Raw genomic sequence first — 288,358 nt, forward strand, 5'->3', positions numbered from 1 at the left:
AAGAGGAGGGACTCTGGCCACTGTGAGATCAGCTGCAGCTGGGTGTGCAGAGTATGGGGGGGCAACATCTGAGACAGACCATCTGGACAGCACTTTAGAATTATAAAAAATTTATCCAGGGCTGTGGGTAGGGTTTACATAATGCAAGGCCCTAGTTTAATCCCCAGAAACACACACACACACACACACACACACACACACACACACACACACACACACACACTAACACACATTATCATACATACATACTCAGACATACATACTCACACACTCACATACACACACATACATGCATACCCTCAAGCACACACACACATGCATGCACGCACTCATGCATTCACACATGCATCTATAATCTCAAGGAACTGACAGCCTATTTAGAAACCTCTCCTTGCTGCTCTCTCATAATTTATTTCCTTCCTTCCTTCCTTCCTTCCTTCCTTCCTTCCCCTTCTCCCTCTTCCTCCCCCTCCTCCTCCTCCTCCTCATCTTCTTCCTCCTCCTCCTCCTCTTCCTCCTCCTCCTCCTCCTCCTCCTCCTCCTCCTCCTCCTCCTCCTCCTCCTCCTCCTCCTCCTCCTCCTCCTCCTCCTCCTTCTTCTTCTTCTTCTTCTTCTTCTTCTTCTTCTTCTTCTTCTTCTTCTTCTTCTTCTTCTTCTTCTTCGTTTTATGAGACAGGGTTCCTCTGTGTAGTCATGGCTGTCCTAGAACTCTCTCTGCAGACCTTGCTGGCCTTAAAATCTCAGAGATCCATCTGCTTCTACCCCCAAGTGCTAGCACAAAGGCATACTCCTCCTACTCCTCTTCTTCAGATTTCTTTTGTTTTGTGTATTTTTTGTGAGTGCCTGCGAGTATATATATGCATGCTTCATGCATGCCTGATGCCCAGAGAAACAAGAGGAGGGTATTGGATCTCCAGGAACTGGAGTTACAGGTAGTTGTGAGCTGATGTGGGTGCTATGAACTGAATGAATCCCTGTCTTCTAGAAGAGTATCGAGCACTCTTAATCACCGATCCATCTCTCCAGCCCATTTCTGCTTTCAACTGCACAATAGCTTTCTAAAGGAAAGTGTCCCCATTGCCTTCCCACTTCTGGTTTATCTTATTGGACGTCCTCACACTGGTTTTCCTTGCTCTGCTCAATCTCCACTTCACTGTGTTATCTTCAGGCTGACTTGCTGTCAATGCAGAACTTCAGCATTTCCTAGGCCTCTGCACAGTGTCTGTCCCAGGGCCTCTCTTGGCTAGCTCACACTGAGTTGTCATGGAGAAGGTTTAGAAACATGGAAGGCATATTTCTGCCACCTGGAAACAAAGTGGGTTTGTAGAAAAACCACCATGGAGGGAGAGAAAGAGCTTGTGGAGAGCAGAGCGGGTGCCAAGGAAGCTGGCTATGTGCAGAGATGTGAGCCTGCATTGCTATATGCTATTTGACATTCTGGGCAGACACTCTCCTGCTAATCACTTCGGTTCCTGCAGAATTCCTGGGAGCTTGTGTCAGACAGAAGGGCACAGACTGAATAAAAGGTTTGCAGATTCTAGGGAAATGGGTTTCTGTGCAACCTAATCGGGGGGATCAGGCCAACTGTACTCTAGACACACCAACAAAAATCTGTTCTACATGCAAGCAGAATCCTTCACCTATTCCATGAGGCTGTCTGTGCCAGGTTCTCACGGGACCTTGGTGTTCCGGGGTATGACACCCCATGTACTACTCAACACCAAGTAACTGCAGGGATAGCCCATTGAAGCACCTGATGACCCCCTGCCTGTTGCTTTGTAGGCCAGGAACAGCTGAACCTCATTTCTGGGGATGCTTGACACCTTTAGTATATCAAGATTAGATAATAACATTGAATAAAATTAGCAGTAGATTTTCTCTTGCTCCATGAGTGCAATCTATTTCCTTCTATGTCATTCTAAATCCTGGTACTAAGCACATAGGCCAAGCTGGTGTACACACTGGAGATCATGACTCCAGAGTTGCAGAGTCGACCACTTTTACCTGGAGAATGTTTCTGCTACTTGGGCTAATCATGAGATCCATTCCAATGGCCAAATAGAGAAGAGACATCTCCAAAGATTCCAAAGACGTCTTAACAGGCTTGAGTATAAGCACAAGAGATTATACTGTCTTATTACTCATTCGTGTGTGTGTGTTTGCGCACGTGCAAGTACACTTCTGAGTGTGCATGTAGAAATCAGATAACCTCAGGTGTCATTTCTTGGGAGCTATTTTGTCTTTTTTTTTTTTTTTTTAAATAGGATCTCTCATTAGCTTGGTGCTTGACATTTGGCAAGGCTGACTAGCCAGCATGCATCAGGGGACTTCCTGTGAACATTCCCCAGTGCTGGAATTGCAGGTACACACCACCATGCCTGGCTTGCCCACAAAGACTCCGGGGCATTGAGTTCAGGTCTTCATGCTTGCACATTAAACCATTTACATTGAGCTATGTCTCTCCGCCTCCACCCGCCCTCTTTTTTTTTTTTTTTTGAGGCAGGATCTTGCTATGTAAGCCAGGATGCCCTGGAATAACTTATGTACTAGCACAAAAAGTTTCTCTCTCTCTCTCTCTTTCTCTCTCTCTCTCTCTCTCTCTCTCTCTCTCTCTCTCTCTCTCTCTCTCTCTAATTTCTGGGTGTTTTACCAGCACGCATGTGTACCACCTGCATGTAGTGCCTTCAGAGACCAAAAGAGAGCACCAGGACGCTTGTGACTGGGTTACAGAGGATTAGGAGCCGCCCTATGGGTGCCGAGGATGGAGCCCGGGTCCTCTGGAAGAGCAGCCAGTGCTTTTAACCTCTAGGCCACTACTCCAGCCCCTGTTTCTTTTTTGCCTTCCTTCCTTCCTTTTTTCTCTGTAACCTCTCTTTGACTTGTTTTAATAACCTTTCATATCTAGCCCTTATCTTGCCAGAGAGGTTTTGTTCACTTCCTCCTTTTCCTCCCTTTACCTGTGGCAACAGAGCCTGACCTCGAATCCCAGGGCTGTGGGTACACTCACATTAAGGAGTTGAAAACTGCTTCATTCCCCCATCCCTTTCTGTTGTGAATCTTAGCAAGCAGCAGGAAGGGCTTCTCTGGCAATTGCCACATGCGATTCGAGTGATGTGCAGGCCCCCACTTCAGGAAGGAAGCAGGCTTTTCCACCTAGACCCCCAGCTTCACATAATAGTGGAAACGGGTGCTTACCTGTGTCTGAAGGAGTAGCTGATTATGGCTGGCGATACTGATGGTACCCAGAAAATATGTAAAATGGAACAGTGGCGCCTCAAAATATTGAGACCAAAGAGGAGGGGTTTTTTTTATTCTAGTACTCTAGCCACTTTACAAAATAATTTAATTGATTTGTTTTATCAGTAGGACAAAGTCTTCCAGAAAACCTAGAGATACTTGGAATCTGAGTTCTGGATCCTTGCAGCCAGCCCATACATCACAATGCATGGAGTGTCTGGAGTGGGAATTCCCCACACAGGCACACCTGGCTGCGGAGAGCTTTGCTCCTAGCATTCTAATGGATAGATGAATGGATAGACGGTGCCAGCTTCCCTGAGAACTTGAATCGAGAAGCCCAGAAAATGGAAGCCAAGCTCTGGAGGACACAATTCGACAGCCAACGAAGAGTTACAAAGGAACGCTGAGGTAGAGGGATGGTTTAAATGTAAAATGTCTCTCATGTGCTGAAGATTGGGTCCCAGTTAGTGGGGCTAGTGCAGCTGAATGTAGAAACGTTGAGGCGGTGCACAGCGTGAGGAAGTGGCTGGGCTATAGGGGCCTTGGCTTTGAAGGTTGTCCCTGTCCCTGATCCCTGTTTGGCTTTCTGCTTCCTGTCCACCATGAGGTGAACAGCTGTATCCACACGCTCCCATAGCCATAATATTTTGACCCAGCACAGCCCCAGAATCCATAGAGTAAGGACAATAGACAGAAACCTATGAAACTGCACTGACATGAATCTTTTCTCATGGTCTGTCACAGAGACACAAAAATAGCCAATACTAGGAGGTAGGGAGAATGTACCAGTGGGAGCTCACCACAGAGGCAAGTGGAACACTATCTGGACTTGTCTTCTGCAACAAGGATAGTTCAACTTGAATATGTAACATGAAACACCTGGGGGTCTTGCAAAAACAAAACAAAACAAAACAAAACAAAACAAAACAAAACAAAACAAAAACCTGCCAGACTCTGATGCAGTCTGGGATGGAGCCCAGGTTATTTATGTCTAAACAACTCCCAAGTGATATCATGCCGTGGTCTGTGGATACCTTCGAGTAGAAGATGCTGGAGCAGTGCTCCCCAGGAGTAGTGCTCCCCAGTAACAGTGGCTTTCAACTTTCCTAACATGGTGACCCTTTAGTACAGTTCCTCATGTTGTGGTGACCCCCAACCATAAAATTATTCCATTGTTACTTCATAACTGTAATTTTTCTACCATTATAAATTGTAATGTAAATATCTGTGTCTTCCAATGGTCTTAGGTGACCCCTGTGGCATTCAGATCCCCAAAGGGGTCAAGATCTCCAGGTTGACCACCACTGCAGTAGAACTTTCTGTGAAGTTCTAGATTTGTGCCATCCAAAATCACGGCCTCTCCGGCATGTGGCTGCTGACCACTTGGCATGTGTGGAGCTGAATTTTCAGTTTTATTTAAAGGTAGTTAGCTTAAATTTAAACAGACTCATGCCCTCATGGTCACTCATTTGGGAAGGATAGTTCTACAGTGGTTTCAAGCTTGAGTATATGTCAGAATCATCCAGAGATAGCTGAAACCCAGACTGACGGTCCTACTCCTCAGGGATCACACTTTGGGTAACTCTGCTATAGAAGGGGCACCATCCCAGATGTGGTAAGGTTTAGATCAGTTAACTGGCCCCTTGTCTCTTGGCAGAGAGTTTCATTCCATCTCATTGTCAACAGAACTCAGAATCTTCTAGGTTTGCTGATGAGCTACAAAGAGTTGTAATCAGGACACCCTAAAGAAGTCTTATTTACATTTATAATATGCCATTCCCATAGATTACAGGAAGCAACAAAACACACTGGGTAAATATGTGTATTATCGAGCCATGCTCACTGCACAGCGTTTGCTGGGTGACTTTGGAAAAACTACTTAGTGGCTCAATTCTATCGCCTTATAGAATGAGACTAATAGTGCTTGTCTCGCCGTGAGAATTAAGTGCTTTCAAATGTGACCCGTGGAGGCAGAAAGGTGGTTTTGTGGTTAAGAGCACTGGCTGCTCTTCCAGAGAACGCAGGTTTGGTTCCCGGCACCCATATGGCAGCTCACAACCATCTGCAACTCCAGTCTGGCCTCTTGGGGCAGGGCACCAGGCACACACATGGACAGCAGACACATATGCGTGCGAACAAAATGTTCAAACCTATAAAATTAAAAGGATAATGATAAAAAAGTGTAAATGTCCCCCTGCACAGTGTAAGGGCTTCGAATGCATGAGCTGTTACCGTCCTTGTAATCCCACCCCATACTTAGCAAATCTCCCTCTTCTGCTATGCATTCTGTTCATCCTGTGAGTACTTTTCAAACAGGCAGCTATTCCTGGGAGGAACATTCTGCCTACACTCATATTTTGCTGAGGGCCCAGGAAACCTCTAAGATTCTAAGAGGGATCTTAGGATATCCAAGGACAGATGGAAAGTGACAAAGGGGCAACACGCCCAGCAGCTTGCTACATTCTTCATCTTCATGTCCAATGCACAGTCAGGGCCAGCCCAAGCCAGCCCATCTATCTGCCTAGCATCTCTGTGGATCAATGCACATCCATAAAGTACAAATTTCAAATTTACTGTCCATATCAACTTTACTGCCTAACAAAACACACACACACACACACACACACACACACACACACACACACACACACCAAAACAAACAAACAAACGAAAACCAACCTCAGAAAACAAGAAACAAAAACAAAATCCCATACCCCCTCCTACCCTCAGCCAACCTGAGACTAACACCCAGCCCCAGGGGAATCATTATTGCCCTTCCTTTGAGATATTTGGGGTCTTGTCATAGTGGTTGACACAGACAACTCCAGAAGAGATACCATCCAAATCTGGTAACCCCCCTCAACCCTGTACCTGGTTTAAACTCAACCACTCTAATTCCTTCCTTTACTGCCCCCTAAGACCAGCCAAAACCGTCTACTAATTGAGTGCTGTTTTCCAGAGCTTTTAAAGCAAGAGCCATTTTAACAACTTCCGACCAAGTGGGATCTATGCCTCCATTTATTTAACACATAACAAAGGGGCAGGTGGGGGAGAGCTGGGTTAGTCTGAAGGAACCAAGACACTTGCTCCTTTGGCAAATCCCTTGCTCTGAAAGTGTAGTAATCGTGTGAAGTGGATTTTCGCAGCTCTGTGAACACCATTCATTCTGTTACTCTCAGATGTTCTCAAATGTCAAAGTAGTACACCTAAATTCCATCTCCTACTCAATCTGCCACATAAGTGAAGGAACACATGGGAAAGGTGGGACTTGGTGCAACCTGGAAAGTCTTAGTCATCCAGGAAGCTCAGTAGAGGACCCGGAAATGCAGATACCACTTAATAGACAAGAGTCTGAAGCAGTCTTCAGACGGAATCCTTCAGTCCACTAGAAGAAGGTGGAGGCAACAGCCCTCCAGCAAAGACTATTTCCCTGAGAAATAACTTACTGCTCGCTGGGAATGTGAGTCATCTTTCTGACAGTCCTGTGAATTGTGAAAGAGTCAGAGACAAAACACACACACACACACACACACACACACACACACACACACACACACACACACACACTGGGCTGTGCCAGTGGAGAGGAAGAAAGACACAAGCCACTCAAAGTGACAGGTGATTGAAAAGTCACATGGGACTGATATTCCTGCTGATGAGGGCTGTGAGTGTGCGTGATGAATGGGAAGGGCTCTGTCACCTCGAGGGCCATGCCTGCACACGATGAGTTGGGGAACAGTAACTGCAAATGATTGTTTTGTCAGCGATCTTCAGAAGAAAATGTCCCCATGCCCTAACATCCTAATGCTTCTAGCCTGTACCAGACCTGACTTATTAGAAGCCAAGCAGCATCAGGGGTGGTTATACAGGACTGGGGGCAAACTGGTGGGGGGGGGCAGGAGCATAAAGCAGGAGGATGTGGGGGTAAAGAGAATGCCGGAGAGCTCTGTGTTTTGAGTCAATGAGGTGTCTTTGGTAGAGACACCCATAACCAGGCTGGGACCAGTTGTAATATTTAGGTGCTACTCCAGACATGAAAAGTCAGGCACCACATAGAACACCTAACCCATTCTAGAACTAGAGATGTCTTCTGCTGGTCCCTAAGAGCCTTCTTTCCAAGCTGTGTCAAGTGATGCAAAGTATTACTGGGCAATGGTGATGCATGCCTGTAATCCTGGGTCTTGGGTGCTTGGTCAGGAAGATGGCAAGATGAGGACTAGCCTGGGCTACACAGAGACTCTAAGAAACAAAACCACATTTACCAACAGCTGTTTTTTTATGGTCTTGCCAAGCTTCTCTAAGGCATAAAGATAGAGCTGTAGTTACACAGTGGGAAAAGGCAAGTCTACCTAGCAACCTGTGGGCAACGTGAGGTTTTGTTTGTTTGTTTGAGACAGGGTTTCTCTGTGTAAGAGCCCTGGCTGTCCTGGAACTCCCTCTGTAGATCAGGCTGGCCTTGAACCCATAGAGATCCACTTTCTTCTGCCTCCTGATTGCTGGGATTAAAGGCATGTACCACCATGCTCAGCTGCCTAGATGCTCTTAGTCAGGTTTCTAGGAGTGGGATATTTTTAACTTTCTCATCAATTTAGACTTAACCAGAAATCTCTTTGGAGGGACTTTTACACTGGAAATATTTCTGAAATGTTAACTGTCTTAGCAAGAACAGCTGAGTGATGGGGCAGACACCCCATTTGGTGAACTGGGACTCTGCATGACCCGAGGCTTGGCCTTCTGGATCCACGATGATTATTTATGCCGCCTCTCTAGAATGACCTATAACACCCTGGAAGGCGGTATCTCAGTCTCTCTCTCCCCCATGCCTCATCATTTTAAGTATATGGCATTATAAATTTGACCCTATTAATCAAGCCTTTCGTGAAGGAAAAGTACAACAATGACTACATGATGGTTGACTGGCAGATGGCTTGTCTTTAGGAGACTAAAGAGGCCGGAGGTTAGTGCTTTTCGGGACAATTAGGGCTCACTGAGAATGTATATGTCTAGGTGGGAAGGTAGGCAAGCCCAGTGGGGGAAGCAAACACTTCTTTGTGGTACTTTAGCACAGATCACAATTAACCTGAGATTCAATTTCACCAGCATCCTGAGTAGTATTTGGGGTCAGGAGTGCTGATGTACTCCTTTAATTCCAGCACTTAGGAGATAGAGACAGACAGGCGGATCCCAGAGTCTGAGGCCAGTCTGGTCTACAGTTTGAGTTCCGGGACAGCCAGGGCTACACAGAGAGACTCTTCCTCGAAAAACAAACAAACTAGCAGAATAGTATTTGTCTCGCAGTATTGCTTAATGAGGATTTGTTGACTGAATGGAGGCCTGCATAAACATTCTATACAGATTTTCTCTGTTCACCATTCATTTCTCAGTCACTCATCCATCGTGCTCCCAGCTTCCTCTCCATCCAATAGTTATGTATTTATCTAGGTGAGATTCTATACCATGGGCTACAGGGGATTTGATGGTAAATAGAATGTTGCCCCTCTACAGAGTTGCATCTGTAGCTACAGACTGTGTAATAGTGGGAGACTGTAAAAGAACTACATAATATCCACATTCCCATTGTTATACCTTGGATACTGTTGCCCTTCACACAGCTCATGTGCTGGGGTCTTGGCTGCCATGGTGATAGTATTGAGGTGGTGGGACCTTTAAGAGGTGGGGCCAAATGAAAAGTAATTACATTATAGATGTAATGCTGAATGGGTTCCATCTTGTGGGAGTAGCTGAGTTCCTTTAAGAGGGAGTTGACATACAAGTGCCTCTGGCTTCTCCTGTCTCTTGCTTCCTGTCTCATGTGTAAAACCTTCCCCGGGTGCCTCTGAAATATGATGTCCCCCCTCAAGTCCTCATCAGAAGGTAAGCAGATGCTGGCAACATTGTTCTTACACCTCCAGAACTGTCAGCAACAAATCTCTTTTATTTTTTAACTTAGCCTTGGGTATTATGTTAGAGCAACATAAAATAGACCAAGACATTCCTCTATCTTCATTACCCTGCAGACCTTTTGCCTTTGGCAAATCCTTGTTACTGTTCCACTGAAACCCAGCCTGTGTGCTTCCAAAAGGAAATTTCCATTTTCCGATCCAGATGGGTGTAGACTCTTGTCCCTGCCACAGCAGAACGTTGGGCTAGCTTCACCAATAATTTCTTCTGGAATGGTTTTGGCTTGTTTTCTTGGTATTCAACTGAATTAAAGCTTTTCTAACCCTTCCCATTCCCTCTCATATTACTTCACTCTCTCTTTCTTGGAGTAGCAAATGTTCCAAGAGTAAATGTGAGGCAGAGGCCACTTCAGTGTTGGAATCTCCTAGATCGCAAGAAATTTCAGCATGTTCAATTATAGACACTTGTTAGAATGTTGTTTGGAGACAATTCTCCATCTATCATCTCTGCTCTGCCCCGATGTCCTCTCACTGCACATCAGAATAAAGTAAAACTTCTCTTCTGTGGAAATTTAAATTAGGGGCCCAAAAGAGACTTTGGACATTCATTATCTTTAGAGAGAAACACTAACATTTCTTTAAAATACACAGGTGGTTCTCCTTCCATTTTTTGTTTGTCTGTTTTGTTTTGACAGGGTCTTGTTATCTGGCCCAGGCTGACTCAATAAAATTATCCATCTACTTCAGCATCCTCAGGGTTAGGACTATAGATGTGAACCACCATGTCCAACTTTAGTAGAGTATCCTAGTAGATGGTCTGGAACTTGAAGGGACCCTTTCTTACTGTTACTATGTCTGAATTCTGATTCTGATTTAATTATACTTGGCCATATGGACTTTTGGGTAAAAATCTAAACTGTATCTTTCCATAGTGGTTCTCTCAGTGTCTAATTTGGTAACATTCAGGCCTGGGCCCTTACATCACATGTGACTCTGGATCTGAATGAGCTTCTCAAGACTGTTCCTTCTGCACTAAATCATGATGGTGCATTACACTGTATAGTAGGACACAGGAGTCATGTAATCCTGTGTGTAGCAACTGTACCTGCAGTTCCAGAGTGACAGAAACAAGAAATGTCACCGTCAGTCTCAGTTTGCACACACCAGAGCTTAGAATGATGATCTCAGTGCTACACCTGTGGGAACTAAAGAAAGGTGATCAACCTAAAATCACCCCGTGCAACCTGGGGAAGAGAGCCAGTGAGATTGCCATGTGAGATCGCCCGCGTGCTTTCCAGTGCTTGGTTCAGAATGCCAGATTGCCTCCTCAAGCAAATGTTCATACTCTGAAGTAAGGACTTTGAAGGGTGGAGCTCTCCATGAAGGTTTCAGAAGCAACCCAGGAACCACAAGATCAAAGGACTGTAATCACATTAACTTTTTAGTTAAATGCTCCTGTCTCAGACACAACACCGTTCGTTATTACAGCTCACTAAAGAGGAAATTTAAGGGAGAATCCACCCACTCAAGACACAAGCCTTGGTGCATAGCTCCTTTCCTGGTCCCACATTATCTCATATGTGACATCTAAACACAGTTTTCTTCTACACAAGACTCCTCTTAGTGTGGGGTAGGGTCGATGAGAGGGGTGTGGGCAATAGCTAGTCATTTTAGGGATGATTCCGCCAGCAGAATATACACAAAAACACACCTAACGCAGTACGTCTCTACCCTGATTCCTTTCTTTTTGGTAAGTTTTTTACTCCTGACCTTGATGTAATGTAGACATAGCTGATAGGTGGATGTAAGTGGGGAAAGGCGCATTATATGGCATATTAAAATTGCTGATAACTGAACCTTCAACCAGGGAGTGGCTTGGTACTGCAAGTACCCCTCCCCACCTCACACACACCTTGGATGCTACTCGGCCATCTGTCTTCGATCCGCTGCCCTAATGCCAGCAGTCCATATTACCAGAAACAAACTAGGCTAACAGCAGTCCTCCTGCCTCCCAACTCCAGGTCAAGAAAGGCACAAAGGAGACCAACAAATAACACTGAAGTGATACTTTGGATCCAGGAGACCTTGAGGTACCAGAAGAGTTCTGATGGCCCCATCTAACAGATGGGAAAGGTGAGGCACCAAGAGAGTGATTAAATACTTCAGGTACAAGTGAGAGGGTACCAGGAATTTAAAGAGGGAAGGCTCTCCCCTACCAGGGAAGAGTTGATACCCTACCAACAATAGCACAGCTCGACACAGAGGCAATTCTAGCCCTTCAGCCACCACAGGCAAGAGGCCAAGGATCCTACATTGTCCCCGGAGCACTGAACTAAGTCACAGAGGGAATCCTACACACTCCAGGGCTCACCCTCCAGACTGTATTCAAGGCTGGAGCGTTAGGCAAGATTGGCCTGGGCAGGCACTGAAGATAGCTCTGCTTCGTAAGGCAATGGCTTCTGTCTGCAGGAGCTGGCCCCACACAGGGAAGTGGGCATCAGACACTGCCTCCACTGAAATACATCACCATCCATGGAAGCCTCATGGGGTAGAACACTGCTGCCTAAGGAAACCATCACCCCCTGGGAGGTGGGGGATGGAGGGCTTCCATTAAAGCTAAACAGCCTCGCCGATCCAACCCATTCCCTACACCACTTGGGAGAAAAAAGTGATTATTATCTGTAGATGATTGTCTAACTAGAAAGCCTAGGGACTCAACTGAAAATGTTATGGGAACAGGATAATTTGTTCACGTGTCCAAGTCACAGTTCAGCAATAGCTTTTGTAGTCGTTTGTGCATGAACTAACATCTTGGAAGACCTGTGCTTTCTTGGGAAACTTAAGTTCTGTGCAACTTGTATTTTCAAAGATAGAGGTGAGTCTGGGAGATAGCCCCTCGGCTGCTGCAACTTAAATCGTCTTGGACGCAGCTGTTAGAAAGATGCCCAAGGCAGCTGTGACAGAGAGGCCCACATTGGCCTCTGTGCTCTCTCCTACAGGGACCCTTCCCCTCCCCAGCTACTTTCTATTCCAACCCAAAGACACAAGTGAATGTGGGTAGATTGTGCCATGTCATTTCCAAACGAAGTTAGGTCTATAAAACAATGGCGGCAGATGGAAAAAATACCATGTCTGGCTTCTCAGCGCCTCATGGTTCGTTAGTCTGGAGAGTTCATGGTGTGGCACCAGGATTGGAGAAGCCTGGAGTTTGGTCAAAGTGACTAAGGGAGGCCACTCCTGGCTACACAGAGCAGCATGGCCTGCACAGGGTGGCTGTCATTTGCGGTCCAGGCTGGCATGTAGCTGGGCCTCTCGCACCATGCGGTCAAAAGAGCGCGTGTTGGTCTCTTCCCGCACCTTTTCCCGCACATGGAAGGAGGCCCGGGCTGTGGAGCGAGCGCTCTCCAGCGCACTTCGCCGTTCTCGAGAGAGCTGCTCGCTGCGCTCCAGCTTGCGCCCAATGGCCTGCAGCAACTCCCGACGGCGGCAGTCTTCGTCTCTCTCCACCTTCTCCTTGTTGGCACGCTGGGCCCTCTCCTTCTCCAGGCGAGTCTGAATCACGCGCCGGGCCTTCTGCTGCACCGCCTCTTCGGCCACTTGCGCAGCGTGCTGCAGCCGTCGCTCTCCCGCCCGTGCCAGCGCCTCCAAGTGCGCCTGATGCTCCCGCTCTTTGCGCTCGGCCGCTTCCTTCGCCCGCCGACCCTGGAGCTCCTCTCTCCGCGCGCGCTCCCGCAGCTCCCTGGCGCGCTGCTCCTGCAGTTGCTCATAGTTCTCTTGCGCGCGGCCCAAGCTGGCCTCCAGGGAGCTCCGCAGGCCCTCCCGTTCCTCCTGCTGCTGCCGGACTCGGCCTCGAAGCAGCGCCTCGTGGCGCGCCCGCTCGGCCCGGCTCAGCTCCCGCTTCTCGCGCTGCAGCTGGCCCTCTTGCTTCTGTCTGGCGCGCGCCGCTCGCTGGGCGCGCTCCCTGCGGACCAGCTCGGCGCGCTCCCGCCCCTCTTGCAGGCCCTCCTCCCTCTGCTTTAGGTTCTGCTCCTGCTGCAGCTTACGCAGCCGGTCGTCACGCGCGGCGCGTTCAACCCGCTCCCGCCGCAGCAGACCCTGGCGCTCCGCCAGCTCCCGCCGCCGTTCCTCGCTGCGCTCGCACTGCTGCTGCCGCCTCCGCGCGGCCTCGCGCTCCTCCCGACCCCGGCGGCCGCGCCGCTCCTCTACCTGAGCCGCCCAAGCCCGGCGGCCCTGCTCCAGCGCGCGCTGCTTCTCGCGCTCCTCGCGCTCCCGCCGCTGCTCGGCGCGCACGCGCTGTTGCTCCCACTGGCCGTGGGCAGCAGCGCGCTGCTCCAGCAACAGGCGCTCTTCCTGGTGCCGGGCCAGCATGAGGGCGGCGATCTTACGGTCGCGCTCGGGTACCCCGCGCAGGCCTCGTTCAGCGCGCACTTGGCGAACGATGCGCTCCACATGCTGAGCGGTCTGCGGCGAGTGGCTCAGGTCTCCGAGGCTGAAGCTGCGGGCCGTGAGTGGAACCAGAGCAAGGGCCGAAGGGCGGCCTAGTGGGTTAGGTGCAGAGGACGCCGAGCCCGCGGGGCAGCTGTTCCTGGCTGAAGCTCGAGGTGGCCAGCGAAGCTCCCGAAGGCTCTCCCCGCTGTAGGACGACGACGAGGCGCCGGACTCGGAGCTCAGGGCACCGTCCCGCCGGCGGGAGAGCGAGTCCAGCGAGTGGCTCTTCCTACCTGTCCGAGAACCCGCGGGCGGAGGCTGGCTCCTGGCAGGGGGACTGGGAGAAGTCCTGCGAGCAACTCGCGAGGCGGGCGAGGCCGGGAGGCTGCTGCTGCTACTGCAGCTGCTGCTGCTGCCCGCGCTCAGCGCCGAGGCCGAGGCGGAGGCCGGGGCTGCCGCTGGACCCTTCGGCGTGAACAGGCGCCGCTTCTCCTCGCGCATGATGCGCTCGCGCTCAGCGCGGCACTGCTGCAGCTTGGCCAGGCGCTCCGCCTCGTAGGCCTCGTACAGGCCGGTGGCCACGCGCATGGAGCGGCCTGGGGCCTCACGCACCAGGTCGGCCAGGGCCCGAGGCAGCAGCTCCACGGGCTTGACGGCACAGCGGGCGCAGGCCTCCAGCGAGCGGGGGCTGGTCAGGACGTAGCGGCTGCCCTCTGCCTCCGGGCAGGCGAAGTTGAAGAGATCGAGGTGCAACAGTGGAGACTGCTCTCGACGCCCACCTTCTGCCCCGCAGGGGACCTCGACTTTGCGAGGCGCCGCCGCGGAGGCCGAGGCCGAGGAGGCAGCAGGCTGCTGGGCTCCCTGGGCATCGGGGGGCACCGACGCTGTGGCCTCATCCCCTTCTGAGCCACCGGGCTCCGCTCCCTCTTTCTCCTCTTCTGGTACCGGGTCCACCATAGCTGAGCCTCGTCCTTTGTTGGAGTCCCTGAGATGAAAGGGGGATGGGGAGACATAGAGGATCTGTGAGCTGTTTCTCCCTGCTCAGCCATATTTACCCCTGCCAACTTAATCCGATTTCGGATTAGGCTCAGGGGCCTGATGGAACGTAAATCCTAAAACTGATGCCCCGAAAACTCAGGCTGGGCAGTTGGGGTGGGGGGATGCTGGGCCTCAGACACCAGCCTCAGTCTCCCTCAGTCCTAGAATGCAGGGCCTTTCGGAGACTACATTGGCGTGAGCCCCGCTAGATGCATCCTCTTCCTGCAAAGATTGAGGCGCAAGGCTGCAGCCAGCGAGGGAGGCGCTGGAGGATTCCCGGGAGGATTAGCTATTTGTTTGTAGCTTAGTCGGGCTGCTGGGATGTAGCTTTGCAGGAACACAAAAGGGGAAAAAGCCTCTGCATGCCAAAGTGCATTGCTGCGAGGGCCCCAGTTGCCTAGGAAGAAGTTTATGGTTGATTTCTCTCTGTCAAAAGGCCCCGGGGCGCAGGGCCCCCGGGAGATGGAAGGGCTGACGAGAGTGTCCAAAGGCTCCTGTGAACGTAGTGATGGATTCTTTCTCCAGCCTCTCCAGCGGGGCTTGCTGGGAGCTCTGCCTGTCTCTTCCTCCAGCCCCCACCCAGTGTTTGCCCAGGATGCACAAGGCACCTGAATCCTCCCAGATGCATCCATCCGATCTCCAAGGCTGGATGTGCAGTTAAAGGTACCATCAACCCCAGCATGGTGGACTCAGACACCAGTCCCTGATGCCCACCAGTTCCCGCAGCGCGTCTCAGGGGAGTGGGCTCTTAGAGGGCCGTAAACCCTGCCGCTCCATACTGGAAGCTGCCAGGTCCCCGAGCGGCTTCACTTACCCCAGGTCCGGGCTCCGGCCCCCACGCCGAGGGCTTTTGTTCACCACTCGCCGCTGTCCCCGGCGCCTCTTCAGTCACTGCGCCGGCGGGGTCGGGTTACTGCGGGCTGCAGCAGCCAGCGTCTCTCCATGGGAGACTACGAACAGGGTGCACACATCCCAGACGCTACCTACCCGGGGGAGGGGGAGTGCGACAGAGTCTCCCTAAAATAACGTGGCTCTGCTCCCTTGCTCACACTGATTCTTAAAAAAGGAAGCTGGGTTCTTCCCTCGCCTCTGCATCCATCCCCACCTCTACCGCCAAGGTACCGCAGGTCTCTCGCTGCTCCTGGCGCCTCCTGGTGGCCACTTCAGCGTATTCATTTGTTTGCTTAGAGGACGACAAAGCAATTAAAAATACAGTAGCGACACACATACATGCATACATATGCAATACACCTCTGTAGAGATGTGGACATAGCAATTATCACCAGAAACCTAGACTTTGGGTACCATAGGCGGGTACAGTGAAGGAATCACTCAGTATATTTCTCAAAGGGATCTTAAGCAGACCAACAAGTCAGCAAGTAATTGGGTAGAAATAGGGCACCTGGGCCAAAGAGTGATTTTATTATTTAAGGAAAGCTAAGATGAGAGAACGAATGAGAACAAAGTATGATGACAAAGCATGATGAAGATGCTTGTTAAATGAAGTCCTTGTTTGCTAAGATAAATAAATAAAACACGACAACAAAAACACACGTGGGTTTGAGGCTGCAGAACACAGGTGACCAGTGGATGCTACTTCTGAGTTGCATAATGAAAATACTACTACTACTACTACTACTAATAATAATAATAATAATAATAATAATAATAATAATAATAATATAATGAAACTGATCGGTGCCATATCATAAGTGCTGTTCAATGACACCTTATTCATCCCACCTCTTCCACTGGGAGTGGTAGTGGCCAAAGACATTGCAGATTAGAGTCCTCCAGGGAATGGGGAGATATAACATTAGAGAGTGGGGTGAACTATGATGCTGAAGGATCTGAAGGGCTGGTGGGCAGTGACATGACACACACCTTTCATCCTAGCACTCGGGAGGCAGAGGCGGGTGGATCTCTGTGAATTCCAGTCCAGCGTGGTCTACAGAGTTCCAGGACAGCCAGGGCTACCCAGAGAAACCAAACAAGCAAAATCCCCAAAACAAGAAAAAGTTAACGGGGAGGGGAAAGAAGTTTTTGTTTTCTTTTTGAAAGTGAAAGTTTTGAACAAGGAAACACCACAGACAGACTTTTTAGGAATGTAGTTCTAGCAACAACAGGGCAAGGCGTGAGAGACTATGGAAGGGGGCACTGCAGTCACCAACCAGGGAGTGTCGGGAGCAGAAAGGGGAGCAGTGCTGGGAAAAGAAGAGCATGGGTTTTGTAAATAAGGTGGAAGGAACAGCACTCAAAGCTTGGCTCTGGCTTGTCAAGGATCAAAGATAGCTGCCCGGAACAGTGTGCCCGTGCGTGTGTGTCACACAAAGAGTGGATCTAGAAGGGAAGATTAGCTGGTATGGAATGCCAGTTTTGGGCAATTACCCCTCTCCAGCAGTAGAGCAGGACCGTTCAGCAGGTGGCTGGTTATGTCGTATTAGAGGTCTGGACTGGATCTAGATTGAGGATGTCACCATCTATGTAAGGTCCCTGTGATGGCTAGTTTTCTGTCAACCTGACACAAGCTAGAGTCATTTAAGAAAAGGTAACCTCAACCGAGAAAATGCAGCCCCAGTCTGTTCTGTGGGCAAGACTGTGTTGTATTTTCTTAATTATCGATTGATGAGGGAGTGCCTGCCCACTGTGGTTGGTGTCCCCACTGGTCAGGTGATTCTGAGGTGTATAAGACAGCAGGCTGAGTAAGCCTTTGGGAGCAAGCCAGTAAGCAGCAGCTGCTGCCCATGGCCTCTGCATCTTCTTGCCTTGAGTTCCTGTCCTGATTTCCTTCAGTGATAAAACTGTGATGTAGAACTGTAAACAGAAATAAACCCTTTCCACCCCAAATTGCTTTTGGTCATGGTATTCCGTCACAGCGATAGAAACCCCAACTAGGGCAGTTCTTTAAATGAATATGTGTGAGATCACACAGAGAAGAAAGATGGGTTGACAGCAGCATGTCACTGATAGCATTTCAAAGGAAAAGCAGACATAAGGAACGGAAGGAGAGAGTGTTATAAGAGGGAGCACTGAGAAGAGTGTGCATCAGCTATTAAAGGCTCCAGACGTCCAAGACGGTTTCTTCTGGAATCAAATATCCAAAGAGACGCACAGTTATCGGCCTGGGTGACACTGCCAAAGCCCCAGCATGTTGTAGTGGGAACAGATGTCAAGCTGCAGTGTTGGTCGAGGAGGTGGGAGGTATCGATGTGACCCTTTGGTGATGATGTTAGGAACTGTAAGGTTTGAACTTTAACTGGCTCACAAGCTAGCAAGTTAACCCCCGTGGTGCAGAGATGCTGAGAGAGGACCTGATACTCCTGGACCAGAAACAAAGGACTTTGTTACTCGTACAGAAAGAACATGGGGTTCACTTTCAGTCACGTAGATAGCACACATAAGTTGGGCTTATGTTACAGGCGAGGCACTCTAACCTTTTAAAGGGGGCTTTGATGCTTAATTTGCATCCCTCTAGGTATGTCTCTAAGGTCATTTCTAGGTTTAACTGGGAAGGGAAGACCCAGTTTGAATATGGGTGCATCATCCCATGGTCTGGGGTCCTGGACTGAATGAAAGAAGGCAGTGAGAGGCAGGGGTGTGTCTCCCTTGTTAAAATACTTACCTGGCATGTACAGTGGCTTGATTTCCATCACCATATAAAGCCCTGCATGGTAGTGCACACCTGTAACCCCAGCACTCAAGAGGTGGAGGCAAAAAGATCAGAACATTCAAGATTGTCCTTAGCTACATAGTGACTTGGAGGCAAGCCAGTGCTGAATTACAATGACCCTGTTGTCTCAAAAAGAAACAGGAAAAGGGATTATGGGCTAAGCACCAACACCTTTGCCTTTTTGTTCTCCGCTTCCTTACTATGCACACAATGTGACCTGCCACCATGTCTTCATCATGGTGAACCACACCCCTTTTAAGTCAGGAACTCAAAATTAGATATTTCTCCTTAAGTTCTTGTATCAGATATTTGGCCGTAGCAATTTGAAGAGATACTAGCAGGGGAGCCAAGAGCAGCCATGGTCTTGTGTCCTAAGGGAGGCATTGTTTGCTATCCAGACTGCCAAAGTCCTCCCTCTGACCTGGAGGAGCCACTGTCTATTGTTCAAGGATGTTTGCTCAACAAACATCCGTGCAATAAAGGCCACAAAGGGCTTTACAGGAGAAGAGCAGGTGGTCACACAGCTGGTAAGAGGTAGGGCTGGGATTTGGACCAGGATCTGTCTGATCCTCAATGCCATGAGTTGTACTTCCTCCCACTTTAAACTCCATATCTGGAGAGACAGATTCATGGAGTGGTGGGTGGAATGGGCAAATCAACGTATTCATACCCGGGTTCTCCTCTTTACAGAGAATCCCCTCATGTTATCTCGCAGAACTAGAAAGACAATATGCAAAGTATAAAAGCAAACATTTTCAGTGAGCAGTGGTGAATGTGATTTATTTTGATAAACTATTTAGATATGGTCAAACCAATAGGAAGACTGCACACGTGCGCGCGCGCACACACACACACACACACACACACACACACACACACACACACACACCAAATCAGCCTTAAATTTACTGAGAATTACCCTAGAACTCCCGATCCTCCTGACTCTGTCTTCCAAGTGCTGGGATAAGACAGAGGTAAAGGGCTGATGTCTATCACAAGGAGATTCTGCATCTCCCAAAGATCGGGTGGTTACACCCCATTTCATTGTGACACAGGGTACAGAAAGCAACACCCACCTGTCCACAGTAGAAAAGCTGTATTATTTCAGGCAGTTTAAAAAATCCTTTTGATTTAAGTTATGCGTGTGAATAGATGGTGTGTGTGTGTGTGTGTGTGTGTGTGTGTACCTACAGAGATCAGAAGAGGGCATTAGACCCCCTTGAAACTGGAGTTACAGACAGTGAGGATGCGTCCCACCCGGCACCCCCCGACATGGGTGGGGAGTTCTCTGGAAAAGTAGCAAGGGCTCCTGAACCCCAAGCCATCTCTCTAGGTCTCTGACAAGCTTTTTTTTTTTAACCTCTCTGGGTTTTATCTTCTGAAATACAGATTTATTTTGCCATACGTCAGTCCTTAAAGATAATTTATTGGCTTCTTAAGTCTTTCAGTGCAGTAGCTCATTAATTTAGGCTACAGCAAAACACAAAACTAACAAAACCCGCCATGCAGTGTGCACGTTATTTATCTTTATTTAAATTTCTTTTGCTGCCAGGCGTGTTCGAGATCCCAGAATTCAGGAGGTCGAGGCAAGAGGCTTAAGGATCTAAGGCTGTAAGATCCTATCTTAGAAGCAACCACCCAAACCCCTAGATTCTTCTTGTTGGGCCTCCCTCTTCTGCCTGGCTGTTTACCCTACTTGTTCCCCCCTTGAAATCCACCCCACCTTGGTGGGAAAAGGTATTTGTTTTGTTGTATTTTCCTCCACTCAGCCCATCCCCATCAGGAACTGGCTGATCCCATGCCAACTCCCGTTTTTTTGTAAATCAGGTTTCACTGGGGCACAGCCACACTCATTGGCTTGCATATTGTCTGCACCGCTTTTGTGCAGCAGTGGCCAACCTCAATAGTTTGGACAGAGACTACATGACTCAAAGCCTTAACTGCTTGTTATCAGGCCCCTGTTCCCAACAGGTTCTAATGGCTGATAACAGCTTGTGTGGACTGACCTCTCCAAGTCCACCTTACAGCGCCTGCCTTGGCAAAACAGACTAAGTACTTCCCACTAGACAATGAGCCTATGAGCCTAATGGGGGGAGGGGAGGGCGGCAAAGGGCCCTCTCCTGACTCTTCCCGGATGGATGCTGGCCCCTTTCCTATTCTTGCTACTTGGTTTGTGATACAGAAGCCTGGGGACTTCCTGTGGCACTGCCCTTCAGCTGAACCCCCAGAACAGTCCTTTAGTGATGCCTGGGTTTAAGGACCACCTTCCTTTGCCCTCCTTAGGCAGACACTGCCTGCCCTAGGCCCTAGGCCTTGTGCCTTGTTCTGGTGTCCCGACTCCTCCTCTCTGACTTCATTCACCTGCACTTATGAAGAAGGTTTCCTCCTTGTTCAACAACTGTGGAACAACTTGAATCAGGCTGTCTCAAAGATTGCAACCTCACCTTCTCCAAGAAGGCCTGAACCTTGATCTTGGGGCAGGATCTCCCCTCCAGTGTCCTTCTCTGAACACTGGAGGCTGAGGAAGATTTTAGACCTCTATATATCTGCATGCCCATTCGTTCTCTTTTCTTAGCTTAATGGCTCTTTAAATTAAGCTTCCCCTGCTTAAATTACTGTGGCTTTCTGTCTCCCAAGTGGATCTAGACAAACATAATTAAAGTATCACCATTCCTAATTCTTTGAGATTAAAACATTAAGAAGTTTCAGATGTAAACCAGCAGGTAAAGGAAATATTTGACAAAAGAACATGTCTTATTTTATACACCAGTAAGTAACGTGCTAATCAAAATAGCACCAGTTTCTATTCTTCTGTTCTATTTGCCTGGTATGGTTCAAACAGCAGCAAACAGCAAGAAACCCCGCCTCGAGCAATATGAAGGGTAAAGGTCATCAACACCCGAGGTTGTCTTCTGAATTCCACACGTGTGCCATGGCATGTATGCTCTTGTACCTACATACATGTACACACATATCAAACAGACCACATGCAGTTTAAAATGCCTACATTATGGAGCTGTCAGCAAGGAGACCTAGAGGGAACATTGCTAATCAACACAGAAGTTAGGAAGAGGAAACCTCACCGGTAGAAAAAGAGTCACTCAAAAGCCAGCACCATCCCAGCGTGCTATGCCAATGGCAAGGACTTCCAAGCTGCCCTGTAATGTAGACAGGGCCTCCTCTGTTTTGCGTCAAGACTGTTTAGTAATGTACCCTTTCTGTTCTATGTATCATCGAGAAGAAATGGAGTCTGAGTAGTGCTACTCTGCCCGTTATGTGCGTCGCACAACTGGCTGCATCAAACTATTGCCATTGTAACCCACACACAGACTCTTGGAAAGCTCTGACTCCAGTCACACAGGAAGGCATAGGGTCTAGGGATTTAATAAATATGAATGGTACAGCTCCGCTGAGCATTGGTAAAGTAGAAAGAATGACTCGTGGCTACCTTCAGCCACTCAGATTTGAGTGTCTTCTGGGTGCCAACTACTGGGACAGCAATGGCAGAACCCGTGGAGACTGCAGTGGGAGAATGTACTATAAGTCAACCACACGGCAGGGAGGGCATCTAATGAGGTAAGCACTGGGCAGGCCTGAACTGAGGCTGTGACAGTGAGGACAGAGAGGAACATCTAAAGTGTATGTGAGAGGTTGGAAATGCAGCTCAATGATGGAGCACTTGCCTACTGTGTATGAGGTCCTGGGTCCAGTCTTCACTAACGAAAAAAGCATACATGAGAGAGCACACAGTTGGTGAGTGAGTCTGGGGCGTGGTTAAAACTCCCTAGGTTCGGGGTTGGGGATTTAGCTCAGTGGTAGAGCGCTTGCCTAGGAAGCGCAAGGCCCTGGGTTCGGTCCCCAGCTCCGAAAAAAAGAACCAAAAAAAAAAAAAAAAAAAAAAAAAAAACTCCCTAGGTAGCAGAGACTGAGTTGGGGATAAGGGGAGGGGAGGTAGGTCCATTTACTCGGCCTGGGAATGGAGGATGAGAGGCAAGGTGGCTGAGATCCACCTTCAGTGTGTTGGGCGGCCATATCCTTCAGGTTGCTTAAAGATAAGGGTGTGTGCTTCAGAGTCTGTAACCAAGTTCAAATCCCAGTTTGCCTGTGTCTCGACTCTGTGACCTCAAGGAAATTACTTAGCCCCTCTGAATAGCCATTTGATCACCACAGAATGGCTGTAATAGGGGAACCTGTCTCTTTATTTTGTCAATAAACTTTGTTTACCCTTTAATAGTTTTGTTTTGTTATTTATATGGATGTTTCACCTGAGGGTGTGTCTGTGCACCACTTGCATGCATGCTGCTTGGGAGGGCAGAAGACGGTGTCTGGGATTGGAGTTATACACAATTGAGAGGTGCTATGTTGATGCTGGGTATTGAAGCCCTGGTCCTCTGGGAGAGCAGCCACTGAGCCATCTCCCCAGCACTCGATTGCACATCTTTTAAAAAGGGGGAGAAGGCTATAATGCATCTCACATGGTTGTTACTGAGAATTAAATGAGATGAAATATGTTCTGGACACAACACAAAATACCATCTATCTGGCAAAATAATGAAAGGCGAATGTTACTGTTAACTAAGTTTGAACTAAATGGTGAGCAACTTTCCAAACTTTCTTTTGGTAAGTTTTCTTTGTACTTATAAACCATGTCTCTAACTGGACTCTCAGTTCCTCTGCTCTGTTTGGAAACGTTGCTTTTTTTTTTTTTTTTTCCAGTTGCTGTTGGGAGTAAGAGGATTTCTCTAGACAGAGTGGAATGGGTTAACTGGACCCAGTACTAATCCGAGACTGGGACCTCAATGTGCACTCTGCACTCTTACCTCCAGGTGGCGCCAGTCGTCTGCTCATCAGCGCATAGTGAAGCTGTGGATCCTCCAAAAGGACATTCCAGGCCTGACCAGATCCTTCAACCCAGGAGTGAGGGCCTTCTTCAAAGGTCAGTTTCATAAGGGGGCTCGATGACAATACCAGTTCCTTCCAATCGTGGAATTGACTGTACTCACAACTCACCTCAGATATTATCCCAGTGAGGTAGTCATTGACTAGGTATTCCGTTTGGGCTGGGCACTTCTGCACAATGCAGAATGTTTGGGAGAGCCACAATATATAAAATTTAACGTCCTGTCCTTTCCTTTCCTTTCTTTCCTTTCCTTTCCATCCCTCCCCTCCCCTCCCCTCCCCTCCCCTCCCCTCCCCTCCCCTCCCCTCTCTTCTCCTCTCCTCTCTTCTTCTTTCTCCTTCCTTCCTTCCTTTCTTTCTCTCTTTCTTTCTTTCTTCCTTCCTTTCTTTCTTTCTTTCTCTTTTTTTGAGACAGAGTCTTACTGCATAACCCAAGTTGGACTGCAACTTTCTATGTAACCCCAGCTGGCCTGAACTCATAATCCTCCAGCTGCTGTCACCCAAATTACTGAGCTTACAGGCTTAATATTTTATTAGAGAAAAATCCAAGCAAGCAAGCGTGTGCGTGTGCGTGTGCGTGTGCGTGTGCGTGTGCACACGCACACAAATGAACGAGTCTACCTACACTTCCACAATGTTAGTTTAGCTGTAGTTATTTTTCTTATCAAATTCAAGAACTGGGAAATGACCTTTGAGAAGGGAGGCCCTGTGTTTTATGTCCTTTTGTTCCCAGGTCTTATGTTTGACATATTCAGTAAAGGTTTGTAAAACAAATATTTGCTAATAACTTGGTCCCATTTCTTTGCCTCCCTCCTTCTCTCAGAAAGGTGAGCAGAGAAGCGGCCATTGATTCTCCCATCAGCACTGGGGACTGGGGAGAGGTTGTCAAGACACCCTCCTCCACCAAAGCTGAGGAGTTAGACACAGCATGGCTTTAGGACCACATATACGGCTGTGTGTGTGTGTGTGCGTGCGTGCGTGCGTGTGTGCGTGTGCGTGCATGTGTGTGTGTTGTATTGTACTATATTTGTTATGTTGTGTGTGTTGTGTTTGTTCTATTGTGTAGTGTATGTTACATGTGCATTGTGTGTGTTATACATGTATAATGTGTTTTGTGTGTTGTATGTGTGTGATGTGTGTATGTGTGCTGAGAGTCTTGTCATGTAGCCCAGTAAGGCCTGGAACTTATGATTCTTCTGCCTTAAATCTCCAGGGAATGAGATTATTGGTACATCCAGCTTACCTTTCCTCTTTTCTTATCCTCCCTTCTTTCCTTCCTTCCTTCTTCTGTCTCACGAACGCGGCAAGATAGTTAATTTCTTGCATTGTCTTAAAAGCAGGAGTTATGTCTGTTTTGTAGAGTGGCTGTGACAAGCGATTTAAATGGACAGTCTCTTGGTATGTAGTAGGTATGCAGCAAGAGCTGACTTCCATCACATAGGTTTTATTTGTTTTAGGAGGGAAATTATTTCATCTTTGAAGGGAAAAATGTGTTTAAGTGCCTGTGTACAGGCCTAGGGCCAGTACTGGAACTTGGTGACAGACAGACAGAGCTGGTAGTGATTTGTGGCTGGGGGTGACGAGAGAGGCAGGTACACATTATAACAGACATTATTACAAACTGCAGTTTTTGTAAATGTGGACTATGAGAGGGAAGGACAGGAGGACCCAGCCTGTGTGGGCACTGGAAGCTTTATGAATCTGAGAGAGCTAGGGAATTAGTTAGTAAGTGTGGAAGAGGAGAACACTTCTGTTTGGTCAGTGTCTTAGTACTGTGAAGAGGCATCGCAACCAGGGCAACTCTTACAAAGGAAAGGGTTTGATAGGGCAGGCTGACAGTTTCAGAATTTCAGTCCATTACCATCGTGGCAGACAGCATGGCAGGTGCAGTCAGGCATGGTGCTGGGGAAGGAACTGAGGGTTCAACACCTGGATCCACAGACTTGGAATGGGCTTTTGGAAACCTTGAAGCCTACCCACGAGACACACTTCTTCTAACAAGACCACACCAGTTGTAGAAAGTGTTTAACCCTAGCCCTAGGTTTCTACCCCCACCTTAGCTATTTAAGTTCCCAGATGAAAGACACACACACAACCTTTATATTTACAATGAGTCTTTTTTAAAAAAGACTATTTTATTTGAGTACACTGTGGCTCTCTTCAGACTCACCAGAAGTGGGCATCAGATCCAATTACAGGTAGTTGTGAGCCACCATTTGGTTGCTGGGAATTGAACTCAGGGCCTTTGGAAGAGCAGTCAGTGCTCTTAACCACTGAGCCATCTCTCCAGCCCTACAATAAGTTTTAAACAACTCAAGAGCTGGGCAGATACTACTCTATGTTCCTATCCATAACCCCAAGTTATTACTTACTATGTTTCATCTGGGCTGCTCTTAACTCTACTTGGGCCCTCCTCGGGGCCATGTTCTGTTGACTCCTCACCCATGGTGGTGTCTTCTCCCTCCTGCTGCACTAGTCTTCTCCTTGTGGTTCCTCTGACCCACAGCCCTCAGAACCATGTCCAGCTATTGGCTGTTGGCATCTTTATTTACCAATCACAAATAACTTGGGGGCAGACTCACTGGAGTCTTACACGCAGAATCTCTTGTCTCTGGGGCAACCAGTCTTGGGGGCCCAATATTAGCATTAAAATACAAGTAGCATTAGGCCAACCCACTATATACACCTACTCCAACAAGGCTGCACCTTCTAATCCTTTCTAATAGTGCCACTCCCTGATAGCCAAGTATTCAAATTTATGGTTTCTGGGGTGGGATAGGGGGCATTCTCATTCAAACCACCACACCTAGCATCTTTCCGTTTCCTATTTCCCATCAATTTGTGGGGAGCTAGTGCTTGTGCCAAAAGCAGCCATGAAGTTCTACCCAAGCCTCACTTCCTCCCAAATCTTCTAGCCCATGCCCTCTGGTCAGCTTTTCAAATGGATGCAGGCAAGAGTCTCCTTAAAGATGACATCAGAGAAATGTGTCCACTTCAGGTGTACTTGCTATTTAGAGATGTGTACAGACAAATTGTCTCCAAAGAACAGAGTGAGAACACCAAGAATCTCAGACACTTTTTGGGCAGTGTTTTGTGTTGCCCAGGTTTCCTTAAACTTGTAATCTTTCAGGCTCTGCCCCCTAATGCATGTGTCTTAGTTAGGGTCTTACTGCTGTGAAGAGACACCATGACCAAGGCAACTCTTTTTTTTTTTTTTTTTTTTTGGTTCTTTTTTTCGGAGCTAGGGACCGAACCCAGGGTCTTGTGCTTCCTAGGCAAGCGCTCTACCACTGAGCTAAATCCCCAACCCCCCAAGGCAACTCTTTTAAGGACAACATTTAACTGCGGGCAGGCTTACAGGTTCAGAGGTTCAGTCCATTATTATTGTGGCAGGGAGCATGGCAGCATCCAGACAGGTATGGTGCAGGAGGAGCTGAGAGTTCTACACCTTGTTCCAAAGGCAAACAGGAGAAAACTTCCTCCCAGGCAGCAAGGATGAGGGCCTTAAAGCCCATGCTCACAGTGATACACCTGATCCAACAAAGTCACACCTACTACAAGGCCATACCTCCTAATGGTGCTGTGACCTCCTATGTGGAGGTCAGAGGACAACTTGTAATAATCAGCTCCCGTCTTCTGCCATGTGGGTTTGGGGATTTGAACTCTGGTCACCAGTCCTGGTGGTCAGTATCTTTACCCGCCTCGCTGGCCCTTGAGTTACTCTTGTGGTTATGTTTCGATGCTTAGGATTAAACCAGAGTCTCGCATATACTCTGCAAGTGTTCTACCACAGAGCCACAGTCCCAGCTAAACCGCTCGGTTTTAGAGTATCCATGCCACAGCCTGTCACAAAAGCCTTGTGCTCATAGGTATATTATAGAGTCATAACTGTAGGATAACCCACAAAGTAACCCAGGCAGAAATCCTGTCTTTGTCAATCTGATCCCCAAATGTTTAAATGTGCCATACACTAGATGGAAAGATAAATTCCAAGACACTCCCTAATTCCTAAAGGCATCGAGTACATTCCAGAGACACCCTCGAGAACTCCAAATTCCGAAGTATATTGCTTGGAACTGATGGGGAATTCTGCCCGAGGGTCAGTATCAAAGTTGAGTGTGAGATGTGTAAATCATACCTGTTGGCTCCTTGGGCTGCACGGAGCCGTCAGGTGCAGGGTTGAAAGGCTGGATCCAGAGCGTGTACATGCAGGCCTTCCTTTTAACTGTGTCTCTTTCTTCATTTCTTATCCCTCCCCAGTGCCACAGAGATCAAAGCTGCTCGGTAGACCGTGCAAGCCACTGCCGGTTAAGCCATTGTGGTCCTTTGCTATTGGGGCTTGGAAGAATGCCCAGGCTGGGGAGTTTGGAAGGGGAGCTTTTAAATGCTAGATTAAGCGGCTGGAGCAGATGCTGCTGGGTGGGCGGCCAGCATGGACTGTGGGCCTTGAATGGCTCCAGAGACCCCTGAACAAAGACTCAAAGAACACTATGCAGAAATAGAGAGGAAAGGTCAGATGTCAGGGCTTCCAGGGAAGCCCGGGCAGCTCCCAGAGGGATGGGAACCCCAGGGAGTTCTTTTAAAGTGTACAGAAAGAGTACAAAACAAATGGCCATATGAATAGAATTAGTAGGTCACTGCATACGTAATCACAGGAAACAGCAGTTCCTAAGGACAGACTTTTGGTGATCTACGGGCTTTCTGTCCTTGTCAGGATGCATAGCTGTCTCCCTGGATCTGCACAGGGAATACCTGTGACAATCTGGAAACCCACCCTGACTGGTTCTCACCATCTCCCTGCTCCACATTCTTTATGCCTCCCTTCCAGGCTCTTGCATTGATTTCTCTCACAAAATCCCTGTCATTACTGGGAATGGCTAGTACCTGGGTGTGCATCCTGCATAGTAGTAGATTACACCACCTTGAAATTCTCAACATTTTCCTCTTTTGGAGACATGGTCTTACTACATAGCCCAGGCTGGCCTCCAGCTTCCCTTTCTCCCATCTCTGTCTTCTGAGTGTTGGAATTACAATCTGCTATGCATGATTCAAGTATTTATCATTTTAAAGATGTGTGTGTGTGTGTGTGTGTGTGTGTGTCTGTGTGTGTGTGTGTGTGTGTGTGGTGACCCTTGGAGGCCAGAAAAAAAAAAAATTGGGTCTCCTAGAACCAGAGTTCTAGGTGTTTATGAGCTGCCTATGTGGATGCCAAGAACCGGTTTCAGGTTCTTTAGAAAAGCAGCAAGTGCTCTTAAACCTCCTTTGTTCAGCCAGAAATGACCACTTTTATTTACCTATTTTAAGATAGGGTCTCACTTTGTGTAGCCCTGGCTGGCCCGAAACTCACTACATAGAGACCAGGCTGGCCTTGAAGTCACAGATATCTGCCTGCCTCTCCCTCTAGAGTTCTGGGAATCAAGGCACGTGCCACCACACCCAACGTGCTTCAACCCTTGACAATTATTATCTTTGAACTTGTGGTTGGTCTGAGAAACCCAGTAAGTCCTGGCAGCGTGAATGTGAGCAGAGCTAAGACATCTGGTGACTACACAGGCAAGGCAGAGACTCAGCCTGCTGGTCCTTATAGGCACTTCTATGTTTGAGACAGTTTTTGCTTGTTTGCTTGAAACAAAGTCTCACTGTATCCTTGGCTGTCCTGGAACTCACTGTACTAGGCAGAATGGTCTTGAGTTTGCAGCAATCCTCTTTGCCTTGGTTCCTCAGTGCTAGGGTGATAGGTATGTGCCACCATGCCCTCTATGTCCAAGACGGTCTTTAGAACTACTGGCCCTAGATTGATGTTGTGTTGGGACAACAGCAGCCACCACAGGAGAGAGAAGAAGCTACCCAAGAGGAAGGTGCTGGGATCCCCAGTGGGAAGTCTGCTTCTCTGTCCCTGGCTGTATAAATAATATATCAGCTTCAAGGACAGGAGAAATTAAATGTAAATGTCATTGCACTCAAAGGATGGAATTTCATGGAAGCTCTCATTAAACCAGTTATTAACAAGACAATTTTGAAATTAATTTTTCTTGTAATTGAAGCCACGGTGAGAATGCATAAATGATACTTTAAATTATACATCAAAGCCGAAGCTACTTTTAGTTTCTTGTGTGACTTTTACAGGCTACGGAAACTGTGAGAAGAAACTTTCAAATGTCATTGCGTAAGTCTGCATCTATGGCTGAATTTAGCCAGCGCAGTGATCTGGACGTGCAGTGCAGAACTATACTATTTCATAAGGAGTAAATACTTTCTTTTAAAAGAATTGTTGGGGTTGGGGATTTAGCTCAGTGGTAGAGCGCTTGCCTACCAAGTGCAAGGCCCTTTTCCTCAGCTCCGAAAAAAAAAGCACTGTTTATTTATTTTATATATGTGAGTACACTGCCACTATCTTCAGACACAACAGAAGAGGGCATCGGGTCCCATTGCAGATGGCTGTGAGCCACCATGTGTTGCTGGGAATTGAACTCAGGACCTCTGGAAGAGCAGCCAGCCAGTGCTCTTAACCGCTGAGCCATCTCTCCAGCCCCAGAATCTGCATTTTAACATGATTCCTGGATGATCTGTGTGTACACCAAAGCTTGAGAAGCAAGTGAGGGTATGTCAATCTCTAGACAACGTGGGGCTCTCTTTTCAGTTCGTTAAGTGACGCTGGGGAGGCCATCCCCACAGGGGATGTTGCTTCTCACATTACTGCATCAGAATACCTGGCAAAAGCAACTGGTGGCAAGAAAGATTTGATCTGGCTCACGGTTGGAGGGTACAGTCCGTCATGACAGGGGCGTTCTGAAGGTGTGAGGCAGCTAGTGACATCACATCTGCAGTCAGGAATGCTCAGCGCTCTTTCTCTGTAACATTTAGTACAAGACCCCAGCCAACAGACAGTGCCTCCGAAATTTAGGGTGGATTTGCCCACCTCGATTAACCAAACCTAGAAACTCCCTCACAGACATGCCCAAGTCTCTTCCCGGCGATTCTAGAGCCTGGCAAACTGACAGCCACTATTAACCATCAGACCCTAAGGACCATACTGCACTATGCCACGTCCCTTGTTTCTTGCTCATCTCCTAAGGTCCTCCCAGGCAGGGGGGTAGGCAAGCCCAGATGCAAGGACACCGTGAGCCATGTCCCATAAACTCTCGGTCCTGCTATTTGGATTTTAAATGCGCTTTGCTGTCAAGCAAGCGTGCAGAGAAGCAGAGAGGGCTAGAGCCATCGCAAACTTCCAGGCCCTGTCCTGTGTCATAGTTGCTTGGTGGCAGGCTGCCCATGTTGCAGCAGGGTGGCGGTGAGGGATTAGATCCTGGGCATGCGCCTGGCTTCATAGCACGGGTCTCTGAACACGTGGTCCACTTTATCTGCCTCCTATGTAGCACTGAAGGCTCACTTATCAGCTCTGTCCAGAAGCTTTTGGTTTTCCTCAAGGTCCCATAGCTGTCATCAGATAGTGTGTGACATTGGCTCCAAGCTTCAGGGTCCAGATGAAAGTCAGATAGGGGTTGCGACAAGGAAAGGCTCCTGACCATAGAATTCAAACTCCCCACCCCACCCCACCCCCATTTTTTTAACGGGAGGTAGAAAAACCAGATTCTAAAAATGTGAAACCTGGGGCTGGAGAGATGGCTCGGCAGTTAAACGTACTGACTGCTCTTCCAGAGGTCCTGAGTTCAACTCCCAGCAACCACAGCCATGGTGGCTCACAGCCATCTGTAATGGGAACTGATGCCCTCTTGGGCTGTGTCTGAAGACAGCTACAGTGTACTCATTAAAATAATAAATACATAAATCTTAAAAAATGGGAAACCTTTCGATTTTCTCCTGCTGCAACTAAGTAAGAGTCTAAACAAAACAGCAAACCACAAAGCATATCCAACCCTTCTGTGGGAAGTTGGGGCCTGAGTCACAATCCTAGGCTGGGCTGCACTGGCACCTGTTGTTTAGCCGTCTGACTCAGTGCCTGGAGCACTAGACCTAGTACCAGCACTCCCCAGCATTCTTAGGAACGAATGCCTGCACGGTGCTGCTCCTTGCTGTTCTAGCCACCTGATATATTTAAAGCCTGACCACAGTAGGTTGTTTGACACGGAGGGGGACTGTTTCAGGCTGTTGATGATGAGGATATGTTTGATGTTTAGCAGGTGGGGGGGTCCAGGGCAAGACAAATAATACCAAGTACTTATATTTTGCTTACTGTGTGCCAGCCAGACTCTGCTTTTAGCTTTAATAAAATGAATCAATTTAATCTCCACACAGTCATGCCCAGTATGTTCTGCCACCAGTTCCATTTCACAGATGAGATAGCCTGGGTCAGTCTGCAGTAGACAGGCTATCTCTGCACTGTACAGGGACAGCCTGTGTTGCATAGATCCCTGCAGGTATGCCCCTCATTTCGTTCTCATTTTAGTTTATTGAGACAGGGTATTGGGTTTTGTTTTGTTTTGTTTTTTTGGTTCTTTTTTTCGGAGCTGGGGACCAAACCCAGGGCCTTGCGCTCCTAGGCAAGCGCTCTACCACTGAGCTAAATCCCCAACCCCTGGGTTTTGATTTTTTAATATATATATATATATATATATATATATATATATATATATTAGCTGTCTTCAGACACACCAGAAGAAGGCATCAGATCTCATTACAGATGGTTGGGACCCACCCTGCGGTTGCTGGGAATTGACCTCAGGACCTCTGGAAGAGTAGTCAGTGCCCTTAACCACTGAGCCATCTCTCCAGCCCCGGTATTGACAGGGTATTGTCAAAGTAACTTTTATTCTCCTCTTGCAATTGTTGTCTCAGAGGGAATAAACCTCTATCTGCTAACCTAGATCTAGTCCTAGAACTTTCTAGGCTCTGAGCAGTCTGGGCCTAGAATGTTTTTAGCCTGTGAGATTTGCTGCTGGATAGGTTCACCCTGTCGTATCTTTTCTGAACTCTGGCTGGCTGATTCAACTCAGCTGTTCTGACTCAAACTCCTCCCCAAGCTGACTGATTCAGTTTGGCTTCTCTGTCCCCCTGCCTCTCCTGAATTGCTCTGCTTGGCTCCATACTAACTTTGGCAATCTGTTCTAATCTTCTGACTCCTTCTCCTTCTCTGACTCATTCTGTCTTCCCCTCTGTCTAGCTCGTTCTCTCTTCAATCTGTTTTTGTAAAACTCTCCTGGTAAAACTGCCTCCTCTTTCCTCCCTCTGTGCTGCTCTCCCTTAAGTAGCTTCCTTCTCCCGTCTCTTCTCTGAGAGTTGGGCATATCCTATTCTGTCAGATCTTTCTCTGATTCATCACTTTGTCTGCTCTTCAATTAGGCATCACTTTCAAACAGGAGTGTGTCCTTCTACAAACTAACTTTACCTTCATTGTTTGGATTGAAGGTGCGTACTAAGGGCTGAGCCACACCACTGCTAGAAAGGTTTTTCCCCCCAGTAAATAACACAATCTCAGGGTTCACAGTGTGATCAAATATCCTGCAACAGGGCATCGTTATGTAGCCCATGTTGACTCATTTCATAGTCCTCCTGCCTCTACCCAAATGCTGGAATTATAGATATGCAGCCAGCCTTTTCATGTGATAAGCAAAAAAAAAAAAAATCCGTTATGATTAGAAATATAGCCATCTTGTATCAAACAACAAAATCACAAAGTTTTCACTTGTAGATCTTAATGGACTGTGTTTTTAGTTTTACAACCGGGGCATACTTCATTCCATAGAATGGAGTAACTGCTTGTGGGGTCCAGCAGAACAAGTCGGTTTTAGGGATAGGAACCATCTAAAGAAAGCAGGAACAACAAAAAGCAGACCCACTATTTTAAAATCCTTCTATGTCAGAGACAGGTAGATGGAGAAGTTAAAAACATAAAAACTGTGTAACACTGGGTTCGTTGAGGATCCCTGTTGCTATGTGCACAGACTAAGGCAGAGAGAACATTGTTATCACACTGACTGAAACTGGCCTGTTTGCAAAATTTGGCTAACCCTTTAATCTTGGTTTCTTGGAATGTTAAACAAATAGTTTAGTCTTGGACTAATGACTTGAGACTTTGGCCCGAGTGGCTCCATTTTGATTTTTTTTTTTTTTTTACCAGTGAAGACTCTTGGTCCAAACAATGACCTAATGCCATTTTGTTTCACACATGTGAAATGCCCAAAGAGCAGGCTGCATTTTTCAGCACTGTACTAAAGAGCTCACCATTTCAAAAGTCAAGGAAGCCAGGGGCCACAATGCCCAAAGCATGTATGTCACATAACCACATAGTCACATTGCATCAGAGATTGCTGATAATTCAATCAGCTTTTCAAAAGGTTCATGGCCTTTGATTCTCGGTGCAAAAAAAACCCCAACAAAACAACAAAACAAAACAAATGCAAAAAGGCTGGGGTGGCAGCCCAACATATAATGCCAACATTTGGGAAGCTGAGGAAAGAGGACCACAAGTTCTAAGCCAGCCTGAGCTACATGGTGAGATCATGCATCAATATTTTCCTCATCCTGGTTGTCCGATCTAATCAAAACATCCTCTAAAGGGAACCACCATACTGACTTCTAACACTAGAAATGAATTTTGCCTGTCTCTACACTTGGTATAAATAGCATTTAGTCACAATGATTCCAGAACAGCAAAAAACAGAGCAAAAACCCTAGCCTAAATCAAAGAGATTTTTTTTTAAGATTTATTTATTTCATGTATGTGAGTACACTGTCACTGTCTTCAGACACACCAGAAGAGGGCATCAGACCTCACTTCAGATGGTTGTGAGCCACCATGTGGTTGCTGGGATTTGAACTCAGGACCTCAGGAAGAGCAGTCAGTGCTCTTAACCGCTGAGCCATCTCTCCAGCCCATCAAAGAGATTTTTATGGCAGAAATAAACTGTCATAAAGACTCATGCTGGGAATGGAATCTGTCAGAAGAATTTTTCAGGAATCTGACAATATTTTGTAGACACTAGATTAGCTGGTTTGCCTCTTGACCTGAACATTCCAAAGCACTTAACCACCCTAGCTCCCAACAATGAAGTTACCTCAGTTCTCCTTATCATCCTGGAAGAATGCTTTTTATGTTGTGCAAACTTCAGCCCTGCTCCTCCTACCTGGAACCTCACGTGGCTTCTGAACTGAAGCCACGTTACAGATCTGCAAATCTACTCTGCACCCATAGAAAAATGTCCTTCCTTTTATTTTAGTCTCGTCCATGATTTTTTGATTTACAAGAACCACAGTGCATTCCTTTTCACGTCTGGCTCCTTTCAGTTTTGATTCTAGTTATGAGATTCATTCATAACTTGTTTGTTTCTGTCCACTGGACATGCTACATAGTCCATTGGTTCACTCCACCATTGGTGGACGTTAGGATGTCCTTTTTCAGTTTTGTTTTGTTTTCTATTATGAACAATGTTGCTATAATCACCCTTGAACATGTCTCTTAGAGAATGCGTGCTTGCATTTCTTTGTTTCTTGCAACGATGTGCTGTAGGCAGATTCTGTTACAGTCTTCATCCCATGGTACTCAGGGCATCATTAGATTCTTGCTACCCTAAGAGGTAGCTTCTGAAGTAATACTTGAGGGCTTCCTTCTGGTTTGAAGAAGTACTTGTGTTCATGGTCTGTTTGTCTGTGCCATAAGAATCGTTCCTGCTGGGGTTGGGGATTTGGCTCAGTGGCAGAGCACTTGCCTAGGAAGCGCAAGGCCCTGGGTTCGGTCCCCAGCTCCGAAAAAAAAGAACCAAAAAAAAAAAAAAAGAATCGTTCCTGCTGTCCTGTTCTCGAGTCTATAGGTGTGCTCTATTAAAGGAGAGGGCTTGAGAATTTTATCAGAAGCTGGAATGCTGTGGCCAGTATTTTCATTACCACTAGAGGTCACCTGCTTCCTCTCAGACCTCATCTTCCATGGTAATTCAGAAACTAACTTTACTGGGAGAAAGAGATAGAGGTCAATTGACCCTACATCAAACATTCCAGTTATATGTAAGGTGTCAAGGGAGGGTCTAGCTGATGACTCCTTGGGTAATCCACCTGTTCCCACCTCATTCACTCTATTGGCTTTGCTGGTAAGTTTGGCTAATCCTGGGCCACTTGTGCCGAGTCCACTTCCTCTGATATTCATCCCTGGTCATGCACATCTGTGGATACAAGTATTGGAAACTGTTGACTATCTTTTCTCCTTGGGTGTATATATTTGATAGTTCAGATAGAAATGTTTCACAATGCATGCCGAGGTGGGAGCTGAATTATGGGTTCTGCCAGTTTCTCCTGTAAATACTCCCACTGTAATTTGAAGCCGTCAGTGTGATGCTGATGCATATGGGCTTGGTAAGGGATGCCATAATAGTACTGTATCAGTATTCCCAATATACAGATAGAACAGACGTAGATAATCTTGAAAGCAGAGAGGAAAAGTACAGTGTAACTAAGAAGTGATATTTTGAGTATCATATCAACATCACCCTTTAATTAAATTTTATGTTAATTTTGTTTAACAAAAAACTTGAAATTGGAAAATTGATTTTTTTAAATATATATATATATATTTTTTTTTGCTTTTGGGGATTGAACATAGGACACTGCACATGTGATCCCTCTGCATGGCAGCTGTCAGGGCCTCACAACTCTGACAATCAGAAGGAGGAGACTACTCCATTCCTCCATCCACTGGCACCTCAGAACCTGCTGAACCAATCCTACAGCCCTCTCTTCTTTCCATTAAGTCACAGGAAACCTGGAGGAGGAAGAGTTACCCAGGACAGTTGTGTCATAAGACTGAGAGCAGTGTGGGCGAAGTCTGTGGGTTGGTTGAGCACCATCAGCTGCCCCCGTCCCCTCCTCCTCCCAGGCTGGCTATCTCCCAGAGTCCCTGCTCAACTCTTGGGCAGGGCAGCCTGGTTGGCCAGCCCCGGTGTGCCTGTGACAGGAACTGGCATTTTTCTCCCACTGGGTAACCACCTGGCCACCTGGAGACACAGCAGATGGCTTCTCATATTTGAGTCCTTGTCTCCCTTTCCCACCTGGCTCTCTCTTTTCTCTCTTACATGGTCTTATCGTGCAGCCCAGGCTGGTGGATGCTTTCTATCTTGGCTTTCTCTTGTGTGAAAAATGGCTTCAGTGCTTTCTTTTATCCAGAATACCGGATCTGTGTTGGAAATAAAAAATGTGCTTAAGAGTTTTAGTACCTCAGAAAATTAGGGGTTGGTGTGGTTCACACCAACTGGCCAGGCAGACTCTAGTGCACGCTTTCTTTCTTTTTAAAATTTTAATGTGATTGATTGATTGATTAAGACAGAGTTTCTCTTTGTGACCCCCATTTGTCCTGGAACTTCCTATGTAGACCAGATTGGCTTCAAACTAAAAAAGATCCACCTGCCTCTTCCTCTTAGGTGCCGGGATTAAAGGTGTGGGCCACAATGCCCAGTCAGTGCATATTTTCTAAGGCTAGGGGCAGGTTTGCAATGCACATGGCATTGCTCTAGGGGTGGTGATTTGAACTGAGAACTCTGCAAAGCCCTATCTGACTAGTTGTCTACAGGGATCTGATACTGTGTCCGGCTCTTACAGGGTCCCACCCTGCTGCAGCAGTACCAGCTCACATACCCAGAGCTTCCTCCTTTGGATGGGACCTGCCCCTCAGTTCAGGCTGGTGGAGCCCCACAGCCCACCCACAATGCACTTCTGCTTTCTTTAGGAACTTGGCTTCAAGTAGGTTTCTTTTCTTGGAAGGTTACCCTAGGAACTTTGAATTGAAACATGAAACTGGACCTAAGGCCTGTGTGAATGAAATGAGCCAATTACCTGCCCCTCTCCTTAGCTTCCTTGGTCATGACTCCTCATTTTATGGGAATGCTGTGTGGACAATGAGCTGCTGTGTAAAGAAGCCCTTTGAGAGAGTCGAACAGATACACAAGGACCATATTTTGCTAGGGGAAGTAGAGGCTGCGTTCTTTCTTTCTTTCTCTCTTTCCTTCTCTCTTTCCTTCTTTCTTTCTTTCTTTCTTTCTTTCTTTCTTTCTTTCTTTCCTTCTTTCCTTCTTTCCTTCTTTCCTTCTTTCTTTCTTTGAAAAAGAAGGACCTTTGGAACAGAGAAACAAGAACAAATTCTGGTTTTGCAACATACCTGCTTTGTGGTTTTTGATAGGTTGAAACCTCTCTGTGAGCCTTCCTGGTAAAATGATGTTGATGATGTTCGACTTAGAAGATTGTGTTACCTGAATTAGAAGTTACAGGGAAACTTCCTACCAAGTAAGTCCCTGGCACATAGTAGGTGTCCTAAAAATAGTGGCTATCATCATTACAGCTGTTATATGTCATAACCATAGCAACAATGATGCCACACACTTATTCTGAGCCCCACTCCCCCCTCTCCCAAAGTGCTTAGTTTCGTTCACTGTGCCTGCCTGCAAGGTGTTCAGGCCTACACACTCCAGGCTGGATTCTTGGGAAAGAAAAGAACACTCTGCCTCTGGGCTCTTTCCTGAGGCACTAAACAAAGTATCAGCTTTGCCCAAGACTGTTCTGACTATAGTACTGGGAGTGCCAGACCAGGAATCCCCTGAGTCACTGACAAAAAGCAATGGTTGGCTTTTCCACTTCTCTCTGGGGATAGCACAACCTCTCTGGCATAGATAATAGGTTGCCTAGATAGTGGGGGATTTCGATTTGCTTTGGAGGCCACAAATGTAGCTCAGGGTAGTCAACCTTAGCATGCCCACGAGCCCTGGCTTCCATCCTTACCAAAGTATCTTCTGGGGGGGTCCAGAAAAATGCTCTGAAATTGACTGTGGTAATGGTTATACAGTAAGGTAAGTCTATTTTAAGAAGATCTCATTGTAGATGTTAGATGGACTTTTAAGTGAATTGCTGATGAGCTGTATAACAAAATAAAGCTGCTGCATTAAAATATACTTTAGGAATTTTAAAGTGTATATACCACCACACACAGGTGAAAGCCAGAGAAAAGTTTGAGGAAGTCAGTTTTCTTCTTCCTCCATATGTGTCCAGAAGAACAAACTCAGGTCATCAGGCTTGGTGGCCAGCACCTTTCCTGGATGATCTGTAAAACTGGCAGGATAAGGTAGCTTCTCAGTCCTCTCTCTCAGGAGGTAGTTGTGAAGATTTTCAGTTCAAGGCTAGCCTGAACTACATAGACTCTGCTTCAAACAAAAACCAAAAACAATGCCAGGAGACCAAGGATACCAAGGTCAGTGGTGAAATGCTTGCCAGCATGCATAAGGACCTGGGTTTGGAGTCAGGCAGTAATGGAGTAGAACTCTGGGGTAGGGGTGAGGATGGACAGAGGTAGGCAGATGTGTGTGTGTTCAAGGTCAGCCTGGTCTACAGAGTGAGTTCAAGGACAGTCAGGGCTATACAGAGAAACCTTGTCTCAGGGGGAGAAAAAACAAAAAGCCCAAAAAGCCTAGATTTGATTTCCTAACACCATAAAAAAAAACAAAAAAAGGCCTTTTCCTTAAACCAATGTTCCCCTTATGCATTTAAGACTCTTATAAATCCAAATTATTCTTAATTATTCTTTTGCAATTATATATACATATATGTGTGTATATATAGATATAGATATAGATATAGATATAGATATAGATATAGATATAGATATAGATATAGATATATAGATATATAGATATAGATATAGATAGTACTTTGATCACATTTCCCAGCCCCATATTCTCTCATCCCCAGCCACCAAACCCTTTCTTCTTATCAGCAAGTCTTTCTCCTACTTTCATGACTTTTTTGGTGTGAGGGTCCTATTTCATTTAACCAGGATTGCTTGCATGAGCATGGGTTAGGGCACAGATCATTCTTTTTTTTTTTAAGATTTATTTATTTATTATATACAAGTACACTGTAGCTGTCTTCAGACACACCAGAAGAGGGCATCAGATCACATTACAGATGGTTGTGAGCCACCATGTGGTTGCTGGGAATTGAACTCAGGACCTCTGGGAGAGCAGTCAGTGCTCTCAACCACTGAGCCATCTCTCCAGCCCGGCACAGATCATTCTTAACGTCCATCTTGGGGTACCTCATCATCTACAAAAACCCAAAAGCAAACCAAACCACAACAAACACTTACTCTAAACCAGGGAGTGCCATCCTCATTTGGCAGGAGAGCGAGCAAGGCAGGATATGAGAACTTTGTCCCACATCTATAGGGAGTACTGGAAGTACTATAGGAGAAGTAGGAAGGAGGGAAGAAGTTGGCGAGCCAGTACTGGCCAGAGAGAAGAGGCCTAGACCCGTTCCCTTCCTGGCACTATGAAAGCAAAGGGAAATAAGTGTGGACGTGAAGGTAATGCAGAGCGCCCCAGAGGGACAGGAAAAGCACAGCCAAATGAGGAAGGGACATTCCAGGTAGGGGAGCAGATGGTGAGGTCTCAGAGGTGGGACAGGTGGTAGCTTGTTAGAGATGTGCCAGCAGGGTGGGGAGGCTTAGGTGACAGTCGTTCAGAGGGGTGATGTGATTGGATGTCTGCCAGACTGCGGAGAGCCCTGGATGCAATCTGTGCTGGAGGACTTTGTTCTCGGTTGGTGAACTCTGGTAGGTAGAGAGTGAGTAATGATACCGTTTCACAGTGTGAAGGGTGGCACGTGTCCCGTGAACTTCCCTGTTAGTGGCCAAACTGCCACACATGGCCAGAGACTCACCTGTCCCCTCGGCAGACATAACCTGTCTGCATCCCCACTTTTGCTTCTTTCTTTTTCCCATGCATCCTCCTGTTTGGCACTGCCCAGGCTCTTCTTTCCTCTTTCCTCTTGTCTTGTCTCTCGGGTCTTCCTGCTAGGATCACAAGTTTTAGTAAGCTTTTTTTTTTTTTTTTTTTTTTTTGAGACAGGATCTTGCTTTGTCGCTGAGACTAGCCTTGTATTTGGAATCCTCCTGCCTCAGCCTCTTTCCCTGGTGCTGGAGTTACAGGCCGTCCAGATCCTGCCAGGCTGATGTTTTCCAACCCCAATGGTCTGTCTGGGCAGGTGTAGCTCCCTCAGACTGGGTAAGTGGGCAGGATGCCAGGTGTCTGTTTTTCCCAGAGGACCAAAGGGAAAAAGGTAAGAAATGTATCAGGGGTTTCTCCTAGGCCCAAGGGGGAGAGCTTTCTTTTTCTTTTTTTTTTTTTTTTGGTTCTTTTTTTTTGGAGCTGGGGACCGAACCCAGGGCCTTGCGCTTCCTAGGCAAGCGCCCTACCACTGAGCTAAATCCCCAACCCCGGGTGAGAGCTTTCAAGAGTGGTCCTCTACCTGTGAGTTGGGACCGTGGAAGGGGCTGAACATGACCCTTTTCACAGGGGGCTCCTAAGTCCATCAGATAATATAGATCTTTACATTATGATTCATAATAGTGCCAAAATTACAGTCATGAAGTAGCAACAAAAAATGGTTTTATGGTTGGGAGTCTCCTCTCCACAACACAAGGAACTGTATGAAGGGGATCACAGCGTTAAGGTTGAGACCCACTGCTCTAGAGGATGGCTGTGTTGTTGTGGAGGTAAATCAGAGCACCTTTATGGGATGCTTTCTAGGTGAAAGGCCCTGAGGTGTAACTTTGTTCAAAGTTCATCTGGCAAAAGAAGAAGAAACAAAACAAAACAAATCCCAGCCCCCACCTCCATCCCAGTAGATCTTAGGTAGGGCACTTGCCTAGAAAAAAAGAAAAGGAGCTAACAGGCCTGCTTAACTTATGAACCATTGATTTTCAAGAAGGAGTGCTTCCATATTTATTGAGCACCTCTGAGGCAGGCCAAGTACAAAGATCTAGGCACAAAGAGTCTTACTTTTCACTCTCATGTGGCCACCCCTCTGTAGTGAGAGGTCACTGTTAAATAGATGCAGCTGGGCAGTGCTCACTTTGCTCACCCTGGGGTGCTCATCTTAATGTATTTAAAAGCCACTTAAGGAGACCCAGAAGCAGAGCAAAGCTAGGAGCCCTCCCTGGAATGTCTGTTTCCTCAATTTGAGATCTGCCAGGTGCTTTGGACAGCGCAGACATAGCATTCAGGGACATCCATTAAAAAGGTTCCCGAAGCCCACCCCAGCTTTATAGATTCAAAATGGCCGGATCTACATTTCCACACCCACCTAAGCCCCGTCGGGGCACTTTTGAGGTAGCTAAGTTTACACACCTTAACCTAGAGTACTGGGGAGATAATAACCTGCTTCAGAGATAGGTCAAGTAAACGATTCAAGACCTAAATGGGCAACGTGTGTGGAAGAGGCTCTCAAATAGCAAATGACAGTAATTAAAACATCCAAACAATAACAGTAAAAGAACCGGAGGCTAACTAGAGTCAGTATTAAGCCAGAGCAGTACCAGCCACTGTCTCTTTAAGGTTCTCCCAGCAACCCCCCCCAGGGGCGTGCCAGACAAGGTCAGAGGCGCGTGCGCGTGACTCCTCGGGGCGGTCCCAGCGGCGCGACGCCTGCGCTTGTTGCGTGCGTGCCTGGCCCCGCCCAGGCCTCGTCCCAGCCCTTCCCCCTCCGCGGGGCCTCCCCCGCCCGCGCTGTACAGCTGGGCCAGTGACGCTGGCGCAGCCACCGCCGCGTTCCATCCTCTGGAGTCGGTCACAGCTCGCGTCCTCCTCCTCCCTCAGCGCCCGGCAGCGTGAGACAGACCAGGGCACGCGAGGCGTCGCGGGGACCCGACAAGGAGTGCAGGCGGGCGCGCGCAGCGGCGGAGCGAGTTTGGCGGCGCGGGAGCTGCTAGCGCTCCCTTCCCGGAGGTCTCGGCGCCGCTCCCGGGTGAGTTGTCACCGCCGCCCGGGCCGGAGGGCCGGCTTTGTGTCAGCAGCGCGCGGGGCCGGTTTTCAGGGCACGGGCGGGCACGCACTTCGTCAGGGACGCGGGCCTCTGCGCGCCCGCCGGCTCCCGCTCCGGCCGGTGTCAGCGCTGCTAGCCGCGTTGGGCCGCTCCGAAGGCGGCGTGGCTGTACCGGTGCTGGTGCCGGAGACCGGAGGATCAGATCGGGCTTGGCTGAGCGCGCTTGCAAGGCGGAGGCCCTTTCGCCCAGCGAAGCGGCGGTTCCGCACAGCGGGACAGGCTTGGCTGAGGTGGGTTTCCTGAGGAAATCTTGCAGCCGCTCGCCTGTGCGCGTGAGCGTTCTGGAGCCCCAGCGCTTGGTCGCCTCTTCAGTCGCAAAAACTTTTCTTATTATGTGGACCGAAACTCGCCGAAGCCATTTCCTGTTTTGGTTTGTTTTTAGTGCAACTACATATATAGGCTTTCTTGTGAGACTGATGAACTTTCTTTCTTGTGAGACTGATGATCCCTCACGGGACAGCCAGCGGGTGGAAAAACTTACCTGTAACGGAATTGAGAGGGCAGCAAGGCCCAGGATCCTAAAGAAGCATCAAGTTCATTGGGAATTTAATGTTCGTTCAGCAGAGGCCTAATGTTGTTGCCGCACACTTCTATGGTGACAAGGCAGTATGCTGCCCTTTGTTGCTCTTGCTGATTGGGGTTTGAAGTGCTCTGTACAGAGAGGTGCGGAGGCATCCTTTTCGGTTGAGCCGTGGGTGTTTTCTCCCTTGTAGATCTGCAGTGTCTTGCCACTTTTCACAGTGATCAATTCGGCTTTTGGTGTTAGAATCCCTTTTGGTGTTAAAAAAAAAATCTCACACACACACACACACACACACACTTTTTTTGTGCTCTGGGAATTCGACACCCAGGCTGTCACCATCTAGTGCAGACTAGTAGAGACATGCCCTTGGCACTGACTTCTTAGTTTTCTGAGCTTTGCATTTTTCATTTCATTCAAGTACATAGGAGAACTGTCTTGAGTTGGAGGTTGATTCCTGTACTTCAGTAAAGGAATAATTTCATAGAGCAGCCATACTGTGAAAAACTTTTTTTTTTTTTTGGTTCTTTTTTCCGGAGCTGGGGACCGAACCCAGGGCCTTGCGCTTCCTAGGTAAGCGCTCTACCACTGAGCTAAATCCCCAGCCCCGAAAAACTTCTTGAGGGTTTATTGTGTACCAAGCTAAATTTATTTAGCGTGTGTGAATTCGAGTGTGTGAGCTTGTACACACACACACACACACACACACACACACACCCCATGATGCTGGTGAGGAGGTCAAAGAACAAATTGCAGGAGCCAGTATTCTACCTCCCAGCGATTGAACTCTGGTACTCAGGTCTGGTGATGAGTGCTTCTACACACACTATCTCACTGGCCCAAGTTTCACTTTTGATCTCATTTAATAATATTTGAGGAAGGTGGATATTATCCTTATTTTTCCAGTTGAGGCAGAAGCTATGCAAGTTAAAATAATGTAAGACCACAAACGTAAGTTCTGGAGTGAAGGAGATCCTTCTCAGAGCACTGAGAGGCTGTTTCTTTAACTATAAGCACCCCTAACTCTAGTCATGGTAGGTTACACAATACAACTTGTTCACCTCTTTTTTTTTTTTTTTTTTTAATTTCATGTCATACACAGTATTTGATAGTTGTTGCCTGGTTTTATAGATACTGGGATGATTAAAACTGAAACCAGACAGATCTTCATGGTGCTCAACTTCTAAGTTAGTTTACTTTGGTTTATGGTAATTTTCATTACCGTTTGCTGCTTAAGCAACTTGTACCTATTAAGTTAAAAGAAAGAACTGAGGGGTTGGGGATTTAGCTCAGCGGTAGAGCGCTTGCCTAGGAAGCACAAGGCCCTGGGTTCGGTCCCCAGCTCAGAAAAAAAAAAAAAAAAGAAAGAAAGAACAGTTACCCGTTTGAGATGGGATTCCTGTCTCCAGAGGGACTCTGGATATTGTAGTAGGAATGATAGACGAAAAAAGGTCCTCACCTACTGCTATAGAAAGGGCTCAGGGAATGTGGTCCTGAGAGCAAAGCCACCAGATGTCAGTTTGACTTGCTGCAGCTTCTCCAGAGCCAGCATGCAGGCTCACTGAAGAGAAAGCCAGGTAAAAAGGTGCTGCAGCCTGGCTGGGGGCAATACCTCAGCACTCTGTGGTTTCCTGGCTGGTCTCCATGGTATGGTGATTGAACTGGAGCTCTTATGTAATGATGCATCTTCTGACAGGGGATTTCCTCTGCTGTTTCTGGGGCCTCAGTTCCTGCTTCGCTGCTTCCTCCACACACATATGAACATGTGCCCTCCAAAGGTACTAATTCATTTGGCTTCTAAAAGTAAGACTTTTTACAAGTTTATTATCGCTAGAAAGCATTATTTTGCACACATTATGTTTGTCCATTTCTCACATTAAAACTTGCTTTTGGTTGTGCATGTCTGTAATCAGCATTGGGTGGGAGGGGGAGCTGAGGTAGGAGGGTCACGAGTCCTAGCTAGCCTGGATACACACACAGTAAAACCCTGTGTCAAAAATCAGATGATTAAAAAAAAAAGACACCCTTGACCACCAAAACATCCTTAACTCTCATTCCATACTTTTCCTTATGCTTTTTCTGCATTTTTAGCTCTCTTGACAACTGCTCACTACTGGTATCCTCTGTAGGCTTAGAGAAATAATAAAGTATCTTAAAAATTCAGAAAGGGAGCTGTAGAGATGGTTTAGTGATTAAGTGCGTGCTGCTCTTGCCGAGGACTGGAATTTGATTTTTGTTGCCCAGCCAGCTCACAGCCACTCATAACTTCACAGTTTTAGGGTGCTTGATGTCCTTTTCTTGGCTGAATGCATACAGACGCTTACGCATAATTAATAAAATCTTAAAAGTTTTGTTGAGACTGGACATGGTGGTGAATGCCTTCAGCTCCAGCGCTGGGAGGCAGAGGCAGAGTTTGAGGCCAGTTGGATCTACATAGTGAGTTCTAGGACAGCCAGAACCAAAAAAGTGTCACCTTGTCTAAAAACAAAGAGAAAAGTTAAAAATTCAGTCAGGAACATGATTTTCCTTCTTTCAGTACCAAACAGGTGATTTGGGAGAATTAAGTAGAACCGCTTGCTGGTTATGAAGGAAAGCCAGAGAGCACATTGGGTGCTTGTGTTTTCCCTCGCTTTACTCTTTACCAGGTGACAGTTCATGAGAGCAAGTGGCAGGTCCTTGGTTACCTGCCTGCCACACGTAAAACATTTTACTGAGCTCTTGGATTGGCATGTGGTCTAGTGGAACTGATGAACAAACTTCATTTCTCTTCCTCTGTGTGTCTTGAACTTGTGAGATTCCTGCTGAGAACATTCTGTCAAGTAATAGGAGAATGGAGGAAAAGAGCAGATGAAGAAATAACATAGTTTTTGGCACCCCCCACACACACACTTTAAAAGCAAGAATTGCTGTGTTGATTTGAATGTGAAGATTGACATTTGGGTTAAGGGCAAACATTGAAACAAAATATGTTGACAAGAAATTCTTTTGGTTTCTTTGAAGAGTGTATCTATGCCAGATCACTCTCTGTCTTGGTCCATTTTCTGTTATTGTAACAAAGAACCCAAGATGTGGTAATTCATTAAGAAGAGAAGGTCATTTGGCTCACAGTTCTGGAAACCAGGAAGTTGAAGGGCTTGACACAGGTGTCTTGCATCATAACAGGGCACAGGGTATCTATCACATGGTAAAAACTTGGCAACTTGAGTCTCTTCCTGTCAAGTCAGCATGGAAGCCCCACCCTCAAGGCCATCTAATCCTAGTTACCTGCTAATGTATCCATCCACCTTCTAGTCCTACCTCCAAGTAGAATTAATACATGAATTTGAGGATTTTCTAATACTTGGACTTAAGACATGTTCAAACCATGTAGTGGAGAGGCGGATCTTGTTTTTTTGTCTTTTTTTTTTCTGAGCTGAGGACCGAACCCAGGGCCTTGGGCTTGCTAGGCAAGTGTTCTAAGGCCACTGAGCTAAATCCCCAACCCCAGGAAGGAGGATCAAGGTTAACTTGTGGGCTTAGTGAGACCTTGTTTCCAAAACCAAAAAGCTAATCAAAGCCAGAACATTACATATGTAATAACAATGAGTCTTCTTCTAATTGAGTGGTTTTTAGAAAATTCATGTTCATAGGTGTATGACCACATTGTAGGATGCTTAAAAAGTTAAAGCAGTGAGAAATACTGTGGTGTATGTGGGAGGCTGTTAGCTTGCTGATGGGAAGGAAGAATTCAGCTTAGGATGGGTGCTTGAGGCTTTGTGAAGAGTATTTGAAGCTGTTGGGTCTTGACACCAGGAAGCAGTCAGGCAAACCTTGAGGTGACAGACCTTGGGTATGAAAATCTATTTTCTATATCATGGCTAAGATTCAAGTAAGTAGAAATTGTTTCTCTGGTTGATGTATGTTCATGAGGATTACCCTGTAAGAATCTTTTCTGTGAGAAAGGAGAGGTCTGGCAGGCTCCTGTCACCTTCTATCCTCGTGTCAGTGCTTGCCTGCCCCCGTTCAATCTTGGGGGTGGGATCTGGGAGCCAGCAAAGTTCCTTCCTTTGTTCTTTTATCTTCTGGTTCTCCGCTGGGTATAAAGGTCTCTAGAACCTGGTAGATCTGGAAGTGGTGTTGAGCTGGGCAGCTGTTACTCCCAAAAGGCTAACTGCTACTCCCAAGGTTGAGGGACAGTTGAATCTGTGAAGGTACTAGGTTTAAGAGTAGCAGGGAGCACAGCAGTTGTAGTGAGAACTGAGTGGGGTTTCAGACTCTCGTGTTATCTATGATGTATCTCCCTCCTGGAAATATCTGAGAGCTGCATGCCAAGAATTCATGGAGTACTCCCGAAACAGGGTATTAGTAAATCATTCTCAAGCAGAAGCAGACGTTCTTGCCTGGTAATGTGGCCAGTGTTGAGAATGCTCTAAAATTACCTGGTAGCTGTGTGTCCTGATATACCCCCTCCAGAGTAAGCAGTTGGTACAAGTGTTTTGTTTTTATTTTTATTTTTTGTGACTTAGGAAATTAGCTTGGGATTCTTCATGACAGCAGCAGATTCAGTGCTTGTGCAGACTGACAGGTCTTTATTTCTTGAATCTTTTATGTTGAAAAGAAAATAATTCAGGATTCTTTTTTCCTCTAGTTGGGGATTTGGAGCAAAACCTCAAGAGAAGAGATTTGAATAGGGACTCTTCTAAACTCCCTTTTCTTACCAACTTTTCTTCAGGAGGAACATGTATCTAATCTGCCTAAATTCAAATTGCCACCAGTATTGACATGCCTATGCACTACAGAAGTTAAAATCAGAGTGGAATTACCTTTATGTAGACTCTTTGCTGAAGTTCTCTTTGGGTGAACTAGGTTTTGGCTTTTGATTAGTCTGTGAATGAAAGTGGCTTCTGGGTATTACGCTAGTTCAATTCTTCTCCTTTGGGTTGCTCTCAGTAGATCTCTGGGAACTAAGTGGATGGAATTCGGAAAAGGGAACCAAGAGGCTGAGTTGCTTATTTTCGTCTTAAATTGTGATTGTCTCTGCAGACTGAGGGAAGATTGAGGGGGATTTTTTTCCTTTAATTGACATTAAAGTGGAAAAAGATTATAGACAAGTTATAGAATATACAGATCAAAATAAAATAATCATTGTGTAATCTAACATGTCTTTTCTGTATATTCTGTTTCTTTCATCTTTTCTGGTAGACCCTAAACATCGAGTTTTGAATTTTGTTTTTTTCTCAGCATTGTTCCATAACCATTTTCCCATGACTCATCCTTAATAGTTCAAATGGCTTCATATGGTAATATATATATATATAATATATATCGATCATTTCTAAGTTTACTCAAGGAGATTTTTTTGGCATTCAGCATTTTACTTTGTCATGTGCCTTTTTAAAGAAGTAGTCTTGTTGGCTTATAACTTACATATCATAAAAATTTACCCATGTAGCTTCTTTTACCTAGCATGCTTTTTGCGGTTTGTGTTATAGCATGTATCTGTACTTTATTTGTTCATCACTGAATAGTATTTCTTTGTATAGATGTACCATTTTTAAATTTTTCTTATTTTTTGAGACAAGGTCCCACTATGTAGCTCCGGCTGTCCTGGAAATCAATTTATAAACCAGGCTGGCCTTGAATTCACAGAGTTCTATTTGCTTCTGCTTCCTGAGTGCTGCCACCATACCCAGTCTATGCCATTGTCTTTATGCATTAATTGATGGACATTTGCATAAACAATGCAGCTGTTTTTAGTGTATTTGTGGGGTTGTATAAGATCTAATTTTAGGCTACTTTCATCTGTTTTCTCTGTACGTTTACCTACTTGGACATTTCATGCTATTGTAATTGTGATATGGATAGGTAGTCTTTAATAACTGGCTTCTTTTACTTCCGTTTTTTTTCTTTTTAATGTGTGTGGCTGTTTTGCCTGTGTACCATATTCATGCAGTACCCTCAGAGGCCAGAAGATGGTGTTAGATCTCCCGAGGCTGGAGTTACAATCAGTTGTGGGCCACCTTGTGGGTGACAGAATAGAACCTGAGTCCTCTGGAAGAACAAACGATGTTCTTAGCTGCTGACCCATCTCTCCAGCCCCACTTCCTGTTGTTAAGATTTATTGGTGCTGCACCGTTTGTCTGTGCTTCAGTCCCAGTTTATGGCCAACCACACCTTATCGGCTGATGGACATTTGCATTGCTTCCACTTTGGGTTTTGAATAATGTTGCCAAGAACATTGTTTTCTTTTCTTTTTTCCTTTTTAAATACAGTCGAGTATTCTAGGCTGGCTTTGAGGTCCTCCTGCTTCAGCCTCCCAAGTCCTGAGATTATAGGCATGTGATACCACAGTTAGCTAAAAACATTCTTGGGTAAGTTTTTGTGTGGACATGTATTTTTCTTTCTTGAGGCTTTTCATCATTAGATGTGATCTGTGGTTCTCAGAAGCCTTTGCTTTCCTTGTAACAGTTGTCCTGAAGTTCTGTGTACCTGCTGGGGAGTCAAACCTCAAGGTAGGGAAGATGACAAGCATCTGTGAGGGAACATGCAGGTCTGAGGAACTGTGCTCTTTAGAGCAGCTCTCACAGTCCTCATACAGGTGGACTTTGGCTACAGCTGAGTTAGAAAAAGAAAAAAGATCATCAGGCCAGACACCAGAAGGAGCAGATGGTGCTGCCGAGAGTGTCATTTCCTCTGTGGGATTTAATTCTGAGCATTTACATCACACTAGCCATCTTACTGGAATAATGGAATGGCTTCTCTCTCCTTTTACCCTTGTCCTAATTGGAACTAGACTTTATGATCAACAGCAGGTTTTGCTGTTTCTTGTTTCTAGATCATTACTAAAAGCTTTTGAAACTGCACACTTACAAATCATATTGTTGTTTTATCTGAATGTCAAGACAGTTTCTTTCTAGAGAAATAGAGGGTAGGGCACATGCCCTCCAAGACAGACAAAAATGGGGTACCTTAGTTAGCCTTCTCTGGGTTCCTATATCTAGAACCAAGCCAAAGATGAGTCCTTCTGGAAAGCTTTTCAGATGTATGTATATAAATATTTATGAATGCAGCTATAATTTACCTGGTAGAGTTCATTGTCTAAAATGTTGCTATTTGAAGTAGGCCCTATTGTTTATACAAGTTCTATTCCCAAGTTCTAGAGTTTCAAGAGGCCCAGCAAGGAGTCAAATTATTTTTAATTGTATTTATTTATTTTGAGGCAAAGTCTAGCTCTCTGGAACTCACTATGTAAATTAGGCTGACCTAGAATTCTCAGAGATTCACTTGTCTTTTTTTTTTTAAGATTTATTTATTTATTTTATGTATATGAATGCTCTGTTTTCATGCACATCAGCAGTGGGAATCAGAATTTGTTATAGATGGTTGTGAGCCACCATGTGGTTGCTGGGACTTTGGGACTTGAGATCAGGACTTCTGGAAGAGCAGCCAAAGCACTTAATCCACTGAGCCATCTCTCCCTTCTGTTTGCTTTGTTGTTGTTTTTCCAAACTGGATTTCTCTATGTAACAGCTCTGGCTTTGTAGACCAGGTTGGCCCTGAACTCACAGAAATGCCCCTGCCTGTGCCTCCCAAGTGCTGGGATAAAAGATATTAGTGCACCACCATGCCTAGTTCCTACCTGCACTGTTGGGATTAAAGGGATGTGCTACCACACTGGCATACAATTTCTGTCTGTAGATAGGTTTCTTGATTCCATGTGGTTCTTGTGCAGCAAACAAGTATATGAAGAGAAACTGTAGTTTCATTAAACTTGGAAGACCTGGACTTTGAATTCTGAGATCTTCTTTACCTCTTATAGAAAAGAAAAATGAGAACTGGAGGCTTAAGGATCAATAGAGAAGCCAAGTTCCTGCCCCAGTTAGATCACCTTGTCACTTTGTTCTTGTCCTCTGGGCCTATGTTTAGAAAGTATGTTGGGGGGGCTGGAGAGATGGCTCAGTGGTTAAGAGCAGTGACTGCTTTTCCAGAGGTCCTGAGTTCAATTCCCAGTAACCCCATGGTGGCTCACAACCATCTGTAATGGGATCTGATGCTTTCTTCTGGTGTGTCTGAAGACAGTGATAGTGTACTTATATATAATAAATAAATCTTTAAAAAAAATGCTTTCTTAAAAGAAAAGAAAGGAAGTATGTTGGGGCCTCAACCAAGTTTGTGATTCATATTACTTTGTTTTGTCCTGAATAAACTCATGTTCTTTTATGGTGTGTTGTTGTTTTTGAGACAGGATATGCTTGTGGTACTGGGATAAAACCCAGGGCTTCACGAATGCTCACATTCTATCATCTGAGCTACCCTAGCATCTGCAGTAGTGGTTTTGAGTTTTAATTGTGAACAACAAAGGGGAATGTGTCTTTACAATGTTTGAAGGAATACTTTAAAAAAGAGACTAATTTTATTTGTTTGAAGAATACTTCAAAAAAGACAGTTTTTATTTATTTATGCATGCACATGTGAATTCGTGTGCCCACATGTTTGTGCTTACTTGAGTGCAGGCACCCATAGAGGCCAGAAAAGGATGTTGAACCTCTGACCCTGGAATACAGGCGCTTGTGAGCCATCCAGTGTGGTTGCTGAAGATCATTCTCTGGTCCTCTGCAAGAGCAGTACACACTCTTAACTCCTGAGCCATCTCTCCAGCCCTAGGGAATACTTTTCTTAAAATGGGTACAGTTGCATGACAGCTAGGCTTCTTAACTTTTTTTTTCCCCTGTGCTGTGCTTTTGTGTGTGTGTGTGTGTGTGTGTGTGTGTGTGTGTGTGTGTGTGAGAGAGAGAGAGAGAGAGAGAGAGAGAGAGAGAGAGAGAGAGAGAGAGAGAGAGAGATTCAGAAATGCCACTTGACTCCAGGCCACTGGATTGTGTTCTCTGTTGTTTTTATTTTCCTTAGGTCCTCCAGGTGAGACAGTGGCAGGTGCTGTTAGCATCCTAGATGTGGTAAAATTACGTGAAGATTGGGAGTCAGCAGTCATCTGGATGAATCCTACACCCTCATCTCTTTATTTATTACCTATTCTGCCTCCCCACCCTAAACTCTTCCTCCTGACAACTGCTTCATAACTGTGGGTTTACTATATGTGCAGTCAGTCATCCACTTAAAGGCAACGTGAGCACAGGTCTGAAACCGTAAGTCTCTAGTCAGCTAGGAAAAGCTCTATGTTTTCATTTTCCCTATCCCTGAAAGCTAGTGAACAATGTTTTGTATTTGGTGGGTGTTGTTGTTTTGTTTGGTGTTTTGATGGCATTTTTAGACCATTAGTGAATGGTATGCTGACTGGTTATTTCTCATCCTCCTGCAGGTAGGCCATCTGCTGTAGGAAGGCCATCTTCTTCCCTGTTTATTCCAATGGGGATTTTGCTTGTTACACAGCAGGATAGCAAGAAAAACAGGCTCTGGGTTTCATAAGAATTTGTTGACTCATCTTTTTCCTGTTTACGTGTATCCTCAGGTTACAATAACTTATGAGCTGATCATCAGTTTAGGTTTTGGACTGGTAAGAGGCAGGTAGTTACTGCAGAAACCAAGAAGTAAATCTGGATATTTACTTGGCATGTAGTGAATACATGGCTGGGTGCCTTATATACATTTTGTTTATTTGTTTGTTTTGAGACAGGGTCTCACATGTAGCTACTCTAGCCCTGACTGACCTGGAATTCACTATGAAGACCAGGCTGGCCTTAAACTCAAAGAGACCTGCCTGCCTCAGCTTCCAAAGTGCTGGGGTTAAAGGTGTGCTTCATTATGCCTGGCTTGTTTCTGTTTTCTTTCTTTTTTGTTTTTGTTTTGTTCTGTTTTATTTTATTTTGAGACAGGGTCTCTGTGTAACCTTGCCTGTCCTGGAACTCGTTCAATAGACCAGTGCTGGGATTGAAGGCAAATGCCATCATTGCCCACTGCCTGGCTTTGATTGTTTTGTTATTGTTTTATTTCTATTTTTGTTTTTGGGACAGAGTGGATCTATGTAGTCTTGGAGCTTGATCTGTAGATCAGGCTGGTCTCAAACTCACAGAGAGCCTGTTGCCCCCCCCCCGCGCCCCCCTCCCCCAACTAAAGGCACATGCCACCATGCCCAGCCAATATATATAGTGCTAAGAAAACAAAATGATCACAATACTTGCCTGCATGTATCAGTATAGGAGAATACCTAGGAGTTAACTTGAAGGACTCTGTTGTATATGGTTGACACAAAGCCTTAATGCTCTGGCTTTGTCAATGGGTTCTGTATATTGGGCTTACATCATGCTTGGTTTATATGGTACGGGGAATTGAACCCAGGGCTTTGTGCACGCTTTGTGTGTCCTCTACCAAATAAACTATGTTCCAAGCCTTACACTGTCTTTATTTTCTGTTGAGAGAGAAACAGCCAGAATTTGGGAGAAAGGGATAGATAGAAGCGGTGTGTACTCCACAGGCACTTCTCCCCCTCAGTATGCCAAGTCTTCATTTTTTACTATTTATTTGATTTCAGAGACAGGGTCTCACTATATAGTTCATTCAGCAAGGGCAGTCAAAACAAACTTTAGGGGGCTGGAGAGATGTCTTATCAGTTAAGAGCACACTGTCTGCTATTCCAGAGTACCTGAGTTAAATTCACAGAACCTACATGGTGGCTCACAGCCATCTGTAACTCCAGTCCCAAGGACCTAAAACCCTCTTCTAACCTCTGTGGGCACCAGGCACATACATAGTGCACAGACATACATGCAAGCAAAACACCTATACACATAAAAGTAATAAAATATTTTTTAAAAAGACTACAGGATTCTTTAAGTGTTATGGTTGAAAACAAAATAGGTATGTCTGCTAATTTTAGGTCCGAGTTTTGTTTCTGCAGGCCTGTTGGGTTTTGTAGAAGCCTTTATAGATATCAATCTTGCCCTAAAACTAGTTTATATATTTGTTTTTGCAGCTTGAAGGAATGAATATATATATATATATATATATATACATATATATATATATATTTTCCAGCACTGAATATGAATTCAGTTGTAGATAGGGAACTAATACAGGGTGACTTGTTTCTTTAGAAATGAAATTATTCTTTAGAAATGGATAATTTGTTGGTGCTTCTCATTGTCCTGTGGATGCTTGTCTAAAGGCATGTTTGCTTTTAGGAATATAGGTAGAGAGTGGTAGCGTGAGCAGATGTCAGAGCCATTGGTAGCAGCTTTAAGGAAGATAGAGATAGGGTGGTGCTAAGGTGACAAGGTAAGGAATTCTTTGAGTAATGTGTCTAAACTCATGTGTTAATTATACAAGAATTTATTGAGTGCCCTCTCCCAGACTCTTTGCAGCACAGTTTAATACTTAACAATGCATTATTTGAATTATTCTCTGGTGTTCTAGTTAGTCTTACACATTTCAAACCCCTTTAAATTTCCCTTCTTTACAATATGGGCTAGACATCTATATTAACAAATATTGCAGCAAAACCTGCAAAAATGCTGCATTTTACAGGTTCTCACATAAAACATTTTATTTAAAATATATTTGCCCTTCATAATCTTAGGTTTTTTTCATCTGTTGGTTTAGCTAACCTTACACTGACAATTTGGAAGGAGAAAACTGTATCCGTATTGGCCAACATGTAGACTTTTTTCTTGTTACTCTATAAACAATACAGCCTGACTATTATTTGCACAGCATTAGGTCTTATAAGTAATCTAGAGATGATTTAATGTATATGATTTAAGGTATTTATAAGTAACTACTGTGCTGTTTTTAAATAAGTTACTTAAATATCCTCAGATTTTGATATTCAAGGGTGTCTTGGAACCAATAATTTTTGTGACTACCAAGGAACAGCTGTACTTAAATTTTAGTTCTGGTATACAAATGGGAAAAGCAAAACATTTGCAATTAGTTGAAAATTTTTAAAAATAGTTTATATTATGTGTATGAGTATTTTGCCTACATGTATGTATGGGTCACCTATATGTGTTGGACCCTGAGAGATACGAAGAGGGCATTGGATTCCCCTGGATCTGGAGGGAAGTTAAAGATGGTTATAAGCTGCCAGGTAGTTCCTGGGACTTGAACCTAGGTCCTCTGTAAGAGTAGCAAGTGCTCATGACCCTTGCCCATCTCTCTCCCTTCCCTAAAGGCATTCAGCAGCTCCTGTACTTATATAATTGGGATGCTGATTCAGCCTTAACTCCAGCATTGGTAGCTCTTGCTGGGAAATGGAACCTTCCAGGGATTTTAGATCCATAACACACACTGCTGAGTAACAGCAGTGTAATAGCAGCAGCTCCTTTGCTGCTCAGCACAGAAGTCCCAGACTCAGTATTTATGTTTTTGTATACTGATGGGACTGGGGAGGTGACCCAGCATGTTGGGGAGCTCAAACCTGCTTGTAATTCCAGCTCTCGGGTGATCTAGCACTGGTACTCAGACATGTGCATACCTGTGTTCCCACCTCCAATACACACAACACACAGATACACACTAAAAATGATGAAAATAAATTTGAAAAATGTGAATGTGTCTATAATTTGAAAAGGCAGCCATAATATCCTTTGGAAGAATGTTTCCATATAATACAAAAGTTTTTTTGTTTTTGTTTTTGTTTTTTTTTGTTTTGTTTTTTGGAGGAGGAAAGTCCCCAGAGACAGAAATACTATCTCAAAATCTATGTGGTTGACCTGTCAGAGAGGAGTGAAACAAAGCAGAGAGTCTGAGCTCATTAGGTTCCAGACACTGCCTTGAGGATTTTGAGTGGCTCGGCAAGCTCACCCCAAGTTAGGTATGTTGGCATCTTGGTCCTGACTGTCCCTTTGCAGTCATCTGATTGACTCCTCAGCCTGGTGGAAGCTTCAGGGCTTTTGAAGACACTTTCTTCCTTTTGACGTTACCAGGAGGAAACCGGCATGGCCTCTGATGCCAAAGTATTGTCCTTTATGGTTTCCAGAAACTGGAGATGAGACCGGGCTGTAGGGACATCATAGAAGGTCTTGCTGGAGCTGTGGCAGCCTAGAATAGAAAGAATACGAGTGCCAGCGTTCTTGCACTAGAAATGGACTTGGGCAGCCTGCCTGCCTTTTCCATTTAGTTGGGAAAGTGGAGAAGTAAAACTGGCCGTAGGCCAGGTGCATTTTCCCTATTCCTCTATCCTTTGAGAAGGACAGTTATCTTTAGAAGAGAGTACTTAGGAGGCAGCAGAGAAGGTAGTGGCCTTAGAGCAACCTTGCTTCTCTTTCAGCTCTTCTGCTTCCCAGCTGTACGACCTGGAACAAATTGAACTTTGATTTTTCAGGGTTTTTAACATTTGTTTAGATGAGGTCACACTTATTATAGGCATCCATCCCTATGTCCAGCTGATCCTTCAGTTGTGTAGTTGATTTGTGAAATGGAACTGATGTTAATGTGATCTCTTGAAAGGTACCTTATTAACATATTAATGATTACCTGGGGATAGAACTCTAGATCATAAAGAGACAGTAATTTCATCTTCCTTTTCTCTTTTTTTTCTTTTTGAGACAAGTCTCTCTGTGTTTAACTCTGACACTCCTAGAATTTGCTGTGTAGAAGAGGCTTGCCTCAAACTCACAGAGCTTGCCTTCACCTCCAGAGGGATGGAATTAAAAGCGTGCACCACCATTCTTGACTAAACTATAATTTCTTTTTGGTTCTTTTTTTTTTTTTTTTTTTTTTTTTCGGAGCTGGGGACCGAACCCAGGGCCTTGCGCTTCCTAGGCAAGCGCTCTACCACTGAGCTAAATCCCCAACCCCTAAACTATAATTTCTTAAACTACTTTTCTGTGTTACTTGAATTATACACTAGTGGTATGTATAATTTGAATAACTTATTAAAACTACATTTAATAAGATTGGTATGAGAATCAAATGGACATATTTAAAGTGGAAGGGCACAGTTCTGATAACTAAAAGCTATTCAAATAGCAGTTTGGGAAAGATGTAATACAAGGAGCAGACCCATGCTTTCTCAGAGTTTTCTGAGGGCATGGCTGTGAGTAAGTCTCTTTCTAAGCCTCAGCTTCTTCAACTGAAAGTGGGAGTTAATATTTGCATGTACCTACCGTAGGCTGTGGGTTTTGAGGATCATATGAAGTAAGAAATGTACAGTGCTAGACTGGCATCCAGCACATGGGAAGTGTTCAGCTAATAATGTTGGTGCTGCCAGCTCTCATTCTTGTGCCTATGGGTTATAAAGCGAGGTGAGAATTACACTAGTTACTGAAGGTGAGACACAGAATGAATAGGTGACTTTGCCTCCCTTCTTTACATTCTCCCTCTCCCCCTCCTCGTCATCCTTGTCCTCCTCCTCCTCCTCTTCTTTTCTTTGACCTCCCTCATCCCCCCCCCCCATTTCTTTTCTTTTCTTTTATGCTAGGACCTTGTTATGTAGCCACCTAGCATCATACCCAGAGGGCTTGGGTTACAGCGGAAATAGCCCTGATACCTCTGATGTCTGGAAACACCTGCTCTATCAGTGTATCAGGTCTTGGAGGTGTCTGCTCATGGCCAGGACTGTGGACAGTGTCATAGTAGAGCACCATTGGTCTGTCCTGAGAGGTTAACAAGACTCAAGCTTGGCCAAGTTTGAATCCTATTTTTTCCCCACTTTCTGTGGCAGATGGACCACATCCTGAATTATAGAGGGTGGGGCTTGTTTCCCTGTCCCCCTTTCCACATCTACTTTGCTACATGGCAGGCTCTCTATTATTGTCCTTGTTTGTACTTCAAGTTTCTGACCTATCAAGTTCAGAACATTCCAGTCTATCCTTCTCTGAAGTTTTTTTTTTTAAAGATTTATTTATTTTATGTATACAAATACAGCATGTAGCTGTCCTCAGACACACCAGAAAAGGGAGTCAGATCCTATTACAGATGGTTGTGGGCCACCATGTGGGTGCTGGGAATTGAACTCAGGTCCTCTGGAAGAGCAGTCAATGCTCTTAACCACTGAGCCATCTCTCCAGCCCCTAAAACTTTTTTTTTTAATGAACCAGATGGTTTTTCTAACAAAAATGACTGATGTTCTTGCCATCAGGATAAAATTAATCTGTAAATGTGGGATTGTGGGACTCTCCTGCTCTTGGAGCTCTGGTCACATGTAACATCTGTTCTTACCATATAGAGACTTAATGACTCTTCATTTCTATCCCTCTGATTACTCTCTTTTCCCAAGTAGGTCATTTGTAGGAGACAGGCGCAAAGTGACCAGGAGGTTGCTGTTAGGACTACAGAGATAACATTACAGAGTGAAGTCTCTCTTCTAGTGTGACTTTTGGATTTTCAAAGCTATGGCACCTTGAGTGATTCTATCTAAGTAGTAGAGTCAAGGAAGAAGGAAAATCCTCTGGGGAGTAGGACAGGATGTACTGTGTGGCACTGTGCTGGGTATTTTACCTGGCAAGCTTGTTTCACTTTATAGATCAGGACAGAAGGCTCAGCAGTATGGAATACTGTAATTTACTGTGCTGGAGCTAGAACCAGAGTTGCAGTGATTTCAGAGCTGGTGTTTCTTTTATGGTAGACAGAGTCTGTGGGATAGGAATATTGAAGCATTGAATGGGCTGGAGAGGGTGACAGAACAATTACCTGGAAGAAAAAGAGGGTAACACCAAGTAAGGGTGTTTGAGAGCGGATTGTTTAGATGAAGTAAATGGGAAGGAAAGAACAACAAAAACAGGCTAACGTAGAAGAAGAGAAGGGGTATATTTCTTGGGGTGAATGTGTACTGCTGGAGGACAGATCTTTTCTGAGGGGTGCTCCCTGGGGTTTGCTTGAGGCATAGAAGACCTGATAGGGAAGGTGCGGTTGAGCCCCTACAGGAAGCCTTTTGGTTCCTGGTATTTATAGATTGGCCTAAGCCCTGTAAAAGGCAATTCCCATTTCAATTAGCAAGGCAGCTTTATATGCATCTGAAACATGTATGGATCCCCATTTGGCCTGGTGGGAGGGCCTGTACAATGTCCCATTACATTAGCCTGACTCCCTACTGCTTCAGAGGTCATTTGTGCAGGGGGCAATCCTGACATTTCCCTCTGAGTGACCTCTGGCTGCTCCCTTCCCTTTCAGGAATGAGTTGGCGTCTGGCCTGGGAATAGTAGCCCTCTTGTCTGTTCTCAAGTTAGGAATGCCCAGGAATGATGATTCCTGTTTGTTCCCCATCCTCTGGCTACAGGGCTGGGGTTGTTCTGTTCATAGCCTGACAGCTCTGTAGTCAGTCTAATTTAACATGGATTTATTGAGTATCTGCTGGTGGGGGTGGAAGGATGTTTGTTTTGAGACAGAGAATCATATATATGAAGGTGGTTACAAACTTATTATATAATCAAGGATAACTTTAAACTTCTGATCCTCCTGCTTCCCTGCCAGGTTGCTGGGATTACAGGTTTACACTCTCATGCCCTGCTTATGTAGTGTGGAGTATTAAAATCAGAGCTTTGTATATTCTGAAATGCTCTACTGACTGAGCATTCGTATCCCTAACCCTCCGGTCCTCTTTTGACTTTTTATTTTGAGAAAGAGTCCAGTAAGTTGACCTTGGTTCAGTCTTGTAGCCCACGCAGGGCTTTGAACTTCCTCAGGCTTCCAGGTAGCTACCATAATAGGCCTGGGTTCCAGCCTGGCTTAAAAATCTTGTCTGTGCTGGCATAGCTTGGAAGTATCAGAATCGGGCTGTCTGAACTCTTGGCCACATGCTGCAGCCCTGTAATAATCTAGTGAGCTCACATGTGGTGGAGATTTACTATTGCTGGCACAGAGAGCCACAGCCTTGAAGTGAGGGAATTTTTACTCAGGTTACAAACAAGTGAAGAGACCCCTGCAACATGCTTTATATTTAGAATTTTAAAGAAAACACCACTCCAAAACAAATAACAAAACTCCTTCTGCCATTTCTGTACAAGTTTTTATTAAGAGTGCTGAGTTGGATGGTAATTATCCAGTGTATCCATCTTTGGCAGTTAATTTCTAGAGAAATCAGGTTCATAAGAAAAGGCAAATGCTGGTAGATGCATATCTGTTAAGAGCTATCAGTTAGTATCTGATTTTTCATTCCATTTCATGTGTTAGTGCCTTTAAGAAATGTACTACCTATGACTTAAAGTTACTGTCCAGCTCATTTGCAGTTTAGGGAATTATTCATCTAGTGACTTATATTCCCAAATCTTTTTTATTTATTTATTTATTATTTATTTATTTTTCTTTTCTTTTTTTCGGAGCTGGGGACCGAACCCAGGGCCTTGCGCTTGCTAGGCAAGCGCTCTACCACTGAGCTAAATCCCCGACCCCTATATTCCCAAATCTTAAAAAGGCTTCAGAGCCCCCTTGTCACCTGAAGTATGCTTTAAAATCACCTGGCCATATGCTGACATGAACATAGAAAGGAAACTGTGTGTGGGGTGGTCTGTGCAAACAAGAACTTTAGTATAAATAAGAGATTCAAGAACAAGGAAGGCCTTGGGAGCTTCCATAATTTAACACTATTCACCAGACCATAGCAAGGAATGGTGGCATGGGATTTGGCCTGGGTTGGCTGGGCCACAACCCTTCCTTGTCCTCTCAACCCAAGGCACTGAGGATTTGAGTTGTCGAGAGTTGTCTCTTCTAGGAGTGACCAGTTACATTGCTGGGACAGGGGTGTGGTTAACACTGATGTTTCAGAGGAGTGGGTAAGTGGGTGGAGGACAAGGCTGAGGCCGAGCAGGCCACTAGAAGGGGGGGTGTGCTATTTTGGGTATTTTGGGAGAGGAAATGTGCTAAGTCAGAGGAGGAAATGGGGGAAGGGGAGGGTGGTGATGCAAGATACAATAGTATATGAGAATGTCATCATGAAACCCATTTATTAAATACTAAAACAAAACAGACTGCAGGAAGATAGAACCACAGCACTCTGGCCCTTCAGCAATCAGTGCCCTCATGGGTTCCTTCACTCATTCTGAAGTGCCTAGCACCTCAGAAGGTTCATAGCTGTAAATAGCAGTCTGGACCACCACTATAACTTCCTGTTTGTCTTCTTATGAAGGTTCCTCCTAATCTACAGTCTAATGCTTTTGATTTTAGATTTACTCTTTCAGTTTGTATCTTTGTGTATATGCACATGTATGTGAGTGCCTAAGGATGCCAGAAGAGGATGTTGACCTCCCCTGGAACTGTGGGATGTTTTACATCAGTGCTGAAGCTCGGGACCTCTAGAAGAACAGCAAGTACTCATAACCCCTGAGCCATCTAGCTATGCAGCCCAGAAATAGTGTTAACATTTAAAATGAATTACATGGGGTTGGGGATTTAGCTCAGTGGTAGAGCACTTGCCTAGCAAGCACAAGGCCCTGGGTTCGGTCCCCAGCTCCGAAAAAAAGAAAAGAAAAAAAAAATGAATTACATGAAACAAATTTATGCCTCTATCAAGATTGCATGCTTTGGGGTAAGACTGCTTAGTGTGAAGTCTCACCCCATCTCTTTTACCCCCTACTGCTAGGTTTCCCTGCCTATAACCAGATAATAATAGTGCCTAGATCAGATAGTAAGTGTAAAGTGCCTAGATTCATACTCAATGAATAAGCAGTCAGATGCTAGTTAATATAATAATGATGGTGTTATTGTCTGGAGGGTTCATAATACTGGGATGGAATTGGGACCACCTCAGTTATTGAGAAGGACAAAATGTCCCTCTCCCCACTGGCACAATCAGACCATTATTTTATAAAGGACAGTTTGCCATCTCTAGGAGGCCTGATGCTGGAAAGGTCCTGCAGTAACAGATATTCTCAGGTCACTTCTAGATTAAGTTTTCTGAGGCCCCTGTGTGGAAGAATACAGTGTGATTGTTCTGGAGTGCTTGAATCTGTCACTGGTGGGAGGGAAGTTCTTGTTTAGAAAATGTCACCAAGTTATAACCAACACTTTGTTCTTCATTCAATCTGCTCTCTTTCCCCTTATGTTTATTTAATAGTTAGAAAAGCACTGAAATGTACTTTTCCTGTTTGAACATGCACATCTGAAACTTGTTTTTCCCAGATCTTGAAAATCTTTTAGAAATCACAGATCGAGGACTAGTTTTGTTGGTAGCTCGTAGCATGCACGATTCTCAGCACCACATAAAGCCTGGGCATAAATACCTTTATTCCTAGCACTTGGGAAGCAAAGGCAGGTGGGTCTCTTTGAGTTTGAGGCCACCCTGGTTTATATAGCTAATCCAAGATAGCCAGGGGTTTGCATAAAGAGAAAAAAGGAGGGGGGAAAAAAGAAATTCAAGGTCATTTTTAGTTAATACATGGAATCTGAAATATATGAATGTATATTTCAGCCTGAAATATATGAAACCTACCTCAAAGAACATAAGAAAAGGAAAAAAAAATTATTGGTGAGGCTTGACAAATTCTTGCTGTGACCTACTCTGGCCATGAACATTCAATCTTCCTGTCCTACTTGTGTCCTGTCCCTACTTGTGTCAGAGTCACCACTGTGAAAGGCTATTATTCAGTTTTCAAGGGTGTTGTATACTTGGAAACATTTTTGGCCTTATATGTTGATTCTTGGTTCCTTGGTTTGTGTCATTTTCACACAGTAAGGCTATAAAGGATCTTGGGTTTCCTCATCTGTGCAGGAATTGGTCAGGACTCAGGGTTGGAAAATGTTGGGTTTTCTCCCTTGTTCTCACTAAATGCATTCTGGGAAGGCTCTGCCAAAAGGGGAAATTGATTGTGTAAGAAGGGCACTTCCCTTATAGCTTTCAAAGCAAGATGCTTCCTTCTTTCTCTTCTTCCCATAATTGGAGTTAGCCATTGTGCAGGACTCTTGAGACGTGCTTGTCACAGTGATGGACAGAGGAGTTGCCTGTGCTTGTCCTTATCTTCTCATCGATCCCATACACAGGAATGGCGGGAAATCACAGCCTGCATATAAAACCACAGACAGATGGGAAGGATGGAATGTGTAATCCCCGTTCCCAGAAACAAGCCAGTGCCGAGCTGGCCGACCTTAGCATTTGCATCTGTCAGCAGAGCCAAAGCATTGAGGTTTGGAGATAATGGCACCATCTGGGAATGGAAACCTAATCTTCCAGCTCTTCTCAGTACTCCTCCTTCAGAAGCCTTCTTGTGCCACCTTCTGCAGGTTCCTGTCACCAGTAACCCGACTAAGCCTTTTTGTAGTTGCTGTGACTGGCTTTGCAGTTTGCTGTTAGTTGTTCTTGCCAGGGTCAGTTAGCTCCCTTTCAAGGTGCTTATCATCTCTGGGGATTAGGTAAAAGAATAAAAGCTGTGTGTCAGGGTGTGACTTCCCTATTCTTTCCTCCTGTGTTCCTGGAGGGCCTCTAGTTGATGCTGTGGAATTAGATCAGGTCAGGTTTCCTGCTCAAGAATAGTCATTTCCCACTGCCTGCTGACCCCAGGATGAGTTTCCAAGCTGGCCTTACCTGGAGAGTCAATTGAATGCTTAATACTTTGTAACATAACCAGAACTTGCCAGGTGGCAGAAACTGTGGAAACCAGTAAGAACTGTGCCTTGACCTGAGGACTTTAGAATGGAATTTATTTTCTGTTCTTCCTTGATCTTTGGCCTTTCCCATTCTCCGGTGCTTTATGTGTCCCTGTCTTTGTTTCTTAATACTTTTTTATTACTTTTTTTTTTAAATACAAGAGCACAAATCTACTTTTATTTATTTACTCTCCATTGGTTTAAATCTGGAATGGGTACAGCATCACACAGATTCTGTGTCCAATGGTCTTTACAGGAAGGTTGCTTCCGAATTTGGCAGGAGCCATACCACTGTTTCCTTAAGCTGGAGAGTTTCTTTTTCTTTTTTTTTTTTTTTTTTTTTTTTCTTTTCTTTTTTTCGGAGCTGGGGACCGAACCCAGGGCCTTGTGCTTGCTAGGCAAGCGCTCTACCACTGAGCTAAATCCCCAACCCCTAATTTATTTTTTCTCTTCTTTTTTTCATTGCTTTGTTCATTACCCCTAGGTAGTTGTTGCTTATTCTCACCTTCATACTTTACAGTTCAACATTATTGCGCTCACACAGAACAGTAAAATAGATACGCCTGCCTTGGTTGTTTGCTGTCTGAAGCTGCAGTCGCCTTAAGTCTGTTGAAAGTTCTGGTGGGTTTGAGGTCTGTGTGTCCTGTGCATTTTACAAGCTAGTTAGAGCAGACTCTTAGTAAATGGTAAAACAGTGAACGTGGGTCTTAACAGAATTTTAGGTGGTCCCAGAGCATAGAGCAAGGATCTGGAAACTGGGTGCCATTTGAGTTTTTAGAATATTGGGGACCAACACCTAAGAGAAACCAGCAAGAACAGGCGCAGTATTGTAAGTTTTTCCCACCTTGAGATTTTCCTAGATGCTGAAAGGTTTGGGTAGAAAATATGTTTATTGTAGAAGATTGCTAGGAGAGGTGGTAAGAGCAGGGGCCTCTGTTTGATGCAGTTTCTTTCTGTGGTGAGTCACCCCAATAGAAGGTGTGAAAGATGCACAGGGAAGTTTATAGTTTAAGGAACTAGGTAGGAATACCAATAAACAGATCTGTCGGGCTAAGGACTTACTTATTTGTATTATTGACATTTGAATTGCATTTATCTGGGTAGCTTGGACATTTGAACTTGTTATACAAAGGCCTATGCTAGGGTTTTGTTTTGTTTTGTTTTGTTTTTATAACAACTAATAAAATCTTGGATAAAATTAAAAGTAGTGCCTTCTACTTCTGACTTGGGAGTAGAGTTTTAAGCATCCTGTTGACCCATCTCCACCCCCACATCCTATTTCTCCTTTGAACTGCCTAGAACTGAAACATTTGGTAATAACCTTGAGCAAGGACCAGCTTCAGCCAGATAAATTCCTTGGGTACATTCAAGTTTGCTGAATTTAGGGAGAAAGTAAGTTGCATAGACAGAACTCAGGGAATTGTCATTTACATGGAAGTGAAACTATTGTCCTTTTTTTCTCACAAGAAGACTTTCTCCAAACCCTTCTTTACCTTTGTAGATCTTTATTTTTGCGAGTACACCCGGGTACCAGCTGTACTACTGTTACAGCGGATAAGCTAGTGAATGATTCTCAGAAGCTTGCATCTTTGAGAAATGCTGTTGCCTTTTCCTGTTTTATTCTGCCTAAAAAGATGATGACTTGCATTTACCTAGATATTGCAGCATTTTGTGATGAAGTATAGGTCTTTAGTAGTAGTGATGATTACATACAGTACCAGGTACCCTGATTACGTTGTGAGGTAGTACTACTACTTTGTAAAGATTACTTTTCTTAATTTAAAATTTTTATAAACTTTATTATAAAAAACTTGCAAATAAATAGAAACATCACATGTCAAAAATAAGTAGATCCCAAGTCTGCGTAATCAGTGAATCTCTGTACAGTTAGAGTACGCGTTCAGAAGGGAAGCTGCAGAGCTTCACAGTTTACGCTTTGCACTTATGTACCATCCAAATCCGTGACAGATTAGACCTAGAAAAACAACTTTATTTCTCTTTTTACGCTATGCTATGCTCCCCACATGTGCATTTGTCTATCGTGTGTGTATCATATACATATTGTTATATTATAGTTCCACATGTAAGAGAGAGCATACAGTTTTTTCTTTCTGAGATGTGTGACCTCACTTAATATTATATATTCTAAGTTTCTTTTTCTGCATTTTTAACTTCATTTTTCTTAAGAGCTGAGTAATAATAGTAGTAGTTGATGTGTGTGTGTGTGTGTGTGTGTGTGTGTGTGTGTGTGTTCACGCACACATGTGCATGGGGCTTAGCTGATTTTTATTGTCCATTAATCTATTGATAGACAACTAAGTTGTTTTCAGTTCTGTTATAGTAAATGAAGCAGTAATAACCATGAGGGGGTGGTGCAGATATCTCTGTGGTGGTATAAAGTTTTCTGTGTATATACCTAGGAGTGAAATAGCTGGTTCATATGTTCTATTGTTAACTTTTTTGAGAAATCAATTTGGGGATCTATTTTTCTTCCTGTTTTTTGTTTGTTTGAGACAGAGTCTCACTATGAGATTTTGGTTGTCCTAGAACTTGGTATATAGAGCAGGCTTGCTACTGACTCAGAGATCTGCTTGCCTTTCCCTCCTTGAGTATCCCCCCAACCCCCATAGGTTATCACTGTGTAGTCCAGAATGCCATTGAACTCACTGTATAATGTAGGCTGGCCTCAACCTACAGTCTTCCTATCTCTTCAATATTTGAAATTCAGGTGTGTCTGTGTGTATGGCCAGGATCAACAGTAAACTAGTTATTTCTAAAGCTCCTAATAAGAAAAGTCGTAGCTCACATTGTGTGTGAGAGTTTTAATGTCGTGTAAAAGAAGAAGTAGAGGGGTTGGGGATTTAGCTCAGTGGTAGAGTGCTTGCCTAGCAAGCGCAAGGTCCTGGGTTCGGTCCCCAGCTCCAAAAAAAAAGAAAAAAAAAAAAAAAAAGAAGAAGAAGAAGAAGTAGACATGAAGAGCAGAGACATATGTCTGCCAAAATGGTGTACTTTCGAGAAGTAATCTGCATGAAGAATGTTTTCTGTTTTGAATAGGTGTTTTGCCTCTTTAGAGGAAGTTTTTACAGAAGTGTAATGGCTCTGGAACTTAAAATAGTCATCCTTCTCTACCAACCCTTAGCTGATCTTTCCTTATGGGAACATTCATTTGTTTTAAGAAGCAGAGAAAAAAGTTCTGGAAATCAGAATTGCTTTTCTCTTTTAGAAGTTTGGGGTCTAAAGGGTAGTTTTTAATGGGGGAAGGAAGTCTGGATAGAGTCATCTCACACAGACATAAATACCCTCACCTCCACTCATTGCTTTCTCATGGTAGATGTGGATACAAGGCCTGGACGTGGCTTTTCAGTCCTTGGATAAATCAGTTCTTTTGGCAAGCCACTTATGTTCCTTGGCTGTTCCCAGCTGGTTTGGGCCCCAAAAGCCCAGATCAGACAGCCTTATTTATGATGTCTCTGTGTTCCTCTATAAATAATAATACATTATTAATTATTATAAATGTTGTACCGCTGAACTGCATCCTCAGACCTCAAAGCCATCATTTGTCAGTTGCACTGGAGTATGTGGTCAGAGGACCAATCTGAGGGTAAGGGAGGCTGCAAAGATGTCTGATCGTTAGGACGTCTTCATCGTACCTTTGCTTTAGGGTCTTAGAGTAGAGGATCGGCAGGCAGAGTGGGAAAGCAAAAAGCATTCAGTTTGTGTGTGGGGGGGTAGGGTGCATGGAGGTCAGAAGACAACTCTGAGTAAGTTCTTTCCATGTGGTGATGTAGGTCCTAGGGATCAAACTTAGGTTGTCAGGTTCCCTCTTTTTATCAGCTGAGCCTTCTTGCCAGCCCCCTCTCTGCATAGATACTGGCATGTAATTTTGCTTGGTTATAATCAGAAGAGAAATTATGCTTTAGCAGTTGAACAACTGTACTTCTTGTCTGTTTAGATTGTAGAGAGACAGTTAAACTCCAAAAGTTAATAAATGTTCTCTTCCACCTTACTTGTACTCTGATCCAGAGTAGGCAGCCTGGTTGAGAGCTGGGATCACAGAGCAGTTGCTGTGGAGAGTAGAGATTGAGGTGACAGGACATTGAAGGCTTGTCTGCTAGACTGATGGCCTACCCCCAAGGGTAACTTCTCTTTTTTTCCCCGGAGCTGGGGACCGAACCCAGGGCCTTGCGCTTCCCAGGCAAGCGCTCTACCACTGAGCTAAATCCCCAACCCCATAAGGGTAACTTCTCTATAGTGACTGCTTCTCATAGCTAAGTTAATGTGACTAGCTAGACAAGGAGGTAGGCTCCTGGGAAACAGGCTGTAGAATCTTAAGCTTGGCTGCACGTATCCTGTTCTATACTGACAGATTTCCCTCAGTCTTGCATTTCTAAGGTGTCCCATTTTTAAAATTGTGTGTGTGTGTGTGTGTGTGTGTGTGTGTGTGTGTGTGTGATGCATTTGTAGAGAGACAGCCTCTCTTGTTCTGTTGCAAATGCCTGCTGCTTTCTTTCCAGTAGAGAAGGTAGGTAGGTACCTGTTACTATTTTCTCATGAGCTCTCGTACCACACTGGCGCTCCTGAAGGAACTCTTGTTACTGAATTTGTATTTGGTAGAGAGGCCTCAGAGGTGTTTAGAATATACCTAACCCAGGGAAAGCAGGCCTGTAGCTGATATAGATTGTGATTGGGAAACACCTGAGGAAACTGTTAAGCAAGAGAGAGATCTGGTTTAGGCACTCAAGGCCTGTATCCCTGGGCAAGTTGCAGCTCATGCTGAGGTTACAGTTTCTATTAAATTGAATAGATAGGTCATGATAAGATGGCCCCGTAGTTCATTTTAGGTAGTAATGGCTAGGGTCTCATGCTAGGAGCAATGGTGGGTAGTTCTTGATTCTCTTCTGTCTCTTAAGTTGTTTCTTTTTGCAATCATCCCTGAGTTTTTCTCTACCTCTTTCATGTCTGTTTAGCGAACACCTATAAAACCAGGGTCAGTTTGGACCACTGCATTCTGGGTGTCTCTGGCCTCCCCTGCTGTTTTTCCCTGGACTCAGCACTTCCGTGCTGTACTGCCATCTGTTTACTTGTTTGCCCTTACATTTCAGAGAACTTCCTGAGAGCAGATAGTCTTTTGTCACCACCTCTGTCATCACTGTTTCCCTAGTTGCTGGTACACTGCTTGTATTGTGGTAAATACACAGTAAATGAGTGACTGACCACCTTGAGAGTTGTACTAGATCTTTCCCTAACTCTAAACTCTTTACCCAGTCTCTTTATGAGCTCTGTGGGTGCTGGAGAACCTTGGAAGATGCTGTTGATTTTGAGCTGTGCCAACCCCCAGGCACTCTTGTAATAAGGGATGGGCCTTAGTTTTGTCCTGTTCATATTCAGCCATCTGCCTAGGGCTAGGGCCATCTGCTGCCTGTGAGTGACCTGAGCAAGGGAAGCAGTGTCTGAATCAGTGTGGGTGAGCAGCAACCTATTTTTTCAGGGATAATTGTATGGATGGGTCTAGGGCTCCCTCCCCAACTCTGACTTCTATTGTGATGCATGTTATGCCTCATTTTATCCAGGTCTTAGTTGTGTTCCAGATGCTGTCCACTAACCACTCTGCTAGTGAGCCTTTGCTGAGTTTTTGTTTACTCTGTGAGTGCTTTGTCCTTTGCCCTGGTCCTTGAGAATCTTCATGTAATATAAATAGCACTGCAGAAAGAAAAATCAGAGAAATAAAAACCTCTGGAAACTTTGGATTTCTTTCAGATGTAAATGATGAGCCTCTGTCACCTTTGTGTCTTGAGGGTCATCACCCTGTTTTCCATTTTTCCTCCTGAGATATCTTCAAACAATATGTATGGGCTGAATTACTTACTCGGAAGGTTGTGAGTCAAGCTTGCCTTTCTTCAGCTTTGTACAGAGAAGAAAAAAGGCAAGAGCAAAGTAATGTGCCCTCATCACTTTTAGTAACTCTTGAGTTTGGAGGTTCTTAGCTGGCATAAAATTGTGAGTGAAAACACACACATAGGAGATAGGGGTAGCAAAGGAACCTTTATTGTTGTTGTTGTTGTTGTTGTTGTTGTTGTTGTTGTTGTTGTTGTTGTTATTTTAAGGATAGGGTCCCATGTGTTTCAGGTTGGCTTGGGACTTGATGTATAGGTGAGGATGACCTCACCTCCTGCTCCTAAGTGCTGAGATTACTAGTATGCACCATCAGGCCAGATTTTATGCAGTGTTAGTGGGGCCTATACCAAATGAGTGAGCTACAAACTCCACCACAAGAAGAGGAGTGTGTGTGTGTGTGTGTGTGTGTGTGTGTGTGTGTGTGTGAGAGAGAGAGAGAGAGAGAGAGAGAGAGAGAGAGAGAAAGAGAGACAGAGACAGAGAGACAGACAGACAGACAGACAGACAGACAGACAGACAGACAGACAGAGAGAGAGAAGCAACCCCACCACAACAAAACTTTGGTGGTAGGATTAATCAGTAGAAGTGAGTGGGATTGACTACTGTGCTATCTATCTTTTAGGGTTTCTAAAAGGCTAGGTTTTTAAAGGGCTGCTGGGGACCTTCATGTAGTGAAAGGTAAAGTGTCTGAAGTCAGGTTCTGCCAGGGGAATGTTGTCCTTGGCATTCATGGGAGTGCATTGTGGGTGAATATGTCACAAGCTATGAGTCTAATAAAAAAAGAAAATATGCAAGTCTTTCCATTTTGGAGAGTGATATATCTCATTATTTCATTTTAACCTACTTGTGGATTTCCTTCTGGGTTGACCGTTCCCATGTTTCTAACATAGAGGCTGAGGATGTTTGTTTAACTATTAGACTTTCCTAATTTATCTCCCTTTTCTTGTCTAGCACTCTTAAAAGAAAAATGGAAGAAAAAGAAGAGAAAGTAACTAAGAATTAAAGAATTTGGAACAGAGATGCTCCTAAATAGAGCTCATCTGTCCCAACCCTCTCTTTCAAATGATGATAACAATAATAAGGATAGGTATTAATGATAATAGTAATTACCATTTCTGATGACTCATAATATGCCAGCATATGCCAGAAAAGCCATGGAGGTGAAGTAAGTAAGGAGACCAGGAGCCTGTGTCTCAAACACGTTGGATAATTATGCCAGGATTAGGACCGAAGGAGCCCCCCTTGTGAGGAATCAAGTGTCTTTGTTTGCTCAAGGTCAGTTTTTCCAAGTAGAGGTGATACAGAAGCAGAGCCCACTTCTCTTGACTTTGACTTTTCATTGAGCACAGTTTCTGTTTTGTTTGTTTTTTTTTTTTTTTTTTTTTTTTGGTTCTTTTTTTCCGGAGCTGGGGACCGAACCCAGGGCCTTGTGCTTCCTATGTAAGCGCTCTACCACTGAGCTAAATCCCCAGCCCCTTTTGTTTTGTTTTGAACTCAAAATTCCTTCTCTGTGCTTATTTTCTCTCTTTTCTTGCTCTCTACCCCGTTTAATTTCAGTGAAATAGATGAAATAAAGGAAAGGATGGTTTAAGTTTTTTTAGAGTTTTTTTGTGAGCTTTAAAGGTTTATTTTTAAATAGGCAGCCTTCCCAGACAGACTGGGAATGTAGCAGAAGGCCTGAGAACCAGGAAGTGACACAGACCTGTTTATATCATCCCACTTGAGGACCTTTGGAAAGCCATCCACGTAGATGGTAAAAAGTAAACACAAGTGCAGCAGCCTTTTCCTTTGGGTTTGCTATTTTTGACATGGAGGAGGTGTTTCCTGCACAGCCATAACTACTCTGAATACTAAAATGGCTCCTAAATATCCTCCCCAGTGACATATATAGATATGTATTTATTTCTTGTTACCAGACAAAAGGATTCTGTGATTCTACGCAGACAAAATGAATTGCTCCCCTCTTCATCCTAAAAAAAAATGACTTGGTCTTCTGAGTTTTTGTTTGTTTTGTTTTTGTTTTATCACTGCAAATAAGTAGTTTCTGCCTGCAAAAGATTGTTTTAGAATTGTGATCACCAATGTGTGCTTGAGTTCAGGGTATAGCTTATACATATCCCGCCCGTACATAGTTTTGAGTCTTTGCTCTTAACTCCTTTGTTTTCTCCTAGCACTGTAAAATATTTGTTTCTTCTAGGTCCTAGTAACACTGTGAATGCTGTAGATAAACAGCCTATTATGAGTTCCTTGAGAGCAAGATACCACATTTGAGCTCTGTGATTACCCAGACCTTGTACAGAGGACATCTAGTTGTCCTGAACTGCAGTATAATCGGTTCCTGGAAATGTAGAGGTGTGAGGGTGCAGACTGAACAAATTACTTTCTTGAATTTCTATTTGCAAAGTAAGTATCGGAGCCTTTTCAGCTCTGCTGTGAATCCTGTAGAGGGTATAATGACATAGAAGATCTATCTGTGGAGCCTAGAAACTAATCCCTGCTGTTTCTGTGAGCATTTGCAGCCTTCCTCAGACCTGAAGCTGATACAGCCCCTCCCCTCATGCTTCCTGTCTGTTGCTGCTTTGCCATCTTTTCTGCACAAACTATCTGTGGGAGGTTTTTATCCCCTTGAGTTCAACAAGTATTTATTGAGTACTCTGGGTTGTGGAGAGAAGTAGACTTGGTGAAGTAGTCATTACCTGTGGTAGATGCAGCGTATGGAGGAAACCTGTCTCTACCGCCTCCCAGGAGGGAGTATACTTGGTTGTCTCAAGGTAGAATTGCCTCAGGAGGCAGGGACAGCTTAGTCTCTTTGAGTTCAAGGACAGCTTGGTCTACACAGAGATCCAGGCCAGTCAGGGTTACATAGAGTGAATCCCCGCCCCCATCCCCAAACAAAAGAGCAGGGCACTCTTTACAAGCAGGCAAATGGGTATTTAATTTTTCATATATGCTTAGGTAAGTGCCTTTAAAAATATTTTGGAATTTGGAAAGAGCCTTGTTTAAGGTTGAAAAAGGAAGGTTTACTTGTTTAACTCAAGTTGTTTTGGGGTTTTGCTTTTTTTAAATCTGAACTGACCTTGTGCTTTAAGCCTGATTTCCGGATGTTTCTAAACCACATTCACAGGCTGCCCTTAGAGAACCTTTGGGTATCAGCCACAGCCTGATGGGAGAAAGAACACTCACCATCATGAACTGAAGTCAGTGTCAGATCCATTCTATAGCTCATACTTCGTGTTTTCCACCTCACATAGTCCCAGAAGATCGGTGTCATCAGTTTGCAGATGGGAACTGAAAAGTACTTTCCCTCGACCATCCAATTAATACTGTCCAAGTGGACCCGAGATCTGCCCTGGTCTGCAGTGCTGTTCCTGGGAGATACTTAGTGAAGCTTTTCCCTTCCACTGGTAAGGAAATAGAAGCACAGGAAGTGAAGTTTTTCGTTGTAGATCGGCCTATCAGTCCCTGGTAAGCCTCTGCCTTAAAAAAGTGGCTTCCTGGCTACACATTACACATTTATGGATGAGTTCTTCGCTTCCTCGATTTTTCTGTCAGAGTCAGTTTTGCTTTGTTTTCCCCTCCTCATTTCTCCTTCATTTCTCTCTCTTCCCTAGGCTCCTGCAGTGCTACATTGTTCTGCTGTGTTGAAGTGGTTGGCTTTTTGTTTTCTCTTTCTCTCTCTCTGTTAGATGTTTGTTGTTTTTGGAACACTGTGTGCTAGATGCTGAGCAAATGTGCTGGTGGGTGCTTACGCTCTAAATGGAAAGTAGCCTCTTGAGCTTACTGCAGTGCATGGGGGAAAGACGCTAGAGTTCGGAAGATGAAGGCTGAGGGGCTGCTGGGAGAGATTTAGCATCTCTACCTTTTAGTTAGAGTAGAACATCTGTAGAGTTTTTCAGAGGAAATACTTTTGGGTCATTTCTAGAAGGCTTTGAATTCCTTAGACCTGAAAGGGCCTTGGGAGCCATCCAGGCCCATCCCTAACTAAGAACAGGGAAGACTAGGTGACTTGCTTGAGGACAGAACCACTGCCTAATGCTGAAGCTGGGCCTAGCTTAGCTGTCTCCCGGGTCAGGTGCCTGCTGTAGTCAAAACTGCGGCCAGGTCCTAGAAGACTGAGCGACTGAGCGAGGATATGGTAGTGTGTCACTGGTAGTCCTGCTTGCCTGGGTCTTGGGAGAAATGTGATGCCCTGAGTGTATCAACAGCAAAGCAGCTTTTCTGGAGCATCACAGGCTGTAAGGAATATCAGAGCAATTCAAGAAAGTCTCTGGCACATTCCAGGAACTTTTAGGTGGCTTAAGAGGAAAGCTGAGGGTAATTTTTATAATTAGGAGCAGATTAAATTTCAACTAAAGTTATTTTTACCTAGGAGTGGTGGAGCATAGCTATAGTCCCAGCATTTGAGGGGTTGCTTGCAAATTCAACGACAGCCTGGATTACTACCCCCCCCCCCATTCCCCTTCCCTTCCTCTCTCTTCCTTTCCTCCCCTCCCTCTCCTCCCTTCTGCTTCCTTGCTCTGCCCTGCAGTGCAGTGGGTAAGGTAAGGTTCTGCCAAATGTTCCTCAAATCCCAATAAGCACTGAAATGTTACTGACTTGGAGGAAATAGAAGTAGATGACTGGAAAATCCACAGGAGGAAGAAGGAAGGCACGTACAAAACCTCATACTGTTTATAGGGGTAGTAGGAGGTCTTGATGGTTCGGATGGGAGTGAAGGGGAAATTCTGCAGTCCCTTCAAGGTAAGAGTCAAGGAAGGGCCTGGGGAGTCACCTTTTGATATTCTCCTCTGGGAACTTTGGGCTTCTTGTTATTATGTTCTGAAGTGTAATCAGGTGTTTCCATTCTGTTCAGACTTAGAAAATGGTCTTTGTCCTTTCCCATCATGTAGCAATGTGAGGGTTGGTGTAGATGGTTGCTCAAAGGAGTACAGTATCTTGTTCTACACTCTTACTCTCCCGCACCCCCTTCTGTATTAGTCTGAGATAAGAAAAGGTTTCAAATTGGTTTTCTCTTCCCAATCCCCTTTCCTGATTAATGGATACATGATTCATGGTTTATCTAATAATTCATCCTAAAAATTGTATGTGGACTGAAGTTAACATTCCAGTACCTGGGAATCAGGGTCTTCTGGGTCAGGCCCTTTTGAATCAAGAGAGGAAAGCTCAGCATGGCATGCATGGCCCCACTACTTCAGTAAGACTGACTTTCTCCACAGGAGTGGCGACATCTGGGCAAGTGGACCAAGTGATGTGTGCCTGATCTACCTAGTGAATAGGGTGCCTGCTGGTTCTCGTTGCTCCACCAGTTGCTACTTTTCAAGCATTGAGATAGTTTTGAAGGTAACTCTTGGGCACCTTTAACCTTTCTTAGCCGGTTGTGTCATGAACCTGGACAGTAACAGTAAGCAAGTAGCATATAAACTGTGGGCTCAGGTTGCAGGTTCTGGCGAAGACTACACAGAAACCCCAGGTCTAGTTAACAGAATTTCTTCTCATTTTTCTTCTTGGACTGTCTGAGCTTCATCAGAACCTAGTAAGATAGTTAAGTAAATGATACCCCTCTCCCACTTTACAGAGGAGGAAACAGGTAGAGATGAGATAAGTGACTCCCCTAAGGTTAGAGTTACAGCTTAGGGACAGTATGGAAGTGTAGGGGCAGAAATGAGAGCTCTTCACATTGGGCAGGATGCAGATGCAGCCCCTAGGTTTTATTGGTGTTGGTTCACAAACATGAAAGGCCAGCACCTTGTCTTTGTGGGGCTGACCATCTATGATCTATAGCTCACGGAACTTATTGCTACTGCCTACTTTGAGAACAACAGCTATGTTCCTAAGAAAGAAAACCAGAACGGTGAATGTAGGCTTTCCATGTCTTCTCTTGCCCTGTGTTTTGGAGGGAAAAACTCTGCTTGAAGAGACCTGGGTTACACAAAGAGAAATATAAAAGCATTAAAGAAAAATTCTATGGATGAGATGAGACCTGAGAGTCATTCTTAGAAATGGAAATAGAAGCCAGAAAGCCTTGCTATCTCTCACCCCTACTCACCTAGAACTTCAGTTGTCACATTTCTATGAGGGCGGACGAATACTCGCTTTGAAAATTGAGGTATGGCTTGCCTTTAATCCCAGCACTCACTCGGGAAACAGAGGCAGGAGAATCTCTGAGTTTGAGGACAGCCAGGACTATGCAGTGAAACCCTGTCTGGAAAAATAAAAACAAAAGAAAGGAAAAAAAAAAGAAAGAAAACAGAGGCTTAGTTCCAGTTACTTGTTTTCAATCATGTATGGTTTGGGTTTTGTTTTTTAAATAGAGGCTCTAAGGCTGGAGATGATTCTGTGGTTTGAGCTCCTACTGCTGTTCTAGAAGACCCAAGTTCAAGTTTGATCCTAGCATCCACATCACATAGCTCACAACTATCTAAAACTCTTTAAACTACAAGGGTTTTGAAGCCCCTGGCCTCCATGGGACCTGCATGGGCATGCATATACCTCTTACAGACACACAAGTATACGTAATTAAACATAATCAAATTAAATCTTAAAAAAAGTAGAGGATGAAGCAGGAAGCACCATGATACATGCCTGTAATTTCAAATTCCAGTTCTCTTTGGGAAGAGGGAACCTTAAGAAAATGCCCTCACCAGATTGTCCTGTGGGCAAGCCCGTGATGCATTTTCTTGACTGCTAATTGATGTGGGATGACTAGCTCACTTGTGCAGTGCCACCCCTGAGTCATATAAGAAACAGGCTGAGCAAGCCACGGAGCAGGCCAATAAGCAGCATTCACCCCATTGCCTCTGCATTACCTCTAGTTTCCAGTTTTCTGCCTTGTGTGAGTTCCTGCCACTGACTTCCCTCAATATTAACAGTGCCTGGAAGTATGTGTGCGTGTGTGTGCGTGTGTGCGCGTGTGTGCGTGCGTGCGTGCGTGTGTGTGTGTGTGTGTGTACGCGCGCGCGTGTACACATGTATACGTACAGTCCTGACCCACTGACTTCGGGTTGCTTGTGTGAACATGGGTGGGAGATTATTTACTGTAGTGTGGCTGACTACTAAAAAAAGTGATACCCCTCTCCCAATTTGGTGTTGTTTGAAACAGGGTCTCTAATACCGTAACCCAGGTTGACCTTGAAGTTACAGCATTTCTGTCTTTCTGTTTTGAGTTCTGAGATAATAGGTATATAGAACCATACCCAACTGAAGACTTTAAAATTCTGCGTTTAAAGCAGTTAATTCCTTATTTAGATCTGATTACCGTGACTTTTTGTCCAAATTAGCTGGGATTTCTTGCAGCTGGTGATATTCTGGGATCTTGCAAGTTACCTTTCCTCTGTTATTTGGAAGCAGTAGCCTTAGCTCATCCTTCACATAAATACTCCATTGATGACACACGTTTATGTTTTCCCATTTTGTAAAATCCACACACCACTCTGCATTTTGTATTTGATCAAGTACTAGGTTTTATTGGCCTCTTGGTTCAGGTAGCTGCCTAAGCAATAAGAGAGGCCAGCAGTTGGTGAGAGAGAACAATTGGGAGCTTGTACTCCTTCACCTTCTCTCCACTCTCTGTCTTCTCCCACAGTTTGGCAGTCTCCTGTCAAATGCAAGGGCCTATGCTATGCGAAAAATTCCAAAATGAGTGATATACTGTCTCCGCCTTCAAGGAACTCTCAGTCCACTGAGGTGAGGCGGATAAATAGATTTACTAGCCAGTTCAAGTCGAAGTAGTAAAGGGTCCCAGGGAGCCAGTTCTCCTGGGAATAGGCATGGTAGGAAGTGTCAGGAAAGGACTCATCTGGAGATGACCATAGGGCTGACCCCTTAAAGTGACTATTCTTAGAAGTTTGTTGGGTTGGGGATTTAGCTCAGTGGTAGATCACTTGCCTAGCAAGCACAAGGCCCTGGGTTCGGTCCCCAGCTCCGAAAAAAAGAAAAAAGGAAAAAAAGAAAAAAAAAAGAAGTTTGTTGAAGAAATAGACACAAAAGTCATGCTACATTAAATTGATTTGTATTTTATCTCTTTGAAAAGTTAATATGCATACAAAGTACAGAGCTCAAGAAGATTGAGAGAATGCATATAGAAATTGTTTTTGTATTTTTTGCTTCTTGATTTTTAACCATTCAGTTACCTTTCTAAAGGCAATGTTTCTTATGCATTATTCCTGAGGGAATTTGGTGTATATAAGTGTGTATGTAACATACACCCTTTTAAAAACCCAAGCATGGGCTGGGCATAATGGCATGCACCTATAATCCTTGGGGGGTTGAGGCAGCAGGATGCAAGTAACTGAACAGTATTTTTTTTTAAATTTATTTATTATATGTAAGTACACTGTAGCTGTCTTCAGACACACCAGAAGAGGGCATCAGATCCCATTACAGATGGTTGTGAGCCACCATGTGGTTGCTGGGATTTGAACTCAGGACCTCTGGAATAGCAGTCTGTGCTCTTAACCACTGAGCCATCTCTCCAGCCCTGAACAGTATTTTTAAGTACTATAACTAATTTGGCTTTCCAGTGTTTTCCTTTTCTAAACAATGTTCTTGGGTGTCCTATAGATATATATATATCAGAGAATATGTACTTTTCGGGACCTGTGTTATTAAGTTGCCTTCCAAAGGCATTATATATAACATAAAAAATGTTGAGATTATCATCTGTCTTGACAAATTCTTTAAAATTCCTTCCAGAGTGGTCTTAAAAAATAAAATTGCTGTGCTGAAACAGAGAGGTGGCTTAGTGGTTGAGAGTGCGATACTGTTCTTCCAGAAGACAGGAGCTGCCATATCTAGCAGCTCACAACTGTGGTCCTGCAGTTCCAAAGGATTAACACTCTTCCTCCAACCTTTGCATTCAATATGCACATACCTATACATAGAGAAAACATATATACATAACTTTAAAACAATAAGTTTTAAAAACGTGCTTTTGTAACTTCCCTACTTAACACCCTTGTCAGTGTTACTTACTTTTCAAGTAGACTTTGAACTCCTTGGTCTAGCCTTCTTTTAACCTTTGCCAGGAGCACTCTCGATTCACCTGATATGGTAAAACCTCCTTGCTCCCTTCCTCTACAGCCCCCTCTCCAATATCTCACACATCATTTAGGACTTAGACCAGCATCAGCTCCTCTGGGTAGTATTGTTTAACTCCTGATCCTCATGTGCAGGACACCTAAGGCACTACCTTACATATACCGACTCACCACTTAACTATGTATTTTGCATGTGCTGTGGTATAGCACATGCTGACGGCATTCTTGAAGTTTCTCAGCTGTTGCCTTAAAGAGATGACTGAAGAACTCCTCATAGGGTTATTTAGTGTGGATATACTGAAGTGGTAGCACCACGAGGCTCATTGCTCATCTGTCATTAGCCAGCTAGGGCACTGGACATACCCTGTAACATCTTTAACCTCTGACTTTAAATACCACCACCTCTTTTTGCATCTTGTCGAAAAGCAGTAGCAGCAACGAATAGGCTTAAATAGGCTGTACACTTTGCTTGAGTCAAAACCTTTCACAGAGAGGAAACTGAGCTAAGAGCTACAAGGAACAAATATTCCAATATAGGTGTTCCCACTCTCTGATTTGTATGAATGTGAACACAGCCTGCATATGCATAAACATACAGACCTCTCTGTGAACCCCTCTGTCCATAGCTTTAATGGCTCAGTTTAAAGTGAGTAAAAGCCAAGGACCAAAGATGCTTTTGTCACAATTGCCAGGGGAAAAGAGGTGAAGACTAGTTAGTGGCTAGCCCTGTTCTTGGTTTCTGACTAATGTTCACTGAAGAGTCTCATAACTGCTCTATTTACACTGAGAGAACTCCTGTTACCTCTTGTTTTCTCGGGGCTGGGGGACATGGGTTTGAGTCAAGGCTTCAGACCTATATTAAAGTCTGGTTAACATCTTTGGCCAATACTCAGGGAATCCTTTGTTAGGATTGTAGATGGGAGGCCCTCTGATCTGTGCTGTTAGAGCTTTACATTGAGTGTATGGAAATTTTATTTTTCTTTTCTTTTTTTCGGAGCTGGGGACCAAACCCAGGGCCTTGTGCTTGCTAGGCAAGCGCTCTACCGCTGAGCTAAATCCCCAACCCCTGGAAATTTTTTAAAAGGAAGTATGTTGTTTTTAATTACCTTCTATAAGCTAAAATATATGAATAAGTAGTAAATAGCTGAGTAAAATAGGCCCACTTTATGTTTTATCAACCCAGCGTCTTCTCTACAGACATTTAGAAGAAAATACTCCTTACATTCTTGACTGTTACTTGGTTTTGTTTGTTGTTTGATTGAGACAGGGTCTCTCTGTATTGGTTGATCTGTGACTCCTTTATAGACTAGGTTGGCCTTGAACTCACAGAGATCTCCCCAACTCTTCCTCCAGAACACTGAGATTAAAATGTGTGCCACCACACTGGGCTTGATTTTATTTTATTTTTTTTAAACAATACTTCTTACTATTCTTCCTAGGTCATTCTGAACCAGAATGGGTGGTAGGGCCATTTAGCAACTACAGCCTATAACGTTACCCACCCCGCCAGTCACAGGTGTGTGGGTTGAGCCTTGAATAGTTTGAGATTCAGGGCTGTTGAAAGAGCTCCTCAGGGGCTTCTAGGCCTCTGATAAGCTAGCCTCCTTGCCCTTGGCTCCTGCTGCTGCATTCCTTCTCTAGGCGGTGTAGTTATTCCTTTAAGACGTGTGCTCGCTCTGTTTTTCCTTTTGGTTAGCTGAAGTTGCTTTGAGGCCAAGTGACATAGGCGGAACAGCTCTGTGTCAACAGCTGCTTTCTGCTGGAGCCCATAGGCCAGTGGTCCTGACAGAGCAGCCAGTTTCTGAAAGAGACACGGGCCTGGCCGACCCAGCAGGTGATGTACAGGTGAGCTGGAACCGTCCCCTGTCCCTTTTCGAAAGGGTCTGCCTCCTAGATCAGATCCTGACAACAGTTGGTGGCAAGTTTTGGCAGCTCCCCACGAGGAGCTTCTGTGCTTGTCTCCTCTCGGCAGTGAAGATTCAGTCTCTAGAATTCTTCCAACTTTGTGTGTGATTGTGGCTTCCTTGCAGTGTTTGCATCTAACCGACTTACAGCTCAATTTTTCACTTTACTAAGTCTTTTCTGTTTATTTGTTTGTTTGTTATAGGTGAAGCTACTCCTCGCTGGCTTTAGGATTCTTCTGGATTTTAAGTCGTTCTTTAAAAAAAAAAAAAAAAAACCAAATAAGTAAAAACCTCGGACGGATAAAAGATGTGCCATGGCAGGATAGCACCAAAGAGCAGCTCAGAGTTTGTTGTGACTTCCGTCGGTCATGGAGTGTTTCTTCAACTGGTGATCCTTTGCAGTCTGCTGGGAGACGGATTAGCCTCCGGTAAGTCAGATCTGCCATTTGTGTTTGGGAGGGGAAGACTTTATACCAGGGTTTCTCCGGGAGCTTGTGTCTTGCTTTTTGTTAGGCAGTTCAGGAAGAGCTTTTTGTTTGATTGGTTGGTTTTGTTTTGTTTTATAGTGTGGTATGTACAGCAGGAAGCCAGTTCTTTGAAGCCTGATAGAGCGAGATGGGGAACCTGCTGCTGATTACTTTATCGTCCATCCCCCCAGCTGTTGGCATCTTCAGCAAGAGAAAACCCAGGGGCTAGGGCATGATATACAGGGGAGGAAATGAGCTGAGTCAGACTGCCTGGGTTTAGAGCCCATTCCTATCACTGCCTGTGGCCCTGAGCACATCACTGCTACTGTGCGTCTCTGGTTTCCTCAGCTGCAGAGTGGGTTAATAACAGTATCTACCTCACTGAGGGTTGTAAAGGTATTAATGTTACATAGTAAAACACTTAATGATGTTCACTCTTTTGTTTTTGTTGTTTGCTCATTTTTCCCCTTGCTTTTCTGTGCCTCTTCTCAGACCAGGTACATAGTTGAGATACTGTATCTTAGTGAAAATAGGGCCTAGTGACTGACGTATATATATTATAATTCTGGGCAAAGCCACCTAACTGTCCCATAGCTCATTTTCTTCATGTGTTAAGTGAAGAAGTTGACTATAGAACCTTGACTGTCATTTCTAGCTCCTCAGTCTGTATTTTTATAACTCTGAGAGCTTTTTTATTGAGGATGATAAGCTGGAATGTTCCTAGGAGAGACTGAGAATGCAGGAGTGAGCCATTTTGAATTTGTTGATTCTCGATGCATTGACAGTGCTCTAAAGTCCCTAATCACTTCACTTTGTGCAATCCAGACCTGGCATTTCTTCCAAAAACACATACTTGGGTGTTCTGAGCAGACCACTGGATGGCAGGCCAGAACCATCTCTGCATCTGTGAGTCCTGGTGTGAACATTGGTGTTTGACAATAATGAAATCCTTGCCAGAGTTCTTTAGAACAACCGGGATGGCAGGTTTCTGGAGGGTGGGCTCATCCGTTTTTTGCATTATTCTGAACTGTTGAGAGAAACAGTTATTGACTCAGTTGTTCCCTTATAGCCTTCCCTACGATGCGCATACTTCTTTTCTGATTCCCCTCCTAGCCACGAGGAACCCCAGTACAACCTCTGGTACCATTGATGAATGGGATCATGCTTGTAGGAAAAGGAAAACAAGGCTGGCCTATACAAGGTCTCCAGAAGTGATAGGTACAGAAACACAGTGTTAAAGTTGTCATGCTTACTGTTCTTTACTCCAGAGCAGAAGCTAGCAAACCGCTCCATGCTAACCCCCACTATGTAGCGAGAGCTAGCCTGGAAAACTTGATTTAATGCGATAAGACAGATTGGTCTTGAGTTTGAGGACCTCCTTCCTCTAACTCTTTAGTGCTGGGATTACAAATATGTACCACCACTTGGCTTGCTGCCTGCTTTGTATGACCTGCATGCTAACCATATTTTTAACATGCTAAAAAAAAAAAGCAGAAAAGTAATATTTTATAACATGTAAAAATTACATGAAATTCAAATTTCAGTGCCTCTAAGTTGGATTTGAGTGGAACATGGTATGCTCATTCTTGAGTATATATTGTTTCCGGCTACTTTTGTGCTGTGATGGCAAAAAGTTTAATAGGTATAGTAAAAACCAGTGGCTAAAGTATTTGGCTCTTTGTCTATAATCACAGCATTTAGGAAATTTAGGCAGGAGGATTATCCATGAATTTAAGGCCAGCCTGGGCTTCACAGTGAGACCCTGAGTCAGACAGACAAACAGAGGATTGGGTTCTTTATAGAAGCTTTGTATTCCCTGCTGCCATTCCCCACAGTTAGCCTAGAACAAATGCTGCTTGGTAGGTATGTGCTTGAATGAGACAACTGTCAGAGCTAGAATAAGGGTGAACTGCTCAGCCAGATTTCAGAGGTTGTACATTTGCCTGAGGTCTTAACAGCTAATGGTAGGTCCAGGAGCAGAACCTGGACTAGTGCCTAGGAACCACTGCAAACTGCCTCTCCCAGGATTTCTCCTGGGAAGCCGCCCAAGCATGTTAAGCTGCATTGTCGCTGGCAGAGTATTGGAAGTCTTTAGCCCCTTTATTCTCATTAAGCCAACTCACCCTCTCCACCTTCCTTTTTATTGCTCTATGCTTTCTTCCTTCCATTTCCACCCATTTTCCACCTACCCAACCCCTTCCCTACTTTCCACCCAAAGTTTCAGACTGGCTCGATAAAGGAATTATTATTCCTCAATGTGGAAAAACTATCTCTTTATAATGTGGGCTCAGACTAGAATGGAAAAGTTGAAGCTGTTTTCTTTCCCTTCCTCACTGCAAAGACTCTTTCCTTCCACCCTAACATTCGAGTCATTTTTATTCCTCATGAAATATGTACTCTCTGGGAGCAGAGTGCAGACAGGGAGAAGGGGCTTCACCATTACTAAGATCCAGTGTGCCAACATTGCTGCCAGTGTTTTCCCTCTGTGAAGTAGCTTCTAGGGGAAGGTGATACCTACACTTTAGCCTGAAAACTCAGAGCACACCTGTAAGGCTGTGACTGCCATGAGCACTGTGCCAAGTGCGCACCAGGAAACCAAGACACTCAGATTCAGTGGAGCTAAAGAAGGGCAGTTCCTTTCAGGAAGAGCCGCTGCTTCCCCTTTGTGAGTGAGTGATGTGTGTGGGGCAAGGGGGGTGTTGGGGGGTGTGCATGCATGTGAATGTGAGTTCCTATACCCAGACATGCATGTGGAGGCCAGAATAAGACATTTGGTGTCTTCTATCATCTGAACTGCCTTGAGACAGGGCCTCTCACTGAACTAGAAGCATTGTTTTGGCTTCCTGGCTAGCCAGTGAGCTCCCAGGAGCCCCTTATTTCCAACCCACAGTGTAGACATGTGTTTTACAAGCTTTTTATGTGGACGCTAGGGATTCTAACCTCGGTCCTCAGGTCCTCAAGCTTGAATGGCAAGTGATCTTAGCCTACTAAGCCATCCGCTCCAGACCCCACCTCCATTTCTTACCTGGTTTTGTAGCTGCTCCTGAACAACCTTTTCAGAGATATCTTAGAGTGAGGGTTTGTAAAAATGTGTAGCCTTGCCACCAGTGGACCTTAGTAGACAGTAGACATGCTCACATGTCATAGGTATTCATGGCTATGATAACCCCATTGGACCATAGATAATGCGTTCCCTAGAGGCTTTATGTGAGCCTAGCCTGTGACAATAAAATCACATAGAGTCTTGGCTATAATCTCAGCGTAGAAAGAAAAGAATCCAGTGTGAAGGGTCACTTGAGAGTTCTAGGGTAAAGTTACATTATGTTTGGGGTTTGAGTTCCATAGCCATCCTGCCTGCCTGCCCTTTCTTCCATCTTCACTCTTCAGGGGGTTTGTTTGTTTGGTTGTTTTGGTTGTTTTTTGAGGGATATTGAGGCTGACCTTTAACTATTTAGTGATATTTCTTTTTCAACTTCTCAAGTGCTAGGATTACAGATGTGTTTTATCATATCTGATTTTGCCTCTCTCAGCTGTAGCTCAGGATTTGGGATTATACTAGCAAAAAAGTATTAGAGAAGCATTAGCCAAAGGCCAAATTTTCCTTTGGTTTTTTTCTTTAAACAGAGAAGATTATTGGAGAGTCCTTTTTTAGATATGACAGAGGAAGCATATCTTGTTATGCAGAAGCATATAGAAACTCAAGTCATGGTCTTCATGGGAAGATCAGAATTAACAACAAGCTGTGCGTATGCTACTCATATTGTTTTTCTTGGACTAGAGAGGAACTAGGATCCCACTGTGGGACAGTCTCTCCCAGCTCTGTCTCTGCTTGATCTGAAGAAACTTGAATTATGTATGACCTTGGGCAAATCACTTGACCTCTTCCCACTGCTATTAAAGAGGAACAACAATCTTTAAGGATGTCAGGTTGGTGTGTTGTATAGACTAATAAAAATGATTGGAGGGCACATGACATATGTAAGGCGTGATGTAACTTCTAAATAACAACAGAGTTGTTCTGTGACCTACGGTTGAGTCACTGCACAGGAGACTTGGAAGACAACACCTTTGCTCTCATGAAAACACGGAACTGAAGACCCTGAGTCACTGTTTGTCCAGGTTAAGAGATTTGGAGCAGGTGTTAAATTTGACTGGTGAGGAAGGATTGATTACTTGAGGAATCCCACTTCTTTTCTAGAAAGCTCATGTTTGCATATTTTAGTATATGTGCTGCCGAAGCGAGCACATGTTTGCATATTTTGATGATCTCAGTTGAGGCGGCCTGCTGACTCAGATCAAATGCTTTTCGTTCTCTGTCCAGAAGATGTTTACTGACAAACTCAGTATTCTTTGTTTCTGATCGCCCTCTCCCCTATTGCCATGATGCGTAAGACCATGTTAAGCATCACAGTTCACTATGCGATTTTGAGATAGTGGGAAAAGCAGCCATCTGCATCTCTACACAGCACAGTGAGAAAGAAAAGTACTTAGTTTTGTTGAAGATAAAAGTGGTTGAGAACCAGGTTCTCTGTGATAGGATGTGGCTTTGGCCCTAAGCACTACTGTGTCAGAGAGGTGTTGTCAGACCCCTTTGGCTCACCTCACCATCTCAGGAGAACCTGAGTTAGCTAATGTCCACCACACTGGGGATGGTAGGGTAGCAGATAGGAAATGTGCATAAGGAGCACCATTTCTGTGCCTTGTGGAGAAAGGACCTGAGGTGGGTGTTGGGTAGCTTAGTTGGGCACATCATTGCAAGTGGTGGGACTGGCTGATAGTTATGTGTAGTCTGACTGTTCTGACTTTGCTGATGTTGGCCTCTCAGTACTTAATAGTAGGTGTCCTTGGATCCATTTCTTAGGTTTCCTGATTGAAGGGTGAAGACCAGCTTCAGAGACTTATTCTGCTAGTGAGTAAAGACTCTGTTCTTTCCTGTATCAAAATGGTATAGGAGTCATCTCTAGGTTCCATGTTTCCCTCTGATGCTGTGTTCTTACCCACATGGCTGTTGGTTGTTTGGTTCCAGTTTAGGTACAGGGTTTGCCAAGGCAGTTCTATTCTTAGAAAACAATGGGGGCCATAGCAATTCTAAACAAGGACGTAGTTCCCAAAACATCCGCAAAGCATCTTCCTGTCAGCTGCAAACCCTTTGACAAAAGTGATGTAATCTCTCCATGGGGTAATTACCTGTGACTATAAAAAGACTGAGGATTGTGGTCGGAGGCTGGGTAGGTCAATTGCTGGGTTTGTCGAACCCTGATGTCATTGAAAAATTATTCTCCGTAGACTAATTGTGCCATGCTTAGAACATTCAAATACACGATAACTTTGTACTGTCTTTCTGACAAAGAAGACCTGAGCCCACCAAACTGAATACCTGTTTGAATCTCAGTTGGTTTAAAATCCTCATTAAGCAGAAACTCACATCTGTTCCCAGTTCATCCCTTTACTGTGGTCTAACTTGTTAACTTGGAGTTTTTTGGTTTTTTTTTTTTTTAACCTGTCTATCCTTTTATCAAAAGGAGACGACAACATGCTAAAATCAGAGGGGGGAAAAAGAAGAAGAAAAATTGAGTTGGTAATCAGAGTCTCTGATGTAGGTAGGTTTCTGGATGAACTCTTTGTATTACCTCCTACCCACTGGAAGATTCCAGTCTTCTTTGTCACTCACAGTATATGAAGGGTGTGAGCAGCTTCCCACTGGGTGGCTTGTGTTGCTATGGCTGTGTGCCAGGGCTGTGGTAAGATAGGCATGACCTTGGCCTGCCTGGTATTTACCTTTGGAGCCCAGAGAGACAGCAACGTTTAGAAGACACCCTTTCCATGGTGCCCTGTGAATGAGACTTTATTGATAGCTTAACATTTCCAACTCACTTGAGCAAATTAAATACAAGGAAACCTGAATTCACGAGAGGATAAGGTTAATATTAAATTCTTACAATTTATTTGTATAGAAGTGTGAATTGGTCAGATAGAGTCAATCTATGTGTACCTTCAGTAGCAGCTGTCATAGAGCCTCTGAGGTAGTATAGCTTTGTATTTATTGAATGTAGCTGTCATTGTGTCTATATGTGTAGCATGTGTATATGTGGGGGCATATGTATATGGAAGCCTGAAGTCAACCTTTGGAGTCTTTTTTGATCACTGTCCACTTCATTCAGAGAGGGCCAAGGATCTCTTCTCACTTGAACCATAGCTTATCAATCTGACTAGTCTAGCTAACCAGCTTATTCTAGAGATCTTCCATTTTTCCCCCCTTTTTTCTTTTTTTAAACTAAATTAATTTTCTCTTCACTTTACATTCCAATATCAGACCCCTCTCCAGTACTCCCTCATGCAGATTCTTCTCCCATTCCACCTTCCCCTTCTCCTTTGCAAAGGGGGAGCCCCCTCAGAGTGTTAGTGCCACCCCCAAATGCCTGACCCTTAGTCAAGTCTCTGTGGGACTAGGTGCATCCTCTCCCACTGAGGCCACCCAAGGCAGACCATTTAGGGGAATGGGATCCACAAGCAGACAGGTAGCAGACTCAAAGACAGCCCCTGCTCTAGTTGCTCATAAGTTACATATGTACTAGGTTTAGCCTGTGCTTGCTCTTTGGTTGGAGATTCAGACTCCGAGAACCCCCAAGGGTCCAGGTTAGTTGTTCTTCCTGTGGAGTCCCTCTCCTCTCCCCTCCCTCAATCCTTTTCCCAACTGTTCCATAAGACTCCTTGAGCTCTAGTTAATGTTTGTCTGTGGGTCTCTGCATCTCTTTCCACTGGCTACTGGGAGCAGTTATGCTAGGTTCCTGTCTGTAAACATAACAGTATCAATAGTGTCAGGTTCTTGCCCATGGGATGGGTCTCAATTTGGGACAGTCATTGGTTGGCCATTCCCTCCACCTCTGCTCTATCTTTGTCCCTGCATTTAGGCAAGACAAATTTTGGGTCGAAGGTTTTGTAGGTTACTGTCCTATCCTTCCACTGGGAGTCCTGCCTGGCTAGAGGAAGTGACCACTTCCAGATCCACATCCCCCCACTGCTAGGAATCTCAGCAAGAGTCACCCCATATATACCCTGGGCTTCTCCCATCCCAGGTCTCTGGCGCATCCTAGAGATTGCCACCCCCCAGGCCATTTGCCCTTCTCTCTCTGGTCTCCTATCCCTATCCCCTCTCTCCACCAGGTCCTTCCTTCTATCAACATCTGGTACATACTTTGTTTTGCTTTCTGAGAAAGATCGAACCATCTTCCCTTAGGCCCTCCCTGTTATTTGTCTTCTTTGAGTCTGTTGATTAGTGTGTGGTTATCCTGTACTTAATGGCTAATATCTACTTAAAAGTGAGTACATACCATGCAAGTCCTTTTGGTTCTGGGTTAGCTCTCTCAGGATATTATTTCTAATTCCATCCATTTGCCTGTGAAGTTCATGATGTTCTTGTTTTTAATGACTGAGTAGTACTACTCTATTGTGTAAATGAACCACATTTCCTTTATCCATTCTTCAGTTGAGGACATCTGGGTTGTTTCCAGTTTCTGGATATTACGAAAAGGCTGCTTAGAGTGTAGTTAAGCAAGTATCCTTGTGGTGTAGTAGAACATCTTTTGGGCATATGGTATAGCTGGTAGAAATATTAAGGTGGAAATTCCCAATTTTTTTGAGAAACTGCCAAATTGACTTTCAGAGTGGTTGCACAAGTTTGCACTGCTACCAGCAGTGGAGGAATGTTCCCCTTGCTCCAAAGCCTCGCCAGCATGTGCTGTTGAGTGTTTTTGATCCGTGTAGCTCTGTATTCCATTTTTTAATTGGGTTATTAGGTTTGTTGGTGTCTAACTCCTTGAGTTCTTTATATATTTTGAGTATTAGCCCTCTGTCAGATGTAGGGTTGGTGAAGATCTTTTCCCAATCTGTAGGCTGTCGTTTTGTCCTATTGACAGTGTCTTTAACTTATAGAAGCTTTTCAGTTTCATGAGGTCCCATTTATTAATTGTCGACTTTAGTGCTTAAGCCATTGGTGTTCTGTTCAGGAAGTTGTCTTCTATTCTGACAAGTTCAAGGCTATACCCTATTTTTTGTTCTATTATATTTAGTGTATCTGGTTTTAATTTGAGGTTTTGATCCGTTTGGACTTGAGTTTGTGTACAGTGATAAGTATAGATCTATTTGTATTCTTTTACATGCTGACATCCAGTTAGACAAGCACCATTTAGTGAAGATGCTCTCCCCTTTCCAGTGTATGGTTTTGACTTCTTTGTCAAAAAATCAAGTAGGTATTTGGGTTTATTTCTGTGTCTTCGACTTGATTCTATCGATCAATCTGTCTGTTTCTATACCAATACCATGCAGTTTTCATTACTATTGTTCTGAGTACAGCTTGAAATCAAGGGTGGTGACGCTCCTGAAGTTCTTTATTGGCCAGTGTTGTTTAGCTGTCCTGGGTTGTTTTTCCATATGAAGTTGAGAATTGTTCCTTTAAGCTCTGTAAAGAATTGTGTTGCAATTTTGACTAGTCTAGCTAGCCAGCTTGTTCTGGGGAATCCTCCATTTCTACCTTCCCAATTCTGGAGTTAACAGGTAGGCTTTCATACTCATCCAGCATTAACAAGATTCTAAAGGTCCAAATTCCAGTCCTCACATGTAAACAACACGCTCTTTAACCACTAAGCCATTTTCAACACAGAGTTCCTAATTTTAAGAGCCTTTTCTACCTAGATTCTTTGGCTTTCTAGAAATGGAGATTTCCCCTTGTTTGACTTGACTTGTTATCTTTGCTGATGGCTACATATTATTAACATACAATTGTTAAATTTCCAAGCAGCAATACAAGGAAAATAGATTTTTAGAGAGTAGAAAGTACTTTTGATATTGCAATTCTTACGGGTGGTGGGGCATATGTGGGTTTCAGAAAGGTAAGGCTGAGTACATCAGGGCTACAAAATCTGCTATAGCTTTTGTCATTCTGAATAACAAGGAACACTTTATGAAATGTAGAGGGTGAGGTCAGCTCTTCATGTGTAGCAGACACACGTCTCCTCCAGAGCAGGTGGGACATGTGTTGTCAGTCTTGTTGACTCAGGAATGGCTGAGAGCACTGACTGCTGCTGAGATTATTGCCTACAGACAACTGAGTGGTCATGATGGCAGCCTGCCCGTGTTTCCCAAGCGTGGGGATAGGTGCAGATAGGGTCATAGGAAAAAGCCTCTCTCTCCTTACTGCTGGGTTGCAAAGGACCCAATGCTGGTTTGAGCCAATATACCTCACTGAGGTTCATTGATAGCTATGCACAGTTACTGAAACTTGCCAGTTCCTGTACTGTGACGTTAGCTAGAGAAAAAAGGAGAACTTTTTTGTTTTCTGAGCTTCCTGTTGTTTTGAGGTTGTTTATATTTAAGTTTCTCAGTCTTCAGTTCTTTTTTCTTTTGGTTTTATGTGTATTAGCCCTTAATCTCATTGACGGCAGGGACAAAATTATATGTTGTTCCTTAGCTATACCCAGGCCAATAATAATCCCAAGAGTGTCCTGAGGAAAGTCCACTTTGGGCGTTAGCTCATTGTGGGTTGTCCTCTGTAGGAAGACAGACAGAACTAATTCCAAGGCCCATGAGTAGTAGCAGTATGGGTACCTCCCTGTTGGTTTATAGTTCTTGGTAAGAAGATCTTTGTCCCCAACTTACTGGTTAGGAAGTTGAGAAGCATATGAAAGTTTTTTCAAACTGCTAGAATGGGAGTGGAGAGAAAAAAGAGAGGACTTAGTCAGATCCCAGAATCCATTGTAGAATGGGCTGATTTCCAGCCTGGGTAGGGATCTTGTAGCCCAAAGAAGAACCCTTTAGATCTGGAGTAAAGAAAAGGGAAGGGAGGAGAGAGGAGAAAAAGAGGAAAATGAACAGGGTGAGGAAGACCAGAGTGGAGGGGAGAGATCAGTAGAAGAATATAAGTGAAAACCATGGCATCTCTGACCTCTTCCTTAGGCTGGAGTAGTGTTGTTTGAATGGGATTGACTTTATACTTTATCCATAGCCTCCTCTTCTCCTGGCCACCTACCCTTTGTCCTTAAAGATCAAGGCTAAAAGGCATCTTATTCCTCTTTGCTTGAAGATTAGCATCTTCAAACCTATTCTCATCCTATTCTTCCCATGACTAGAATCCTACCTGCTTTCTCACCCTCCTACACGTCTCTTTATCCTGCAAGATCCAGTTCAGGGTCACCTCTTTATAGGACACCACCTGTCCCTTACCACTTATGGGTTTGAATGAGAAATGTTACCCATAGGCTCGGGTGTTTGAAGACTTAGTTCCTAGTTGGTTAGGCAAGGTTTAAGTAGTGCATCCTTGCTGAAGGAAGCACATCTCTGTGGTGGGGCATGCTCTGAGAGCTCTCACTGTTCTTCCAGTGGCTTTCTCTCTGCTGTGTGCTTTTGATAAACCATGCGACCTCTCAGCTTCCTACTCCTGCTGCCATGCTTGTTAGTTGCTACCATTCGTCTGGAACCATAAGCCAAAGTGCACTCTTCCATTCACTGTTTGTGTTCATGGTATTTATCACAGCAATAGAAAGATGAACTAAGGGCTGGGGATATGGCTCAGAGGTTAAGAACACTGGCTGCTCTTCCAGAGGACTCAAGTTCAATTCCCAGCACCCACATGAAAGCTCACAACTGTCTGTAACTCCTGTTCCAGGGCATCTGACACCATACATGCAGTCAAAACACCAATGTACATAAAATAAATGGCAAAATGTTTAGAAAGATGAACTAATAATATCTAAGGAACGAATAATATAATATGTATGTAAGTGGACTGAACCAGAGTCTTTAGTCCTGGTCCTTCCTCTTAGGGGAATATCAGCATTTTCCCCAGGAATAGAATTCTAATGCCTGGGTGTCTTTGATTTGAAAGAATCAACCAGTTTGATAAAACTTAGGAGATTGTGGCCTTGGAAAACTGAAACCCTTTGTTCTGAATAGTTGTATTAAAAGAGTTGTTCTAATTGTATTAAATTCTAAAAACTGGGGGCTGGAGAGATGGCTCAGCAGTTAAACTGAATGTGCTGACTGCTCTTCCAGAGGTCCTGAGTTCAATTCCCAGCAACCACCTTGTGGCTCGCAACCATCTGTAATGGGATCTGATGCCCTCTTCTGGTGTGGCAGTATGTCTGAAGACAGCTACAGTGTATAAATAATCTTTAAAAAAAAAATCCTAAAAACTTGTTCCAAACTCTAATGACCATGTGATAACTAGTAACTTGGTAGGATTTAGAATCATAATAGAATTATCTGGATATGTTTGTGAGGGGTTTTCTACGTTAGGTTAGTTGAGGCGGAAGACTTGCCCTAAATGAGTGGCACCGTTCTATAAGGCTGAGGTCCCCAAACCGAATAAAAAGGAGCAAGGAAAATGAGCAGCATTGCTCACGACTCTGCTTCTGACTGTCTGCCACACATGACTGCTGCTGCAACCGTTTGTTGCAGTAGGAGCAGTTGTGTCACATTCTTGCCAACAGCCACAGTGGACTCTTCCCTCAGTGTGTGAACCGGAAGAAATCCTTTCTTCTTTATGTTACTTTTATCAGGTATTCTGTCACAGCAGCAGACAGATGACTAAAAGAGACCCAGACTTTCCCGGGTTGCTGTGAAACAGTTGGGTTTAGTATTTTCCTAAAGTCCATTGTTTAGCAAGTTTGTGTTGACAGAGGTAAGCAGGAAGAGGTGCAGTAAGAGGAATGGCATGGAAGGCTCTCTGGAAGCCAGATACTAAACTGGTTTGTAATGGAAACTGTCACTTGTCAGCGCATGAGACCATCTGTGGCACCAGGAACAGCACCGTGCCCTGAGATTGAAGTGGTGCTATGGTATAGCACTCTGATTACTCTACAAGAACATGGCGAGTGCAGGGCTAGGCTGAGGCCCTGCCCTGAGCTATGGTAGTTCCATGTGACATCTGCTCTAGTGAAGGAATCAAGTCCTACACTGGAATATACATAGAAAGGACTTCTGACAAAGATTGGGATGGTCACTGGGAGACTTTTTGTGGGGAGAGACCTGAAGGCAAACAGGAGTTAGTAGGCAGAAAAGGCAAGAAGGCATGGGAGGTCTAAAATGTCTTCTCAGTCAGGTTGGTTGGTATAAATAAATCCTAGTTCAGCCATGAACATGGTATGTTATTTTGAGCTAGATTCTCAAATTCTATCCCCTGTGGTTGAGTCTATAATGTTGGAATGGTACTGCACACACCAGGAAGGGTGGTGACAGATTAAATGTTGTGGATATTGTCACTGTTACAGTATGGGGCCTTAAGGTGGCAGATCACAGCCAGCTGTTGGGGACCTTGGAAGGGAAGAAAGCAGTGTAGCATCTGCTGTGTGTCCTCTCAGAACTTGTCGTTTTGGGGTTGGGGATTTGGCTCAGTGGTAGAGTGCTTGCCTAGCAAGTGCAAGGCCCTGGGTTCGGTCCCCAGCTCTGGAAAAAAAAAAAAAAGAAAAAAAAAAAAAAGAACTCGTCGTTTTGCTTTGGGGTGTGGGATGTTGTTTGTATTTGTGTGTACATCTGCTTGTGGAGGCCAAATGGCTGGTCACCTGGGTGTCTTCCTTCATTGCTATTGATTTTTCTTTTTTGAGATAGGATCTCTCACTGAAGCTGGAGATCAACTAGGCTGGCAGGCTAAGACGTTCAGGGATCTTCAGTTTCTGTCTCCTCAGCAGCAGGTTTATAGGCGCACCACCACGTCTGGGTTTTGACTGGGACTGGACTCTGAACTCAGACATTCGCATGCCAATCAGTTTGCCAATTGGTACATCCCCTCAGCATTTCATTCCAGCTCCGTTAAAACTAGTAGTCAGGGAAACAAAACGAAACCTTAATGGAATCAAGGATACCGAACCCTGAACTGGCATACCCATTACTGTGGACACTGAATGTATGATCACCTTCACTTTGGTAGAATATGTTCAGAAACTGAAGTTTCCAAAAAGAAAACTGGTGCCTGACCACGGCCTAAAATATTAATGAGCTTAAGACCACACAGCACCAAAAGGTTAGTGTCCTGAGTTTAGTTAGTGTCCTGCAGAGAGGCAGTGTGCTGCTGGTAGAGGTCGATACCGTTCCCAGTGAGTGTCCCAGTGAGTGTCGGAGCTGAAGAGGAAGAGGATCTCCTGTAGGGTCTGAAGGATTAAAGCATGCAAGAAAAACAAGTATTAAGGGATTGATTGAGTCTAATCAGGTAAGTAGGAAGGGTTAGAGGAAGAGAAAAGTACAAGTTGTGGGAGAAGATTGAGGATGGTAAGATTGGTAGTTGTTCTATGTCCCTTTGAGACAGGAAGTGACAGGCTCATCTGTGCAGCCTGCCTGCGGGGAAGCATCCACGTAGGTCCCCTTTTTCCAGCCTCTCCTACCACTGCTCAGCTAGCCTGTGGAGACATGTCTGACAGAAGTTTCTTATTTCTCTGATGCACTGTGAGGAGTCCCCTGTGGATCTTGGCTAGTATCATGGATTTCTTGGGGAGGCCAAAGGATGTGAGAGGTTCTTACTTGGTTAGGAAAGGGAGAATACTGAAGGTGCCATCTGGCCCACATGGAGTCCTCATTTGAGATCTGCTCTCCTGGAGTAATTGGGGAAATAAGGTGAGGACTGCTCTATTTGATGTATTCTAGGTTGCAGAGAACTGTCTTAACAGAGATGGACTTTCAGTAAAGAAACCCATTGGTTCATATATCATTCTTAGTACCTTGTTAGGAAGCTCAGAGGCTTTGTGGTTCAGTTAGCTCTTCTTGCATTCAGAAGATGGGTCATTAGGCAATTTTAACAAATACAGTGTTGACTTTTTTATGTCCTAGGTCATAATGGCTTTTGCTGGTAATCATTTTTAAAGTTGTATGTTTTATTTAGAGGATATTAATCAGTTTGTAATTTTTAATGTTAAAAAACAAGTTGGTCCTAGGTAAATGTAGGAATGGTTAAGATTGTGTATAAGGAGATTTAGAGAGAGGGAGAGAGAGAGAGAGAGAGAGAGAGAGAAAAGGAGAGAGAGAGTGTAAGTGTAAGTAGTGGCAAAACTACTAAGTATGATCCAATGGAATTATTGTAGAATCATAATTATATGGAATTATTATGCTTTTTTCCTTCAAAATCTCTTTTCTGAATTAATATTGAGCTAATTTGCAGACTAAATTTATTGAGTGTATCTAGAACTTTCAAATGTAATGATTTCTCATTTCTGAGAATAAAGAAAGTAAAAGAAGAAAGGGAAAGGTTATTGAAAAGGATTTTAAAACATTTAAAAATTACGTGTGTGTGTGTGTGTGTGTGTGTGTGTGTGTGTGTGTGTGTGTGTGTGTGTGTGTGTGTACAGGTGCCTGCAGAGATGAGAGGATAGAATTCTCCTGGAACTGGAGTGACAAGCTATTATGAGCTGTAGTTTTGGGTGCTGCAAACTAATCTCAGGTACTCTGGAAGAGGAATATATGCCCTTAACTGCTCATCCATCTCATCTCTTCAGCTCCCCAAATAATTTTTTTCAACAGACAATGGCCTGTCAGACAAAGGTATTGTAGTCAGGACTGTGAATCTGGCATCTGTTTTTCTGTTCAGAATCAGTCCTGTTGTGGACTAGAGAAACAAGAGTCCAAGGAAAGTATGCATGGGGCAAAGGACAGAGAGCAGAGATACCAGCAGAGTTGACAGTGTCGACCAGATTCCGAATGTGTATCTCAATATTGATTTCCTGGCACATACCAATGGAAACTCACTTCCTCCACTAGTGTGTACCAAAATTTGTCAGAGGACCCACAACATTTCTCATGATGAAACCCCTTATAAAAAGGAGTAGTACCTTCCTCGATATATGTCCTGCCTCACTTTTGCCGGAAAACAAATACTTAGCCACTTTAGACAGGATTTGAGCAGAATGCCTTCATGCTAAATCTAGTCATTCAGAGAAGCTTGTGACCCATCTGGAACCTGACCTCGCCAGTTAAAAACTGGTACAACCCTTCAGGTGGGGTTAGGGGCCAGGTATCAGACTTTTGTCCTAAGTCTGTGCTGTCTACCCTCCAAATGGGGGTGCTTAAATGACTGTTCCATCATTACCTCGCATACTTGGAACCCTCAATGGCCTGGAACTCAGTATGTCCACCAGCTGGCCTTGTACTTAGATCTGCCTCCTGAGTGCTGGAGTTAAAGGTGTAGCCACCACTGCCCAGCACTTTGTGCTCGTTTGCATGAAGTCTTTAGTCTTGAGCAGAGTAGAAGGGTGTGCTGGATCAAGAACCTAGTCCTACTTCAGTGGCAGTTATGTGGGCTCCAAACTAAAAATTCTGGACATTGCTTATGTTAAGAGGTTATATGTGAGGGAACTTACAGGTCATTTACCCCAGTGGCTCTCAGGTTTGAGTCTTCATACCCACTATAGTGTTTATTAAACACAGACTGTTAACCTGCACACAGCTTCTCATTCAGTAGATCTGGGATAAAGTTTGAAATTTTTACATTTCTCCTGAGTTCTGCTGGCCTGAGAATCGAATGTTAAGAACCACCAATTTATATATGGAGTGGACCTGTCTTACCCCTTTCAGAGCAAGTTTAGATCAGGTGAGGAGAGGAAGTAAAGATCCTGAATCCACTCACCGACTTAATTTCATCTTTATGTATTTATTTGGTAGGTAGGTTTGTTTGGGTTTTTTGTTTGTTTTTATTTTAGAGACAAGATGTGTAGCTCTGGCTGTTCTGGGGTTCCATCTGTAGACCAGGCAAACTCAACAGAGACAGACCCACCTGCCTCTGCCTTCCAAGTGCTGGGACTAAAGGACTGACCAGCAACAACTTAATTTTAAAACTAGAAAAATCTAAATGTTAAGGGAGGATCTGTAAGGCCTTTGCCTTGACTCCTCCAGATTTGCCTGGTCCTTGCAAACTATCCAACAGAAAGGGGCAGGACCTGGTAAGTCCCTGAGCTGGGTTACTTTGACCATTTCAATCTACCACTATTCTGCCCTTTCCGCAGACTGAGTTTTAAAAAGGGTGTTGTAGGGATCCTTCCCTGAGCTTGAACTTTGTGGTATGAAGGAACAAGAATCCGAACTGGGGGGGCTGGGGATTTAGCTCAGTGGTAGAGCGCTTACCTAGGAAGCGCAAGGCCCTGGGTTCGGTCCCCAGCTCCGAAAAAAAAGAACCAAAAAAAAAAAAAAGAATCCGAACTGGGGTCCTGGCCATCAATAACCATTTCCAGGGACACTTTCCCAAAGGGCATGATGCCTCTAATGCTTAGATCTTTTTCTATGTCAGAAAGTTAAGCATGATTGTTAACTTGCTTTGATTTTTTTTTTTCTGTAAGGAGGGACTGTTAATATGCAGCACTGAATCAGAATGGCACCCAAAGACTGTCTTGCCAAAAGTGAGAAACTTGTGTGTTGCTTTCCTAATATCTGCTTCCAGAGAGGAGTGACTTAACATGCTGGTCATATCCCCAGCCCTGTACCCCAAGGTCCCCACACTACATTGCAAGGCCTTGTGGGCTGATGGTCTGTTCTTATTTCCAGGGTGCACAGGATGATTAGTCAACATTCTCCACTGTCTGGCACAGTGTGGCTTGTGTGTGTGTGCCCCCCTTTCCTTACTGTAGTTTCTCCCTTAGTAAGACTTGGTACATTGTCTTCCTCTCCCTGCTCACTTTCATCCTTCCCTCCTTACCCAACATACTCCATAATTCCATTCTGTCAGAGCTGCTATGCATGTTGAGTGTATTAGCATACGCATGCTGCTCACCAGAGATCATGTATAACTGTATGGCATGTCACTCTAGGGCTCTCAGTTCCCTTCTTTTTGTCCATGTTATCCAGAGTAGCAGTGAGTTACAGAATGTTTTGTCCTAAGGGAGTTTGCTGTTGTGCAAGTTGAATTTGACCCTGTTTTCTGCCTTTCCTGCTGGAGCCTGGTGATGTTTATATTGGCAAGCTAAAGGACTTCTGACTTAAAAGGAATTAACATACTGCCTCAGAACCATTGTCTTGCCCTGTCTTTCTACCCTGTGACTAGGGAGCCAAAGATTTCCCAGCCCTTGTTAATTGTTAGACTCTCTGATCCAGACTGGGCAGTGTTCAGGGAACTCAAGCACTGACTAGCCCAAGAACTTTGTTGAAACAGGGAAAGACTGAGGTTGGTTTGATTCGTTTTAAGGAAAATCACCAGTCTTTTGATGATTCCATTAATTTCCTCCCTTCTAAACATGCTCTTGTTAGCAGTAATTGGAAACCATGACTGTTTCTCGTTTCCTTTACCACACTGCTTTAATCTAGGCAGCTGGATACTGCACACTGCCTTTTCATCTGCTGGAAGTATGGTTTGAAGATAATTTTAATGACTGTCTTTGGCTGGGTTTCCAAAAGTGGGACTGTTGCTGTGATTAAGTTCACACTCACCTGGAGCCTGGGTGGAACAGGTGGGGAAGAGTCCTACCACAGAGGGCTTCTGGTCCTAGAAAGTATGAGAGCATGTTTTCAGAACCTCTTCTTGGCCGGCAGGAATGCGGAAGTCAGCCTCAGATTCCAGCAGGCCTGTAGTAACACCTGCGAACACTTTCACACATGTAGTTCTATTCTTGCACTTTCCTATTCTTGACTCTTAAGGAAAAATAATTGATACAAACCACTTCAAAAGGCCACAGAAGTGGCAGATATTTGTAGTTACAGCTATGATGTAGAGCAGATTTGTGTATCTTTTATTGTGTTATTATATTGTTATCCTTGTAATAAGCATGGCACAGGTCATACAGGATGAAGCTGGAATTTGAACCTGCATCCGCTCATTGTAGCCAAAATTTGCTTATTTTATTTGTATGAATGTTTTGCCTGAATGTATAGATATGCCCCATATGCATTCTTGGTGCCTATGGAAGCCACAGAGAATGTTGGAGCGCCTGGAACTGGAATTACGGGTGGTTGTGAGCTGACATGTGAGTAACAGTGTCCCAACCTTAGTCTCCTGCAAGAGGAGCAAGTGCTCTTAACCACCAAGCCCCTGAAATATTTTTGTGCTTTATCATTTTGTCTTTTTTGTTTGGAACACTGACCTCCCATGTCATTATCTAGAATTGTTTTAATAACTTAAAAATATTTTGCTATTCTGAGACGCAGGTTGGTCTCAGACTTGTTCTAGCCTCTTAAATGCTGGACCTGAAGGAGTATACACCTACCCCCAGCTACTTGAGTATTAAGGACCATTCGTGTATGTACTGGGTCCCATCATAGGAAGAAGGGTCCTACAGTCTAACTGAGGAAAGGAGGAGACAGGAAATATTACTTTCTCTTGAGTAGTTTACACACTGAATGGCTTCTGTCTAGCAAGAGAAGAGCTGAAGCTTTAACTGGGCCTGGTAGACAGACAGGATCTAAATCAGGATTTTGGAGAAGGGGGCTGGGGTTTGGTCATTAGTTAGCTACTTGGCACTCTGGGGTATAGAAAAGATGCTGACTTTAAGACTTAACAAAAACAGTGTCATTTGATGTGATGCTGTTACTGCTGGGCTATGGTGATGGTAGAGGGCCCCTTAGCAGTATCTGAATAGAAATTGTGGGTAAAGAAGTTCTTCAAGGACTGGAGAGATGGCTCAGTGGTTAAGAGCACTGACTGCTCTTCCAGAGGTCCTGAGTTCAAATCCCAGCAACCACATGGTGGCTCACAACCATCTGTAATGAGATCTGATGTCCTCTTGTAGTGTGTCTAAAGACAATGACAGTGTCATTTATATATATAATAAATAATTCTTTAAAAAAAAAAGTTCAAGTGTTGGTCTCTGGCAGCAGGCAGGTGGTAGCAAGTGGCACTTTGTATTGTTAGTCCTGTAGACTGTCAGCTCTACAAGTGTTACTTTGTATGGTCCTAGGAAGTTGGAGAGTGATATTTGAATACATATTATCTCACTTGTACAAGTATTTTATCTGTATATATGTATATTCACCATGTGGATGTACCTAAAATATAGTCACATAGCTCTTAGCTGTGGCTGGCATTGCAGCTTCTAGGAAGACCATGGTATCAGGACTTCTCTAATCTGGGAGTTGGGATTCCTTAGCCCTTAAGACTGGCCTAGTGTAAGTTGTTGAGGTCCTGTGTCTGCTCCGCTACAGGGCTCGGGCCACTCAGGGATGCAGGATGCGGGAAGTTGACCATGCTTATTACCCCACGCCACCACCAGGCAGATGTTGGACCGTGGGAAGCCACTGGATACCACTCTGGGGATGGGGAAACACCGTCTGAGTGCGGGACACAGCCAGAACTGAATCGGGGAGTCCCCAGGCCTGCGAGGAGGCTGAGGCTGTCAGATTCTCAGTCTCTTGGGCATCCGGTGCTGCTGGGATGCCGCAGAAGAGCTGAGAACTAGGCCTGGATGGCGTTGGGATTGAGCTTGGTGGCTGCTGCTGCTGGGAATGCAGGGAGGCTTTCTTCAGGAGATTAGATCATGGCTCTATAGGCAAAGGCCTTCTCTGTGGCTCCCCACAGAGTAAAACCATACCCCACTTCTCAGGGTGGGCCTGAGATTAAATACCTTTCGCAGGGAGGAGTGTCTGGGAAGGAAAGGTGATTGGCTAGGTCTCCAGGCCTTTGGGTACCTCATAATAATGGAGATCTGCCTTGAGCCTATGTTACCTATGGTTATGTCCTCTACCTGTGGAGTGGCTTGTGGCGTTGTCCTTACGTGACTTATGGCCACAAATCTATGGAGGGCTGCAGCTAGTGACCAGCCTGGTTTCCTAGGAGTCAGGCGAAATGCCTACCATCCCTTTCAGTGTCACCAGGGTTTCAAACCTCAACCAGGAAGCAGGGTGCCTTTCAAGGTCCCATAGCCTAGGTTAACAGTTTTTGTTCCAAGGTTTAAGATCTTTACCTTTGACAGCTCTCTGAGCTCTTCCGGCAACTAGAGCTTGCTGTTTCTTCTCTTTGGCTCCTTACAGCTTTTATCCTTCAGCCTCATCTGTCAGCCCTAACTTGTCTCTCTCGTTCTGTCTCCTTTCTTCCTGCCCTGGTTTCTCTTGAATTGTTTGGCTGCTTCGTCCTCAACTGTTGGGTAGGCGACTGCCTTGCTGTTTCCGAAACTAGTCCTGCCAACTGTTTGGCTTTCTCTCCATACAACTGTTTCTCAGCCTGTACTACTAAAAAGAGGCAAGAAAAGACCACTTGATAAACTTATCTGCCTGGTGCAGCAAAACTAAGAGGAGGCAACATAGGTGAGGTATTCCAGCTAGCTCAGCTGAACCTGAGCATCCTGCTTAGAATAGCCAAGCAAGGGATGGATGTTTGGACGAATCTCAGCCATTGAGGCTTGTATGTGGGACTAATCAGCATTGCCTCCTTAGTAGTCTCTGCTAGGCCACCATCTCTTTCTGCCTAGGATTGCAAAGTCACCTAGAGTTCACTAGGGCTGTGGTAGCAGTCTGGTGAAAACTGTTTTAAACAGCCCTTCCTGAGGCTCTACCTTTAGTAGCCCAGGCAATTAGTTGCAGTTTTCTCAAGGCTGGAGCATTGTAGATGGGGGGTCGGGGAGCGGGGGGGGGGGGGGGGGGGAGCTGGTATGAGATAGTTGGGTTGGCTATTTAATAACAGTTTTTTAAGGTAGTCATGGCAGAGATTGTAACAGCTGCTAATGAGGTTGTCAAATTGCCTCACCATTTTTGCTTATTTATAAGAATGCTTTTAATAAGAACTCAACTTACTGTTAATACTAACAGTGACTTTAACAGTGCTTAACACCTGCCGGTGCCCCAGGGAGTGGTGGGTTCTTTCCATCTGCCCCAGTGCCTCTCTACATTTGCTATGCTTTCAAAATCAGATTCCCATCCCAATATCGACCTGAAGAGCAGACCAGCAATCCACATCCTTTTAAAAATAATTAGAAATGTGAAACAATTTCTTAGATCCTCAGTTCTCCTCACAGAAGAGCCATGCTGTGGCAGTTGGTGAAGGTAGACTGCACAAAGACACTGATCCAAAAACATTCTGGGGCCTTCTATGGTTTCAGAAAGCATCAGAGATCAAGGATCTGGATTTGGACATCATAGACATCATAAAGCTTGCCACCATTGAGGCCTAATTGAAATGGGGGGAGGATGGGGGGGCCTGTAAGAAAGGATTTACACTAAGTTTACTACAGTAGCTGGGTCAGTTGCTGGCTTCACTTGAAAGGCAGGTGGTAGGCCGTTGAGTTCTGGCTTGCTTCTAGTTGCTCCTGTTGCTCTGCCTGTTAAGAGCGCCTTTACAGATCCAATCCCACTTGGGGTCTTAGCTTTCACATAAAAGTGTTTTGGAGAGGGGCAAGGTTAGTTTCAGCATTGGTGGAAACAGGTCTACCATGGGACTTGGCAGTTTAAGTGAGTTCTTAGGATTTCTGTCTGTACTTAGAGAACAATTGGAACCTAGGGTACTGAAGATTAGAAAACAGTTTTGAAATTCCCAGATACCATGGTGAGAAATGATATGCATTGCAAAATACTGCCTATAAAGAATGTTCAGGTCACCTCTGGTAGCCTAAGGCAACAGCTGGAGCAGTCCTTAACCCCTTGGAAGGGCCCAACCCTGGCCTCAGCTTTCCTGTACTTGGTTCTTGGAAATACTTCACAGAGTTGTGGCAACATTGCTTGAAAATATAAGAAATTATTGGTTAAAAATGTAGTAGAAGGAAGAACACTCATTTATATGTATATCTTTGGGATACTAGCCACTTTAAATCTGTTGCTTTTTCTCCAAAAAAAAATGTGTAAACATTGAAAAAACAGTATATATGCTTGGAGTCGCAACATGGGAAAAGGAGCTGAGAGAATTGCTTAAGTCCAGAAGTAAGAGACATGATCTCAAAAATAAATAACAGTAACAAACCAATTTGATAATACTTGGGTTCTAGGCTATTGTGTACTTACACATATATTCTTATGCAATAGAGACTATGTGTGTTTAAATTTTTGTCAGATTTATTCATGTATTTTATGTGTGAGTGTTTTGCCTAAATGTATGTATGTGTACCACATGCATGCTTGATGCCTGGAAAGGACAGAAGAGGGTATCAGAGCTCCTGGAACTGGGATTATGGATGTTGGGAATCAAACCTAGGTTGACTGCAAGAGCAGCAAGTGCTCTTGATTGCTGAGTCATCTTTTCAGCCCCCTGTATGTGTTTTAAAGTGTAGTAAGCTTTTATAACTTTTTTCACTTTTTTTTAGATTTAATAGTATTAATATGTATATTTTACATATATTCTGCTGCATTAATACAATTATAGCATTGTACTCGTGATTATCATTAACAACTAAATTATAATAGTAATAAATAATTGTTTTAATAAAATAAAAATATTGTCATTGGTTGATCAGAAGGTGTTTTTCCTGCCTTTTAAAAATGCCACAAGGGGGTTGGGGATTTAGCTCAGTGGTAGAGCGCTTGCCTAGCAACCGCAAGGCCCTGGGTTCGGTCCCCAGCTCCGGAAAAAAAAAAAAAAAAAAGAAATGTGCATCACATAAAAACGCCACAAAGAACATATTGGTATATGTGTCATAAGATGTATTTATGTACAGGTCTGGGCTTCGTAGTAAAGACCTTTAATCCCAGCACTTGGGAGGCAAAAGCAGATGGGTTTGTGTGTTTGAGGCTAGCATGGTCTACATAACAAGATGTAGGCCAGCCAAAATTACATGGTGAGATTCCCCCCCCCCTTTTTTTTAAGAAAAATAAAAGTTATGTATGCAGGACTTCTGGCATATACCTCTAGCAGCAGGGCTTTGGAGTGTGGGATTCTATGACTCCTATACTGTGCATCCTGTCAAGTAGTTCTACTAAATAGTTATGCTTCTGCTGAAATGTAAGAAAATTCTTTTTCTCAACAATTTCTCAGCATGCTTATTACAGTTGATATTATTAAATACTAAGCGTTGTCCGTTTAATGAATAAAAAGTGAAATCTTCTTGCAGCCCCATAAAAACAACAATACCAACCAACCAGAGTTCCCAGGGACTAAACCACCATCCAAAGATATGGACAGACCCATCCTCCAGCTGCATATGTAGCAGAGGATGGCCTTGTTGGGCACCACTGGGAGGAGAAGCCCTTGGTCATGCCAAGGCTGGACCCTCCCCCAGTGTAGGGAATGTCAGGGCTGGGAGGCAGGAAGGGTTGGGGGTGGGGGCCACCCTCATAGAAGAAGGAGGAGGGGACTAGGAGAGGGGGTTATAGACAGGAAACCAGAAAAGGGGATAACATTTGAAATGTAAATAAAAAAATATCCAATAAGGAATTTCAAACCAAAAAAAAAAAAAAGTGAAGTCTTCATGAGACTTTTAATTTTTTTATTTTCTTTATCATCTCCTAGTTTAAACATTTTCTGTGGCTGAGATTCTTGGAGGGGATTGACAAGATTGAAATTGTTTTCTTATTAACACAGATGTTACTTGCCCACTTTGTACTCATCATGTGTGAAGCATAATTTACAGAAGTGACAGAACATCTCATCACAGTCTCACTAACAGGAATAGATTCTGCTTTAGAGGCTTGGGACTCTTAGTATTTATTATTTATTTATTTATTCATTTATTTAAGAGGCATTCATTCCCTGTGTTGTTCAGACTGGCCCCAAATTCCTGGGATCAAGTGACTTATCTAGCTGCTTCAGCTCCTGGGTAGCAAGCACAGGTAGCACAGCACAACATCTGGCCTACACATGTATGCATAGTATTCCCCCACTGCTGCTAATGCCTTTAATAATGGTAAAGAACTGAAAAACAAAGACTTTGAGAACCAATGCTGTTTGAACTATTATTTTCCTAGCATTTTTTCCCCCTCTGGGATATGCTTTCTTTGTACTGTTTCAAATAGTCTCTTAGGATATATGAGATGGCTCAGTAAGTAAAATGCTTGCCACGTAAGCCTGGTGGGAGAGAACCAACTCTCACCTCACAGGCACACTATAGCATATGTGCCCATACATATAACATGTACACACACACACACACACACACACACACACACACACATCATTTTTAAACTTAGAAAGCATATTCTTTTATTCTAGTTTTATAAAGATAGCCTCTTATTTTCTTCTGTAAGTTTTAGAGTATATTTTATGATGGGTACCTTCCATTTTTTAGGACTTGAACTACTAAAATTAATATTAATTTTATATCTTTCCCAAAATATCCCGTTTGAGTAGAACATTTTCTATAATTCCTTTATGGGGAGCGGAGCAGGGTAGCAGAGATTCTGCCACTTTCTCCAGACTGTCTTTGCAGTTTAAGAGAGCCAGCTAGCATTTTGCAGATTGCACAGTGACTGCCAGAGGTGGTACATGTCACTTTGGATCCCTGGCTTTGTAGCTTTCTGTCCAAAGACCAGAATCTACCAATGACAGATACTATAGAAGTATTGCCTCTCCAGGGGCACTGGTGTTCTTCCTATGGTATCTGTGGGAGTGGATAGGTTGGCATACAGCCAGGCAGGTAACTAGTCAAGGGCACAAATGACAGCCCACTCCAAGGAAAAAAAGCTGATATTCGAGGTCTTTTTCTTTAATTAAATTTATTTACTTGTTCACTTTACAACCCGACATGCACCTTCCTCTCCTCCCAGTACCTCCTCATGCAAGTCTTTCCTCTCCTCCCAGTACCTCCTCATGCAAGTCCTTCCCCGTTCCATCTTCTTCTCAAGAGAAGGAGGAAGTCCCTCTCAGAGAATCACTCCTCAATCCCCCCCCCCCCCACACACACACACATGAAGTAAGTCACTGCAAGACTAGGCACATCCTCTCCCACTGAGGCCAAGGCAGTCCATTTAGGGGTGAGGGATCCACAGGCAGGCAGGCAGGCAACAGGCTCAGAAACATCCCCTGGTCCAGTTGTTAGGGGACCCACATGAAGACCAAGCTGCTCATCTGCTGCTTATGTGTAGGGGGCCTAGGTGCTAGCTAGCTCTTTGGTTGGTGATTCAGTCTCTGGGAGCCCCCAAGGGTCCAGGTTAGTTGACTCCTTGGTCTTCCTGTGGGGTCTCTGTCCTCTGCAGGTCTCTGTATCTCTTTCCATTGGCTGCTAGGTAGAACCTCTCTGAGTACAGTTACACCAAATTCCTTCCTCGAGCATAACAGTACCATTAATAGCGTCAGGGATTGTTTCTTACCCCTGGGATAGATCTCAGTTTGGGGCAGTCATTGGTTGACCATTCCCTCCATCTCTGCTCTATCTTTGTCCCTGCACATCTTGTAGGCAGATCATATTCTAAATCAAAGGTTTTGTGAATGGGTTGTTCTCTTTATCCCTCCACTGAGAGTCCTGCCTGGCTAGAGGAAGTGGGCACTTCCAGACCCGCATCCTCCACTGCTAGGAGTCTCAGCTAGAGTCACCGCCATAGACCCTCTGGGGCCTCTCCCATCCCAGGTCTCTGGCACACCCTAGAGACTGCCCCTCCCTGCTTACCACCGATTTCCCTTCTCTCTCCCTACATTATGAATTTCGCAGGAACATGGATGGAACTAGAAAATATCCTGAGTGAGGCAACCCAGACCCCAAAGGACATGCATGGTATGTATGCAGTTATATGTGCATATTAGCCATTAAATATAGGTGCCCGTGCTGTAATCAACAGACCCAAAGAAGCTAAATAGCAAGGAAGTCCAAGGGAGGATGGTTCGATCTTTCCTAGAAGGAGAAATAAAATAGAAGGAGAGAATGGGGTGGGAGAGGGGATAGGAACGTGAAGGAGTGTGGGGAAGATCATATGTAAGGATATTCAAGGTCTTATATCTTTTAATGGTTTTCCTGTCTCCAATATCTTCTCTGTTCCTCTCTCCACAAATCTCCCTTCTATTATGCTGCCAAAATAACTCTTAAAATCTCATACTTGTAGCACACACCTTTAATCCTAGCATTGGGAAGGCAGAGGCAGGCAGATCTCTGTGAGTTCAAGGTCAGCCTGGTCTACAGAGTGAGTTCTAGGACAGCCAGGGTAACACAGAAACTCTGTATTGAAAAAACAAAACAGAATCTCAGACTTGGAGAAATTATACACAAAGCAGTTTCAGAAGCCTCTGGTAGTCTATAGCAACATAAACTTCATCTTTCCTTCCAGCTTTTGTTCCAGAATTTACAGCTTCCTAGACGCCATGTTGTTCCCCATCATACTTCATGACACATGCCTCCAGTACCTTGTTTATGTTGTTTTCTCTAACTCAAAGTCACTCTCCGTTTGCTCTCAGACCTCACACAACTGAACTCTCACCCTGAGAAAAAGATTCCCTTAGCGCTGAAGGTTTCTGAGTTAGCCCCCAGTACAGGGGTGGGGGCACGGTGTTTGTGCTCACCAAGCAAGGACTTGACCACTGAACTAAATCCCTGACTCCTCCAAGTTAACTTCTGTCTTTGTTGTCATTGTGGCTTTGTTAGAGGAAGAAAGATGATAGATCTCTAGCCCCTCCCAGTTCTTTCCCCATACATTCTATATATAGGGCTGGCCCCTGCCATTTTCCAGCCTTTTTTTCTTTTTTTGGTTGTAGCTGCAAGAAAAGAGGAATTCTTAAATTGTGGTTTAAGCAGCTGATGGAGGCGCCCTAATAGATTGTCTTTCAACATTGACATAGCTTGTCTGTAGGGAGGGGACACACTGAACAGACTCAGAAACATTTAAGCCCTTTCCCCACTATCAATCCACATACTGCTCATTTTAAAAAGTAATAGATAATGATCTGGTATAAAAATGAGTGAGCTGTGCCTGTTAAATAACTGGCTGCCTGAAGGAAGGATCAAGTCAGAGAAAGGATTCTGGATGGCATAGCAGTGTTCAAAGTAAAATTTAATAAACTCAGGCAATAAAATTAAGGTAGATTAACTTTTGTTTTCTGAAATTGCTTTGTAGCAGGAATCCATATAAGTACCAAGAAAGGAAGCTCTGCTTTATGGTTAGGGCCCAAATGGCTGCAATAGGGGAAAGGTGACTGGAGAGAAGGAGGGCCCTGCAGGGAGGGCTACTTATGGGATCTTTCTGTATGTCCAGTAGAATTGGGTTTCTTTAGCAGCTTGTTTATAGCTTTTCATCATTGTTGACAGGAGCTGCTGTGAAGATGAGGTAAATAGGACATGTTCCAGCCATCAGGAAAACACTTGGGCTTGCTGGGTTGCAAGCTACCTTTTAGCCCAGGCAGACGGGCCAGATTGGGGTGAATTCTCATGTTTAGTAGAGGTGGGGTCAGAGCGTGCGAATGCTGTGTGAATGTGTTAAGTGTTATCAAGACATCAGGTTATCAAGACATCAGGTTTTATTTGCAGAGGAACCTGAGGGAAGTTTCCTTTGTGGATGGTGTTTTCCTTTTTTCTTACTTTGAAAAGTACTTCCAGTATCATAGTAATACGACTATTTTAAAAGTGAAATGTGGGAAACTGATAAGCCTTGCATACCAAGCAGAGTGACAGGAATTTTCTGTCTTTCCTAGTTTCTACAGACTTGTCCCTGTCCTGAAACCAGCTGCTCTGATGTGAGAAACTGGGACTAAGGCGTTAGGGCGCTGGCTGCTCTTCAGAGACCTGGGTTCAGTTCCTAGCACCTTCATGGCAGCTCACACAGAATACATGCAGGCAAAACACCAATGCATTATAATAAACAAACAGAGAAGAAATTTAAAAGAGAAATCCACCTTACAATCTAACCAAACGTGTGAAATGCAAAATGTACCCTGCCTTTTTTTTTCTCTTTCTAAAAAAAAAAAAAAAAAGGTGACTACAACAAAGGATTTTCCACCTCCAAAACAGTCACTGTGCAGTTAAGTGACTGGTGCTGTGATGTGTATCTATGACTGCGTTTGCATCCACTTTTTCTTACGGTATCCATTGATTCAGATAGGTGAAGAGGAGGGAACGAGGAGGCTGGACCTCAGGGGTCATGCAGGATCAGATGCATTATCTGACAATGCTAAGGTTTTGGAAATTGCACTGAGTTCCTGTTTTTCTCCTACATGCCCATGTCTTCTGTTCCTGTATAGCAGCCTTGCCAAGGATAAAGGGCCTGAGTGTCAAATCCTTTCTCTCTGCCTTGGCAGGGGAGCTGTTGTGGTTTCCAAGAAGCCATTTTTGCATTGGGGATTTTTTTTCCTTTCTCTTATGGGAAGTTGCTTCATCGTTTCCCAAAAATGTCCAGCACCTCTTGTTTAAACAGGTTGCCCTTTCAAGAGCTTTAGAGCCTGCAGCAGGGGTGGGGTGATGTGAAATCTTTTGTTTGATGCTTGATGCAAGTTGGAATGTGAACTGAGTGCAGAAGTCCCAGCGTTGGCTAGGATTGGGTCAGGAATGGCCTGTAGAAAGGAGAGACTCACTGAAAAGCTAGAACCTTGGGTGTTTTTGAACTTTTGGCTTATGAAGAGGTATCAGCCTCTGGACACAGGCTCTACTTAAATATGCTCCAGGTAGTGCAAGGAGGTTCTGTTATGAGTAGCACATGGCTGCTGGATTCTTTTAAAATACTTTGGCAGGAGAGATGATGGCTCAGTGGTCAAGAGCACTAAAGGTCCTGAGTTCAAATCTCAGCAACCACATGGTGACTCACAACCATCTGTAATGAGATCTGATGCCCTCTCTGGTGTATCTGAAGACAACTACTGTGTACTTATATATAATAAATAAATCTTTAATAAAATAAAATAATGAGCATAATACTATAGGATAATCTTTGATTGCTGGTATTGGAGATGAATTCAGAGAAGGAAATTTCTGAACACACAGCTAGCATTTGGTTTGAGTTGAACTGTGGAGAGGCACATATTTGGCAGAAATCCTGAGACTTGTATAAGAAAGTGGCAGCATTTGGAAGATTCTGGAAACATGAGGAAAAATGTGTTTAGAGAAGGGTTGTCTATGAGAGTAAAGTGGAATATGCCTCCAGGTAGGAGCAGGAAAGACCCCAGCTGCCCCTAGTTGAGAAGGAAATCATGAAGTAGGCATTGAAAAAGAGGGTGCCAAACGGAGGCTGCTGGTTTTGTCCTGTCTTGGAGATCATGTAGTGGTGGTACCAGCTCCTGCAGTGGGACCTAGCAGCTGAGGCCTAGGTTGTCGTGGCTGAGAATGATCAGCTGTTGGGTGCCACCCAAGTAAATCTTTGGTGATCCCAGTAGAGCTCAGCATAATATATCATTTTAGGATGAGACTGGCTAAGGACTGCTGCACAGGTCGTGGGGACATCTATTGCCTCATATTTAGTTGGCAGTGAAAGAGTGTTGCTTCTGAAAACCCTAGCCAATGTTGAGTGAAATAGCTTTCCTTTGTAGCTGTCCGATTACAAATTTTCAGTAAGAAATTTACGAAGCTTTGGGCTTTTAAAATAAAAGAGCTAAGTCAAAAGGTGTTTTATATAGAGAATCTAGCTATTGCTCTTGGTAAGAAATGGAAATAGGAAAAATTAATACTTACTGAGAGATTGTGAGGGAATGAACTAGCGTAACATACTCATCTCAAATCTGTGAATTCCTCATAGACCTGGGGAAGGTGAAATGAAAGTGAGCACATTTCCCTTCCAGCTGCTGTTCTGGGTGGAGCTGCCACTCCTCACAGGCCTGGCTCAGGTGTTTGGCAGAGACCCATGGCATGCCCTGTAGCTCTAGAAAGTGAATCAGGCCCATCTGTTCCTGGGCTAGGCTAAGGCTTCACTGCCCTATGTTTCTCCACCAGGGAGTTTGGGGTAACCCTGCCTGAGTTTTGAACATGCGCCCTGTTTACTGCCCTTAAAGATCAAAATCTTCTTCCCCTCGTCCTGAAAGCTACTGTTCGGGGTTGCACTGTGAAGTATCTCAGAGTTGAGTAGCAGTTCTCCTAAAACAGCTTCTCTGCAGAGTTCTGTGGAACTTGTGCTTTGTCCTTTTTTGCTCGGCAATGAGAAGATTGGGTGTACTCAGGAAGGGCAGGAGGAGAAAGCATCAGGCCTATAGCATCTATGGCTTTTTTAGCAGAATGGTTTTGCTTGGTTTTGCAGGCAAGGACTGACCTTAGAGGACATTGTCCACTTGTATGGAAAAGCAAGCACATTGATTGTGTTTACCACAGGCTGAGCTGCTCTAAACTGGAGAAGAAACTTGTGCTACTAATGTTATTCCCCAGGAGGCCTGGCTGGGAGCATCTGTGAAGTGTTTACGGCTCTATCTGCACAGTTGACAGGTCTTTTTCAACATTTGAGTAATAGGCTTGTGGAATTGCTGATGAATTTGACTTTTCTTGTATCATTGGCCTTGTATCATCCTTGTTTGCAGGTGAGGATACCTAAGAATTTGTTTTTTTAGAGTTTTATCACTATGACTCTGAGCCCTTGGGAGTGAAGGCTTCCAGAGCAAAATTAAACAGTTTACTTCTGGACATTTAGGAACAACCTGCTTTCTGGTCTGTTGTAAATCAACACCCAAATGCTTCTGGGTAATAAATTTGGACAGTTGTACATCAGCTGAGAAAGAACTCAACAGCATCCTGTGAAAGCCGGCTTATACTTACGCTCTGTGTGGCCATCTGTGCTGCAGCAGGAACTTTTAGAATCAAACCTTTATTTTGTAAGGTTAAATAAACTAAATGGAAATGAAATTGCTGGTTTTAGTTAGAAGAAGGGTAGGTCTTGCAAAGTTGACATACTTGAAAAAGAATTTTGGAATTTAGTCAGTGAATGTGCCAGAGGTGGGGTGGGGGTGGGGAAGGTGTCAGTGTATTTAAGTCAGCAGTCCTGCTCAGCTGTGAAGAAAACACGTAACAGCTACAGACTATTGTTTGAAATACCCAGATTGCACTGTCCATGGTTATAGTCAAGAGGCAGGATATAATTAGGCATTTTAGTCTCTTTTTTCTGGCTGAAAATATGACTTCCTTATAATATATAAGCTTTTTTTCTTTTACTTTGTTGGACCATCCAGGAAGTAGGGAGGCAGGTTCTACTATACTTCTACTTTTCACTGCAGCTGTCTTCAGATACACCAGAAGAGGGCATCAGATCTCATTACAGATGGTTGTGAGCCACCATGTGGTTGCTGGGAATTGAACTCAGGACCTCTGGAAGAGCAGTCGGTGTTCTTAACCACTGAGCCATTTCTCCAGTCCCTACTATAACTTTAAGACTCATATAGAAATAAAACTTCTTTGTAAATATAAAAGGTCCTTCCAGGACTGTCAGAGTATTTTCTGAAATATATTAAGAGAGTACCTAGTCTCTTCCTGTATTAATGGCTGCACACTGTACTCATTCATATATGTTCAATTCTATCATTCTTTATTCTACTTAGATATATATTTAACATGTTATTTTAAGTCAGTTAAATAAAAGCTACCCTGTTCAAATATTGTTGTTAGCTGTCTCTAACATGCAGAGTCTCAAGTTTGGAAGAGAACCACCAAACAGTAAACCAGCTTCTAAACTGTGAACTTTTTTTTTTTTTTAGCCCTTGTCCCCAACTTTTTGAGTATAGAATTATTAAGAGTATACTTTAAATAATAAGTTTTTAGGAAAAACTAATTAACATCCCACACTGGGTTACCATTATCTTAGAAAAACCTCTCTAATTATAATAGTATTTCCAGACTCTTCAATGCCTGGCTGGTCACTGAGTAGCGTTGATAAGCATACAGTGTCTTTCATACTTGCTGTTACAACATTTTAATTAAGAGAATTCAGCTGTGGTACCAGCTGGGGATGTGTCTGGCATTGTGGAAGATTGCAATTAGAGGCTGTATATTATATCTTCTTTCTCCCCGTTCAACTCTGGTAGAATGCCTTTGAGAAGGGGCTTTTAGTTTCAGCCGTATAAATACTTTAATATGCCTAACTGTAATCACACAGTTATACTCCTTTACATACACATCGTTTTATGGATTCTTTAATCCTTTTCTAATGCTGAACTGTCTAGCCTGCTTTTTGGTTGGAGGCAGACATGCATTGGGCAAGAAAAGGAGAACCAGAGGCATTCAGTGATTTTCCTCTGGTTATGTTCTATCCTTTTGTCTCCCTACTTTATGGTTGATGTCCTTTTATGTCTGAAATAATTAACATCTCATTTTCCTAGCAAATTCCAGGCAATTTATATAAAATTAGATTTTATAATAAACTTATCTTCTATTAATTAACAAATGCAGTCTTTTAAAGTAAGTTGTTTCTTTCTTCTCAGTCCTCTGCTTCAAGTAGATGTAGGGTGTAAGCCTGGGATAGGAGAATCTGACACACAGGCACAATAGGAGCCATTGATTTCTGGCATTGAGCTTTGTGCAAAGAGGGCCTGTCACTCCAGCTGTTAGAACTAGACCCTGGGAGCAGCTGCTTTCTGGGATCTAGTCCTCTAGGGATGCACTCCATCTGCTGCCGTGTGACAGGTCCTGGGAAAGAATGTGACCCCCAACTCATCTTTGTATTCCTTTACTCACCACCCTCCAGTTCTTTCCCTGCCTCTCTGCAAACCTGAAAAGCAAGATGACTGTACTGGAAAACGTCTATGATTTCCCCCGTACTCTCCCTACTCCTCATTCTACCATGCTGCACATTGGGAAGCATTTGTTGCAGATTTAAATGCCTGGCTTCTGGAGAATTAGTATCATAAAGCAGACTTTGATTTTATTATGAACAATGCACTTTTATATTTTAGGGCTAGAAGGATTTCTAGAACACTCATTTCTTGGGAGAAGGACCTAGGAGTTCACATTCTTAGTCTTGTATTTAGGGCCTTCCCTAATATTTTGAATCAGACACCAACCTGACATCTCTCCTACTGCTTTCCCTCAAAGTAGGCCTGTTTTGAATTTGCAGCCTGGTTGAGGCTTCTAAGTGCTGAATTAGAGGTATTGGATACTGCTCCCAGTTTACCAGCCTGATTTTCTAAACCTCTAAACTTCTATCTTCTGCTAGTACTGGGCACATTTGTTACTTTCCATACACAAACAACTTCTTTTTTTGCTTCTCTGCCTTTGACCTGATGTCCACCCACAGTGTGTTCTTCCTACTCTGCTTATTCTTGTCATGATCCTTTTTTTCCACGGTCACAGGTTCTACTAACCCTCAAATTGGAACTTAAATTTCTTCCATCTCTTCTCCATTGGACTAATCCTTGCTCAAAACCTCCTGTATCCCATACTGATTTTTGCTGTGGTCACTTACTAGATAAAAGCCCCCAAGAGAGGTCACTGTGGTTTTCATCGTTTTCCCTGTCTTCCTCCATTGCCTCCCTGGCACGGCCTTGGCACTTGGTAAAACCTTTTCAAGGTTTTGGGTGGATAGTAGATGGATACATGCAGTTCTTACATGAGCTCCAAAGAGTAAGCAGAAAGTTGATGCTACCATTATTTTAACCTACTTGCAAGTCTTTATTTGTAAGGCAAGGGAGACTAGATTCTCTTTAAGGACAGATGCTGTCTTATTTACTCTTAAAAATCTAGCACCTGGGCTGGGGATTTAGCTCAGTGGTAGAGCGCTTACCTAGGAAGCGCAAGGCCTTGGGTTCGGTCCCCAGCTCCGGGGGGGGGGGGGGGGGGAATCTAGCACCATCTTGGGGCATAGTATTTACAGGTGATTTCTAAGTCAATGAAAGAATTTTCAGTAACAATAAGATGAATACTATTAATTTTTCATTGTTTTCTAGGTAAAGGTTATTAAATCTGGATTAAAGGATTTTTGTTTATTAAATGTTGCATTTGTATATTACTATTTGTACATACAGAAAGTAGGGGATAATGTCTCCTCAGATAATATCTCCAAACCAAGAATGTTTAACTGGCTAGTCCAAAAACAAAACACCAAAAGTTTCTCTAGAAGCTGGGTACAAAGTAATGTATTATATTTTGTGTATGTATATACATATATACACACATACACACACATGCACTGAAATCCTAGCTACTTGGCAGTTGAGGCAGGGGGAATCTCAAGTTTACTGTGTAGCAAGGCCTCATCTTAAAACAACAACAAAAACTTTCCAGGACTTAAGAGTTGCCACAGAAGGGAACAGGGTCATGGTCTTCAGCCTGATTTAAAAAACAAAATGAAACTAGCTGGGCATAATGACAAATGGCTTTATTCCCAACACTTAGGGGACAGAAGTCAGCCTGGTTTACATAGAGAGTTCCAAGCTAGCTAGAGCTACATGGTGAGACCCTGTCTCAAAAACACTAAATAAGCCAGGTGTTATGGTGCATTCCAGCACTCAGGAGGCAGAGGCAGGCCTCTGTGAGTTCAGTGCCAGCCTTGTGTACATAATGAGTTCTAGGACATCCAGGGAGACATAGAAAAACCCTGACTCAAAAAACATATTAATAAATAAAACATTGAATTGAGACTATATAATTCATCTAGGCTCAAGGTTTCACAGAGCAGTTGCATACAGGCATAGGTGATTGCTTGATGTACTGTGTAAGTATGTATGTATATGTTTTGTTTTGAGACAAGGTCTTACTCTGTAGCTCAGGCTAGCTTTGAAATTTGTATCTCCTCAAGTACTGAAATTACAGATATATGCTACCAGGCTAGGCTCACAAATTGGTGTTGTAAAGTTGCTGTATGTGGTGGTCAAGGGTCTAAGACATGCCAGAGCTAGACTGGTTAAGTACAGGCAAGTCCTAGACCTTTAGTAAAGATCAGGCACTTGCTTTGGACTTTGTATGAACTTGAACTGGTCTTCAGGCAGCCAAGACTACATGATGAGACCCTAACCTTTTTTTTTTTTTTTAGAATCATTCTGTGTGTGTGTGTGTGTGTGTGTGTGTGTGTGTGTGTGTGTGTGTGTGTGTACTGTAGCTGTCTTCAGACACATCAGAGGAGGGCATCAGGTCCTATTATAGATGGTTGTGAGCCACCATGTGGTTGCTGGGAATTGAACTCAGGACCTCTGCAAAAGCAGTGCTCTTAATTGCTGAGTCATCTATCTAGCCTGAGACCCTGCCTTAAGAAAAGAAAAGAAAAAAAAAGAAAAGAAAAGAAAAAAAAAGAAAAGAAAAGAGAAAGAAACCTAAGTGGATTGAAGACATGGGTCAGTAGTTAAGAGCACCTACTGTTCTTGCAGATGACCCAAGTTTGGTTCTTAGCATTCCACCTTGATGGGGAAATATTGCCTACTGATCTATGAACCGACGGAGGCCTGTATGTACAAGCAGATACCCAGATCTTTATTCTCCAAACAGGAGTTACAGCAGCTTATATCTGTGTCTATCCCCATGTAATGTATTGCATTGGGAGGAATTTTTCTTGTGCTATCTGTAATTGGGAAGATTCCATGTAACACTTAAGGGCAAATCAGAGTTTGAATCCAGATTCCACAGTTTAGTAGCCATGGGATATCAAGCCATTACTGAATCTGTTAGAGCCTTATTTCTTAGTCTGACTAAATTATCATTATACCTTCCTTGTAATGTGGGAGAATTTAATAAGATCAGTGTAGTGCCTGTTGGTAAGTATTAGTTCTTTTTCTCATTTTTACCTGTGGGCAACAGAGATTAAGTTTGTTTTACTTTTAACCGTGTGCTTTTTTTTTTTTTTTTTTTTTTTTTTTGGTTCTTTTTTTCAGAGCTGGGGATTGAACCCAGGGCCTTGCGCTTCCTGGGCAAGCGCTCTACCACTGAGCTAAATCCCCAACCCCAAGCGTGTGCTTCTTAAATGGGTATGCCTAGACTACATTCAGATGGCCGAGAAATGAACCTACAACTTCTGACCTTTATACCCAGGCCTCTAACTCTAGCTTAGACCCTGGCGGCCCTCAGTTTATTATCATAGTTACCCTCTGAGGTAGGTTGGACAGTGCGCAGCTGTCTGGGGCTTCCTTGTGAAGGTGGATTCTGAAGGCTACAGCATGCCATTAGACAGCTTACTTAGGAGTTAGGTTGAAAGAGATAGATTGGGTAGCCATTGCTAATGAAAAAGTAAATATCTCAGGCTTCTCTTCACCCTTCTCTATCACCCCAAAGCGGCACAGTAATATAGTAGCACACCCAGAATATCCTGACTCCTTATATTGTTGTTGCCCTTCCACTCTGGGCATAGAGGAGAGCTATGAGCTGTGCTCTGTAGCTCACTGAGCTGGGAGACTGGCTGCTAGCACTGAATGAGCCAGGCCTGGACTGGAGTAGCAGGATGAAGGAGAATGCCCTTCTTCCTGCCCCTCTTTTAGCAGTCATAACAGTAGGAGGGAGAAAGGACACTCCAGCTGCCAGCCTGTTCTCCCTGCTTCTTAGCTGTGAAAACAAGGAGAGGTGAAAGGGTAGCAGACCATATGGAGGCCATTTGTCAGCCAAGTGTAGCCTGAGCTCTGCAGCTAAAAAAGGAAATGGAAAAGGGTGCAAAGCGCAAGCAAAGGAGGAGCTCCCATAGTGCTTCATGTCTGCCTATCCCTCTCAACGTCAAGGAAGTTCTGAAACAGTGCTTTCTCTTTGTAAAGTCTTTGCCCTTCCCCATTCAAAAATCAAAAATATGGGGTTTAATTCGCTCTGTGAAAGTAAGTGGGAAAATGTCTTCACGCCTATTGTATGTGCAGCATGATACGGGTGCTTTCATGAATGTTTTTTAACCAGTTGACTCATCACACTGGTAGAACTAGATACTGTTGTTGAATAAGACTCAGAGGAGATAGGACACAGAGTGAACCCTTGGGTCAGACTCAGCTTCATTTATTTGACACTTAAGAGCACGCTCTGATTCCCTTCTGGCCTGATCCTGCTAGGCAAACAGTGTCTCTTCATGATTAGCTAGATGCTGATTTAGAGAATTAGAGATTTTCTACTAAGTATTTACTGTCATGTCAGATTCATGAAGCACTAGAGAATAAACATGAGCAGAAAAAGCCCCTATCTTATAGTGTGAACACTGAGTGGGGAAATGAAGGAAGGGCAACCCTGTGGAAAAATAAATAAAAAACAGTATGATAGTAGTTTCTCCAGAGGAATGAAGTTGTTATGGGAAATACAAAAGAAGAATTACAAAGCGATTGCTTACTAAACACTTAGCATATAACAGACCCTCTACTGGGTACTTGTCCTATATATTGATATTAATCTTTACAGTAACAGCATGAGGTAGATACCTTTGTATTCCCTTGTTCTAGGAAACTGAGGAATAAATCTTCATAGGACTGTGTAATGGGTAACTTTTAAAGGCAACAAACTAGCTGGCATCTAATTCTCAGCCCACACTGGCAAACCCTCTGATCTCTGGCAGTGGCTGGAGAGGTGTTAGGAAGCTACAGCCTTAGAATTCTGATGTGCAAAAGCAGGAGTTTCAGCTGGGTGTGTGCGTTTTATAAGGTCAGGATCCTTGGCCAAGGATAAGAACACGTTTTTTTTGTTTGTTTGTTTGTTTTGTTTTGTTTTGTTTTGTTTTGTTTTGTTTTGAGCTGGGGACCGAACCCAGGGCCTCGAGGTTGCTAGGCAAGCGCTCTACCACTGAGCTAAATCCCCAACCCCAGAACACGTTATTCTTTTTTTTTTTTTTTTGGTTCTTTTTTTTTGGAGCTGGGGACCGAACCCAGGGCCTTGCGCTTCCTAGGCAAGCGCTCTACCACTGAGCTAAATCCCCAACCCCAGAACACGTTATTCTTAATAACTAAGGGGGTTTGTGGCTCTCTCCAGGTAACCAGGGTTGCCATGTGGGGCAATAAAAGAAAATGCTTTTCCTCCTCTGTCTGAGGCCACTGGTTAAGAGAGGAAGGGAAGGGGAGGAAGCTAGTTCTAAAACAAGGACAGTCTCCAACTAGACCTATCTGCCAGTTGCTGATGTCCCAGAACTAGGCTTGTGTTAGGCCTTTCTTGGGAAGATGATGGGCCCTAGGCCTGTGTGCTTCCTCTCTTTGCTCTCATATCCCAGCACAGTACCACACCCTGAGAAAGACTTGAGCTATGGCAGACTGGCCCTACCCCCAGTGTGTGGGAAGTTCTCCTAAGTAAAGAAATTCTGGCTGGACAATGGCCTTCCTGTCTGACTGCTGGGAAGGTTTGTTTCATATGAGGAGAGAGAAGACTGCAAACAGCATGAGAAATCATCTTGATCCCCTCTCTCTGCAGCCTGTTTTAGACTTTTGACTACTCAAGTGGTGATCAGTAATTCAGAAGGCCAGGAGACCCATTCAGAAGCAGCCCTGGTGTCTTCTAAGTAATAAGATTACTGTTTTCTGGCTCCCATGGCAAGCCTGTGGCAAGAATCTGGTCCATTGAAAGAGTTCTTTCCTGCGTAGACACAAGATTGCTGCCAGCCTTTTATACTCTGAGGTCAGTTTAAACCCACATAGCTGTAGGACTTTCAAAAATGAACCTCTCAAAAAGGTGTTGAGGCTAGCCACATACATATTTGACTTCAGACAGATTTTCAGAGTGACCTCAGATATATTTCAGTTTAGTGCCTTCGTGTACTAAAACAGACCTAGTGATGGCATCAGTGTTTGCTTACGGTATCCAGGTTGTCCTTGTTGCTGGACTGCTCATTGAGACACCTATGATCAGTTCAGGTTTGGAAGAGAAGCTAGGCTCTGAGACCCTTACCTTCTAGGAAGCACTGAACAAGTATCTTAACCTCTCTTCCTTAATTTGTTCATCTGTATTATGTTCTGAAATTATGAGAGAGAGAGAGAGAGAGAGAGAGAGAGAGAGAGAGAGAGAGAGAGAGAGAGCGCGCAGAAAGAGAGGAGAAAGAGAATGAAATGAACACACACACACACACACACACACACACACACACACACACACACACACACTGAAACATAAGGGAGTTAGTTCCACATGTAAACTGCTTAGAATAGTGTGTGGCATATAGCAGTAAGCATGAACTGTTAAGACTATTTCTGAAAGAGAGTCTTCAGAGAAGCCTTTTGACCACCACCAGATGATTGAGATGATTGTGTTCTCTCTCTCCCACTCCCTCGCTCCCTTTGTATTTTTATTGCTCTAATTCCAACTTGGTTGGAATGCTTTTCACCTTCCCTTTGAACAAGGTATGGGCAGGTCAGCCTTAGGGAAAATCACTTAACTCAAGTGAATGAGCCTCCTTGTTCTGTGTGAAATGGTTCATGTAGAAGGAACTCAGGAAGGTGGTGCATTTAGGAAACTGTGAACCTGTTTACTTTCTGTAATCCCCTTGTTCTTTCTCTGTCTCTGTTGTTAACAAAGTGGAATTAGAAATTGAACCTTTATCAAGAAAGAGAATAATCCTTTCTAAATAACCATAAAGGGTCCTCTGCTAAATGTTGGGTTTTTTTTTTTTTTTTTGGTTCTTTTTTTCGGAGCTGGGGACCGAACCCAGGACCTTGCGCTTCCTAAGCAAGCGCTCTACCACTGAGCTAAATCCCCAGCCCCTAAATGCTGGGTTTTTACACGCTTTCCTTCCTTCCTTTTTTATTTTTGGGGGAGGGAGGCAATGCCTCACTGTATAGCCTAGTCTGCTACTCTGTCCTTGGACTCAGAATCCTCCTGGTGCTGGAATTATAGGAGTGTGGTACCATACCTGGTTGTGTCTCGTGCCCATCAAGTAGATCTTTCTGTTTTGGGGTCCACAAACCTATCTTCCAGTACTTCAAAGAATTCCTTTTGCTAAGACTGCAGACCATTAACAATAGCATTTACCAGCCCTATGTTATTCAGCTTTCTGTTACTGTGAAAAAATAACCAAGAAAAGCAACTTAGAAAGAGGAAAGGAGTTAGTTTCGGCTCACCTTTTCATTCCGGTCACTTGAGGCTGTAGCAAGGCAGAACATCGTAGTGGATAGAACACACGATGATCCAGAGCTGGTTTACCTGGAGTTAGCCAGTAAAGGACAGATGGGAGTAGAGTGAGGGGAGGACGGGAAGAGGACATACGTAGGCTCTCTTCTTAAGTGTCGTGCTCTACCTTGGTGAGATCTTTATAGCCCTCCTAAAGACACATGTGGAAAGGACCCACTGGAATTATAGCCCAGTAGGACATTGACAGTGCTATTTCAAACCTACTCCAGTGACCACCTCTCTAGAAATGAAGCTTGGGCCTGGGACCCTCTTTCTCTCCCCTCCCCTACTCTGTCTTCAGGGAGCTTCTCTCTGGCCATCTTGTCAACACCTTCATCAAACACTTTTTTTAAAGATTGATATTTACTTATGTATTTATATTATGTCTGAGTGTTTTGCCTCCATGTATGTCTGTTTATTAACCCTGTGTAGCTCCTGTCTTTGATAGTGTAGTCTTTTCTTTGTATCTATTAGCCAGAAATCTCTTTTGTTGAGTCTTTTGAAAGTATTTAAATATATGCCTGCCTACTCACCTCCAATCCGTTAGAGACTGGTGTCTGCATACCCCTATTTTCTATAGCTTCTTTCTTGTTTTGAAAGGGTTGAGTATCTCTGGAGGGAGCTGAGTGGCCAGAGCAGAATAGACATCTGGCCTTTCATTGTACATGTTATTTTTAGCTCTATACCACATATATACTGATATCCTATGTATTTATGAGATTTACAGGGGAAGAAAATGTGTAGCAGAGTAGTCTTGGCTCTAGAATCCTAGCCCTTTCTCTGACAGCCTCTTCCATGCACCATGGTCTGCTTCTGTGTGGGTTCTGCCTGCTCTCAGGAGCTGGCCAGAGTGGTCAATATTAATTATGTCCAGGAAATGAACCAGTTAGACACAGTCTGCAGAGAGCCAAGAGTCAGAAGGTCTGAGGGGGTTACTACTCTGATGGATAGAAGATGGGAAATGAAATAGTAAAGCAACTGTCTGCTTGCCAGCTGTCTGAATGACTTGGCTACCACTTAGGGGACTACAGAAATGTTTTCATTCAATTTTCTCCTGCTCAGGACTTTGAGCCAGGTGGGTGGTAGGGATGTCAGAGGTGTGTTCTTTAAGGGGATAGGGACTCATATTTGGATTCATCTTCTAGTTTCATAGTTTCTGCCAGACTTTTAGATTCTTTGGCAACTTTTTAAAATTTGTTGAGCTGAAACAGTAGCTGGTGGTAGAATGTGTACTACTATGTGTGAGACCCTGGAATTGATCTGCAATACTACCAAAGGATCAATAATGGGAAAGGGAATGGGATTGCCTCAGAGATGGACTGCCTGTCTAGTCAGCATGGACAAGTCCCTGGTTCAATCCCAAGCATCTGCCCAAGAAAAATTATAAATGTACTTAAATGATGAAACAAAAGAAAATGGCACACTTTCTACCTACCCCTAGGGATGTGCAGCCTAAGGGCAGGATTGTTTTGCATCTGAAACTTTCCCCCAGCCAGACTTGATGTCAACCTGCATAATAGCATCTGGGTCAGAGGTTGGGAGGCTGCAAGGGCACAGCTGTACAATGTGATCCATGGAGTGTTCACATGGGAGGGAGCCAGGGCCTTATCCGGATAGTCAGATACGCCTGTATAATTCCCAGTCACTCTGAGCCTGTTAGAGGAAGTGAGAAGAGGAAATGACCATTCTGATTCCCACACGGATATCTCTGTGATACTAGGGATAGGCTGGCAAGGAGTCAGCAAACCTGAATTTCCTTTGGAAAAATCTTTGTTATATCTTGTATTTATAAAAGATTTGGAAAGTTGGAGGGAATGAGGGCCTGATCACACTGTCTTCGCCATGCTAGACCCTGAGTGACTCCTTAGTGCACCATGGACTAGGTACCTACACACACCACCTTGATTGCTTGCCTTGGGTTCAGCTCTATAATCTGTCTGAGGTAGAAATAGAGTATTCCCTCACCTGTAAGCTGCTTGGACCTTCCAGCTCCTATGATAGTCTTTCTAAACCACCATCCCACCACACCTGTCTGCCATCTCTCTAGTTAACGAGTTTGAGGGGTGAAAGGCAGTGATCTTGGTATACATAAACTTACAAACCAGCCAGCTCATGGGTTGGGCATTAGGACTCACAGGAAGAAGAGCTGGATTAGAATCAGAGGACCTGACTTTGGTCCTAAGTTGATTATCACCCTGCCCTAATCCTGACTAAAAGCTGCTTCACTTTGGTGGGATTTAATATCCCCATCATTAGAGGGAAGAAATGATAACTATCTCACAGAATCCTAAGAGATGACAATGACTTTAAAACTAGATTGTCATACCTAGAGGAGAAATGTAGGGTATACTGTGGACAAAGACAAGTGAAGGCTGTCAGCCAAGAGACGATGCACAGGGCTTTGGAAGCCTCCCAGGAAAGCTCTCTGAAATCTTCTCAGAAGCCAAACTCATCCAGGGAGTCTTTCCTGGAATTGATGTCGTAAACAACCTAAAACTTGCCCTAATGAGTTGCTACTTTACCCCCTAAGTCTGACTCACTTTTAGTGGATGCTGTTAGAATCAGATGCAAACTACAGCAGGTACAGAACATTTCTGGAGTCTACTGGCCATTGGTTGGGAGAGAAATACTGTGGGCAGCCAGACTGACCAATTGGTAGTGCATTTCCCTCACTGTCAGCGACAACTTGAATTCCATACTAGTTTAACAGGCTTTCCCAAGGACTATGTCCCCTCGTGTTTTGGGGCCATGCTACTAAGAGAAGATAGATACCCCTTTGAAAGCTTCATTGTAGTACCATCTCCCTCTGTCTTTGCAGTGTGCCCTCTGCCGCCAGAGCCAGAGAATGGTGGCTACATTTGTCATCCCCGGCCCTGCAAAGATCCTTTGACATCAGGCAGTGTCATCGAGTACCTGTGTGCAGAAGGCTACATGTTGAAGGGTGACTACAAATACCTGACCTGCAAAAATGGCGAGTGGAAGCCAGCCATGGAGGTTAGCTGTCATCTCAATGAAGGTCAGTCTGCAAGTAAAAAGGGGTGCTGCCTGGGTCCTGCTTTTCCCTAGCTCCTGAGGAGTAGCACATGCTTTCTCAAGAGCTCCCTTAGACTGTGTTAAGCCCTTTATGTAATTCCATGTCTTTGTAGAAGTCCTTGGATTTGCTGGTGCATGCCATGTTGCATTCCTCTGAACCACTGAGGGGCTCTGTGTCTATTGAGGCTTCTGCTTGACTATGTAAAATCCCTTTGATGTCAGGATTCTGTTTGCCTAATCAGGTGCTGATGCCCTTAGGCTTGTTCTGCTAGCACAGTGAGTTGTGAGCACAACACTAACATTTCCAGTGTCTCTTCCATTTCATTTTTTCCCCTTAAATGAAAAAATGATGGTTTGGTTATGAAGCTAAAGTCCTGCTATACAGAATACTTTTTCCTTCCTGCCTTCTCTTGCGTTGCATGACAGGAAAAATGCAGGTTTCTAAAGGTACGTGTGTGTCATATGACCATCTCTGTGCTTCATTCACAGTTGGGCTTCAAAACCATAACATACTTATCCAGTAATACCTGAGAGGAGCATGGGAACTGTAGGCTTAGATTTTTTTTAATGTATTTTTAATAAGGGTTTTTTATATTTTTAATGTCCCTTCTAGCCCTTCACCCATCAGAGGTAGTGGAAAGGAAAGGTTAATAGAGCAAAGGAAAATGTGGGCCTGTTTAGAAATAGTTCTTTGGAGCAAATCTGATCTACATTGTTAGGATATTCGGTTCACACAAATTAGTAGCAACTTGATCCATTCACAAATACCATTTATGAATTAGCAATGGCAGGACTCATAAACATCATTTATGAATTAGCCATAGCAGGTCAGTCTGGAAGAATCACAAGTCTCTGTCCAATTGGCCCAACTCCGCTGAAGCGGCAAGAAGCCGCTGGAACACCAGCAGAAGTTTTTTGGTGTGTTTTTCTCTATGAAGTCATGACAAATGATGACCAATAAAGAATGGTAAGGTGTGCCAATACCACCCAGTGTAGTCAGTGAAAACCAGTGTCAGCAAAAAATGGCAAGGCATACCAATACCACACAGCATCGTCCACTCTCTGTTGGGCTATATTTATATTCCTTCAAACATGGTGTTCTTTCAAGCATCTGCTGTAGCAAAACATTATCTGCCCTTTTTCTAGGCTGCCTCCAGAAAAATACCATGTGTCTGCTTGAGCAAAAACACCCTTTCCTAAGACAGTTTCCAGAAAAATATCAATCAAGTCTCTAAAGAAACCAGAAATTTTCATTTCAGGGAACCAATATGGGGTTACAGTGATGACTGAAGGGCTTAGGATACGAGCTTGTTATTGCCCACTTCTTAATTACCCTGCTACAGAGGGAGAAAACATGGTGGAACTTGTGGTAGAAAGATGCCATCTAGTGAGTTAAAGTACCAGATGGGCTTCAAAGGCTAGAATGAGGAGGGGTCTTTTATTCAGGGAACAGGAAAAGGAAGTGTTTCCAGAAACACCATACATGCATAAGGCTACTTTATAAGATTTTCCTGAAAAGGCCCAACTGTCAAATAGATGCTTCTATATTGTACCATGCAGGGAATATTTGACTCATCATTTGTAGAATTCATGTTTTGTATTTCTGGGTACCAGATGCTTATGATAACTTGTTTTCTTAGACAAAGAAACCCATGCATCACTTGGGGTCCCTGCGCTGTCCATAGTGGCTTCCACTGCCAGCTCTGTGGCACTCATTCTTCTCCTTGTGGTGCTGTTTGTACTGCTGCAGCCAAAGCTGAAGTCTTTCCATCACAGCAGGTAAGCACAGTGTTGGTCAGGCATCCCCAGGATGTCAGCCTGGGACCAGTATAAGAAGCTACTAGCTTATAGCTTCTGTTAGCCTGTATCTTTGGGAAGTGGAGAGGAAGGTCCCGCTGTGTGTTAAGCTCATACATGTGCCTGGCACTATCCTTTTTGGTGCACATGCTTCACTTTGATTCTATTGGGAACGTTACAGACAAAGAAAATCTCAGAAGGATTGCAGAGCTGGGATTTGGAGCTCCATGTTTGTTCACCTCAAAGCCATGGCGTTTCTGCCTCAGCACTGTCTCTGGTGTGGTTCCAGCAGTGCTGGCATCACTCCTGAGATGCTTTGGAGCTAAGACGCAGTGGTAGGAAGTACAGTCCTCTGTGCGCTGCTTGTGTTTGAAGCTATGTCTTCTTGCTCCTGGTTTCTAGTCCTTAGTGCACCTCAGCGTCCCTCATATTCTCATTTATTTGGTTTGGAGTGGGATCCTGGCCTTGTCATTGTCTAGAAAACTTCTCAGATAGCTATGACGTCTAGTGAAAATCCAGGACCACAATGGTGCCGTATGCCATTGTGAAGTTAGAAGAAGTGGGTGGGAGATGGAGGGAGCAGATGGTGGGGCCCTAAGGGGAGTGGCCTGAGTAATCTCTGATAAGAGCCTTTTACCTGACCTGCCTTGGCTTCTGTATTTGCTCAACCATGTGAGCACTTCATGCCTTTGAACACTACAGATCTTTTATATTTACTCATAGCCCTACATCAGTCATTGCCTCAGGAATAAGAATAAATTCAGACTAAGTCACATTCTGTAAAATGCTTCAGATATGAAACTTATAGATATGGACTACCCTGAAGTGAATTTCTATACAGAAATATGATTTTTTTCTCCTTCTTTTTTTTTTCTTTTTTTTTTTTTTTTTTGGAAGGAAGGAGGAGTAGCAAATATCTTTTTAAGAAGTGTTTATTAATTTTATGTGAGTGCTCTATCTGCATGTATTCCTACACACCAGAAGAAGATCCCATTACAAATGGTTGTGAGCCACCATGTGGTTGCTGGGCATTGACCTCAGGGCCTCTGGAAGAAGAAAAGGTGTTCTTAACCACGGAGCCATCCCTCTAGTCCAGTAGCAATTATTTTTAAAGAGGTACTTTGAAGGACTATTTAAAAAAAAAAAAAGCGCTATTTCCATGTCAAGTCGCACTCTTCTGTTCTGTTTTCCATGTTGGTGAGGCAGTGTAACTCCCTCTGTAACCACTGAGTCGTTAAAGCTAACCAGTGGATTCTGGTTTGCTTAAGTAGAAAATTGATCGGGTTTGTCCGAATACCAAATGCATGTACAAATACTATTTTTTAAAAATATATCAGCCAGCTGGTGGTGGCACACACTTTTAATCCCAACACTCAGGAGACAGAAGCAGGGAAATCTCTGAGTTTAAGGCCAACCTTGTCTACAGAGTGAGTTCCAGAATGGCCAGGGTTACACAGAGAAAACAACAAACTATGTATTTTAAATTGTATTTACTATGAGCCACGCCATACCATGGTACACATGTCAGCATTAGAGGACAACATAGACCAGGTGAGTGGGCGAATGGAATAACCTTTTTTAAGTTTTCCTTCCATCCAAAAATCTCTGGTTATTTTAGGGATGCTAAATGCTAATTGTCTTTCTTTTTTTTTTTTTTAAGACTTATATTTTATTTATATGAGTGCATTGTAGCTGTCTTTAGATACCCCCAAAAGACATCAGATCCCATTACAGATAGTTGTGAGCCACCATGTGGTTGCTGGGAATTGAACTCAGGGCCTTTGGAAGAGCAGTCAGGACTCTTAACCACTGAACCATCTCTCCAGTTACGATAATTGTCTTTATTGTGTATGTTATTTGAGCCAGGCAATATAGATTGTGTCTGCCAAGTACAGGTAAAGAAATAATGTTAACCAATGGTAGTATAGGCTGACATCTGACTACTGCGCCTCTCAGTTGCGGAAGATAGATGAAAGAACACATCCTCACTAGGTAGAGTTCTTTATGAAATTTAGCTTAAACTTAGTTAAAAGAAAACATAATTATACATATCTAGGTGGTGGGACCTCCTACTAGAAAGCTGGCATGGATACTTTAAAATTATTGAGGCCAAGGCTGGAGAGATGACTCAGCAATTGAGAGCACTGGCTACTTTTCCAGAGGTCCTGGGTTCAATTCCTAGCATGCACATGATGGCTTACAGCCACTCTAACTCCAGTTCCAAGAAACCTGACACTGTATTCTGGCTTCTGGGGGTGTTGTACTTATGTGGCACACAGAACACCCATACACATAAAATAATTTTGATTTTTTTTAAAATGTCAGTGTATAAAATATAACTAGTGGATATTCTAAATTAAGGAAATGAAAGGGACAGCACAACTAAACATAGAGTGTATGTGTCATAGTTTGAGGTACTTGCTGTGATGAAACACTATGACCAAAAGCAAGTTGGAGAAGAAAGAGTTTACACTTCCGCATCTGTCTTAGAGTTTCCATTGCTGTGAAGAGACACCATGACCAAGGCAACTCTTACAAAGGACAACATTTAACTGGGGCTGGCTCACAGGTTCAGAGGTTTAGTTCATTATCATCAAGGCAGGAAGCATGGCAGTATCCAGGCAAACATGGTGCTGGAGAAGGAGCTGAGAGCTCTGTATCTCGATTCGTAGGCAACCGGGAGAGACTGGCTTCCAAGCATCTAGGAGGAGGGTCTCAAAGCCCACCCCTACAGCGACACACTTCTTTAGCAAGGCCATACTTACTCCAACAAGGCCACACCTCCTTATGTGCCACTCTCTGAGCCAAGCATATTCAAACCACCACAACATCCATAGTTTATCACTGAAGGAGATCAGGACAGAAATTCAAACAGGGCAGGAACCTGGAGACAGGACCTACTTTCTTATGGAACTCATGACCACAAGCCTAGGGATGACCCTACCCACATTGGGTTCGACCTTCCCTCATCAATCACTAATTAAAAGAATGCTTCCTAACAACCCAGTCGATGGGGGCATTTTCTCAAGTGGGAATCCCTTTTCTCCTATGACTCTAGCCTATGTTAAGTTGACATAAAATTAGCCAGCATGGAATGTTTGATTCTGGATAAAAACAACAAAGCCACAATGGCTAAGTTTGCCAACAGTTTGGGAAGTTTGTGTAGCACACCATTGTTAAGTTTCTGGAATACATTATGGGAAAAGAAGTTCTGAGGCTAACACAAATTATGGGATGGGTGTGAAGTATCTAGGCTACAGTTCCTGACCCCAGCAGGAGCATCCACCCACATAACCGCTGGATGATGCAGGGGGCTTTATGTCTACTTTGCCACATGTTCTTTCCTGCATTTGTGTTAAAATTCATTAAAAAAAAAAAAAAAGACAGATTTCTTTTTATGTAGACCAGATTGTTCTAAACCTCCTGCATCTGCCTCCCTAGTGCTGGGATTGAAAGCATGTGTCACAAGGCCCAGCAGGATGCCTTTCTATTTTACTTATGTGTGTGGGTGTTTTGCTTGTATGTATGTCTGTGCATGATATATGTGCCTGTATCTGCTGAGGCTAGAAGGGTGTAAGGGATTCCTTAGAATTGGAGTTACGGTTGGTTGAGCACTGCTGTGTGGGTGCTGGGAATCAAACCCCAAGTCCTTTAGAAGAGCAGCCAGCACTCTTTTTTTTTTTTTTTTCTTTTTTTCGGAGCTGGGGACCGAACCCAGGGCCTTGCGCTTGCTAGGCAAGCGCTCTACCACTGAGCTAAATCCCCAACCCGCAGCCAGCACTCTTAGCCAACCCCAAGAACACAGTCTTTAGAAATATGTAAAACTGGAATTGATCCTAAATCTACCCCTCATCAGCTTTTTGACTGAAATTTCAAGAGCAGTTACTTACCTCCTCTGTGCCACCCCTGCATTCCTGTTGAATCCCTGGGTGGAAGGACTCGGGTGAGGATCCAGTGTGCTTAAGCGTTTAAAGTACCTTGGACTTGCTGGCATATAATAAGCGCTGGGAAAGGATGGGTTTTGTTGATACAACATCATTTATTCAACTCTGTTTGTTACTCAGGTTCTTGTCTTTTTCTTTTCTGATCCAGGCGTGAACAGGGGGTTTCTGGGGACCAAGTCTCCATCATGGTGGATGGGGTCCAGGTTGCACTACCCTCATATGAGGAGGCTGTGTATGGAAGTTCTGGTCACTGCATGCCGCCGGCTGACCCCAGAGTACAGATCGTTCTGTCGGAAGGGTCTGCACCTAGTGGGAGGAACATGCCGAGGGAGCAGCAGCTGCAAGGCCAGGCGGCCTGCTCCTCTGCAGGTGGAGAGGATGAGGCCCCGGGCCATTCTGGGCTGTGTGAAGCCTGGGGTTCCCAAGGCTCCGAGACTGTGATGGTGCACCAGGCAACCACATCTTCCTGGGTGGCCGGCTCAGGGAGCAGCCGGCAGACACACAAAGACACTGCAGATTCAGAGAACAGTGACATACAAAGCCTTTTATCCCTCACATCAGAGGAGTACACAGATGGTAAGTGGTCTTTCCTAAACATGAATTACTAACTGTTAGAGTCCTTGCTGGGAGTGAGGAAGCCCTGTGGGCCACTCTAGTAATTGGTGTATTTTCAGGGGGTGAGGGATAATAACGTGTTAGCTTACAAAGGACTTGGTCTACGTCAGATAGAGCTTTGGGCTATTATTCTGATGGCTCGCAGACTATTCACAGCTCTGCTAAACCAACTGAATGGGGTTCAAGGTATAGGACTATTAGAAAGTTTTATGTTCGTGAAAGGCAGACAGTAAGAAGACCTTGGGCAGTGCTGCTGAGAAAATAGTCTGCTTATCTTGTGGAGAAGACAGCCGCTTCCTTCTATACAGAAGTGTACTGCTGGCCTCCTTGTGTTCTCCATTACGGTTAAACTGGGCAGTTAAGAGTGGTAGATATTTATGACTGTCAGCATTTTACAGATGGAAAATATGGGACCTAGTTTCGCTTGTCCTCTATCCACTGGTAATTGACAGCTGAGATTTAAAACTAAATGACTATGACTCTAAACCAGCATTTTTTTTTTTTAAGATTTATTTATTTTATGTATGTGAGTACACTGTAGCTGTCTTCAGACACACCAGAAGAGGGCATCAGATCCCATTACAGATGGTTGTGAGCCACCATGTGGTTGCTGGGAATTGAACTCAGGTCCTCTGGAAGAGCAGTCAGTGCTCTTAACTGCTGAGCCATCTCTCCAGCCCTAAACCAGCATTCTTAACTGTACAGCACCATATTGGCTCCCAGATAACTAGTTCCTTTTGTGTCACACAGATCATAGAGTGCAGTGTTTACCTACTGACAGTCTGCCTTTGCCAGAGCATGGAGAGTTTAGCTATAATTTGAATCTGTCACTTTAAAGAATATTTGTAGGTGAAATCCCAGTGTGGTTCAGGATTCAGACAAAACCTAGGAGCTCATGTTGGTAGTAATATTTTCTGCCTTCATAATGCCTTTCTGAAAGAGCTCCAGGGGAAACCTAATGAGTCCTGGTGTCCTGGATAGAGTCTATGTTGAACATTTTGAAATGTGTCTATTTGTAGTTTGCCTTCTCTTCTCTTTGTTGGAGAGAGATGACAAGGATGCTGTAACAACCCAGTTTGGATGTGGCCTCTGAACCCTCGGGCATGTATTTTATGAGATGTGGCAAAGGGCATGTGGCTTCCCTTGTCCTTCCTTAAGAGCCAAGGAGGTTCCCTGCTCTTTCTTATTGGCTACTTGTTTGTGTAGCAAACAAGTTTTTGGTTTGGGAGCTGCTGCTGCTGCTGTTGTTGTTGTTGTTGTTGTTGTTGTTGTTGTTGTTGTTGTTGTTGTTGTTGTTGTTGTTTGAGTCAGGTCCCTGCATAGCCCAGGCTGGCTCTAAGACTACTGTCCTCTTGCCCCAGCCACAAGTGGATGAGAGCAGGGATCTGCCATGATGCTGGGTTAAACAGCCTTCTTTAGTAAGCTAGAACCTTACTATGTAGGCTTGGCTATCTGAAACTCAGTATGTAGATGAGGGCTGGTTCAAACTCCCAGAGGTTGATCTGCTTCTGCCTCCAGTTAAAAAGTATCCTGCTGAAATTACATCTGGCCTGAGCAGACCTTTTCGAAAGCCACATCATGTAAAAGTCTGCTGCTGGGTAAGGTTTCAGATTTGACTCAAAGAGGAAGCACTCTCTCTGCCTCATTGAGTATCAGTTGGAAAGTCAGTGGGGCCTGCACCAGAGAAATAATGGAACCAATAATTGTAGGACTGCCTCAGGCCTGCAGTCATAACACTTCAGCAAGTCGAGGGTAGTTTGAACAGACCCTATCTCTCAAGTAAGGCCAGCAAGCTGACTCAGCAGAGAGAGGAGCTTGCTCCCAAGCCTGATAATCTGAGTTTGATTCCCAGGCCCCACATGGTGAAATGAGAGAGCTGACCCCCAAAATTGAAGAACTCCTACTATAATGAGGTATTCAGAAAACAGGGCCTCTGTGTTAAAACTGATATCCTAGGAAGTCTAGCACTTCTCTCCTCTGGCAACATATGAGAAGACTAAGACACACTGGTTTGGTCTAGAGTGATTTGTCCAGGTTCACACAGATAACAGGTGGCTTAAAGAAGGGGAGTGGGGGGGGGGGACTTGAGAGCTTTCGAAAGTAACTAGAGCAGCAGAGACTCGGGTGGGAAGAAGGTGTTTGGATGCCAGGATTAGCAGTGAGATTCTATCATACAGGCAGTGGGAAAATAGAAGCAGAAGAGCCAGAACTAGAAAGCAGGAAATGTTGACTAGTTTAGACATGTACAGCGGAGTGTTTTATTTCTTTAAATGAGGGCTGTTTGATGGTCCCTGAGGTGGGGTTGGAGGTAACACTGAGAGACACCTTTAGGTCACTGCTGTACTTCCCTCCCTGTCTCTGCAGATATCCCACTGTTGAAAGAAGCATGAGGGCTGCCACTGGCCTCTCTCCTCTCTGCCCGTCCTCTCTCTTCCTGTGGGTTTGAGTACCATGTCCTCTCCAGCTGCCCCACCTGGATGCCTGAGCTGCCACCTGTGTATCTCCACGTACCTGAGAGCCTGCAGGCCACCTCGCTGGAGACTCAAGGAAGATTCTCACCTTCTGCCCACTGGACAGCTGGAGGACCTGGCTCTTTGCCTGGCCCAGCCTTCCCATCTGTCAGGGACATGTCTGAATGTGCTGGATTGAACCCTCCCTTTCCCTCAGCCTCTGGGTCCCTTCCAGCCAGCTCTTGGTGGCAGCCCCACGTCACGAGGGCCTGAGCACTGCTGTGTTTACTTGTGCCTTCCCCCACCCTGTCCAGGTTCCCTGTTGTGCAGGTGGGTTGCTGTCCACAGGCCTTAGTGACTATGCCACCTGTACCCAGGGGCTAGACCTGAGGTTGCAGAAACAGACTGAAGAGTAGTAAGGCACTCAAAGCAGGAGTAGCTCATGTTGGGTCCAGATGTGGGTCCCTGAGCTTGCCCTGTGTGTTGACACTGATGGCATCTTCCTTAACTGAGCATAGGTTTGGGAAGTCATGCCAAAGCCACCCAGCACTCAGCTGACCAGCTCTGTGCAGGCTCCTGGCTCTTTTGAGAGTTTCCAAGAAGCACCCAGAAGACCTGTGGGAGGGAAGAAGGGTGTCAGATAATGATTGTCTTCCTAATATGCGAGTTCTCACTTCCTGCTTCCAGCACTGGCTGCCTTGGCCTTGGTCTCTGTTCCTGGATAAGGGAGTCGCATGCTGTTTCCTGGACCTTGTCCTAGGTAGCTCTGGCTTCCTTGCAGCCCCTAGCATTCTGAGGTTTGCTGAGATACCCACAAAAGCTCACCGGGCTTTTGGCAGTCTGGGCAAGCTGCCCATTTTTAGGTTTGTGGTGATGGAGGAGAGGCTGAGATGTATAAGCCAAGTCCCTGGTGGCTGCAGGCAGCTCCAGCCAGGTCCTGAGGATCCTCTTCACCACAGTCATGTGCCTTAGTAACTATGCCCAGGAAGTGGCCTGCTGTGCCACTGCTCCTGCTCTGTCCTCCTCCCTGCCTGTCCGTGTCATTGCCCACAAGCCACTCTTTATCTTCCCTGCCAGCTGATAGACATTGTTGGCTACTAGAAACCTGAGATGTGCTGGTCTAGAAGAAATGCTCCAGCCATTTTGCTGGGGCCTCCTGTGGCCCTGTACTGAATGCTGACAAGTCTGGGTAACAGAGCCCCACCAGGCTTCTACCATCCTGAGAACACAGATGTGGCATTAAGGAACGTGTGCTTTTTCTTCTCTTCTTCCTCCTCTTCTTCCTCCTCTTCTTCCTCCTCTTCCTCCTCCTCCTCCTCCTCCTCAAGCCTTGGGGCTGGGAAACTTCAGAGCCAATCTTGGACTGCACCTATGATGAGCCTCTCTAGGGTGGTAAAAGTAATAAAAGCCCAGAGTATTTATAGTTCCTGACACAGCAGGGTTAGCTCCAGGCATCAGTGGCCTCAAAAATAGGGGAATAACTTCTCCTAGCCCACTGCCCACTGCCTCCATTCACAATGCACTTTAGTCCTGTCATGCCTGGCTTCCTGCCACCCTCATCTCCTCTCAGGGTAAGGGCAGTGCCTGCTGCCCCTGCTGGCCACTCCCACACTTACCCAGGAGACCAGTCCATTGTGCCCAGTGTTCAGGCAAGTATGGTTGGTTGAGGAATGGGCTAGAGAAGGTGCTCAAACACACCTAGCAGATGACTAAAACATACCTAGCTGTTCCTGTCATGGTCTTACCTAGGGCTGGGTTCCAAGGCCCCAAGCCATCTCACCAGGGCTCTTCTTCAGCTTCAGTGGTATCCAGCCTCTTCAAGGGAAAACTGGGCAAGGAGCAGGGGTCTTCTGAATGGGTCTTCCCCTTTTGCTTACTGCTCTTCTAAAATCTGAATTCTGTTCTCGGAGTTTCAAAATGGAAGATACTTCCCTTTCTGTCTTTACTCTGGGCTGGTACCCCTGACAGATTGCACTTTTCCTTTTGGACTTGTTTAGCCTTGTAGGTGACTGGGCTGGGCCTTGGGTAAAAGACCCTCCTGGTGCCTCTCAGCATCCATTAGCCTGCTCTGGGGACTCAGGCCCAGACTTGCCCAACTGAAGGTTAAAGGCCATCCATGGTCCCCATCCTCTTGTCACTGGCTTTTAGAAGGTCTTTTCTTGAGGTTTCCCACCTACTACTGTTGCTGGCATCTGTGACTTCTTCCTACATTGTTTCTTCTAAAGCAATTTCTTAACTAACCATCATGTGCTGTGGTTTCTGGGGCATCTGGTCTTTGTCCATTACAGAAGGACTGGGGGACTTAATTTCCTTGAAGTGGAGCCTGACTAGAAACAGGGTCAGTGGTAGATGGCAGACTCTTGGGCAGGAAGAAGCTTAGAGCAAGTGGGAAAAACTAACTATCCAGCCTACTTTACTGGGCTCACCTCCGGGGCATCCCGAGACTTGTCCAAAAGAGGCAGTCAGCACCAAAGGACTTTTACACAGGGTTTTTTGGTTTGGGAGATGTTTTTGCTTTTTCATACTTAAACTGACTCGATGCAGGTTTTATATCCTGGTGACTTGCTGTCACATTCTATCAGTTTTCAAGGGCCAGAATGATGAAATAAATAAATAGAAAATTCCGTCCTTCCATGCCTTAGTTTAACAGGTAGGCCCAGTTCTGTGTTTTGTGTGTTTCGCTGTGTAAGAACTGTGAAATGGGCAGACGACTTTGTGGGTTTGTTTGGTTTTATAAGGCATTTCAATGTACATTCTACAAGCACTCCGTTTGCAAAGAGAACCTAAAGTCACTGTCTTCCCCATTCATCTTGCCCTCCTCCCTGCACCCCGAGCTTTACAGCTCTGTAAAGAAGCCAGGCTACAAGACAGACAAAGGTATACTTTTCCTGCTTTGAGAGTGGCCAAGTGGGGATAGATGGCAGTTGGCCTTTTTCCTCCCAATCCCATCAGAGCTCTTGAATCACTTGGCTTCCTGCATAACAGTATCTCCTCTGTCCTGAGGAACATTCTAGCATAGGAAATGGGATATGCTGCAGACATTTCTAGATCCTCCCTCCCTCCCCCTCCTTAGAGAGCAGAGAGGCTAGAAAGGACACATGCATGCCTACTAAATAGCCTAATCCAGGTATGCGGGTGGCTGACAGGACAGCCAGAGCCTCCTCTGTGGGGCCTTAGAGAATATGTTACTTGGCATGTGTTTAGGCTGAGTGGTGAGGTAGATGGTTTCCTGGGAAGCCAAAGGTAGCAGGCCAGCTTTTCTGAGATGTGACTTAATACTCGGCTGAAAACCTAGTCGTTTTGAACAAAGCACCCCCCCCCACACACACACACACCCTACCCTGTCCTCTCCCAGTAGCAGAGCTCACCGTGGGGAATGCGGAGTAGGGAGAGGAAGTAGTTGAGGGTTGCATGGCTGTATCCATACTGGCCTGGCTTCTTGAGGCTGTGCACCACTATGGGATCCTTTGCAGAATGGTACTCGTCATGGTTTAAAACAACACATGCTTAATTGACTGTGCAGGATGTCAATCTGGGTTTGCTTTATTTTATTTTATATATATATTTTTTGGTATCCTGTACATTGCAGTGGGTATGAAGATAGTATTTTAATATTTGTACAAAGTTTAATTTAATTTTAATTGTTCTATGTATATAACTGCATTTCTAAATAATAATAAAAATTCTTATGAAGGCAGATGTGAGATGTAATCCTTTCCAAAAATAGTTTTTACAGAACTCTAGATGATTGAAGAGAGTAGGTGTAGGGGTTAAGCCTATATATGCTGGCCTTTTGTGTGAGGACCTAGGTTCACTCTCCAGCACCACAAAAGGAAGGAGAGGAGAGGGGCGGCTCAGTTGGTAGTGTTTGCAAGCATTAGGACCTGAGTTCATATCCCCAGAACCCACACAGAGAGGTGGAAATTTCCTACAGTCCATCCGGCATTAAGAACAGAATCAGGAGTTTGCTGGCCTCTGCATGTGTACCTACACACATATACTGTACGTACACACACACACACACACACACACACACACACACACACACAAAGATGTAGGCAAGAGCTCATGAATAGACATGCTAGCTCTGAAGAGGCTGCTTGCAGGAGGTTATGAAGGTGGAACAGATTCAGAAAGTACTCATTAAGAACTGACAGTTTGGTGATTGCTTGGATCGGGGGGCTTCTTGGGGGTTCCAGTGCAGAGGATGGAAGCCTAGGAGAAAGACCACCAAGTATCATCAGTAGAAACCCACTGTCTCTTGTTAAGTGCTATCTGTCAGGGTGCCAAACATTTGAGCCTAGTTTGATGGTTGAGCCAGTGTAGAATGTCAGTTGGGCCAGGAGGGGACACAATTAAAACGTGTATCATGATTGATATAATCTGGAACCTACAAGAAGATGGGATGGGGCACTCTAAGCCTTTAGACGAAACACAGCTAAGGTGTGTGAAGGACCAGTACCATGCGCCTAGACAGGCTGAGCATGAGTACAACCTATGTCTGGGCTCAAAGGAAGCTATGTGTACATGATACATGTAGTATAAGAAAGAAGTTGCAAGCTAGGCAGTGAAAAAAGGAAAAGGAAGAGAAAGAAGTTGCTGGGGCTGGAGAGATGGCTCAGAGCTTAAGAGCATTAGCCGCTCCTCCAGAGGACCTGGATTCAATATCCAGCACCCACATGGCAGCTTACAACTGTCCATAACTCCAGTTCCACGGGATCCATCCCACCAGGCATGCATGTGGTGCACATACCCGTCCATGTATACAGGCAAAATACATAAATTTTTTTTAAGTTGCTCCTGAACTTGAGACAGTGATTTGGACCACAAGGAGGTCATATGGAGAATGGAGAGTCTCAGCAGCCCGCTGGGGATGTTTGCACACCCTCTGAGCATGGAAATCACCTTGGCGGGTCTCAAATGCTTTAGCAAGATCTAAAGTTGGAGGGGTTAGGAGATGGACTCTAACTGCATATAAAGAATGGGTGTAGGGATATAGGACCCTACTGAGCTGGGGTGGGGTGACAATAAGAGCTCCAGGAAGATGCTGTTGGGATAGAGAGAAGTTGGTAAATTCAGTCAGTACTTGTTAAGAACACAAAACAGGTGACTGGATGCAGGGGAAAACACATCTCAAGGGTACATAGATCACTGCTGGCACTACAGAGGAGAGCTGGACAGAAAGACCAGGAGAGTGTTGTATGCCTTTAATGCCACCCTTCAGAAGCAGAGGCAAGGTTGGGGGTTCAAGGCCAGCCATGACTGCAGTGAGACCCTGCCATTAAAAGAGGGGAGGGGTATGTAGGTCAGTGGAACAGCACTTCCCTGGCATTCTTAAAGCCCCCAGAAGTTTGAACCCTAGCACCACAAGAAAAAAATGTATTTTGGGGAGAAGGCAGTGAGGACTGACTGAATTAAAATAAGGACAGCTGGGAGTGGTAGTGTACACAGATCTCTTGAGTCTGAGGCCATACTGGCCTACATAGCAAATTCCAGGCCAGCCAGGGATACATAGTGAAATGTTAAAGATGGACAGACAGATGGACAGATGGATGATAGATAAGTAGATAGACTGGTTATGTGATAATGAAGGACATCACTCAACAGACACAAGGCAAAGAAAGCAGGAGCTTAGGTGCAGTGGAGATGTGTTCGAAAAGGGTCAAACTCAAAAAATAGCAACAGAGTTACTATGGAGTGCACTCTAGGCTCAGTCTGCACTCCTCCAGTCCCTAGCAACTTATGGGGCTGAGGCAGGGATTGGGGTAGTAGCATGATGGTGAACCTGAGCTTTGTAAGTAAAGAAATGGGGGGTTGGGGATTTAGCTCAGTGGTAGAGCACTTGCCTAGCAAGTGCAAGGCCCTGGGTTCGGTCCCCAGCTCCGAAAAAAAGAATAAAAAAAAAAAAAGAAATGGGCTTAAAATTGTAAATGCTGGGGTAGTGGGACCACAAGTTCAAGGCTAGCTTGGGCTAAATAGCAAGAGCCTGTCTCAAACAACAAAACCCCAGGTCAGGGTTGGGGTTGGTCTAGGAAGCACAGAATCTTGGGTTCTGTCTTCAGGACTTCGATAATGATTAATAGCAATCAAAAAGTGTTCTGTTATAAGGTCACACTGCTATAAAGTGATGGAAGCTAGATTTCAAACCTGACTGTCTTCCAGCCCTCATTCTCAATATACGCCTCAGGGAACTCTACCCATAACCCCAACCAAGCTACCTCAGGATGCAAGAACAGAAAACCACTCAAAACTAGCTCTACCAAGAGAGCTTGAAGGTTGTTCCCCCAGTGTCCTGGAACTCAATCTTCGTCTCACTTCAGTGTGTAGGGAAAGACAAGCACAGATCAAGCAGTGGCTAGTTCTCCCCAGTTCTGCGGTTCAAGATCCAACCTGCCCAGCTGTCCCTTCTGGCCACTTGGTAGCAAAAACGGGAGGAGCTGAGTGCCACTCTCAGCAAGTCTACATTTTTGCTTGGCTTTGTTTTTTTTGTTTTTTTTTTTTTTGGGGGGGGGTGGGGGTGGAAATTTTTTTAATTGAGAAGAAGTTTTCATACAATGTATTTTGATCATGTCCCCACCCCACCTCTCCCAGATCCTCATTTCTTTATCCATCCAACGTTTTTTTCTTTATTTTTTCTCAGATATTTTTTATTTACATTTCAAATATTATTCCCTTTCCCGGTTTCCTGTCCATAAGACCCCATCCCATCCCCCTCCCCCTCATTCTATAAGGGTGTTCCCCTCCCCAACCATCCCCCTCCCACCTCCCTGGCCTAACACTCCCCTACAATATCTACCCAACTTTGTTTATCTATCTATCTATCTATCTATCTATCTATCTATCTATCTATCCATCCATCTATATCTCTTTCTCCTTTCCTCCCTCTTTCTCCCTATCTATCTATCTATCTATCTATCCATCCATCCGTCTATATCTATCTCTTTCTCCTTTCCTCCCTCTTTCTCCCTCTCCATTCCCCACATGTCCCTGGCCAGCCAGTCTCTTCCTCTCTCTTTTTGTCCTTCTCTGTCTCCCTTTCTCTGCCTCTACCCCCTTCCCCAGGTCCTCTTCCCTTCCTGCCCCCCCAAAAAAACCAAACCTTCCTTATACTAGGCCTGTCATACGACTGAGTCCTCTGAGGGAACACCTTGCCCCGCCCTCTGAGGTGCTCCCTCCTGCTGCATTGCACCACCACTGTTTATAAAACACAACACTTAGAATCTTTCTGCATCCTCTTCCACATAGATCTCTGAGTGGGGGAGGGAGGTTGCTGGTGGAGTAGTGATGAAGTCCTCCCATTTAGGATTGAGTGCTCCAAAGGTTTTTCACTTTATCAAAGTAGCTATGGGAAGGGCTTGGCTTTGCCCTAGCAGTCAGCACCGTTCCTGATCCTAGGAGAGTCGGGTGAGCCAGGAGCCACCCTGCAGCTCCTGTCTACCCCTGGCCCAGATGAATGCTCTAAGTTCCCCGTCTTGCTGCTTTACTTCAGGATATAGTGCTGTCATTAGAAATCACTTTTCTGCTATGTTCTGATAACAGAATAACAGTTTTAGGTTCTCTGGCCCCTCGCCGAGGCCTATAGTCTATTTGGACTCAGGATCTTGGTCACTTTTGGAGTGGACCTTAGAGCCGTTCAGAAAGTGGTTGTTCACTCCTGTAGGTGACTCTTGCACCAGTATAGGTTGCAGGTGGGCAACTGTAGGTTGCAGAGGTTGTAGCTGGGAGATGCTGGCAGTTACCTTTCACCTCTGATGGTATGCAGAGCACATTCTGTGCTCGAGTGCTGGTCAAGAGGGGTGACACTTCTAGTTAGACACCAATCAACTCTGATGACGTATTACTGTCTTCAGCAATAGTACCTTATCTTCAGGTTGTAGTGTGTAACCAATGTCCTTGGATCTGCTTGGCTTTTGTACAAGCCCTCCATCCTCCTCTCCATCCTCACTGTCCTCTGTGTGCAGAGCACTTACTGCTGCTGGCTCAGAGCTACCTCAGGCAAGCGGCAAGTTCAAAAGAAGTTTCTCTAACACTGGGGAGCTCTTTCCTTCCCACCTGGCTTCCTCAGATAAGGCCTAGAGAAAAGGCACAACGAAAGGAGAGCCCAGCATAGATGGAGAACATATCCCAGATTTGTCATCCTAGGCAATGCCTTCATTTAAAACCCTGCCTCTTGGGCTGGAGAGATGGCTCAGTGGTTAAGAGCACTGACTGCTCTTTCAGAGGTCTTGAGTTCAAATCCCAGCAACCACATGGGGGCTCACAGCCATCTGATGCCCTCTTCTGGTATATCTAAGGACAGCAACAGTATACTTATATAGAATAAATAAATCATAAAAACAAAAAACAAAAAACCCTGCCTCTCTGCTTCCAGATTAGACCTCAGTGTGGAAGCTTTGACTGATCTTCAACCTGGAGCAGAGAGAGGTGCTGAGACAGAAGGGAATAGGCAGCCATTGTTCCCAGCCCTGGAAGTGGCCGGTTCTACTGCTTTGAGAGAGTAGGAGAGGGGAGAGCTGAGATTTGCCACTTCTACAAGAGGGTACCAGGCAACCCCCACTCAGAATGCCAAGGCCCCGCTGGAAGAAGATATTCTCTTTGTTCCCAAAATCCTTGGACATAGAATAAGAGCCACAATAGTCCACCCCATGGGGGAGTTGGTGGCCTGCCTTCTCAACTAGCCCAGGATCAGAGAAACATACTGTCAGGTCCTGCCCATGCAGTGAAGAAGCTCAGCCTTTCGTGCACAGTCTCGGGTCTGTCTTCGGGACAAAAGATGTTATTGCTAGTACACTTGAGTCCCAGCAGGGACTGTTGTGTTTAAAAAAAAAAAAAAAAAAAAAGGAAAAACCAGGAATATGTTTGGTGGAATCGAGGTACAGTGTGGGTGAAGAGTGCCTCTACGGGCCCTTCCGACGCATCCCTTACCCCTTAGGGGCCAGTCACACAAAGATAGAGTATAGAATAGAGTTTATTTAGGGCATGGGGAGGAGAGTTGAAAGGCGGTGTGTGTGTGTCTGTGTGTGTGTGTGTGTGTGTGTGTGTGTGTGTGTGTGTGTGCGTGTGTGTGTGTGTGTGTGTGTGTGTGTGTGTGTGTGTGTGTGTGGAGGAGTAGAGGCTGGTGGTGAGCACGTAGAGAGAAGGGAAGGGGCAGGGGAAGGAGAGAAAGGGAGAGCAGGAACAAGAGAGGAGGGGCCAAGCAACCCCTTTTATAGTGAGTAGGCACCTGGCTGTTGCCAGGTAACAGTGGGGGCAAAGCCTAGACGAAATGCCAACAGGGACAGTGACCTGTGAGGAAGCCACTTTAACAAGGCAGAGATCATTTACCCATTTCACAAGTGGAAAAAAAAAAAAAAAGTAACTCAGACAGGTCCAAGTGCAGCCCAAGACCACGTAAGTAACCAGTCTCCCTCTGAGCTAGGATTTGACTCCAGGCTCCTAGAATGAACCCCATGGGGACCACTAGTCACAGCTAAATCCCACTTTCCCCTCTCCTTGACATCTTTGATCACTACTCCCTGGGAACACCTCTCCCAGCACCTGGTCCTAAGTCCATGTATTATCCTGGCCAAAATCTCCTCCCGAGAATTTCCAAAGCCAGGCCACCATTCCTGGTAAAGCTGGGCCTTCTGTGTCCAGGGTGTGGCTTTGCTCTGAGCAGTTAGCAGGTGAAACCCCCTGCAGTTCCTGGCTGTTTCTAGTCCAGAGGAATTCTCTGAATTCCAGGTCTTGTTGCTTCAGGAAATAGTGCTGGGGCATTGGCCAGGGTTTCCCCTTTTATTGTTAAATAAGATGTTATTTGACCGTGAACTTGTTCTGGGATGGTACACATTCCTGAGTAGGGCTTGGCTCTCCTGCAAACTGCTGGAGATAGAACGTTATAAAACCACAAGAAAGTCTCACCCCACGCCCTGGAGGGGAACAGCTGCCTGGTTTTCTGGACTTCCCCTGACACCCCTGCGTCCTGGGAAAAGGAAATTTCGCAACTTGGAGGTGGCCCCAGCAGTCTGCCGGGGCAGCTTAGACTTTGTACGTCTGAGATAGCTGTTGGGTCTGGGCTTCTCAACTTAGCCCTGCAAGGCAGAGGATTTGGCAAGTGTGGACATCTCCCCAGTGGAACTTCCCTGGGGGGAATAACAGTCTGGCCTCCAGTGAAGGCAGCCTGTTTGTAGATGAAGCTCGCTAGCTGAGTTCAACATCTGGAGAGACTGGGGGCATGTGAAACAAGGACTTCGGCTCAGCACGAACACACCAGACTTATGCTGCCTCATTTCTGGGGGCCACTGGCTGTTCCCAGAGACTTGGTGGGACTTAGTGCCATAGCCACTCTACCGTATGGCCGCTCCCCACCTCTGCTCCAGTCTTTTCAGAGTTCATTCCGTTTTGAATGGGTTCTGTAAACTATTGTGTGACATCACACAAAGCCTGGCACTAGCTTCTCGGAAGACAGAAGTGAGACTCAGTCTACCCTTCAAAGAGTGTGTACAGTGGGGAAGAGAGGAGTGTTAAAGACAGGGCTTTACGAAGAAGAAAACTGTAAGAACCAATCAGAGATGTGGCTTCGGAGTGACAGTGCTTTGGGGGAGAAGCATAGAGTCCCCCATGAAAGAAGATGCCTCTTGCTTTGTGTCTTAGAGGATAAATTATGTTTTAATACTTTTCACAGAGAAGTGAGCAAGGGGCTATTGGATGAAATGGGAAGAGGAGGGTCTTTCAGGCTGTAGATATCCACAGGAAGAGTAAGAATTAACGAACTACCAGAACCCAAAGTGAGGAAACGCAAGAAATTATTGCCCCCCTCTTCTTTTTTTTCTTTTCTTTTTTTTTTTTTTTTTGAGATTTTGAAAAATAAGGTCTGATACGAGGCAAATCAAACTTACGATAATCTTAAAATCAGCTCAGATTAAGAGTACCTTTCTTGGGCTGAAGAGATGGCTTAGAGGTTAAGAGCACTGACTGCTCTTCCAGAGGTCCTGAGTTCAATTCCCAGCAACCACATGGTGGCTCACAACCATCTGTAATGGGATCTGATGTCCTCTTCTAGTGTGTCTGGCAGCTACAGTGTATTCATATAAATATAATAAATAAATCTTTAAAAAAAAAGTCTATCTCTGGAGAGGGGAAATTTTAAATAAATAAATATTTAAAAAAAAAAAAGAGTACCTTTCTCCTCAGGGATAGACTTCAATATTCTCTTCTGGCTGTCCTGGAACTTTGTAGACCAGGCTGGCCTCTCTTAAATCCTCCTGCCTCTGCCTCCCAAATGCTGGGATTAAAGGCAAAGACTTCCCTCCCGAAGCCTGTGGCTTACTAACAGCTGAGCAGAACGTCCTGAGGACCAGCTGCTCCCGCCTCTGCAGAAGGAAGCCCCCCAAGTGCCCTGTATACACCAAACTGCTTTCTCTTGCGCTGGAACAACATGGTGCATACACTGCTTGAGAGTGAGCTTCTGTCAGCGACAACCAGGCTGCTCGCTACTCAAAGTCAAAAATTGAACTTTTTACTGTTCTCCTTAGTGATTTCCTATCTAGTCAGAAAGCTGAGACAAGGGGATTGGAAACTCAAGGCCTGCCTGAACTACCCGACTTAGTTCAAACCCAACTTGGCTAACTTACCAAGACCCTGTCTCAAAATAAAAAATAAGATTTAGAAACATAGCCCAGCGGTAGAGTGATTGTTACGGTTTCGAATCTCGGCCCTGCCAGGACAGAAAATACTAATACGTGGAAGGTTTAATGAGAGAAGAGTAGAAGAGAGAAAAAGTGGCCGGCCATGGGCACGTGGCGGGGGGGTGGGGGTGGGCGGGGAGGATGGGGCAAGAACAGAGAAGAACAAAGAGCAAAAGGGGGAAGAGAGGGTAAGAAGGAATAAGAGAAGGAGGAGGGGGCAAGCAGCCCCTTTTATAGTGTCAGGCACAGCTGGCTGTTGCCAGGCAACTGTGGGGCGGAGCATGCCTGGCTGCTGCCGGGCAGCTGTAGGGGTGGAGCTTAGATGAATACCAACAGTGGTGCCTAACCAGCATGAGGCCCCAGGCTCAAACCCCAGTGCTGAGCCAAGAGGGACAGTCTAACCTGGTCAGGTGCTCTTTCCTGGTCCATTTTTCACTAGAGGCATCCAGAAACGATCGAGTCATCTAATAATAGCAACCATCGACCCATCAGAAGTTATATCTCTGGCCTGCCAGGGCGACAAAAGACACAAAGAAAACAAGAGTAAAAATGGAAACATTCCTCGTGGAAAGCAATTTGAGGATAGCCATTAAAACCACAGCACCGCTCCTCTTCATTCCTAAAGATACTGGCAGCCAGGAATGGAGAGATGGCTCAGGGGTTAACAGTCCTCGGTTTTCTATTAGGACCCAAGTGCTGATCCCAAGTGCTAAGAGGGAGAGGGAGAGGGAGCAGGCTCACAAACACCTGTGATTGCAGGTGCAAGGGATCTTATAGTTCTGGTCTCTGTACACACTCGTCCTGCCCATCCCCCACATGGCGGTTGACAACCATCTGTAATGGGATCTGATGTCCTCTTCTGATGTGTCTGAAGACAGCTACAGTGCACTTATATATAATAAATAAATAAATTTAAAAGAAAGAAAGAAAGCCCCTAAATGGTGCTGGCTATGGTAGTTCTTTAATCCCAGCATTCAGGAGATAGAGGTAGATGAATATGAGTTCCAAGCCAGTCTGGTCCCAATGTGAGTTCCAGGCCAGCCAAGGCTATATATAGCAAAACCCTGTCTCAAAAATAAAAATAAGGGGTTGGGGATTTAGCTCAGTGGTAGAGCGCTTGCAAGGCCCTGGGTTCGATCCCCAGCTCCGAAAAAAAGAAAAAATAAAATAAAATAAAAATAAGGAGCTAGAGAGATGGCTCAGCACTTAAGAGCACTGACTGCTCTTCCAGAGGTCCTGAGTTCAAATCCATGGTGACTCACAACCATCTGTAATGAGATCTGATGCCCTCTTCTGGTGCATCTGAAGCTACAGTGTACTTACATATAATAAATAAATAAATCTTTAAAAAAATATTTTATGCGTCTGAGTGTATGTGTACCACATGTGTCCCTGGTACCTGTGAAGGCCAGAAAAGGGTGTTAGATCTCCTGGAACTGGAGTTACAGATAGTTGTTAACTGCCATGTGGGCACTGGGAACCAAACTTAGGTCCTCTGCAAGAGCAGCAAGTGCTCTTAATTATTGAGCCACCTTTCCAGTCCGTTCAAGTGACATCTAAGGGCCAACTTAGAGACAATTAGATGATCAAAATTATGCTAACAATGATTAAACACACACACACACACACACACACACACACACACACACACACACACACACCCCTGAGGTGTCCATACATCATAATAGCCATTCCCTCTGAATTGACACATTTCCTTCTGCAGGCAACAGTAAAACACATGAAACTCACAGGAACCCAACAAGACCAGGAAGCGCACCGGCCTTCCCCCACAGTCAGTTATGAAGCAATAAATAGTTGCTGTGATGAAGGGACTTTTTGATGGAAGAGTTGCTCTAGCAACCCGTGCTGGGGTGCAGGACTTCTTGGTGATGCAGCCCCTTCTGAGTCACGCATGCTCGCTAAGTAACGCTGGTAAATTCGTCCGTTCCCCCAACCTGGGCACCATCTTTCCTTTGTTCCGTTATCAAACTTGCTGCCACTGGGGCGAATGGACACTTTTTCTGTGTGCCCTGGGAGTAATAAAGCAACACCACGTAGAGAATTTTCACGGTGAGAAGAGCCTGGCAGACCACTTTGAACAAGGGGATAAATCAAAATTATCTACCACTAGAACAGGGGCGCATCGAGAGATGATAGCACTACTCACTGGGTTTCCTATGGAAATGCACCCAAATCCACGCAGCGCACAGACAGCCTTGCTGGTGCTGTCCTGATGTGTAAGTTATTTACTGCGACTGTTAGATAAAGCAACACTCTGGATAATTATAACATGGCTGAATGCACCTGATACCTTACATGCAAAATGGGTACGGGAGAGAAAATGAAATAGCTAAGGATGCCTTTAAAAAAAAAAAGAAGGGGTTGGGGATTTAGCTCAGTGGTAGAGCACTTGCCTAGCAAGCACAAGGCCCTGGGTTCGGTCCCCAGCTCCGAAAAAAAAAAAAAAAAAGAAAGAAAGAAAAGAAAAAAAAAAAAAGCACTGATTGTTGGGCTGGAGAGATGGCTCAGTGGTTAAGAGCACTGACTACTCTTCCAGAGGTCCTGAGTTCAATTCCCAGCAACCACATGGTGGCTCACAACCATATGTGATGAGATCTGATGTCCTCTTCTGGTGTATCTGAAGACAGCTACAGTGGACTTATATATAATAAATGAATAAATAAAAGAAAGGAAAAAAGAAAAAAAGAGGCATGGGCTGGAGAGATGGCTCAGCAGTTAAGAGCGCTGGCTGTTCTTTCAGAGGTCTTGAGTTCAAATCGCAGCATCCCACATGGTGGATCACAACTGTAGTCTCATGAGATCATATGACCTCTTCCGATGTGCAGATAGATGTACATGCAGACAAAACATATACACAAGATAAATAAGTCTTTTTAAAAATGAAGCAAACCCTCAACTTAATTGATATTCTATAGACTAATTGGCCCGTGGTCCCCAAAATGTCAAGGCCTGAAGACCAAAATGAGACTGAGGAACTGAGGAGCTGCTCCAGACAAAGGAAGCGCAGAGAGATGCGAACAGAGTGTGGCCTGTGATTCTCAACTGTGTCTCTATATTTTGCATGAAAGCCATTTGTTATCCGGTTAAAAGTTGAATAGGGGTGAAGGTTAGGAGGTAATGGTGTATGTGTGTGTGTGTGTGTGTGTGTGTGTGTGTTTTAGTTTGTTGGTTTGTTTTTGTCCTGTAGGAAGGAAACACATTACAGTATTGAAGAGGGTTAGGCATATGGTTCAGGAAGCTTTCTGTACATATGTGGTTGTTTCTAAATACAATTATTGACTTTAATTGAGAATTACTGTAGGGCTAGAGACATGGCTCAGTGGTTAAAGAGCACTTGCTGCTCTTACAGAGGACGCAGGTTTGGTTCCCAGCACCCACATGCTGGCTCACAACCACAACTCCAGTTCCAGGGGATTCTAATGCCTTTTTCTGACCCCCGTGGCACCGGGCACACACATGGTACACATAAAATTAAATAAATAAAATTTTTAAGCAAAAGAAAACAACCACCACACACCATTTTACCTGGGCGTCCTATGCCATACACAGTCCATCTGCGTGGCTATAACACAGTCCGTCAAGCTGGGTGACTTATAAACCATGGAAAGTGACTTCCCAATGTGTAGAGAATGGAAGGGTCAAGGTCCTGGCTTGTCAATGTCTGCTGGTTGCTACATCATTTGGTTCTTTCTCATAGGTTGATGGACATCATAAAAGAGATAAACACATCCTCAATAGCAGGAGGAGAGATGGATGTGCCCACAGGTCCTAGCTCGTTCACCCCAACCCTTTTACAAGGGCACTAGCACTAAGCCCACGGGCCGTTCACCCCCACATGCCCCACTTTTCATCTTCACCTTGATTTCCAGCATATGAGTTTTGGAGGGACACACTCAATCTTCCACCTGGGAGAGCTTTATCTGAGGATGTCCTTGCTTGTTTTTATCTACACTGTTTATTGCAACTACTCAATAAAGTAAAAATGTGAGCATAACCCCAGGAGTTATCAACCTGGGCTAGTTAAATACATCTAATGTACCCAAATAGACAGTGAAGAATACCAGAAAAAAATATACCCCAAACTAGAATTACTTAAGGGGCAATCTACAGAACATATTGTGGTCTGAGGAAGACCAGGTGCCTGGTGGCACATAGAATGCTAGAGGGGGGAGGGAACAAGAATGTATTGGGTGAGGGACTTGGATGGGGGGCCTGGAGGGGGGACAGCAATAAGGATGTAAAATGAATAAAGAAAAAGAATGCATTAGTGGGCATGTTTTTCTGTAGACAGAGAACCCCTAGAGTTAATGCATCCGCATTTACAATGCTTATAGCACTGAACTCCTCTGAGGACCAGCGCTGGAACCCGACAGAGTGGGATGGGAGGAGAATCATCTTCCAATCAAGACTTTTGAAAAGACTTTTTAAAAAAATTATGTGTCTGGGTGTCTGGGTTTGGGTATGTGCACTTGAGTGCAGATGCCCAAAGAGACTAAAGGCAGCAGGCTTCCTGGAGCTGGAGTTGCTGCCAGTTGTGAGCTAACCTGATGTGGGTGCAGGGCGCTGAACTTGGATCTCCTGATATATGTGTCTATCCGGCCTGAGATTCCTGGATGACGAGATGAGGAGACAAAGATACCCAGACGGAAAGGCCAGAAGGATTACAGCTCTAAGGTAAGAGGAAACCGCAGGTGCAGCTTGGCGTGAACTGGCTTTGGTTCACTCTTTGGAAGACAGCATTCCGAGGTCCACACCAAGGGCCAGATGGAACATGTGGGACTCAGGCTGTGACCAGGACTCAGAAAAGGCCCATTACATTTGTTCCTGGGAGATGACAAAGCTTGTTCTCAGGTGATGTGGAGGTGGCTGGCTTTGTGCAGGGTGGGTGTAGGGAATTCAGAGGGTCTGGAACAAATCTGCTTGTGAGGGCAGAACAGGGGCAGAACGCAGCTCCTCTGTCTCTCCCCATGGAACCCAGTGCTTTACAAGGTCTGATGCAAGCTTACTACATATTTACATTCCTGGGATGGAGAGTCACGATATTCCTGGAAACACACGCACTTGGGTCCTCCTGGGCCAGCTCTGACGCATGGTAATTACCAGATATGTTATTACCAAGCTGACTACAGAGCATGAACTCTGTGCAAACTCCACAGGGCATCAGGACACCAGAAGGGAACGAGAGCCACACAGCCGCGTCTTCCACCCACTCAGGACAAGACTCCTTGAGGGGATGACGGTTGGAACTTAAAACTACACAGGCCTGAACTAGATGAGGAGAACATGGAATGGGATGTGGTGGCTACTGGTGAGCTCTGGAGTCGATGGTTGTGTCATGATTACATGGAACGTCCTCACTCTTAAGAAGCACATAACTCGGTTGGGGATTTAGCTCAGTGGTAGAGCGCTTGCCTAGCGAGCACAAGCCCCTGGGTTCGGTCCCCAGCTCCGAAAGAAAAAAAAAAAAAAAAAAAAAAAAAGCACATAACTATTTGGAGGGGGTCAGCCATATGGTTCAGGAAGCTTATTGTAAATGTACAAATATTTATTTATTTACTTATTTACTTATTTATTTATATGTGTGTTTGTTTTCTGAGATGGGGTTTCTCTGTGTGGCCCTGGCTGTCCTGGAACTCACTCTCATGAGTGAGACATCATGGGATGTCTCAGTGGTTAAACATACACGCTGCTCTTCCAAAGAACCCATGTTCCGTTCCCAGCATTCACATGGCGGCTCACAACTACCTGTAACTCCAGTTCCAGGGGTTCCAGGTGCCTTCTTCTGGCCTCGGTAGCCACTAGGCAGGCTCGTGGTACACAGAGGTACATGAAAACAAGATAGACACACACACACACACGTACATAAAAATAAACGTAAAAAGAAAATGTTTTAAAAGGGACCCACAGCTCCGGAGTAAATTCTCTGAGACAGGGGGACAGAAAGACTGAGAGGTCCCGCCGGATTTTGGCAATTACAGACGCTTGTGACGCAGCCAAAGAATCCTGTCAAGGTAGCATTTGAACATACTGAGTTCTGCCCAAATTCCCCTGGCAAAGCATGTCTGCATACTTGGGCCGTATGGCCCACCGCCTCCTGGCATGGCAAGCAGCCTTTCGCCAGCCTGGGAGGCCATAGGTCCCTGAACATAGGTCACTTACAAGCTGAGGCTGTAAGGTTGTAAAGCAGAAAGCGGAGTTGTCAGGGCAGTTTTGAGAGGAGAGAATCCAATTTCAGCTCCCTGACAAGACAAACACCATTTTCTCTGAAAAGAGCTTGCAGAAGCCAGTACCCAATCACCAGCTTGGATTTAGGTTCCCATCAAGTCACACTGCAGTGCCCTAGAAACCAAACCCTTTGGGCGCCCAAGAGGTGGCGCTGGCACATCCCTCAAGCGCCATCTAGCGTTGGTGAAGGAGATGGCCTTCTCCAGGTCTAGAGGACTTAGTCTGAGTCTATCCTGAACTTTAGGTAGTTGGAGCCTGAGGATGGAGATGAGAGTCAGGAGTCCTAGATAAATAGTTTCCTAGAACTACCTTAAAATTATCACCACATGGGATAATTTAATATTACAGGATTGTATCGTCTCGGTTCTGAAAGACAGACGCCCGAAATCAAAATGTTGACAAAGGTCCTGTTGCATCTTGAAGGCTCAAAATTCTGCCCTTTCTTCTGCCTAGATCCTGGTGATTCTTGGCTGTGGTGTTCTCATACCTGCTCCACTCCAGCCCTTCTCTGATCTTCTCACTGTGTGATGCTCTTCCTGTAAGGTCTCCAATCCCCATTCCGGGGTCTCCCTGGGCTGGTACAATCTCATTGTAGCTTGCTAACATCTGCAGAGAACCTATTTCAGATAAAAGCCACATTAGCAGGTACTGGGGCTGAGGAGGGACTTGAATATAGTCCACCTATCACAGATCCAGTTATTTCAACCGATGCTCCTCTAACATCGGCCCTTGGCGGGGTGAGGGCTAGGCCCAGCACTTTGTAGCTTTCAAGTGTGCGCCTTTAATAGCGCCGTCCGTGATCTGTGTCTTCCTCTGCTACCCTTGTCTCTTCTGTACCTGGAGGGTCCCAGGGACTGTGAGTATTTCATTGAGTGTGGATGAAAGAAAGCAGGGAGGGCAAAAGGGAGTAATGGAGGCTGTGACGATAAAGAAAAGAGCACACAGGAAGAGGCGCAGAATGGTTGGCTAGAACTTTCTAGAGTAAGAGGGGATCAAGATGGCAGAAAAGAGATGGCGATGTCCACACCTTGTGGTGTGGACAGGGTTCTAGGAGAAGGGCAAACTAGGATGAAGGCCGGGCCGCATGAACTGGGAGTCCGTGGCTCCACCACAAAGGTCCTTAAGGACCGTGAAGAACTTCCTGTAAGTAGAACGCCATACAAGGCTTTAATGCACTCTCTGGGTGCCATAATTACCAGGGATCAGACAGAGACCTTTGAAACCAAGGTCTGCTTCCTAGATTAAAGTCATTAACACATCCAGAGCTCGCAGATGGGCTGGAGGTACCCAGCGGATGCACACCAGGAGAAGGCCAGGAAGCTCCGCTCCCTCCCACTGCCTTCCTCTGTGTCCGGCAAACGCTAATCCCTGTCACTGCGTAGGAGAAGGTGGTGATTCACAGCCAGCTGTAAGTGCAGTTCCAGAGACTCCGACGCCCTCTTCCGACCTCTAAGGGCACCAGGTGCACATGTGGCAAACACCTATAAACATAAAGTAAAATAAATAAATCTTTACAAAAAAAAAAATCCAGTCCCAGAACTGCTAACTTGCTGTCAGCACTACTAGTCCAGAATAAAAGCGCATCTCCACACACTCTACCACAAACCCTTAGCACAACCAACTTCATAACAATTGCCTTAGAGCGCCCTCCGGCTGAAGTGGCAGCCCTCCTACGGCAAAAAGTGCTTAGACACCCAACCCGCGTGCTTGACTGTGGGCATCTGTAGAGCAAAGGAGATTTCTTTTCATCTCTTGATTTCTGAACATTCTTAATGATGAACGGTGTTTCACACCATCGGGTGCTTTTTCTGTAACGATTAAAATAGTGTGTTTTCTTTAATAGGGTTAATGTAAAACCTCACTTTGCATACTGACAGAGTCTCTAAGGGAACTCATCCCTTCGAGTCCTGTTAAATCTGCTCAGCTGTAATAACTCACACCTAGATGTGCATTCTAAAATACCCCGCCATATGTTAGTTACTTCTCTATCTTGGTAAGTGAAAATGCCTGTGGTTTTCTTGTTCCTATCCTTGCCTGACCTCCAGGTAATAACCTCAAAACACGAAGTGGGGGAGGGGCTCCCCTTTCCTAGTTTTCTGAAGCAGTTATTTGCTCTGTAGCCTAGGCTGGCTTTGAACTTGAGACCCTCCCACCTCGGCTTCTCTAATGTTGGAATTATAGCTGCGTGCATCTAGGCCTGTTGACTTTTGATGGGAGACCTCTGATTACGAATTCAATGTCTTTTTGTTTTGAGGCAGTGTCTCGCTGTGTAGCCCTGGCTGTCCTGGAACATGATATGGAGATCAGGTTGGCCTTGAACTCAGAGAGAGATCCTCCTGCCTCTGCCTCCCTAGTGCGGGGATCAAAGGTGTGCTCCACTGAGCTTCTCTGAGTTCCGCATCTTGATTGGTTATCAACTTAGATTTCTCATTTTATTAAGATGATTTTGTCAATTAAAACATCTACTTTATTATACCAGTTTTTAAATCATCATTTATTATTGTGTACATAAATTGTGTACTGAAGAGTTGTGTTTGTGTGTACTGCAGACACACATGGAGGTCAGAGGACAACTTTGTGGAGTATTTTCCTTCTCTCTTTGCATAGGTTCTGGGGATCAAACTCAGGTTGTTGGGCTTACACAGTAAGTACTTTCACCTGTTATGCTGGTTTGACTAGGAATGGCTCCCATAGACTGGAGTTTGTGAATGCTTCACCCATAGGGAGTGGCACTAGTAGGAGGTGTGGCCTTGGAGTGGGTGTGGCCTTGTTAGAGGAACTGTGTCACAGCATAGGTAGGCTTTGACGGCTCCTATTCTGGAGCTCCGCCCAGTGTGGAACACAGTCTCCTGCTGCCTGTGGGTCAAGATGTAGAGCTCTCAGCTCCTTCTCCAACACCATCTGTGCTTGCATACCTTCATGGCTCCTGCCATGATGATAATGGACTAAACCTCTGAAACAGTAAGCCAGCCACAATTAAATGTTTCCTTTTATAAGACTTGCCTTGGTCATGGTGTCTCTTCACAGCAATGAGACCCTAACTAAGATACTTGCCGAGCCATCTCACTGGCCCTTTAATAGGTTTAGAAAATTCAAATTTGTATAAAAAGGGTCCAAGGTATTATTTAGATTTTAAACGTTTTATTTTGTGTAATCATGTCCTTTTTTATATTTCTATGTTCCTGAGGTTGTTTGTAAGCTCTCTCCTTTCTTCCTTCATTCCTTCCTTTGTTCATTCGTTCGTTTGTTTCTTTCTTTCTTTTCCCCTTTGGTCTATCTCACCGGATATTAGATTACTCCATTAAAATTTCTGTCATATACTGCTTTATTTTCATTACATGTTTACTCAGGATTTCAGACATGCTAAGCCAGCCTTGAATTTGCAGTGTAGCTGGGGATGACTTGACCTTCTGATTCTCCAGCCTCTCCTCCTAAATTCACTATAGGGTTTCTCCCTAAGAGACAGGGCTACTTTGGGCTAAGTACATAGCTCAGTTGTAGAGGAATCGCCTAGCAGACACAAGACCCTGCGTTCTATCTCTAGTATCACATAAAGCGTGTACTGGCACACAGCTACCATTTGCTGTTTGCCCTGGTTTTGCTTTTGGTTTTGTTTGTTTGTTTGTTTTGTTTTGTTTTGTTTTGAGGCAAGGTTTCTTTATGTAACAACCCTGGCTGTCCTGGAATTCAACAAGCTGGCCTCAAATTCAGAGATTCGCCTCTGTCTCCAGAGCGCTGGGATTAAAGGCATGTACCACCACGCCTGGCCCAAGTGGAACTATACACATTTATAGTAAGAACATAACGTTTAGATATTATGAGATGACTAGATGAAGCTATTTAGTGTATGAGTGATCTCATATATTGTGTTTAGTTTAATTTTTGGTTTAGCAGTTTCCAAATATATAGTATTAGGTGGGGATTGGTCAAGGTGTTGTAGACACAAAGGAAAAAAAGAGAATTCAACAAGGACAGATTGTCCTTTAATTGGAACAACGAAGGACCTCTATCTCTCAAGAGAGTGGCACCAGGCATGGGGCTTTTGTATGTGAGGGAAAACTCCACCTGTGGGTCAGATCCCTGCAGTCTGAAAGTGGTAAATACCAATGTGGTTGGTTCTTGGATGCCAACAGCACACAGATGTTACCAGTTGTACTGGCTGGTTTTGTGTGCCAACTTGACACAAGCTGGAGTTATCACAGAGAAAGGAGCCTCTGTTTAGGAAATGCCTCCATAAGACCCAGCTGTAAGGCATTTCCTCAAATAGTGATCAAGGGCAGAAGGGCCCATTGTGAATGGTGCCATCCCTGGGCTGGTAGTCTTGGGTTCTATAAGAGAGCAGGCTGAACAAGTCAGGGGAAGCAAGCCAGTAAGTAACATCCCTCCATGGCCTCTGCATCAGCTCCTGCTTCCTGACCTGAGACTGATACTGTTCCTGTGAATTCCAGTCCTGAGGTCCTGTGGTGATGAACAGCAATATGAATGTGTAAGCTGAATAAACCCTTCTTCCCCAGCTTGCTTCTAGGTCATGACGTTTGCACAGGAATAGAAACCCTGACTAGGACACCTGTCAAGTCAACTTTCCTGTCCCACCTGAACAGGAAAGGTTTAGGTCATTGACCCTTCATATAACACAGGGTTATTCATTGTAGGTAGTCATGAGCACATACAGAATTGTACTTCTTCCTGTGGTGCTACATGCTTATAATCGGAGTACTTAGGAAACCAAGGCTAGCCTTGACTACATGCTGAGTTCAAGATCAATCTCAAAACAAAAAAACAAAAGCAAATAGATAAACGCCCCAGACAAAAGCAAACAACGGCAACACACCAGGGTCTGGCTCATCAGCTTGGTGGTCATTGTTGTTGGGAATCCATCAACAGTGCTCAGTGTTGGGTTTAAGCCAATAGAAAGTCTTTATTAACTGACTGGCAACTACACTGGGTATTTAGGATCCCAATGTAGCCCTGAGCTTCTCTCAGGGTGAGCTTTTAAGCACAAAGCCCATGTTCTGGGCTGACATACTTCAGTTATTAACTATCTTAGTTGGGGTTTCTACTGTGGAGAAGAGACACATGACCACCACAACTCTTATAAAGGAAAGTACTTAACTGGGGCTGGCCTAGAGTTCAGGGGTTTAGTGCATTATCATCATGGTGGGTAATGTGGCGGCACACGGGAAGACATGGTACTGGAGAGGTAGCTGAGAGTGCCACATCCAGATCAGCAGACGACAGGGAGCTTCTAGGCTTACCTTAAACTTCTGAAACCTCAAAGCAATATGAATGTACCTCCTCCAACAAGGCCACACCTCCTAATTATGCCACTCTGCTTGGACCTATGGCAGCCATTTTTATTCAAACCACCACAACAAGAACAGTTAGCCCAAAATAGAACTACAGAAGCCAAAAAGCCAAGTTAGTACATTTTGAGACTGTCCCAGCAGCATGGACTTTGATGGATCCCTGTAGGGATAATCTCTTGGGTACTGTGTGGAAGCATCGCCTGCCAATAAAAATCTGATGGCCAATACGCCGAAGCAGGATCAAAAGTGGGACACTGGCAGAGAGAGAGGAACTCTGGGAAGTAGGTGGGAAGGTTCGCCACCCAGACTCGGAGGAAGTCCCACTTAGGAAACCGAGGAGAGGTATCCAACCATGTGGCAGACATAAAGCCTCTGAGTCGTCATTCAAAACCTGTGACGTGGGGTTGGGGATTTAGCTCAGTGGTAGAGTGCTTGCCTAGCAAGCGCAAGGCCCTGGATTCGGTCCCCAGCTCTGAAAAAAAGAAAAAAGAGAAAAAAAAAAAAAAAAAAAAAAAAACAAATGGCACCCAATATGGGACTCACAGAATCCAGACTTGGAGTCTGAGAAAAAGCCTCAGGTGGAAAGGCAGGGAACAGACACCTCCCAGGGCAGTTTCCTAACTGGGTGGAAGATGTTCCCTTTAAGAGAAAGTGAACCAGGGGCTGGGGATTTAGCTCAGTGGTAGAGCGCTTACCTAGGAAGCGCAAGGCCCTGGGTTCGGTCCCCAGCTCCAAAAAAAAAAAAAAAAAAAAAAAAAAGAGAAAGTGAACCAAAAGCCACCAGGAGAGGCTTTTTATTACTATTATTATTATTAACCTTTATTGACAGGTGCTTGCAGTATGTTGACCTTTATGAAAAGATCAAATTGTAAACTTTATTACAAATTAAAAATGAAGTTTTTGGGAGGAGGGGAGGAAAGAAAATGAAGTTCTTAAAAATCTCAACTTAACCAGATGTGAAACAATTTAAAAACTGTTAAAGGTGTATTGGGAACCACCAGGCCTTTTTTTTTTTTTTTTTCTTAAAAAACACATTTGTTGTTACCAAAAAGAGACATCTTTAGGTATAAATGATAAAACCCCATGCTGCATGGATAATGCTCTTTTAAGAGTCGGCCCAGGGTTGGGGATTTAGCTTAGTGGTAGAGCGCTTGCCTAGTAAGCGCAAGGCGCTGGGTTTGGTCCCCAGCTCCGGAAAAAAAAAAAAAAAAAGAGTTGGCCCATGAGCTAACTCAGTTGGAGCTATACTGTGATGTCTCTCAGGATGGAGCCTTAGTGCACTTCCCAGGCATAGCAGAGAGACTGAGCGGCCCGGGCCCACAGGAGAAGCCAGAACAGGCAGTGACAAGGCCACGGCCCAGAGCCACCTTCCCAGAGTGGACAGAGGTCAGAAGACAGACCTAGCCCAGAGTGGCAGGGTACATGGGCCTGGGCCTGCTGGCAGGTGCCCTCCAGTGAAAGCCTGCAACTGCCCAGAGTCAGTCAGAAAGACCAGAGTGGGGGCACAGCCAGGAGCCAGCAGCTTGTGAGATGTGCTGAGTGGCAGAGAGACTTGGTGGACTCCAGCCAGTGAGAGGTAGAAATAGCAGGAAAAACTGAAAAGTCAACAGATTTGATAAGATACTTGGGAAGTCCTTAAGAAGAGCCTTAGAAATCAAAAAGAAGATATTTTCTGTGTTAAAATATGGAAAACTCTATGACACAATGCATCTGTACCCCATTTAATTTGATTTTGCTTAGCAACATAAAAATAATTATATATTCAATAATGATTGTAGTTTTATACATCCACTTTAAGAAAGATCAGAAGAAAGCAGACTTAGAAAAGGAAAAGACTGGAAGATGAAATGTTAGGCTGGAGGCCATAAAAAGGAGATTAGAAGATTCTTTAAATCAGAATAAAGAGTCTTCAGAAGAATAGAATCTGGAACCTACCCATAGCGACAGGTATTATTCTGATATTGCACATTTATCAGAGGAGATGACATTCTTGGAAATGCCTTTACAGATTGAAGTTGATGATGTTTTGATGTATATATGATTAGAATATAACAATGTGTTAGACATTATAACATAAAACATGTTACTGGGGGCTGGAGAGATGGCTCAGTGGTTAAGAGCCCCGACTGCTTTTCCAGAGGTCCTGAGTTCAATTCCCAACAACCCCATGGTGGCTCACAGCCATCTGTAATGAGATCTGATGCCCCCTTCTGGTGTGTCTGAAGACAGCTACAGTGTGCCCATATATTATAAATAAATAAATCTTAAAAAACAAAAACCAAAAAAACATGTTACTGGTATATCTTACAACCCTACAAGACAAGCAATTGTAGAGAGATCTAACAGGACTTTAAAGGAAATGCTCATAGAACTGAAGAGGGATATGGGACCTCCCAAAGATAGTTAGAAATACTTTATTTACCTTAAAATTTTTTTAAATTTTTTAAATTTTTTAAATTTATTTATTATGTATAAGTACATGGTAAGCTGTCTTCAGATGCACCAGAAGAGGGTATCAGATCTTATTACAGATGGTTGTGAGCTACCATGTGGTTGCTGGGATTTGAACTCAGGACTTTTGGAAGAACAGTCAATGCTCTTAACCACTGAGCCATCTCTCCAGCCCCTACCTTAAAATTTTTAAATGTCAATGAGACAGCAGAACTGCTGAAAAACACTGGATTTTAGAAAGGACTGCTGAATTAAATCAGCCTATAGATGTGTTACCTTCAGAATGGAAGACAGAAAATGGGTTGTGCTGGGGAAGAAGTTTTTTATTTGTTTCTACAGTAGGAGAAAGGTTATGGATTCCGTCAAAATTCATAAAGATTAGATTTGACTCAGAGAGACCTGAAAATCTTGGCAGCAGACGTGAAGGAAGAAACCAAGAACAACAAAACAGGGAAAGTACATGCTGATCTCTGTACCTGGGAACAGCTCTGAGACTGGCTGAGGCATGAATGTGTCCGGCCAGGACTTCAGCTGTGCATAGCCAATAGATCTTGTTGGCTACCAAGTCCTCAAGACGTATCATGCCATCCTCTCATATGACATGGGTGAAGATTTATATTACAGTTGGGATATACGGTCCTAAAGGACTTCTAAAGTTTGATATCTTTTTTCTGATCGAACACAGAACAAAGAACCATCGTTAGCTGAATTGTGCACAATGCACATTTCATACCTGTGCTAATGCAGAAATGTATCTAACCTTTGAAAGTGTATATGTTTGCAAAGCAAAAGAACCAGACGCCAAAGAACAAGACAAGTAGCCCAGGTGATCCTATCCTACAAACTGCCTCAAATGCTGGTTCCTCAAAAACAAAACAAAACAAAACAAAACTGTATCCAGGGGCTGGAGAGATGGCTCAGTGGTTAAGAGCACTGGCTGCTCTTCCAGAGGTCCTGAGTCTAATTCCCACAATCACATGGTGGCTCATAACCATCTATAGGGGAATCTGATGCCCTCTTCAGGCAGGTGGGTGTATATGCAGCAGGGCACTCATACATTAAATAAATAAAACTTAAAAAAATATATATATTTTTAAAAATCTGCATCCAAAACAAGCTTAAAAGGGCTTTCTCAGTTGGTCCAGCCTTACAGACTGTTCCAGCCAGGACTTCCATTAAGCCCTGCACCTTCCCATCACACAGAGAACGGACAGCAAATCTTTCCTATGATTTGGCCATTATCCCATTTTCTTAGGACACCACCTCCCAAAGAGATAATTGCCCCCAAACAGCAGGAAGCAAATTTAGAGAACAGTGTCCCATTCCTAAGAGATAGGGTGGGTGGTTTTTGGCCATTGGGTGGGTGACATATTTGTTGTCATTTTGGGGGAGAGGCTTGGTCACAAGCTATTAGAAGTCTTGGTCGGGGATGAAACTAAGGAAGATTGGATTCAGGAATCTCTTTTTTTTTCTTCTATCCTTCTTTCTCTCTTATCTAGTGTCAGGGAGAAAGGATGAAAAGAAAGAGGGGGGAATAAAGGATAAAAGGGTAGACTATTAGAACCACTTTTAGACTAAAAAGCATTAACAAACCACATACTTACCTTTGATATAGACTTTGTATATTGATACACTTTTAGGATTATATTTTGCTACAACGTACTATGTATATATGTTTTAACTCTTGTATAAGGTATTGTATCTATGCAACTTGTTTAAAAATACAATGTAATAAGCTTTATTTAGTCTCCTATAGATGTTTTCAAAGTTAGTCAGATAGTAAACAGCTAGAAACAAGCAACATTTGCCTATTCTGATATACTACAGATATATATATATATATATATTTTTTTTTTTCAAAAATCTCAGGGATCTACAGAATATAGCACTTAAAATGTTTTATTCTTTAAACACACACAAACACACACACACACATATAGCACTTAAAATGTTTTATTCTTTAAACACACATAAACACACACACACACACACACACACACACACACACACACACACACACTGTTGATGTCTTCAGACATACCAGAAGAGGCCATTAGACCCCATTACAGATGGTCATGAGCCACCATGTGGTTGCTGGGAATTGAACTCAGGACCTCTGGAAGAGCAGTCCGTGCTCTTAACCACTGAGCCATCTCCAGCCCTAAAAGTGTTTTATTAATAAAAGTTGTGTGTGTGTGTGTGTGTGTGTGTGTGTGTGTGTGACAGTGAAACACGTCTGTTCCTGGCAGCACCCCCACACTAGTTCAAAGACGAGGATGAACATCGAAGATCCTCCTTTTGAAGTTTGCTTCATATGTGGCAAGCTAGACACTGGGCAAGAAACTGCCCTTGCCTCAATGGCAGGCAGAAGGCTGTCCAAAATGGACAAACAGGATGCAGGGAAGTTGACTGTTGGACTTTGCAAGGACAAGGTAGGCAAGTCCTTCATTAATTCCTGGTTCACAAAAACTTCTGTCAGATATTCTGGGCCAGTAGGCTGAAGATGGCGCTCCAATGTTGCGGAACAGCATTGGGTAACTGTCCCCAGAGCCAGCAACCTCTGCCATTTCTAGGGAGTTGGAAGCTGCTTGCTCTGCACTTCTGCTTGCTCAGGTAATGCTTGTCCTTCTCAGGTCTCTGATGGGGATGACTGGAGAATTACAGTTTCACAATTAAGCTTTGGTTGTTTAGAGTTTAAGATGTTTTAGGGCCTAAAAGGGTATTTATAGGTTGATAAATGCAAGTTATGATAGAATATGATTTAGGTATTGAATAAAATGAAAAGAGAGAGAGAGACAGACAGAGAGAGAGAGAGAGAGAGAGAGAGAGAGAGAGAGAGATGAAAATAGTCAGGCAGGAAGATTTGCCACCTAGACTTGGAGGAAGTCAGACATCAGAAACTGAGGAGAAGTATCCGACCATGTGGCAGACATAAAATGGTATAAATGGGATAGTTGAGTTACAAGGTAGTCAGGGAATAAGCCTAGCTTAAAGCCTAGGCATTTATTAATAAAAAACAAACCTCTAAGTCATTCTGTGTGAACTGGGGCGCAGGTGGAAAGCTCACAGTTGCAGATTAGTTAGGCCTTTGCTTTCCTCTTGACAGATGGTGTTTACTACGTGCTGATCTTGCAGCCTGAATGATACCTACATCCTGGAGTTAGTCGTACCAAGGTCTGGGGGCCTACCAGTTACAGTTAAGAGTGCTCACGGCTCTTTCAGAGCACCCAAGTTCAGCTTCCACCAGCTACCTCATGACTCAACTGTCTACAATTCTGTTTCTAGGGGACCTGATGACTCTGGGCTTCCTTGGGTGCCTGTATACATGTGGTACAAGTCAACTCACATAGACACACATACATATACATAAATAAAAATAAAATATGAGGGGTTGGGGATTTAGCTCGGCGGTAGAGCGCTTGCCTAGCAAGCGCAAGGCCCTGGGTTCGGTCCTCAGCTCCGAAAAAAAGAAAAAAAAATATGAATAACAACAAAACAATCAACAGAAAAAGCCCAAAGCTACAAAACCAAACAAAAATCAAAATTGTACTTTTTTTCCCCCTAAAGACAGGATTTCTCTGTGTAGCCCTGACTGTCCTGGAACTCTGTAGACCAGGCTGGCCTCAAACTTAAACATTCACCTGCCTCTGCCTCCCAATTGCTGGAATTAAAGGAAAAATTATATTTCTATTGCCCCAATTATTTCCAAAGAATAAAATCTTGCCTTTGCTTTTAAATTTGATTTTTTTTTTTTTCTGGAGCTTAGGACCGAACCCAGGGCCTTGCGCTTGCTAGGCAAGCGCTCTACCACTGAGCTAAATCCCCAACCCCTTAAATTTGACTTTTAAAGTATGTAGTTTTTGAGTCTGTGGATCCCTCCTTTTCTATTTCTTCATTTACTTACTCCACCTCCCTTCCTCTGTCTTCCTTTCTTTGATGTTGTTGTATTTTGTTGCTTTCTTTTTCTTGAAAGATTTATTATACATAAACACACTGTCACTCTCTTCAGACACACCAGAAGAGGGCACGAGATCCCATTACAGATGACTGTGAGCCACCATGTGGTTGCTGGGATTTGAACTCAGGACCTCTGGAAGAGCAGTCAGTGCTCTTAACCGCTGAGCCATCTCTCCAGCCCCTTTTGTTGCTTTCTTTTTTTTTTTTTCGGAGCTGGGGACCGAACCCAGGGCCTTGCGCTTCCTAGGTAAGCGCTCTACCACTGAGCTAAACCCCCAGCCCCCTTTTGTTGCTTTCTTAATTGCACAGCTCTGCCAGGTGATTTCTGCATCTGCTGCTTCTGTCTGGCACCACTATTCTTCATATTCCTACCCCTTTGCTTACTGTATACTTCGCAGACGCAAGCATTCAAAACCAAAACCACAACCATGGAAACGCATTCCCTGCACTGTACAGGACAACACTATGCCCAGCCCTTTGTTTTTTGTTTAGAGTTATTCTATGTTGTTTTTGAGTCCAATGCCATTTATTTTCACATATTTACAAAGTTCCCCCTAAGTATCCCATTAGCTCTACCCCATTAAACTAGATTAGTGGTGTATTTGTGGCTTAGTTTTTTTTTTTTTTTTTTTTTTTTTTTGTTCTTTTTTTTTTTTCGGAGCTGGGGACTGAACCCAGGGCCTTGCGCTTCCTAGGTAAGCGCTCTACCACTGAGCTAAATCCCCAGCCCCTTGTGGCTTAGTTTTAAATAAGTATAGCCAGGAGTCACTAAGAGCAAGTTTTTAGCTATGGCAATGGTGGTGCACGACATTTATCCTAGCAGAGGCAGACAGAGAAACAGTGGCAAGTGGATCTGAGTTTGAAGCCGACCTGGACTACAGAGTGAGTTCCAGGACAGCCAGGGCTACACAGAGAAACCCTGTCTTGGGGGAGAATGGAGAGGGGAAGCAAGTTTTTAAACAGCAGGTACTGGTCTCCTAGAGGACAGGAGATGGTTACCAGCACCTGCACCATGGCTGCTATCAACAGCCTGTAATCCTAGATCAAGTGAATCCCTCTTCTGGCTCCTGAGGGTACTTCATTCATATGAACTAACCTGGGATGGTTTGTATGTGCTTGGCCCAGGGAGCAGCACTATTAGGAAATGTGGCTTTGTTGGAATAGGTGCATCACTGTGCATGTGGGCTTAAGACCCTCATCCTAGCTGCCTGGAAGTCAGTCTTCTCCTAGAGGTCTGCAGATGAAGACGTAGAACTCTCAGCTCCTCCTGCACCACACCTGCCTGGATGCTGCCATGTTCCTGCCTTGATGATAATGGACTGAACCTCTGAACCTGTAAGCCAGCCCCAATTAAATGTTGTCCTCAACATTTAAAAGTTGCCTTGGGGGGCTGGGGATTTAGCTCAGTGGTAGAGCGCTTACCTAGGAAGCGCAAGGCCCTGGGTTCGGTCCCCAGCTCCAAAAAAAAAGAACCAAAAAAAAAAAAAAAAGTTGCCTTGGTCATGGTGTTTGTTCACAGCAGGAAAACCCTAACTAAGACATAACCCAAACCTATATACACATAATATGAAAATAAAAAATACCTTGTTTGTTTTCAGCGTGTGCTCTATTATTGGTACAAGATTCTATAGTTAGGGAAAATACATAGAATACTGTCCAGCACTTAATAAGCCCTCATTGGCTTTTAGCTTTATTGCATTATAGCTGCTTTAATTACTTGCCTAGTTATTGAATTAAAATAAACAACAAAAGCTACTTGAGACTGGGTTTATTCTAGTTCACAGTTTGAGAGCACAGACCACAGTGGGGAAGACGCAGTGGCCTGAATGTGGAACAGCTGGTTCTTTTGTATTACAGTTCGGAAACAGAGTGAGAGGATTGGAAAGGATATTAATGCTCAGCTTGCTCTGTGCAAATGTGGAGGATGTACGCCTGTGTTGAAAAACACTATTATCAAGAATGATGAAACCAACAAGCAAAAAACGGTTTTTACTGTGAGGCAGCATGACTGCAAAAATGTCATATAAATCACAAAAATGTTCACCTTGTCGTTTAGCTAACCCCTTTTAAAATATAAGGACTCCCCAAACTAGGCCTCAATATTTCCAATTAGTAAATGAAAACCAATTATTTGTTTCTGTGTCACAAGAACTGCACTAACAGGCTATATATAAAGTCTTTAGCAAATTAGGTTTTTAAAAAATTTATATGAAACTACACACTGAAGGCTCTCTATCCACGAAAATTTTTCAAATTTTAAATGTGATGAGCAGAATGTAAACTGTCACTATGCCACACTCTTGCAACCAGAAAAATCTAACAAGGTCGTGTCTTAGTCTGCTTCCTATTACTGTAATAAATCACTGGTCACAGCAGTTTGAAGAGGAAAAGGTTTATTTCATTATACAACTAACTGTCTGTCTTGAAGGGAAGTCAGGGCAGGAACTCAAGGGAGGAACTGAAGCAGAGACCAGAGGGTGCTATTTTCTGGATTACTCTCTGTGACTTGCTCAGCATGCTTCTTCTCTCTCTCTCTCTCTCTCTCTCTCTCTCTCTCTCTCTCTCTCTCTCTCTTAATATTTACTTAATGAATATGAGTACACTGTAGCTGTCCTCAGAAACATCAGAAGAGGGCATTGGATCCTATTATAGATGGTTGTGAGCCACCATATGGTTGGTGGGAATTGAACTCGGGACCTTTGCAAAAGCAGTCAGTGCTCTTAACTACTAAGCCATCTCTCCAGCCCTTAGCATGCTTTCTTAATGTGTAGCAGTTTTCTCCAAGATTTAAACATTCCATCTTGTAGGAAAACTCTTTAAGATAGGAAATGACTAATAGCTTCAGGAAGTTCCTGAAACTGATCAGATTCACTAGGACCCCTCCCTCCCAAGAGTTAACAATAAAGACAAGCCTAGCTGCAAAGAAACTAAAGTACAAATAAGAAGCAGTGACCAGCCAAGATGTCTGGAAGAAATTTAGGGCCAAGGTGGAGGGTGAGTGGTGGTGAGTTTCTCTATGACCTTCATGGCTTGCAGAAGGCAAAAAGCAGATTAGTTCAATATAACTTTGTAAGTGATGGTTCTGACTTCAGGAGTGGTTTGTTTCAGGTATTTTAAGTACAATTTGAAAACTTTCTGGTAAAAAAAAAAAAAAAAAAAAAACTTTCTGGTGATAATTAGCTCAGTCCCACATGTACAACAAAGTTTGCATAAGTCTCTTTGAGAAACAAAGAGAAATAAAGGTCAGATATGACTACTTTGAAACTCTTTATAACACCTTCCATAAAGATGGATTCTATAGACTGACAGAGGAAAACAAGATTGTGATAAGGTTTGGGGGAGGATCTGATACCACCTCAGGTCACACAGATAGGACAAAGGTTACCAGGATGGAAAGTACATCAGTTCCCAGCATTCTGAGGAGATAACAGGCCTTGCATTCCTTCCTTTGAAGAAACAACTCTGCACTTAACATTCTAGGTCCCCTGAGTGCTTATCTGTGAGCACAAAGACCTCCATGCCCCCTACAGTTTAGACCAACTGAGTCACCCTAAAGGGAGTCTCTCTAACCCACCGAGGTACCTGTAGACTGTACAGTGTGTTTCAGGTTCCCAGGTTTTGCAAATGTTACCCATGCTGGAGTGGGTTTTGGTGATGCAAATGTCTTTGATCACTTCTGTTCCCATAAGTAGCCCCAACATAATTCATTGGTTCCCCAAGTTAGACTTGGGTAATATTGGTACTTTGGTCAATCGTGGACTCCCTATTTGGGCTGAGTAGATATGTGTGTTACATCTCTCCAGAAAAAGTCTTGTCACACAATATAGTTGGTGCCCAAACAGGAACGGGATGGAATAATGTTGGACCCAAAGGGCCACCACTAAAGATCCACTCATCCCCAAAGACTACCAGAGCCGAGATTCAATGCAATCAGCAAGAGGTTTATTCTGGCCTGGCAGGGTTCCTCAGCCTTCAAGCAGAAGAAGGAGAAGAACCCCATCCTACAGATACAGACTACTTTTAACCACAAAAACCACAAAAACCACAGGAATGGGATGGGTCCATAGAGGCACACAAGGATTGGTTGGGACCATTTGCCCTTTAACTTCATTGGTCCACATCATGGTCACACTATCTTTGGTGAAAGTCCCTGCTGGTCCTGCCAGTCATGAGACTACCTAGTTACAGGGTGTAACTAGGTCATAAAACCACAAATGGGTGGGTGAGGCACAATTGGTGGAATTTCCCGGCAGGGGAATTTTTCTTAGGGGAGGGGTGTAGCTTGTGGAATATTCCTTTGGTTCCACAACCAAAGACAAGTTGTGGAGGAGTAAGTGTTAGGTCCTGGGTAACCTAACAGGGGAGCATCCATGGGGAAAATGTATAGCCATCTTTTCCTGTATGATGTAACCTCTAAGATGTTTGCAGATCTGGAAGGCCATCAGAAAGACATACAGGTGCATTTAAAGGAACAAGGATGGGAGATCAGTCTGCATTCGGTGCAAGATCAAAGAATAGCTGCAAAATTCTTGGGGGTACTATGATCTGGTAAGATATATATGCTACCTGACAATGTTGTTGACAAAATCACACAACAGCCTATGCCTGTTGTAAAGGACCTATAGGCATGGGGGTGGGAGGGGTTGGTTCTTGGGATCTTGGTAGATTGTCATACTGTGGTGGTTTGAATATTCTTGGCCCAGGGAAGTGGCACTATTAGGAGGTGTGGTCTTCTTAGAGGAAGTGTGTCTCTGTGTGGGCAGGCTTTGGGGTCTTCTATGCTCAAGCTATGCCCATTGCTGAAGAGACAGTCTCCTGGCTTCCTGCACAAATGACTCTTCTCCTGCTGCTGACTTTGGATCAAGTGTAGAACTCTTAGCTCTCACAGCGTCCTGTCTGCCTGAACACTGCCATGCTTCTTACCATGATGATAATGGACTGAACCTCTAGAACTGTAAGCCAGCCCAATTAAATATTTTCCTTCAGAAGAGTGGCCTTGGGCTAGAGAGATGGCTCATTGGTTAAGAGCACTGTCTGCTCTTCCAGAGGTCCTGAGTTCAAATCCCAGAAATCACATGGTAGCTCACAACCATCTGTACTGTGGATCTGATGCCCTCTTCTGGTGTGCCTGAAAACAGTTACTGTCTGACCCTCCTGCCCCCCCACACCCCCGTCCAGCAGTGTTTGACCCCTGCTGAGCCTTGCTGATGCATGTGGAAGTCTTTTGTTCCTAACAAAGGGATGCCCTGACCTTTCTGTTTGCCCTGGGTTATCACCGCTTAGGCGGTTCCTGGTTTTTGTTCCTCTTTTTTTTTTTTTTTTTTTTGTTCCTGAGGGCATAAACCTGTTTTTCCATTGTGCTTCCTGGATTTCTCCACTTTGTGAACTTGGGGTATCTATTCAGTGAACCACAGTAAAAACTTTGGCATTCTTATAACTCGAATGACCCAAGTATGTGTTTTTTCTTAAACCTCGAAGGTTCTCGGTACTGTGGCAGTGCAGGCACTGACAAGTGACAGTGTACTCACATACTTAAAATAAATAAGTTTTTTTTTTTTAATGAGTGGCCTTGGACATTTTGCCTCTTTACATCAATGACACCCTAAGACAGAAGGTATCAGAAGTGGGGTATTACTGTGATAATCCTGACCAGGATTTTGTTTGGAAGAATGTGGATTTGGGGACTTTGGATTTGAAAAGCAGTGAAATGCTTTAAGTAAGGCTTAATTAATGTCATCCCAGTAGGAATATGGAAGACATTAGTGCTGAAGGTGGTTTGAATTCTGGGAGCCTGGCTCAAGAGGTTTTAGGGGAGAAGACTTTTAATATGTTTCCTAGTGATCATTCTTGTGATATTTTGGTGAAGGATGTGACTGCTTTTTGCCCTTGTCCAAAGAATCTGCCTGAGGCTAAGGTGAAGAGATTTAGATTAATTACATTGGCAAAGGAACTGTCAAAGCCTAGCTTTGACCTGTCCTGTGATTCAGTCTTACAAGGACTATTTTGATCAAACATAGCAAGCTTAGGAAGAAAAACACAAAATGTATGGTTCAAGTAATAAAGCGGCACCAGGAAGTAGAATGGAGCTGAATCCTGTGTTTGAGGAGGTAAACAGATTAAGGGAGTGGTGACCTCAGGACAAGATTCCACCTGGCTTAGCTTATTGTTTATGTGTTGGTGGTTAAGCAAGGGAGAGTTATCTCTAGGCGTTATTATGATGTGGTTGCTGTTTTCAGTTGTACATAGGAGATGTGCTGCATATCAAATTATGAAGGGATAAATTGTGACTATTCTAGGTTGTCAACTTGACTACATCTGGAATGAACTACAATCCAGGAGTGGAGGGCACCCCTGTGATCCAGATCTTGAGGCTGGAAGACACAGGCTTGAAGCATTGTGGCCATAGAAAGCTTAGGTTCAGGCATGGTGGTACATAACTTTAGTCCTAGTACTCAGGAGACAGAAGCATGCAGATCTCTGAGGTCAAGGTTAGTCTACAGGGCAAGTTCCAGGACAGCCAAGCTTAGGCAGGGTAATAAAGATGTAATAAAATGAGGGGGCCATGTTCCACAGCTTCAGCCATATGTCTCTGGCTTTAGCGTCAAAAATAGAAAGGACTACTGGGATAATTGATGCTGGTTAACTGGAGCTAAGAGAAATTATTGGTGATTAAGAAGAGGCCAGCATCACTGAGGTGAAATCTTCTGAGTGTTTTCTGAGAGCACAAAGAAGCTGCATTCCAGAGATAACCCAGGTTGAACCTTGTGCTGCAGCTGGACTTGGTAATGTTGTAAGAATCACTCAGATGGTACTGGATTTGAAGGCAGAAGGGATCATGCAGTACAGTTGTGGCTTGGCACCGTGAGAGGTCAGAAAAGGCTTGAAGTAGAGATTTCAGGTTTTTTTGGAGACTCAGTTGTGTCATGTGATGTTTTTCTGGAAATTATCTTATGAGAGGGTATTTTGCTGAAGCAGACACATTGCAAATGTTTTGCTGAGAACAGACACATAGTGTTTTTCTGGAAGCAGCCTGGGAAAGGAGCATGTGATGTTTTTCAAGAGCAGACACTTGAGATAACATGTGATGTTTGGAAAAGATATAAATATAACCCAACAGACAATGGACAATGCTGTGTAGTATTGATACACCTTGTCACTCTTTGGTGGTCATTGCTTGTTGTAATTTTGTAGAGAGAAACACACCAAAGAATTTCTGGTACTGTTCCCATGGCTTCTTGATGCTTCTGTGGCCTTGAGGTCAATTGGCAGAACCTCGTGGTTTCTTCTGGATTGAACTGCCATTGCTGGTTTGTGAATGGTGTTTGTGAGTAGATCAAGCTGCTGATTTGTGTGAACTGAGCTGCTGATATCCTGACAATGCAGATTGGATTCACTTTAAAGAACTATTTCTTTTTTTTTAAAAAAAGATTTATTTTATTTATATGAATACACTGTAGCTGTCTTCAGACACACCAGAAGAGGGATGGTTGTGAGCCACCATGTGGTTGCTGGGAATTGAACTCAGGACCTCTGGAAGAGCAGGTCGGTGCTCTTAACCACTGAGCCATCTCTCCAGTCCTAGAGAACTATTTCTAAACAGGTCCACGTTCTCCTTTGCCCTATTAACCTTTCCTTTACATTACCTCTGGTGAGTTGTGGGCTAGAAGGGAAGTTAAATCATTTAAGTATGCTTATTAAAGTAGGTTTTGAAAAATATAATCCTACAAAAGCTATTGGTGAAGGTGCAGTTCAGTTGCAGTTGATGGCCCAGGACTGAAAGAATCATGCAAAAGAGTTGAAGCTTGGCACCATGGAGAGAGCCTATAAGAGGTTATACTGGTGAAGCCTAGTTGCAGTAGAAGAACCAGAGTATTGGAGATGCCAGTATCATAGGATGACCACCAAGAATAGCAGCAGCAGTAGAGTGAAGTCTACTAGAACCTGGAGTGCTACAGAAGGAAGAGCTGTAGATGTGAACCAATTCTTTTAAGGAGCCCAGAAGATCATGTGTGGATCCCAGACATTGGAACAAGAAGCTGTGAAGTTGAAGTTGACTTTGAGATCCCAAGATATTAGAGATACAGAGCCATAGGATACCTGCTGAGGAAAGGTACTAACAGGGAGTGGAAGAGAAAGAATTGTGTTGCAATCAACAAAGCTGAAAAGAGTTGGATATCAGACATGGAAATGGAGTTTGGAGTTTGCCCAGCTATTTTTTGGTCTTCCTTTTGTCCAGTATTTCCTCTTGATGATAGTTTGGAATGTTCGTGTGTTTCCTATGATGTTGGAAGTACATGGTCTACTTTTTTATTTTTATTTTATACAGACTACAGTATATTCTCAGAAGAGACTTTGAACTTTGGACTTCTAAACATTGTTGAAACAGTGATAGACTATGTACATTTGAGGTTGGACTAAATGTATTTTATATTATGCTACAGTTAGGTGTGGTCCTTGTTTTAGTTAGGATTTTATTGCTCTGAAGAGACACCATGACCAAGGCATATCTTATAAGGACAACATTTAATTGGGGCTGGCTTACAGTTTCAGAGGTTTAGTCCATTATCATTGTGGCAGGAAGCATGGCAGCATGCAGGCAGGCGTGGTGCTGGGAGAGGAGCTGAGAGTTCTATGCCTTCATCTGAGGGTATCCAGGAGACTCCCTTCTCCAGGCATCTGGGAAGAGGATCTTTTCCCAACTGGGTGGAACTTGAGCATAGGACCTCAAAGCCTACCCCCACAATGACACATTTTCTCCACCAAAGCCACACATACTCTAACAAGGACACATCTCTTAATAGTGTCACTCTTTGTGGGCCAAGCATTCAAATGCATGAGTCTACAGAAGTCAAAACTATTCATACCACTATAGTCCCATAGACTCATGTGTTTGAATAAGCCTATGGGGCCAGGGAGTGGAATGTGATGGTTTGAATCTGTTTGACCCATAGGAAGTAGCGCTATTAGGAGGTGTGGCCTTGTTGGAGAAAGTGTGTCACTGTACAGGCAGGCTTTGAGGTTTCCTCCAATGTTCAAGCTCTGTCCATTTTAAAGTAAAGTGGGGCTACTGAGTCAGATTTTGTTAGTATAAGGATAAGAGAGGATGCCAGGACCTGTAGGTAAAGAGGCTAATCTCAAGTAACTAGCCAGGTAGTTTTTCAAAGATTAATAGGGCAAAGGAGAACGTGGACCTGCTTAGAAATAGTTCTTTAAAGTGAATCCAATCTGCATCGTCAGGATATCAGCAGCTCAGTTCACATGAATCAGCAGCTTGGTCTACTTACAAACACCATTCACAAACCAGCAATGGCAGTTCGATCCAGAAGAAACCACGAGGCTCTGCCAATTGACCTCAAGGCCACAGAAGCAGCAAGAAGCCACTGGAACAGTACCAGAAATTCTTTGGTATGTTTCTCTCTACAAAGTTACAACAAGCAATGACCAGCGAAGAAAAAGTATCTCAACCTTTTGGGTTGGGAGGGCTAGGATCTGGCCTTGATTGGCATGAACAAGGAGGGAAGGGGGTTTAGTAGGGTTTGTTAGGTAGACTGAGGGTGCAGTATGAGCTAAGGTCTATTTGAGAGACTGAGTTGTAGTTTTTAGTGATGAGGGAGTGAGGAGGAACTCCATGGAGGTCATGTATAGGGGGTGAGCTATGAGAGAGCAGTTAGGAATACAAATATAGAAGTTAGTGTTCCAGAAGCATGGGGAGATTCTCTTTCAGAGAAGGTTGATGTGGGAGTAGGAATATTCTCTCTGAAAGGACCTGAACTGGTGAGTGTTGGATAGACCCAAGTGTTGGACAGCAGTCAGAATGATTTGGGTCTTGATTTTGGTGACCCCAGGCAGCCAGGACACTGAGGAATTTAATGGTGTAGGCAAGATGGAGTTCCTGGGAGGGGCTACAGAGAAGGAATAACACACAAAACTATCCTCTGTCCCCTAAATATACATCTGTGCCCCACACAAAGCTGCAGATGTCAGAACGTATGCATGCTCTTTCTCTCAGATATATAGCCCTATCAACACTAACGTTTTAATCTTACTGATCATATTGCTCTGGTTTCTAACATCTCTGCTTGACTGGAAGCGTGTGGCAATTTTTTCAGCCCACAACTATTTTAACTATGGGCATGTGTGTGAATGCCGATGCCATAGAGGTCACAGGCTATGGGTCTCCTAGTAGCCAGAGTTACAGGTGGTTGTGAGCTCCCTAATGTGGGTTCTGGAGACCAACTGAAGCCCTCTGCAAGAGCACACTATGTCCTCTTAACTGATGAGCCATCTCTCCAGCCCGCCTTCTTTTTCTCTTGAGACAGGTTTCGTTGTTACTCAGACTAGTCTCGAACTCATAATCCTGTCTGTTGTCAATGGCCTATGTCAAGGTGCTCTCCCATGTTCTCATGAACACATACCAAGCAGTGTGCTTCTTCATTTGCTTGCTAAGCTCTCCGCATTCCGATGGTTTAATCACTTAGGATCATGGATGGCTTTCACATTAAAGTAAAAATGCAGGGCTAGAGACACGGCCAAGTGAAAATGTTGGTGAAGGTTAGAAATAAGTCGAGATGCATAAGGGGATCGTGAGCAAGTAAAAAGAGTCTGGTAATGAAGGGCAACTCTTGTTTCTGAACCTTTGAAGGGCTCTTCAACATGACCCACGGCCCACAGCACGCAGCACGCAGCTTAGGCAAACTGAGTCTACTGCCAGGGGGCGCCCTTGTCGATGTGGACTTAGATCCGCCCATCCTAATTAAGAAATACTGGGAAGGGGGGGGGGAGAGGAGAGGCCAATGAGAAATGAATTGTATGTATACACAAGGACCAGCGCTCGATAAGAGAATGTGAGACCTGGGAGGATCCTGTCGCTTGTTTTTGCAAAGATAAATGATCTAGAGTGTCGAAACACAAGCACTTTAATTTGCTCAACCATCTATCCAGCCAGCCACGGACCCCGGTGCTCACTGAGTATGTCATCAGGGACTTGGCAAGGTCACATTGCTATCTGGGAACAGACCGGCTGGTAGGGAATAACAGTTCCTGGAGTGATAATGCAGTGATATTGCAGACTGATTCAAGGCGCACGCGCGCGCGCGCGCGCGCGCTTGTGTGCACGCAACTGTCTGTCTGTCTGTCTGTCTGTCTGTCTGTCTGTCTGTCTGTCCGTCCGTCCGTCCGTCCGTCCGTCCGTCTGCCCGCCCGCCCGCCCGCCCGCCTGCCTGCCTGCCTGCCTGTCTGGTCTATGTGTCTGTGTTGAGCATAGATTGACTTCAGGTGTCTTCCCCAATCAGTTTTTACTGCATCATCATCATCATCATCATCACCATCATTACAGCCATCCTCCTCCTCTCCTCCTCCTCCTCCTCCTCCTCCTCCTCCTCCTCCTCCTCCTCCTCCTCCTCCTCCTCCTCCTCCTCCTCCTCCTCCTCCTCCTCCTCTTCTTCTTCTTCTGACAGAGTCACTTACTCAATCTGGAGCTGGACTGGCTAGACTGGCTGACTGGCAGGGATCTGTTGTCTCTACCTCCCCAGGACTGGAATGACAGGCAGGCAGCTTTTTATATGGGTTCTGGGGATCAAACTTAGGTCCTTAAACTTGCATGAGAACCACATTATTGACTGAGCTATCCCAGCACTTAAGGTCTTTAAAATCATGAAACCAAGGTGAGAGTCAGCTTTGAAAACTTGGAAGTTGGGAGAAAATGATCATTTAAAACCTGCTTAATCGGGCTGGGGATTTAGCTCAGTGGTAGAGCGCTTACCTAGGAAGCGCAAGGCCCTGGGTTCGGTCCCCAGCTCCGGGGGGAAAAAAAAAAAAAGAACCAAAAAAAAAAAAAAAAAAAAAAAAACCTGCTTAATCAGGGGTTGGGGATTTAGCTCAGTGGTAGAGCGCTTGCCTAGCAAGTGCAAGGCCCTGGGTTCGGTCCCCAGCTCCGAGAAAAAAAAAAAAAAAAAGAAAGAAAAAAAAAAAACCCTGCTTAATCGACATGAAGGCATATAAAGGTGTTTTCAGTTTTACACTAAACCTAACGTGTTTTATTACTTCATAACGTAATTTGTCTTTAACAGTGTATTTGAGTTAACTCTGAATCTTTAGATTTAAAAAAAAAAAGGATAAAATAATTTAGGTAAAGCAGTTATTAAATAAGTAGCATTCCCACTGCTCTCCTGACTAGACATGCTGTAGATCTGTCTGCCTGCCCGATGTCACCTGGACCTGGGATCCTGCTCTTGACTCAGTCTCATCCCTACAACTCCAGGCTCTGACCATGTGGTATTAGCCCCTGATCCACACAGAGAGTCTAGCATCCCTGCCAGTGTCTCAGCCTTGACCCCTCAGGCGCCTTTGAAATCCCTTTAAATTGAGGCGGGAACTTAAATCATGGTCCTAGAGTCAGGAAGTGAAGCAGAGACCATGGAGGAGTGCTGCTTGCTGGCTTGCTCCCCAGAGCTTGCTCAGCCTGCCCTCTTACATTACCTGCCATGGGGTAGCATTTCCCACATCAATCATTAACCAAGACACGCATACATACATACATACATACATACATACATACATACATACATACATACACTTACCTACAGGCAGTGTTAAAGAGGCAGAGCCTCAGTTGAGGCTCCCTTTTCCCAGACAACCCTGGCTTGTGTCAAGTTGGCAAAAACTAATGAGCATAAAATATGAATTCCTTTGTCTTTCTGCAGGGTCAGTTTCTCAGCTGTGGCTTCTTAAACGACTAGATGGAATGAAAGACTGTGTTCAGCTCCACCATGGGTGTCAAGGGAAGCAGGAGTATCAGGCTAACTCCCTCCATCGATATGCCCTGCCTTGTGAATGCATTGTTAGCCCATAAGTTCTGACAGAAAATACTTAAGGTGTACTATTGTATACCTTTACCAGGGTTAAAAAATTAACTGAACTTGGGCCTGTAAGATGCCTTAGAGGGGAAAGGTGCTTCCTGCCAAGCCTGACAACCTGAGTTCTATCCCCGTGGCATCCGTAGTGGAGGGAGAGAACTGATCTCCACAGGTTGTCCTTTTACCTCCACAGGGGCCCTCTCATCCAACACATACACAGAAAAGTAAATATGATGAATTTTAAAGAAATTAACCAAACAATATATTTTGCCACTAAAAAACAAATGGGCAATAATCACAAAGTGAGTCCTGTTGTGTTTCCATTTCTGATTATAAATTTTACAACTTGACATTTGATTACAGCCATTAAAAATGTCCAGCATGTTGGGTAGTGGTGGTGCACACCTTTAATCCCAGCACTTAGGAGATGAGAGGCAGATGCATTTCTGAGTTCGAGGCCACCTGGTCCACAGAGTGAGTTCCAGGACAGCTAGGGGTACACAGAGAAACCCTGTCTTAAAAAACCAAAAACCAAAACCCACCCTCCCAAAGAAAAAAAAAGAAAGAGAAAGAAAGAAAGTTAAAGAACTACTCTATTTCTGTAATGTGGCTTTTAATTTACTTTCCTGCCTGGTGTTGTGTGTCAACTTGACACAAGCTGGAGTTTTCACAGAGAAAGGAGCTTCCCTTGAGGAAATGTCTCCATGAGATCCAGCTGTAAAGCATTTTCTCAACTAGTGATCAAGTGGGAGGACCCAGCCCATTGTGGGTGGTGCCATCCCTGGGCTGGTGGTCCTGGATTCTTTAAGAAAGCAAGTTGAGGGTTGGGGATTTAGCTCAGTGGTAGAGCGCTTGCTTAGCAAGCGCAAGGCCCTGGGTTCGGTCCCCAGCTCCGGAAAAAAAAAAAAAAAGAAAGCAAGTTGAGCAAGCTAGGGGAAGCAAGCCAGTAAGTACCATCCCTCCATGGCCTCTGCACCAGCTCCTGCTTCCTGACCTGCTGGAGTTCCAGTCCTGACTTCCTTTAGTGATGGACAGCAAATGTGGAAGTGTAAGCTGAGTAAACCCTTTCCTCCCCAACTTGCTTCTTGGTCATGATGTTTGTGCAGGAATAGAGACCCTGACTAAGACACCCGCCCTCCCGAAAGAAAGAAAGAAAGAAAGAAAGAAAGAAAGAAAGAAAGAAAGAAAGAAAGTTAAAGTAATACTCTGTTTCTGTAATGTGGCTTTTAATTTACTTTCCTAAACTAGAATCTACTATAACAGCAAGATATTACAACAAATCAAACTAGTATGTACAGATAAGTTCTATTAATTTAGATATTAAAGTCTTATCTTCTTTAGAATTAGAACTAGCTACTCCTCAGGCCATAGCTATGTTCTCAGACTCACCAAAGATAAAGGTAAAACTAAAAGAGAAGGTTTGGTTTTGTTTTTGAGGCAGGGTCTTACTTATCCCAGGTTGGCCTTGAAGTTGCTAAGGATTACCTTGACCTGCTGGTCCAAGAAGTTTCCAGAGATCGCTTCATTGTAATGAACTCATGCATTTTAAAATATCACATACCTAGATTAAGATAGCCACTCAAACCTTTGCCCGGTCTCAGACTCCGCTGTCTCCGTGAACTTCTGGCCAGCTGGATTGCACTCGGAAGCCAGCAAGTAATGCTCAGCACGTGGTTTCTGTATCAGTTACGTTTTCACAAAGGCCTCACCACACCTTGTCCCAGTTACGCATCTTTTATGGCCATATTCACCACACACAGATGCACACACAAAAAGCAGACCAAACCCAAAACACAAACAAACAAGAACTATGACAGAGTTGAAACCAGGCAAACAATTAGCTTTACATTGTCTCTCACGGCTTGTGTGTCCCTTGTCTGCCTGCATCATGTCCTTCCTTGGTTTCCTTTCTAAATGTTACACTTACAGCTGTTTACATACAAATGTGTATACATGACTGGCCAGGATCCCCTCAGGAGGGAGAACATACTTTTTCTTTCTAAGTTTGGGTGATTTCACTTCATATTATACATTCAAATCCACCCCTCCCCATTTTTCCTTTCAGGTATTCTTTCTTTCTTTCTTTCTCTCTCTCTCTCTCTCTCTCTCTCTCTCTCTCTCTCTCTCTCTCTCTCTCTCTCTCTTTCTTTCTTTCGAGTACACTGTAGCTGTCTTCAGACACATTAGAAGAGAGCATTGGATCCTATTACAGATGGTTGGGAGTCACCAAGTGGTTGCTGGGATTTGAACTCCGGACCTCTGGAAGAGCAGACATTGCTCTTAACCGCTGAGCCATTTCTCCAGTCCCCCTATTTTTCTTCTTAATTATGTGTCTTCATGTGTGTCTCTGTGTGGGTTTGTGCTTGTGAGTGTAGTGGCTGGGGCTGGCCAGAAGAGAACATTTCAGCCCCAGGGATTACAGGCAATTTAAGCTTGCTTAGCATGGGCGCTGAAAACTGAATTAAAGTCCTTTGGAAGAACAGTGTATACTCTTAACCTCGAGGTCCTTTCTAGGCCAAGATTTAATTTTTTAAAAAAAGATTTATTTATTTTATATAAGTACACTATAGCTGTCTTCAGACACACCAGAAGAGGGCATCAGATCCCATTACAGATGGTTGGGAGCCACCATGTGGTTGCTGGGATTTGAACTCAGGACCTCTGGAAGAGCAGTCAGCATTCTTTTTTTTTTTTTTTTGGTTCTTTTTTTCGGAGCTGGGGACCGAACCCAGGGCCTTGCACTTCCTAGGCAAGCGCTCTACCACTGAGCTAAATCCCCAACTCCAGCAGTCAGCATTCTTAACCAGTGAGCCATCTCTCCAGCCCCAAGATTTAATTTTTTTAAACACCTGAATACTATTCCTATTTTGATTATGGAGCACATTTATTTATTTATTTATTTATTTATTTATTTATTTATCCATTCATCTGTTGGGTGGCATCCAGGCTGGTTCAGTGTTTGTGCTATAGTAAAAAGGGCCTCAGTGAACATAGATGTGTAAATAACTCTATAGTAGAATATGGATTTCTCTGGATCTATTCCTTGGCATGGAATAGCTGGGTCATATGATAGTTCTATTTTTAATTTTTTTAAGGAACCTTGAAACAAATGTGACTGCATTAATTTGTGCTCTCATCAGCAGAAAAAATTCTAAATATATTATAAAATATTTCATAGACTACAAACATCTGGAGATTGTATGGAGGACATATAGATAGAAATATAACAGATGTGTGTTTGTTGTGGGAATCTCGAGATCACTGCACTGCATTTAAAGCAAGAAAAGCAACTTGGCCGTTCTACAGTCAGAAAGTCTCAGAGCTGGCAGGACCTGTCTGACAAAACCTTGTCTTGGCAGACAGGTCCGAAGAGAACCTTTGAAATCCACTTTGTTTCCTCAGGTGTGAAAGAGGGTGGGGCTGTGGGTATCCTTGTTCTGGTGAAACAGAACACCCAAGGCAGAACCTGGGGGTGGGGTGGGGGTGGAAGTGGGGGTGAGGGTGGGAGAGGTCCTTCAGCTTTAGGGATGGGGTGTGCACGTGTACGTGCCACAGGGAGCCGAATGGCCAGGGTCCAGTATTTGACATGAGAGTTCGCTTGGCTCTTTGCTGTTTAAACAGCTTGGCCATGGAAAACAATGCAGAGACCAGGAGTGAAATCCTGATAGTAAAAAACAGATAGATCAGGCTGGAGAGATGGCTCAGTGGTTAAGAGCACTGACTGCTCTTCCAGAGGTCCTGAGTTCAAATCCCAGCAACCACATGGTGGCTCACAACCGTCTGTAGTGAGATCTGATGCCCTCTTCTAGTGACATACATAAAATAAGTAAATAAATCTTTAAAAAAAAATGGATAGATCAAGCCAGCAGTAGGGGTTCCTCCACAGTGCTTTCATTCAAGAGACCCAGTGTGGCCTAGAAAACAGTTCCACTTTCAAGTGGCTGCAGCCCAGGAAGCAGAAAGGAAGAAATGCTTACAAGGAGCCTGGAGGAATCACATTAATAACATTATCAGCAGAAGCTGCCATTCACTGGGCTCCTTACTCCAGGCCCCTGACCTACCATACTCTGTTGATATTGTGAGTTGATACCCACCACAGCCTGCTGTGCTGAAGACTGACCTTCCTCCCCAGCCAATGGCTCAATTCCTCTGTAAGTTCACGCAAAGGTCCTAGTGCTGGTGATTTGCTCAAAGCCTTCCTGGGCCACGTTTTTGCCATTGTGCCAAGGTGGAACTGGTTCACCAACCCTTGCTGAGAACCCCTACAGCTCTCTGTGGGCTGAAGACAATAATCCAGAGAGTTCACAGAGGTGTCTTTAGACAGCTCAAAGTTCTGCACGCTGTGCTGAGCAGTTTGGGGGCCTCTAAGCATGGATATGGTTTCATTTTTAGAGATGTAGTTTTATATGTATTTACTCTGTGTGGAAGGGAGTGTGCGCGCGTGTGGTGTGTGTGTGTGTGTGTGTGTGTGTGTGTGTGTGTGTGTGTGTGTGTGTGTGTGTGCAGGTGTCTGCGGAGGTCAGAAGGATGTTGGGTCCCCTGGAGCTGATGTTACTCCTGGTTGTGACTTCAGACATGAGTACTGGGGACTTGAACTCTTTCCCTCTGAAAGAGAAGGAAATGCTTTTACCTGCTAAGCCACCTCTCTGGACCTTGACTGTGGTTTTATACTAGAAAGGTGACAGTCGAGAGCGACATCATTGGCTGTAACGTTTAAAGACCAAGCTTTTCCTTTTTTTGGCAGGGGTGAGGGGTGGGTGGTGGTAGGGTTGAGACCGGTTTTCTCTGTGTAGCCCTGGCTGTCCTGGGACTCACTCTGTAGACCAGGCTGGCCTCCAACTCACAGAGATCCACCTGCCTCTCTAGTGCAGGGATTAAAGGTGTGTGCCACCCCTGTTCAGTTCAAAGACCAATCTGGAACATCTGATTAACTTAGTATTTAAATGTTCGTGAACCCTGTGTGATCAGACTGTTATTTAACTAAAATAAGATCCTTCAAAAGGGTAGACGAAGAAGGCTAAAGAGATGGCTTAGCAGTTTAAAACATTTACTCTTGCAGAAGACCTGGATTTGATTTTCCAGCACCTACATGGGGGCTTACAACCATTTGTAGCTCCAGTTCTAGGGGTTCCAGTGCCCTCTTCTGACATGTGAGGGCACCAGGCATGCATATAGGACACATACAAACATACAGGCAATGAGTGGATACATCTAATTATTTTAAGCCAACAAAACAAAAAGCAAGCCATTCTTAGTGCCCGAAGTCTTGTTCTCTCAATGATGAACTGAGTTTTGCTACTTGAAGTTGTGTCCGTAAGAGATGCATCCTGTGCTTGCTTTCTGGGTTGTGAGCCGTGTAAGCTTCTGTAAGAGTATGGAGCAGCTTAGATTTCCAGGCTCGGTTGGATCAGGTAAGGGGTTTTGGGTGCAATACGAAACACTGAGCTTAATTTTGTAGTTGTCAGGAAACATTTGTTGTAGCTCTGTTAGTAGTCAGACCCGATGGTTCTATGTTCATTTATTCACGTATCTGTTCGTTCTCTTGTTTATTTGCTTTGTGTGTGTGAGGTTAGAGAACAACTTACAGGAGTCAGTTCTGTAACTCGTAGGCCCCCAGACCTCAGCACAGCTGACTCCATGATGGACAGCACCACTTGCCAAAGTGAGAACAAAGATCTAATCTATCAAAGTACACGGTTCTGGGAAAATCTCTATAGCTCTGCTTCTGGCTAAACGTTCTTGTTAACTAAAGTGTGCCAACCCAGAATATAGTTGTTGTGTTAAAAGCTCACTCTGAGAAAGGTTCAGGGCTACACTGGTGACCCAGTACCTAGTGTAGCCACTGGTCAGCTAATAAGGACCTTTTGTTGGCTTAAATCCATGTCTAAGCAGTCTTCTTTGGTGAATACTTCACAAAGGTTCTCTCTCTCTCTCTCTCTCTCTCTCTCTCTCTCTCTCTCTCTCTCTCTTCTCTCTCTCTCTGTTGGAAGATTTATTTATTTTGTGTATGTGAGTACTCTATCTGCATGTGCACCCACATACCAGAAGAGGGCATCAGATGACATTATAGATGGTTGTGAGCCACCATGTGGCGACTCAGAATTGATCTCAGGACCTCTGGAAGAGCAGCCAGTTCTCTTAACTGGGGAGCCATCTCTCCAGCCAGTTCTTTCCTATCATGTGGGCTCCAGGAATCAAATTCAGGTCATGTCGGTGGCAGATGCTTGTATCTATTTAAACATCTTTACCTCTGGACTTGCCCTTTCTAACAACCTAGAACAGTGTTCTTAAGGGACTGTGTGGGTCTCCCTTTCTTCAGCAGGGAGGGGGGTGGGGGGTTGCTGGCTACCTGCACACAAGGGCAAAGGGAGCAGAAGCGGCTGGCAGGGTTCTTCAGCCCAGAGGGAAGGGCTGAGGCGGGACTTAAGTGCTGAGTCATGCTGTGCTTGCTGGAAGCTCTATGCAGGGTCATCGCCCAGATAAGACCAGGCACCTGTGCTCAGAGCCGCTCTCCATGCAAGGTTAGGCAAATAAAGGGAAGCCCCACTGAGAAAGGGAGTCCTCCATTTTGCACTGAATTTGGAGAGCTACCCAGACATGGTAGACTGACACCGTAATACCTAGGTTCTCCAACAGGACTGCAGCCAAGGTCTCATAACTTCTTACCTTTGAAAGTATTGCTTTCTAGCCAAGAGCACACTGTGCCTCCATCTCCTGCACGAAATAAGGTTTCCTTACAACACAGTCCTTGTTCCTAATGACACTTCATTGAGACTTGTCCCTGCTCCCTGGAGCTCCAGCCTGACCCAGTCCCCTAAATCCCTAGTCTTGTAAAAGCCCCCTGACTCTTCATTGATGGGCTGTCCCTCCTTTACCATGTGTATTTCCTTCCCACCAGGTTAACAACACTAATTTCATTGTACTGTATGCACAGGTCCTTGTCCATTTTCTGTTGCTAATAGCAACAACAAAAACTAGGCAGCTTACAAAGAGTTTTATTAGGTTCATAATTCAGCCACTGGGTCAAGGGGCTCCATCTGATAATATTTTTTCTTGGTGGAACGTCCTGAGGAGGCGCAGGGCATGACGTGGCAAGAGATAGGCAGTGTTCCAGAGGCCTAGCCAAAGTGGTTTTATGATTGACTCATCTTTGAGATAACCCACCAAGGCACCAACTGCTTGAACAGTTGAATGAATCCATTCTTGCTCTGGTTTTGTGATTGTTGTTTGTTTTTGAGACAAGGTTTCTCCATGAAGCCATGGCTGTCCTGGAACTTGCTCTATAAACCAAACTGCCCTCAAATTCAGAGATCCACCTGCCTCTGCCTCCCGAGTTGAGTTCTGTTTTTAAAGGCATGTGACACCACTCCCAGCTAATGAATCCATTTTGCAGAACTTCTTCAATGTCCCATCTTTTTTAGACAAAGTCTAACTCTGGCTAGTCTGGAATTCTCTATGTAGAGCAGACTGGCCTCAAACTCACATAGATTTGCTTGTCTTTGTGTGTTCTCAGCTCTCACCTCTTTTTTTTCTTTTCTTTTCTTTTCTTTCTTTCTTTCTTTTTTTTTTTTTTCCGGAGCTGGGGACCGAACCCAGGGCCTTGCGCTTGCTAGGCAAGCATTCTACCACTGAGCTAAATCCCCAACCCCAGCTCTCACCTCTTAAAAAAATACAATTCATTTATTTATGAGTGTGGGCTCAAATATAGCAGGGTGTGTGCATATAGAGGTCAGAGGACAACTTGTAGAAGCTGGTTTTCTCATTCCACTATGTGAGTCTAAGTATTTGAATTCAGGTTATCAGGCCTGGTGGCATCTCAAGAATCCTGGTCTCATTTCTTAGTGTCCCACAATTGGCATTTAAACCACAGTATACCCCTGTTGACTTTTTTCTTTTCTTTTCACCTCCTCTTCCTCCTCCTCCTCCTCCTCCTTCAGTTTGTTGTTGTTGGATGTGGGTGTTTTGTTGTTGCTTTTTGTCTGTTTGTTTGATTGATTATTTTGTAGCCTTGGCTGGCTGTCCTGGAACTTGCTCTGTAGACTAGGCTGACCTGGAACTCAGGGATCCTGCCTCTGTGGAATTAAAGGCATGTACCACCATGCCCAACTAGCAGCAGCAGCTGCTTCTTCTTCTTCTTCTTCTTCTTCTTCTTCTTCTTCTTCTTCTTCTTCTTCTTCTTCTTCTTCTTCTTCTTCCTCTTCTTCTTCCTCTTCTTCTTCCTCTTCCTCTTCCTCTTTCTCCTCCTTCTCCTCCTCCTTCTCCCTCTTCTTCTTTTTCTTCTTCTCCCTCTCCCTCTTCCCCTCCCCCTCCTTCTTTTTTAAGAGGAGAAAAAAGATTTAATTTTGAGAGTCCTAGAGAAAGGGTTCTGTCTCCAGTAGACTTCATGCACCTCAGTGGGGCATATCTCTACTCTGTGATATACCATGCTGCTTTACTCATGTTTAAGATGAAGACTCTGATGTCATCTGCCCAAATTACACTGCCAGCAAATGGTAGAGCCTGGTTCTGTAGCCTGGCCACCCACCAATAGCAGCCACCATTCACTGAGCTTTTATCTCTACAGCTTCTGTGTTGGGAACATGAGGGGAGGAGAGAGTCTGGACTGGGAGGCTTTGGGAAGGTCAGTACTGCAGGGAAACCGTGCATTGCACTGCCGCTGTCTGTCCATCACTGAGCGTGAAGGATTCCAACCATCAGGGAGCTTCCCATACAGATAGCTGGGAAGAACTGGCTGCCACTGTGGGCTTGAATGTGATGTGGATACTTAGAGCAGTGACTTGAAACCTGGGTCCAGGTCAAAATCTTGTTTCAAACTTGCTACAAAGTAGGAGATGCTTTAAAAGAAAGAAAGAAAGAAAGAAAGAAAGAAAGAAAGAAAGAAAGAAAGAAAGAAAGAAAGATAGAAAGAAAGAAAGAAAGAGAAAAAAAGAAAAGAAAAGGAAGGGGAAAAAAGAGCCGGGAGTGGGGAGGGAATAAAAAAATGAAGGTAAGGGTGCCAGGCTGCAGTGTGGCACGTCTTTAATTCCTGCACTCGGGAGGCACAGGCAGGTGGACTTCTGGTCTACAAGGTGAGTTCCAGGACAACCAGGACATAGAGAAACCCTGTCTCAAAACAAACAACAACAACAACGAAAACCAAAACCCCAAAACCCAACAAGAACATCAGAACTAAGGCAAAGGTTGTGGAGAGATGGCTCAGCCCTGAGAGTGCTAGCTGCTTTTGCAGAGGACCTGAGTCACAGAGGACTCGAGTCTCTTCCCAGCATACCGCATCCAACTCTTCATAACTGCCTCCAACTCCATCTCCTGGGGATCTGACTTCCTCCCTGAGCATACACATAAGCAATAAACCACCCCAAACAAACAGTAACAACAAAGCCAAACAACTAAGGCCAAGCCAAAGCGTGGTCTCTGGGCAGAGGTGCTCTGCTTCCTTGTTTTGTGAATCGGTGTCATTATAGTACACGCAGGTCTAGACCGTACTAGAACTCAAGGACGGCCTTGAACTTTTGATCCTCCTGCCTCTGACTTCCAAGTGTTCAGATTATAGGCCTGTTCTACCATACCTAGTGTAGCAGGTTCTAGGGGTTGAACACAGGGTTTCATGCATGTTAAACAAGCATTCTATCAATGGAACAATATCCCCAGCTCTGGGGAGACACATTTTTAAAATTACTTATTTTTGTGTGCATTGGTGTTTTGCATGCATGTATTTCTGTGTGAGGGCATCAGATCCCCTGGAACAGGATTTGCAGACAGTCGTGAGCTACCATGTGGGTGCTGGGAATTGAACTCAGGTTCTCTGGAAGAGCAACCAGTGCTTTTAACTGCTGAGCCATCTCTCCAGCCCCATGGAAAGACACATTTTGAAGGAGAAACTATAAGATATATGGGATTGTGAAGACTGAATCGGCAAAGGTGTAAAATAGCACATTAGTGATTTCATACCTGTTAGAATTTAGCTGCAAAGATTGGAGTACCTTGTCAGGTCTGGGCCAAGGTATGTTGCAAAGATAACCCACCAAAGTTCTTTGCGGTCTGCCCCTAAATCCAAACAGCACTGTTTATATGTTGAAGTGATGCTATTTCGGATTTATTTATTTAATTATGTTACAATCAGGTGTACCCCCCCTCCACAAATCACATGAACACCGATCTCAATCAGACAGGGATGGTTTATTGAACGCACACCCTGAGACCGATCGATCAGTAAGTATGTAGCTCAGACTTCAAGAGCTGAGGCTACAACCTGAACATTCCTCCGGGCCAGCTTATAAAGGCTAACACCACGAAACCAGGGTGAGCCCATATGCAGGTGCAGGAAGCGCTGCTGTTAGATTCAAACTTTCAGGACAAAAGCCGCTTTAGGGAAGTACGTTAACACACTGTCTAAAGAATTTAGGTGTTCCCCGTTCCAGGAAATGAGCTAACAGCCCTTAGCAGTCCCCCATCTGTGTGAATGAGCTAACCGCAGTAAGGACGGGATCCTTCACCACCTCCTCTGTGTGCCAAAGATATTTCCCCACCAAGGGCCTCCGAGGAATTCAAAGGGCAATAGGTGGCCACCAATGAATTCAAAAGATAATAAGCCCCACCAATGAGAAATAACCAACTCATGCTGTAACCTAAAGCCTATACTCTGAAAAAGTATAAAAAGTGTGTGCTTTTGTTCTTCGGGGTCACCTCTGTCCCGATTACAGGGCCACCCCAGTGCACTGGATCATTAAACCTCTTGCTTATCGCATCGATCTCTGCCTCTGTGTCTCTGTGAGTGGGACATCCTAGACATAGGGCTGGGGTGGGGGTGGGGGGCGGTGCTTCTCAAGTCTTACACTGCCTGGTGATCAGCTCTGACTCAAGCTACCTTGTTTAGACAGTTTAACTGACCTTTCTTTTGACTGGTCCTAAGTGGAGCTAACAAACTTCAGAACACACAGAACATAATAGGGTAGGTAGTCAGTATGACCCTGCTCTGAGTCAAGTTATCTGTGTCAATGACTGACAGGCATATTATATCAACAATATGAAATAGCTGGTGAGCATGAACAAAATGGCTACAGTGATGCTAGGTGGGCAGGCCTGAAATAAATGGCTGTAGTTATTTCTAAGAAGTAATGCCAGGGAACCAGTTTAGAGAAACAGACTTCAGCAATTAAAATATATTTTAAAACGGAATTCTGTTTAAATTTTACCTTTTAAGAATAGAGTTACTGTAGAACTAGAGTTTTAAAAAGGTTACTCATTGTCAGAGTCCGGATGTGCAGGGCCGGACGTGCCTGAGGGAGAGCCAGAGATAGGACTTGCCAAACCAGCTATCAGCCCCAAGGACATTGACCATCTGTAGCCACCCCCTCCCCTTCCTTCACCCCCCTGAGTGAGATGAGCCACCCTACCTGCCTGCCAAGCTGCTAGAGAGCACGTACTCCTTACTGATGTAATTTTGCACCGAAAGTAACTGTGCACCATTTGAAATGATCAATCATGTGTAACCGCGTGAATGCCCCTAACCTCCCCTATATAAACCCCCGAGTCTGGAGGCTCGGGGTCGATTCCTCTGTCTCCTGTGTGAGATACGTGTTGACCCGGGATCTCGTTAATAAAGCTACCTCTTGCTGTTACATCAAGAATGGCTACTCGTGATTCCTGGGGGCACCCCACCCCGCGATCGGAGCGAGAGATGCGGCTCCCCGTTTAGGGGTTTGCTCTTTCATTACTAGGAAATCTTATATCTGTGTCTAGTGTTCTTATTTCTCCTGGACAGTGCTGGTTTAGATAATCACTGTTAGTCTAGAGACACTTTTTATATTTTTGGTTGTGAGCCTAGCCTTTAACGGCTGAGCCATCTCTCCAGCCCTAGAGACACTTTTTAAAAAGCAGCTGAGGAATGTCTAGTTAAAGATTACTAGATGAGGGGTTGGGGATTTAGCTCAATGGTAGAGCGCTTGCCTAGGAAGCGCAAGGCCCTGGGTTCGGTCCCCAGCTCCAAAAAAAAAAGAACCCCCCCCCCAAAAAAAAGATTACTAGATGAGGGCTGGAGAGATGGCTCAGTGGGTAAGAGCACTGGTCAGAGGTCCAGAGTTCAATTCCCAGAAACTGCATGGTGGCTCACAACCATCTGTATTGAGATCTAATGCCCTCTTCTGCTGTGTCTGAAGACAGCTACAGTGTACTTATATTCGATAAAGAAATCTTTTTTAAAAAATAAAGCTATAGTATATATACACACACACACACACACACACACACACACACACACACACACGCACACACACACACATATATATAATTAAAAAAAATTACTAGATGCCTCCCAGGACTGGTTAAAGGTCCTTGGGCTTCTCCCAGGACCACAGCTAGGAAGGAGAGCTTCCCCATAATGGCCTCTTTAGCCCATTCAATGTCTGTTAAAATCCAGCCATACTAATAGTGTACCTGTAATGCAGAGACAGGAGGGTCACAAGTTCAAGGCTATTCTGGGCTACAAAACAAAACAACAAAACCAGCCTAGCATAAAATTGCTCAAGTCCTTCACTAGGAAGACAAAGGTCAGGTCCCGTTTAGACCATGGAGTTCTTCTCTGGCTGGGATTTGGAACAGTCTGGATCTGCTGGCATGGGTTAAGGAAGGCCCAGATATTGCACTGTTGACTAGACATCACTGGACTGAACCTATTACTTCTCTAAGTTTCAGAAGCATTGACTTTAGAAGGCATTCTCAGTGGGGTATGACACTATTTACACTTGTAAGCTCTTGGGACACAGAGGCTGAAGGGTAAGGAGTTCAACGTCCCTTGACGTAGTGAGTCTGAGATTAGCTTGGGATACATGAAACTGTCTCAAAGAAGGAAAAAAGGTGCTCACTTCGGTTTATTATAATCTTGCCAGTAAAGACACACCCAGGGAGGAAACTAAATTGGTCCTTTGGGCCATGTGCTTAGAGAATGTCACTGGGAAGTAGGGTGAGGACTGGTGTGAGGACAGGGCCCTACATTCTCCCTGGGGAATCTCAGTGCTTCACCCTACTTCTCACAAAATTAAATTTAGCCCAGTGGTCCAGGCAGCTAGGCTTCTCTCTCTCTCTCTCTCTCTCTCTCTCTCTCTCTCTCTCTCTCTCTCTCTCTCTCCCTCTCTCTCTTTCTCTCTCTCTTTATTTCTTTCTGTTTACCTGTTCTTTAAGAAAAATTTGAAAACAAATTTTAAAAAAACCCTTTTCTCACCTTTTAGGTTAACATCTAGAATTTTAAGTCATTAATATAGAGTTCCAGTTATGGGACTGGAGAGATGGCTCAGGAGGTAAGAGTACTGTTTCCTCTTCCAGAGGATCGGGGTTTGATTCCCAGCCCCTACACGATGGCTCTCAACCATCTGTAACTCCAGGGACTCTGACATCCTCTTCTGGTCTCTCAGGGCACTAAGCAAGCATGTAATTCACACACATACATGCGGCAAACACATCCATATACATAAAAAAAAAGTACCCTGCATACCATGGAGTCTCACTTTTAGTTAACCTTGACTTCCTATACACTCTGGCATCTCCCTTGATCCCGTGAAGCTGATGGGGGGACAGTAATGGCTGCCGTCCTGGCTGAGTATCCTGTGACCCTCCCTTCTTTCCTTTTAATAGGAATGTGGCTCAATTATCATCTCCATAGAGTAGCTATCACTGTATTTGTACTGCTTAAGTAGTTGTTGCCATGACTACTAAACTATGGTAGTCATGACTGTAGTAGTCTCATCTGCAAAATAGTGAAGTCCTGAGGACAAAAGCCATCCTATGAAAACAAGACACAGGATTCCACCCTGCAAATCCTTCTATTCTGTATGATACTCTATATAATAGCTGACCTCAGTCCAGAGAGGGAAAAATGGACTTTCAGTTTAGTTGATATGGGTTTGAATCCCACGCTGTGGCTAGTAGTGCTGAGCTTGGGAAATAAACCCTTTGAAACATCATTCCCTTTATATCAAAGAAAGCTAGCACTTGCCAATGTAAGGGGCCAAAAATCGTTGAGGAAGACCCCAGACTCAGTATGGAAAGACAAAGGGTATGTATTCTACAGAAGCAACCAGCATGGGGAGGTCAACCATTAGTTTTGAAATGGCAATCTAGACAAAGTTGCACAGGCCTTCGGATAGGGAACTGGGGGACCTCTCTAGAAGGATTAGGTGATCTAAAACATCATTGGTGGGTGCTAGGGGGTCACAGATGGTAGTGTCTGCATTTCTCTGTCAGGTACATTTAAGTACGGGATGAGATAGGACTGCCCAGCACGGATGACCCATCCTGGGAAAAGATATTTTTCCCATTCTTTTTTTTTTTTTTTTTTTGGTTCTTTTTTTCGGAGCTGGGGACCGAACCCAGGGCCTTGCACTTCCTAGGCAAGCGCTCTACCACTGAGCTAAATCCCCAACCCCATATTTTCCCATTCTTGTGGTTATCCCCAGGATGTTCTTTGGGAGGGGGTTTTATGATCTCATTCTGGATTTTATGGTCTGGTTGGTGCCTTATGACCTTCTTTTTGAAATCAGGCCTGGTTCTTAAATGGAGATAAATGGTTTATGTGGCTTTCACCATTTTAGGACTCTTGAGAAGATCAGATGAGATAAATCAATGAAGTCAAATGGACAGAATCTGGCACGCAACCGGCATCCAGTTACTCTTGAATGTTACGAGGTACAAAGGTAATTATTAGGCTCTCTTCTTGTGATAGGCATAGTGAAGAAACACTGTACGACTCAGGCATAAGTAGGCTCACACATCTGCCAGTGCGGAGCCTTAACGCTGGGAGGTAGATGGGCAGGTTTGCATCACTCTGCTGGAAAGTAAACGGGTGGTTGCAAGATGTACACTAGGCTCTATATGGATCTAAGCCAATCGAAGTTGAGTTTCTCATTTATTCAACACCTGTGGTGCCAGCTGTTGAGATCAATCTTCCCTGTCATAAATTACGTAAAGCAGTGTTTTGTTGGACTGTGGTTTTTTTTTTTTTTTGGTTCTTTTTTTCGGAGCTGGGGACCGAACCCAGGGACTTGTGCTTCCTAGGTAAGCGCTCTACCACTGAGCTAAATCCCCAGCCCCGTGTTTTTTTTTTTTTTAATAAACTTTTGACCCCATTCTCAAGATGGAGGAAGAAATGAATAGTATTAATTGTTAACTTGACAAGCTCTAGAACCAACTGGGAGTTGGGCCTCTAGAGATGCCCATGATTACCTTGATAATGTTTAATTGAGGTGGGAAGACCTGCCCACTATGGGCGTCACCATTCCTTGGCTGGGACCCTGGACCATATAAGAGGAGAAAGGGAGGGGTTGGGGATTTAGCTCAGTGGTAGAGCGCTTGCCTAGCAAGCGCAAGGCCCTGGGTTCGGTTCCCAGCTCCGGAAAAAAAAGAGGAGAAAGGGAGCTGATTAGCAACACACAGCCATTCATCCCTCTCTGCTTCTGGATTATTCAAGTGATGTGGCCAGCTACTTCAAGTCCTGCTGCCTTGACTTCCCTGCTATGATTGACTGTACCTTTGAATCATGAAAATAAAACTTTTCTCCCTTAAGCCTTTTTTGTCAAAGCATTTTCATCACATCAAAAAGAAAAGAAACTTAAGACAGATGATGACTGTGCACCTGAGGGGCCAACCAGCCATGTGGTCTTGGGAGTAGAGATGTGCCATCTTTTTTTTTTTCTTTTTTCTTTTTTTCGGAGCTGGGGACCGAACCCAGAGATGTGCCATCTTATAAGTTTATTGGGGTGACCTGGGACTGAAGAAGTGCATAGGTATATATTAAAAGCATCTCAAGAAAACCAAGCCTGCTTGATAATTCACCAGACACATTATCCTGAAGAAAGATTAACTCCCTTACCTGGACCCTATAAAGAGGTAGATATCTAGTACATCAATACAAAAGGCCCTAGTGTCCTGTCACTTGCTCACCTGGTGCATGGATCAGTGGACTAACTGGTAGAGAACTCTTGGCTGTCCCAGGAGTTCAGCTCAGCTCGGTCCTGTTGTTGACACTGCATGCTCAAATTGGAAATAATATTTGATTCTTTTTTTTTTCTCTTTCTTTTTTTTCGGAGCTGGGGACCGAACCCAGGGCCTTGCGCTTGCTAGGCAAGAGCTCTACCACTGAGCTAAATCCCCAACCCCAATATTTGATTCTTATCTCTGGCAATGCCAGAGTCTATGTACTCTGTCCAGTTGATTACCAAGTTTTTATAATTGGCATTTTCAACCCCCTCCTTCTCACCACTGCCATATCCACCTCCTGTGTGCTTCAAACCTGGGACAAGTGACTGAGGTTCTTTTTAACATATCAAAGGGGACCTGGCCACTAAGTTCTGTCAGCATCCTTTAGTCCCTACCTGTCTCCCTTCCCCTTCCTCCTCTACCCACATGGTTTAGGGTCCTGACCATTCTGGACTCTCCCAGATATGTCTGCTTTTGGCTGTGTTCTCCTACATATTTATAATAAATGTTCTCCACCACAACCAGGAGCAGCCATGCCCTTTCTTTTTTATTTCTTTTTTCCCCACCCAATGTATATTACTCAATCTTTGTTTAAAAATATTTTGGGGGGGGGACTGGAGAGATGGCTCAGTGGTTAAGAGCACTGACTGCTCTTCCAGAGGTCCTGAGTTCAAATCCCAGCAACCACATGGTGGCTCACAACCATCTGTAATGGGATCCGATGCCCTCTTCTGTTATGTCTGATCACAGCGACAGTGTACTTATATATAATAAATAAATAAATCTTTAAAAAAATTTTTTTTAATTTAGAATAGGAGATTTTTAGGGGAATTAGCCCTCTTGATCACAGGGTCTAAATAATAAAGGCTCATAATAAACTGCAAGCTGGAAAGCTAGATAAGTCAAGAGCATGGCTTAATCCAAGAAGCCAGAGACTTTAGAATCAATAAGACCAGCAGTGCACACCACATCTAAAGGCAGAGACTGAGCAGCTGGAGTGTGGCGGGCACAGTAGGAGGCAGTGCCAGAGTTTTCCCCGCTCCATTCTGTTCCATCTGGTCCCAGCAGTTGGGTGGTCCATACTGAGCTGAGCCACATACACATCTCTGTGTCTTGTAACCATGATGTGCTACTGTGTCACTACAGACCCAAAGAGACCTGGCTGATTACAGATTGACAGTTCTGCAGCCATTATCCATAAGATTCAAGTAGACGTAGATGATTCAATTGGAAACAAGGAGACATTAGGGAATTGACAGAGCTTCTGGAAAGGATCAAAGATGCCTCCATGGAGGGGACTGGAGAGATGGCTAATCAACGAAAAGCTTGCTGGTTTCCAGACTAGTTGGGAAAACCCAAGCGTCAGAGTCAGAGAGACCCTGCCTCAAAGGAATAGCTGGAGAATGGTAGAGGAGAATGCCACCCTCTTCTGGCTTCCATAGGTGCATACACCTGCAAACACATGTGTGTGCACTCTGGAGCAGATACATACATAAACAGATCTCTTAAAAGAAACATCAATGGAACCTCAGGAGTGGGTGGTTTCAGAATTCCAAAGGCTGAGGCAGGAGGATAATGAGGTCAGGAGGAGGAAGAGGAGGAAGAGGAGGAAGAAGAGGAGGAGGAAGAGGAGGAGGAGGAAAGGAAGAGGAGAAAGAGGAGGAGGAAGAGGAGGAGGAGGAGGAGGAGGAAGAGGAGGAGCTGATAAAGTAAGCCAGCCCCAGAGTGAAGCTGTGTCTTGTAGGAAGCAAAGCCAAAAGCTGAAAATACCACTTGGACTCTAAATTAATCTAAGCAGACAGCTAAGTTAATTCAAGACAGCTAAGCCTGTCTGTAAAACACTCACTTATATAGGCCAAAAAATAAACCTCCTCTTTTCCTATGTATGGTGGAGAGTGAGCCTTGTACATGCCGACAAGCACTCTATCCTTGAGAATGTTTCCAGCCCTCTTTCTCAAGATACCTGTGCCGGGAGATGGGGGGGCTGGAGAGATGGCTCAGTGGTTAAGAGCACTGACTGCTCTTCCTGAGGTCCTGAGTTCAAATCCCAGCAACCACATGGTGGCTCACAACCATCTGTAATGGGATCTGATGCCCTCTTCTGATGTGTCTGAAGACAGCTACAGTATACTTATATATAATAAATAAATAAATCTTTTTTAAAAGAAAGATACCTGTGCTGGATTGTACTAGAATTATGTCCTTCACCTACAGAGTCCCAGCTGGTTCTGGCTACTGTCCCTCTCTCAGCTTTGCCCACCTAACATATGAACTATAAGACTCGAAGTGAGTCTTAACTACTGGGACCCCCCCTCCCCAAGTGATACACGAGAACGGAGTTCAGTGCAAACACAAGAGGTTTATTTTTCCGGCTCATCGGGGTCGACCTTCAATCAGCCCCTTGTGTCGAGTGACTAGAGGGTGACCCTGAATGGCTATAACAAGCAGTTTTTATACTTTCTAGGAGTACAGGTTCATCAGCAAGGTTACCAGTTTAAACTGATTGGCTCAGCATACTGAATCTATTGGCTAGCAAGCATATGACATGCATTTGAACTCTGTCTGGGACCGGAGGGTCAGGTGACTTATCAGCACATTCTGTGGTTTTTCAAGAATGTCCCTGCTCCTCAGGAGAACTGTGGGTAGAGAATGGAACTTGGCCTAACGTTGGCCCGAGGCAGGAGGCTGATACTTAGCCTAATCTTGACCTGAGGTGGTGAGTGTAGGGTCCTTCACAAGAACCCTATAACCTACCTACTTTCTACCAGGCCAAGCTTCTTAATAGCTCTTATACTTCAGTAAGAACTAGGGTCCTTCAGAACCTGCTCATGTCATGTCTTACACAGTGCCTTGCAGCTCTAGTAATGTCCCTTTGGTAGCGTCCAGGCTTAGGAGGATGCCCTAATTAGAGCCACGGCGACTTTATCTCCACTTCCCTGTCTTCTCACCTTGTCTCTTGTTTTGAGCATCACTCAGCTATCTATGCCTTACATCCTTGCCTGGGGTTGTGCTGCACACCTTGAATCCCAGCATGTGGGAGGCACCGAGATGCAGAGCTCTGCGGGTTCCAGGCCAGCCAGGGCTCTATAGCAAGACCCTATCTTAGGAAAACTAACATACTTACTTACAAACTAAAACAAATCCCAAAACATTCCTTATGACTTGCCCAAAAGGGACAGTGACAGGGAGTTTAGTCACAGGTAAGGCAACAGAAGCTATGAGAGAGACGACCCTACTCTCTTACCTAATTAGATACCTAAGATCTAGTTTCAGAAGCTGGACCAGTTTTCTCTGCCAATGAGATCCAGACTTCTGGCTGCTTTGGTCTGATTTGATATGTTGGGAACTTACTCTTCCAGTGCACTACTGTTGGGAAGTAGTCCCCTCATGAGGGCTCTTTCCTCACAAGTGGATCGATGCTAATATAAAATGGCTCGTTACAGAGGGAATATGTCCCTCTTGCCCTTCCATCATCCTCTTTGAGTGGACACAGAGGTCCTCCCTTCCAGTAAATACAGCATTTTGGGGTGCCATCATAGAAGCAAAAAGCAACCCTCGGAAAACACAGCTCCTGCTCCCAAACTTCTGGATTCTCAGTTTTACTAACAGCGAGAAATAAATGTCTGCTTTCATCTGTTACACAGCACAGATGGACTGAGGTGCTGGCTTCTGCCAGACTTCGTGCTTCTGCAGGGCTGGGTTCCTAATGTCTCTCTGTGACCTCGGAGTTTTCTAAAAAACTTGACATGTTCATGCATATTGCCTAGAATGCAAACTCTTAAGGGAGGAGGCCATTTATTTTAGTGCAGTGTCCAGGAAAAACTCTGGTAGAAAGACCCATTCCTTTTTCATCTTGTCCTGCACGAGACTATTTTCCTTACTCTCTCTGACCCCCCCTCCCCTTTTAATATTTTATGTCTCTTCTCAATCTGGGATTTGTTTCTGGTTTCGTTTGTTTGTTTTTTATAATTTTTAAACCTCCTGAGTGGTTCAACTTTTGGAAAGTTTCAGTTTTTTTGTGTTTTACCTACAGGGAAGTTGGGACCTAAGATAGAAGCATCCAAGTTCTTTTAGCCACTGCCCTGTGTATCTCTTGGCTACAGCGGCTTAACTACCACTGACTTTTGTCCTTTCTTCAGGGCTGCCAGTGTTAATTATTATGGCTGAATTGTGCTGAGTATGGCCCATTGCATTCTGTCACCATGTTCTCGTAACAGGGCCATAAAATGCTATGTTGAACTACCTTTCACACAAGGAAATCAGTGCTTAGGAAGGTCCAGAACATTCCTAAAATCTGAGATCTACTCTTTAATGCTGTCAGAGTTTACAATAGCAAGGGTCGTACCTGAAGCAGCAGCTCCCACACCCCTGACCCCTTCTGCTTTTAGCTGACTTGACTCAGTTGCGTCCCTGGCGGGATCTGGCTTACTGACGTTATCTGTATTGCTGTCTATACCACTTACCATGCTCTGATCTTTATTAGTGATCACTAATGCTGAGTTCATTTGTGCATCACAGGTCATACTGTTAGGACACACAGAGGAAGATGTGTAAACACACCAGTGATGTAAACTGTTTGAATGAGAAAAAGAAATGAAAAAGGAAAGACATGACTGCTCCTAGGTATGGCGGAGGAGAGAGTCTATTCTAGATCTAATCTAATCTTCAGGGAGAGCGCAGCCAGAGGAGGGGCACCCGGGAGAGTCCAGAGTGGACATGACCCTCAGACTCATGAGGAGAGGGGTGAGGGGTCAGATGCAGCAGCTAGAATGCCCAAAAGAGAGTAGATGAAATGAACCAGGTAACCAAAATGGTTGCATTGTATAGGGAAAGGCAGTTGGGAGAAGAGCAACCCAGCCCCCAGGCTAGAGAAGTTTAGGGTAGGGGGCTAAACCTGGTAGGGTATGCCAGCCAGGAGGGCCCAGTAGCAGGTAGGGACTGAGGGATGCTGGGAGAACTTGGTGGACAGGTCTGCTTTGATATATTAAATAGGCACCCTGGCCATTTATCCCAGGTGTGAACCCTAACAATGTTCTCATTTGAAAGTGCTGTAAAGTTTTTTGTTTTTTTGTTTTCTTTTTGCTTGTTTTCTTAAGAATGATTTTTTAATTATTATTATTATTATTATTATTATTATTATTATTATTATTATTTTTTGGTTCTTTTTTTCCGGAGCTGGGGACCGAACCCAGGGCCTTGCGCTTCCTAGGCAAGCGCTCTACCACTGAGCTAAATCCCCAACCCCTTAAAATTATTTTTATGTAGATTGGTGTTTGGCCTGTATGTATGTTTGTCTGGGAGCGTTGTCTGAGGAGAATGAAAGTTAGTTGTGGGCTGCCATGTGGGAACTGAACCACGGTCTTCTGGCAGAGCAGTCAGTGCTCTTAACTGCTGTGTCATCTCTCTCACCCACACCCTCCCCCCTTCTCTGTGTAGCCCTAACTGTCCTGGAACTCACATAATAGACCAGGCTGGCCTCCAATTCACAGATATCCTCCTGCCTCTGCCTCCCAAGTGCTGGGATTAAAGGCATGTGCCACCACTACCCAGCAAAAACGGTTTAATATATGTATTTTAATATATGTATTTTTTATATGACTCTCCCCTCTCCCTCTCCCTCTCCCTCCCCCCCCTCTCTCTCTGTGTATGTGTGTGTGTGTGTGTGTGTGTGTGTGTTGTGGAGGTTAGAAGAAGATATCAGATTCCTCATGCTGGTGTGAACCACCTAACTGGGGTGCTGGGAACCAAATTAGGATCCTTTGCAAGAGAATTGCTCACTCTTTTTTTTTTTTTTTTCTTTTTTTCCGGAGCTGGGGACGGAACCCAGGGCCTCGTGCTTGCTAGGTGAGCGCTCTACCACTGAGCTAAATCCCCAACCCCCAGAATTGCGCACTCTTAACCTCTGAATTATCTCTTCAGCCCCACCATGCCCAGCTCACTTCAAGGTTTTGTTTTGTATTTTAAGATTTTTAAAGTTTGTGTGTCTGGTGTTTTACCTGTAGGCATATCTGTGTTCCACATTCATGTAGTGCCCCAAGGAGGAGTTACAGACTACTGTTAGCTCCATGTGAGTGTCAAGATTTGACTTTGGGTCCTGGGTCCTCAGTCCTCTAGAGCAGCCAGTGAGTGCTCTTAACCAGTGAGTCATGCCTCCAGCCCCTGCTGTAAGTGAGGGCTTTGACACCCCTGGAGGAAGTCCTTGAGAAAATGTCTCAGAATCACAGGTTTGCCTTCATTCATGGCTCCAGCATTTGCCAGCTCTTGGGACTCTGAGCTTTGGTTTCAAAGCTCTTCTTATTCTTTTGGGGCTGGGGGTGGAGTGAGTTGTGTGGCTTGACACAGGGTTTCTCTGTATAGCCCTGACTGTCCTGATTGTTCTGTAGATCAGGCTGGCCTAGAACTCAGAGATTTGCCTGCCTCTGCTTCCCAAAGGCTGGAATTAAAGGCCTGTGCCGCCACCTCTGGGCTCTGGTTTCAACTTTCTTTAAGGGGAGAGTATTAACTGGTGTTAGTCGGGTAAAGGCCAAAGTAGGCTAATTAATCTAATGCTCCGAGCACTCTACCATCCCATAATAAGATGAATGGCAGTTTTGATGAAACTGGATGATGGTTATGAAGAGGCCACTGGATTTTGCAATTAAGTTGAAGGTGAACTTTGAGACCAGTTTCTGTGGGAAGGTGGTGAGGAAGTAGCAGAGGCGTCTGAGAGCTGGTGAGTGAGAAGCAAGGAACTGCCGTGGTGCCTGGGAATGGTATTGGGGCAGCTTCGTGGGTTAAGAGGAGATACATTATTTTAAGCTCTAAAATGTAAGCTAAGTATATTTGAACATTCAGGACTAAAGTGGTTGTGGACAGGGCTAAAACAGTCAGGGTTTTAAAGTCTTAGTTCAGCCTGGCAGTGCATGACCTGCCTGGGAAGCAGAGGGAGGAGATTTAGCTCGAGGTGATCCTTTACTATGGGCAAGTTTGAATGGAGCCTGGGCCAAGTGAGAGTCTGTTAAATAAGAGGCTAGAGAGATGACTCAGATTGTAAAAATGTTTGCTGCATAAGACTAACAAGCTGATTTTGTTTCCGGGATCCACAGTGGAAGGAAGAGAACCAACTCCAAAAGTTGTCCTCTAATCTCCATTTGTATGCTATGGCATATGTATGCTTACACACACACATATATATACACACACACATGCACACACATATGCACATACACCCACATACATACACACATACAACACACACATACACACATACACACATGTACACACATGTACACACAAACACACATACACACATACACACATACACACACCCACACACACATACACACACACACACAAACACACGTACACACATACACACAACACACACATACACACACACAACACACACATACACACACACATACACACACAGTACACACTGCACATACCACTCATACCACACACCCACTCCCCACAACACACACATACATACACACACATACACACATCACACACAGTACATAGCAATACCACTCACCACACACGCGCGCGTGCACACACACACACCACTATCACACACACACACATATACAAACCACATACCACACACATACCACACACACACACACACACACACACACACACTAAAATAAAATTATTTTTAAAAGCAACAGTAAAATAAAACAGAAGTCTCAAGAGCTGAGTTTAGCAGTGTACACCTGCAATTCCAGCATTGTCGAGGCTGAATTCTGAAGACTAAGTTTTTTGTTTTTTTTAAAATGCCTTTTCTTTTTTTTTTTTTTTTTTCTTTTTTTCTTTTTTTCGGAGCTGGGGACCGAACCCAGGGCCTTGTGCTCGATAGGCAAGCGCTCTACCGCTGAGCTTAATCCCCAACCCTCGAAGACTAAGTTTGATACATTTTTTTCTAAACATAAAAAACAAACAAAACCCCCTCACACCTTGGGAGAATATCCAACTGTTTAAGGAGCAAGAAACAAATATTTTCAGGGCAGCCTATTTCCCTTTTTGCTGTGAAGCGGGAAGCACCCTGCTGGCTACTTTCCAGGTGTCCTCTGATCACTTCCTGGATTTTGCTGCCTGTGTTTTACTTTCCAATGTTGAACCGGGGCTGAACTGTGTATATGGTAGAAGCTGTGTGTTATGCATTGAAATGTGTTGTCGCAAAATCGGTGTTGAAATCCTGGCCTCTAGTACCATAGAATGTGACCTTATTTAGAAGAAGGGTCGTATGGACAGAGGCAATTGGGTTCCACGGAAATCACTGGGGTAACCCAGCTCTGACAAGACTGGCATCCTTTTTAAAGGGAAGAGAAATTTAGACACAAACACAGGTATGCAGAGAAGGAAGATGACATAACAATGTGGAAAAAGTCAACCCTCTGCTTGGAATGCTGAACTCTACAAGCCAGGAACACTAAGGATTGCCAACAAATACCACCATCTAGGAAGAGGAAGGGCAAGGACCCTTTGAGTTTTGACTGTAGCCTCCAGAACTACTAAATGTCTGTTGTTTGTTGTTTGAGTCCACAGTGTCGGTGTCCTAGAAAAAGGAATATAACTGCGTTACAGTGCATGAAGACTTTGTTCCTAAAACTGGAATACAGTCACTGTAGCTTCTATCTCAGATGCACTGTCTCCTAGAAAGCACCCTCTGTGGACAGCCAGCCATGACACAGTGGAGACACTCAGGTAGTTTACAGAAAGGCCCACGTGGAAGAGAAGTGACCCACCGTGAATGGCAGCAAAAACTGAGGTGAGATGCAAGGCTATTCTGAGTGAGCCTGGAAGCAGATTTTACTCTAAGTTGGGAAAGTGGGGGAAACCACTTCAAGTGTCACCCCTGAATTCCTGATTCATAGGTAGAGGAGTGAGATCATTGAACAGCTGATGTGAGCAGTCCAGGAGTGAACTAGACAATGCAAACGAAGTCCTGACAGCTAATCAGTTAAGCCTGCAGGTCTAAGAGCTAGAGATTCCAGAGTCTGGCTCTTCTCGGAAGGTAATCTGTATTTGGTGTGTGTCAAAATGACTTTAAAAAAAAAATAAAGAATTATTTATTTGTTTTATGTATACGAGTGCACTGTAGCTGCCTTCAGACATACCAGAAGAGGGCATCTGATCCCATTACAGATGACTGTGAGCCACCATGTGGTTGCTGGGATTTGAACTCAGGACCTCTGGAAGAGCAGTCAGTGCTCTTAACTGCTGAGCCATCTCTCCAGCCCAAAATGACTCTTTTAAGTTAGAGTAAAATGTGGGGCAGAAGGAGAAGCTAAAACAAGAATTGAAATTGGTGTTGGGGTGGTAGTGTAGCTCATTTGATAGGGTATCTGCTTAGCAAGCTGGAAGTTCTGGGTCTGATCCCTAGCATGGAATAAAAACAAGACTGGGGACCTATGCCTGCAAACTCAGCACTCAGGAGGTAGAGGCAGGAGAATTATGAATTCGAGGACAGACTGGAGAGATGACTCAGTCTTTAAAGACTAGGTTCATAACCAAAATGTCAAGAAACTCAAGGTCATCCTTGAAACTTGAGTGATGGGCTAGCCTGGGATACATGAGACCCTGTTTCTCAATCAGCCAATCAATCAAATGGCCTTGATTCATAGCAAAAATTGACACCAAACACTATGCATGACTCTGCCAAGAATTTGAGTTTTGTCAACAACTTTTGAATTAGTTGGAATTGCTGCTGCCTATCTCTGCTTAAGAAGATGTTTCTTGGGCTGGGGAGATGGCTCAGTGGTTAAGAGCACTGATTACTCTTTCATAGGTCCCAAGTTCAGATCCCAGCAACCACATGACATTGGTGGCTCATAGCCATCTGTAATGAGATCAGATGCCCTCTTCTGGTGTGTCTGAAGACAGCTACAGTGTACTCATATATAGACTAAATAAATTTTTTTTTTAAAAAAAGGTTTCTTTTCTTTTTCTATCTATATTTTTTGTCTATCTATCTCTTATTTTCTGTTAATTTAATTTTTTTTTCTGAGACAGGGTTTCTCTGTGTAGTCCTGGCTGTCTTGGGACTCTCTCTGTAGAACAGGCTGGCCTCCAACTCAGAGATCCCCCTGCCTCTGCCTCCAGAGTGCTGGTATTAAAGGCATTCACTACCTTGCCTGCTGGGAAGGCATTTTCAGGCTCCCTAATGCTAACCTCTGTTCTCCCTCTCTCTGCAGAGTCTGTGGTATTTCTCCCTCAGTTTCCGTTCTTTAGAGAGGCTCTGCTTCTCTGAATTTCTGCCACCACCCAGACATCTCTGGCCTTACTGATAAGGACACTGAAAATTTGTCAGTGCTGGCTTCTGTTTTTATTCCTGAGGCCCCTTTAGTGCGCAGGTCATGCCGTGTTCCGTTGCTGCTTTTGTGCCGGGGCCTAGGAAATCGGGGAAATCAGGAAGAGGCATAGTTGGGCAGAAAGATTATGTTTTACTCTCAAACATCTCAGGACACTTCTGTGGGAGACAGGTGGTCCTGAGACTGTAATGTGGGTAGCATGGTGCTTTTGCATAATGGCTTAAGAGTTGGCAGTTGCCAGTATCAGGAGGGTTGGGGAGGAAGTGTTAGACACCCTGAACAGAAGTTTTTGTTTTTTATTTTTTTCCCCAGTGTTAAAGCATGACTGTCTTAACTGAGCCTCAGACAAACCTGAATGAGGAGGATAAGACAGAGCCAGAGATGAAGTTAGGTAGTTTGCTGTTTGAGTGTAACAGTTCCCCAAGCCCTTTCTAACAAACTCTGCTCCTCATCAGACCATTTAAATCAACATTTCTGCTAGCAGGGATCCAGGTGACAGGATGCTATAAACATAGCCAGAGTGATGTCATATGAGAACCGCATCCGCAGGTGGTTTGGTCACTGTGTGAACACCGGTGAGTGTACTTACACAAACCCAGATGGGAGAGCAGATGTGTGGGCTGCTGCAGTGTGGCATTATGCAGTTATGCAGCGTGCTGCTTAGTTTTTGTTCTCTTTACACAAACCAGATTCATCTGGGAAGAGGAAGGTGTTTCTGCCTTCATATTGGGTTGTAGGCAAGTCTGTGGGGCATTATTATGTCAATTAATAGTCTATATGGGAGGACCTAGCCACACTATAGGCAGTGACACCCCAGGCAGGTGGTTCTGGGGTTTAAAAAAGCAGACTGAGCAAAGCCTCGAGAGCAAGCCAGTGTAGAACTGGAGGCCAATATTGGATTACTCCACTATTTTCTGAATATTTTCTAAACGGCCTCCATTGTGACTGAGAAGTATGCTCTAAACAACTAAGTATTTTTCAAATTTCTTGTATGTGAATTCTTTCAACTTTAATCTACAGACACACGTTTCCCCAGATGAGTAATGGTCTTTGCTTCAGTTCCACCCCTGACTTTTTTCGTAATGGATGGTGAACTGTAATAAGCCCTTTCCTTCCCAGGTTGATTTTGGCTAGTGTTTTATTACATTAATAGAAAGCAAACTAAGACACACAGTAAAACACCTTTAAAAAAGAGAACTACAGGGGCTGGGGATTTAGCTCAGTGGTAGAGCGCTTGCCTAGCAAGCGCAAGGCCCTGGGTTCGGTCCCCAGCTCCGAAAAAAAAAAAAAAAAGAAAAAAAAAAAAGAGAACTACACTCTAAAACAATAATAGTAAATATATAGTCATTTATTTTAATTATCAAGTACTACATACTGTACAGTAGTACTGTGTGTTCTTTATGACTGGCTGAAGGGCAGGCTTGTTTACACTGGTGAGACCATCACCACAAACATGTGAGGAATGCCTTATGCCTAGATGCTATCCTGGCCACACTGTCCTTAGGCGATAGGAACTTTCAGCTCTGTTGTGTGATGTTACCTAGACGAGAGGACATCAAAGAAAGGCGCCCACTCAGCTTCAGCTTGGTGAACCAAAGAGCTTGCTGGGGTGACTTACAGTGCCGTGGGTGAGTCAAAGGCAGCCTACAGTACCAGGAAGTCCTCCCCAGTAATCCTTTACTACTAATACAGCTCCAGAGAGGGCTACCTGAGCTTTCCTTAGTCCTCCACGAAGAGGGTAAATAGGCTTGACTCCCTGAGAAGCCCCCTGAAGGTGGTCAACAGCTGCTCTGAGTCAACGAGGGAATGACCAACCTGGAGAAAGCAGTTTGACCGTGATCAGAGAGGACCAACATCAAATAATGTGATCTACAGTTGACAGGAATGAAATGTCTGTGTTGCATGACTCTAGAGACATTGGTATTTAAAACATCATATAGAGATTTTTAATAATGAAAGAAATCAGTATTTAACAAGTAAAAGATAGACCTATATAGATTCAGAGACAGAATCAATCTCTTTCTCTCTCTCCCAGACAGGGTTCCACAATATGGCTCTGGCTGATCTTGAACTTACTATTTAGAGCTGGCCACCTCCTCCCTCTACTACCAAACACTGGGATTAAAAACATCCCTATCCACCAGGCCTGGCTACTGTAAGCTTTCTTATCAACTCCTTACAGCTTCAGGGAGGGTGTGGCCTCAGGTCTGTGATGGATAATAAATGTTCTCTTAATCTGTGATCTCTGCATCTCTTCTCTACTAAATATCCATTATTTGTTTGAATGTCTTTGGAAAGGGTGCCCTTGCACCTAAAGAATGACATGGGAAAAATATTTATCCAAAAGCAGGTATATAAATAGTTATTCCCTCTTCCCTCAGACATTTCTGGTATGATACAGTTTTTTTTAGTGTACATGATGTGTGTCTTTTTACATGCGTGTGGAATCAAGTGTGTGTGTGGGGGGGCGGCAGAGGTTAAGCTCCCTTGTCTTTCTCAGTCACTCTCCATCTTATATATTAGGGTCTTTCACTTGTTCTCAGATGTCATTGATTCTCCTAGTCCAGCTAGCCAGTGGCTCCTGAACACCATGCTGGGCTTACAGGTGGACTTCCATGCTGGCCTGGCACTTAAGTAGGTGCTGGGATTCAAACTCCTGCCGAATCAGCATCCTTTTTAACTCCCAAGCCTTCTCTAGTGAGCTCTTAAACATTTTATTTATCAAATGTATATTTTGTCTTAAATCCATCTTTAATTCCTCACACCAAAGATAACTACGTGTTTTTCTTAATGGACCCACCGTTGCTGTTTTTATTTGCTTTAAAAAAACTGAATAGACAAGCTTATCCCATCTGAATGAGGTCAGACCCAGGGTTGGTCTTCTCCTTCCTGAGCTATCAGTTCATTTCTCTGTGACCCTATTCTAGGTACATCTCAAATCTAGATGATGCTTTGCATTACAGATAAAAACACTAAAGAGAAGTACCCTTTCCACAACTGTCTTTATCATCAGCGTTTCTAGACCTCCCAACTTCACTAAGGAAGGCTGGATAGAGTTACAGATGTGAAGGGCACCATTCCATTTCTGAATAACTGTTGACTTGGGGTTTTTTTTGTGTGTGTGTTTTTGTTGTTGTTGTTTGTTTGTTTGTTTTTGTTTCCTCGAAACAGGGTTTCCCTGGCTGTCCTGGGCTTTGTAGATTAGGCTGTCCTGGAACTCACAGGACATACTCCTGTCTCGGGCTCCGGAGAGCTGAGATTAATGGCAGACACCACCACCTGAACTTTGAGGCCTGGACAGAAAGGAATAGACAACGGCCAGTTGGACTTAGAAACAACTTGAAATCTTTCCCATCTAGCTGAGCCCAAGACTGGCCCTAGGGATTCAACCCAGGAGTGTTTTTACCCCCAGTCTCAATTTCATCAAGTAAAATCCCTCTGTTAGCTGAAAACAACTCAGTTTCTGAGGCTCATCAGAACTGTCACAGCACTGAGAGAGGAATTCAGTAGAGGCTCAAAGAACCCTCTCTCCTTTAAGCACATTGGTAAGAATAACTTGCAGAAGGGGACCAAAAAAAAAAAAAACAAAAAAAAAAAAAACAAAACAAAAAAAACCAAAAAACCAAAAAAAACCCCAAACAAAATCCATGGACTTGATGCTCAGGCTAGTAATCCTGTCACTCTGAAGGCGGGACAGATGGGAGTTCTAGCTCAAGGCTAGCCAGGGCTGCTTAGTGAGACAACATGAATTTTTAAAAGAAACAGGTGTTTTTGCAAAGCCTGGGCTTCTTTTACTTGGTAATCTTCGAGGGAGCTAAGAAAAATCTTTGGACACATCTTTTCGTATCCAAAGATGCTCCACGGTGTATCAGTCGCGCCAACGGAGCGAATGTCTCTAACCACCGCCCTCCCACTACCCACAGACCACCCACTGCTTTCGCAGGGGGTCACCCTAAGGAAACCCCGCCCCACTAGGACTTCCGGCTCCGCGGAAACTTCTGTTCTAGGCTCCAACGGGGCGGTACCCGGGCTTCTGGAGCCGCCCTGGAAGTGACGTAAGGACGCTCCTTCCATTTTGTGAACGTCCGAGCTGCTAAGTGCGTCAGTTGTGGAGAGACGTAGAGGAGTTGAGTTCGTGTGTGTAGGGAGGCAGACAGCTCCGACGCAGACTACGGACCTCTCCAGGTCTCAGCCGTCAAAGACCCTGTCCGGTAGGTGAGTGGCTCGCTTTGAGGGCAAGGCTTCTCGGATCGAGGCTTCTTCATGGCCGCTCGGGTCGCGAGCGGCCGGGGCTTCGCTCTTTGCGGAGGACGGCGTCTAACAGAGCGCAGTTGATTGAGGTGGGCGCTGGGGCACGTCTCCCTTTTGGTGTTGCTTGAGGGGACACAAGGCGGAAGGGCGGGCGTGGGGGAGGGCGTTTATAGAGGGAAGCAGCGCGCCCCTCCCCGCCACCCTTAGGTGGTTCTTATCCGGTCCTTATGCTTGTACGCTGGTATCCGGCCTTGCCCGAGGCTGCAGTTCCTTATTGGCCTGCAGGCTCGGCGCCCAGGGCCCGGTTTGCCCGCGGCTGAGGGGGGAGCTCGGCTCGCTCGCTCCTCCCCCGCCGCAGACTCGGCCGTCGCCATTTTGTGCTGCGAACGCGCCCGTCGCCGACTGCGCAAGCTCGGTTGTGGCGTCGCGAGATTCCGGCTTGTGACGCTCGGGGAGGCCGGGACGCGGGCGCGGCCGGCTGCCATTGGACAAGGCCTTGCAGAGGGCGGGGTCGGCTTCACCCGCATTTCTCGGCCTTTCCTTAACTGCGGCAGATGGGAGGGGGCCCGGGAGCCGGGAACGGAGCGCGGCTGCGCAGTGTAGAAAGGTGGCAAGTGGGCGTTGCGGTTGGTGTGGAACCTGGGAGGGGGTCGTTTGGGAAGTTGAGTGTAAACTTGAAGTTTGAATGTGGGAGTCTTGAACGACTTCAGAGGTCCATGGCGACCGTGTTAGTAGAGTTGGTAAAGGTTTTTGGTTCTCTTTGACTGCTTGACTGAACCTTTTCCCCCTGTGCCATTCATTGACATTGTCTTGATTGAATTACTGCCTAACAGGAAACACTAGCCGGGGATCATGAGTGGCTGTCGAGTGTTCATTGGGAGACTAAATCCCGCAGCGAGGGAGAAAGATGTGGAAAGATTCTTCAAGGGTTACGGACGGATCAGAGATATTGATTTGAAAAGAGGTTTTGGTTTTGTGGTAAGTACTTCCAACTGAGTTGAATTATCTGTCAAGATGTAGGTGACCTAGTGGTGGCGGCAGCGGCACATGCTTTAGTCTCTGGTGCTTGGGAGGCAGAGGCAGGGCCGATTCACAGAGAAGCCTTGTCTCTAAAAAAACCAAAGTGGGTAGAGCTTTTGTGATGAGCAATGATTTTTAAACTCACTTGAGTCCACTTGAATTTTTTTTTCCCCCAGAAAGATGATGGATGTGGCCAAACGGCAGTGGGTTCTATTAAGAATTAAAAGTAACTGCTGGCTGGAGTTGATTCCCAGTCGCTCCTAGATTAGGCTTATCCAAACACTTTTCCATGATTTTAATATGCTGTAGAATGCATTTCCAAAAGCTCTACCCAGTGTCCAATTCCTACATTTTAGGAATTTGAGGACCCAAGGGATGCAGATGACGCTGTTTATGAACTTGATGGGAAGGAACTTTGCAGTGAAAGGTAAGCAAGATTGGTTCATAACTAGTTCTCCAGGGAAGTAGAGCAGACTGGACATTGGAGTAAGTGCTCCTGTGTGTAGTGTATTAATGCACTTTTCACCTCGTAGGGTTACTATTGAACATGCTCGGGCTCGGTCTCGAGGTGGAAGAGGTAGAGGACGATACTCCGACCGTTTTAGCAGTCGCAGACCTCGAAATGATAGACGGTATGTGGTTTGGCTGATGGGGCTTAGGATAGGACCCATTAGAATTAAATGGTTCTCAGACTAGTTTGTCTAGTTAGTCCACATGCTGAGAAACTTGATTGGTAGAAGTCTCTAGAATCACTGTTTTGGCTTAAACTTGTCACATAGCATCTGACATTGAATGCTTACTTTTTTCTTCAGAAATGCTCCACCTGTAAGAACAGAAAATCGACTTATAGTTGAGAATTTATCCTCAAGAGTCAGCTGGCAGGTTTGTTGAAATACAGTTTTGATATTTTAATGTGGCATTTAAGAATGTTAATGGGTAGTTAATGTTTTATTAATATATCTTAAATTATTGCTTTATCTTAAATTAATGGATTTAATTCAATTATAATTTTAAACTTTAGTTAAATGTAACTGGGGGATGTTTCAGATTTTAATATTAGTGATCAAATGTAAATGTTTTGAGGTTATTTTTTCATGTTTTTTAAAATCAATTTTAACCAAATATTAAACCCTTTATTTGCCAGCCTATCTGTGTCGTTGGCCTTATGACGAGGAGTGCCTGTGGGTTATCCTAATCGTTGTCTTGGTCACTCTTGGTTGGGCCTGGTTGACTTTGCCAGTCAGCTCCTACAGTGATCAGTTGGCCACCTCTAGATCTGTGTTTGCCGGTCTAGACGTAATCGGTGCACTTACTTGAAGTGCCGGGTTGCAGCGATCCCAGAACGTTGATAACGTGATCTGATCCCTAAGTTGAGAGCTGTCTTCCTGTAACGCTTCCGAATAAGAGGTCCTGGTCGAAAGAGTTGAAAGATACGAAATTAGTTGGTCGTTGGAATCCTGATCGCAGTAAAGTGGTCCTTGGTAACTGCACACGAGTAAAACATGTCTGCATCGCCAGTAGTCTGCTAATAGGGAGGGCTGTGCGATTAAAGGCTTCCATCGATTGGGTAGTATCCTTCAAGTGGGTGGCGAAGAGCCAGTCGGGCCTATGTCATGAAGGTTTCTCCGACCGCTTAATGGTTTGCTGCTTGACTAGCCTAGGGAAATGTTAATAAAGGTAAAGTAAATTTTTTTAATGACATATGGGGCACAAAATAACTGGTGTCTTTGTAAATGTTGTTTTACTTTTTTTTGTTTTTGTTTTTTTTAAATATAAGACTAGTCTTTAAAAGATGTACTGTTCCTTTTTGTTTTTTTGTTGTTTGTTTTGTTTTTTTGTTTGTTTTTCCCCCTTTTTGTACTGAGCTCAGTTAGACTAATACTATAATGTTAAAAACTGGAATTTCCTCTAGCATTTTGCTTAAAAGCAATATGCTATTTGCTTATTTCGTGCCCTGGCATACTTTTTGAATTCCGATAGAATACAAGTGTGGTATATGCCATGTTTGTACTATCTAACAACTTCTCTTCCAGTAGTCTTGTTTATACCATGTGGTTGTTTGTGTGTCACTTTTCCCTTTCTCTCCTTAACATAATTGTCTTGTGTTAAGGATCTCAAAGATTTCATGAGACAAGCTGGGGAAGTAACCTTTGCGGATGCACATCGACCTAAACTAAATGAAGGGTGAGTGTTGATGCCTTGGAGTTTTTATTGTGGTATTGCTAGTATCTAAAATTGTACGTGTGCTTGACTTTGGTAGTTTGGGGAGAAAGGTTCTATCACAAGGGACTGTTGGTAATACTGGCATTTAATAGGTAACACATTCCATAGTACATTGGCGGACACCCCACAGAGTTGACTGTCTAAAACCAAACTGCGCTGTGTGTGTCAGAAATGACTTAATCCAGCAGTAAACAGCAGGGAATAAACTCAGGCTTACCTTGATCTGGTAGGCAGTCTACAGGGCTATTGGGTATATAATCTTTAAAGGGAATTTTTTTTCTCCATTTTAGGGTAGTTGAGTTTGCCTCTTATGGTGACTTAAAGAATGCTATTGAGAAACTTTCTGGAAAGGAAATTAATGGGAGAAAAATCAAATTAATTGAAGGCAGCAAAAGACACAGGTACTCTTTCGTTTATTTTTAAGCCAAAAGTCTTACTTGCTGGCTTTTAGAGCTCTGTCATGCAGGTTAATTTCTTCTCTCTCTTTCCTCCTCCCCATTTTTTCATAGCAGGTCAAGAAGCAGGTCACGATCTCGGACCAGGAGTTCCTCTAGGTCCCGTAGCCGATCCCGTTCACGCAGGAGCAAGTCTTACAGCCGATCAAGGAGCAGGAGCCGGAGCCGGAGCAAGTCCCGTTCTGGTAGTAGGTCTCCCGTGCCTGAGAAGAGCCAGAAACGTGGTTCTTCGAGTAGATCTAAATCTCCAGCATCTGTGGATCGCCAGAGGTCCCGATCCCGGTCCAGGTCCAGATCAGTTGACAGTGGCAATTAATTAAACTGTAAATAACTTGCCCTGGGGGCCTTTTTTTAAACAAAACAAAACAAATTCCCAAACCATACTTGCTAAAAATTCTGGTAAGTATGTGCTTTTTCTGTGGGGTGGGATTTGGATGGGGTTGGGCTGGATTTCTTTGTAGATGTGGACCACCAAGGGGTTGTTGAAAACTAATTGTATTAAATGTCTTTTGATAAGCCTTCTGCTCACACTTTTGTGACTGTCTGAAGTATATAGTTTGTGTATATTGATAGAGCTCTTTTATAACTAAAGCATTTAATTTTTTGTACTAGAAAAACTTTTGAATATTTTAGTTCATTGTTCAGATATGTTAACTTAAGATTAGTTTAATTGCTCAATTAAACTAATGAATAGCTTTGGACACTTTAAAAGAGCTCTAAATTTGCTTGTATATAAAAGCTTAGTTTGAGTTTTCCTTGTTAGGGTCAAGGGTGTCTTCTTGCCCATTAACAGCTGTAGATAGACTTAAAGCAGCTGTTTGTTACTGATAATAAAATACTAAGTATTATAAAACTGCTTTTGGTCTGTTTTTCTCAAGAAGTCCTGTATGGTTTATTCTATCACATTCTGTGTATTTTAAGTTAAAAACTACACATGTAGAACCTTGAAGTGGTGTGGTATGAGCTTTTAAAAGAAATCTTTTGCTATTTGAAGCTAGTGAAGGAGAATGCAAATGGATGGAAACTGACAACTAGGTTGAGTGACAGTTACCTGGTATTTCTTCCATACCTCCTTTTCCTGTTGCCACCTGACTTGAATTGCCATCACATTATTTACCGTAAACAGAAAGGGCAGTGGTTTGGTAAACATAATAATAAGATCCAGTGCAAGTTTGTCAGATGTAACACAGTTGAGATGGTCAGAGTATAATTTCTCAGTGAGTGAAAGCATCCTGGCTTTAGTTCTGAGATATGTGATTATTTTGTTTTTTTTTTTTTAAGATTTATTTATATGTACACGTAGTTATCTTCAGACACACCAGAAGAGGGCATCAGATCCCATTACAGATGGTTGTGAGCCACCATGTGGTTGCTGAGATTTGAACTCAGGAACTCTGGAAGAGCAGTCGGTGCTCTTAACCACTGAGCCATTTCTCTAGCCCTTATTTATTTAGGTTTTGTTTTTTTTTTTTTGTCTTTTTTTTGTTTTGTTTTGTTTTGTTTTTTTGTTTTTCTTTTTTTCGGAGCTGGGGACCAAACCCAGGGCTTTGCGGTTGCTAGGCAAGCGCTCTACCACTGAGCTAAATCCCCAGCCCCCTTATTTAGGTTTTTAAGGATGGTTTTTGTGTGTAGCTGTAGTTTTTCTGGAACTCATTTTGTGGACCAGGGTGACCTGAATGTTGAGATTATAGGTGTGTGCCTCACCATCTGGCTAATATGTGTGTAAGGGAGAAATTTTTATTGTATGGGTATCTTAGTTGCATGTATGTGTGTGCACCAGTTGCAAGGAAGCCAGAAGGTGGTATGGGATTCCCTAGAACTAGAGAACCGTTATGAGCTGCCATGTGGGTGCTGGAACTCCAGGTCCTCTGGAGTCATCCTAATTGCTGAGCAATCTCTAGCTGCCTACTCCTGTGGGAGTGAGAACCGCTCTGGTATGTATGTGTAGGAAATGTTGCTCATCTTGAAGGCTTAGTTGTCAGGTGCTAATTTGGTAAGCATTTGATAGCAGAACGTCTTAATATTTGAGTGCTTTTGGAGTTGAGTAAATCCTCAAAAATGTGTTATAGGAAATTTAGGGGCTTTTCAAAGGACTAATTAAAGATCCAGGATTTCTGGTTTTATACCTTAGGACTAGACAGGCATACTTACTGGGGAATAAAAGTTAAAAAAAGCTTGTCTCAAAGTGGGAGTCAGGGAATGAGAGCTGGCATTTTGGGATGAGTTTTGGGAAAAGATTTGAGAACTCAGATCACGGACGGTAGTTGATCCTTAACAGGCTAGATCTAGGAGTAGTGGTGTGCTTGTTTACCCGGGGAACTGTTGACATAACACTGGCAGAACCTAGCATTCTCTACCAGCCATCCTTTCTAGTACACTAAGGGAACTGACAGGTTGAAGTATTAAAGTACTAAGACCTGAGATTGGAGAGGTTAGTGATAATTTTTGAGATGAGAGTCTCACTGTCTGGCTTGTGCTATGTATTATATAGACCAAACTGGCCTTTAACCCCTGTACTCGCCAGTGCAGCATGTGCCACCACAGCCTCGATAGACTTATGAAAGGATATTTTAGGATTAGTTTTCTTTGTTTTTTTTTAAATCTATTTCTAAGGATAGTTTGAAGCCCCAGGTCAGCCTTTCCTGAAGGCTTAGATTGGTTTTTAGTTTATCACATCTTGTACATAGATTCATTTGGATATTTAGAGAAGGCATTGAGCAGATGAGCCCCAAAATGTAAAAAAATTAAATATTTTTTACGTTGCTTATTGGCACTGTTGTATAACTGGGCTGGCTTTGAACCTAATGTAGCTGATGACCGGCCCAAAGATGCTTGTGTTAGACTGCACTAACAGACTGGTGCTGTGCTTTGCTTGGTACAGTGTAACGCAGACTGCCTTCAGACCGAGGCAAGTGCTTTCAAGTGGTCTGCCACTGTGCCATTTTAAGAAACACGTAAAGGTGAACCTGATTTGTCCATTCTTTTTTTTTTTTGGTTCTTTTTTTTGGAGCTGGGGACCGAACCCAGGGCCTTGCGCTTCCTAGGTAAGCGCTCTACCACTGAGCTAAATCCCCAGCCCCGATTTGTCCATTCTTAAGTGCTTGTTAATCCTGCAGATTTGTCAAACAGGTACCCTGATGTGGCTTCAGTTGTACACTGATGGGAAATACAAAGAGTAGTTTACCATGTTTAACTGTATGCAATGGGTAGTTTATTCATCTTTCAGTGTTTTTAGTGTCTGAGTAAACAGTGAAAAATGTTTAGATTTCATAGAATATAGCGGTTTGAATATTTTTCCGTCTAGTTCTCCCAAGGTTTTGGAGTGCTTGATGCCACCGATTGTAAATTGGTAGAATGGGTGTGAAGTGGAATTGTGTCGGCTTGTTACTCTGTTTTTAAGAATTCTTGCTTTCTGGTATTTGAAACCCTTCGTAGTGGGTGGCAATTTTGGCCTATTTGCTTTTTTTTTTCTTTTTCTATTTTTTTTTTCTTTTTCTATTTTTTTTTTTTTTTTTTTCTTTTTTCCGGAGCTGGGGACTGAACCCAGGGCCTTGCGCTTGCTAGGCAAGCGCTCTACCCCTGAGCCAAATCCCCAACCCGGCCTATTTGCTTTTGTTCCTCTTTGTCTGCTTGGTATTGATTGTAATTGAACCCAAGTCATGTGGCAAAGGGGGAAAAAAAAGATTCTTTTGGTAAGTTAGAACTAGGAGTTGCACTTTATTTCATTTTGAGTAACATGAAGCAGGTTGTGGATGTTTAATGAACAAAACACCTGCTTACTGGAAAGTTTGGAAATAGTGAAGTTAATGTTTATCAGATGAAGCTGTTTGGTTCAGCTTTCATAGAGTTCATAGCCACTGAAAAGTGTTTTTGGTTTCTTGAGACAGTCTTGTTTTGTATACTTAAGGTTGATCTTGAGTTTCTGAGCATCGGGATTATAGGCAGGAACATTTTTGCCTAATTCTTGTTTATCTTTTAAATAGAAAATTTAAACAAAAAGCAAATTGGTATGGGTTACAGTTACTGGATAGATAGATGCCCTTCTGTCTCAGTTCATGGCTCCATGGTTCTGATGGTTTGCCCGAAGTGCTAGACAAACATTCCGGCAACGTCGACGTTCGTTCCTTTTCTTGCTGCTTCGAAGTTTCACATTCTAATTTGCCATCTGACCAGAATTCAGGCCATTAGGGGAAGGACCAGGTTGGAGAGGAGGAATATTCCCATTGTGGGTACCTTTTTCCAGAGCTGCTGGAGTAGCATCCTCAGTTGCAGCAGCTTTGTAGGTAATTTTTGTTTGGTCTGTAAGGTTAAAGAGAGAATGAGTGTAAAACTGGCTTGGATGAGGATGGTCCCTATGGGCTCATTTGAATGCTTGGTTTTCACTTGGAGGAGCTGCTTGAGGATTAGGTATGGCCTTGTTGGAGGTGTGGCTCATTGGGGTTGGGCTTTTGAGGTTTCAAAAGCCTGCATGTCATTCCATTCCCATTAGCCTTTGCCTGTTTATGGATCAGGCTCATTTATGCTCATTTACTGCTCCAGTGCCCTGCCTGCCTGCCAGTCCATGCTCTTTGTCGTGATGATAATGAACTCTAATCCTCTGAAACTGTAAACCTAATAAACTCAGCTCACAGCAAACTTTCAAACTTTCCTGAGAAAAATAGCTAAGACAGACAGCCAAATGCAAGAACTCTTGAGGGAGCGCTCTGTATTTGTATCCACCATCTCCTCCCTTTCAGGAAGATTTGCTTTTCCTTTGAGATCCCTAATGTGGTGCACTACAGTAAGATGTTCTGTGTGGTATTTTCATCACTGTAACAACTCGTGTACACATAGGAAGTAGAGCAAAGGTAGGTTTAGGTGAGTAATAGTGACTTAAATTCTGAAGGACTTGCAAGGTAGGAAGAAAGCTTTTGAATGATCAGACTTCAAACTGCCCAACCCCTACCTTCCTCAGCCTGAGTGTGCCTCCCCCTCCCCCAAAGGTGGTAGTGGTGAGGGACTTTGAAGGTAGGAGTCAGAGTCCTCCATGCTCTCCCTCTACAGTAGAAGAAATGGGTCAGATAGTTTTCTTTCAGTTTTGGTGCTGGGGTTTTAAGTATTGGCTCTCTTAGGTTTCACAGATTGGAATTTTCTAGACTATCACATTCAAGGTTATTACAGATCTTTCTGGGACTACAACTTTAAACCTGGAACCTTGATGTCTCTGCCATCTCCTGTGCTGTCTGTTACAAGTGTTAGCTGAGACTCAGCAACGTTTGAACCAAAGCAGTTGGTGGTTATGTAGAGTGAACAGCTCTTTTCCTGATAACCAAGATGACGATTGCAAAGGGAACACTGGCATTTGCTAATATAGTGTGATGATGTCACCAAAGTTTGGTATCTGTCTTGAGGTGCAGTTCACAGTTCCTGGGGTCAAAAAAGAATCTCATCCTTGGTTTTGCAAATATGCAGTAGAGGAAATTGGGTTAGGACATAGATTTTTTTGTTTAAAAATAGAATTTTTGTTTAAAAGACAGGTTTCTGTGGAGGTAACTCTGGTTGAATGCTTTCTTAGCATACCTAAGGTTCTGGGTTTGATCTCCAGTACTAAAAAGACATGGCTGGACACAGTACATAATGTTGAATTTGAGCACTTGGGGGCTACCTCTTGTTGGTAGCTCAGGTCCAATGTAGCGGCAGTATTCGAGGGAGATGATTCAATACTCACCCTTTGGAGGCTTGATTTTCTCATAGCACCGGAAGATAATGATGATGAGAAGTCCTTCTGCAAGCTGGAAAATCATGTAGAGGAGAGGAAAGAAGAAAAGTGGCCCAATGACTTCAGGGGGGAAGGTCACATTGAGGATGGTAGAACAGAGTTGAATGTTTTGGAATCCTGTTTCCATGCTGATGGTGCGTCTGCAGCTGTGAGTGGGGGAGAAAAGCAGTGCTCAACAAGACAGTGGGCAGCTCTTGGGCCTGCCCCTTCCCCTTCTGATGCTTTAGTCCTACAGCATCCAGCATAGGAAGATGGGATTCAACCCCAAGAGTGATAGTGTTGAAAAGGTACAGAGAGTTTATAAAGGCTGTGTTGCATGCATGCATGAGTAAGCACATGTATGTGCTTGTGCCTGTTTGCACACATGAATACTTGGGACTACTTGGCCTTGTCTATACTAGGCATGTACTCTACCACTGAGCTACATTCCTCCAGCCCCGAGGAGGCCTTTGAATAGTTGGGAAATTTTGTCTGCTCTTACAGAATTGCTAAGTTTAAATTTGAAGGTGACTGGCAGGTGAAACCGGAAGAAGCCAGTATCCTTTATTAGCACGTTATATTAATTAGTCTTAACAGTTGTACTTTGATCAGATAGTGGGAGATTGAAATGTTGCAGACTTCATCCTGGGCCTCTTTGTAGTTTATGTATCTTTAATTCTAGACCTTGTAATTAAACATTAGCCCCATTATGTATCTTTGGAACTTGCTCCCCCAATTTTGCTTTACATTTTGTGGGTTGAAGAGCAGGATGTTTTACTTACACACATTCACCTGTGTGTTAAAGTACTTATGGTATTTAGTGTGTTACAGAGGATCACTCTGAGGGCCCTTGGTGCTGTGGCCATTGTGCTCTGTAGCTCCCAGAAGTAGTAGGACTGTATGTAGTACTGTGGTTATGCGCAGCCTTTTGCCTGGGTGATACAAGCACAGTCATTTCATCTTTATCAACAAGGTTGTAATAGTGGATTTTGTGTTTTGGAAATAAGTTTCTCTTAAAATGTAGGGGGCGGGGGGATTCTACTAATGCATCAGCTCACAACTTGTAGGTCACTACCCTTTTTGGGGGGTGGATGACTCTTTCAGGGGTTGCCTAAGACTTTTGGAAAACAGACGATTCATAGCAAAATTTGTTACGAAGTAGTGACAAAAATAATTTTATGGTGGGGTCATTACATATAATATGAGGAAGTATATTAAAGGGTTGCAGCATTAGGAAGGTTGAGAACCATTGTACTAATGTTTTAGACTCCCACAAATACCTGTTTAGGCTGACAGGAGGAAAGGCTCCCTTCCCACAGACCCTCAGGTTGAATGTTTTTTTACAGTGGCTGTGTAGGCTGACAGGAGGAAAGGCTCCCTTCCCACAGACCCTCTGGTTGAATGTTATTTTACAGTGACTGTGTTTATGAGTTGGTTGCACTCTAGCTAAAGACTTGAGCTTGCAGTACCATTTAGCATAACTTTGGATTCAAGCCTTGTTAGAATAAGAATGGGCAAGGAAAGAAAGTATTAGCATTGACATTAAAGCTACTCCAGGGCCTTCGAACTCCCAGGGGCTATTTCAAGGTTGGGAGAGAGGGCACACTTTGCCTTTACCACCCTCCCATTCTCCTCCCAACCCCCCTGTATTTCTCATTGCCCAAGGCTCTTGGTTAGTTGGTGCCTTGGAACATATGCTAGGAAAATGTGCTGCCCATATCTCAAGCTTCCTTATTCTTTATCCTTTCCAAAGAGACTTAAGAGACTCTGAGGACAGTGGGTCCTAGACCACCTACCTTGGATTGAGTTGGAAGAGAGCAGAGAGAATGTAACCCATCAGAAAGCCAGAGAAGGGCATCAGGGAGGAGGTAGCCAGTAAGTGTGGTGTCATGACGAACATGATGCTGTTGCCCACATTGATGACAGAGAGGGCTGTGACAGCCACAGAGAGGAGGAAGGTGATGATCATGCCTCCCTGGACATGGGGACAAAAGAGACCATCAGAAGGCTGGGAGTGGGCACAGAGGAGTGAGGAGACATGGTAGGAAATGGAATTTGAAAACCTTTATCTTCCCATTTCTTTGGATTTCTTATTAGTAGTTAGAAAAATATTTGGCTAATACTTTAATGACTAAAATTCAGCCAAGCACAGCCAGCTGCTTTTCACATAGCTCCAGAGAGCTGTGAAGTTCTTAATGAAGTGTGTAGTTGGGAAGGGATGAGATTCTGGTCCCATGAAGCTGAGAACATTTTAGTCCATATGTATACATTTGCACAAGACTCCATACACATATTTTGGAGCTGGTTAGAACCAGTCATATTTCTCAGCTTCCATTACAGGGAGAGACTTAAATGTTTCAGCCTTTCTCAACTTGTGGATAGCGACCCCCCAAAGGGATCGAGTGACCCTTTCACCCTTAGGTCCCCTAAGACGATTAGAAAATACGGATATTAGCAAAATTAGTTAAGTAGCAATAAAAATAATTTATTGTTGGGGTTCACTGCAACATGAACTGTACTTGAGGGTGCAGCATTAGGAAGGTTGAGAACCACTGCTTCAGGGTGAACTGTACATTAGGAAATTGCCAAGATTCATTTAAAGCAAAGCACATACACATGGTGGTTGCTTGAACCAGGTAGTCAACCTTTTTACTCCAAATGATGTGTAACCCTAAAAAGTCAGCTTGCTTGTGTGACCTGGAAACTAGATGAGAAAGTTTCAAAAATGTGTCCTAGCGTTGTAAACTCTGCAAGTCTGCCGTGCCACTCCCCCGCTCCCACAGGTAAGTACTGTAAAAGCAATTTATTGGGGGTAGTGGCATGGTTTTAGAATAAAAGTTAACTTTACAATGACATCTTGTACACAACTTTACTAGGTGGGTTCTGGAGAAATGACTGCTTAATGTTTTCGTCATGAGACATAGGATGTAAGCTTTCAGAGTGTTTCCATGCTTTTTTGCAGCATGCTTCAAAATGACAAAAATATGTAAGTTTAAGTCTCTGCTTTTAATCTTGAATAAAGTGGCAAAAAAAAAAGAAAGTCAGTTACCATGTTACTTTGTAGTGTTTATGTTGATGTCTTAGTTTCCTTTTTATTCCTGTGTGGATGTTCACTTGTTTTGCTGCAGCCAGTGTGGCCCAGGCTGGCCAACTTACTATATAGAAGAAGCTGACAAAGCTGAGTTCTTGGAGGAATGTTGGAGTCTCACATTCTTCTAAGGGCAAGCAGTGGTCTTTCTTCCTTCACCCTGGACAGGAAATGCTGGAAGTGTGTATGCTTCCTCTCGGTCTCTTCTAGCTAGGGAAATCCTCCAAGTTTGCCCTGTTGTTTTCTATTTGCCTGGCCTTTGTAAATCCCAACCTCTGTGTCTGGCACAAGTCTTAAAGACTACCAGACTTGTTTGCCTGCTATTGTTGGATTTTATTTCTCTTGTATGTAACTTTTTTCAAATGATAAACTCAGAAGACCCAGCTCTCAAGTGTATGGTAGAGACTTTAAGCATCAAGGAGCTTAGGTTTAATTTGTTTTAATTATATGAAGGTGTGTGTGAACGTGTGTGTGTGTGTGTGTGTGTGTGTGTGTGTGTGTGTGTGTGTGTGTACACGTGTGTGTACAGTGTTCACTTTCTCCTGACTCTTAAAAAAAAAACTATGCATGTTATAGTCTCATAAAGCAGTAGATACACCAAGGATAGACTTATTGTTACATTTATAATCAGGAAGGGAAGTCTGATTTGAGTGTTGTCACCATCTCCCTACATGTCCACATCTTAAAGCAGATCAAGGGGTGATGCTGCTAGGATGTACTGTGGCCTCAGGATGTGGAACCTTAGGATGTGAAGAAAAGGCTTAGTGGTCAAGTGCTATATCCTGTTCTGTCTTGGGACGAGTTTACATGACCCCAAGGGCTCATGACCTGTTGCCCTTGCCAAATGACCCTGCATTCAACTAGGACAGCTAGAGTGAACCTCCCTAGGCAGCCTGTGTGGTGGTAATTACTCAGTTACTGTACTCGTACAGGGCCCTTAGTTCTTACCTTGAGGATGTAGGGTACATAGTGTGGCCTTTTGGACTTGAGGACGATCCCTATGGTGCAAGGAATGAGAACTATGACTAGTGATATCATAATGCCTTTGTAGGGCACCTTGTCCTTAAGGTCTCCATCGTAGATGCCTTTGCTGTAGACGTATAAGAGGAGTGGCATCATGCCCAAGGCACTGAAGCTGGAGCAGGTGGTCATCACGATGCTGAGCAGTAGACATGGGAGGAACAAAGGAAAAGCCAGTTAGAGGTTTCAGTTCCTTCTGCGCCTGGCACCCACCGTGCTGAACACCTTGTGCTCTCTTGGGCGGTAAACGTACTGTTCTTTTGCTTATAGAGAAGCTGAATACTAGAAGGGTTTTGACTTATTGCACAGTCAGTGGTTGACGAAGATAAAAGAAGCCCAAGCCTGTCCAACTCCTTCAAACCCCATATATCAATGGAGAAGGTGCATCTGACTCAAATAAAAGGCATTTTCTTGATTGGTGTGGGAGGGCCCACCTCACTAGGGCACCAGCCCTGGGAAGCTGGATGCTATAGGATAGCAGACTGAGCAAGCCACAAGGAGCAAGCCAGTAAGCAGCACTCCTCCATGGCCTCTGCTTCAGTTTCAAGTTCTTGTCTTGACTTCCTTCAGTGGTGGGCTGTGATGTGGAAGTGTCAGCAAAATGAACCCTTTCCTCCTCAAGTTGCTTTTGGACACGCTAGTAGATCAAGATTAGAAACCCTAATTAAGACAGATGAAGAAAAACATTAACAAGATTTAATGTTATAAAAATTTAGTATACCAGCATTGGAGTATCCTAACTGGAATGATGCCTATAAAAGGTTTATTATTAAAAAGTTTAGTGGTAAGCAGCTTTAAAGATCTATAATAAAAGGTCGAAGACAATCCGTTATCACGTCATACATTGCAGTTCACACAGGAAGAGAAGTGGAAATGTGTAAGAAGAGAATATAAACTTTTTTTGGGGGGTCCAATGATGGATACAGGAAATTTTCCATCATAACGATTAAGAATTAAGAGGATTATAAACATGAGCAAGGTAAGATAAACGTGAGCAGTCTAATTGGGATCAGACAATAGATTTTTTCAAAAGATGGCATTTATAATCACAAAATTATATGAAAAATTAGAAATGAGTTTCAAGGAGATAAAAGGTTTTTACTGAGGAAATTAGAAAGGTAAGAAGAGACCTAAATAAGAACTGTCTGTGTCATAGTCATGGTGCAATGAGACAAGATCATGATAGTGGGTGAAGTTTGGGTGAGAAATCGTGTACTTGAACATTTGATTCCCACTTGGTGATGCTATTAGGGAAGGTTATATGACCTCAGGAGGGAGAGCTTTGATGGAGGATGTGTGTCACTGTGGGTGGCCTTTGAGATCCTGTAGCCTGACCCCATTTCTGGTTGCTTTTACTACATTTTAATTTAATATGTAGATGAAAATCATCCAACTTCCCATGCCTACCATCCTCCCTTCCCTACCTCTTGCCATGTCTTCCCTATTCTGGTGGATTTGATCCTTCTGGAAGTATAAGCCAAAATAAATAGTCTCAAACTTTGTGTGTAAATGCTGGGAATGTCGCCCGTTAGCACTGGCAGCTTCCAGAGGACCTGGATTCAATTCCCAGCACCTACATGGCCACTCAGACCCCATATGACAGCTCACAACTATTTGTAATTGCAGTTCCAGGGAGATCTGACCCCCTGTAGAGAGGGCACCAGGCAGGCCCGTGGTTCATTTGTACCCTACACAAGTAGACAAAATATATGTGCAAGTGCACACACACCACACCCCACAACACAAACGTGTATAAATGCAGTGCAGAGTTTGAAAATTTTGTTGATTTGAAAGCTGATTTTAGGGCTGGGGAGATGGCTCAGTGGTTAAGAACACTGACTGCTCTTCCAGAGGTCCTGAGTTCAATTCCCAGCAACCACATGGTGGCTCACAGCCATCTGTAATGGGATCTGATGCTCTCTTATGTGTCTGAAGACAGCGACAGTGTATTCACATACATAAAATAAATCTTTGAAAAAAAAAAAAAGACCGGGTTACTTATAAAAACAAGTTCTAAGTTGACTTAAGGTTTCCATGTGAAAGGCAAATATTTTCAAGTTTTTCAAAAAACATAGGAAATATCTTTATAAACAGTAAAGAATATATTAAACCTTTAGTCAAGAAAAAAACGAGTTGCCTAGGTTAGAAGCACTGTGCGAGGCATCATTAAACATGCATGTGAGTCCATGCTGTGAAGAGACAATATATTCAATCCACTCTCAAGGCCAGCTTAGTCTCCAGAGCAGGTTCCTGGATAGCCAGGGCTACAAGGAGAAACCATGTCTCAAGAAGCAAGCAGGCCATGACAAAGCTGATGATTCTAAATAAATAGAAAACTCAGATTCCCCGCTTGAGGAAGAGTGAAATGGAGTTAGGTCCAGCTCCCTTGCTGAAGATGTGGGAGTCCCGTGATTCCAGTTCCTGCGTTTACTCCAGGTGCTCTCACTTGGGAGCAAGGGAGCCATGCCTATGAAGCAGGCCATGAAATCAGGGCTGTCTCACAACGGATGAGTGAATGCCACAAACCACACGCTGTTCAAATACACGCAGTAGTTATTGTATTGACATCCTAACTGTGCCGGCTGGTTTTTGTGTCACAAGTGAGGGTCATCTGGGAAGGAGGAGTCTTAACTGAGGAAATGCCTCCATAGAATTGGCTTGTTCACAAGGGTGTTCTCTCCATTGAGGATTGGTGTGAGGCGCGCACACACACACACACACACACACACACACACACACACACACACACAGACATACATATGGTCCAGACATACATGGACACATACATACATGTACCACATATAGGCACACACATTAAAAAAGGGGGTGGAGTGGGGTGTTGGGGATTTAGCTCAGGGGTAGAGCGCTTGCCTAGCAAGCGCAAGGCCCTGGGTTTGGTCTCCCGCTCTGAAAAAAAGAAAAAAAAAGGGGGGGGTGATAGAGGCTTGTAATCTCAGCAGTCAAGTGGGGGCAGGAAGATCAGAAGTTCAAAGTCATCTTCAGTTGAGTTCAAAGCTAGCCTGGGCTACATGAAATTCAATCTCAAACAACGTAAAGCAAAACAAAACAATAACAAAAAAATGTATAAAATGTTCTTGGAGATGGGGAGCCAGGTGCTGGGAGGTACTCCCTTAGAGGTGGTGTAGAGGGAATGAGATTGAGGTGAAGTCTATGAGGGCTTCTGTGCAAGCTATTGGTCTCTCTGTAGAAGAACAGCTTATAAATTGTGTGTGTGTTTTCGTGTCCAGAGAAATCATGCTTGCTCTGGCTTGGTGTGACAGGAGTTCTGGAGTATGTTCTAAGACTCTGGAGCTGGGTTCCTAGACGCTCAGGTATTTGCTCTGCAATCACAGGTACCCGGGGCTGTCAGAGGTATCCATCCCCAAGCTGCCGGTGTCTGTGACTGTTGTGATCTTCAGTTTATCCTGAATAACCCAGATGGGGGGTGACCTTCAGGTTCTAGCCCTTGAGATTGGAGCCATCACAACACTGTGGACCTGGTTTCTGGTTACGGTGGGACGGATGACATGTTTGTGTTTTGATTTTTTTCCTTCCTCCATATGTTCTTAATTATTTTTGCTTTTTCAGACAGAATCTTATGTGTACTAAGAGTGATCTTCCTTCACTTTCCCAGGGCTGGTATTACACGCTTGTGCCTTACTTTATAAGTTATTTTGAGATGGACTCAAGCATTCTCCCACCTCAGCCCCCAGGTAGCAGGAACGACAGGCTTGTGCCATTGTACCCAGCCTCTTGCATAAGATTGAGTGCATCGCCTAGGCCCTACTTTTGGGAATCTGTAAACTCAGAAGGAATGAAGGATCAGATGCACTTGCTGAGGACACCGGGAAGTGACCAACCAGACCCTATGGTGAAGCGGGAAATGTGTTGGGATCCCAATGGCTTCCTGTGTGACAGTGGGCAACTTGTAGGGATCGTTGCTTCCCTAGCTGCTGGCTCGGGCTCTGCAATGGGATCAGCAGGTTAAAAGGAGCTGGGGAGCTTGAGGAGGGAAGAGTAGCCCAGGCTCTCTCCACGATGCTCATTTTGGCTAGCCTAGGCATCTGTGAGGTAGGAGCTGCCCTGCTTGGTTGCCTGCTGGTCCCATCTCAGACTTAATCTATTTGGAAGACAGAATAATGGTGAGAGGGCCCTGAGCTGGCTCTGGACACAACTTTTGCCCAGCTATCGGGAGATCTTTGGCAGGTTTCTTGACTTCTGTTTCCTAAGGAGTAAAACAATAAGAGTCTCACCATTTACTTCTAACTCTGGGACATTCTGAGCTTAAAGAGAGGCCTCAAAGTAGGCCTAGGAGCCACATTTGACTCTTGGACACTGCTTGCTTTGCACAGCCTTTTAGATATATTTGGATGACTTGATGATGTTTGAAAATTTGGAGAGTTCACCTAAAAATGGCGACTCAATCTTCTCTTGAAGAGCAGAAAGCTTGGGGCTGAAGAGATGGCTCAGCTGCTAAAAGCACTGGCTGCTCTTCCTGAGGACCAGGGTTCAACTCCCAGCACCCACACAGTGACTCAACCATCTATAGCTCCAGTTTCAGGGGGATCCAGTGCCCTCTTCTGGTCTCCATGGGCACCAGGACATACAAGTGTCTTTACATACATTCAGGTGAAGCATTCATACCTATAGATTTATTTTAAAAAGGAAAAGCAGCCAGGCATGGTGGCACATGCCTTTAATCTCAGCTCTTGGGAGGCAGAGGCATGTGGATCTCTGAGTTCGAGGCCAGCCTGGTCTACAAAGTGAGTCCACAGACCCTGTCTTGAAAAGTCAAAGCCAAAACCAAACTAAGCCAGCAAAAAGCAGGAAGCTGTGATGGCATGAATTTTTTTCCTGTACAGTACATTAAGTCTGTTCAGAGAGGCCAGTGCCTTTGAGACTGGTAGGCAGCTTCCAATCACTCTGTCAATGAACAGGCTAGCTCTCAAGACATCTATAGACGCACCAGCTCTAAAGCCAGCCAGCCCCTGACCAGAGGTGCTAAGCCTTTCCTCATCTGTGAATGTGGTTGGTTATGGCACTCCCTCCTGTATGTTACCAATCCGTGTCAGTCGCCAAAACAAGGACCAGTGCAGGACGTATATACGGCGGACAACATGAGTATCGAGGGATTAAAACTGGACTTTGCTGGGGGAGGGGCTGGAGAAACGGCTCAGTGGTTAAGATTACTAGCTGCTCTTCAGCTGATTTGGGTTTGATTGCGAACACCCACGTAGCCATTCACAGCCATCTGGAACTCTAGTTCTAGGGGGATCCAGTGCCCTCTTCTGTCTCTCTTGGGTACTAGGCACACAGTGCAAAGAGACATACATACACATAAAAAAAAAATAAGTTGGGGCTGGGGATTTAGCTCAGTGGTAGAGCGCTTACCTAGGAAGCGCAAGGCCCTGGGTTCAGTCCCCAGCTCCGAAAAAAAGAACCAAAAAAAAAAAAAAAAAAACAAGTTTAAAATTTGACTTTGTCGAAAAGAGTGTTTCGTGAGTGGTTCTCAGCATTGCTGCCATTGCTATAATATTGCACGTAGGAACTTTTCAGGACAGCTGGGATTGAAAGTCTGCCAGTGGGATCTGAGGCCTGGTTAATGTGTATGCGAATGACAGGTTTGCTTAGGAGGAAGAGGCTTTGGCAAACGGTGGCTGCACCAATGCTGCTGGTAGAGTCTGGGATCTAAAACCAAACACTGAGCACAGTGCAGGAGCCATCTCCTTGATCTTACAACAAGCTAGGTGCAGTGGGAGGACTCCTAGGGCCTCCTAGTGGGGCTGATTAGAGAGGGGCATCATTAACAGCCACCAGTTGATGAGAATGTGATACTTGGTTACACTTAAAAACTTACCCATTATCCTTCATGCTGTCCTATCGGCTGCTTCCACAGATACACAGATCCCCAGAGTGCCCCCTTTCTGACTAATGCGACTACAAATTCCTTCTGCACCAGAGCTGAGGTTTAACCTGGACATCTTGGAGACAGATAAGGCTTACAGGACAGCATGACTAATGTCTTGCCCCTCCTTCTAGTTGCCCTCATGCTGCCTTGCCTCATCAGGAGAGACTTCTTGGTTGGTTTTCCTTGTAAAGTTTAGTCACAGGCAAGGTGGCCACGGAACCAAGTAGATTGGCTTTGGGTTCCCTCCTTTACTTGACACTGAACGTCTCCACTGAGAGCAAGCCCAGAGGGAGACTGGCTTAAGTCCGAGGCTGTGTTTCTGTGGTGAGTTCAGCCATGGTGTGGGCTGCCCAAGCGAGCTGAGAGGGCCTTCTCTCCTGGGCATTCACTGCTGTTGGTTGCAGCTGTATGAAGGACAGATAATCCACCAAGCCTGAGGAGTCCGGCTCTTCAGAGTGAGACCTCACTGGTTTCTGGTCAGGATGTTCTAGGCTCAGGCTATTGTTAGCCTTTTCCCTGCTTGTTATACTGAGTGAAGCCCAGTCTAACCTGGGCAACTGCTGGGACCTCAATTCTACATGAGGTTTCTTTGGATGGCAATCTCACCACATCTGACACATCTGAAGGGTCTTAGCAGATACTCTGGATGCCCAGATACTGGAGAAAGAGCCTTTGGAATCTCTTCTCTGCAGGAATTTAAAATGTTTGTTTGGTTCCCAGTCACGTTGGCCTGCCTGGAGTGTTCTGGACCCATTATGGCCCCTTTTAGATTTTCAGTCTCAGAACTGATACACCATGTCACATTCAGCTGCCTGCAGTTCTGAGGTACTCTTTCATTGAAATCTCCTTTACAGTGGTCCTGTAGAGACTTCAGGGAGTTTAGGGGTGTCTAACCTACCTCTGGACCAGCTTAATGTTTTTTACTTGTGATTTTTAAAGCAAAGAAACTCCAGAGCCTGCCCCAACTTAGCATAAGCCTTTGGCATTCAACACCAACCTCAATCCAGCTCTTACACCCCCCTCTCCTAGCTCCGGCATAGATCTTCTCCAGATCATGACATCTTTGCAGCACCCCATGCCACACTGCTCCCTCCTAACCCTCTGTCCTACCTGAGGTTCATGTCCCCCTTCATGGCCAGGGTGAAGAGGTTGGACAAGTTCCCCCCGGGAGAGCAGCCACAGATGAGGATGGCCAGAGCTTCAATGTTGCTCAGGTGAAAGATCTTGCCGAGAAGAAAAGCAGCGAGGGGCATGATGCCAAACTGGGCCACCAAGGCAACGATCACCCCTTTGGGCTTCCACAAGTGAGCCTTGATCTTGCTGAATTCCATGGTGCAGCCCAGTGAGAGCATGATAAGCAGCAACATTAACACCAGGATGATGCTAAGCGCCTTGTCTGTGGCCCGGTGGCCAAAGCCAGGCGGCAGGGAGAAATTGAAAGGGGCTGATACGTTGTGCACCTCCATCCTCTGGCACAGCGAACACGGCCCTCGCTCTCTGCTGCTGTCCTTCCTTGCCCAGAGCTTGCTGGATGTTTTCTTCAGTCAGTCCCCTTTCAGGACAGAGTTTGTGGACAAAATGTGGCTGTGGGCAAATAAAAGATTAACCAGCAGAACCACAGTTGTGGTTATAAGAGCCCATAACCTTATGCCCCGGATCTCCTACCTTGCTCAAGTTTCCTGACCTCTGTGACTGCCTGGTGGCACTCATACCCAGCCCAGGGTTGACTCTTCCCCTTCTGCATATACTTTCCTCATAGTGCTTCTGAGACCCACCCATGACCTGCAACAAAGCAGGTCTACTTTTCCCTTCAGTTCCTGCTTCAAGCTCGGTCTCTGAGGCTTCAGGCTGTTTCCTGAGTAAAGGTGCCTTCCCTATGCCCAGTGAGTCACCATCTGTTGTCAAGAGAAAGAGACTGTTTTGCCTTTGTTTTCCTCCTCTAAGTGGCAAAGGCTAGAGGGCCATGGGACAGGATGGGGGGATGCGGTGTTGCTGTCTTCAGGAGAGGATGTGGCCACGACTTTCTTCCTCTGACACCTTGTTTTGTGCCCATATCTGGAACGTACGTGTCCTGTTGGTGTTGGTATTGGTGTTGGTGGTGGGGCACCATGAATCCTTGAAAGACTTACTTATCTCCAGAGGGGGAAAAACTTTCTGAGGTGCACTGGGCTCTTGGAAGCCTGGAGACTATGCAAAGCACAGCTCACAGGAAGCTCCAGTTGTGAAGACCAACTAACTGGGGCCTGAGGTATCCATGGTATCGAGAAACTTTTGAGAAGGAGGTGAGGCTGTGTTAATCTTGAGATTTACCAGATAGGAAATTAATTCCACTATTTTGGGCCATATTTAAAGCAAGCTTTATTGACTGTTGAATACTGACCAGGACATGGGCTTCGGGCAGAACCAGATCCTGGAATGTTCCAGCTGAGTACCCCGAGGTACACATGTAGAGGGGTTTCTAAAGACTGATCTATGAACCACTTTCCCATGAGGCATTGTTATTTTTCCAAGAATGACAACTTCTGATCTTCTAGGAAGTTACCAGGTCCTTGGGCAGGTGGGGTGTGCATGCTCATTTCGGGCATTTCAGATGGGCAGTCTTTTCTTACGATGCTCCCAATGGCTTTATTTTTTTGCATGCTGCACCCTGTCCCTCACGATGGAAGCCAGGTGGGAGGCACGCCTCAGCAGCAGCGTGAGAGAGGCAGGTACAGCCATCCTGGGCCTCACTCCCCCCCACTCACCTCAGCAGTGAGATAGAGTGGGTCTGTCAGATGTACAGTTTCCTCTCGGCTGTTGGGAACCCCTAGCCTTGTGGCCTTCTAATTGCTGAGATCTGGGATAATGCATAATCATTTTATTTTGGTCTTACCATGTAGCCCACATGGACTTGAACCTATGGTGCTCATGTCTCTTCCTTTCCCACGCAGAGTGAATAGGCTACTGTGGTTTGGGGTAGTGACAAGTTTGTGGCTTAGTGTTAATTACTTGGAAACAAGAGCTCCTTCACACTCTTGCTCTTGTAGGTTTGGTTCCCAGTATCCATGTTAGGAGGATTAAACCACCTGCAACTCCAACTTCAAGGGATCTGATCTTCTCTTCTGGCCTCCACAGGTACCCATACTAACACATGGTGCCTCCCCTCCCTTTCCCATACATATATTTAAGATAAACTAAAAAAGAAAAAAGAAAAGAAAGTGAGAGATTTCAGCAATGGCATTGGTGGCCTCTGGAACCATGTACAGATGAGGATTCAAACGTAGTCCACACAGACCAACATCACACCCATGAGGCAGCTGCTCCCCGGAGTTGTACGGTGCACAGCATGGACGCTGGCCCTAGGCAACATGAAACTTCCCTTGGAGAAGTTTCTGATCCCTTCTCCTTGGAGAGTCTCTGATGTGGATGTTTTCCTGATGTTTGAGTTGGACTGGGCTCAAGAGAAGGGCTGGCAGAGGGCTGGCAGAGGGCTGGGCAGTGTATGTGGATGCTAATTGTTGGAAGACGATGTGATTAAGGTAGCAGTCCACCATGTCTGGGTAGCTCTCCAAGCTTGATGCAAAATGGAGGAGTCCCTTTCTCAGAGGGGCTTCCCCCTTTCCTCTGACTTCATCTGGAGAGTGTCTCTGAGCAGGTGCCTGACATTATCTGGAGGACAACTCTGTTCAGAGCTTCCTGTAAACACTGCATGATTTCAGCACCTAAGTCCCCCTGAGCTTTTGCCACTAAGTGATAATTAGGTGTCAATCAGCCCTCCTGCCTTAATGTAACCCTAAGAGCCCTTATCCTACCCCTGAAACAATAAAGTTGAGCTATGTCTTAGGGTTTTACTACTGGGAAGAGACACCATGACCAAGGCAACTCTTATAAGGACAACATTTAATTGGGGCTGGCTTACAGGTTCAGAGGTTCAGTCCATTATCATCAAGGCAGGAGCATGGCAGCATCCAGGCAGGCATGGTGTGAGTTCTACATCTTCATCTGAAGGCTACTGGCTTCCAGGCAGCTAGGATGAGTGTCTTAAAGCCCACGTCCACAATGACACACTTCCTCCAACAAGACCACACCCACTCCAACAAGGCCACACCTCCTAATAGTGCCACTCCCTGGGCCAAGCACATTCAAGCCATCACAAACTGTCTCACTGAAACTGACTCCTAGAAGTCCTTCCATCATACTCATGGCTGTCCAAACCCTGCTCTCTGCTTCTGCTCTCCCTGCTATCATGGACCTGTGGCTGATGGTCCCCGAGGAGAGGGAGATCCACAGCTAGCCATTCTGAGTACTAGGGGTATCCTGAAGGAGGCTGCTTTCTCTCTTTGGAGAAAGCCAACACAGGTAGGCATTCTTTCTCTCTGTTTTCTGGCCACCATCATTTGATTGGTTGCCCAGGGCCATGCAGAAAGAATGACAGATGGACTGTGGTGTCCCCCCCAAACCCCCATTGGTGTGAACCCAGCCACAATGGGTGCTCCTCTGTCTAGGCATCACCCTGAGGACTACATGTCCCAAGGACTTCATGCTGCTGTGGAGCTCCCTCTTAATCTAAGAACTAACTGTGTGGAAGCTCTAAAGGGGTTTCCAGTCCCTCACTGGGCAGTATCTCTGTCACTCACAATAGTGCTTGATCTTTCGGAGCCATTGCTGCTGGAGCAGATTAATGGTGCAGTCACCACCCTAAGAAAGAACTTAGAGATGTAGATTGTCAGCAATGACCACCACCCTTAGAGAGCATTTGGAAAAATAAAATTGTCAGTGAAGCCAGGTTGAGATGTATTTGCTACTGGCTCTGATGTAGAAAATCTTAGGGAACAAATTGAAGTTCAGAAAGGCACACTCTTATTAGTTAAGCTAGGACCCTTTATGGTCGGGGAACAAGAACAATGGTAACACTGGCTGACGTCTTACACCTATTTTACCCTCACCTTCCTGATATAATTTAATAAGAACTGCTGATGAGTAGATGTGCATCCTGAGGTTTTTTTTTTTTTTTTTTTTTTTTTCCTTTTTTTTTTTTTTTTTTTTTCGGAGCTGGGGACCGAACCCAGGGCCTTGCGACATCCTGAGGTTTTAAAGTAGACATAACTGAATTTTATACAATGGTTTAGATTTGTAGCTCTTTTATAATTCTTATAAGATTACCTCTAAAGATAAACAATAAACTAATGAATCCTTTCTTTGTAACTACAATAAGAGAAACTTGGCTGAGCAAACTACCGTGCGTCTCACACTTTGTTAATCTATAACAGCTTAGTTACCGATGTTCATGGGTGCTTGGGAATAATTTGTTTTCTTTGCCTGTACTGTGCAATGTTATTTCTTGTGAAAGGTATGGGGGAACATACTGGTTTTTTCATAGTCATTCACTAGAAGAAAGCTAAAATGTAATCACCTTGTAATTTTGAACCGCTTGAAAGATTTGGCTGGGATATAGAAGCCATGGGAGAAAAAATAAAGTTGGAACATTGTTCCTTTCACTTACCAATTATGTGTCTGTATGCATATATGTATATAAGTATATATGTATGTGTATGTATATGTGTGTATGTAAAGTTTGTGTGGGAATGGGTTGAAGATGTTCTAAATGGGTTAAATCTGTTCTAATGGGTTAAATCTGTATGTGTAAATCTGTATGTGTAAAACTTGTGTGGGTGTATATTGGAGTTTGCTCCATCCACCAACTGTGTGTGTGTGTGTGTGTGTGTGTGTGTGTGTGTGTGTGTGTGTGTACATATGTACATACGTCTATGTGTGAAATGCTTGGAGCCTGCTTGCTGGAACTTTGCTCCATCCAGTCAGTGTGTGAATATGTATATGTCTGTCTGCATGTATTTGTATGTATGAAGTTTTTGAAGTCTGCCTTTTGCTTCATCCTTTGTGTGTGTGTGTGTGTGTGTGTGTGTGTGTGTGTGTGTGTATGAATTTTCCCTCTTTTCTTTCTCGATGGCCCCCAAGGAGTTAAGAGTTCAGAGTTTTTTGCTGGCCACAGGGAGTGGCAGCCACAGTAAGTTACATTTTGTCCCTTCAGGGAAAAGTCTGTGGAGTAATTTTTTTTTAATTGCTGGCTGCCATAGACATCAGCCCCATCAGTATCTGGACCAACCCCCATCAGTTGCTAGTAGTACTGACCTCTACTGGCTGCTTGCCTCAGTTTACCCTGTTGTGCCAAAGCTGATCTTCGGCAAGTGGTTCTGGATGGTCTTGTGCCCCCCACGATGTGAACATTCTTCACCAAATCTGCCAGGGTCTAGGTCTTGGACCTCATTCTCCAGAGAGTGAGCTATCCCAAGAATAAGCATGTTTAACTGTGAGGAAGGTATTATTGACTAACATGGGATGAGAGAGAAAAGGAAACAGAAGACAAAAATGCACTGGGGTTTTCATTGTTCTAGCTGCTCAATTGTAGGAAAATAGAGATATTAACATAATTAGGAAAGTAACAAGTAGAACAAAATTTACAATATTTCAAAAGCTAGAGGTGCATAGTTCAAGAGTAGGGTATTTGTCAATGCCCATGAGGTTTTCAATGTCATCCCTAATGTGCTGGCTAGTTTTATGTCAACTTGACACAAGCTAGAGTTATCTGAACTTCATGAGAAAATGGCCTCCATAAAATCCAGCGGTAAGGAGTTTTCTTAATTAGTGATTGATGAGGGAAAGTCCAGCCCACTGTGGGTGGTGCCATCCCTGGGCAGGTGGTCCTAAGTTCTATAAGAAATCAGGCTGAGCAGACTATGATGAGCAAGCCAGTAAGCAGTATCCCTCCATGGTCTCTGCTTCAGTTCCTGCCTCCAGGTTCCTGCCCTGCTTGATTTCCTGTCCTGACCATTTTCAGTGATGGAATACAATGTAGAAGTATAAGCCAAATAAACCCTTTCCTCCCCAACTTGATATTTGGTCATGTTTTTTCATTGCAGTCATAGAAACCCTACCTAAGACACCTAGTAACAACAGCCAACCAACCAAAACTCCTAAAAACAGCAATCATGAAAACCCTACTGAAATTTGAGAATTACTTATAGAAGCAAAGACAATAGACCATGTAGTGTTAACCACTTCAAAGTTCACAAAACAGAAGGAGTAACATGATATTAATGTGACAAATTAAGGCTAAGGTTCCTGTCCTAGCAATAGATGTGTGCACATATGAGTTAAGCCTCCTTTTATGCAGGTCTACAGAGAAGGAACAACAAGTGGGGCAAAAAGAAACACAAAATGTGTGTGTGTGTGTGTGTGTGTGTGTGTGTGTGTGTGTGTGTAGCTCAGTGATACAGGAAGTTGACTGTAAGTCTTTAAGTAATTTCTTCATGACTGGGATTTGTGGACAACACACACACACACACAGGCACACACACACACACACACACACACTTTTATTTTGAGAGAGAGTCTTATGATGTAGCCCTGGGTGGTCTAGAACCCATTATGTAGTCCAGGCTAGCCTTGAACTCACAGATAGGTATCCACATGCTAGGACTAAAGGTGAGGGTCACTATGCCTGGTCAAAATTTTTTTTATGGTGCTGAGAATTGAAGGCAGGGTTTCTCATGTGCTAAGCATGTACTGTGCTATCAGACCCCCAGCTCTGGTCACAACTGTATAGTCATCTAAAGTGGAGATGAAGGAAGGCTTTTTACCGTGAAGCTAGCAATAATTGGATAAACAGTCATCTGTATATCAAATAACAAAGGTCAAATTTTACAAAGCTAAAATCATAGCGGATGCAGGGAAGCTCCAGACAAGCAAATGTCAACTTGAATTCAATTCTTTGATCAGTGAGGGCTCATTGGGAAAATGAGCTTGGATACAGAGGATCTCAACATCAAATCTATAGAAACAGTACGAGGCTTGTCTCTCTTCCAAACACTTCATAACCTTTCCTTTTTAAGAATTAATAATGTACCACATAAATTTATCTCATTATTATTTTTCACTAAGACAGTTTTTACTGGAGTTCATGGGCAGAGTGGAGGGAGCCACATCCCAGTTTAGAAGTTTCATAAAGGGGTTGGGGATTTTGCTCAGTGGTAGAGCGCTTGCCTAGCAAGAGCAAGGCTCTGGGTTCGGTCCCCAGCTCTGAAAAAAAAAAAAAAAGAAGTTTCATAAAATCGCCAAATGTTGTGGTTGGTAACGGAGGTGACCTTACAAATGCCAAATTTATCCCTAGTAGAGCCACATTGTGTATGGAAGTTTGTGTCCACATATGTTCATATGCATGTGGAAGTCACAGGCTGGTGTCAAGTATCTCCCTCAGTCACATTCCTTCCTCCCCCCTTTCCTTCTTTCTTTCATTCAATTCGTAGAATTTTTATTAATTCTTTGTGAGTCACATAATGTACCCCAAGTCCCACTCATCTCCCCATCCCCTAGTATCTGCCCCTTTCCATTGCAATCTTCCCCAAAATAACACACACACACACACACACACACACACACACACACACACACACACACACACCACCACCACCACCAACAACAACAACAACCAAAGCATAGAAAACATCTCATGGTGGAAGCGTAATGTGTCACGGTGTGTCCTGTCCTACCGTATACTCCTCTGTCCACACATCTTCACTTGCAAATGTTCATTGCAATGAGTCATTGGTCTGGTTCAATATCTCTGGCTTCTGTGACTCCATCAATATTGGATTCTTATTGGGACTCCTCACAGTTATCCAGTTGTAGCCTTGTGTCATGGAAGTCCTGCAGCTTTAGAACAGCAGGACTGGCCCTTTCATGAATCCCAACCACTCACAGATGGTACAGATTTTGGGGTTGGCCAATCCAGAGACCTGGAACTGGACTTGAATGGTAGTTGTCTTACTCAGGGTTTCTATTCCTGTACAAAACATCATGACCCAGAAGCAAGATGGGGAGGAAAGGATTTATTCGGCTTACACTTCTACACTGCTGTTCATCACCACAGGAAGTCAGGACTGGAATTCACAGAGGGTAGGAGCCTGGAGGCAGGAGCCGATGCAGAGGGCACGGAGGGGTGTTAATTACTGGCTTGCTCAGCCTGCTTTCTCATAGAACCCAGCCCATGCATGGCACCACCCACAATTGGCCCTCCCATCTTTGATCTCCAATTGAGAAAATGTCTTATGCTGGATCTCAGAGGCATTTCCTCAATTGAAGCTCCTTTCTCTGTGATAACTTCAGCTTGTGTCACGTTGACACACAAAGCCAGCAAGGACAGTAGCTGAGCCAGTCAGCCCACAGCTCTCCCTTATCCTCACTGTGACCAGGGTGACCTCCTCAGCACTGCTCCAGCTAGGCCATCCAATGCTGCCATTGACTGGGGGCAGGGTCAGCTCTCTTGCTCTCGTGACTTCAGGGCTGGCTCACCTGCACCCACATTTCCAGAGCCAGCCCCGCTGTCCTGCCCAGTCAAGATGGGGGCCCACTCTCCCAAGTGCTGCAGCCTGTGAGGGGCTGAGAAAGTTTTCCTACTCTCACACCCTTGGTGATGGCTTACCTGTGCCAGGGCCAGCTCCACTGTGTTGCCCAGGCAAAGTGCAGAGCCCACTCTCCCAAGTGCTACAGTCAGTGACAAGATAGGCTAGCCCTTCCACTCTCATGATCCCAGGGTCAGCTCTCCTGGCTTCTGCAGATGGCAAGAGGTAGAACACATTACCCCTGAACCTGTACCATCTCACAGCAGATGAGTGATGGGGCCAGTTCTCTCACGCTTTCTCCCTTGGGGCTGGCTCACCCACATTCTCTCCACCTGAGTCAGCCCAAGCAAGGTGCAGGGCCAACTCCCCCCAGTGCTGCAGCCAGTGAGGGGCAGGGCCAGTTCTCCAGTTCTCATGTCCTTAGGTCAGCTTTCCCAACTGCCTCAGATGGTGAGGGGTGAAGGGGCAGAGGGCACCTTTCCCAACCCTCAGGCTACCTCATAGCAGACAAATGGTGGGGCTTTCTGGCTAGCTCACCTGTACCCACTCTACTAGGGCCAGCTCTGTGCTTCCCAGGTGAGTTGCATGGCCTGCTCTCCTGAGTTCTGCAACCAGCAAGGGTCAGGGCCAGCTCACCTGCCCTCATGATCCCAGGGCTAGTTCTCCAACTGCCACAGGTAGTGAGGAGTGAGAGTGGAGAGGATATCGCCCCTGCACCCCCACCACCTCATGGCAGATGAGTAGCAGAATCAGCTTTCCAGTGCTCTAGCTCTCAGGACTGCCTCATCTGCATCCCCCCATCCCCACCCCTAGAGTCAGCTCTGCTATGCTGTCCAGGTGAGGGGCAGGGCTAGCTCTCCCGAGCATATGGCCCAGTGGGAAACTTTCCTGACTGCTGGAGGTGGCAAGGGGCAGGGGCTTATCACTTCTATGCCCACACCACCCCACAAGTGGTAGGGTCAGTTCTCCACACTTCACACCCTTGGAGATGTCTCACCCAACCTCCTCCCCCAGCCCCATTGTGCTGCCTGGGTGTGGTACAGGGTCTGATCTCCTGAGAGATGCCATGATGTGAGATGGGGCCAGCTCTCCTGAGAGCCACATCCAAAGAGGGATAGGGCCAGTTACGTATAGCCCTGGACATCCTCATGGTCCCCTGCAGTTGCCTCAACCAGGGACATCCTCTTGCTCTCTAGTGAAAATATGAGTCTCAGACACTCCCGGCACTGTATAATCATGGACTTAGACAAGGGCCTCAGTGGCAGTTCAGGCTGAGACATCACGATGGGCCCAGGTAGTGGGGCTGACCACTTATAAGAGGCTGCTCTTCTTCACTCAGTTTCCAGTCCCTTCTCTCTTCGTAATGCTCAAGCTTCTCCCACATCCACACCATCAGGGTGAGCTCTGTAGCACTGTCCTGGCTAGCTCACCCAATGCCAAAGTTGGCAAGGCTCAGGACCAGCTCTCCCACCTGCCTTGAGCGGTGAGGAGGGGAAGGCATCTCTTCCTTGCCTATGCCACCACCCGACGGACGATGGTTGAGGTCTGCTCACTGGAGCCCTCGTCTCCAAGGTCAGCTTTATTGTGCTCCCCTGGTGATGTACAAGGCCCACTTTTCTGAGTACTTGAACCAGTGAGGGAAGAGGCCAGCTATGCACAGCCCTTGAACAGCAACATGGTCCCAGGCAGCAGCCCAGACCAGGGACATCTGTATACCCTTTGGTGGTAATATGGGCCATGGACATCAACACAGACCCCTTCTGCACGGTCATGGATCCTGACATGGCCTTCAATAGCAGCAACACCTTCACCATGGCCTCAGGAGGCAGGACAGGTTACTCAGAACAGGCTGTTCCTCTCCACCCTCGCTTTCTAGTTCTGTTTCCTTCATAACTCTCAGACATACGTTTTTATTTCTCTCCCATCTCGCCACCACATACTTGTACACTGTAGTGGCACCCACTAGGGGGGCGGTTCACTCTGTGGGTGGGCTTTCTTTCTTTTTATTTTTCTTTTTTTTCCCTCCATCTTTATTAAATTGAGTATTTCTTATTTACATTACAATTGTTATTCCCTTTCCCGGTTTCCAGGCCAACATCCCCCTAACCCCTCTCCCTCCCCTTTTATATGGGTGTTCCCCTCCCCATCCTCCCCCCATTACTGCCCTCCCCCCAACAATCCTGTTCACTGGGGATTCAGTCTTGGCAGGACCCAGGGCTTCCCCTTCCACTGGTGCTCTTACTAGGATACTCAATGCTACCTATGAGGTCAGAGTCCAGGGTCAGTCCATAGTCTTTAGGTAGTGGCTTAGTCCCTGGAAGCCCTGGTTGGTTGGCATTGTTGTTCATATGGGGCCTCAAGCCCCTTCAAGCTCATTCAGTCCTTTCTCTGATTCCTTCAACGGGGGTCCCGTTCTCAGTTCAGTGGTTTGCTGCTGGCATTCGCCTATGTATTTGCCGTATTCTGGCTGTGTCTCTCAGGAGAGATCTACATCGGGTTCCTGTCAGTCTGCACTTCTTTGCTTCATCCATCTTATCTGTTGGTGGCTGTAGATGTAGAGGCCATATGTGGGGCAGGCTCTGAATGGGTGTTCCTTCAGTCTCTGTTCTAAACTTTGCCTCCCTATCTCCCCCCCCCACCAAGGGTATTCTTGTTCCCCTTTTAAAGAAGGAGTGAAGCATCCACATTTTGGTCATCCTTCTTGAGTTTCATGTGTTTTGTACATTTAAGGTAATTTGAGCATTTGGGCTAATATCCACTTATCAATAAGTGCATACCATGTGTGCTTTTCTGTGATTGGGTTATCTCACTCAGGATGATATTTTCCAGTTCCATCCATTTGTCTATGAATTTTATAAAGTCATTGTTTTTGATAGCTGAATAATATCCAATTGTATAGATGTACCACATTTTCTGTATCCATTCCTCTGTTGAAGGGCATCTGGGTTCTTTCCAGCTTCTGGCTATTATAAATAAGGCTGCTATGAACATAGTGGAGCACGTGTCTTTGTTATATGTTGGGGCATCTTGTAAGTATATGCCCAAGAGAGGTATAGCTGGATCCTCAGGCAGTTCAATGTCCAATTTTCTGAGGAACCTCCAGACTGATTTCCAGAATAGTTGTACCAGTCTGCAATCCCACCAACAATGGAGGAGTGTTCCTCTTTCTCCACATCCTCGCCAGCATCTGCTGTTGCCGGAGTTTTTGATCTTAGCCATTCTGACTTGTGTGAGGTGAAATCTCAGCGTTGTTTTGATTTGCATTTCCCTTATGACTAAAGATGTTGAACATTTCTTTGGGTGCTTTTCAGACATTCAGCATTCCTCAGCTGTGAATTCTTTGTTTAGCTCTGAGCCCCATTTTTCTTTTCTTTTCTTTTTTTATTCTTTGGAGCTGGGGGCCGAACCCAGGGCCTTGTGCTTGCTAGGCAAGTGCTCTATCACTGAGCTAAATCCCTAACCCCAGCCCCATTTTTTAATAGGGTTATTTGTCTCCCTGCAGTCTAACTTCATGTGTTCTTTGTATATTTTGGATATGAGCCCTCTATCAGTTGTAGGATTGGTAAAGATCTTTTCCCAATCTGTTGGTTGCCGTTTTGTCCTAACCACAGTGTCCTTTGCCTTACAGAAGCTTTGCAGTTTTATGAGATCCCATTTGTCAATTCTTGATCTTAGAGCATAAGCCATTGGTGTTTTGTTCAGGAAATTTTCTCCAGTGCCCATGTGTTCCAGATGCTACCCCATTAGTAGCATTCTATTAGTTTGAGTGTATCTGGTTTGATGTGGAGGTCCTTGATCCACTTGGACTTAAGCTTTGTATAGGGTGATAAGCATGGATCGATCTGCATTCTTCTACATGTTGACCTCCAGTTGAACCAGCACCATTTGCTGAAAATGCTATCTTTTTTCCATTGGATGGTTTTGGCTCCTTTGTCAAAAATCAAGGGACCATACGTATGTGGGTTCTTTCCTGGGTCTTCAATTCTATTCCATTGGTCTATCTGTCTGTCTCTGTACCAATACCATACAGTTTTTATCACGATTGCTCTGTAATACTGCTTGAGTTCAGGGATAGTGATTCCCCCTGAAGTCCTTTTATTGTTGAGGATAGTTTTAGCGATCCTGGGTTTTTTGTTATTCCAGATGAATTTGCAAATTGTTCTGTCTAACTCTCTGAAGAATTGGATTGGAATTTTGATGGGGATTGCAATGAGTTTGTAGATCGCTTTTGGTAAAATGGCCATTTTTACTATATTAATCCTGCCAATCCATGAGCATCTTCTTTCCATCTTCTGAGGTCTTCTTCAATTTCCTTCTTCAGTGTCTTGAAGTTCTTATTGTACAGATCTTTTACTTGCTTTGTTAAAGTCACACCGAGGTACTTTATATTATTTGGGTCTATTATGAAGGGTGTCGTTTCCCTAATTTCTTTCTCGGCTTGTTTCTCTTTTGTATAGAGGAAGGCAACTGATTTATTTGAGTTAATTTTATACCCAACCACTTTGCTGAAGTTGTCTATCAGCTTTAGTAGTTCTCTGGTGGAACTTTTGGGATCACTTAAATAGACTATCATATCATCTGCAAATAGTGATATTTTGACTTCTTCCTTTCCAATCTGTATCCCTTTGATATCCTTTTGTTGTCTGATTGCTCTGGCTAGGAGTTCGAAAACTATACTGAATAAGTAGGGAAAGAGTGGGCAGCCTTGTCTAGACCCTGATTTTAGTGGGATTGCTTTAAGTTTCTCTCCATTTAGTTTAATATTAGTTACTGGTTTGCTGTATATGGCTTTTACTATGTTTAGGTATGGGTCTTGAATTCCTGTTCTTTCCAGAACTTTTATCACGAGGGGTGTTGAATTTTGTCAAATGCTTTCTCAGCATCTAATGGAATGATCATGTGGTTTTTATCTTTCAGTTTGTTTATATAGTGGATTACGTTGATGTTTTTCTGTATATTAAACCATCCCTGCATCCCTGGGATGAAGCCTACTTGATCATGATGGATGATTGTTTTAATGTGCTCTTGGATTCGATTTGCAAGAATTTTATTGAGTATTTTTGCGTTGATATTCATAAGGGAAATTGGTCTGAAGTTGTCTTTCTTTGTTGGGTCTTTGTGTGGTTTAGGTATAAGTAATTGTGGCTTCGTAGAAGGTATTCGGGAGTGCTCCATCTGTTTCAATTTTGTGGAATAGTTTGGATAATATTGGTATGAGGTCTTCTATGAAGGTGTGATAGAATTCTGCACTGAACCCATCTGGACCTTGGCTCTTTTTGGTTGGGAGACTTTTAATGACTGCTTCTATTTTGTTAGGAGTTATGGGGTTGTTTAACTGGTTTATCTGTTCCTGATTTAACTTCGGTACCTGGTATCTGTCTAGGAAATTGTCCATTTCCTGCAGATTTTCAAGTTTTGTTGAATATAGGCTTTTGTGGTAGGATCTGGTGATTTTCTGAATTTCCTCTGATTCTGTTGTTATGTTTCTCTTTCCATTTCTGATTTTGTTAATTCGGATACTCTCTGTGCCCTCTGGTTAGTCAGGCTAAGGGTTTATCTATCTTGTTGATTTTCTCAAAGAACCAGCTTTTGGTTCTATTGATTCTTTGTATAGTCCTTTTTGTTTCTATTTGGTTGATTTCAGCTCTGAGTTTGATTATTTCCTGCCTTCTACTCCTCCTGGGTGTATTTGCTTCTTTTTGTTCTAGAGCTTTTAGGTGTGCTGTCAAGCTGGTGACATATGCTCTTTCCTGTTTCTTTCTGCAGGCAGTCAGAGCTATGAGTTTTCCTCTTAGCACAGCTTTCATTGTGTCCCATAAGTTTGGGTATGTTGTACCTTCATTTTCATTAAATTCTAAAAAGTCTTTAATTTCTTTCTTTATTTCTTCCTTTGTCAGGTTATCATTTGAGTAGAGCATTGTTCAACTTCCACGTATACATGGGCATTCTTTCCCTATTGTTATTGAAGACCAGCTTTAGCCCGTGGTGGTCTGATAGGACACATTGGATTATTTCTATCTTTCTGTATCTGTTGAGGCCTGTTTTGTGACTGATTATATGGTTAATTTTGGAGAAAGTACCATGAGGTGGTGAGAAGAAGGCATATCCTTTTGTTTTAGGATAGAATGTTCTATAAATATCTGTTAAGTCCATTTGGTTCATAACTTCTTTTAGTCTGTCTATGTCTCTGTTTAATTTCTGTTTCCATGATCTGTCCATTGATTAGAGTGGGGTGTTGAAATCTCCTATTATTATTGTGTGAGGTGCAATGTGTGCTTTGAGCTTTAGTAAGGTTTCTTTTACATATGTAGGTGCCCTTGTATTTGGGGCATAGATATTTAGGATTGAGGGTTCATCTGGTGGATTTTTCCTTCGATGAATATGAAGTGTCCTTCCTTACCTGTTTTGATGACTTTTGGTTAAAAATCAATTTTATTCAGTATTAGAATGGCCACTCCAGCTTGCTTCTTCAGACCATGCTTGGAACGTTGTTGTCCAACGTCTGAGGTAGTGTTGTGTTTGTCTCTGAGGTGTGTTTCCTGTAGGGAGCAAAATGCTGGGTCCTCATTGCATATCCAGTTTGTTAATCTGTGTCTTTTTATTGGGGAATTGAGAGCATTGATGTTGAGAGATATTAAGAAATAGTGATTATTGCTTCCTGTTATATTCATATTTGGATGTGAGGTTATGTTTGTGTGCTTGTCTTCTCTTTGTTTTGTTGCAAAATGATTAGTTTCTTGCTTTTTCTAGGGTGTAGCTTGCCTCTTTGTGTTGGGCTTTACCATTTATTATCCTTTGTAGCGCTGGATTTGTAGAGAGATATTGTGTAAATTTGCTTTTGTCATGAAATATCTTGGTTTCTTCATCTATGTTAATTGAGAGTTTTGCTGGATACAGTAACCTGGGCTGGCATTTGTGTTCTCTAAGGGTCTGTATGATATCTGTCCAGGCTTTCATAGTCTCTGGTGAGAACTCTGGTGTGATTCTGATAGGTCTGCCTTTATATGTTACTTGACCTTTTTCCTTTACTGCTTTTAATATTCTTTCTTTATTTTGTGCGTTTGGTGTTTTGACTATTATGTGACGGGAGGTGTTTCTTTTCTGGTCCAATTTATTTGGGGTTCTGTAGGCTTCTTGTATGCCTATGGGTATCTCTTTTTTTAGGTTAGGGAAGTTTTCTTCTATGATTTTGTTGAAGATATTTACTGGTCCTTTGAGCTGGGAGTCTTCACTCTCTTCTATACCTATTATCCTTAGGTTTGATCTTCTCATTGAGTCCTGGATTTCCTGTATGTTTTGGACCAGTAGCTTTTTCCGCTTTACATTATCTTTGACAGTTGAGTCAATGATTTCTATGGAATCTTCTGCTCCTGAGATTCTCTCTTCTATCTCTTGTATTCTGTTGGTGATGCTTGTATCTACGGCTCCTTGTCTCTTCCTTTGTTTTTTATATCCAGGGTTGTCTCCCTTTGTGCTTTCTTTATTGCTTCTATTTCCATTTTTAATTCCTTCACCTGTTTGATTGTGTTTTCCTGTAATTCTTTCAGGGATTTTGTGTTTCCTCTTTATAGGCTTTTGCTTGTTTATTTGTGTTTTCTTGCATTTCTGTAAGGGGGTTCTTTATGTCTTTCTTGAAGTCCTCCATCATCATGATCAATTGTGATTTTAAATGTAGATCTTACTTTTTTGGTGTTTTTGGATATTCAGTGTTTGCTTTGGTGGGAGAATTGGGCTCCGATGATGCCATGTAGTCTTGGTTTCTGTTGCTTAGGTTCCTGTGCTTGCCTCTCCTCATCAGGTTGTCTCTGGTGTTACCTTGTTCTGCTATTTCTGACAGTGGCTAGACCGTCCTATAGGCCTGTGTGTCAGGAATGCTGTAGCCCTGTTTTCCTGTTTTCTTTCAGCTAGCTATGGGGACAGAGTGTTCTTCTTTCAGGTGTGTAATACTTCCTGTCTACTGGTCTTCAGCTGTTCCTGTGGGTGTGTGTCCTGAGTCCACCAGGCAGGTCACTTGGAGCAGAAAAGTTGGTCTTACCTCTGGTCTTGGGCCTGAAGTCTCTCCTCGGGGACTGCATTTCAGCTCTCCGTGAGGGCAGCAACCAGAAGGCTCCATTTTTCATGGATAGGACTTCTCTGTGTAGCCCTGGCTGTCCTGGAACTTGTTTTGTAGAACAGGCTGACCTTGAAATTATAGATCTGCTTAGCTCTGTCTCCTGAGTGATGGGGCTAAAGGTGTGCACCACCACCGCCTGGTCTGAAAAGAAAGTTAATTAATTAATTAATTAAATGTGAACACACTGTAATTGTCTTCAGACACACCAGAATAGGTGCATCAGATCCCATTACTGATGGTTGTGAGCCACCATGTGGTTGCTGGGATTTGAACTCAGAACCTCTGGAAGAGCAGTCAGTGCTTCTTTTTTTTTTTTAAAGATTTATTCATTTATTATATGTAAGTACACTGTAGCTGTCTTCAGACACACCAGAAGAGGGCATCAGATCCCATTACAGATGGTTGTGAGCCACCATGTGGTTGCTGGGATTTGAACTCAGGACCTCTGGAAGAGCAGTCGGTGCTCTTAACCACTGAGCCATCTCTCCAGCCCCAGTCAGTGCTTCTAACCGTTGAGCTACCTCTCCAGCCCTGGAAAGAAAGTTTTAATGCTTTCACTGAGAAAGTTCTTTTGGTTATTTTGGAACCACTTCAGCTATGATTATAGCCACACCATGCTGCTCCCCCATTCAGCCTGGAGGATGTGTAGTGCTGGAGCTTACCATGCATCATCAGGCCCAAATAGAGATCTTTCAAATCTGTGTCTAATCTGGGGTGGTAGTGCATGCCTGTAAGCTCAGCATTTGGGAGAAGGGGGCGGGAGCACTAGGAGTGCCAGGTTTGTCCTCAGATGTTTGTCCTCAAGTCTGGTGCCACGGAGGAGAGCTTCATCCTAAAGTGCCTTGACCCTCCTGCAAATTTAAGCAAACACTTTGTGGTCTGGCAGGAGCAGAGTTCGTGGGGGTGGGTGAGAGAGCAGCAAGACCCAGAGGGTCAGAAGTCCTCCAACATTGATTTTTTTCCCCTGGCTTACAACATAAAATGAGGTGAGTTAGTTACAAGGACTCATCTTAGAGGTGGCAGATAAACACAAACATGACACAGAAAATAAAAATCTTGCCACCCAGAGGTTGTCTGAGTTTGACTGTTCATGTCTGGGCTTTTAGGGGCATCGGGACTCTGTGTAGGGCCTCTGAGATACTGCAGATGAGACTTGGTATCTAATCAAAAAGTGGAGAGGCTTTAAACCACCATAAGTGGATGGGGGATCTGGATGTGATTAGCAGTTTTGTAGAGACAAAGAGCACACATGTCCCATAGTCTGTCCCCGCTGTGTCCTGGTGTTTATTTACAACTGCCAATGTGTGTTGGCTAGAGGCTTAGAATATGCTCTTCTGTTCAAACTACACAGAACTTCAATCCAGTCTGGGCTGCGTGAGACCTAGTCTTAAAAAACAAAGACAAGCCAGGTGTGGTTGTGTATGTCTTTAATCTCAGCATATGGGAGGCAGAGGCAGGCAAATTTATGTGAATTCAAAGCTATCCTGGTCTACAGAATGAGTTCCAGGACAGCCAGGGCTACACAGAAAAACCCTGTCTCAAAAACTCAAAAGTCAAAACCCAAAAACAAACCAACCAACCAACCAACCAACCAACCAACCAACCAACCTACCAACCTACCAACCTCTAAAAGAAGACAACAAAAAGACTTAGCCAAGGAGTCAGGATGAGGGCATAGAGGCAGGAGTTCAAAGCCAGCTTGGTCTACACAGTAAGTTTGAAGCCAGCCTTGATTAGAGAATGAAGCCCTGCTTCAAATGAAACAGAACAGAAGAAATGACTACAACAAGGTCTAAATAATGGTTTCAGAACTACAGCTGGTCAAAGGACAGATAGAAAAGCAATGGGAAGAAACAAGGTCTTTCTACCTCTGCTCCCACCTTCTCGCTTGGACTTGGGACAGTCAATCTGGGAACTGGGTGTAGAGGACTTGTTCTTCTTCTCAGGTGTGGTCTTGGAACATTGTCAGATATCCCAGATCCTTGGTGGTCAACCTTTGTCATGGAGAGAAAGACAGGGCGGTGTGTGTGGACAGGGAGGTTCTTTCTGCAGCCTCCAGAGCGTGCTCTTGACTGGCTCTGCAGGGACTTCCTGACTGTGATGACAATAAACAGGTTCTGAGCCGACTGAGATCAGAAGGCTCTTCTGGAAAGGGGGAAGAGTCAGTGCAGAGGGTCTGGGCTGGAGTTCGTTGCCGGGCTTGGGACAGTAAAGAGGGTAAAGCTTTGAAGGAGCTGAGGACAGAGGGAGAGGTGACTGGGAAGGAGGTGGGGAAAAGACTAGATTTTACTCTCAGAGTCATGAGAGCCGCTGAAGATTTGAAGGATGGAAGTGTGTTCAGACTTCTCCAGGAGCTTCAGTTCTCCATTATGGTACAGGATCAAGGTGGGAAGGAGAACCCTAGTGGGAGCTTCATATCAGCAAGTGCTTTGTCAACACCTCTGTGGGGGAAGAGCAGAGACTGTCCTGGGCAGCCAAGGTGATGGAGCTGCTCATGGTCCTGAGTGGAGATGTTGCAGCTGGACTGCCGCACCTCAGCACCCAGGACCACGAGAGTCTCAGTGAGGACAGCAGTCTCCACAGTTATGTGCAGGCAGACAGCAGTGCGAGTGCCCTACAGTGGCTTGGAGGCTGAGTACATCTCCCGCATGCGCATCAAACCTGGCATCTCGTTCTCAGGGACTTCCATCCCCAGGCAGCCAGTCCGATGTCCGCGACTTTGTAGGGCAGTTTATCAGACATGCAGGTGGCGCTTCTGCTCGGAGTGATGAACTCTGTGAAGGAGGCCGGGCGGTGCAGGGCAGCAACTTACTCTTAAGTTACAGCCCCATGTTGTGCTGGGTGGTGCACACCTGTAATCCTGGGTACGCGGTGAGCTCAAGGGCAGCATGGGTTTTGTGAGGTGCTTTTCTAAAAACCATAAAAACAAACAAACAAACAAAAAACAAGAAAAAACACAAGTCAAAATCAAACCAACAGAATACATACAAAAATATCAATGAAACATCCAAGAACCCAAACCCGAGGATCCCTGCCTGCAGCAGCTCTCTGCTCCCAAACCCCGTGGGAGAGAGCCCTCACTGCCTGGACAGGTGGGCACTCCTGAGGCTGCAGAGCGGAAGAGACCACCAACACTGCCCACCCCTGCTCACATCCCTGGCCCAAGAGGAAATTGTATACAGCCTCTGGGTTCCCGTAGAGGAGGGCCCAGGAGCAGCAGGTCCGCTGCGTCTGAGACACCGCCTGAACCTGAAGGGACTGACCAGATAAACAGTTCTCTGGGGGCTGGGGATTTAGCTCAGTGGTAGAGCGCTTACCTAGGAAGCGCAAGGCCCTGGGTTCGGTCCCCAGCTCCGAAAAAAAGAACCAAAACAAACAAACAAACAAACAAACAAACAAAAAAACCAAAAAACAGTTCTCTGCACCCAAATCCCGTGGGAGGGAGAGCTAAACCTTCAGAGAGGCAGACATGCCTGGGAAACCAGAAGAGACTGCACTCTGCCCACATCTCTGACTCCAGAGGAAAACACCAAACGCCATCTGGAACCCTGGTGCACTGAAGCTCCCGGAAAGGGCAGTGCAGATCTTCCTGGTTGCTGCCACCGTGGAGAGCTCGTAAGCAACACCCCACGAGCAAACTTGAGCCTCGGGACCACAGGTAAGACAAACCTTCCTACTCCAAGCAACCTGCCTAGTGAACTCAGGACACAGGCCCACAGGAACTGTGTTACAGCTGAAGACCTGTAGATAGGAAAAACTACACACCCGAAAGCAGAATACTCTGTTCCCATAACTGGCTGAAAGAAAACCGGAAAACAGGTCTACAGCACCCCTGACACACAGGCTTATAGGACAGTCTAGCCACTGTCCTCTAGTAACACTAGAGATAATCTGATGGCGAGAGGCAAATGCAGGAATCCAAGCAATAGAAACCAAGACTACATGGCATCATCGGAGCCCAATTCTCCCACCAAAGCAAACACTGAATATCCAAACACACCAGAAAAGCAAGATCTAGTTTCAAAATCATATTTGATCATGATGCTGGAGGACTTCAAGAAAGACATGAAGAACTCCCTTAGAGAAACACAGGAAAATATAAATAAACAAGTAGAAGCCTACAGAGAGGAATCACAAAAATCCCTGAAAGAATTCCAGGAAAACACAATCAAACAGTTGAAGGAATTAAAAATGGAAATAGAAGCAATCAAGAAAGAACACATGGAAACAACCCTGGATATAGAAAACCAAAAGAAGAGACAAGGAGCCGTAGATACAAGTTTCACCAACAGAATACAAGAGATAGAAGAGAGAATCTCTGGAGCAGAAGATTCCATAGAAATCATTGACTCAACTGTCAAAGATAATGTAAAGCGGAAAAAGCTACTGGTCCAAAACATACAGGAAATCCAGGACTCAATGAGAAGATCAAACCTAAGGATAATAGGTATAGAAGAGAGTGAAGACTCCCAACTCAAAGGACCAGTAAATATCTTCAACAAAATCATAGAAGAAAACTTCCCTAACCTAAAGAAAGAGATACCCATAAGCATACAAGAAGCCTACAGAACTCCAAATAGATTGGACCAGAAAAGAAACTCCTCCCGTCACATAATAGTCAAAACACCAAATGCACAAAATAAAGAAAGAATATTAAAAGCAGTAAAGGAAAAAGGTCAAGTAACATATAAAGGCAGACCTATCAGAATCACACCAGACTTTTCGCCAGAGACTATGAAAGCCAGAAGATCCTGGACAGATTTCATACAGACCCTAAGAGAACACAACTGCCAGCCCAGGTTACTGTATCCTGCAAAACTCTCAATTAACATAGATGGAGAAACCAAGATATTCCATGACAAAACCAAATTTACACAATATCTTTCTACAAATCCAGCACTACAAAGGATAATAAATGGTAAAGCCCAACATAAGGAGGCAAGCTACACCCTAGAAGAAGCAAGAAACTAATCGTCTTGGCAACAAAACAAAGAGAAGAAAAGCACACAAACATAACCTCATTTCCAAATATGAATATAACAGGAAGCAATAATCACTATTCCTTAATATCTCTCAACATCAATGGACTCAACTCCCCAATAAAAAGACATAGATTAACAAACTGGATATGCAACGAGGACCCTGCATTCTGCTGCCGACAGGAAACACACCTCAGAGACAAAGACAGACACTACCTCAGAGTGGAAGGCTGGAAAACAAATTTGCAAGCAAAGGGTCAGAAGAAGCAAGCTGGAGTAGCCATTCTAATATCAAATAAAATCAATTTTCAACTAAAAGTCATCAAAAAAGATAAGGAAGATAAGTCATCATATTCATCAAAGGAAAAATCCACCAAGATGAACTCTCAATCCTAAATATCTATGCCCCAAATACAAGGGCACCTACATATGTAAAAGAAACCTTACTAAAGCTCAAAACACACATTGAACCTCACACAATAATAGTAGGAGATTTCAACACCCCACTCTCATCAATGGACAGATCATGGAAACAGAAATTAAACAGAGACGTAGACAGACTAAGAGAAGTCATGAGCCAAATGGTCTTAACAGATATTTATAGAACATTCTATCTTAAAGCAAAAGGATATACCTTCTTCTCAGCTCCTCATGGTACTTTCTCCAAAATTGACCATTTAATTGGCCAAAAAACGGGCCTCAACAGGTACAGAAAGGGAGAAATAATCCCATGCATGCTATCAGACCACCACGGGCTAGAGCTGGTCTTCAATAACAATAAGGGAAGAATGCCCACACATACGTGGAAATTGAACAATGCTCTACTCAATGATAACCTGGTCAAGAACGAAATAAAGAAAGAAATTAAAGACTTTTTAGAATTTAATGAAAATGAAGGTACAACATACCCAAACTTATGGGACACAATGAAAGCTGTGCTAAGAGGAAAACTCATAGCTCTGACTGCCTGCAGAAAGAAACAGGAAAGAGCATATGTCACCAGCTTGACAGCACACCTAAAAGCTCTAGAACAAAAAGAAGCAAATACACCCAGGAGGAGTAGAAGGCAGGAAATAATCAAACTCAGAGCGGAAATCAACCAAGTAGAAACAAAAATGACCATAGAAAGAATCAACAGAACCAAAAGCTGGTTCTTTGAGAAAATCAACAAGATAGATAAACCCTTAGCCAGACTAACGAGAGGACACAGGGAGTGTGTCCAAATTAACAAAATCAGAAATGAAAAGGGAGACATAACTACAGATTCAGAGGAAATTCAAAAAATCATCAGATCTTACTATAAAAGCCTATATTCAACAAAACTTGAAAATCTTCAGGAAATGGACAATTTCCTAGACAGATACCAGGTACCGAAGTTAAATCAGGAACAGATAAACCAGTTAAACAACCCCATAACTCCTAAGGAAATAGAAGCAGTCATTAAAGCTCTCCCAACCAAAAAGAAGCCAGGTCCAGACGGGTTTAGTGCAGAATTCTATCAGACCTTCATAGAAGACCTCATACCAATACTATCCAAACTATTCCACAAAATTGAAACAGATGGAGTGCTACCGAATTCCTTCTATAAAGCCACAATTACTTATACCTAAACCACACAAAGACCCAACAAAGAAAGACAACTTCAGACTAATTTCCCTTATGAATATCGATGCAAAAATACTCAATAAAATTCTGGCAAACCGAATCCAAGAGCACATCAAAACAATCATCCATCATGATCAAGTAGGCTTCATCCCAGGCATGCAGGGATGGTTTAATATACAGAAAAACATCAACGTGATCCATTATATAAACAAACAGAAAGAACAAAACCACATGATCATTTCATTAGATGCTGAGAAAGCATTTGACAAAATTCAACACCCATTCATGATAAAAGTCCTGGAAAGAATAGGAATTCAAGGCCCAAACCTAAACATAGTAAAAGCCATATACAGCAAACCAGTTGCTAACATTAAATTAAATGGAGAGAAACTTGAAGCAATCCCACTAAAATCCGGGAGTAGACAAGGTTGCCCACTCTCTCCCTACTTATTCAATATAGTTCTTGAAGTTCTAGCCAGAGCAATCAGACAACAAAAGGAGGTCAAGGGGATACAGATCGGAAAAGAAGAAGTCAAAATATCACTATTTGCAGATGATATGATAGTATATTTAAGTGATCCCAAAAGTTCCACCAGAGAACTACTAAAGCTGATAGACAACTTCAGCAAAGTGGCTGGGTATAAAATTAACTCAAATAAATCAGTAGCCTTCCTCTACACAAAAGAGAAACAAGCCGAGAAAGAAATTAGGGAAACGACACCCTTCATAATAGACCCAAATAATATAAAGTACCTCGGTGTGACTTTAACCAAGCAAGTAAAAGATCTGTACAATAAGAACTTCAAGACTCTGAAGAAAGAAATTGAAGACCTCAGAAGATGGAAAGATCTCCCATGCTCATGGATTGGCAGGATTAATATAGTAAAAATGGCCATTTTACCAAAAGTGATCTACAGATTCAATGCAATCCCCATCAAAATACCAATCCATTTCTTCAAAGAGTTAGACGGAACAATTTGCAAATTCATCTGGAATAACAAAAAACCCAGGATCGCTAAAACTATCCTCAACAATAAAAGGACTTCAGGGGGAATCACTATCCCTGAACTCAAGCAGTATTACAGAGCAATAGTGATAAAAACTGCATGGTATTGGTACAGAGACAGACAGATAGACCAATGGAACAGAATTGAAGACCCAGAAATGAACCCAGGCACCTATGGTCCCTTGATTTTTGACAAAGGAGCCAAAACCATCCAATGGAAAAAAGATAGCATTTTCAGCAAATGGTGCTGGTTCAACTGGAGGTCAACATGTAGAAGAATGCAGATCGATCCATGCTTATCACCCTGTACAAAGCTTAAGTCCAAGTGGATCAAGGACCTCCACATCAAACCAGATACACTCAAAGTAATAGAAGAAAAACTAGGGCAGCATCTGGAACACATGGGCACTGGAGAAAATTTCCTGAACAAAACACCAATGGCTTATGCTCTAAGACCAAGAATTGACAAATGGGATCTCATAAAACTGCAAAGCTTCTGTAAGGCAAAGGACACTGTGGTTAGGACAAAACGGCAACCAACAGATTGGGAAAAGATCTTTACCAATCCTACTACAGATAGAGGGCTTATATCCAAAATATACAAAGAACTCAAGAAGTTAGACCGCAGGGAGACAAATAACCCTATTAAAAAATGGGGTTCAGAGCTAAACAAAGAATTCACAGCTGAGGAATGCCGAATGGCTGAGAAACACCTAAAGAAATGTTTAACCTCTTTAGTCATAAGGGAAATGCAAATCAAAACAACCCTGAGATTTCACCTCACACCAGTGAGAATGGCTAAGATCAAAAACTCAGGTGACAGCAGATGCTGGCAAGGATGCGGAGAAAGAGGAACACTCCTCCATTGTTGGTGGGATTGCAGACTGGTACAACCATTCTGGAAATCAGTCTGGAAGTTCCTCAGGAAATTGGACATTGAACTACCTGAGGACCCAGCTATACCTCTCTTGGGCATATACCCAAAAGATGGTCCAACATACAACAAAGACACATGCTCCACTATGTTCATCGCAGCCTTATTTATAATAGCCAGAAGCTGGAAAGAACCCAGATGCTCTTCACCAGAGGAATGGATACAGAAAATGTGGTACATCTACACAATGGAATACTACTCAGCTATCAAAACAATGACTTTTTGAAATTCATAGACAAATGGATGGAACTGGAAAATATCATCCTAAGTGAGGTAACCCAATCACAGAAAAACACACATGGTATGCACTCATTGATAAGTGGCTATTAGCCCAAATGCTTGAATTACCCTAGATGCCTAGAACAAATGAAACTCAAGACGAATGATCAAAATGTGAATGCTTCACTCCTTCTTTAAAAGGGGAACAAGAATACCCTTGGCAGGGAATAGAGAGGCAAAGATTAAAACAGAGACAGAAGGAACACCCATTCAGAGCCTGCCCCACATGTGGCCCATACATATACAGCCACCCAATTAGACAAGATGGATGAAGCAAAGAAGAGCAGGCAGACAGGAACCACATGTATATCTCTCCTGAGAGACACAGCAAGAATACAACAAATACAGAGGCGAATGCCAGCAGCAAACCATGAACTGAGAACAGGACCCCCGTTGAAGGAATCAGAGAAAGAACTGGAAGAGCTTGAAGGGGCTCGAGAGCCCATATGAACAACAATGCCAAGCAACCAGAGCTTCCAGGGACTAAGCCACTACCTAAAGACTATACATGGACTGACCCTGGACTCTGACCTCATAGGTAGCAATGAATATCCTAGTAAGAGCACCAGTGGAAGGGGAAGCCCTGCTAAGGTCCTGCTAAGACTGAACGTGATTGCTGGGGGGAGGGTGGCAATAGGAGGAGGATGGGGAGGGGAACACCCATAAGGAAGGGGAGGGGGAGGGATTAGGGGGATGTTGGCCCGTAAACCGGGAAAGGGAATAACACTCGAAATGTAAATAAGAAATACTCAAGTTAAAAAAAAAATCCAAGAAAAACCAGACTAAACACTCAGAGAGAGCTCTATGCTCTAGCTAAACCTGTATTGAGCCTAACGGAGTTTCTGGAAGCCCTGTCTCCATGTAGTTCTGGGAAGGAGTGTGGATTGCTCTGTCTTTATGTTCCTACCATGCTGTTAAAAGTGCATGGTGCACCCGCCACACACCAAAGAATAAAAACCTTAGCTGCCCTTCCCAATTCTGCCACCAGATGGCGGCATGGCCCCGTGGGTGGATTTCTCTAGGCGCAGTAAATGGTGTGCAGGTGCTAAGGGTGCTAAGGTGATGTTTTGAGAGGAAGAACATTGGCAGAAAATAGAAACGTCTGTTATAGGTACAACTCAACTTTAACAAGCAAATGCACTGCGGTTAAACAACTTCCTCTCAGAGTTACTCTGTGCTCATTATCCAGAGTAGTCCTGAAATAATACATATGTCTTTTGATTGCATAGTTCAAATATTTTCTTCTGCTCTCCAGGACTCTTTTTTACCCATTCCTATAAGAATATGAATTTCTTCTGGTCTCATTTAAGGACACCTTTCATTTACTGGGGACCAACTGTGTGCCGTGAATGTTTACATATTGGGTTCTATCTATTTCTCACAACAACCGTGAAATAATTGCTATTAGTCCAATTTTACAAATATAAAAACTGGTGTGGGTAAGTGATTGGCTCCAGAACAAGACAGAGGCAGAGTTGGTTTGAATCCCCAATTGATTGGCCTCCACGTTCAACTGCCTCTCATGGGATTTCTCAACCTTGGTGTCGTTGATAAGTAGGACTGGATAACTCTTTGTTAAGGTGAATGCTATAGGCCAGTGTTTCTCAATTTTCCTAATGCTGAGACACTTTAATACAGTTCTTCACCTTGTGGTGACCCCCAACCATAAAAGAATTTCGCTGCTACTTCATTACTGTAATTTTGCTACTGTTATGAATCATAATGTAGATGTCTGATCTGTGATCCAAAGGGGTCCCGACCCACAGGTTGAGAACCACTGCTGTAGGCTCTGTAGTATTGCAGTATTCCTTTGTCTTTTAAATTTTGAGGAACAGTGAGCTAGGGTCTTGCCTGTGTTGTAACCTTCCTTCCTTGCACCCACTCTTCCTATTTCCAAGATGAAGCTGGTTCCCTTCCTCATTGCTTCTTGTCCCTTTAGGACACATTTCCTGGGACTCGTGTGAAAAGCTCTGGATGTTGGGTGGGTAGGAGTTAGCAGTGTAGTAAAATGAGCCTGAGGCTTCTTCGAGTCTTAGTAATCTTTACCTGCATCCTCTGCTGCTTGGAGATAGTTGTAGTAATTCACACTGAATGACCCTGATACCTCGTTTGGCCAGTCACAAACTTGGTCTTGCTGCCGAGGACCATCAGCACTTCTGCATGACTGGAGCAGAGCTACATACATGCTGCCAGTGCTGGCCAAGATGCTCCTGAGGATGGAGCTTAGAGAAGGCAGAGAGGCAGAAGTGAGGGTAAAAGGGACTGGAAAGGGGTGTAGCCACTGAGCTAACCCCTAGCAGTAACTGTGTATTTTCTTTATTGACCATTTAAATGGAAATTTCAGGGATTTTTTAAAAAAAACTGTATTAATTAAATTAGGTATTCAACAATTTATGCAAATTCCTACTCTGTTGTGGGTCAATGCAAACATCAGTGGCAAAATTCATAGAAACCAGAACCAGGCCTGGTGAGACTGCTCAGTGGTTAAGGGTGCTTGCTCTGGAGGACAAAATTAAGATCCAGCACCCATGTAGTAAGCTGGATGTCTGCAGGAATACCTATAACCCCAGCTCTAAGGCAAGGGCAGGAGGATTGCTGGGACTGGCTGGCTTCCAGTGCAGCTGAGAAAACATGAACCCCAGGTTCAGGAGGAGACTCTGCCTCAAAGAAATACATCGAGAGTGATAAAGGACACCCTACTGCCCTCTTCTACCCTCTGCACCTTACCACGCATGTGCAGATGCACTCGTGCAGTATAATACACACACACAAGAAGAACCAAGCCAGGGTTAAAGTTAGGTCAAGAATCTGCAACATGGGAGCAGAGTCCACAAAGGTGAACGTGGAACCCAGGGTCTGGATCTGGAGCTCTTGGGTGTATGCAGTGCCTTGCCTTGACGTGTTACAGAGCTCTGACGCCAGTGCAAGCCCACAGTCAGATCCCGGGAACACCACAATTTGAACCGGAACAGACTGATAATTACCTCTGATAGTGGAAGCATGATCTTCTGAGGCGTTTACAGCTCAATATTCCTCCTACCTGCTTTGTGAGGTTTTTTTGTTTGTTTAAAAAATTCAAATGGAAAATTAAAAAGTACACAAAAACAGAAGAACAATTTATTTGACTCTCCCGCTACATGCCACTTACCCTTCCGGACCCCTTATTTCCAAGCAAATCTGAGTCATCATTTTATCTGCAAATATTCTATCATGCACCCATATAAGTTAAAGACCTTAAAAAACTCAAGGTCATTTTAAAAATTTGTCTTTTGTTTATCCATTTAAAAATTATTTTTAAATTTTATTTTTGCTTGCATGCATGTTATGTGTACCATGTGCTTGCATGCATGTTATGTGTAGCATGTGCTTGCATGATGCCTGTGGAGACAGGAAGAAGCCCATTGGATCCACTGGAACTGGACTTACAGTCGGCTGAAAGCTGCCATGTAGGTTCTGAGGATTGAACCCAGGTCCTCTGTATGAGCAGCAAGTGCTCTTAACTGCTGAGCCACCTTTCCAGCCTCATGTATGTATGTATGTATGTATGTATGTATGTATGTATGTATGTGCTCATTCATTCATTCCAGTTTCATACATGTACACATTGATCATATCCACCCAACTCTCCCTCCCACTCCTATTCCTCCTGGACACCCTCCTCCCAACTTGTGCCCCTCACATTTTTTTGTCTTCTACAGTTTTAAAGTTTTTTTTAAAAAAAGGTTTATTTACTTAATGTATATGAGCATCCTGTCTCTGACATATCAGAAGAGGGCATTGGATCCCATTACAGATGGATGTGAGCCACCACGTGGTTGCTGGGAGTTGAACTCAGGACCTCTGGAAGAGCAGACAGTGCTCTTAACCACTGAGCCATCTCTCCAGCCCCCTGTTTTAAAGTTTTAAAAAGTTCTTAGTAGTCAGTTTTGCAGCTTTCTGGAATGCTGGCTGGTCTTGTTGCCTGATCTTGTACAGGTAAATGTAGGTGCTACGAGGTTCTGAATGCACCAGCCATGTCACATCCAGAAGACCGTGTGTCCCAGCACTTCTCCCTGACCTTTGGCTTCTGCACTCATTCTGCCCCCTTTTCCCCGAGCCATGAGCGTATTGTATTAGCTGCCCCACTTAGGGTTGGGCACTTGTATCTACCTGTTCTCAGTACTTTGACGAGGTGTGAGTCTTTACGTGATCTATTCCTTACTGCAGAAGAGGCTTCTCTGACTGAGGCTCTCACTAATCTCAGGGTATACACGCCACCCCCCACTACATTTTAATTTATTTTGTGTGTATGGGTGTTTTGCCTGCATGTGTGTCTGTGTACCATGTGCATGCCTTGTGCTCGAGGAAGCAAGAAAGGGGGTTGGATTCCCAGGGACTAGGATTGCGTGTGCTTCTGAGACACCATGCAGGTGCTGGAAATCAAACCCATATCCTCTAGAAGAGTAGCCAGTGTTTTAGTCGCTGAGCCGCCTCTCAGCCCAATCCTAATATTTAGAAGGCAGTTCCAGACTACATCAGTTAGCAAAACAGTAGCTCTCCCTTCCGCCTGTGCTGTCCCGAGTTGTGAGTGCTTGACCAGATTTACCAGACATAACTTCCCTTCTGTGAGGAGGCCTCAGATCCAGAAAGAAGGTGGTTTGTTATGCCCTCCCATAACCTCTATTCCATCACCAGACCCATGGGCACAACTTGCCTGCCAAATTGGTATTTCAGTGCCAGGGTTCCCTGCTGGGACGTACCATTGATACCATTGGTAACTTCCCTCCCCGGTGGCCTTCAGGGACCCTTAATAGCCAGCAGGGGGAAGTTTTCGGGTTGACTCCACCTTGATGTCCTGCAAGCAAAGTGCCCAACACTAGTTTTACACCTAAACGAGTTGATAATTCCCAGTTGTTATGAGCGCCGACCACCTCGTTAACTGTCTTAGAGTATTTTCCAAATTTATTGGGGTCAAGGTTCAAAAATGTCTGTATCCTGTTTTTTTTTTTTTGTTTTTTTTTTTGTTTTTTTTTGTTTTTTTGTTTTCGGAGCTGAGGACCGAACCCAGGGCCTTGCGCTTGCTAGGCGAGCGCTCTACCACTGAGCTAAATCCCCAACCTGTACCCTGTGATTGGTTAACATGGGTTTTTAGCAACTATTCATCTATAGGTTCATGTCCACATTTCTCTCTGTTTCTTTCTCTCTGTTCTTGAATAAGTTACTTCTTTCCCAATGTTTTGTTTGTTTTCTTGATTTCACTGCATCGCTTGACAAACCTCTCTGTCTTCTATGCTGCTTACAGTGAGGCCCATTTTCGATCTCACTCCCCTCCCCCACTTACACACACACACACACACACACACACACACACACACACACACACACACACACTTCTCTCGCAGGACTACCCTATACCAAGTGTATTGGAAGGTGCATAAGGTCTGTTTCTTGTGAGTGGTTTTGACTCCTGAGTCTTTAGGGGACAATAGTCATAGTTTTTGGAAGTTTCCTTACGATCTAGTACCATTAAATATTTTAGATTTCTTTTATGCATTTCCTCCCCCAGAATTACTTCTAATGGGAGTGGCATTTAGAGATCTCGTCCTGTGAGTGAGTGCTTGTTACTCTTGAATGAGTTATTATTGCTACATCTTCTGTTGACAGAGCTAAAACTCAAAGCCTCTGCAAGAGCAACCAGTGTTCTTAACCACTGAACCATCCCTCCAGCCTCCTCTATGACTTATAACCATCATTTGGTGTTAAAAAAAAAGAGAGGCTCGGGGTTGGGGATTTAGCTCAGCGGAAGAGCGCTTGCCTAGCAAGCGCAAGGCCCTGGGTTCGGTCCCCAGCTCCGAAAAAAAAGAAAAAAGAAAAAAAAAAAAGAAAAAAAAAAGAGAGAGGCTCCCTGCTTCTCCCTGTTCCAGAGACAGTGCATCTTCTCTTGCAGTGCCAGCCTCATCCTGTAGACAAGATGGTGAAGGTCAGTGTGAACAGATTTGGCCGTATTGGGCGCCTGGTTACCAGGGCTGTCTTCTCTGCATCTGGCAACGTGGAGATTGTTGCCCTCAACGACCCCTTCATTGACCTCAACTACATGGTCTACATGATCCAATATGACTCTACCCAGGGCAAGTTCAACAGCACAGTCAAGGCTGAGAATGGGAAGCTTGCTAAAGGGGTTTCTGGTGGGCAGAGGCAGGTTTCTCAGACCCCTTTGTTCCCGATTCCCTGATGGAGCTATGTTCAGGTCTTTCTGCCGAGTTCCGCAGTTTATTTCCAACTACTTCCTGGAAGCCTCCCAGAGCCTCAAGCCAACAGGCCAGAGTTCGTTCTGTCATCTCTGCAGCAGACCCCGCCCTTCCCTGCTTCGCCAGTCCCAACCCTAAGGCACTTGTGTTGCCCAGACAGAACACCCGCTTCTCTTTCTTGTACGTCCAGTTGGTTACACCACCCTGCCCGTGCAAACGCACCCCTTTCCCTGCTCCTCCTGAGGTTGGTTCTGCCCCACTCTCCTTGCTTCGCTTTGCCCCCCCCCCCTCCCGCTTGGGTCTGCCCAGTCCCCAGCATTGAAAGGGTTGTATGTTCGTTATTCTGTTCTCTGGATTCTTACACTTCTTTTTTTTTTTTTTTTTTGGTTCTTTTTTTCGGAGCTGGGGACCGAACCCAGGGCCTTGCGCGATTCTTACACTTCTTTAATCCAAAGCTCCACAGTTTTCCTTCTAGATGACAAGATGTCAAGATTTTCTTCTCCTGGGAAAGTCTCAGAGTAGCATCTAAATCTGGCCCGTGTTCTCCAGGCTGGTACATTGGAGTCGTCTGAGGAGTCTGTTAAAAAGCTAAGATTCAGGCCTCAGAACCAGGGCGTCTGTATTTTGAAGATACTCTGGGTGGTTCCGCTTCAAGATGGTGTTTGAGAACCATGGCTCCAAGATGTAGCCATGCCTTTTATCTGGTTCATAAAGCCCTCCTTCCCCTTGCTGTCTCCAGACACTTAGTTTCCATGGATTCATGGCTCTTAGATTATCAAGCCTACGTAGAACTCTACAAGAACTAACTCCTGCTTCTGGTCCCCTGAAGTTGCCTGGCCCTGCGCTGCCTGTTATGAGCCTTCTGCCTGATTCAGAGACACTGAGACCGAGAAAGATTAAACACACATTAAGACTCCAGAGTTAAAAAGGGGGCAGAGCTGGAATCAATCCCAGGAGTATCTGATGTGGGCATCTGAACTCCTAGGCAGTGTACCATGATCATTTTAGAGACGGATACCTCCATAACTAGCTAAGGTCCCGTACGTACAGCTTCCACTGTAGAAGCCAGAGTTTCAGCTCTGTCACCTCCTGCAGAGTCTTCTCACTATGGAGTCCCTCGGTTTCTTTTATCTTCAATGTAAAAGAATGTCTTCTCTTCCTACTAGCCCTGGACCAGCCACCTCCTGCTGCCGAGGGGGCCATGAAGTGGAAGGAGAGATGGATCCAGGGAGGGAGGGGGAGAAGGAGGCAGAATCAGGGCAGATCGGGAGGGAGTGTGAGCAAAGGGGCAGAGCCACAGACCTTAATTTAATCACAGGGCCCCACGCTCAATTTAGCAAACACAAGGGCTCTGGATGGGGTCCCCGTGTGGTGGTGGGGCACTCAGTCCTGCAGTTCCTTAGAAAGCATTGATTGTGGATGACAATGTGTAAACGGGGAAGAATGCAGTGTGCAGGTGTGAGCAGCTGGGGCCAGCCTGGGTTGTTTTCACAGGAGTCAGTGAGCTGCAACTCTACTGTGGTCCAGACCTGATTAGAGGCTGCAGTTGGACACCATTGAGGAGTTGGACCTTGGCATGCAGAAGGTGCCTGGGAACAGTGTGGGAGAGCCAGGGCCCCAGGAGGTGGACGGTGGGACACCGTCCATGCCTGCTTGTCCCCTTGAACTCCCCTCACTCTATGTGCATGTGTGTGCTTTCTTCTGTGTCTGGCTTACCCTAGTCAATTATCGGATCCCTACAAGTCAAGGCTAGGTAGACTTAAAGACGAATGAAGCTGTCAGGTGCGTAGAGCATGGGGACTGAGTTGGGACTGCTATCCAGGTGGACAAAGAAAACCAATGGACTGTGGGAGCTGAAGGGACCTCCCACTGGCCTTCCTCAAGGGGCCATGGATATGCTGGAGGAAGGTGGCAAGCCCTGTGGCCCCCACCTTAATGTGGGAGAGAAATCAACGCTAGGGGTTTGAGAGACAAGTCTGGAGAAACCTAGAGAGTTGAGCATCTTTGAGGATGCGCGGCTCAAAGCTCCCCTGCAAAGCCCTCTCTTTGTAAAAATAAAGACGTAAAAACTGGGGCTCAGAATGTGTAGAAGTGAAGTGAACCCCGTATTTGGTGCAGCTTTCACGCAAAGAGTAGCATGCATTTTCCTGCAGAGGCTGGGGACTGTGGATGCTGTTCACTGTGTTTTTAAAACTTAGTATTTTTATTATTTCTTGTCTATGGGGCGTCTTGCTTACCTGCATATCTGTGCACCACATGCATGCCTGGTGCCTAGGGAAGCCAGAAGAGGGCACTGGATGGTTGTGAGCATCATGTAGGTACTGGGGATCACAGCCTACACTTAAAGCTCTGGGCTGGCTTCAGGGGCCATTTCTTAGTTTCTCTTGACATCTCTGTCCTGTTGTTACTTTTTGGGGACAAAGGCAATGTGTCCTGTCTCACAAACCTATAGTAAACTGAGCCCCAAGGAAATGCAAGAATCCAGGACAGTAGAGGGGTGGGGCTAAGCTGCTGATTATCAATGGAATTGACATCCAGAGGGGTGACATCAGTCACCGTACCAGGGAGGAAGGCTTGAAGGAGGTATGGAGAGTCAGGCAAGGAGAGGGAAGAGTTTGCCCTCTGACTGGTGGTGGCTTGTAAGGAAGAGGCTTTGGATCTCAAGGTTGGTGCTAGGGATGCTGAAGGCTGGATGGTGAGAACCGCCTCTGTGTTCCCAGCGGAGGACGTGGACTGAGAATCAGACGCACAGAAGATAGTGAGTTGGCTTGTGGACACCTTTATGACGGTGACCAAAAACCCAAGGCTGTGATAGTAAAGTCTGGCTGCTGACAGACTCAGGAGAGGCCCTGAAAGAGCAAGGGCAGAGCAGGTCATGGAATTCATGTCAGGTCACCATGTCTGCTTTCAGCCGAAAGCCCTGTGTCATGGGGGGTGTCCCAGCAGTGGTCTCCTGCTTGGTGAGGCTAAGTTCATTCTAAACACTAGCTCAGAAGGGAAGAATGGAAGAAACTCAACTCCTGAACAAGACACAGGTTAGATGGCTTATCAAATCTGTGTTTCTTCAGCTTAGTCTACTCAGTCCTTCCCCTGGGTCCTTTTTATTTTATTCGTTACATTAAGATTTCTTTTTTTCCTTCTGTAGGGTCCATGAACTTGAAGCAAAGTTAAAAACTTAAGTGACTAGCCAGGTGTGGTGGCACATACTGATCCCAGCACTTGGAGTCAGAGGCAGGTAGATCACTGTGCGTTTAAAGCCAGCCTGGTCTACATAACGAATTCCAGACCAGTCAGGGCTACACAGTGTGACTCTATCTCAAAATAAAGAAAAAAAATCCAAAATATTAAAGTTGGCATAACATTTGTTATTTTGACCACCGTACTTCCTTTGGGTAATGGCCCTCAAGTTTTGTGTACATTTCCCCACTCCTCCCATAGTCAGCCTCTGTCTCACAGTGGCAACAAAGGACAGATGTAAGCTAGTTGGGACTTTTAGTTCCTTGAGGTCCAGTGATGGAAAATGTGCTCAGCCAGGAAGAGTGAGGTACATGGGGACTGGGGTAATGACTACTTTGAACAGCAGATCTCTAACCAGAGAGGATCCGGGTGGAACCTGTGGTATATGTGGCCACCGCATTCTGTCATAAGCCTCGGGGAAAGGACCATTCAGAAAGAAGAGGACATTACATGAGATCTAAGTTAACTGAAACATCTGGCTTCTGGAGCATGTGGGTGTGGTAGGTGTGTATGTGAGTGCAGGTGCCCGTGGAGGCCAGAGACCTTTGATCCCCAAGGAGCTGGAGTTCCACGAGGTTGTGAATGATGTGCCTGATGTGGATGCTGGGAGCTGAACTTGAATCCTCTGCAAAAGCAGTATGGCCCCTTAGCCGCCTTCTCTCTTCTTCTTCTCCTCCTCCTCCTTCTCCTCCTCTTCTTCCTCCTTCTCCTCCTCTTCTTCCTCCTTCTCCTTCTCCTCTTCCTCTTCCTCCTTCTCCTCCTCTTCCTCTTCTCCTCCTCCTCCTTCTCCTCCTCTTCTTCCTCCTTCTCCTCCTCTTCTTCCTCCTTCTCCTTCTCCTCTTCCTCTTCCTCCTTCTCCTCCTCTTCTTCCTCCTTCTCCTCCTCCTCTTCCTCTTCCTCCTTCTCCTCCTCTTCCTCCTTCTCCTCCTCTTCTTCCTCCTTCTCCTCTTCCTCTTCCTCCTTCCCCTCCTCTTCCTCCTTCTCCTCCTCTTCTTCCTCCTTCTCCTCTTCCTCTTCCTCCTTCTCCTCCTCTTCCTCCTTCTCCTCTTCCTCTTCCTCCTCCTCCTCTTCCTCCTTCTCCTCCTCCTCTTCCTCCTCCTTCTCCTCCTCCTTCTCCTCCTCTTCCTCCTCCTTCTCCTTCTTTTGTAGCTTTTACATTTTATAATAGTTTAAATGTACAGAGGAAAAAGATAATATTTCCTACATAACTTCACACCTAGCTTCTCCTGTTATCAGTACATTGTATTAAGTGTGGTTCATGATCACAATTAATGAAGTGGTATTCGCTAACGTAGCCAGGTGGGACTTCCAGTGGAGGGAGGGGGACATCAATCTACCCACAAAGCCTTTAACCCAAAATTTATCCTGCCTACAAGATGTGCAGGGATAAAGATGGAGCAGAGATTGAGGGAACAGCTAACCAATGACTGCCCCAACTTGAGACCCAGCCCACGGAGAGATAGCCAACCCCCGACACCATTAATGATACTCTGCTATGCTTGTAGGACAGGAGCCTAACATAACTGTCATCTGAGAGGCTTCATCCAGGAGCTGGTAGAAACAGATGCAGAGACCCACAGTCATACAATATGTGGAGCATGAGGAGTCTTGTGAAGAGTCAAGGGAGCCAGAGGGGTCAAGGACACCACAAAATGACCTACAAAGTCAACTAACCTAGGCCCACGGGGGCTCACAAAGATTAAACCACCAACCAAAGAGCATGCATGGGCTGGACCTAGGCCCCCTACATATGGAGCAGATGTGCAGCTTGGTCTTCATGTGAGTCCCTTAACAACTGGGGTGGGAACTATCGCTGACTTTGTTGCCTGCCTTTGGATCCCTTTCCTGTAGTTGGGCTGCCTTGTCTGGCCTCAGTGGGAGAGGATGCATTTAGTCCTACTGTGTCTTGATGTGCCAGGGTGGGTTGGTACCCCTTTAGGGTACACACAAAAATTCGATTCCTCATGTTTCCTTGGGTTCCTCTTGAATGTGGCCATTTCTTGGGCTGGCCTTGTTTATGATGACCTTGACACTATTGATAAATGATGGCCAGAAATGCTATAGAATGGCCCTCAGAGATTTTTGTGCTTCCCCCTCATATTAGGACTGAAGCTGAATATTATTGGAAGATGACCAAGAAATAAGGCATCTCCTTACATCACACATTACATCACATCACATCAGCATGGCCTATTGCTAGTGACGTTGGTCTTGGCCACATGGCTCAGTTAGGCTCTGTCTGGTTTGTCCACTGTGATGTTACTTTGCCTGTAGCCTGTTTCACACTGTACTTTGGAAGGGAGCCACTGTGTCCATCCCATTCCTAACCACAATGTCCAATTTTTAACCAATGGGTGTTATGTCCCTGCCCCTTGAGGGCACACAGTAGTTCCCTAGTAATTTGGCTTCTGAATGGGAGGGTTTTCTCTTTTGCAACATTATTTGATCGGTAGTTTTTCTACGTAAATAAAGACTCCTAGGGTTTTTTCTTTTTCTTTGTATTTGTGGTACTTTGCTGGCATATATATCTGTGTATCACATGTATGCCTGGTGCCTGTAGAGGTCGGAAGAGGGAGTCAGATCCTCTGAATCAGGAGTTATAGATGGTTGTAAACCACCATGTAGGTGCTGGGAATCGAACCTGGGTCCTCTGGAAGAGTAGCCAGCACTCTTAATTGCTGAACCTCTAGTTGCCACCTGGGTCTTAGTTTTAAGACAGGATCTCATGTATCCCAGGTGTCCTCCAAGTCCCTGTGTAGCTGACGAGGACCTCAGACTCCTGGTCCTCCTGTCTCCATCTCCCAGGGATTACGGGTGGCACCACATCCAGTTTAAGGGGTGCTGGGGATGGAACCCAGGGCCTTGTGCATACAGGCAAACCCTCTGCCAACAGCCACATGCCAGCCCTGCTCTTTGAGTTACTGCACAACGTCACATTGTTTTGTTGCTCAAGCTGTGCTTCCTATGAGCACTGGGGGGTCTTGACAGTGTGGTGTATTCCCACCATGACCATGTGGCCCTGTCGTATATTCCCACCGTGACCGTGTGTCTGCGATGTATTCTCACCGACACAGCTGGAAACTCCAGCTGATGTGAGCAATCGGTTCCTTCTTGTCGGTTTATTTATGGTAAGAGTCCTAACGCTTATAACCAGAAGCGTTATAAGTTTCTTCTTCTCCTTCTTCCTCTTCCTCTTCTTCTTTTCTTTCTGCTTCACCTTCCTCCTCCTCTTCTTTTCTTTTTCTTTTTCTTTCTTTTCCCACCGAGACAGGGTTCCTCTGTCTTAGAACTTGCTCTGTAGATCAGGCTGGCCTGAAACTCAGAGATCTGCCTTCCTGTCTAGTGAGCACTGGGATTAAAGGCCACTGTGATTGCAAGCCACCACTGCCGAGCAAGAATATTCTTAACCTATCTTAAAAGAAGAGATGGTTTTTGGTTGTGTTACTTGTGAAAACCTGCGCATCATTCACATCTTTCTAAAGCCGGGCAGGTGAGTGACATTATTGGACTGGAAGGTACTGATTCTCTCTCAGGCTGTAGTGACCATTTTACTTGACTCTACCACAATCTCAGGAAGCTTGGGCCTGCATGTGGCTCAAATTTAAGCCCATGATCTGGGCAAGTCACTTAACCTCTGAGCTAAAGAAGAGGTGACGTTATGGGCTGACAAGATGGCTCAGCAGGTCAAGGCATTGGCTTCATGAGCCTGGTGACCTGAGTTGGATCCCTGGAGCCCACGGATAGATGTAAGGAGAAAAGTGACAGCACGGTATTGTCCTCTGACCTCCAGAAGCAAGTCAGCCGTTCATGTGCTCCCCCTACACATCATGAATGCATACCATAATAACCGGTTTTTAGAAAGAGATGGCTACATCACTGGGATGTGATCTGCTGGCTAAGAAGTGTTTACTGTTGTCTGGTGACCACAGTGAGTCTCACCAAGTTAGCATCTGCTCTGTTTCCCTTATCTGAGACGGGGAGAACGCAGAGACCAGAAGGAAAGGCTGGGTTGCAGGTGGAGACCTGGGAGGATGTTTCCGGGCCCCCAGCATCTCCCCAGGGCCCTGCCTGATGAGTAAGGTAGGAGGACTATGTATGGCTGAGGGGATGGGAAGGGGCTGGCCCTGAGAGATGAAAGAGAATCACTGTACTCTAAAGGCGGCCAGGCAGACACACAAAAAGGACAGATGCTTCTACTGGGGACTTGGCAAATATCCGGAGGTTTGTGTATGTCTTGTTATTACTTAATTCATCCTAATAAACTCTCTGTGTTATTGATGGAAGATCGGAGGCTCAGAGGGGTTGGGAACTTGACCACAGCATCAGTAGGTGGGATGGCAAGGCCGTTGTACCTGGCCACGTGCTCAGCACTGTGTGCATATGCACGGTGTGCAGCTTGTCCGTGTTCTCTGTGTTCTCCATGGCCTTTTGAGGGTGGTGAGATGGGCTATGCCATGCACCTGAGGACTCAGATTTACACAGTTTGTCTAAGACTATAATTTTACAGGGGCTGTGATTCAACTGTGAATTTCCCACCTTGCAGGTGTCTGGGGAGGAGGCCAAAATGACCTTTCCTCTCAGTCACAGTCTTAGGAAGTCATGCAAATGCCTGACTCATGTCTTTGATTTGTTGCGGGGGGTGGGATGGGGTTGGGGTTGGGGGCCAGAGGTGGGGTTGGGGTTGGGGGCCAGATTTAGACCCAGCTGTCAATTTGGGAAAGCACTTGAGGATTTGATTTTTAAAGATAGCCCTCTTAATCATGGTATAGGGGGAAAAGCAACAGCCACCACCACCTAAGTGAACGGGGAAAACAACGTTAAAAAACAAAAATGGGGGAGCAGATTAAATTAGCTGTGGTAAAGCTCATGATGATGAATTTTGCAGCTGTTTAAAAATTTCACATTTTCTTTTTTTTTCGGAGCTGGGGACCGAACCCAGGGCCTTGCACTTGCTAGGCAAGCGCTCTACCACTGAGCTAAATCCCCAACCCCTGAAAAAAATTTCACATTTTCAAAGACTATGAACATACAACAACAACAACAAAAACAAACAACAACAACAACAAAACCGCCCTGATGTAAATAAAGGCAGGAGATACAACCAGATATACAATATGACTCCAATTATACAATGATAATTTTATTCATAACTTCTTATGCTCAAAGAAGACGACTAAGATAAAATACTCTGTAGAGCTGATGGTTTGTTTTGGGCTGTGACATTAAAGCCTATTTTGATTGCTTTAATTATTCTGTTATGCACTTGCCAAATGTTTCACAAAACTGCCCCTCTCCATTTTGGGGTTGAAAGCTATCAAGGTGGCTCGCAAACAAGGCATTTTAAAGACGGGGAAACTGAGTTTCAGATCTGGGAAGGTGGCTCAGGCCAATAGTAAGCCAGGTGTGTTTGCCCAGCTGGTCCTAGCCCATGCAAGGGGACGCATACGCCTCCCACAGGCATGAGGGAGCGATGGCGGGAACGTGGGGCACCCTCCCCCAGGGGCACAGCTGGAGCGAAGCGAGGTGTTCGTGGTGGGGGTGGTGGGGCAGCACTGGAGTGGGGGCTGGGTGGAAGCAAAGATTGGGGAACCTTTCAGAAATGGAAACCAGATGAGCCGTTCAAAGGGGAGCAAATTCTCCACGGCGCCCTCCTTTGTTGCGAGCGTGTGAGGCGGCGGCAGCTGCGCTCCTCACTCCCAGCCCACGGCTCGATGGGGCGGACACGGATAACTGCATTAGATGCACTCAGCTCTTTTCAATAAAACGCTCTTGTTGAAGGCACAATAGGGGGAACGGGGCAGCAACCCCAGGCCTTGGTGGGGGCACCCTGCCTCCCCCTGGAGAGCGGAGAACACACTCATTTTTCAGGCTCAGCTAATTGGCATTGGACCCGCTGCGCGGTTCCAAAGGGAAGGCATGCTGCTCAAGTCCACTGTCACCGGAAATGAGGCCTTCGTCCACTCGGACCATGGTCCGCAGACACAACCCAACGGCGGTGCAGCTGGCCCTGCAGAAGGCTGAGATGCCCTAAGAAAGACAAGGAGGCCTGAAGGTTCTCCTAAGGGTTTCAGCCCCAAAAACCTGGGAAAGAGGCAAGTGACAGCTCCAGGTGTCAAATACAGTTTTGGGGTTGGATGAATTCATGTGCGATGACCCAATTGTCACACCCTTTAAGTAGACTTTCTTTCTTTCTTTCTTTCTTTCTTTCTTTCTTTCTTTCTTTCTTTCCTTCCTTCCTTCCTTCCTTCCTTCTTCCTTCCTTCCTTCCTCCTTCCCTCCCTCCCTCCTTTCTTCCTTCCTTCCTTCCATCCTTCCTTCCATCCTTCCTTCCCTCCCTCCCTTCTTTCTTTCTTTCGAAAGGGTTTCTCTATGTAGTCCTTAGTGTCCTAAAACTCTCTAGACAGACCAGGCTGGTTTTGAAAGCCATCAGCCTCCCTTTTTATTTATTTATTTTTAAAATCAGAATCTTTTTTACAATCCCCAGCACAGCCTAGGGACTGCTTTAACTCCAAATTCAATGTTTACCCATCTTTACAGATGTGGAAATGCAGGCTGGAGAGGCTGTTGACTTGCTGAAATTGTACACCTGGAGTTTGAATCCAGGTGTGTATGACTTTAAAGCCTGGTGTTTGGCACTGTTGACATTTTAGCTGGGGTCTTTCTTGTGAGGGCTGTCCTGTGTGTGTCTAGATGTTTGACAGCATCCTTGGCCTCTGCCCTTCAGGTGTGACCCCCAATCCCCCCACATGTGAGTTCAGACATAGCTCCCCTTGGGGGGAGCTGCCCCTGTTGAGAGCCACTGTTTAAAGCACTCCCAACATTCGGCATGTGCTGGCAAGCAAGCCTTCTTTGGACTCATTCATTTAATCTTACAATGAAACAATAGAACTCCTCTTGGATCCTTCAACATCCGTCCTGTGGTTTACAGAGCATGTGGCAGAAGAGTGGTTGGAATTAGATGAGGCCAAATTTCATACCGAATCCAGAGGTGCCCAGAGTGCAAGGACTTTTGAATTGGGTGTTTGCCACATTGCCCCATTGGGTTGAGAGTGCCCTACTTGGGATAGTCTTAGTAAAACAGAGGGCACGTAAGCCAGTGTTGGGCACTGGAAGAACCTAAAACATTAGGGAAAGTCCTGATGAAGGGTGGCACGAAGGAAGTGGACACTACCAGGGCAAAAATAAGAAAGGAGGGGACCTCATGGGGGGCAGCCTGTCCTGTTGCTGGTCCATTATTACCGGGAAGAACGTATAACCCGATTTTCACTTTTGACTGCACCTGGTGAGTGATCCTAAAATAGCTACCTCCATTCCCCCAACCTGCCGTGGTGTTCAGTGGCATAGCTGTAACCCTTGATCATTTCCTTTTTCCAGGCCCCAAAACTTAGCTGAGCCACTCAAAAGCCAGCCCAGGGCTCCAGAGCCACAGCGATCTGAGACCTGTTTCAGATCTCCATTTTCTCCTATGCAGTCGGGCTCTCATGTGTTTACATTCCTATTCCCACTCTGTGGATCCGATAGAAAGACCATCACTAAAACCCCCTCTGGGAGCTCATTTCCACAGGAACCTGACAGGCACTTAGGGATTCCTAGGCTCTGGGTGTGTCATTGCAACTTCCTGGCTGTGCCCTGCTGGGCTTCTGAAACCTTCCGAAATGCTGAGTCGCCTTTCTTAACCTGTGTTTCCTTCCTTTTAGGTGTTGTTCTTTTTGAGCCCCTCCACCCCAGAGGGCTCACTCCTCCGAGCGCCCCACCCAGACACAAGCCCAGCAGGGTGCCAAGTCAGTTACGCTAGTTCTGTGCAGCCTGAGCCCTCAGCCCTGCTCTAGGATGCGTTAAAGTAGCTGTCCTCAACCCATGGGTTGCAACTCCCTTGGCAAACCTCTATCTCCAAAAACATTTACAATCCATAGGAGTAACAAAATTACAGTTACAAAGTAGCGATTAAAATAATTTTATGGGGCTGGGGAGATGGCTCAGCAGTTAAGAGCACTGGCTGGCTGCTCTTCCAGAGTCCTGAGTTTAATTCCCAGTAACACATGGTGGCTCCTAACCAACTGAAATGGGACCCAATGCCCTCTGACTTGGCAATGATACAGAGACTCCTTGGTTAGAACTTTTTCCTTTTTTTTTTTTTTTTGTTGTTGTTGTTTTGTTTTGAGGCAGGGTTTCTCTTTGTAGCACTGACTGTCCTTGAACTTGCTTTGTAGAGCAGGCTAGCCTAGAACTCACAGGGATTCACCTGACTTTGCCTCCTGAGTACACTTAACGAGGTGTGCCACCACTGCTTGGGTAAGATAAAATAAACCTAAACAACGACAACAAACAAACAAACAAACACCCCCCCCCCATCCCCTCGCTCAAGGTTGTTTCACTATGTAATCCAGACTGGCCTCAAAGTCACCATCCTCCAGTCTAGGCCTCATGAGTTCTGGAGTTACCGACACTGTCCCTAGAAGTGTTGATAATTGATGTTTTTCATGAGTCTCTCTTCTAATACGACCATATGCATAAAACCCTGTGTATATGTGCACCCGACACCACTGCCATTATCCTGTCTAACATGCTGGTTGGTTTGGTGCACAGCTCTGGGGTGCCCCTCTTGGGCAGTAATGCTTGACTTTTGAAAGGACCATTTCACAAAAGGAAGTCAGGAAAATAAGTGTGTGAGAATGTCTGTGTGTGTGCCCAACATGTGCGACCGCTTTCCTTTCTTCCCTTTGAGAGTCTCCCCTCCTCTGGGTGGTTTCCATTTGCCCTCCTTTTGCTGAGATAATTCACACTCTCCAACTTCATTAGCTGCAACTCCCTCCTTCCCTGGGACAAAAAAAAGGGGCCAAACTGTTCAAAAGAACACATGGAGACCCCATTAATGATGGCCCTAATTGTGCCAATTCAAACCCGTCAATAACTCTAATTAAAACCTGTCTTGTAGGAGGGTGCTGAATGGGAACACAGCTGTTGCTCTAAAGAATCACATCTCAGGGCCGGGAGGAAAGCGTCCCTCTGTGGAGTTTGGTGGTGTTTATTATGGGAAGGGTCACTGGAGGAGGATTAAGACAGGGGCACAGTCAGAGTAAGGAACCTTGAAAAAGTCTTGGATGTCAGGTCACAGTTTGAAGTCAGAAGACCTTTAGCTTTTCCCCTTAGCTTCCCCTTCTCTACCCACCCCCCCAGCAGGAACACCTGCAAACTGACTGTGGGGACTCCTGGCCACCAGACACATGGACACCACAAGTTACTGAAACATCTGCGAGAAGGGGGTGGGGGAGCCCTGCCAAAAACTCAACTAGCAAAACTGCACATCAAAAAACTCAGAGTTGTCCCCCCCCCATACCCCCCGCCCGCCCCGACTCTGCTTCCGACTTTGTCTTTTAGGGTACAGCTGCCCTTTGCTGGGCACCGTAAATAACTCCACAATTACACTAATTGGTTGCATATTTGTTGACACAGAGGCAGAAGCCCCTTCCAGGAGAGGCAGGTTGCAGCTGTGGGTTAATGCTCTTCCATTCCTCTCTGTCTGATTTCCAATCCCCTCATTTAGTTTTCCTGATTTGGGGGAAGTGGTACATTGGCAAGCCCACTTCCACAGAACCTCTGGCGGCTCCCACTCAGACCCATGTCTCATTTGGTGTCTCTTCCTGAGCTTGTTAATCCACGGGGCTAAGTTTTGTCCCGATATGGGAGAACTGGAGAGATGGATTTCCGGTACCACTTGGAGTTTGATTTCTTCTGGAGGGTCAGAGTGTAATGAACTTATTCATAAACATATTGTTTGGATCGAGTAGGAGTCAGGTTGGTGGTTGCCTGGATCCCCAGACCTAGCTAGAGTTTTGGAATTGTGCACTTTCTAGAGCCACTGTGAAGATCAAGACACCATGAAGTATCACTGTCCCCATAGTTCATCGCCTCAGTCATCATCAGAGAATCTTGCAGTAGATGGGAATTAACACGGAGAACCTCAACTGGACAATGTAGAGAGAATAAAGGCCTTGAAGTACTCAGTACTAAATCAAATGACTTCATCTAATACCTTCCTTCTTAAGGCTCAGGGATCTATGAGGATGCAGAAAGATTCTACAAGTCAGAGAAGATGGGTGAATCCAAGGAAACAGACACAACAGGAAGGATGCTCATAGGAACCCAGAGAGTCCGAGGCAGCACACACAAGACCTGGACAGGCCCAGGCCATATGGTTTCCTAGCACTGAGAGGGGAAAGTGGACACAGGGTTCTACCCTTAGCCAAGAAGCTATCTGCAAGTGATACCCTTTGGGAAAAGGGAAACATTTTCTCTATTTTTTTTTTTTTTGTGGGCTTTTTGTTTCATTTTGTTTTGGCATTTTGTTATTTATTTTTGATTTTTGTTTTTGTGGGTTCTTTTTTTGAGAGAGAGAAAGAAAATAAAGTTGGGTGGGTAGAGACAATGGGGAGGATCTGGGAGGGGTTGGGGGAAGAGGAGAATATAATCAAAATATATTGCATGAAAAAATTTTTAATTAAAAAAAATAAGAACCTCACATAAGCTGATGCAAACGAAGCTCATCCTTTGTTTTTTTTCTCTGAAGACAGTGTGGAGCATAACCTTTTGAATCTTGGCCTCCGATTTCCTCACAGCAAAATAAGTATCCTCTTGTCCTGCTAGCACGCCGCACTCTGAAACGTTCTACCACATTTCATCATGGCTCTTCCCTTACTCTCTCAGATCTCTGCTCCAGCGTCACCAAGCAGAGAGGGCTTTCTTGATGACTCTATGCATCTGGAGTAGCCACTTCCCTTCCCCATGTACTGCTTATGACTTTTATTGTTACATTTTGGCCTGCTTTATTTTTCTTGGTGGTGCTTGGCACTCCTGATACATTGTATGTGAGTAGCTTTGTTATCTAGCGTTCTGGTTTGTTGTTTTGTTAACTTGACACAAGCCAGAGCCACCTGGGAAGAGAGAACTTCAACTGAGGGCATTGCCTCTGTCAGATTAGCTGTGGCCATGTCTGTGGGGCATTTTCTTGATTAATCATCGGCGTGGGTGGTCCCAGCCTACTGTTGGTGATACCATTCCTAGGCAGGCCGTCCTGACAATGTCTAAGAAAGTTGGCTGAGTAAATGGGTGGAGAAAGCCAGTAAAAGGAGCACTTCTCTATAGCCTCTCTATCAGTCCTGCCTCCAGATTCCTGCTTTGAGTTCCTGCTCTGACTTCCTTCTGGTGGTGGACTGTGATGTGGAAGTATAAGATAGAATAAACTCTTTCCTCCCCAAGTTGCTTTTGGTCATGGTGTTTCATCACAGCAATAGAAAGCTAAGACTTCAGTCCCTTATTAGTCCCCGAGCTTTATGAGAACAGAAGCTTGCTTCTTCAGTTCTTTGCTGTGCCCACAACACTTAGAATGGTGCTCGATACACAGCTATTGGATGAACACTTACTGAAAGAGTCAATGGACAGAGAGATGGTGACGCTGGCCTGCTCACTTGCTGAGAAGAGAACGCCTGCTGCTCGAATTTGTTGTGTTGTGTTACCCCATGTAAAATGTCGAAAGAAAGGTCCTCCTTGCTTCGGTTTCTAACCTGGGTCTCTAGAACCACTAGTGAGTGGTTAAGACTGTGACTTTTGGAGCCTGCTGGATGTGGGGTTAAATCCTGGCTGTTTCAGAGCATTGTGGACTTACCTGGTGGGACTACTGGGTGAGTGGACACCATGCTGGGCAGGTGTTTTGAACAAGCCTCATCGCAATGGGCAACACAATAGGTTCCACTTTTATTATTATTGTTCTAATTTTATCTTGATGCCAAGGCCCTTCCACCCACCCTTATTTAAGAGTGTGTTCTGCGATAAGAAGGGGTCGATGGTGAAAGGGAGACCAGGCTTCTATTTGGAGCTAGCCCTCACAGTTCATCTCTCTTTGGGAGCAAAGACCCTACTTTGTGAGTTGCTCTGTTCTCTTATATTTGAAACATGCACTTGGTCGCCAGCCACACAGTTACGCAGATACAGAAGGGCCACAAATTCTTCACCAGGTTTATTTTCTCCAGCTTGAGCAGCTGATGTAGAAGGCCCCTGAATGGTATTTAGGTCATTATCACCTCGATGGGGAGTCAGATTCCAAGGGCAGACTAAACACTGTCCGCTTAGAGGCAGAACAGATGAGTCAGGAGGAGTATACAAGCCGGGGTCTTGTTCTCTGTTCTGCTGCATTGCTGTGAGTGGACACACCTTCAGTCTCTCACCACCATGAAGTCCTGGCTTCAGGCACAGGGGCTGGAGGCTGGGAAGGCAATGTGTGGACCTCTGACTTTTCTTGACATGTCAGTCTGTCTTGCCTGACTACAGCTATTTGTCTGCATGGTTCCGTATTTAATAGCATCAATGACTGTAGATATGTGTATGTGTTCAGGTATATTCGTGAGGACACATGACACAAGGGTAGTTATTCTTGGCTTTGGGAGAATTGAAAACAGAGTGGGATTTTGAGGGATCTAAATGACTCTGGCTTTGCCATGGAGTGGTCTTGCCACCTCCTCTCCATAAGAATAATTGGTGGCTTGGTCCTTGATGGGAAAGAGCATGGAAAGGGACACATTCTTTGATGAGGGGGAGGTCCACTGGGTGTGGAGAGTGTTTGTATAGAAGAGCTAACAGTAGAGAGCAGTGACAAGGCAAAGGTCCCCACAAACTCTGCCCACTGTGTCCAGTGGCACCAATTGTGGCTCACCCAGATGTCCTTCAGTTTGCAGACAGTGCAAGGCATTCCTTTATCCTTGGCTCAGTGGGAGGTGGGGTAAATTGTCAAGAAAAAATCCCATCTGGGAATATATTTGGAGAAACAGAGAACTTTATTGGCAAAGGGCTCCCATGTAGTGATCACCAGAGGGCAGCCTCCAGGTCCTCCTCAGGGTAGTGGGGACAAGAGAAGGAAGACTTCTGTGTCAATCGGAAGTTGACCAACGGAGACGAAGTGCTTCTTAGTGATTAGTCACAGTGACTCTTACCTCCTCATTCAGTCCACACACCAGGCAGTGCACACACTGTGAATGTGGGTCCAAGGGTCGGGAAGGCTCAACTTATCCCACCTGTGCTTTCAGCACGACGCATGAATCACAGTGTAGTCGTATCTTATTTAGGCTTACCTAATGCTTGTCCTCACAAGCTGGATAGCCTAATACGGTTCTTGGGGGGAAAAAACCTCTAAAAAAGTAAATATTGAAACTGAAAAATAATATCAAATCATACCAGCGTTTGAGCTGGTATTTTTCTAATTTCTCTTATGACCTTTTCTTTTCCCATGGCTGGAGGCAAAAACAACAATCTGGTATGAAAAAGAAAACAACCAAAAAATGACTGTGTATGAGTGTCTGTGAGTGTGTGTATCTGTGTGTTAATGTGTGTGCAAATGTCTAAGTATGTGTGCATATGTGTGTCAGTGTATTGTGAATATGTGTATATGTGTGAATGTATGAGTGTGTGTGTGACTGAGTTTGAGTGAGTTAGTGTTGATATCTGTGAGTGTGTATATGTGTATGAGTCTGAATGTGTGAGTATGTGTGAATGTGTTATGAGTATGTATGAGTATGTATGAGAATGTGTATGAGTGTGTGTGATTCTGAGTGTGAGTGAGTGTGTCAGTGTGTGTGTATTAATGAGTGTGTGTGACTGTGAGAATGTTAATGTGTATGAGTGTGAGTGTGTTTGTGATTAAGTATGTGTATGTGTGATAGTATGTGTATGATGAGTGTGCATGTGTGTATGTGTGAGTCAGTGTGTGAGTGTGTGAGTGTGTGTATGTGTGTGTATGTGTGTGAGTATGTGTGAGTGAGTCAGTGTGTGAGTATGTGTATGTGTGTGTGTATGTGTGTGAGTATGTGTGAATGAGTCAGTGTGTGAGTGTGTGTATGTGTGTGTTATCTGTGTTTAAACTCAGGGCACTGTACTACCGAGCTCAGCAAAATGACCTTGCAGTTTTCTTGGAACAGATTTACTTCAGTGATGATTATTAATGCTGAGTGTTCCCATAAAGTGAATATTTTGCCTTGAAGTGTCACCAAGAGAACACTGAAGCTACCATGGTTAATCAAATAAAATTTTGTTTTTTCAGCCAGGGTTTCATCTCAGGCTGGGTTCAGATTTGCTAAGCTGAGGGCGACCTGCCTCTCCCTCCAAGGTGCGGAGGTTAAAAGCGCTACTGCTCGTGATTTATTTAGTGCTAAGACCGAACCTGGGACCTTGTGCATGCTGGGCAAACACTCTACTAGCTGAGCCACATTTCCACCTCCTATCATTTAACACTTTCCACATATTCTTCATGTAATATGCTCAGAATTTTTTTTATAGCAGAATGAGATTTTTGTTTATTTATACTGATAACATAGCACCTTCCTGCCCCATACCAGTTACAATAGTGCACAAAAAAGGTTTACAATGTTGGTATTCTTTCCCCCTGCTCCTGGTTTGTTAGCTATCTGTCTGGTAAGGCCCAAATTGCCTCTGTTAAGTATTAAGTCATCTGAAGAATGAGGGCTTTTACTGGAAGACTTCAAGTTCAAGGCCAGTCTTTGCCTCATAACAAAACACCATACAAACAAAGCAAATGGTTTCAGTTACATTAACTCAACCAAACCCAGAGCTTACCGATCACTAATAACTAGTATATGAACAACAGTTAATTTGTATCTATTAAAGACTGTCAGAGCTGTATATCCCTTAGCAGGCAGTGAACATTCTGGTATTGAATAAAATAAAATTTCTCTAAAAAAAAAAATCCTATTTGCCAGTGCTTTACCCAATCGGATAGTTCCTTCTTCAATTAAAGGAGAAAGAGAAACTTTTCCTAGAGCCTAGAATATGTCCAGAGCAAGGAAGAGACTCTGCTAAGCCTGAGCTGGAGGGAAGGAAAGTTGGGAAGAAATGGGCAGAAGGGAACAGCAAGGAGGGAGAGCAGAGATCTAGCAAGGGAGTCCAGGGAAAGGAGCAGAGCTTGGAGAGAAGGCAGGAAGAGATAGGGTGGAGGGAGGGGCACAGTATGGGGGAGGGCTGTGGGTTCACGCCACTCCCTGCTTCTATTAATACAATTAAAGTGTTGAAAATCAGATCTCATGTGAAGCTTTGAACATGAATTTTTCATTACAGCATTGGGGGTGGGGAGGAGATGGACGGGGTGGCAGGGTGGGGAAAGCAGTGGGGGAGGGTTGTAGTCATGGGGAGTGGGACAGAAAGTCTCTAAGCCTTGCCTAGACCACATGGCCTGTGTGGTACTGGCCCAGTCCCGTTCCTCTGAGGTACATCAGAGACTGTACCCAATCGGATCGTTCCTTCTTCATGGACCTCTGCCCTCTTTAATTTTCTCAAGTCCTTGGCAACCCCTGCTTCCTTCCTTCATTAGTTGGATGCTTGGCAGGGAGGTCCCTCGATGCTGTCTCAGAGAAACCAGCCCTGCTGTCCACAGCATGAATACAGTGGGCTCCAGCCCTTATGGCAGAACAGAGACCTCAGTACCAGTACCATGTCTGTCATCCTTTTGATTAGAAACTTAGGGTGAAAAAAAAAACATAGCTGGAGAGCTCCAGGCATTCAGGTATATTTCTTTTCTTTTCTTTTTTTTTTTAAAGATTTATTTATTATATATAAGTACATTGTGGCTGTCTTCAGACACACCAGAAGAGGGTGTCAGATCTCATTACAGATGGTTGTGAGCCACCATGTGGTTGCTGGGAATTGAACTCAGGACCTCTGGGAGAGCAGTCAGCCCCCATCAGGTACATTTCTGATCCTGAAAAGAAAAGGGTCACCAGGCAAAAAAAGGCGTTTCGCCCCATCTTCAGCCAAACCTGCCCTCCCTGTGTGCACCCTTCTCAGTACAGTAGTTCTGGGAGACTCATGGTGTCTTGGCCCAAGCTAGCTATGGGGTCTCCAGTACCCAGTAACCCAGGAGTGAGACAGACATCGGACAAATCTGCTCCTTTCCAATAATGATAAATAGAGGGAAGGCTGTGGCCAGCCACATAACTTATCTGCATTTCAGTCTTGTCTCAAGGCCTCTGATAAACAAAACAAAACAAGTTAGACTTGGCCCAGTCCTCCAGTTAGCAGGTGGGCCTGGGGTGAAAACCTAGACTGTACCCCTCCTTTCTGTTTCCCCTCCCTCAGGACTTCCTCCGGGATTAGGTTTGTTGTGTGGTCAATGAATTTGTTTAGATTGAAAAGGGGGAACATTTCATCTCTGGCACTGCTGGGGAGGGGCTCTTTCCCATGTGGTTTTGTCTGCCGCCCCTCCCCCAGCTGATTGCACGGTAGACCTGAGCCGCTGAGGGTCAGGATCCCATGGACCGTTCTCTCCCTTCTGCACAAGCCTTTCCCGCAGTCTGCTCCCTGGAAGGGGGCCTCCCCCACCCCCGCCGACTGCCTGGGGTTTAATCTCTGCCAGGCCCGGTGCTCTGGGCTGCTGGTGTGTGGTCCCGCGCTCTGATGGGCCTCAGCGGCTGGAATCAGTGAAAAGGGAAGCAGGGACTCAACCCTGGCACTTCTCAAAACAAAATGAATGACTCCAGTTTCAATCAGTTTATGGCAGACGCTGGAGAATTATATATTTTCTAGTGGAGGGGGTGCGGGGTGGTCTTGCAGTGTAAGCTTAGGTCGGCTTGGAACTTACAGTCTGCCTAGCACAGTGCCTGGTTTTGTGTGTGGATAAAGTCCTTTTTGAGGTTTCTGCATTCAGAAAGACTCGCGTCAGTCCTTTATGCGAATGGCTGCCGCGGTTCAAGGCAAGATGCTGGACCCAGGGCAGGAGACCAGATTTAAAGGGCACAGGTAGAGACCCGATGGCTGTTGGCCAGACTCTTCTGATGTGGACTCAGGGTCAGGTATCCCGCCCCCTCTCCCCTTTATTCTTTTCCTTTTCCTTTTCGAAGTTTGAGACAAGGTTTCTCTGAGTAGCCTTTGGCTGTGCTGGAGCTCACTCTGTAGACCAAACTGGCTTCGAACTCACAGACACCCCCTCCCCCCCCCCCCCCCCCCCGCCTCCCTTTCTGTCCCTCTTCCTTTGCCCCCAAAATGCTGGAATTAAAGGCCTGTGCCACCACTGCCTGACTTAGGTATCACCTCTTCTATGGGAATCTGGAAGAAGGCCCAGCTTGGGGGCCTGTGGCCTATCCCACTCTCCTTTATATTGTCATTTCTATGCCAGAACTTGTCAAGTTGCTATTGACAGGCCTTCCACAGCAAAGGAATCGACCTGTAAAGCCAGGCGCTCTGTCTTGTCTCTTAGCTCTCCTCTGTCTGCATCTTCAGATACCAAGTTATTCTAGAATCTGTGACTGTGCTGCTGATAGTGCACAGTACTGAAAGGGCGAGCCAGGGCCCTGGCCTGGGATAGCCAGGTTTAGCAAATAAAATCACAGGAGACTCAGTTTGGCTTGAATTTCGGGTAAACAAGGAAATGTTTCGAGCTCAAGTGTGCCTCGTACTATAAAAGAGTTTGGTATTTATGACACACTCTGCAGCTAGCTTTTCTGTTTAGCTGACATTCAGATAGAACAGAGCTGTGTCTGACCCGTGACTCTCCTCTAGCCCTCTTTCTTGGTCCATTGTTTTATTGCCACTGTAGCCAAACACCTGAGAGCACCGACTTGACGGAGATATGGTTAATGGTTTCAGTCATGGTGTGCGTGTGTGTGTGTGTGCGTGCGTGTGTGTGTGTGTGTGTGTGTGTGTGCGTGTGTGTGTGTTTGGGGCAGTGGACATCATTATGTCATGGTGATGGGGGTATGGGGAGTGGGAGGTGGAGTGTTGATGAATGGGTGGGGAGGGAGGGAAGAAAGGAGAGAGAGAAAGAGACATAGAGACAGAGACACACAGAGACATACAGAGACACACAGACAGACACACACCCCACCTGAGCTCTTGGCTGTCTCTTTTGTCGCTTTGGATCTCATCCTGGCTCTGTGGGTTGCTGTGGTCCCTGGCCCATGTTCAGGTGGGTCTGCCGTCATTACTTACTTCTCTCTGGAGATGTCCCCCACCCCCAGATTTGGTTTATTAATCTCCCATGGGCTTAACCATCCTCTCAAATTGACATTCATTGCAGTCTTAGGCTGGCCTTTCCCCCACTGTCTCTTTCTCTTTCAGGTTCTCTTTTCTTTCTGGAGCACTTTGGGGGCCATCTTGAGATACTGTACTCCCTCTACATTTCCGTCTTTTTACCCCCTGCCCCTGCATTCTTTTTTTTCCCCCTACCTGACTACTTTCTTTTTGTTCATATATTTATAGATCCTGGATGGGTTCAGGTTCAGCCTTCTGAAGACTGAAGGCAGTGGGAATGGTACCTGCTGAGATCAATGGGGATGGCACTCACTGAAGTCAATGGGGGTGGTACCCTCTTAGGGCAATGGGGAGGGTCCCTGCTGAAGTCAATGGGGAGGAGGGTCCCTGCTGAAGTCAATGAGGAGGGTCCCTGCTGAAGTCAATGGGGAGGGTCCCTCTTAGGGCAATGGGGAGGGTCCCTGCTGAAGTCAATGGTGAGGAGGGTCCCTGCTGAAGTCAATGAGGAGGGTCCCTGCTGAAGTCAATGGGGAGGGTCCCTGCTGAAGGCATTCCTCTCCCAGTTGTTCTCCAAGCACCACCATTTGCTTCACCGATGTCAATAATTTACCCCTTACAACTGATAATTTTTATTGTGGGAAAACACATAACTTCTAATTTACCATCTGAGCTGTTCTCAGGGATGTAGTCCATGGCACCGAGTAAGTTTACATTGTGTAACCATCCCGAATGTCTTCCTCTTCTCAAACTGAGACTCTGACCCATGACACCCATTCCCTTGTGTCCAGGCCCCGGCAGCCACCGCTCTGCCTCCTGTGCCTGTGAGTTTTACTACTCTCGTTAGTGGACGCGTAGATATGCATTGCTTCGAGCAAGGCTTATTCCCGTAGTTGCGTGTGTTGTAACCTCCTTCCCCGTAAAGGCCAGAACCTATTCTTCCTCCACTGGCTCTTTAAGTGATTCCCCCCTTTGGCTACTGTGAATAAATACTGCTGTGCACTATAGGGTACCGACAGTGATTTGAGCCCCTGCCTTCGTTTCTTCTGGGTAGATAGCCAGAAGGGGAATTATTGGGTCAATGGTAACTCAGTGTTTGATTGTTCTGAGCCATTTCCACTTTACTTTCCTTTTCTTAGCAACTGTATTATTTTACACGTCATCAGCAACACACAAGGGTTTCCCTTTCTCTACATCCTTGCCAACATCCTCCCCATACCTCGGTAAGAGCCATCTTGGTAGAATCAAGGAAGATACTTTTCTTTTCCTTCCAGCAGGTACTTTATTAGAGGGTGCGGTGTGAAATAAGACAGCAAGGCGGACGGGGATGGCGTAGGTGGGAAGTGGGGTGACAGCCTAACAGAATTTCTTGGTGTCCAGGTCTTTGTATTCCTTGTTGTACAGGGCCTTGGAGAAGCAGATGCCAGCCTGCCGGTCAGAGTTGCAGATGAAGTTCTCACAGTCGATGTTTTGGTCACTGCAGGTGATCACATTCTTGTGTTTGAGTATGTGTTGGTCGTAGGGGTTGTCTATGAGGAATTCACAACTTTTCAGCTTCTTGGCTTGACTGCAGCAGTGATCACGAGTCTGGCAGCAACTGTCTAAGTCATCCACTGGGGTGCCTGAGCTGCCTATGCCACGGAAGCAGCCATAGTGGGTGTACTCCATCACTCCCAGGGGATGGTGTGCTTGATCATATTGTGAAACTGACACCCAGCCCGAGGGCTGATGCTGTGTGCTGTAATACCTGGTGTGAGGACTTGAGTGACTTCCCTCTTTATAGTTGGAGCCCCGTGCTCCCAAAATATGTCCCTTTGCTTTGTTCTTAGCCACTCTTGGCTGGTCTTGGGTTATGTTTCATCTGGGCTGCTCCAATTGGTCAGCCCACGTGGTCACGTTCTTCCTTTTTTCCTAACCCATGATGGCTTCTCCAGGAAGATACTTTTAATTACTGCTTTCGTATGTGAAAACTGAGGCTCAGGGAGGTAGAGTGACTCCGCCAGCATCAGCCAACAGCTTGCAGAGACGGTATTGAAATCAAAGGCTGCCAAACTCTCAGACTGCGACTCCTAACTGTTATGTCCCATTTCCTGCCTGGAATACAGCTATCCAAGCACAATCTTTCCCCTGTCTTTGGACAGATGTCTAATTGTGCAGGACATCTGGTAAAGGCACACGTATAAGAACCAAACAGAGATGGGTTTTTGTGTATTCTTCCTGAAGTGATGCCTCACACATAAGAGCAATGGTAGATAATTTCCCTTTAATTTATATGCCTTCTAGCAATTAAAAAAAAATAGTCTGGTTGGGCCACTCTGCAATGCTTTGACTTCATGTCACCTGACCTTTACAGTGACTGTCACTGTATCTGGGCCAGGTGTTGACCTTGGGAGTGTGGTGAGAGGATAATGAACCAGAAAGTAGGAGATAAGATGTTGGCAGCCAGTTGGCCAGAGAGATGTCAGTTCCTTAGAGGCATTATCCAGGATTTGCATGAGAGGAAGCACCCGGCTGTTGGGAGCAAGAAAGAGACGTGTGTGTGTGTGTGTGTGTGTGTGTGTGTGTGTGTGTGTGTGTGTGTGTGTTACCCATAGTGCAGACACAAGGACTGCAGGAAGCACTCGGCTGCTGGGGCAGGAAAGTGAGAAGTGTAGCAAGGAGTTGGGGCAGCGTTCTTGTGGCCAGTGGGAGTGTTCTGGCCCAGGGCAAGGCTATGTCCTTGGTTGGGTGTAGAGCCTGGCATGAGTCTGTGAAGCGCTGGCTGGCACAGGAGGCTGTGGTTAGTTAACACTGCATCTCAGACTCTAGCTCTCTCTCAAATACTACGCTGTCTAGAGACTATGCCCCTATCTATTTGCTCCACTGACTTTTGTTAAAAATATTTTTTTTTATTTAAAATTATGGGTGTGGGTAATTTACATCCATGTGTGCCTAGTGCCTACTACCCATGGAGACCAGAAGAGGGCATTGGGCCCTTGGGATTGGGTCTATTGATGGTTGTGTGCAGTCATGTAGGTGCAGAAGAGTGAACCCAGGTCCTCTGCAAGAGCAGCTGTGCTTCTCAGGACTGAGCCGTCTCTCCAGCCCATGCTTCGCTGACTTTGAGTGTAGTCCCCATGGAAATGGACTGGCTCCTTCTTCTAGTGCCTGCTGAATCCTTAGAAAGACTCTGAGGAAAAGCCCATCTGGTTATCTGGTTCCAACCAGGCCAGTGACAGGGGTCAGACCACAGGAGAGTGTCTTAGGTTCTCTGCGCTCCAGTTTCCGCATCTGAAATATGGGAGGGATATAGGGATCGTGAAGTTGTCAGAGGAATAAAATAAGAAATTTATGAAGTACTTCATATGTGGTAAGTGTATGCTAAGTAAAGTGCATAAAAGCAACATTGGTAGGGACTTATATTTATTTCTCCATATTAAGCAGCCACGACAGCTCAGCCCCATCATCATGGTTGATCTCTGTGGAGGATGATCTTCTTGTCAAGCAGACAAGAGTGTCCAAGATGGGCGTAGAGACTGTATGAAAGGTGAGTGCCTCCCACCCACCCAGCTGATGCTTGCTGAGTATTGGATGGATCATCATTTTAGTCGGGGAGGGGGTTCCTGAAGAGGACAGCAGTACTTTGTCTCTTTGGCAAGGAGACATCCCAGGAAAGGCAGTGAGGGAATCCTTCCTGGCAGAAGGTGAAGCCGGGGCCTGTGAGTCTTCCGATGTTGCCGTTATAGCGATAAGATGCCTTCATTTGGCTACACATAGGGCAGGCTTTGCCCTCTGACCTGTACTCTGGTTACCCAGCTCTCCAAATCTGCCCTGGGTCATTCACAGAGCTATCCCTGGTGTCAAACAGCAGCAAGAGGAGCAGGTCTGTACAGCTGCAGCCCTGCCATTGGCCATACACAGCCTCAGGGTCTTTCCAGTGGTCAGCTTTCCTTTTTAAAAATTTAACTGCGTGTGTGTGTGTGTGTGTGTGTGTGTGTGTGTGTGTGTGTGTGTCCCTGTGTGTGCATGTCAGAGCACAACTTGTGGGAGTCAGTTCCCCCCTTCCACATGCAGATCCTGGGCATTGAACTCTGGTAATCAGACTTGGTGATAGGCTTGTACCTGCTGAGCCATCTTGGTGGCCCTCTGGACTATTTCCTAAAATTATTTATTTTGTTTTATGTGTATGAGTATTTTTGTCCGCATGTATGCCATGTGTGTGACTGGCATCCGAGGAGGTCAGAATCGGGCATCAGATCCCTTGGAAATGGACTCATGGACAACGTGAGCTGTCCTGTGGGTGCAAGGAACCACATCAGGGTCCTCTGCAAGAGCAACAGGTGCTTTTAACTGCAGAACCGCCATTCCAGTCCCTTCTGGGCTGTCTCTTAATTACAGTCCAGCTGTTTACTTTTCACAGATGCTCATCCCAGATGTTTAGCAAACAGATAAAGCGTTTATGATGGTTTCAGGAAGCTCCTTTTTTTCTAATGACTTCCCAAAGCAGCCTGTCTTCCAAACTGTACGTTATCACTTAGGTGGTACCTTCATGATCTGTCTCACTCACATCTGCCAAATCTTCTCTGTCCTGGAAAATAGACTGGATGGAGTCTATGGCAAGTTCTCCAGTCTATGGAGAGCATCCTTATGGGTGACTTCAAGCCTAGGTGCTTTATTCAGAGCGTGGAGCTCTGTCATAGAGCTCCGTGAAGTTTCTCTGTAGGCAAGTTTCTAAGACAAAGTGTCCCTAAACAAGCCCGTGATTTGGAGATTGGGAAGCCCAGTGGGGGAGTGGAGAGGTGCAGCAGCCAGATGGGAAAGCTTTCTGATGGTCTAATCACAAGAGCGGTGCAGATGGAGGAAAGGGGGTTCAATTCTCGTGGGGACCCAGTGGGAAAATGAAGACTGGTGGGGATTCTGGGTAATTTATTTATCAGTTCCGTCTCTTCATTGTGTGAGGGCTAATTTACCTTCCAGGTCCTTCTGACCTGCCCTATGTATACAATGAGGACACATACATGCCATCAGGGCAGACAGAAGAGGACTCTCGGGCTGAGGAGACATGAGCAAGACATTAGTGACTTCTCAGATCACCTGAGCAGTATTCTTTCTCCTAATCCTTCCATTAGCTGTGCTAATGCTATCAGGGTTCATTGCCTCTAATGTCAGTGGATTTTCTTTGAGGCAGTGTTTCATGTGGTCCAGGCTGGCCTTGAACTTGCTGTGTAGACAAGGATATGCTCGATATTCTTCTGCTCATCTTATTTCTATATTCCAAGTTCCGGGATTGCGGTTGCTGGCCATTTGCTCAGAGCATGAGGTGCTAGGAGTCGAACCCACGGCTTCACGAGTGGCAGGCAAGCTCTTTACCGATTGAGCTAAATCCCTCCTCTCTTAGCTGGATTTAAAAAAAGGCACTTTTAACCTGTAACTAACTTTAAAAATATTTACTTTTACTATTTTAAAGTAAGTGTGTGTGTGTGTGTGTGTGTGTGTGTGTGTGTGTGTGTGTGTGAGTGTATATACAAATGCAAACACCAACAGATGCCAGAAATGAGGATGGAATTACATGCAGCTATGAGCTGCCTGATGTCGTGATGGGTGCTTGGAATTGATCTCGGGTCCTCTGAAAGAGCAATATAGATTCTTAACCACCAAGACATTTTTTTTCCTGACAGATATCTAATACATTTTTAATTTCAGCATTGCTTGATTTTTATTTTTAGATCGCTTCCAAAAACACTTTACTTACTTCCAAAAGAGAATTAAACTCACGCTGCCTTGAATCACGGTATTCCCGGTGCTTGGTGCTGATTGGCGACTTGGAAGGATCTAGAATGAGCTAGGAGACGAGCGTCTGCGCATGCCTGTGAGGGAGTTTCTAAACTGGGTCACCTGAGACGCGTACGCCCTCTCCTAATGGAGGCAGCACCATTTCATGGGCTGGGCTCCTGGACTGCAATAAAGGGGAGAGCAAACAAAGTACCTGCTGCATCTCTCTCTGCTTCTTGGCCACGTGTACCTCATTCCCGTGAGCGCAGGCCTTCCTGCCAGAATGGACCGTGTCTCCTCCAACTGCGAGCTCAAACAGACCCTTCCTTCCTCAAGCTGCTTCTTTGGATATTTGCGCGCGGCCATGGGAAGATAAGCACAAGCGCTCTTTCCTTGCTGTTGGAGCTCTTAGACCATGGGATCTTAGTGACCGTACTCTTCCAGTGTCTTAACAGACTTCGGTGTCACTTGGAATCATTTCTCCTTACTCCTCAGTTATTCCCAACGATGCCAAGGGTCTAAAGTGAGAAAGGGGACAGAGTTGTGAAATCAACAATGTACTTTATCTTTAGAAACTTTTTTTATCACCTTTGGAGTTATTCACTGTATTGCCTACAATGTGATAGTTGTTTTAAGCATGTATTCAATAACGCTAGTTCTGTTTTTAGCTTTCATTATACAGAGTTGAGGAATTTGAATTTCTTATTTTCTGCCTGTTATGGGAAAAGTTAATTTCTAGAGGGGAAACTTACATAAATTAGATTAACCAGAAGAGGGATTCACAGAGACAAGTGCATAGATGAAAGAAGAAATGATTATACAGGGGACAGCCCAGCTTTTGAGCTCTTTTTTTTTTTTTAAACTTTTTTTTTTTTATTAACTTGAGTATTTCTTATATACATTTCGAGTGTTATTCCCTTTCCCGGTATCCGGGCAAACATCCCCCTCCCCCCTCCCCTTCCTTATGGGTGTTCTCCTCCCAACCCTCCCCTCATTGCCGCCCTCCCCCCACCAGTCTAGTTCACTGGGGGTTCAGTCTTAGCAGGACCCAGGGCTTCCCCTTCCACTGGTGCTCTTACTAGGATATTCATTGCTACCTATGAGGTCAGAGTCCAGGGTCAGTCCATGTATAGTCTTTAGGTAGTGGCTTAGTCCCTGGAAGCTCTGGTTGCTTGGCATTGTTGTACATATGGGGTCTCGAGCCCCTTCAAGCTCTTCCAGTTCTTTCTCTGATTCCTTCAATGGGGGTCCTATTCTCAGTTCAGTGGTTTGCTGCTGGCATTCACCTCTGTATTTGCTGTATTCTGGCTGTGTCTCTCAGGAGCAATCTACATCCGGCTCCTGTCGGTCTGCACTTCTTTGCTTCATCCATCTTGTCTAATTGGGTGGCTGTATATGTATGGGCCACATGTGGGGCAGGCTCTGAATGGGTGTTCCTTCAGTCTCTGTTTTAATCTTTGCCTCTCCCTTCCCTGCCAAGGGTATTCTTTTTCCTCATTTAAAGAAGGAGTGAAGCATTCACATTTTGATCATCCGTCTTGAGTTTTGTTTGTTCTAGAGATCTAGGGTAATTCAAGCATTTGGGCTAATAGCCACTTATCAATGAGTGCATACCATGTATGTCTTTCTGTGATTGGGTTAGCTCACTCAGGATGATATTTTCCAGTTCCAACCATTTGCCTACGAATTTCATAAAGTCGTTGTTTTTGATAGCTGAGTAATATTCCATTGTGTAGATGTACCACATTTTCTGTATCCATTCCTCTGTTGAAGGGCATCTGGGTTCTTTCCAGCTTCTGGCTATTATAAATAAGGCTGCAACGAACATAGTGGAGCACGTGTCTTTTTTATATGTTGGGGCATCTTTTGGGTATATGCCCAAGAGAGGTATAGCTGGATCCTCAGGCAGTTCAATGTCCAATTTTCTGAGGATCCTCCAGACTGATTTCCAGAATGGTTGTACCAGTATGCAATCCCACCAACAATGGAGGAGTGTTCCTCTTTCTCCACATCCTCGCCAGCATCTGCTGTCCCCTGAGTTTTTGATCTTAGCCATTCTCACTGGTGTGAGGTGAAATCTCAGGATTGTTTTGATTTGCATTTCCCTTATGACTAAAGATGTTGAACATTTCTTTAGGTGTTTCTCAGCCATTCGGCATTCCTCAGCTGTGAATTCTTTGTTTAGCTCTGAACCCCATTTTTTAATAGGGTTATTTGTTTCCCTGCGGTCTAACTTCTTGAGTTCTTTGTATATTTTGGATATAAGGCCTCTATGTGTTGTAGGATTGGTAAAGATCTTTTCCCAATCTGTTGGTTGCCGTTTTGTCCTAACCACAGTGTCCTTTGCCTTACAGAAGCTTTGCAGTTTTATGAGATCCCATTTGTCGATTCTTGATCTTAGAGCGTAAGCCATTGGTGTTTTGTTCAGGAAATTTTTTCCAGTGCCCATGTGTTCCAGATGCTGCCCTAGTTTTTCTTCTATTAGTTTGAGTGTATCTGGTTTGATGTGGAGGTCCTTGATCCACTTGGACTTAAGCTTTGTACAGGGTGATAAGCATGGATCGATCTGCATTCTTCTACATGTTGCCCTCCAGTTGAACCAGCACCATTTGCTGAAAATGCTATCTTTTTTCCATTTGATGGTTTTGGCTCCTTTGTCAAAAATCAAGTGACCATAGGTGTGTGGGTTCATTTCTGCGTCTTCAATTCTATTCCATTGGTCTATCTGTCTGTCTCTGTACCAATACCATGCAGTTTTTATCACTATTGCTCTGTAATACTGCTTGAGTTCAGGGATAGTGATTCCCCCTGAAGTCCTTTTATTGTTGAGGATAGCTTTAGCTATCCTGGGTTTTTTGTTATTCCAGATGAATTTGCAAATTGTTCTGTCTAACTCTTTGAAGAATTGGATTGGTATTTTGATGGGGATTGCATTGAATCTGTAGATTGCTTTTGGTAAAATGGCCATTTTTACTATATTAATCCTGCCAATCCATGAGCATGGGAGATCTTTCCATCTTCTGAGGTCTTCTTCAATTTCCTTCTTCAGTGTCTTGAAGTTCTTATTGTATAGATCTTTTACTTGCTTGGTTAAAGTCACACCGAGGTACTTTATATTATTTGGGTCTATTATGAAGGGTGTCGTTTCCCTAATTTCTTTCTCGGCTTGTTTCTCTTTTGTATAGAGGAAGGCAACTGATTTATTTGAGTTAATTTTATACCCAGCCACTTTGCTGAAGTTGTTTATCAGCTTTAGTAGTTCTCTGGTGGAACTTTTGGGATCACTTAAATATACTATCATATCATCTGCAAATAGTGATATTTTGACTTCTTCTTTTCCGATCTGTATCCCCTTGACCTCCTTTTGTTGTCTGATTGCTCTGGCTAGAACTTCAAGAACTATATTGAATAAGTAGGGAGAGAGTGGGCAGCCTTGTCTAGTCCCTGATCTTAGTGGGATTGCTTCAAGTTTCTCTCCATTTAGTTTAATGTTAGCAACTGGTTTGCTGTATATGGCTTTTAGTATGTTCAGGTATGGGCCTTGAATTCCTATTCTTTCCAGGACTTTTATCATGAAGGGGTGTTGAATTTTGTCAAATGCTTTCTCAGCATCTAATGAAATGATCATGTGGTTTTGTTCTTTCAGTTTGTTTATATAATGGATCACGTTGATGGTTTTCCGTATATTAAACCATCCCTGCATGCCTGGGATGAAGCCTACTTGGTCATGGTGGATGATTGTTTTGATGTGCTCTTGGATTCGGTTTGCCAGAATTTTGTTGAGTATTTTTGCGTCGATATTCATAAGGGAAATTGGTCTGAAGTTCTCTTTCTTTGTTGTGTCTTTGTGTGGTTTAGGTATAAGAGTAATTGTGGCTTCGTAGAAGGTATTCGGTAGTGATCCATCTGTTTCAATTTTGTGGAATAGTTTGGATAATATTGGTATGAGGTCTTCTATGAAGGTTTGATAGAATTCTGCACTAAACCCGTCTGGACCTGGGCTCTTTTTGGTTGGGAGACCTGTAATGACTGCTTCTATTTCCTTAGGAGTTATGGGGTTGTTTAACTGGTTTATCTGTTCCTGATTTAACTTCGGTACCTGGTATCTGTCTAGGAAATTGTCCATTTCCTGAAGATTTTCAAATTTTGTTGAATATAGGCTTTTATAGTAAGATCTGATGATTTTTTGAATTTCCTCTGAATCTGTTGTTATGTCTCCCTTTTCATTTCTGATTTTGTTAATTTGGACGCACTCTCTGTGTCCTCTCTTTAGTCTGGCTAAGGGTTTATCTATCTTGTTGATTTTCTCAAAGAACCAACTTTTGGTTCTGTTGATTCTTTCTATGGTCATTTTTGTTTCTACTTGGTTGATTTCAGCTCTGAGTTTGATTATTTCCTGCCTTCTACTCCTCCTGGGTGTATTTGCTTCTTTTTGTTCTAGAGCTTTTAGGTGTGCTGTCAAGCTGCTGACATATGCTCTTTCCTGTTTCTTTCTGCAGGCAGTCAGAGCTATGAGTTTTCCTCTTAGCACAGCTTTCATTGTGTCCCATAAGTTTGGGTATGTTGTACCTTCATTTTCATTAAATTCTAAAAAGTTTTTAATTTCTTTC

General features: G+C 44.7%; 4 protein-coding genes and 1 pseudogene across 25 annotated transcripts; 2 read left to right on the plus strand and 3 right to left on the minus strand.

The window, feature by feature from the left end:
* Positions 1 to 9,137: 9,137 nt before the first annotated feature.
* Ccdc177 (coiled-coil domain containing 177) lies at positions 9,138 to 15,720 on the minus strand. Its single transcript, NM_001399190.1, is given in 2 exon segments — positions 9,138 to 14,550; positions 15,418 to 15,720. A coding segment is annotated over 1 exon segment (2,109 nt). The 5' UTR covers positions 14,523 to 14,550; positions 15,418 to 15,720; the 3' UTR covers positions 9,138 to 12,413.
* A 25,961-nt stretch (positions 15,721 to 41,681) lies between these two features.
* Positions 41,682 to 135,452, plus strand: Susd6 (sushi domain containing 6). 11 transcript variants are annotated; one of them, XM_087554614.1, is made up of 10 exons: positions 41,682 to 41,904; positions 71,043 to 71,248; positions 72,097 to 72,249; positions 74,062 to 74,185; positions 79,988 to 80,212; positions 105,709 to 105,771; positions 122,735 to 122,932; positions 124,590 to 124,728; positions 128,839 to 129,266; positions 131,670 to 135,452. In XM_087554614.1, exons 5-10 carry the CDS (start codon positions 80,092 to 80,094, stop codon positions 131,693 to 131,695), a joined length of 975 nt encoding a protein of 324 aa, XP_087410740.1. In that variant the 5' UTR covers positions 41,682 to 41,904; positions 71,043 to 71,248; positions 72,097 to 72,249; positions 74,062 to 74,185; positions 79,988 to 80,091; the 3' UTR covers positions 131,696 to 135,452.
* Positions 135,453 to 204,587: 69,135 nt separating this feature from the next.
* On the plus strand, positions 204,588 to 209,298 carry Srsf5 (serine and arginine rich splicing factor 5). 11 transcript variants are annotated; one of them, NM_001195505.1, is made up of 8 exons: positions 204,588 to 204,836; positions 205,581 to 205,725; positions 206,124 to 206,194; positions 206,301 to 206,399; positions 206,580 to 206,649; positions 207,878 to 207,951; positions 208,281 to 208,391; positions 208,503 to 209,298. In NM_001195505.1, exons 2-8 carry the CDS (start codon positions 205,600 to 205,602, stop codon positions 208,759 to 208,761), a joined length of 810 nt encoding a protein of 269 aa, NP_001182434.1. In that variant the 5' UTR covers positions 204,588 to 204,836; positions 205,581 to 205,599; the 3' UTR covers positions 208,762 to 209,298. The 11 variants fall into 11 exon arrangements, with proteins under 11 accessions (NP_001182434.1, NP_062130.2, NP_001182435.1 ...); NM_019257.3 differs by having other exon boundaries at positions 204,588 to 204,711; NM_001195506.1 differs by having other exon boundaries at positions 204,588 to 204,707.
* A 2,840-nt stretch (positions 209,299 to 212,138) lies between these two features.
* On the minus strand, positions 212,139 to 225,998 carry Slc10a1 (solute carrier family 10 member 1). Of its 2 annotated transcripts, XM_087552279.1 has the most exons (6): positions 225,864 to 225,998; positions 225,309 to 225,782; positions 218,219 to 218,429; positions 215,979 to 216,157; positions 214,153 to 214,349; positions 212,139 to 212,744 (listed from the first exon to the last, which is right to left on the minus strand). In XM_087552279.1, exons 2-6 carry the CDS (start codon positions 225,662 to 225,664, stop codon positions 212,599 to 212,601), a joined length of 1,089 nt encoding a protein of 362 aa, XP_087408405.1. In that variant the 5' UTR covers positions 225,665 to 225,782; positions 225,864 to 225,998; the 3' UTR covers positions 212,139 to 212,598.
* A 53,355-nt stretch (positions 225,999 to 279,353) lies between these two features.
* Pla2g1bl1 (phospholipase A2 group IB like 1) overlaps positions 279,354 to 288,358 on the minus strand; it is a 21,442-nt pseudogene continuing 12,437 nt past the window's right edge.

Source organism: Rattus norvegicus, chromosome 6 (assembly GCF_021556685.1).
Source record: "Rattus norvegicus strain SHRSP/BbbUtx chromosome 6, alternate assembly SHRSP_T2T, whole genome shotgun sequence".
Classification (NCBI taxonomy): domain Eukaryota; kingdom Metazoa; phylum Chordata; class Mammalia; order Rodentia; family Muridae; genus Rattus; species Rattus norvegicus.

What these genes read in the sequence shown, in the direction of transcription:
- Slc10a1 (XM_087552279.1), bottom strand. Translation starts at nt 225,664, where the DNA reads ATGGAGGTGCACAACGTATCAGCCCCTTTCAATTTCTCCCTGCCGCCT. An exon ending in ATGTACCCTACATCCTCAAG is followed by an intron (nt 216,158 to 218,218) that starts GTAAGAACTAAG and finishes CCCCATGTCCAG; the next exon opens with GGAGGCATGATCATCACCTT. An exon ending in CTCTTCCAACTCAATCCAAG is followed by an intron (nt 214,350 to 215,978) that starts GTAGGTGGTCTA and finishes CCCCACTCACAG; the next exon opens with CTGCAGACGCACCATCAGCA.
- Susd6 (XM_087554614.1), top strand. Translation starts at nt 80,092, where the DNA reads ATGTGCCATGGCAGGATAGCACCAAAGAGCAGCTCAGAGTTTGTTGTG. An exon ending in GACCCCAAAGGACATGCATG is followed by an intron (nt 105,772 to 122,734) that starts GTATGTATGCAG and finishes CTGTCTTTGCAG; the next exon opens with TGTGCCCTCTGCCGCCAGAG. An exon ending in TAGCTGTCATCTCAATGAAG is followed by an intron (nt 122,933 to 124,589) that starts GTCAGTCTGCAA and finishes TTGTTTTCTTAG; the next exon opens with ACAAAGAAACCCATGCATCA.
- Srsf5 (XM_087552425.1), top strand. Translation starts at nt 205,600, where the DNA reads ATGAGTGGCTGTCGAGTGTTCATTGGGAGACTAAATCCCGCAGCGAGG. An exon ending in AAGGAACTTTGCAGTGAAAG is followed by an intron (nt 206,195 to 206,300) that starts GTAAGCAAGATT and finishes TTCACCTCGTAG; the next exon opens with GGTTACTATTGAACATGCTC. An exon ending in CGACCTAAACTAAATGAAGG is followed by an intron (nt 207,952 to 208,280) that starts GTGAGTGTTGAT and finishes TCTCCATTTTAG; the next exon opens with GGTAGTTGAGTTTGCCTCTT.